Source organism: Pararge aegeria, chromosome 16 (genome assembly GCF_905163445.1).
Source record: "Pararge aegeria chromosome 16, ilParAegt1.1, whole genome shotgun sequence".
Lineage (NCBI taxonomy): Eukaryota > Metazoa > Arthropoda > Insecta > Lepidoptera > Nymphalidae > Pararge > Pararge aegeria.
Genome location: NC_053195.1, coordinates 7380942 through 7669299, shown reverse-complemented (window position 1 = coordinate 7669299; position 288358 = coordinate 7380942). Strand labels below are relative to the sequence as shown.

At 35.4% G+C, this 288358-nt stretch overlaps 1 protein-coding gene across 1 annotated transcript; it reads left to right on the top strand.

Moving 5' to 3' along the window:
• Nucleotides 1–94119: 94119 nt before the first annotated feature.
• Nucleotides 94120–283617, top strand: LOC120630333 (zinc finger homeobox protein 3). The gene is made up of 5 exons (XM_039899531.1): nt 94120–94161; nt 121244–121246; nt 267039–269805; nt 274143–276865; nt 278623–283617. The coding sequence occupies exons 3-5, from the start codon at nt 267075–267077 to the stop codon at nt 281479–281481; spliced, it is 8313 nt and encodes a 2770-aa protein (XP_039755465.1). The 5' UTR covers nt 94120–94161; nt 121244–121246; nt 267039–267074; the 3' UTR covers nt 281482–283617.
• The last annotated feature ends 4741 nt before the right edge of the window (nt 283618–288358 follow it).

The following is a 288358-nucleotide window of genomic DNA, read 5'->3' as shown; positions in this document are numbered from 1 at the left end:
GCTTGACTATGTGCTTCAATAAACAATGCCTCAATTACACAAAAAGTATTTATTTTTTGAACATACCCGGGGAGAGATAACAGATGGTAATATGAGTAAAAAAAAAGTTACAAAATAAAAAAAATCACGGTAGGTCTATAACGAATATTGTACCTTTAATTAATTATGTGTTATCTTTACACATACGTACCTTTACACGGGAGTCCTTACAATAGCATATTACGAACTGTTCAATAAAATTCAGATTTTATCGCTTATTTAGGAACCTTGATCTGAGTCCTATTCCATGGACATTTGATACAAGCTTAGGTTTACCGTCGTACATGTCACGTTGATGGTAAAGATTTCTATTTCGATCACGATACTAGCCCGGATTAGGTTAATTTACGAGGTGTTTGATTTTAGTTCGATAAAGTTGTTGAACTACAAGCTTTACTAGCTTTATATTCGTATGCATGTCAAATGGCCAGCTACTACTTATGCGATTTAGCCTGATGACGTAAACGTAAAAAATACTAGTCGTAAATGGCAGAAACTTACAGTAATTTAACAATATTTTTTGGCATAAAATAACCACACACTCTTTAAGTGATATGACACAAAACAAGACAAAAGAATAGAGCTTGTTCGGACCATGTAGGTGTAACGCTAAAATTTAATAATATTTACTATAATTTTTAAGAAAACAAACCAGTAAAATGCACTATTCAACCCAAAAAAACAATAATAAACTCCGAACTAGTTACTAATCAATAATAATGAATCTGTCAAAAGTCAACTAGTTGCAACGCAAATAATAACACGCGTGAAGTTGTTTCAATTCGCTCGCTGGTCATCTTCACTAACTTCAACTCGCAAACTGGCATTTGATCTCCATACTAAATTATTAAATAATCTTGATTGTCTCTGCTTAATACATTGAAATTTCTATGAGAGAGAGCAGTAAAATAAAAGCCCCATATAAGCAAATAAGTGTGAGCGAGACAAAGGGGACCTCCGATCGCGTACGAAGACACGCGAAGAGCGTGCTAAAAAAAATTAATAATGGAAGGCCAAGGTATTCACTTATTCACTATAATACCCACAATGTTCAGGATGGCACTTAGATCTTTCATTAATTAACAGTATTATTGAAGCTAAATACCTAGTTTCTTAGCAGTACTATTTTTTCTCATGACTATTATTCTTCCTTCCTATTAAAGTATTAATTTTATAAAAGACATCATTAAATCCCACCAACCTGCTTTAGAGCAGTGTTGTGGGTCTGTACTCTATAAACCTGACTTCCCAAGGAGTGAAATAAAACAACTGGACTGACTCTAATACTGTATATTAGGCTTCTCTATAATTCATATTACTTGTTACCTTCAAATGACTCTACTACCAGTTCGGAATGCTGTCTTCGGCAGAGAAGACCACTGGCAAGAAACTCTACCGTTGCTCTTTTATTCAATCAATTAAAACAACTTATTAACACAATTACAACATTGTCATATATAATAACGCTAGGCCCTTGGATACAAGACATATTTTAAGACAGTTAAAACATAACTACTATTATCACTTATAACATCAGGACTTTTGGAACAAGTTGTTTGTATAGAGCAACCTCTGCTACATAAACTATCTGTATAAAATAATGCTAGGGCTCCAAATATGATGCCTGAATAACCCAAAGGATATAAGAGATATACTTATCTGATGCAAGATCAGGTACAACCATAGTACCAACAACTTTTAACAACTTATCTCAACTCCATCACCAGTATATACGACTCTTGTTCCGCCACAACAATATTTCGTTAAGTATGTCGTTTCCATTATAAATCATCTATTCCCAATTTGTAACGTTTACTTAATCTTCTATTCTCAATTCATTAATTTTAATCCGTGCTAACTTTTCTTTCCCGCCAATCTAACTTGTCAAACTCGCGTCTCCCGCCATCGATCCTATATTTTTCTTTGAAAGTCTACTAAAGGCCATTATTCTATTTTCAATACACTATCAATGAGTATACAAATTATGATTTGTTGATATATTTAATATAATCATCGGGTTTATCATAGATAAAGTGCTATAATTCCCTATTTCCTAACAAGCGCGATAGTGATATTTCGGCGCGGCGCCGCGCCGTTAGGCTGGTTGCTACCACAGAGTCTACCTGCCAGAGTAACGTAGTGCTTGCAGTAAAATAGACAAAGACATACATTATTGAGAAAAGTTAAAACATTGTATTTATATCCTCATTGCTATCAAGTTTTAATTATTTTGTTAATTTCATTTCGGAATAGTCGAGAAAAAGAGATATTTATTGTAACGCAAGCCCGGCTTTTCGGTTTGTATGGTAGTACCGTACTGCTAGGTATTATCCCCACATAGTGAATAACGTGGTCATTTACTATGGGCCTAATATAGGGGTTAGAATTATTTAGCGGAGAGACATATGCTGGGAGTATCTCTACGTGATCAAATTAGATAAGAGGAAATCCGTAGAAGAACTAGAGTTAGCGCTAAAGAGGCATGGGCAGGGTACATAGTTCAGAGAACCAATGGACGTTGGGGTACACAGGCGCTGGAATGGCGACCTCGCACCGGAAAACGCAGCGTTGTCGACCAATGAGGTGGTCAGACGGCATCGAGCGATTCGCTGAAAGCCGCTGGACAAGCAGTCCAGGACCGTGGAATTTGGATGGACTTCCAGCAGTGGACTTCCACTGACAATCATGATAATGATGATGGTGATAAAAAAAAATCTTTCAGCCTCCCTTAATCCGCTATCGCCTCCTAAGCCACTCAATCGATTTTGGTGCAGTTTTATCTATTGTGTAGATAATTTTTCCTGTCTAATAATTAAGATTTTTGTAAGTACAAAAAAATCGACACAAACTAACATTTTTTTTATTCTACTACAGGTTAGCCCATGACTTTAATCTCACCTGGTGGTAAGTGATGATGCAGTCTAAGATGGTAGCGGGCTAACCTTTTAGGAAGTATGTCAGTTATAGCTCTTAATCGTTTTCTACACGACATCGCATCGGAACACTAAATCGCTTCGCGGTACGTCTTTGACGGTAGGGTGGTAACTAGCAACGATCAAAGTCTCCCACCAGACCAGAGAAAATTCAGGAATATAATAAATTCCCCAATTACCTGCCGGGAATCAAATCGCGCTTACCGTTGCGCTAGGCAGGTCTTCAACCAGTGGCAACATGGCTCAAAAACTCCAATCTATTTTTCTAATTTATACCCGTGTCGTGCCGGGTTGTGTATCGTTGTATAATAAAATAATACGGATGTATACATTTACCAAATTAGGTTTTGCTTAAATTATTTGGGTGTCTTTATAAAAGTCTGCATAGTCCTTATACGGAACGTAAATTATGTCTTCATTATATTTTTTTTATTACATATATCTCAAAAACTGGAGGACATAAATCAAGTATTAATATTATTAGAAACTGCTATTATTTTAAATAGCTTTAAGTTAATTTGCATAATGCCTTTTCTATTTTACTTTGTATGGAAATGACCGGATTAAGAACAAGTAATAAAATTTTTATTGTTATATTGTGAACTATATCAAGTAAATGGAAAATAAAATTAGATATAACTGGATCAGTTGATTGGTCTACTAAATAATACTCTAACAACGACAATAGAAAGCAAGTAGATTGCAATTTTGTGGTTCTAACAAAGCATTTGCATTAAAGTTCTATGTTTATTATCAGCACTAAATAGGCCATAAGGAATTCTTGAAAAGCTTTCCCCTAATGTTAAGACTCCTTAAGAAAATTAATGATTGTAAAAATATGCTCAATTATGCATAAAACACAAAGTTTTTATGTATATACATATATTTTTAAATAAAATATGTAATCAAGTAATTACTTAGTGAGAGAAAACATCGAGAGAGAACCTGGATGGCCGAGAGGTCTCCATAATTTTCTCAAGAACTCGTGGGATCTACTAATCCACATTTAGGACTAGGGCCTAAAACCCTTGTCAATTTATGTATGGGGTTTATATGATGATGATGATGATAAAAATGTTGTGACATTTTTCTTGACGGCTGCGTTCTATTGCGTCTGTCAAGAATACGATGCTTAATTATAGCTTAACATCTTTGCAACTGACGAATAGAGAATAGTTTCAGACTTATTTTCCATCGTCAAATATGTTAGGGTAAATAACTCAGCGCTACCAAGCTCACAAAACCCGACTGTGGCATAATATTCTATTGGTGGTACGGCTGAGAGTATTGATAAATACTGTTAAAGCATCATTGGATAAAGATGTCATGAACAAAATAAAATTGCTTTAAGAATGTAGAACGATGAAGTTCCTGTTGAGATACTAATTTTAATTGTTATGGTTGTCATGTTGTGCTCGAATTCCAAGTGATAATGGATTTGAGTAGCAAAAGTTAAATAAATATAATTAAAATACATTTATGAGCCCTGATATTGGCAGATCTTGATAAAATATACTCATACAGTAATGAATACTTAAATACATACAACAGCCTTAGAACATATCATAATACTACGTTACATTACTAATTCCAGCATAACATGACACAATAAAATTAACATCGTGAAGCATTAGCGGTCACGATGTTAATTTTATTGTGTCATGTTATGCTGGAATTAGTAATGTAACGCAGTATTATACATAAAATTCCAGCAATCAGTATTATTAATTGGGGGTCCTAAAATCTGGATGACCTTCTTGGCGCAGCGGTGCGCCCTGTTCTTTTTTAAGCAGTTCAATTTATAACATTTGCATTTTCTCAGGTATGGTCTGGTGGGCTTAACCTACGGTGGGCAGTTATATTCCCCTGACTAGTTAGCACGTTACAATCTTATACTGCCATCACTGCCATCAGGTTATTTTGCAGTCAAGGTCTAACTTGAAGCAGAATAAGAAAAAATATAGCTATATATTACTATCTTTACTTAGCTAGTACTTTAACATCTTCTTCGAACTTCGAACTTCTTCGGACGATGCTCGGAGTATCTACGTGAGTAAAGGAAAAGGAAAATCTGTAGAGGAACCAGAGTTACCGACATAGCTGAACGAGTCGCGAAGCTGAACAGGCAATGGGCGGGGCACATAGCTAGGAGAACTGATGGACGTTGAGGCCCCAACGTGATGCAATGGCGACCTTGCACCAATAAACGCAGCGTTGCTTGACTCCTGACGAGTTGGATAGATGACAGCAAACGAGTCCCAGGGAGACGCTGGATCCAGGCGGACCGTGGTATTTGGAACTCCCTAAAAAAGTCCTATGTCCAGCAGTGGACATCCATTAGTAGACATTATGATGATGATGATGACTTTAATATAATTGTCATTTTATATAAAAATGCCACAACTATGTTAAGTAAGTAAAATATTAGGCATAATCTGAACTAAACAACAGTTAAGAAAACAAAATAGCTTTCAGAATGTAGAGCGATACATTAGCTGTTCGGATGCTAATGTTATTGAGTCATGTTTTGCTGGAATTCCATATGTAACGGGGTCCGAGGTGCGACATCAATATGAATATAATTAAACGCGATTAATTCTGGTCAGTTCTTAGTGCGGTACTCGCTGTACATTGACTTCGATACCGAATTAGACGTGAATACTAATGAAACATAAGTGCGATGAAATGTACAATTAGGGTCGGCGCAGACGAAGGTGGGAAAACGGTGGCAAGTCCGCGAAGATAGGACAATTTTTTGTTTAAGTTATTAATCGCCGTCTAATAGGTATCGTCGGTGTAAGACCAACTTGATTAAAAATATTCATACTACCAGACCAATCATAATTATTATATAAATAATAAATAAATAAATATACTACGACAATACACACATCGCCACCTAGCCCCAAAGTAAGCGTAGCTTGTGTTATGGGTACTAAGATGACTGATGAATATTTTTATGAATTATATATACATAAATACTTAGAAAATACATATAAACACCCAGACACTGAAAAACATTTAATGCTCATCACACAAACATTTTCCAGTTGTGGGAATGGAACCCACGGCCTTGGACTCAGAAAGCAGGGTCGCTGCCCACTGCGCCAGTCGGCCGTCTATATAAACACATACAAACAGGCATCCTAACTGTATGTGATGATGATGATAACATGTAGTCGTGAGAGAGCCGAGAGCCTAATCACAAGGCGGTCACCGCTTTCGTTTGTTTACTTAAATCGCCGAAACCAAGTCACTGGGTGGGACCGTAAGGCTTTATTGTGTACTCCTTAACACAAGCTTAATTTTAGGTACAAAATAAGACTTGAATATTATTATATAAAAACTTGGACTGTAATCTAATGTAATTTTTTAAATAGCCAACTATATACAGCAAGACCGGCAGAGATCTGTTTATGTTACCATACTTATTTTTTTTCCTTTCAGGACGTAATTCTACAGTCTGTGCCGGGCTTTAATGATGCTGGCAGAATGCGTGGCCGATGCAATGATGACAGACTGTTTAATCAAACCGTGAACTTTCATTATTTATCATTGATTTCTTTTTCTTTTCACTGTCTGTGCACTGATTTGTATCGTATTAAGAAACAGGGTAGATCATTGGGCACCACAATTACAATCGACAGTGTATATAAAAGACGATTGTGACTGTCCACTTTATTAAGTTTGATTACCATAATCATCATAACATATAACAATCGACCTCCACACCTACTAACTTGGGCGAGACACCAACGTTGCGTTTTCTAGTTGCAGGGCGCCATTGTTTTCACAGCTTTCTTCAGCTTAAAATTGAAACTTGCACTTTTGAAACGTCAATTCTGAGTACTCTAGCACATGTTTAGAATGCAGATTCTAACGCGAAAAAGTCTTCAAGAACCTCTGTCTCAATTGTTAATGTTTTCCAACACAAACAATCTTTACTCACCACTCTATAAGCTATATCGGTATCTCTGGTTATTCTACGGATCTAATAATTCCTTGATCGCATAGAGAGACTTCATTTCAAGATTGTCTCTTAGCTGTCTATCGAAATTGAATAGATGGGTAGATATCCTAATCGAATTCTCTTTTTCTTGATCCTTATCTACTTGGTTTATTCTACTTGACAAAATTCTTAATCAATCTGGAATGCATTCAAAAATCGAATTCCACAGAAGCGTCACGTCGCACTAAGCCGTTTGAATCAAAACAATCATATAAATACCGAACGTTAATTATTCGGTTGCGTTCAGAAACAGTCGTTGTGCGTAAATCAGCCGCTGTTGATTCTATTTCTGGCCACGACTCAATCTTGGACGGGAGTTAATTAGAAAGAATTGCTTTTATTTCGCGTTTTCACACTTCACCCGCTTTAAGACGTGACGCAGGCGCAATCTGAAACGCCGCGTTGATATATGGCCATTGAGAAATTTTATAGAGACATTTGAATAAATGTAGAATTTTTATACACTGTGATTATGGTTATTTGAATAGTTTTACATTACTTTTGTGGCTGTATATCATGAAATTGTTAAAATAAATTGCAAATCGTGTTAGAAGAATACTTAAAATGATACTTGCGTCATTTTAGGACGATGAAATTGCAAGGAGTAATAACATGCGTTTTATATCAAAAGTGTCATGTGGAAAGACATCTTTGATATAAAAATTAATAAAAAACGCTCCTCCGTTATTTGAGAACTATCCGAGACCGTCGTTAACGTTAAAAATGATATATTACGCTTTTGAAAAATGTAACGATTGCTAAATGCGACTCGAAATGAGGACGTACGATCTCACTAATCTTGTTTACGAGATCTGCACCTTAATACACGTTAATAGTCGAAGAAGAAGCTTCTACTTGTTCTTTTGACGTTGATTACGTACGTTTATTTGTATTCACTATTTTTGAAATAGAATAATGCTTAAATATTCAGTTGTTTTAATCAGGTGTCGGGCAATGACGTGAAACATTTTGCTTGAGCTGGATTGATGATCTGTAGTGTAGATTCGCTGTCTTGTTAATATATGATAGCTAAGTGGCAGTTGTGCATAAAAGACTCCGTAAAGTATTTAAGTAGTTAAATACTTGACATCGTCATTTTACGTTATCGGATTATACTTCTTCATCAAAACTCATACAATAAGTAGATAAAAGCTTAATATAATGTTAACGTAATTTTGCTGCTAAACTTATGGTTGTTGTTTTTATCGTTACTGCTTTCGGAAAATCAGGTGGAGTTAATATGTCTTCTTTATTCCTGCTAAACCTCAAAGGTCCAAATAAAACTTAAGGGAATTATAAACAGTAAATTATGAGGATTTTGTATGGTGGGAGTCTTTGGCCTTAGTGGGTTTACAGCCAATTGAGATAACGGGTTTAGTAACTGCCATTCATTTAGGTTGGTCTAAAATATTTCTAAATATTTTTGGACTTTCAATATTTATTGTTTTTTTGCGACCTTAAAGAATATTTTATTAAATAGAGTGTTTAGTTAAATGAATACTAGGTAGCAAAAGTGTTAATCAAAAAAAATTCAATTAGGTACCTAATATATTTGCATTTTCACCGCAGCGAGGCTTTCTTACACAAGATGCTTGCAACATTGCCATTTTTTAATGACCAAACTAAAACGATAAACTTAAAGATGATAAAATTGTTTTTGACCTAACGTTTCAATGAAAAAACGAAGCCCATATAAGCCTCTGGCCAATTAAGGGCATTTTTTGTTCAATAAGAGAAATTACAGCTCCAATCAGTACGTCGCAGGCGACAATTGTCCGACACAATGGTGCGCTCGTGGTTTTTAAATGGATGTAACAATTAATTCACAACAATTAGATCGACGCCCGCATTTCGAAAGCACTGTAGAACTAAGGGGGTTTTGATTTATCATGCTTTTATAATATTTTTGTTAATAAAGTTGACTCCTCCGATTTATTGGTATATATGGTAGAATACCTATCATTAATGGTATGTATATTGTACACGGCTTCAGAAATTATTTCTATACTGTCTAAGTGACACTTTTTTGAATGGCTGAATATGCCGACTCTACGTGAACAAATCAGAAATGAGGACCGTAGAAGAAATAACAGGGTAACCGACTTAGCTCTAGGAAGCGCTAAGCTAAAGTTACAATAGGAGATCCGATGGACGATAAGATCCCAAGGTGCAGGAATGGCGATCCCGCACGGGTGCAGCTTTGGTTGACAGTGAGGTAAGAAAAAAAGATTTTTTTTAAACCCCATCGGTATATTTGCTAGTAAGTACATAAGTAAGTATAATTGCTAGTATGTACGCTTTCCCAGAATTTATATGTTAAGCATGCCCACCACGAGAAAATTATAACATCGTCTATCTCTATAACAAAACTACGAGTACATAACGGGTAGTTAATTGTCTCGTTGAACGTATGCTAGGGCTTAAGTGACAGATACACTTTTTTATTCATAATAATAAATAAAATAATATAAATAAATAAATATACTACGACAATACACACATCGCCATCTAGCCCCAAAGTAAGCTTAGCTTGAGTTATGGGTACTGAGATAGCTGATGAATATAATACACATAAATACTTATAACATACAGATAAACACCCAGACACTGAAACTCATTCATGTTATCACACAAACATTTTCAGTTGTGGGAATCGAACCCACGACCTTAGACTCAGAAAGCAGGGTAGCTGCCCACTGCGCCACTCGGCCGTCCAATAATAATATTAATATGTATTTCGCACCTAAATATAGTAAGCGGTGATAGCCCAGTGGGTAGAACTTCGACTTTCCTTTTGTAGGGCCGGGTTCAGCAAGTAACTCTAACTTTTCAAAGTTATGTGTGTCTTAGTCAATTATAATAAGAGAAATTATAATAAAAGAACTTGCTTTAACTGTGAAGGAAAACATCGTGAGGAAACCTTGCATGCCTGAGAATTCTACATAATGATCTCAAAGGTGTGGAATCACCAATGCGCACTGGGCCAGTGTGGTGGACGGCCTAAACCCATCTCATTGTGAGAGGAGACCCGTGTCCGTGCGCAGGTAATGGGTTGACATGATGAAAGATGTTCAAATATATTTTTTCAGATGAACAATCCATAGAAATGTAAAGCAAATTTTTTTTTCTACAACATTTTAAAGTACCAAGTTGATTTTTATTTCTTTGTATTGACTACTTACCTATCCAATACATTCCAAGCTCTATGGGATATCGGGACGAGTGGCAATATTTAACACATTATGCCGCACTATTGCCGCGATTAAAAGTCTAATTGACCCCATCTAAATCACAATATACGGTCCCGAGTCGTTAATTCGTTTTTATAACGGAAGTCCCATAAAATGTTCGCTTCTCTTATTTTTAAACGTACTTTCATCATCATCCTCATCATCCGCGGCCTATCCCGCTGCTAGGCTAGAGGATTCAGAGCTTAGGCCCACCACGCTGGTCCAATGTGGATTGGTGGGCAATATTTAAGTACCTACTCTGACAAATTTTTAACCCTATGAAAAAAGTGGAGTAAAAAGTTGGACCGCTTTGTACATCTGTCTGTTTGTTTGCGTATCTGTAAGCCTGAATCTTCAAAACGCTCAAAACAACGCCGAAACTCTAATAAATCCATTATCTCTGTATTGTGCAAAATACATAATATGAAGGATCGCTGGTTTTGTTTATTTTAATTATTTGTGATGTTCCCAACATAGTCTATAGTGTTTGTTTTCCTAAAAAGTACCGCCATGCGTGTTCGTATACCAAATATCAATCTTAAAAGTAAAAAAACTGATTTTCCAAGACAGATAACAAATAAAATAGTACCAAGACTACAGCAAGACATAGCCCTTGTCTATGACTCAATAATATTTAGGCGGATACAAATTAATGTCAGTCAGATTTGGCGATGCAATTGGCGTTATTAATGGCTGCGACCCGGTGTCGCGTGGCCTAATTAACCTAATTAGTGTCGGGCAATTATTAGAATGCTCTAATTAACTCTACCAATTACAGTGGAAGGTAACGACGTCTAATAAACTCTAATAAGCATCATCGGCATTCATCGATTTCTTTGTTTTTGGTTATTATCATTTTCTATCTACGTACGTATCTATGAATATAAATTTTATAGTAATTGTAAGAGTCTATGTTTGAAACTGGATCGTTGAAGGAGGTAGATTGTTTTTCTTTTATTATCCAAAATTAAAAATATGTCCCGCAGATTCATCAATAAGTTTAAAATCTGCATGAAAATGGTAGTAGTAGAGTTTTTTGTGACAAAGCTCGTCTTGGGTAGTATCGCGATGCGTATTTCTGCCGCTAAGCAGCATTTTTGCAATGGTGTTTTCCGGTCTGAAGGGTGTGAGAGTGTTGCCAGTGTAATAGGCACATAAGGCCTAACACCTACGCCTCAAATTAATGGACACAGTACTGTGCATGCCCTGTGAAGTGTTGCTTGCTCTGTTTACAGGTGATGTTTTTCCACTTAGCAGCACGTGTGCCATCTGCTTCACCCGTCAATTATTACTATTATATATTATTTTTATAGTAGGTATAACTTCACGCTTCATGCGATCGTAACCTTATGCTGTGATGCCACAGAAATCATTAAAAGATGCGCTTCTTTAAAGTGGCGCGCGAAGAAAGCGTTGTACGCGTTGTACAGACCTCGTCAGTCGTCTGCCTGTACCGCTCTTACAGTTTAATGGTAGTAATGAATGCTAGCTGACTTAGTGTATGTTTAGTTACAGTCAAAACTAAGGTGTTCTAAAGCCCTTATTCGTGGATATCATACACAGCCTTAGCTACATAGCTCAGAACATATTTGACGGAAAATTAATCTTACAAGAATAATTCTAAATTTTCTTCTGTATTTGTTGTGCCAGCCACATGTTTAAAGTTACTATAATTAAACTTTAACAATCAAAGCTATCACACGTTGAATTCAATAAACACAATAATTATATACTTATGCCTATACCTATTATACATTGGCAAAATGAGTGAGTTCACTCAGTTGACGTTATTGGTCATCTATATGGACTAATATATTAAGACACGCGCGTTTGTTAACAACGCGATTTACAAGTGATCTTCTATCTATGGATAGAAACATTAGTGCATATTTTTTAGGTGTACCACTATCTAACTATAATTAATACTACTTCAGTTTTGAGTATCGGCAGTATTCGTTAGATATTGTCTTGCAGATTTTTGGGTTTTTTCCATTATTTTTGTTATTTTATTGTATTTACCTGTTTGGGAATATCATTTTAATGTCGACATAGATATATTATTTTGACTCCTACGTCTGACACTTTCCAGGATACGCAATATCAACACTTAACAAATTCATAATTCGATTCAATAAATTTATTGACGTCAAATCAAAGTAACGTGATGAAAACACATTGTTTAGAGAAGTCGGTATAGCTGATTTATGGCGTCATAAAACACCACTCCAGATCCATCATGTAAGTACATAGCATAATATATGAAATGCTAATAAATCAGCAATCTATGTCAACACCTTCAATTAAAGACCAAGGTCGTACTGGAATAAAACTGCCGATATCCCGTATTCTTATACTAAGTGAAATCAAAAATAGTATTATCACATCATAAGTGTAAGTTCGGATGGGCGACTTTTTGCTTTAAAACATTTTGCCCTGACGCTTTTCTGTTAATACTTACGTGCTGGCCACAGCACAGTAGCTACCGGCGCGGCGACCAACCTTACATTGACGCTATTTGCCACTAGACCAGCAAAGAATATTTCAAACGAGTAAGAAAATAAGTAAAAGGAATAGAAAAGAACTGAAATCCTTTAATTCTTTTGTTGAAGTCCCATCCAATGCACTAGGAGTAGCTCAACGTTTATTTTGGAATAAAAAGGTAAAAAATTGTAAAAGTAGAACCGGAGTCTTCGTATTCCGTAGCCAAGCATGCTAACCACTACCCCTATGTCTAATATTCCTTAAAAAAATGCTCCTAAGTGTTATCGTCTACCACTTACGTATCAATATTGTGAAACAATACACACAAAATAACGTAAAATGTTTAAAAACAACTTTAAAATACGGTTATAATTATTATACGCGAACGTTTTTGTGAATTTTTTGCAAGGCTACTTATCATATTATTATATGAACCAATTGCTTTCATTGGATAAAGGCATACCGATAATTATTTGGCGTACAATATAGCACATACTTTAAAAAAAGTTACAGCAACATTTTGTGGCAAAACAGGACGTGTGATCCGTGATAGTGTGATCTTTGAATACAAGAAATCTAAAATAGCATTTCTCATTATAACTTTCCACTCTTAATAAAAAATGAGAATGTAGTCATCTGTTTCGATTGCGTGGACGATTTTTAATCTGCGATATTAGAGGAAATGTTGGTAACATTAATTTCACTGTTTTATTTCACAGATTTGAATATTTTCAAAGGCTGGAATGTAGAAGTGCTATAAATATAATGTCAGGTATATACGACTTCGTTAAGAAATTAAGAAAAATTATCGTGATTTTTTTTCTGTTACACGTATGCTGCTACGTAACATACACTTTTTTTTTGCTGAATTGACTCACCTTGATTTAATTTTTTATAGAATAGCAACATTCTCTCTGTTTAATTTTCTTAATCCTAAGGAAATAAGATGAGAAAAAGATAATAAGAAGAAAATGTTTTATTGTCCTTCATATTAATGTAAGAAGAATATAACAAACTACATAAATAAATAATAAAAAATTAATATACTACCACAATAAACACATCGCCATATAGTCCCCAAAGTAAGCGTAGCTTGAGTTATGGGTACTAAGATAACTGATGAATAATTATAATATGATATATGTAGATAAATACTTATAATATACATATAAACACACAGACACTGAAAAACATTCAGGGTCATCACAAAAACATTTTCCAGTTGTGGGAATCGAACCCACGGCCTTGGACTCAGAAAGCAGGGTCACTGCCCACTGCGCCAATCGGCCGTCAAATGTCTATTACGTGGTTCAGCACAATCGAAATAATATGAATCCTTTTATTGCTCCTATAATAAATATTGAATTCTTACGAAATTAATAAACAGAAATAAAAAGTTTACATATTTTTATTAACCGTTTTATGGAAGTATACAGTAATGGTTTTTTACAGTGTGGCAAAAACATTGCAATTTACTATAAAACAAAAAGAAAAACGAAACTTTACCAAAATAATTTAAAAAAATCTTTTTTTGTACCCAGAAAAGAAAACCAAGGATACCAAGGATAGAAATACAAAACTTAGTGCATTTTAACAAAGTGACTTCTGCTCATTCACATGCAGTGCTTATATCAGAAACACAAACTTTGTGTGTATCGGTGTGAGAAGCCAATACACTCGTAGTTTGGAAGCCGGCGGCGACCGCGCACGTTTTCACGCCGCCCGCCCAAAACACGAACGAAAATCGATATACGTAACTAATCGATAAACGTCGTCCCTTATCGAAGTGTCATTTTAGTGCTATCATGTCGCTGTTAGTGCTATCAATGTCAATGTCAGAACGAGGATTGTTCTGTGCAGTGTAAATACGTGTCGAGTGACGAGTAAACTGGCTGGTCGCTCGGGAGCAAATGTTTGGGCTGTCAATAAGTGAGCGACGTTTTTTTTTTCACTAGGTACCCATATCCGATAGCGGAGTGTTTTTGAGATTCAGGTATGTTTGATTGCGTGTGTGAATTATCAAAGATTTAAAAAGTAAGGCTTACATACGCTCATATTTTGTTTGTTTGGGACTAGTATATTCAGACACAGGTCTGTACTTAGAACAGAGTCCAGTAGGGATCGTTAATATTTGACCTTTAATAGGAAAAACAAGGAAAGTTTTACGGTGTCAAAGTAACTTATATTTTTGGATGTAGAGTCTATGATTTCCAGGTAGAGTTTATAATAATATACTCGTAAGTGTAACTTATTTATTGAAGCATAAAGTCTTATAACTTTATCTATTAAATTGAAAATAAAAATATTAGTTTTAAAATGTTATGTCTATTATAACATACAATGTTCTTGTAGTTCACAAAAAGGTGAGTTGATTGTGGAATGGCTTAAAAAAGTTGACTGATGCGAACCATCAGGTTATTCCAGTATTCATTTATTTATTCATTTATAAGACACACCAGCAATTAATTGTAACAACATTCATAAAAAAATAAACAGTGTTAGAATTACAAATTGTATGTAGTGCTTTTCATCAATCAATCATAGTGTATACGGCATTATCATTATTATCTTCGCTAGAAATAAAAACTAAAATTAGTATTAGACTAAAAACTATTGAAATATATATAGTATAGTAGATATGTAGTAGAGTACTAATATGATAGAGTCATAAATAATATAAAATTAAAATAAAGATATTCATAATAATAAAATCTCTCGTGCCACAATAGTTTTCATCAAATGTACGCAGTGACAACCAACAAAGTAACATCAGCTAGGTTTTCATTAATGTCAAATTGTCTTGAGGATTAGTTTGGCAACAGCAACAAGGCTATTGTCAAAGATTAGTATCAAAGTAAAAATTTACGCACATCTTACTACGCACATACATACACGTGTGGTTAAGGTTCTCAGTTTCGAGTCTTAGGTGACTTTAATATGAAAAGTGATATATACCTTATTTGAAAATATTAGTAGTAGTAATACCTACTCCTTTTTCAACTATTATTACTAACTATCTAATTTATTTGATGCTCTGAGATTCTACATTGTTAAACTATCGTACTTAGAAAACCATAGAGCCCATTGTCACGGTAAGGAAAGAGGTTTGGGCTGTGCGACATTAATAAGGTAACAGTTATATTTGAAATGCACATAAATTTTTCGTGTTATGTTTTATTTTATTTCTCCACAAGTTAGCCCTTGACTCCAATCTCCACTGTTGGTAAATGATGATGCAGTCTAAGATGGCACTCATCATCATCATCATAACAACTCATTACCGGCCTACTACACCTGTAGTCTCACGGGTCTCCTCCCTCAATGAAAAGCGGTTAAGGCCGTAGTCCACCACGCTGGCCCAGTGCGGGTTGGTGGACTCCACACTGACAACACTATGGAGAACTCTCAGACATTCAGGTATCCTCACGATGTTTTTCTTCACCGTTGAAACAAGTGATATTTTAATTACTTAAAACGCACATAACTTAGAAAAGTTAGAGGTGCGCGCTGGGATTCGAACTCGGCCCTCCGAAAGTGAAGTCAAGCAGGAGCTTGACTTCACTTTCGTAGCCCAGTGGGTAGGAACCCACTGGGCTACCACCGCTAACCTCAGCAATACTTTATGTAATCATAAGCACCACTCAGTAACTCACTAAAGCAGTTGCCGTATTGACCTATAGGTTAACAAAGCGTAACCAGGGCTGTAACTTTGTCATACACTTTAATTCGGACTACAATCACGACGAAAGTGAATATATATATGAAAATATTCTACTTTCTACCTGAACGATCTCTGTCATTACTCCTACTCGTACACAGCAGCGTACTACAGCTTACTACAGCTTTAGTATATAAAAAGTTAAGCTGATAAAAATACGATCATATTGATATGAGTGAATTAAATTTAACACAACTTGCAGGAATAAAGAGATTATATATTGCATTAAATTGCGTCGTAGACCATTTAAAAATTGGAGTACTTAAAATCACTGCATAGTCCGTTGTTTGCCCTAAAAATTTCCGTCTACAGAAAAAGTCAAAGGCAATCCTTCCAAGAACATCTAACACAGCGTCTGACGAGTGATAACAAGGGAACAAAAACGGCAACATCGACATACTAGCATTATCTTTTTAAGTCCATTTCTCACTTCCAATATTCCCAGAATCACGGTAATGAGATTCTACACGCCGCGGCGCGGCCGCTCGGGTCTCGTTGGGCAAATAAGTTTGTGTACCAAGCGCAGCCCGGTAGCCGCTCTCTGTTTGCTGTCGACCTGTTAATTAATAACTCGCCGAGCAATGTATACACAGCCTTATTACCGGTAAAATCTCACAAGTCACGAGTCTAAACTGACCTAAACCAGTTCTCAGTTTTGGCTTTTGATTTCTAATCACACGGTAATGGATTTCTATAGATGCTGCTAATGAGCTCAGCTATGCAGTGAAAAGTTTGTTCCGAGCACACTGTAGGTAATGAAGGAAATTATTACTTAGTCATTAATATAAGCGCAATGCGCCACAAAATCCACACTTAAAACCTATTAGTCGCATTAATTTGAATACAAAATTCATGGCTGCCTTCGATACAATGTTATTTGTCACTACCCTGCCCATTTAGCCTCGCGCCCGCACTCTATAATTACAGGGAAAAAATGAAACTTGAAGAAACGCGATGGTAAACTAATGGTCTGAAACTAAATTTTAATTAATGTCGCGTTATACGGAATAGGAGTGATTACTGATATAACACGACAGGTCGGTGTGACGCTGGCTTAACACGGGTCTTTTATGGCGGTCAATTTGTGACATGGTAATTATATTTACGCGTTCAGCGCCTCCGACCGAGTTCACCGGTGTAATTTCGGGAATTAAAAACAGTAAGCCTCAATCGTTGTAATATCTAAATGATGGATTAAGCTCGCGTTTTGATGTGGATCGATTCATTTGGCCGGCAGCCAGTAATTATTCTTTATCGTTTGTACGTGTGGGGAGCACAATTAGTTATTGATCAGACTGCAATTAAGCCCAATCGATTTTGTTTGTTGAAGTTGAAGAAAATTGTTTTAGTTCAACGTTTAATCGCCGCAGTTTTTTTATTATCTTTTATCCTACTAATGGATTTTCGATTGAACCATGTAAATTATGTGGGTAACTGTTTTATTGTTTGTTGGGACATCGTAATTATTGTTTTTTTTATGTCCAAGACCGAACAGACGCTGTATTCGTTTGATGTAAAAGTTTATCTGTGTGATTTTGTGTTTATATCTGGTAACATATCCCAGAAACACTTTCAGATCTTTCGGTCTTTTTTTAATACATAGGGCTTTCTAAGCCCATCCGTAGGCCTATAAAGAAACGAGATACATAATAACAATAAAAACACTTATTTAGGGTTACAAAAAAATGCAACCTCACTCTGTTGTCTATCTGTTTTCTGTCCGTCCGTTCGTGCGTGTTGCGAAGTTCTATTTCTCAATAGCTTAATACATAGCGTTAAAAATAATAGTGCCGGTTAATTGATGATGGCTTTTCCGCTTCGGCCTATTTGATGTCCCAGTGTTGGGAATATGGCTCCTTTCTCATAGGTGAGAAGGTTTTAAACCCACCATACTGTTCCAATGCAGGTTAGCGGGATTTTAATACACGCAATTAAATTATCCAATGTTTCAAAGCGTGATTTCATCATCATCGTAATCATATAAACCCACTACCATAATAATCGGTCCACTACAGAGAACGGGTCTCCTTCCACTTTGGTTAAGGCCGTAGTCCACCACGCTGGTCCAGTGCGGATTGGTGGACTCCACACACCTTTGAGAACATTATGGATAAGTAATAATGATAATAATAAATAGGTGACAAAGTTGTAGACCCACCACACTATTTCAGTGCAGGTTAGCGGGCTTTTAATACATATTTGATTTTATACTAAAAGTGAAATAACAATAGGGAAAAAGTTATAAACACAGTCGATTTTTTTTTATTTCGTTGAAGATAAGTGTTTTAGCCTGCAGTAAAAAGAAAATCCAATCAATTGATTGCAATTGCCAAGCTCAATGCCTTAGATTATTTTAAAACACGTATTGTAAAATAAGGGCACTAGGTCAAGTGGAGTTTTACAAATTAAAGGTTTACGTTTCCTTCTAAAATAAGTTTTTATTTCTTTACAATCAATTTTCTATTTAAATGCTATTAAATTCGCAGTTTTTTTTATTGTATTTGAATGTATATTATTGTTAGGCAAAGACCAGAATGAGCGGTCAAGTCAGGTAAAACCGTCAAGGGTCGCAGGATCAATTTCCGCTCTTGACAAATATTTGATGGACAAATATCTGTATGATGTTTGTCATGGTCGTAGAATCGTGGTGCTTGTACCTATCTACTTATTATGTCTTAAAAATACTAAAAAAATATTTTGGAAAATGTACAATCTAATCTCTACGAGTTATGAGTTAAAGAAGAATGCTCACGGACCATAGAAATAGGAGCCAGACCCGACAGTAAAGTATTTAGAGACAGATTTAGTGTGGTAAAAATATGTATTTTTATGCATTGAGTTTTTCTTCTGACTCAGTAATAAAATGCTGTTTTCATCCATTAGTAGGTGTTCCATGGCTGGGTTTAGACTTATTGGAATCGTCCTGATAAATAATCCTGAACTCCTAAATCCATACTTGTGAGTCGAGTTTTAGCTCGTTTCAATCAATAGGAGTACACAAATTCGTCGTAAAACAGTACTCTCCTTTGTTGATTACACTTTTTTGATTTATATGTCTTGTGATTTTTCCAGAGTTAGCAGCACTGACGTTTTGATAAATGTGCCAGATGTTGTTATTCAAGATGTAGCTCTGTTTTGGAAATGGCACGACGAGATATGGTGTCACATCTTTAACAACTAAAGTGTTATTACCATTACAGGATAAAATTTCCTTGCCAAGTTGTATCTAGGTGTATGTGTTTAGAAAGTTAGACCCACCCTAATTTTCAAATGAGTTACACTTTTTCTGTTTACTTATTATTACATTCGATTGTGTAAGTTTGAGTGATTTCTGGGCATTATGAGTTTTCTGGCCTCTTAAGGTGCCCTTAAAGTATAAGTAGACGTAGACGCAGTCATAGCTAATGATGATTTTTACGGATGAACTTTTAAACCAACTGCACCTAAAAAAACTTCACGACTACAACAGGTAACTTTTGAATAACAAACAAAAAGGGTACCAGGAAATCAGATTCGAATAGGAGGTAGGCACTAAAAGTCTAGTACAGCGTTGTTACAAACAACTATGAGATCACGAAGTAATTGGCGCAGGGCCCGGGGCACCAACACCTCTACGTATCAAACCGTTTTAATAATGAGTCCGCTTGTGATCGTGAAACAATAAATTGCGAGGCTCGCAGGCTTCGTGCCCGAGACAGCTATCTGAGGCGAGCATTATGCATCTTGGCGATTGTAGCCGGCTATCATCTCCGAGATTGATAGGAGAATCGCCCCTCGGCTACGCAGGATTCGGATAGCATTGTGAAAGCGGACCGGGTTGTATAAGAGGCTTAAAATGCGCAATCAGTACTTAAACTACAAAATGACTAAGTAACTATGGTTACCTAGGTGGTAAATTCACGTTTATTATAAAGACAAAATGTTGGTTTTTTTAACTGCATACGAAAAAAATGACGAACTGCCTGATAATCTATTAACTCACACATAAATAATTATGGCTGCATAAATAAATAATACTTTCATAGCGGATGTCTAATCCGCTATGAAAGTATTATTGAAAATATTTATTTTGTTTATTTATTTATTCAATAACAATTCCATTACAATGCTATTTAGATGTCATCTTTATATTATTTTCAAAAGAGAATGTCAATCTAATGTACACATTTGAAATGGAACCATGTGAGGGCGCTGTAACCAGATTAAGTACATCCCGCCGTGAGAAAATCCGGCATGCTAAACACATACTACTTAGTTGGTCTAGGTTAAGATATTTGACTGCGGGTTAAGAAGCTTTAGGCTCGACCGCCGAGTAGGGCTAAAAATATATAACGACCGAAAGCCAGCCAGCCCAAAGTAACGACCGAAAAGGTCGATAGCGCAGTGGGCAGAGACCCTGCTTTCTGAGTCCAAGGCTGTGGGTTCGATTCCCACAACTGAAAACAAAATGTTTGTGTGGTGTGTTATGAATGTTTTTTAGTGCCTGGGTGTTTATCTGCATATTAAAAGTATTTATGCATATTTTTTTATAAAAATTGATAATTACTCCAACTGTAGGTAAAAACACAAATAAAAGTTATAAAAAATTATGTATATTATTCTTAAAAATATTCATCAGTTATCTTAATACGCATATTTTGGGTCTAATGAGTAATGTGTGTATTCTTGTAGTATTTTTATTTATTAATTTTCAGTAATGTAATTCGCGTCGTCCACCTCGTACTTTGGAGTAAACTAAAACTCGCATTAAAATAATAGATATCGTTTAAGCCAGCCAGCAGACATTGTAGCAGCTTAGATGTTATAAGCTTTTTATTTCGCCCTCTATAGGCCTGTGCCTAATACATCAATCAGATGATAACGAGAGGTTCGGATCCCGGGTCAGGCAAAAAATTGTTAGGTTTTTCAGGAAACTGGCAAACCCCATACCACGGAGAGCACGTATAGCGTTTGTGAGAAAAGTCGATAGAGCAGTAGGGCGTTCATAGGTTGCAGATGATGATAGAAAATATTAGCTGATTTGCGCAAACTCTTTTGCACCAAATCGATAATAATGATTACTTTAAACATGTAGTGCAATATTTTTATGTACCCTCAATCATTTTCGAGCGTTCGCCAGGATAGCTCACAATCGGTATGACATCTTAAAAAATCATCATTTTATTTCAGCTATTTGTAAAGCCATATAAAAATATACACTAAAACCTTCCGCATAAGTAACTCTGTTCATTAGCGGAAACTGTATGAAATCCGTTCGGTTGTTTTTCATTTTTTCGCGCCCAGACAGACAGACACGGTGGAGGACTTTGTTTTTCATTCAAAGATTTAATTTCAGAACCGCTTATCTACATTTCCATAGAATAACAAACACAATATCCGTTTAATAACACACCGACAGCATGTAAAGTTACACTTCTGAACTCATTAACTGCTAAGCAAACTATGTAACCTTATCGGGTGATCGTCGCAAATTAACTCCGAAACTCCGAACTCCCTTAATTAGGAAAGTATGATTAACAAAGAGCAATCGCGAAAACAAAACTTATCATTTGGGGGAAGTGTACATTGATCATTGGGGAGCAAACAAAAGGAGAGGCAAAATTAATAAATTATCATAGCTCATATAATATATTATGAGGTCGTATCAAAGAAATATAAATAGGTTTTGTCAGACGGAAGGTCCTAGTAAAATATGTACGCATCAAAAGTGCTACCTATGGGCCTACTTGAATAAAGATATTTTGACTTTGACTTTGACTTTATCCGAGGCAAAGTCAAAGTCAAAAATAGGCTCACTTTCCACGGGAACCGATTCCGTTCCCCACCTCAAATTTTTTTTGCTTTTAAATTTCACATGCTTTGACGCCTGAAGGAAACCTTCAAGAAACCTGCATCCCTGAAAGTTCTCAATAACGTTCTCAAAAGCCACCAATTTTGCCAGCGTGGTAGACTTCGGCCTAAACCCTACGCGACATCGTACCGGAACGCTAAATCGCTTAGCGGCACGCCCTTATCGGCAGGTTGGTGACAAGCCACGACCAAAGTCCAAACCAGACCAGAGTGAGTTGAGAAAGCATAAATTACCAATTAAGCCCCGCCGGAATTGAAAACGGGACCTCCTTTATAATAACACCCGTTGTTTGTCTGGGTCAACGATGTCACTGTATCAGTCCATCGAGTAGGTGACCGCAATCTTGTTTCTTTTCCTTTAACCTATATTCTTGCACCAAAAATCGCTAAACCGACCCTCATTCCTTGAGGCAAACAGCTATTAGGCTTTAGTCATTCTATCATTATGATAACATCAAGGAGTAATGACAAAGACATTCAAGAGAACTGCAACTCGAACCAGGTTGCACGACACGTCCTTATTAATCCTTATTCTCAAGGCAAAATTATACAAAACTTTTAGGTAAGTAGATAAAAGATGTAATGGGTAGATAAAACCCACCAAAGTTCTATTATTACGAAACTTTGCATTATATTTGCTTTACCGCAGCTTAGTACGCGGTTTTTTGGTTTTTCCTGTGGGAACCGTTCGTTTTTCCGGGATAAAGGCAGCGTATGTGTTAATCCAGGGTATTCATATCTCCGTCCCAAAACTCAGTAAATAGTTATTTTTTCCATTCTTTAGGAATATTACTTTTTTCTTGAAAAATTTATTTATTTTAATTTAATCAGTTATCAGTTAGTACCAATTGCACTAATCAATCACATGAAAAGAAAGTACATCATACAAAGGGAACAAAAAAAATACAAAGAAAAGATTTGTAGTTATATCCTTCGCTGTATGTGACAAGTTTGAAATCTTTTTTATAATCATTAATTTTGAAAGCGTTGTTGTTAAACTAGTAAAAATTGTTGTTAAACTAACTCTCACTACAGTCATAATTCTTATTGATCATCGTGTTATGTGATTTTAAAATAATTATCTTTCCTTGATAGTCCCACCAGCCTTCCTGGCTTGTTCTGAGAATTTCCTTACAGAAAAACCCAGCAACCCTACCAAATCTAAACCAGGATCTCCCAACTATTTCACCAAGGATTTTTACCAACCTCTGCCAGTAAAATAAAAATTAAATATCACAGAACTAGCGACTAGTATAATAAAGAATGACATTTACATGGCATGTTATCAGATAAGCCACCGATATCAACATCGGATCGGACAGTGTGAACACGATTTAAGAATCCAGCTCCTTGTATAGTCCACAAGAATGAATGGGCTACCGTCCGTCATACATATTTCCGACAAGACAGACGCACTCTGCCATTCGTTACAAATGTGAGACAAGAACTTAGCATGATCGGATGCTAGCTTGATTTTGCTTGTTTATAATTAGTGCCGACGGTGTAGTCTGCGTGTCGATAGTTAGTTACAATTTTAGTTATAGTTAAGATCGTAATTTGACCAGATTCCGTTCGCAATAAAAATGTATCGAACTATGCGGAATCAAATCTCATATTCCTTTCTTTTAGCCTAGAAATGTTTTTCCGGGTTGTTACATCGATCGAAGTAAAAGTATAAAAGTACGGAAAAGGCGAATTATATTTCAGTATACAATGTTGCAAATTGCAATTTTTTTACACCACTGCCATGGTTTTTACTAAAAGATATCAGGTACATCACATGCTTTGTAATTTTTTAGGTACGCGTCGCGTAGCGTAGGTACTATGAGCGTATCGGTCTTTTATCAATAGGGTTGTCATAAATAAACACTTGGAATGTTTTGAATTAGTTTGTATGGAAAAATAAATATGCTTTTTGTAATTTAATATTTTTACACGGTGATTGATTCCTTATGAAATTACTAATGCATCCTTAAATATTATTCGTAATTCTGTTACACGTTGTATCTAGTAGTAGTAGTATTTATAATTTATATATATAAATTATAAATAATACTATTATTATATTACAGTATTTTTTTAAACTTACTTCAAATTTTCTTTGTCAAAAGTCCTTTTTGTAAATAGAAAATTTGGTAAGGCGGAAGTTTGGTCAAGAACGACGTATATTTTATATTAATTTTGAGCAGCAGAGTTATCCATTTTTCCAATAAAACAAAATCTTATTAAAACTAAAAGATAAATCTGAAATAATAAAATAATTAGAGTTTGAGAGGTCTCAAGTAGGTTTCATATACAAATACCTAACCCTATTGACGTCCGATTGGCGCAGTGGGTAGCGAATCTGCTTTCTGAGTTCAAGGCCTTGGGTTCGATTCCCACAACTGGAAAATGTTTGTGTGAAGAAAATCAATGCTTTTCAGTGTCTTGGTGTCTCTCTGTTTATTATATGTATTTATGTATATTATTCATAAAAATATTTATCTGTCATCTTGGTACCCATAGCGCACTTACTTTGGGGCTAAATAGCGAAGTTTGTATTGTCGTAGGAGGTACCAGTATATAAAATATATATATTATATATTTATTCACTAAAAAAAATCTACTTGGTATAGCTCAGTGGCGTGCATAGAGGGTATGCACAGGGTATGCAGATGATATAAAGTGCAGAAAATCTCCAGTACGAGTTATAAATATTTAAGGGTACGCTTTTTATAACTCTTACAATGCCTATCCTTTAGTTTTTTATAACCCGCTTAGGGCATACCATGTGCATACCCTGTATGCACGCCACTGGACTATAGCTAATACCATTAAATACTTACCGTACTAATACAAAATCATAGTTCGTGTCATTAGCCACGCTTTAATACGTCCGAGTCAGAAAATTATCAGATTTCGTCACACTTCGGGCAATTTCGGAGACTCCCTAATGAGTCCCAGTAACGCAATGAAGGCACTTACCGTTATGAGTACACGGGTCATTATGGCTTATGAAAATAATTATGATAGAGTTCACTCGTGATACCGATCTAAGATTGTATTCGTGTAAAGTCTTAAATCTAACTACAATGGGTGACTGTGTACCTCTTAAAATCAAAAACTACCTAAAAGTTTTTTGAAACTCGTGTGATAGCACATTATCATCCCTATCATCTGTTTATTTAATACATTTTTTGTGGGCTTAGACTACCTCCTACACTCACCTCTACATTATTAGTTGTCCCTATGCAATTGCCAGCTTCAATTTTGTGTTTTAAAGTGCCAATTTTGTGTTTTAAAGTGCCAGACATAAGAGTGCCTTTGGAACTTTTTTTTTCATTTCAAGTTAGCTCTTGACTTCAAGTTTACCGGCTGGTAAGTGCAGTCTAAGATGGTAACGGGCTAACCAACAGGTTAACCAACAGGTAACAATGCAGTATGGCAGTTATATTAAACCCTTACACCTAATCGGTTTGTACGCCATATCATACCGGAACGCTAATTCGCTTTGCGGTACGTCTTTGTCGGTATGGTGGTAGCTAGCTTCCCACCAGACTGTCTTTACCACTTGTCTCTGTCATAGTTTACTTACTAGGTTGTTTTAGTTCTAATTTTAGTGCCTTGGACACCCGTATTACAATGCCACAGGTACAGCGCCAAAATAACGTTAATCAATCAGAGGCAAAAACAAATTTATAAAAGGCTATCTAATGTGGTCTCTAATGTAGTATCGCCTCTTTACCTTTGAGATTCCGAGGCTCTCCGCTGCTCGTATTCTGATTGGAGAGCTATACCTACTCAATGCTCATATTTTGTTAGTGATTCCGGGCCACGTAGTTGCATTGCTCTACGGGGCAGGTACGGGGCTGGCCGACATACGTTTCCTAAATCAATAAACATGCATTTCTAGGCAGAAAAAACCAAATAACCAAAAGACCTGGTAATACATTACAAGGTCTTTTGGATCGACAATGCCTACCAATAAACCAAAGAGAAAAGTATAGAAGCATAAAAATAATATCAGCTTTATTTCCATAGCACCAAAAGCTATTAAATCTATTACATTAAGTCAAGCTGTTACTATATCCTCGTTAATATATTCCAATGTACACTGTCTTCACATACTTGTTCATAATTCATGACACGTCTTCGCTTCCGATTTTATCATTTTGTGACTTGGAACGATGCAATTACAATAATCGCTCCCTTATTCAATAGTGTTAACATATTTATACATACTTAAATATTGAATACTAGCCCGCAACTTCGTTTAGATTTTTTTAATCAACTACATGTTTGCCCTTAACTGCGGTGATAAGTGATAATTCAGTTTAAGATGATAGCGGGCTAACCTGTACGGCGTACGGCAGTAACGAAAAAAACATTCAGTTTTTCAGTTAGTTTCAGTTTTAGCAGTTAGCAGCGGGCGGCGAAAACTGTAAAACATGGCAAGTGATTTCAGAGTCACAAAAGTTTCAGGACCTTTGCCCTTAAGATCACCTTGCTAAAATGCAGCCATAGTTTTGAGCATCATTCCAGGTCAACAAACCTTATATATTGATTTATAAAGTATCTGAAATTTTCAGCAAAAAAAGGGCCCTATTTTTAAAATAGGAAATAAGTAATTCTATTCGACTTGAATACACGCACGCTTAGTGAACATGTTTATGTGTGAGTAGAAATGTGATTACGTCCACAGAACCGCGAGATATTTAATCTAATAATGGACGGCCTGATTGCTTTTCTTGTGCTTACTTTTACATTTATAATTTATATTTAATGATCGACATTAATGGCGTCGGATTATTTTCTGCCACCCATTTTATCAAGGCCCCCGAAAATTTCTGTTAATTGAAGAAAGTTTTTGAGGTGTTGTACGGTTAAGGGATCTTTGTAAATTGGGTGTCTGCACACGTTAATTTCAGATTTAAGCATTTTCGTGTTGGCGTTGTGTAAGCGAAGTAATTTGTAGAGAATTGTTAAGGGGCGGACAAACATTATATGAAGTTGACCAGCGTGGTTGGAGAATGCTCCATTTCTCCACCCAATATTCACTTAACATTATTAATTTATTAAATACTTATTTTTTAGTTTAATTAGAAATTGTATTGTATAGCATATTCACGTTATACAATCGAAATTATACATTATACATTCGAGTCAAAAAAGTTCTAGTAAGCGGCGCCCTTATAGTGCCTAAACGTAACACGTCTGGCTTCCCGGAATATTAGCGCTGGAAAGATACAGATAGCAACATGCTGAGTGAAGACCATTTAGGGATCACATTTTGTGCAAATTTTTTTTTGTGTATTCCTTAATATAAGTTTTCTTTCATTAAGTTTGAGAATTGCCTGTATAGGATATAAATAGTATGGGGCGCTCTGCAAAACCACACACAAAATGACGCTATTATTTGCTACTTAAAAAGTCGTAATGACCATCAAAGAGAGAGATGTAGGACGTATGTAACGACATTATCATTATTATCAACCACCACCCGTGCCACTACAGATCATGGGTCTACTCTCAGAAAGGGGGGGGGGGGGTTAGTCCACCACACGTAGACCTAACATAAGTTTGGTTTAACAAAAAGGAAGCTGAAGTTCTAACCGATGCTATTACTGTTTCTATTGAGAGTCAATAGTTACAATCCAAATTCAACTTAAATCAAGCTGAATGGGAAGATCATCCGATGACGAGTTTAACAACGTCCAAATGCTATGTTAACGATAGACGTTTCGACTTAACTTGTACAGCTATGCATGCTTCTGAAAGACAAACAACAGATCGCAAAACACGCGACACGAATATTTAATATACAAGTGTAATAATATTAGTATTAAAACTGTAATCAAAATTTATCGGCACTATTCAACAGAATATATTTCATAAACAATATTAATTCTGTCATCGGAAAGGTGGTCGTTATAAAACAGCTGTAAAAATCTTAGATCGCAGTGGAAAAATAATCCGCGGACCGCAATTAAAAACATAAAACACTCTTAAAATAAACCTGGAACGAAATATCATACGGGAGAAGAGTAATAACATTAAAACTTATACAGTGGGGCAGATGTGCCAATATTCTATTATTACTGGCTTTTCAACACGAACCGGCGCAAGCATTCCTGACTATTTCTACATCCCTAAGATGAATCATTAAATAATAAAATCTAAAGCATACTTAATGCGCAACTACACACATACGTTTCATCCGTAACACCGCACTCACACTTTGGCACATGCTAATCAGTACCAGATCCCTCGCGTTACTTCTCAATCGGACGCATTGCACACCGAGATACTAAAGCAACACAAATACATCAATGGATGATCTAATTGCGAACACGTAAACACACGTCAATGTGTTTGTTACGACTGCAACAATGTGCGTGATTCCAGCCAGCTTATTAGAAGCACTTTAAACAAAAATACAATCCAATTAGAAACACAGTTTGAATTTGAGTTTGGAACGGCTTCGATCTGACATATGGCACACTATAAATAAGGGGGCTTCCTCACTTTACTTTAGTGGAAGCGTAGCCAGTTCAGATATGGACGCGATATTTTAATGCCTAGAACTTATTAAACATGAATGTCATACCGTTTGATGCATAAAGTTCTACTTTGTTAATGTTGGCTGCGTCAAGAAGATTATTTACAGGCGTAAATTAGGTTCACGTGCGTCTTAATGCATCCCGCAAGTGTTAGTGTTCTAGTTCGATAATCTTTGGTGCATGGATCAGTCGGAGATGATTCATGTCTAATGTTCCATTCTATTGTTAGATGGAATATGGTACGCTGAAGTTATGCAATGTCCAGTGCTTTGTTACCAATAATGTTGGTAATTAGATTTTCGGTTTAAATTTTTGCCATTTCTTATTACACTACTGGTATTTTCAAATTATAGTTAGTATTTTTTTTGTATCTCTAAAATTTAGCCCTTGACTGCAATCTCACCTGGTGGTGAGTGATGATGCAGTCTAAGATGGTAGCGGGCTAACCTGTTAGGGAGTATAGTAGTCATACCCCTAATCGGTTTCTACGGGACATCGCACCGGAACACTAAATCGCTTAGCGGCACGTCTTTGTAGGTAGGGTGGTACCGTGGTATGTAGCCACGGCTAAAGCCTCCGACCAGCCTAGACAAGATAAAACTCAGAAATTATAAATTCCCAAATTGCCTCTACTGGGAATCGAGTCCGGGACCGCCTAATTAAATTCACCAGGGAGGTCGTCAAATACTAAGTACTAAAGTGTTTTCTTTTCTTTTCATATATAAAACTAGCCAACCTAATCTCACCTAATCGTAACATCTCACTGTGGTTTTATGTAGAAGTTTCGGGCGTTCATTTGCGGTCCTTTACGTTTAAGTTTTTTGGTACTGGCTTATGGCTGGTGCGGTAGCAAGGTCCAGTCGTTCTCGTTACTCCGAAGCTGTGATGATGCCGCGGAGGATTCGGTTAGGGTTATTGGTTTAATGCCCCTTCTGGGTTACCGATCTTAGTGAGCATTGTAAATTACCAGCCAAATGCAAGGTGACGCTCATGAAATTCCTAGGAAAATCCTGCCACATAATTCGTAGAATGAAGGCATACAAAATCATCGAAGACTATAATATTTTGACGCCCATCTTCTTGTTATGAAATACCAAGGCACTAAAAATCGGCAGTAATATAATGCCGTGATCCACTTATAGATGCTATTTCAACGCAACACATTAAATTTGATCGATCAGAGCTATATTTTTCCTGTTTACCAAATATTTAAGTAACGGCCATAAGTCAGACAGTAAAATAATTCAAATGTGAAAATTCATGAACGCTTATAATGAACTTGGCAGACGACCAAAAAACGTCTTATTTTCGATGTGGAATCTGGACCAATTTTTATTGCAATGCTTTGAAAGAGAGTGATATGACCCTTTCGATGTCTTAGGTGATTTAAAGTCGTAGTCTTTAACAATCACAGTATTCTAGAGAAAAGTACCATTTTTCTTTAAATTGTTCTTAAAAAATACAGTAAATTTTGGTTGACAAAATATTTTCTAAAATCCTTTAATATCGTCCAATATGTTCGTAACTTATATTACTGGGTGTTCTAAACATGAATTCAGTTTTTTTTCGCCATTTTATTATTTGGTAGGTATATCTTTCAATTATCTGATTGAAGGAATTATTATGGTGTCACTTTTTAAGCATTTTATGCAATGTTCATCTGGTTTTAAAACTGTCAAAACGCTTTTTTAATTCAGTCGTCAATACTCCATTCGTAGAAGTGAGGAATTTAGAACTGAGACCAGTATTGCAAATCTTAGTTAACAGTTAGTTTCAGGTGCTAATGACAGAAATTGACGAATCAACTTCAATCGATTCATTTGTCCTGCCGTAACCAAGTCTTTTTACCCTATGTTTACATAATACCGATAAATTTATTATTTCGGGTCTTAATTATTTTCTTATTTCTGTAAGTAGCTACACAAGACTCAAACAGTAAGCTTTATTTTTTGTGGAGAGTAATCTAAGGCAATATTCTACGGAAATTTATTTGCCACTAAATCTTCTTAGTTATCTTCCGCGCACCCTATTAAATACACAATGTTTATTTCTTCATCGGTCAGTAGTTTATTTATTGCAAATACCACAAGTTTTATTACATCTATTCCTATCAATTGTACGGTCCTCAATAGTTTTATATCGCATGGCCAAATTTTAAGTTTAATGGCATTCCTGAGATGGCGTCATGGTACTACTATAAAAACATTTCAAACTCACCTATGCTTCCAAATACTCATAAGACTTATTTCTGTGACTTGAATCAGTTTTATTGCGTTCATCTGTACTCATTTATAGACGACTTAGATATTCTTTTTTACGATTGGAAGCGCTCTGTTTATTTTCGTTTTTAATTACTTCTTGCGTAGGCAGTTGGAAATGACAAAAAAACGTTTGACCTGGAATAATTTTTAAAATGCTATAATGAAATCTATTTTAATTTTTCTTCGCAATGGCGCCAGTTGGTATGATAAATTGAGCAGTTGAAATCACTACTAAAACGTTCATCATCGCATAATGTTTTTAATAACGGATGAAATATGCGTGCTTACTGCTAAAATGACTCTTTATTACAAACTATTTTTACGTATGTAATACTACTAATAATTTTGTCTTGGATACTTAAATAGTGGCTTGAATTCCGTCATAAAAAACCCCAGAGGTCTAGGATCATAATAATTATGCAGTGTTTGTCACAATAATTCAACTGATAGTAAGTTCAAATGATATCAGCGTGTAATACTACTGCATAACCTAGTATGAAAATTAAGCCGTATTTGTTATACGCCGTGTAAAGCCGAAGGAACTGTATGGTGTAATTTATAATTTCTTCAATCTGCAAACTTTATTCAGACTCGAACAGATCTTCGGCAATGCACTCTCTACGCACATTTCGCTCCAAAACCGGAGCATCCCCAAGAGATGTTAACTGTACAATGAATAATACAACACACGTTTTTCCATTATAAGTATATCATGGAGGTCCGCCAAAAAAAAAAGGTCCGTAAAGCCTGATTATATCTAATACTATATAACCATTCCGACGTTACGCATCGTGTAATAAGAACGCCAAAAGCGTAAAATATAACAACCTGATAAATATGATGAAATCGCATTTGCAAGTCATTGATGCGCGAATGCAAGCCACCATCGACATTAATGAATGCATCTTCATCCCAAAGATCCAATCAAATCTGCCTGACTCACGAATCGATGCGTTCGCGCGTAACGACCGTCGGATGCGCCGAAGTGTTCCAGAGAGATTGTAAATATTTCTCTGTTTCAGAACACGACTAAAATAGAATAGAACGCGTGTTTCTAAATCCCCTTTGAAGATTACACACGCCGGCATTAGCTCTGGCAAATTACCCTCTAACAAAGATTGTATTAATTACGCGCTCTCGATAGCCCAATGTAAATACTATTTAATTTTAGATTTCAGCGAGTGGCCGAAGCGTGCGCACAACATTTCGACGCCTTATATCTGTCATTTTTATTTGGAATCTATCAGATTTTTGTTTTCTTAATTCTGTACTAATCGTTACTGACATCTCGCGAACGCCTCTGGACGTAGATAAGCTATAAATTATTACTACACTGTGAAGATTAAGGAAACGTAGCGATGTTACACAATGTTTTTGTAACAATAGTTACAAATGATAAACATTAATTTTATTGACCCAAAAAGTGACTTACGGATTATATTTAATACACGGAATAAAATTTATGAGCGTAAAAATATAACCCTAAAATAGGTTACGAGAAATAATATTTCGGAAATTATGGAACGAAAATGACATGTTATTAAGAAACATCAACACTCGACGGTAACAAAAGATAAAGAGGCCGAATTAAGGCGTCGTTCATTATAATACATTTTGCTTAATAGTTGCATTATTTGGGCTTAGGGTGAGTTATCAGAGTCCGAGATCTGACGATCGCCAGCCTTGATTGTTTCGTTCTGGTACCTGCAGGATGTTATATAACAAATATAAGATCCGCCCCCAGCATTGTCTGTTTAGTGTCCTTACACTACAACAGCTACTTACGTACAAGTAGTACTAAATATCACGCAACTAACCATCTTTAAAAAGAAGAAAAAAATAAATTTTATTCGAAAAACTAGGCTACATACATTATAATATTATTTATAGAAATATATAATATTTGCATTGTATTGCACAACAGGCTCTGGAATCTCACCTAGAAAACGTCTCTGAATAAATTCAGACTGCATAAATTGACATAAAACTGATCTTTGTATAAGTCAGCAAGCGTTATCGCATTTTAAATGAATTTAGTCACAGCTAGTGAACCTCTTCAGATGGCCACAAAATAAAACTCATATCGGTATGAATACATCCACGGAAATACATTGGTAAAAACGCAGCTTACTTTTCCATAGGTATGAACGATATACTGGCTTTTATATTTCATATATCACTTGCTTTGACGATAAAGAAACCATCGTGAGGAAACCGGCATGTTCTCAAAAGCTAGTAAAGTGTACCTTAATTCTTAATCGCTACGTATCAACTCATCGTAGCCAAAACTGCGTTGCGACAACGCAACGATAATGTGGTATGTAATTTGAAATATAAGGAAAATGACGCAACGAAACGCACCAGTGAGGCAAAGCACTTGCAAGTTTGCATGCCACCATGTACGTGGGCTGAATGCGTTGCAGAAATTCACTTCCACGTAAACACAACAATTGCCTCAAAACAAAAAATCGAGATCACTTCGTTGCACTGATAACCCGAAATTACGATACGAAACCCCGTATTAACCTCACAAAAAGCAATAAACCGGCGTGAAATGGTACGAGAGCATTAATTCGATTATCAGATCGAGGTGTGAAGCGAGTTTTGATGTTTATCTAGGTATAAAGAGGTTATAAGAAATTATTTTAGTGTAAAATAATAAAAGGCCTCATTAGCGGTCATTAAGGCCCCGCCTCCGCGATAGGGGGTTAGATACGGCCATGTGGGTGATGTTTATTTAGTTTAATGATGGGGTTCTATTTATCACCTGACAGTCGAACGTTATACATTTTGAGTGCAATAAACAGAGGCTCACAGAATTTGAAAAGCGCGCTTGTTTTTTTGTCGCGACTTGCTGCGATGAATTTATCATTCTTTTCACCTTAACGGTTAGCTAGTTTTTATATTTGGTACCACCAAGGATACAGAAAGATATAATGAACATTCTCTTTATAGATTTGAAAGATATTATCAAAATTAAGCTTAATTTGCTATACTCCGCGAATAGCAGGAGAATCTGTGTGGTGTAATTTATAATTTGTTCAATCCTCATACTTCACACCAAACAGACCCTCAAGAGGGTATATTGCCGAAGATCTGTTTGGTGTGGAGTATAAGGATTGAAGATATTATAAATTTCACCACACAGGTTCTCCTGCTTTTCGGGGATTATAGCAAATTAAGCTTAATTTTGATAATATGTCATGGATTTCCGCAAAGTAACGCCTGCTTCTATCCAGGATTTCAAAGAAATTAGGTGGCAACTAAGATATCGTAGGTATAGAAATAATAGTACTCGGTAAAATTTTATCCATTATTAGATATAAATTTGGCTTGTTATTTTTGTGTAAGCAATGGATTTATAACAGTAACAATCAGGAATACGTTACACGTAAATAAAGCCGCGGTCAGCGCGTATGCGAATGCGCGGCAGAACTCGTATAAATGAAATGGACTCATTTTGACACGGTTCTTTGTATAGAAATGGTTTTGTTTATCATAGTAGGTTTTACGGTTACCAGCCGTTTATATTTTTAACATTGTATCTGTTAAGAATTAGTTTTATTTTTAACCGAAAAAAAAATCAATATATTTGTAACCCAACTTAAGAGTTTCTTGTTGCCAAATGTTATTAAGTCAAGTTATTATCCCTAACAAAGAGATAGTCGCAGCTTTTAAAACCACAAATAATATCTCTAATTAATATTACAATATAATTATTTTTAACCGCAACAAAGTAGGTATGTATTTTCTTTTGTGTATATTCCACACAATACAAGGTAACCATAATTGGAGATTAATTCGATGCTTGTTATAGAGGCATTGGTTTATATATTTCGATTTTGTAAACAGAACTATTGTTTGGAAAAAGCTTTAAAACTTTTCGTACAGTTAGTCATTTACTCATTCGAAGACTTACGTCTTTATCTAATTGCACCAAGGTTGTAAAATGTATAAAATATGCTAAAATGTGTAAGAGAAGCACCCCTTTAATATACTTCTACTAAGTTTGTTGCTGAAACTTACTACAATTGTATGCTAAAATACATTACAAGTCTAATTTTTTAACTTAGAACCATTCTATTTATTTCTTTACTCTTACAAGTAGGTAAAATTAGTATGGTTTGGCGATTTTTGCGTACGCGCTACGCTCAGAGTAGTTCTCTGTTAAATTTTAAATGAGAAGATTGTAGAAGAACCAGAGCTACTAACCAACATAGCTCGAAGAGTCGCGAAGCTATGCTATATTGGCCCTATGGGTCGGAAAACCGATTGGCGTTGGGATCCCAAAGTCCTGGTATGGCGATTTATTCCATCCCAAATAAAATACACAGATTAGCGAGTAATGTGGAACTGCAAAAGTCCTATGTCCAGCAGTGGGCATCCATCACTTAATGGTGATGATAATGAAAAGTATTTAAAATTATCTAGCTTTAATAAAATAAATAAGATAAAGATATATAAGTACTCGTAATTTTAGTAGGTTTCTAAAGTTTTTTAGACTTTCTAACTGAATTTTTTTTTCTCATCTCTACTCATTTTGAGATATAAAAAATTAATATTTTATTCTAATATCCATTTTCCACTCTTTTATCGGCTTCGTACGCTTAGGTTGCCTTTAAAAGATCACTTTTAGTGATAAGGCCGCCTTTGCACCCTAGCACTAAGTACTATTACTGTTTTCCTTGTATTTTCCTTTTTTTGTTGTGTTGCAATAAAGTTTTTCTATTCTATTCTATTCTATTCTATTCTAATTATCTAAGAGAAACATACCTACTTAAAATTATGTCATTATTTTCTAAGAAAATATATTACTAAATCTTTAGCCATTTAATCATAATTATGGTCATGAATAACGTACCTTATTTTCTATGTGAAAAAGTACATAGATTACTTTCGACCTTATTTAGCAGAACTCAGCACCTTAATAAGGGGCAGTGATTTTACAGACACCTCAATTAGTATTCATTTGTATAGGCATACAAATATTATTTTTATTATAATTTTGCGGTTACAGACACAATTTACCGGAGGGCAGAACTTGCAGTATACAAGTGGAACAATAACGTCTTGATACAAATCTACTGGAAGCGCCGTTATCTCCTATGTTTAATGAAGTAATCTATTTTATTAATTAAGTAATATCGAGCTTATAGTTCGACCAACATATGCTTAAGATTAAACTTGTGAACCTATAATAATAGTTTCTGTTGATCATTTATGTGGAGGGCCTTGGATTCTGAGCTTTTAAAAGCCCCTGGAAACTATTATATATCCTTGTGCCAAATATCATCAAGACCAGTTCAGTGGTTGTCATCTGCAACAAATAACAAATAATAAATAATCATCATAAACGAATAAAAATTAAACTTGGAGATTTAGTAATAAGAATTTGATATACCTTTTATTTATTAACAAAGTTTACATTACTTTAATTGTCTCCTTTAGGAATTTTTACTTATCTCTGACATATCACCTGGACGCGTTGTAATGTTTTATCATGACAAACTATGACAACATCAGTAAGCGAAAGGCCCGATATGCTCAACAGCACAGGAATATATATATATATTCCTATCGTATACTTCTTTTAGACCGTTAAATAATGACCGTAAAATAGACATTTTTACCGTAGAGCACATTTTTCATCGCCAAATAATCTCTAAAGAATAAATGTGGAATTCAAAAAAAATTTTTTTTGTTCATCAAGTGAATGGTCTGTTGCTGGTAAAATCGGTCTGTAGTCAGATAAAAAAGTATATCAACTCCAAATCTTTTCATACAATCTCTATCTCTATATCCACGTAAATTTTAACCCTTACAATACACACTTGAAGCTACAATTATCTGTTTGCAGGCAAATAAGGCATCAATTAAGCTTTCCAGGAGTTTGTTGAGCTCTTTGTACGTGTGGCCGGTAATAAGGGTCATTATTCGTACTGTTATATAATAGATTAACTGAATACTGTTATTTGCTGTTAACTAGTAGGTCTAGTGGTTTTCATATTTGACTACGGATCTCGGGATTCTAGGATTAGTTCGAACGAGATTTTGGTTTGGTACTCGGGACGGCCGAAAATTGTAATATATAGGATTTTTCCTCACATTAAGTTTGGTTTGGTCTTGAAAAACATCAAGTACGTATAGAATACTCTTCCACATTTGGCTTTGCGAATAATTGTGTGCATTTTCACGTATATTATTGTTCTAAACAGGTTGCTTCTTTAATAGTTTTTAAATGACAATGTGAGATGGTGATAATAATTTATTGCACGTATAACATACAGGAAAAGAAACAGTAAGGAGTTTACAGTACACAACGTAGACATGCAAAGGCGGCCTTATTGCTGCAAGCAATCTCTTACAGGCAACCTTTGTAGTTAGGACTAACAGCAAGAGAACGGGATAATGCCAAGATATCATGAATGATGATATGATGATAATGAGAGATGAGGTCTGTGCCCAAAAATGCAGTAATAAGCTCAAGATAGAACGTAAATAATGTACGACTAATAGCTGTGTTTCAATTTTGTTTTCTAAGCCTTTCAGAGATTACTTGAAACCTAGTGATAAAACCGTCTTTTGTATACGACTCCTTTAAATTTATGTTTTCCTGTTGTTTTTTTTTGTGGTTTAAAAATAAAGACTATTAATAAACAATCGAAATTCTCTTAAAACGATAGCTTTCTATAAGAGTGTCTTTCCTATGAGATTTATAATATCGCCCAAATGATGTTACTTGTCAGCTAGATAATAAACCAACAGTTTAATGGGTTTATAAAATTAGAAGATTGCACAAATGACGCTTAATTTTATTCGTAAAATACTAAGCTCGATTCCACTTAATATCCCAAAAAACAATCGTAAAACTTTTTACAATCATTTTATCGTTTTTTAAATCTAAAGCCCGGGCAAAAGGCACTCTAGTATGAAAATACTTCTAATTAAATACAATAAAATGCAAAGCAGACAATAAAGCAAACAAATTATAAAAGCATTATCAAATCGTTTAGAACATTAAAATTCTATTGTAATTTATCAAGAAACTCGCCTTCCCCTTTCTCTAGTATTATCTTAACAAACTTATACGTGCCTCTAATTTACGCATTTAAAAAAAAGAACAGCCATTATCCCGTAGCGATACAGAGCATTTTTGTAATCGTATTTATTTAATGAATGGAAGAAGACATTTGGTTTGGTGTAATTGGCGTTAAGTGTCTGTTAAGTTATAATGAAACTTAAGTAGATAGCATCCGTACACGTTGTATTGTACACGCAATTAGCACTTATTGTATGTAACATGGGTGTAATTTCACTGGCAGGGTTCGTTCCGTACAAAAGTATAATTAAAGGTTATTGAGGTGTACAATCATTGTACTCAATCGAAATGTTAATTTATCATTTTTGATATTTTTTGATGTTTTGGGTATTTTGATGTCTTCTCTGTGTGCCAATCGAGTAGAGAATAAAGCCTAACTTTATTCTCGACTCTGCTTTAATAATCATTATCATTATCAGCCCATTATAGCCCAATACAGGCTACGGGTCTACTCTCTGCTTTGGAAGGGTCTGTAGTCCACTACCAAGTGCTGATTGGTAGACTAAATACGGCTTTGAGGTCATTATAAGAGTTTTCTTCATTGTTCTCAAATGTGTGTGAAGTCTGACAATCAACACTGGGTCAGCGTAGACTGCGACGTAAACCCTTTTTATTCTGAGAGAAAACCCGTGCCCTGTAATGTTAGAAATGATAATGATAGGTTTACCAGCAAACTATCACCCAGTTACTTCTAACAAATTGAAAATTACATCAAATCAGCCAAAGTCTTCTACGAGACCCACAAGATCACACCTCAGCTAATTAAGAAATGTCAAAAAGAGTTGAGAACAGAATAAGTATAAATCTAGAACCTTCTGCGACTATGCCACAGCATCATTCTTTATAAAAGAGAAGACATTACTATTCAGTGTTTTCTTCTTTTTGTGTCTCTGCACTACTGGAGGTTGGCCGTCAGCTCAGCGAACTTCTCGCGGTCTTGCGCCAAGCGAAACAACCACGCTGACAATATTTGTCCATTCACGGATGTTGTCAAACCAGGACTTTTTCCTTCTTACAACGCGTCGTTTGCCCTCTACTTTACCCATCATTATGAGCTGAAGCAGTTGGTATCGCTTATGTCTCACACGTGGCCCAGATATTCGACTTTTCTCTTTTTAAAGATTTGCAAGTAACTCACGTTGGAAACTCTCGTAGCACCACATCTCAAAGGCTTCGACACGTTTCTACTTGTCGGCTACTACAAGGTAGACTTACTTATCAGTAAGATGACCTTGTTGATTGATTGGTTCCCTACCTTAGTTCAATTATGAACTAAGGTTTTTTACCAGCTAGAATAATGAAATTTGGCACTGTCCGATTGACTAGGCGAGCAGGCTAAAATTTGATAACCAGACCACTAACACGCTTTAAAGCACCATGAAAATTGGGAGGCCTCTGCCCAGCATTAAGACATAAACATATGGAGTATGATGACGATGATCGTAAATCAGTAAATAGGTTTTAAAAAAAACTAGCGATGATCGTAAAAAGTCATAAAAGGCGTCTATATACATATTCAAAGGCGATAGTCGTAAAGATCGTGTATATATATAATTCTTTAAAAAAAAATTAAAATAAACAAATTGAATTCTCAAATCTACACGTAATCTCAACAATACAAAATATAAAATTGTATTATCAGCACAAAAGTAATTGAACTACGCAACTCATAAGTTCGTCATTCAAAGCTAAATCAAAAATGTTTCTATTTTCCACAAAAGTATTAAACATCTTTTGAATTTAGAACACGTGCAAATATAGCATAGAGCTAAACAAAGGTAATTAAAAATCTTTTGATTGTAAATGGTCCAAGGTTGGCACACGTGTTTTTAAAAGGGTCTGGATAGAAACGGCGTCTGATCATTGAATCAATTATTTATTTCAATTGTAAGCGACTTAAATTACTTAGGAGATATTAGGGTGCGCACATACTTATCATACTTTAAAAACATTGCACCTTCACTCCGCTGCTCTCAAAAAAAGTGTGCACTTAACCAAAAACGTCTTTTTTTTTGGTATTTGCCAAAAAATACCTGCAGTAGAGCTTTTTTGACTAGGTTTGTCCGGGTAAGTATTATCGCAATGCTTATTTCTGCCGCCAAGCAGCATATTGCAATGCATATGTTCCGTTCGGAAGGAAATGGATGGTTGCTGGTATAATTACAGAAAAATGAGACTTAACGCCTACGCCTAAGGTTGATGGGCACAGGGCGGCACTTTTTGTGTTCCTTAAAGACTATCCAGGTAACATTGGACAGATTGGTCCTTCAATTACTTATAACTATAAAAAAAAAATGTATGCCGTAAAAATTACGCTTAATACCTACTTATAGTATTAAACTCATATATACACATTAACATTTTTCATCTTAAAACAGTGGTATAATTAATCTGTCTCTGTATTGTAATATAAAAAACAAAAAGGACAATGCTAAGCAAATTAAATTTATAGTTTGGTGTATAAAAAGTATTTTATGTGCGCACACATTGGCGGATTTTTTTTCGAATATAGAACTTAATATTAACTGAAATATATAATTTGAGCAGCTGCTTCCAAATTCTAAATGCAAAAAAAAAGGTTTTACCTTCTTATTTTTTTCACTAGTGTAGTAAACTGCAATTATTTTGAATATGGATTAGAGTTGCTGTGGACCGCATCTTGAAATAGATTGAAGAGCTGATCGCCGCCCATAATCGAGAATAAATAAAAAAATTAATTGTATCAGTGGTTTCTCAAATATAAAGCTGTGACAATCTGCCCAAGTTGCACAATAAAACAAAATCAATTTAAAACCATCGAATTGTTCGGAAGTCGATTAAAAAGAAAGTTTTTCGATTAATTAACGCTTATTTACATACTAATTTACAGGAAAAACGTCATTAATACTAAATTTCATTAAAATTGCTAATATTTTATCACAGCAAGACGACAAATCGTGCGACTGTGGATACTTTCACCCAACATCAAACAAGTAGCACTTCCTTTTGTATTTAAAATAATCATAAATAAATTTGCCTGCCAGACGTAATAAACCAAAGAGCGTGTTTACATTATGCGATTCGATATCGGGACATTTGAAATATCTGACATGTGTTTTTAACAGGTATTGAACATTTCCTTATATTCCATACACTGTAAAGCTTCTCGTTTTTGCAAAAAACTTCTTTTTTTTTTAAACTTATTATTTTAAGTTTATATTAATCTTCATCTGGCAATTTTATCATCGTTGATTTTTTACCAGGCATAGCTGCTTTTTAAACAAAACCCCAACTCTTTGCAAAAAAAATCCTTGATCCATTGCTACTTAGCTGCTAAGAAAGTACAACATATTATATTGCTATGATAATGAAGAATTACTCTTAGCTTACATTTTTTAAGTTATTGAATATAATGAGCGAAAACTCACCATGTCAAATTTGTTTTTATGTGCCTTTGCACATTTTTCTGAGCCTATTACCATTCCTGTAGGATAGTGAAAGATATTTACAGTGCACAACGCTTCAGAAAAGGCCGGTGCATTATGAATGTTTTAGCTACTTACTTACTTGTACTAATATCGTGTCGCATTAATTTCAGATCGGATAATATAAAAACGCCATAGCACAATAATCATCGCTCGTTTGACTCCAATATACCATTCACACAAATTCAATGGATTTTTGTGTTAATTCTTGTGTGAACCATTTTGGCACAGTTACCCCAAAAAAGTTAACAGTGAAAGATAACGATCCTAATTTAATAAATATTATAGAGTTCACTAGCATATGCACGCAACGCAACTTTTTACGTTCTTAAAAATATGGCATTTGACAACAATAAAGCATTTTCGGCATATAAAATTTAGATTAAGGTTCTCTAAAAAATGTTTTCTGGAAGTTTTTGAAAAGAAATTTCTAAAATAAAACAAAAGTTATGTTTTATTTATTTATGGTTGAACAGATTAACAATTGCACGAGCTTTATATTAGTAAAAAATGAACACTAAAGTAATCAAAACAATTTTTTTTAAACTTAATTTTTTCCTCCTAAATCAGAGTGAGGTGGAAATCCGACCCACCGACAAATAAATTATACTTTGTGTTTTATTTTCTGTCGGATTTTCCACCTTGAAGAAGTAATCAACATAAAAAAAACAAAGCACATGTATAATTTTATATCTCACGGAATGCCATATTGGTTAACTGGCTTCGTTCGCTTTTTTCACACATAGTCGCGAATATGTGCTAAGAGGTCACAGTTCAATTCATCTTCCATATTAGCCAACATTAAGAAACCACAGAGAATTACGGGGTACCTACGTACAAAAGTCCGTTTGTTATAGTATTGATCATATACGCGCACGTAGAATTTGTTAAATGTTTGAAAGATACATTATTAAATAAATGTGTGCAAATTAATATATTAATTAAAAACATGAACTTATAATGTAGATTCTACGCATTCATAAGCCTTGATGACTGTCGGGGTGCAGAAAATTAGTAATTAATTTTATGAAACACGTTAAAAAACAAATGAAGAGAATCTCTATCTATCAATCTATCATTATAGATGTTCTGCCTAAATAACTACGTGTGTGTTCATAGACACATAATAATTCACTTTTGTATACCTTATGCATCAGTTGGCATCAAACAAAACTTTCTACTTATTTTATAACATCACATAGTTGAAGAGTCAGTCAAGCTACCGGTGCTCATTATTACCGCACGGCTCTTTGTTATTTTGACACAGGAAGTTATTAAAGCAATTAACTGGGGCACGGCGGCCATTATCATCTCCGCGAGTGACGTGTTAATGTCAGCTGTAGTGTTGTGACCGTATTCAAATTGTAGATCATTGTAAAATCGTCCAGTAACTCGGACATTAAGTAAAGCAATTTTTTTATCGCTAGTTTTATAATGTAAAAAATCTTTTTGTTACTTTTTGTGTAAAGTAAATTTTTTAAACATACTTTACACTAAAAAGATTGTTTAAATTATTAGACAAGTTAGAAAAAAGCATGCAGTGAAGTTATTAATCTGAAATTATTTACTTAAAATTAGTTTGAAAATATTATATTTTAATTGTATTTCAAAATAAAAAAATACAAAAAATTACCGTAAAAATGTGTGTAAATAAATTATAGAGTGAGAGTATAAATACGAAAGTCTTCTTATAATCAACATCCTATCATATAACATGCTATAACCGCAATGTCATTAAAAATTCAAAAATTAATAGCGCTTATAAAACTTATTCTTAAAAAATACTAAAAATATTTATATTAATTATGTTGGGAAATAATTATTTATTATTAATAACGAAAAAAAAGAAGCCCCATATAAGGAATGTTTACTTTCACTTTATAAAAGATACCAAAGCTTAAATAATAAAAAATGTCCAATCCAACTTACTTTATGTCATAACACTTGATATTCTTCCATTCACAAATTCGTCGTTGTTAAAAAACCAAAACTATGACATTTCAATGGCAAAACAAGGCGACGCAAAGCGTATTCTAATAACAAGTAAAATAACGAGTTCAGTTTAACAACAATAGACTCGCAGTTCATCTAGAAAAATATCGAATGATATCAACAAAAAAACAACAGCTCCATACAAATATTTAATAGTGCCGATTCACGATCTAGACAATCTATTAGAAAATCAATTACAATTTTGTTTTGACGTTACAATTCACGCTTTCACATCACTACTCGATCTCAAATTATATCAGTTCTTTAATTTTCAATCGGAGTGACCGAACCAAAGCTACTGTTCAATCCCGAACCACTCTCTCATACACTATGGGCATAATTGATAGTCATACAGCCTTAACAATAGTGAAATCATAACGATGTGCTTCTTGAATTCATACTCTATGATGTTAAACATAAAACTCATTTCGTAATAGATGATTGGTGTAAAGGTATTCAAAAAGTAACAACCGAACTTAAGTTGCGTGGCTCCCGTAGTTACACCGGACTAATTTCTGAGACGCTATTATTGTTTCTCATGATTAAATTTCTTTTTTGCTGACAATAGACCTGTACCGTTCTGTGCTTTTTGTTTGTCAATAGTTTTTTGATACGTAGCTGTATTTTTAATAATAATTAGGTGTTAGATAGATATTACAGTTGGTTAACTTTTTACATGACGAAATTTAATGCATTGTTTTGTTTTTTTATGTGAGCAATTTACAGATCGTTTATAATTTTCTGTCGTGCCTACGCATAAAACAAAGTCAAAATCATTTGAATCCAGGCACCGGAAGGGTTTCAGTTTGAAGTATATGTATATCTGTGTGTACCAGTAATACTCTTCCATATTATCCAGTTTTCGCATAATTATTTTGTCTTAATATTTCATACGATTTAAAACTGGAAAAATTCAACATGGCTAACATTGATCCAAAAATACGTTAATCGAGATATTTTTAATTAGGTATCAAAGTATGAAAATACAGGTTTCGTAGATTTAAAACATATTTAGTTTATGCACGAAAAATAAAGTTGAGTTTTCGTGATGGTAGTTTTATGAAGCGTTGCGTGGATAGTCTTTGAATTTGACCTTATGCCTCTACATACTATTATCTATGCCAATTAAAATGTCAATCCTTAATCATATTTAATCTTAAAGGTCTCGGGGGAGTACCGATGGTTTAAGTTTTTTGCTAGTAGATAAATAATTCCAAGACGGTAAACAAATGGTACGGTCCGTGGTAGTTCCTATTTAAAGAATTAATTATCTATTCAAGTAGTTACATATCGATAAAAAATGTTATTAACGTACGTTTATTTTCATAATCATTATGTTTAATTAACATCCTCTTGCTGGGTTCAGGATTCCTTTACCATTGGTCACAGTGATATAAAGCTTAGACAGACAACGCTTCTTCAATGTAGATAACTCAAGTTAGTTTAGAATACTTTCTTATCTTTTCTTATTACACATATCCTTATCTTTTATTTGAGTAAGTACATTAGTGTTACAATAGCTAGCTATTGCCCGCGACTTCATACGTGTTTATTTTTGTTTAATGGAATTTAAGTGTAGTTCTACAGATATTTTTACAGTTTAATATTCTTGTAGTTTCTAAAAATAACTTTTTCGATTAATTGTATCTCTTGAAAGAACTGTTTAGTTTCGGTATAATTTTTAAATTTTTAAACTTCCAATAACTTCTAAATTTAATGGCCGATTTGAATTTAAAAAAAGTATTTTACTTCTATATAAATTCCGTTGGTGATAAAAGTATTTAATTGAATAAGAATTAATACTCCACTACTAATTTAACCCACTTTTGTTTCTACCGGGGCGTCATAAAAATTTTTTTTAACACAAAAGCTGATATTGTGACTTAACTATGATAGTATTCTTTGGCGTCTTTTTTGTTGATAAAAATGAGTACCTACCTACTTTAATCGTGTACATTACCGTGTACTGTATCATCAATAGATTTCTCGGCGAACGCCAAGTAACGAATTTTATCGGCAAAATTTTGCTTCTTTAGGTTACACTATTTCAATTTTCATAAGAAAGGAGGATTTGAAATAAATATGTTATCTACTGCCTATGTTACTTCGAGATAGTAAAGCTTTCTTTTAATAAAGAAATATTTAAAATCAATAAGCTCTTTCGGAGCCCATTCGGTACAAACAAATAAATAGAGCAATATTTCCTCTTTATAATGTTATAAAGATATAGACTATCTGTTGAAAAATATATACAATGCTTCGAAATCTAGGGATATTCGTAAATGCTCAATGAGTTGTGAAGGTCAACTTACGGAATGCTTTCGTGTAAATACTGGTGGTCTGCCAAAACTGTCAAAGAATAATAAGCAGGAATAATAGCGCTCGCCGTTTCACTCGATGTATCGAAAGCTTTTGATCGTGTCTGGCATGAAAGTCTTCTGCACAAGCTTCCAGCCTACGGGTTACCCATTAGTTTTTGCAACTGGATCGCTGATTTCTTGAGTGGACGATTTTTTCGGGTTGTCGTCGATGGGTCCTCGTCTGACCTAATGGCCATCAACGCTGGTGTCCCTCAGGGATCGGTTCTTTCCGCTACGCTCTTCCTGCTGCATATAAATGATCTGTTAAAACCCGGCATCTTTGGGTATGCAGATGACAGCACTGTGACGGCTAGATACATGTCCAGTCCACGAGCTAGTGGAGACGAAACTCTTGTGCTCAGAGAGGCCTTGGTGGAACGCGTTAATCTGGCCTTAAGCGAGGTGTCCGATTGGGGTGACACTAATCTGGTACAGTTTAATGCTTCCAAAACCCAAGCGTGTTTGTTTTCCGCCAAACGGAGTCCGTTCCCCCTAACTCCGACTTTCCGAAATGTATCTGTGCCAATCACGAATAGTATTGAGCTCCTAGGTATCAGCATTTCGTCCAATCTAAGCTTTGGACAATGCATCGAGTCCAAAGCTAAAACTGCTGGCAAAAAACTTGGCATCCTCAACAAAGTTAAGCGCTACTTCACGCCAGAACAGCTTCTAACCCTGTACCAAGCTCAGGTTCGGTCGTGCATGGAGTACTGCAGCCATTTATGGGATGGCTCTGCCAAGTACCAGCTCGATGCTTTGGATTCGGTGGATCGTCGTGCTAGGAGACTCATTGGCAACGACCTTGTAGTCAGTAGACTTCAAAGCCTTGAACACCGGCGCAAGGTTGCTTGTCTGGCTGTTTTCTACAAGATACATTTCGGAGAGTGTGCTCAGGAGCTATTCGATTTGGTCAAACCATCTCCTTTCTACCATCGAACTGCGAGGCACCGAAAGAATCTGCACCGTTACGTGGTTGAAATACCATCAACACGTACGAAGCGTTTTGCTTCTTCCTTTCTGATCCGCACCGCAAAGGCCTGGAATGCCCTCCCATCTTCCGTCTTCCCTGATACCTATAATCTGGGTACCTTCAAATCAAGAGTGAATAGGCATCTTCTAGGCAAGCGCGCTTCATCTTAGGCTGCATCATCATTTACCATCAGGTGTGATTGCAGTCAAGCACTTGTCTATATACTTTAAAAAAAAAAAAAAAAAAAGGAACAATTTTAAATTATAGACCGAAGTTAGTCTCGGATCCAAATAAGTGTCGGTCACGCAGGCTTATTTCGGAGCGTGATTTTTTCAACTCACTCCAAGGCCACATTAATTTTCAAAGTCTTTTTACTCGGTTTTTATTCCGACATAATTAAAGGAGCTCGGTTAGGTGTAAAAACTGGTGAGGTAATGACATTTTAATTGTCTGAGTGATTACCGCACGACGGACTTGTATACTGGGCATCATTTCCTCCGATGGATTGGAAGTTCTTATTGTCATATAAACAAAGCTTGGAATATCGGTGGGTTTTACACCATTCGGACGCCTGTACTGTCGCATTCATCCTGTTATTACGAATAATTGCATTACGCTTCGTTACTGAGGGAAAAAAGGCAAGTAGATATAATTGACACGTTACTCTCTTTGTACACGCCTAGCACGTGTTGGTTCACACGGCGTGCAATGGTTTTCTATAAGCACGTATGAGTACTAATATTACAGAGTAAGCAACCTTTGTAATATTGCTTAAAAATGTATTAGTATCGATATAAAATTAAGTGCCTTTTCAACAGTATTTTTTAAACTTTGCTTTTATAAATCAGATGTAGGTACGTAATATTAATAATGTGAGTGTATATTTAGTTCTGTTTGTGACCTGGTAACATACTAACTATAAAACCGATTTGGAAGTTTAGTTGATTGGTTTGTCTGCAGTTTTCTGAAGCTGCGTCCCGGGTTTTTTTTTATTTTTTGGGGAAAATGTAGCATTCATTGCGGACAAAGTCGCGGGCAACAGCTAGTATTATAATGAAATGTATAATTGACATCTACTTATACGTTTCGCTTCGGTAAGTAATGATACAACCTTAAGATTGGGTAGCGTGTTAGATGAAATTTTATACCATCATTATGGTGCATATTGGAAACCAAAAACCTAGGCTTTTCATAAATTTAGGTGAGATATTAACAACAAAGCAGTGCAGACCCTTTAGTTTCTCTATCACAAAAGGTTAGACTAGAACTCTCCATGTGTACTGTCTCCAAAATTGCCATGTGGCAGGCTACCGTCAGACAGGCGACCTTGCGATGCTCCACACTTCGATGTTTAACCTTTTTTTTACGTAACTAATAATATGATAGCATATATTGATCATAAATATCTATTCTATATACGTTTATATGTGAATTTTTGTAGTTAGTACGTAAATATAGTATAGTATGCTCTTATGTCTTTATATCGGCTTCGCAAGCTCGGGTTGCCTTTATTTATGATATGCCTTTGCAGCATAGCACTAAATATTATTACTGTTTTCTTTCTGTTTTTTCTTTTTGCGTTTTTTTTTTCTATTCTATTCTACGGAGCGGTGATGTCCTGGTGGTTGGAACATCGGCTTCTGAATCGTTTAAAGCGATTAAAATATCACTTGCTTCAACGGTGAAGGGAAACATCGTGAGGACACCTGCATGAGACGACCTTTGAGAACATTATAATGTTCTCAAAGGTTTGTGGCGCCCACCAATCCACACTGGTCTAGGGTGGTGGACTGCGGCTTTAACCCCTTCTCATTGTGGGAGGAGATCCGTGCCCTGTAGTGGGCCGGTAATGGGTTAATATGATGATCAATGTATTTCATCGATCTAGAACTCGAAAAGGAACACTTTTAACAGATGAATTAAATTTATTTATTTTTTAATACAACGAAAGCTGTCTTTAGGAACAGTCACGAGTAATTTTTAAATAATTAGGCTCTTGAAATGATGTTCTTTGTCACATAATAGTGTTAAAATGATAGGGTTTCGTGTAATTCTCGTGTCACCCTTTAACATCTGGCTCGGGGCTTAACGACCTGCGCTGCGGTGGGAAACGAAGGCACTTTCCACAACACTTGCGAATAATGACCTAATCATGTTTTTTTTATAACCTTCTTCGTAAATTAGTTCCACAACTCGTACTTGTTGATTTTTGGACCTATTTTTTGTTTATATATATGGCTCTGGCTGGCTGGCTCTGTGGTTAGCTACCACTCCAACGACAAAGACGTGTCGACAAGCAGTTTAATATTTCATTACGATACCGGTTAGAGATATGCATCGGTAGCGGTTAATATAACTGGTATAGGTTAATACAACTGCCAAGTGCCATCCCCCTAACAATTAAGCACGCTACCATCTAAAACTGAATCTTACCGTACTATCAAATCAGATGCAATCGAGGGCTATTTTTTATAGGAATAAAAAAAACATAATAATATAAAAAATGCGAAAGTGTGTATTGATGAATGAAGCAGTATGTAGTATATCATGTATGTATATCCAAATACACGATGCAAGCGAATGGATATTTTTTTTTACCAGAAAAGCTGCTGGTTTTCGCGCAATAAAAAAATAGCATTTATTAACTATAGTTGGTTTGACCGCTTTACATACGAGTATCTTGGTGCAAATTTGCATCCTAAGACGGCAATATGAACCATTTTACACCGGAAAAATAAGAGGTTCTAGTGGGATTTTGTAAACAAAGTCACGGGCGATGGTATAAGATAAAGAGCGTGCTAATCTCTGGAACTATAAGACAGTTTTGAAAATCGTATTGAGCAAATCTAGTAAAATAAAAAACCGAAAACTAAACTACAAGTAGGAGGGCGTAATTGGTAAAAGCGCTCAGGCCGCGATTGCCCGAGAGTCGCAGGTTCAAATCCTGTCGGTTCCGAAAATTTTTATATGCATTTTAAATTTATAAAACTAAACTACAAGGTTTCTAATAATTATGGTTTTGATCTAAATGATTTGTGCTGTAAAGAAAATTCCAGTGCATTCATTCGCTTGTTGTTTTGGAAACATTTTAAAACATTTACAAGAATTGCGAGCACAACACAGGCTTAACACCTTTGCCTCATTTTGATGGACACAGGGCAGCATTTTGTAGGACAAGTAGTTATATTTGTAATTGACAGACCAAAGGTACACCCAGAGGCGTTCCTAGGGTCTTGAAGTAGAGCAAGCGCAGCTACATATGGGACTAATTTGACTCATCGTATGGCCTATATTCGTTTCCCTGTTCTCTGACGGTACCTCACGTCGTAGAAATAAATTCCACCCTCATCATCTGGATGCCTGGTATTCTTCTACTGTTCGAAATACCAGATCATTTCTACCGCGCACTTGCAAACCGTGGAACAATCCCCCATCTGATGTGTTTCCTCAAAAATTCAATCTAGGGTTATTCAAGGGGCGGATAAACAAATTCCTTAAGAGCCGGCAACGCATCGGTGGCTCTTCTGGTGCTGCAGATGTTTATGGGCGGCGATGATCACTTACCATCAGGTGACTCACTTGCTCGTTTGACCGCTATTAATATTATAAAAAAAAGGTATACGGTTGTTGTTGTGCCATATGACAAAAATAAACTCATCTTTGAAAACCCTACGATTATGATCCACACGCGAATTGTGATTAGAAATTTCGATTGATAATTAAAGCTTTTCAGCTTCTATGGTAGTACCGCCACTGGGTACACCTTCTGGTGAGTGGCAAACAATCGCCTATAAACAGAGCAACGCTTCGCAGAGCATGCAAGAAGATGCATGCAGAGTTTGCAACGTGCCACTATGTGTCCATCAACCTCAGGCAAAGGTGTTAAGCCTCATGCCCCCATATAATATATGGATATGTCAGACAAAGTTTGATATAAAGCTCACAGGAAACCAACAATATTAATTACTCAATATCCTGATTGAACGGTGTGTAACTTACACTAATATAGCCACAAACATCTCATGAATGTTTGTTGCCAAATAACTTAGTGTCCACAGACGGCAAGGGCGGGCGGTTTACATAAGTAATTAACCGATAGGGCGGCAGATTGTACGGATTACCTCATTGAATGTTTATCTACGTGCTACGAGCTACGGCGTAGCTTACGTTGACTGTTTGTTAACCGACTTAAAAAAGGAAGGTGCTTTGTTTCTCCTGTACGTTTGTATTTTAGTTTAAATGCAATATTTCTTAGGAACTTGTCGACATATTTTGTACCAGGCTAAGAAAATGAATTTTGGGCGACAGGGGCGGAGGTAAGTGAGTTAAACAGACTTTCGGCGCAAATTCAAGCAGGATGCCGGTGAGATCATAATGCGTATCTTTGCAAAATATGCAGAGAAATCGATACTCATGCAAACCGACATGAGTCTAGAGATCTCTACCATAAAATTCGGTCCATTACAAAAACACTCTCCTCCAGAACCTGGGCTGTTGAAGACAGTAATGGTAGAGTAGTTACTGAACTAGACCTTGTAAGTAAGGTTTGGAAAAGTTACTGCCAGTCTTTGTTCCAAGACATTCAGTCAGACAAGTTTCCTGATACTGAACCTGGATCTGAGAACCAAGAACCAGAAATTCTTAAATCAGAAGTCAAGGCCGCCATTATGCACCTCAAGAATGGAAAAGCCACAGGGAGAGATTCAATACGAATAGAAACAATACGAGCTTTAGGTGATATAGGTGTCAATATTTTCCATACTATATGCAATAGGATATGGCATACGGGAATATGGCCGGCAGAATGGGGACATACCGTTTTTATTCCATTGCATAAGAAAGGTTCAACAAAAAAGTGTAGCAACTACCGCCTCATAGCACTTATATCTCATGCTAGCAAAGTCTTTTTACACATTCTCAATGAACGACTGAAGACTTTTTTGTCCAAAGAGATTGCACCTGAACAAGCTGGTTTTGTAAAAGGTAGGGGTACTCGTGAGCAGATCCTGATCGTACGCCAGGTTATAGAAAAAGCCCGAGAGTTTAACAAGCCAACTTATATTTGCTTTGTGGACTTTTCAAAGGCATTTGACTCGGTAAAATGGTCCAAGCTGTGGAATGTTTTGCTAAGCATGGGTACGCCGAAACATTTGGTTCATCTTCTCAGACGTCTATACGACAACGGAACTGCATCTGTTCGCACGGATGGCGTTTTATCAGAAACTTTCCATCTCAGCGCGGGAGTACGCCAAGGATGCATAGTTTCACCGCTCTTGTTTAATACTTACACTGAACTTATCATGCGAATCACACTTGAAGATTGGACGGACGGCGTTACTTTTGGCGGGTACAAGATTTCCAATTTACGCTATGCAGACGACACCACATTGTTCGCAACCACTGCCTGTCATATGGAGCAGTTACTTCGCAAAATTTTGGATTAATGATTAACCGCAGTAAGACCAAAATGATGGTTATAGACAGAGCCAAAAATAATTCGCCGGAAATTATTCAAATCGCGAACTGCGAGGTTGTCCAATCCTACGTATACCTTGGCGCTTTAATAACTAACAATGGTGGTTGCGTAGGAGAGGTAAAGCGACGTATGGCAATAACGAGAACTACTATGGAAAAGCTGAAAAAAATATGGAGGAACCGTAACATTACTAAGGCCACTAAGATCCGGCTTGTACAAACACTTGTTTTCCCCATATTTTTATACGCCGCGGAGACGTGGACTTTGCGAGAGGTCGAGAAGAGGAAAATTGATGCTTTAGAGATGTGGTGTTGGAGACGTATGCTTGGAGTGTCATGGAATGAATTTCGCACCAATATTTCCATTATCCGAGAACTGGACATCAAGCAACGTCTCTCAACATTAGTGCATAGCCGCATATTAAAATTCTTCGGTCACGTCTCTCGGAAAGACAGCAACTCCATAGAACGCCTTATTGTGCAGGGCAAGGTAGAAGGCACTAGAGCACGCGGTAGGTCACCCATGCGATGGACCGATCAAATCAAATCTTCAGTGGGAGGTCCCTTGCATGAGTGTACCAGACTATCTGCAAACAGGGAGAAGTGGCGAATGATCGTGAGGCGAGTAACAACTGCCACAAACAATGTCCCACCGTGATGACCACGACCACTCTGGCATGAGTGTTACGACAAAGAAGAAGAAGAAGAAAATGAAGGACAACAGGATAAAATCGAATGTTTGCGAAAAACCTTTGCAGATTGAAAAAAAAGGCAGTTTTTTGAAATGTGTAATTATCTTAGGTGAATATAAATATTAAAAAGGTATTAATAACCTAGTAAAACCTCAGTGGCTGGCCTTTTTTAGACTGCTATAAGATTGTTTGTTACAGTTAATGTCTTCCTCAACTCAAACTCTCAACTTTCTGTCTTTATCAACCCAATCGATTAATTCGCATTGTTGATCAAGGCCAAAATGAATGTTCTATTACTGGACATAGGTCGAATCTCTCTAAAGAAAAAGTATTTCTGCGTAAACCCACCATGCCACTCCAATGTGGGTTGGCGAGACATAACCATAATTATGAATAGTGATAAGAACCAAAATCGAAAATTTATCCTGCTCTGAAAGACACGGCGAAAACTGTGGCATTTTTCTGAATATGATGTAGTACTGAAATTTTTTAACATGATAAACTAATATCTTACCATTCTCACTACCCGGATATTGAACCTACAACATGGTAAACACTATAACAACGAGGCACCACACTCATTAATACGATATTTACAATCTGAGGAGTAGACATATAGAACTATTGAATGCTCACCGAAATTACCACAAACTTCTGCTATAAAGTATTAAAATAAATTGATGCCAACATAAACCACAGGCGATTTCCCCCGTTTATAGATCTGTTACACACAAACAACTTGAATAAGACACATTAACCAAGAAAAACAAATTACGGCGCTCCGGACTAATCTACCAACTTTTTTATATATTTTCCTCCGCTCGCGCCCATTAATACGAAGCAGTGTTTAATATCTGACATCTGTTACAAAAACTTTTATTATAAGACTAATCCATTGCACACATACACACACACACGGGAAAGTTATTTTTCCCGTGTACAACGTTCACACACACAAAAGTTGTAGCACTTAGTTTGGGAGTCCTTGTGGAGCATGAGGGTAAGTTACACTCAGACTGCATTTTATGCATCTTTATTATTTTTATTTATTTTTTCAAAAATAAACAAAAAGTTTAACATTCTCAATTAAAAACCTTTTTAATTGAGAAACCTTTTTAATTGAGAATGTTAAACTTTTTGTTTATTTTTGAAAAAATAAATAAAAATAATAAAGATGCATAAAATGCAGTCTGAGTGTAACTTACCCTCATGCTCCACAAGGACATAACTTATAAATTTTACCGTTACACACTGCGCCGTCGACAATCGGTCGGTCGGGTATAACTACATTCTAAATCCTAAAATTCTTAATCTTAAACGATTGCTAGATCATCATCAAAAGCCCATAAAAATCCACTGCTGGACTAAAGGCCTCTCGCAACGGAAGTGTGTGAACAAAACCTCCACGCTGGGCAGACTGATTTGTTGATCACAGTAGATGGTAGAAGTGGCACAGAGCACGTTACTAGTTCTCTGTCATATTCTCCTAGTACGTCACCACACAATAACGTCATTACCAACACATTACTGGCCAACTACAGGTTACGGGTATCCTCTCAGAATAAAAAGGGCTTTCGACAAAGCTAAGTCAACTTTAGCCAGCGGCTAAATGCAGATTGGTAGAATTCAAATACCTTGGATTATGGAGAACTCTCACAGGCATGCAGGTTTCATGACGACGTTTTTCTCCGACTTTGCAGTGCGTGATATTTTATTTCTTCCATTAAAAATGCACATTCCAAGTTAGAGGTTTTGAACTCGGTCCCCCTGAAATGGAGGCTGTATTTTTGGCCGCCGGCTATCAAACAGCTTGGCTATCAACTATAGATAGTGATAGATTTCCTTTTAACTTCGATACAGTATATCCAAATACAAACAATCCGGTCAAAGTAACAGATAACCTTACAAAAATAAATAAACCATACGTGACGATTGTGAAACTCGTTCTAAGAAATTAATACTAAAAGTATCTCTTTGTTATCGTGAGTATAAATTAAAAAAACTTGGTGTATATATAACAAAATTTAAATTGAAAAGTTATTTCAAGTTAAAATCCATTCATACCACACAGCATCGCTCGCCGCCCGTCGGCGCCCATTCTCATCTGCGAGTTCTTAATTAAGTTAGCTTATGTAACGAAAGATGCTCTCATTTAGATAACTTCAAGTTAGTCTACTTAGCGCGATCTCTTAGACCCTTTGCACATTAACCTGCGATTAAAATAAAATCCTTTTCCTAACCCACTTTCCCTTTTTTGGGAGGTGACCCGTGCCCTTTAGTGGGCATCATCCTCATCATATCAACCCATTACCGGATGGGTTGATACGATGATGATAATGAATACAAAATCGATGTTAGATAAATTTTGTCCAAACAAAACACATCATGTACCGAAACACTTTTTTTTATAAATCGGTTTATCGTGACACTGCACTTAAATGATCTTTAAAATGCTATAATATTCACACTTTTTTATGTATTTTTTAATGTTTTATGCGCAGAAGTTTATTGTTTTGAAGTTTAATGACACTAATCAAACTTTATACGTAGCACATAATTGACTGAAATATGGCAATTAAATTATGGTATTGTGTAGATTCTGTTAATATACAATTATGATGAAAACCATTTTTCGGTTAAAGCAATTATATAGGTTTTATTTTATACAAATAAACTTATAAATCAAAAATTAAATAGAACTCAATGATTCGCAGGCTTTTAAATACGTGAACATTAGGCCAGTTCCCGTATAACATGCCAGTGCCAAGTCTCAAACATTTGAAAACCCCTCTACTAGTTACAAACAACAGTTTTTCTAGGAATAATGGGGCCATAGTTAGAACTTAGTTTCACTGCTTTTGAGGTTAACAATAAAGGTGATATGACAGGCATTGAAACTAAGTACAATCAATTTTAGAAACATAAAGTTAGAAGAAATTAAGAAAAATATTGACTTTGAGCTTAAGGCAATGAAACTTAAAACTCTCTTGTTTAAGGTTCGGTGGGTTATTAAACTAAGTAACAGTGTGATGTGCTAAGAACCTTAATGCCTGCAAAGTTGGTATCCGAACCTAATTAGCGAAGTTGCCTCGCTTTATGAGGCGTTGTTGGGACCAGGTGCTTACCATTGCGACAGTAAAGTTTTAATCGAGTTTTGACTGTGCACATAAAGTGACCGTCTTGAGGACTTTCTTTTGTAATTATATCTAACAATATATTATGTTGCTAGCGGTCCTCTGCGACTTCATCCTCATAATATAAGTCTATCTTAAAATATATATAAATATAATATGTTTTCCCGGACTTTTCTTCCGGGCATTTAAAGGGAACAATGTCATTTTAGAGTAACTTTCACCGTTTACGCAAGTAGCCTATCACACATATAGATATCATCCAAAAAATATCTACGGTAGTTGTGTAATAGATCTAAAGAACAAATCTGTTATAACCTCTTCATGCTAAAATAACTGAACGGATATTTTGTTCTTGGGTCTTGTGCCAGGTATCTTGAGAAACGAATCACCAGATCTTAGGACTTGAAATAAAATACAAGACTGACTGAGACTGAATATTCTGAATTGCTAATCTGCAAAAAAGTGAAATTGAGTTTGTTGTGAAACAAATTACGCGAGCAGGGCTTGTTATACGATAAATAATAATACAAGTGACGTCAAGCGATGGCGCCATACGAGATCCTAAGACTGGGTAATCAACTTTTCATCAATTACAAGATACCAATTCTAATCGAGTTTTCTCATTAAGCACTAACCGAGCCCTCTTTATTATTGGAATAATACGGGGTAATATCGTGGCATAGTTACTTAATCAATTCCTTTGTTGGTGGATCGACCCCCTTGGGTGGGGCTGATTAAGAAGAATATTGCTTGATTACGCCCTTGAAGTATGACGTACAAGATGAGGTTAAGACGCTTTTCACTGGAAACGCCAAGGTAATTAATTACCATTCGTTTTCTATATTCAATCTATCTGGAATCTGTTTATAGGTGGCTTAGCTAAGTTGTTATTTTTTTATTGTAGGTATGCATATGGTTGACTTTAACAACGTTGCTAAGTAATAAATTTATAGATTGCTGATATACGAAAACAATTATCCATAGTAGTATATACTAAATTTATGAAATTGTAAGTGTGTTTGTTACCTATGTTCACAAAAGCTGTCCCGATCGTAATGAAATTTGACATAATGGTAGCTAAGATTCCAGAGACGGAAATACTTTTCATCCCGGGATATAAAAGAGTTCCTAAGGGATTATATCATTTGCTTTGTTGTATATGTAACCTATGTTTGGCTTAACTGCTGAATCAATCTAACGTATATAGGCAAAAGATCGATTGATTCAAGTAAACGGACAAAGAATACCTACTTTATTTAAAAAAAATACTACTAACGGCACGGCTACGATATACGCGGTCGCAGCCGCAGGTAGTACTGTAAATTTTAACGTATGAATGTTTGGTTTTTACACATTATCGGCTTAATCACTGAACCGCACCTATTGTTATGACATTCGGCAAATATTATTAAGTTTGCATCCCGTGGATGGATAGAAAATATTTATTTTATCACTCTAAAGCACTTCAGAACCGTCCTAACAGCATGGATTAAATAAAACTGATCCAAGACGAAGATCCAGATTGCATCCTACAGATTGATTTGATAATTTTAGTCTGGGAAAATAAACTATTCCAGCCAGATTTAAAAGAATCTAAATGAAGGCGAATGTATTTACTAACTAACCTTATGTATTTTTTAACATTTGAATTATGGCAATATATTATTTTCGTCGTCTAACATTATTATAAAAATGATTATCATTACATACTTTCTATGAATCCCCACTTATATTCTGTGTGTTTACTAAAAATATTTACTTACTAAAACGTGTGGTAAATAGATTTTATAATTCGAATTGACAATGTACAATACATACGTCTTGCATTACACTTGAAAGTCAATAATTCACCAAAATTTACGTAACTACCCTTGAGTACGAGATACTGATAGCTGAAAGGAAAAATATTGCAGCACTATATTTGGCAGTAGACTGGGGCGGTAATATTTCTATTCCAATATCTACTGTAGTCGCCTCATAGTGACAGAAGTAACTTTACGAGCAGGTTAACATATTTTTACTTTTTATATTTTCTAAACATATTTTAACCCAAAACTGTGTTTTACTCATCCTATCATCACGCATCACGTTCGTCACGCTGCTCTAATGGGTGGACTTTGAAGATTATTTACTAACACGAGTTAGTGATTGTAGCCGGAACCGACGGCTTAACTTGCTCTCCGAGACATGGGGGTGGACAACATTATATTTTACTATAGATAAATAAATAATAAATAAATATACTACGACAATACACACATCGCCATCAAACCCCAAAGTAAGCGTAGCTTGTGTTATGGGTACTAAGATGACTGATGAATATTTTGATAAATAATATACGTACATATATACATATAAACACCCAAACACTGAAAAACATTTTGACATCTATTTTGACATCTAGTCTATTAAAGGCTATACTTAACCTCAGAAAATTCTTCGTGATAAATATTTGCCGAAAATAGTTATCATGTTATCAAAAAACGAACGATGAAGTGTCAGGCGATTTGGCGTTCTTGTACGATAGAATCAGATTATCAGTATGGGTTTAATATAACCGCCACTAACAGGTTAGCCCGCTGCCATCTCAAACTGCATCATCACTTACCACCAGTTTAAATTGCAGTTAAGGGATAACTTGTACAAGAATTTCTACAGCCACAGATGTCACTTCCATTGAGTTATATTAAAGTGTGGGTACATTGTCTCAGTCGTTGGCAATATTTATCATAGTGCGGTGACGCTAGTGTGCGTCGGTGCCTAATGAATATCTCCGGCATCGATGAATGTCTCGATGGAACTTATCCGAGAACCAATATTGTCATTTAGACACAATTACAGAATGTATCTTATTATGTTGGGCTTTTATAAGTGCTTGTTATATCGTTCTTAAGGAATGCAAGCAAACCTATCAAATGAGGGGTATTGTCACCATCGTTATCCTATACAGGGATAAGGGTCTACGGTCCACACAAGGCCTAATTGAATTATAGAATATAGAGCTTAGACCCACCACTCTACTACCATGCGGATTGGCGGGCTAGATGGTTATTATTTCTGAACAATACTAACAATAAACCTGTATTTTTAGCATCAGAATTAAATATTCAGTTAACAAGTAGCATGTTTTACGACGGAATTTGACATCCTGGCATATATTTCCGAGTCAGCCTAAATGTTAGGTACCTAGTGCGTTCCTCTATCCGGACACCAGGACTCGGAAAAAAAATTCGATCATTTACCTTTAAGTACATAGTACAGATCCCTTAAATAAAACATTATATTTAGTCCATATAAAAAAATACCTACTGTGTTTGTAAAAAAAAAATCACAGAACCTGAACTAATGGACGCCCAATGCTGGATACAGCTCTTTTTTAGGGAGTTCCAAATACCAAGGTCTTGTGACGATTGGGTTGATCGACTTCCTGCGGCTCGCTTGATGTCATTAGTACACCTCGTCGTTTGTGTTTACCGGTGCGAGGTCGCAGTTCCAACACCTTATGACCGCAACATCCATCGGTTTCCCAAGCTATGTGCACCGCCCATTGCCACTTCATCTTCGCATCTCGATTACCTCTGTTGTTAACTCTGCTTCTTCTACGTATCTCCTTATTCCTGATTCGATCACGTATAGCTCTCTCCATCGCCAGCTGGGTGACCCTACAGATTATTTTAACCTTCGTCCACGAAAAAAAAAATGTTCGTGTTTCGTCCTTGTAACAATGCTGCACGAAGGATTGCAACTTCCGCGTTCAATGTCATCATTTAACAGAGGACAGTATTAATCTGAGTATTGCTGAGGTACTCAGAGAACATTGAAAATGACCTTTAGTTCAATATTTTATAAAAATTAAGCTTAATTTGCTATACTCCGCGAAAAGCAGAAGAATCTGTATGGTGTAATTTATAATTTCATCAATCCTTGTACTCCACATGAAACAGATCTTCGGCAATATACAAATAAAAAACACAAATTAACAAACAGTCTTAACAATTATTCATTTTAAAGTCAACATCTCCTGAGGATGCTCCGGTTTCGGAGCGAAACGTGCGTAGAGGGTACATTGCCGAAGATCTGTTTGGTGTGCATTTACAGTTTTATTATAAGTATAAATATCATGCATTTGTGTTATAGTTATCCATAAAGTATTAAATTCCCTCTAGTTAGCGTAAGTGGCCCTCCCGTACTAACAAGATGTAAAAAAAAACTTAATTTCTCATTCCTACATACGACCTTAATGTGCCAGTCTGCTGGTTATAAAATAACACAAAATTCAAAAATTTAAATTTCTTTTATTTCACGTAGACCTAATATAAGCACTTTTGAAACGTCAAGTCTGTCTGTGTGTAGTGACTGTACCACCTGTTCGGATGGCAGAGTCTACTAAGAAGAAGCCGGCAAGAAACGCAGCAGTTGCTCTTTTCCAATCTCAACAATTTACATTTTAAAATTCATTTTTCTATCTTGTGAGGAATGAAAGCGCAGCCGGATGCTTCCAAGCAACCTTGTCATTAAGAAATTCATTAACTGTTTAATAACCTCGCTGTACTAAATGTGTTTTAACACATTCTTTAAACGCATTGGTAGGTCCAAAATTACTTTAGGAATCGTGTTATAAAATCATATACTCAATCCCACAAACGCATCTTTAATATGTTGCCTATATCAGAAAATCTCAATCCGTTTCGGTACAAATGCTAGTTTCAACTCAACGCTGTCCGATTAGGGCAGATTTACACTCGCCGTTTGACCATCGATTCCCTCCGCCGCCTTTGTCTCTCCAGTTTCAATTCGTCCGGCCATTGTGTCGTTTGGAGATGAGTGGACGTCGTTAGCAAGATTCCCCGCACGTGAGATAAGGCCCTAGTACAAAGGATCGGTGTAATCTCCGTGTGCGTACGTTTAGTGACGTCCTTTGTGAGAATTGCGCTGTCATTTTTAAGGTGCTTGTGATTAGGGAGAGCTCCTTCAGGCTATTTATTGGGTGGATAATGAAGTGGACGGCTTTTGGAGTAAGAAATATTTCAGATAGGAATAGTTAAGCTAATTTTGTCAGGTTTAGATTGTTTTATCATCTTTAATTTTGGTTATTTCTATCAAGAAATTCTTAGTACCGACCCGGAGTTTGGAAATTAGCCGTGATTTACCCCCGTGCCTGGGAGAGCACGTTAAGCTGTCGGTCCTGCAACTGATATCGTTCCACTCGTGTCGTAGTTGCTGTCTTATGGGACTGAGGGAGGGAGAGTGAGCGAGAGTGAGTGAATAGAGAGTGCATCTGTGTTACTGTAATATCTCTTCTAATTTATTTTTATTCCACTAAAGGTTAGCCCTTGACTGAAATCTCCAGTGATGGTTAGTGATACAGTCTCAGGTGGCCAGTTATATTAAAACCATATCCCTAATCGGTTTCTACGCAACATCGTACAAGAACGCTTCGGTTTAGTAATCCAGCAGTAGAGTTAAAATCCTTACCTACTATCCTTACTTATATTGTTAATGCTATGTTTATTTGTTAGTTTGCTTGTTTGTCTTTTCTTTACTCCATAACTAAGCAACCAACCTTGATTTTTGGCATAGAATTAGTTGATAGGACATAACATTCAGTGGCGTGCATAGGGTGTATGCACAGGGTATGCAGATAATATAAAATGAAGAAAATCCCCGGTACGAGTCATAAATACTTAACGGTAGGCTTCTTATAACTCTTACAATGCCTATCCTTAACTTTTTTATAATTCTTAGTTGAGGTTTTCTTCATTTTACATCATCTGCATACCCTGTGCATATCCTCTATGCACGCCACTGGTGCCATTGGCTACTTTTTATCTTTTATGAAAACAAATGCTTTTCCGCTTTTCTTTTTAATAAACACGGAAGAACGCGGGCAACAGCTAGTAAATATTTGTAATCCAAAACAACAAAACTAACTTATATTAAAAATCAACCTTCACAATGAACAGTTTAATATTTTCGGCGGTTAATTATACTTGTAATCGTTGTTCACTTAAGTGTGAGTCTACACTAACGATTATGCTTTAAGGCACTCGCAGATTAATATATGACTGTCGTAAATTGTACTCGAATGCATCGAGTACAAATTATTTTTATTTAAAATTTAAAATGCCTATAAAAATTTTTGGAAACGACAGGATTTGAAAATGCACTGAGTGTACATTCTGAAGTCCTCCAAGTGTAGGAAAAAACACTAATAAAAAATATGAAAATGACAGGGCATAAAGTTTTTAACGTTGAGTTAGCTTTGTTCAGTATATTTTAAGCATTTATACCGATAGTGTAGTATAGTGTTAAGTTTTAAAGCATTTTTTTACTAAAATATATTCTTAAAACTTCTTTGAACGTTTTTGGGAAAAATTTACGGTAAATTATCAGCTATTTCATCCATACTAATATCATGTCTGTTTGTTTATTTGTTTGTTCCCTATGTTTAATTAAACCACTGATCAAAATGAAATTTGGCACAGAGATAGCTGGTAACCTAGAACCTTAAGTAATACTTTTTATTCCTGAAAATGTATCGGTTTCTGTGGAATTAAAAAAAAAAAACAAAACAAACGCTCGCAAAGCTCCCGTAGCTTTGCGAGCGTTTGTTTTGTTTTTTTTTTCACTTCTTGTTAAAATATTAGTTTAATCGGATAGTTAATTTTTACTGTTATTCTGAGTTTCTGTGATTGTCTTGTATGCAGATCTGCAGTAAAATTATTATTTTATTTTATTTATTAATTTATAAGCAACTAAAGCAATTAGCCTTACAATAAAATTTAAAGAAACGGTGATAGCCCAGTGGTCAGGACTTCGACTTCACTTTCGGGAAGACGAGTTCGAATCCCACGCACCTCACCTCAAACTTTTTTAATTTATATGCGTTTTTTAATTAAACTATCACTTGCTTCAACGGTGAAGGAAAACATGTGAGGAAAACCTACATCCCTGAAAGCTCTACATAATGTTCTCAAAGGTGTGTGGAGTCCACCAATCCGCACTGGGCCAGCTTGTTGGACTACGGCCTTAACCCCTTTTCATTGTGGGAGGAGACCCGTGCCCTGTAGTGAGCCAGTAATGGGTTGATATGATGATGATGATGTGCACGTGGCTTTACGTGTAATTTTATTGTAATGACTATGTTTTAGATAAAACTGTAGCGCACACAACGATTACGTCCGCACCGTTCCTGTAATTAAACATTTTAATAACTGTGGTGTTTAAGCTTTGTTTCCAACTGTTATTAACGTGCATAAAACCTGCATAAATTTGTTCGTACGCATGCGATATTAAAAGGTCGAAAACAAAGGTTTTGTGAATGATAGCACTAAAGAGTCTTTTCGCGGAGTATAGCAAAATAATCTTAATTTTCATAATATTTCATGAAATTCCACAAAGTAACGCCTGCTTCTATCCAATGCTAGCACTATTTTAAGCCTATTCTGTATGGTTTATTTAGAAGATGTGGGTACATCAGAATTGGCACCTTCGATGATGTTCCTTTTGTACACAAGCTGTTTACTAAACAAAATTAGAAGGTTTAACAATAGTATTATCAAAGGGTAAATATATCAAATCAAAAGATAAGGATAAGTATAGACCACAAAGAATATAGTTAAAAGATTTTTGTACAACTGAATTGGCACCAATGAATTTTTGAGTCACATCAATTGACGTATAGTTGTAGAGATGACAAAAATAGAGATTAAAAGCGTATACCTCAGTACGTAAACACAATAGTTAGTAAGTGTTAGGTACTAAATAGTTTATAGTTTACCAAATATTTAGGACAGTCGTCTCTCGTTATAGTAAAATGGGTAAAAAATTTGTAAGTTGTGGTTGAACCTTCAGGATTCTAACGTTCTCTTACTACGTTTCTGGGTCTCGCAGCTTCAATTTCTTGTCTTATATCCTTCTTACCGACCCTTTTTTTTACATAAAAATTTATTTTAATTTTTTATTTTAAAATGATTACCCAAACAGTAACATAATATGTAAATGTAGTGGATAGAATAAGCCATATTGTCCGAGAGTGGATATTTAAGTTTTTGATGAACTGAGTTAATTGAAAGAGTACACTGCTTCACACTTGGATTTTTACGTACTTGCATGTTTATATATTTAGTTTTAAAATAATGGTGATGTTTTCTAATTTATACTGACGGCCGAGTGGCGCAGTGGGCAGCGACCCTGCTTTCTGAGTCCAAGGCCGTGGGTTCGATTCCCACAACTGGAGAGTGTTTGTGTGATGAACATGAATGTTTTTCAGTGTCTGGGTGTTTATCTGTATATTATAAGTATTTATGTGTATTATATTCATAAAAAAATATTCATCAGCTATCTCAGTACCCATAACACAAGCTACGCTTACTTTGGGGCTAGTTGGCGATGTGCGTATTGTCGTAGTATATATTTAGTATATAATTTATACTGATATTTGTATACCAGTATAAATAAGAAACTATAAAGTTAGGAAAAGAGGAAGAACAGAAACACAAAGATTGGAGTAAAATAAAAAAGGTAGCCTTATCGCTTAGCAATAGTTGTTAGTAAGATTTTATTAGATCAGTATTTTCAAGCCAATTCTATGGCTTGAAAATTATTTTCAAAATACGATTACCTACATGCACATTGTAACACGAAACACAAACTTTGGGCGAAAGAAATAAAAAAGTTATTGAAATCAATTTTATATATATATTATTAAACCCTAAAAATAATTTTCAACAAAAAAATAAAACTAAGTAAAATTTAAAACATCTTCGAAACTACCAGAGCGAGTAATAGTGCCTAAGATGCTGGCAGCAATGCCCCTTCGAATGGCCAAATTCTCTTTATATTAAATGTATTATGTTACAAATCTTGAGTTAATATTATTGTAAATGTACAAACGAATTGCACCTTAAAAATTTAAATAAACCACAGCCAGTGTCACGCTCGCTTCAAATGAGTGAACTGCACTAATTACTGTAGATTGCCGACGACAATTTATTTCTCATTAGTGCGGCCTTCCACGGATTTCGGTCGCCCACCTCGTGTATTATAATGACGATTATTTTAATTTCGCTAATAACACTTTAATTATAAACCGCGCCAAGGCCACTCGTGTTGTGCAGGTTATAATGTGCATTATAACTAGTGGATTACCCAGAACTTAGGCCTAGCACTGTAAGGAAATATTTTTTAGGATCTTGGCTTAATTGGTTATTGATCACCATCCTACCGTTATCATTAACAAGTTATTACTGGCACAGGGTACGATAACTCATGCAAGAGAGAATTTAGACAATAGACCCACCGCGTTACTCCGATACGCGTTTACGGTGGTCTTTAATTTCCTAACTCCAGGCTGGTGTTGAGAATTTTCCTTAAAAAACAATTCCTAACAATTAATTCGCGGGAATCGAAACCAAGACCTAGCAATCCTTAGTTGAAAACACTTCCTACCACTAACTAGTCTATAGCGAGCGAGAAAGTGTGTTAGGATGAGCAAAACTGGAGAAGTTTTGCTTTTAACTCTTTATTTTAAATAGAAAAAAATAAGTTTATACGGAAGTTAAATTTCAAGAAAAATATTCCTCCAGTCTTAGCTTTTGTAAAGCTATGGTAATAATATTATTGAGTGAATAAAAATACTAAAGAAAGTATCAAAATAATTTATTAAATTTAAGACAAAATATTGAATGAACATCGAGCTTCATGTTCGTTACTCCGCACGATTCACACCGAAACCGGAGTCCGGAGCATCCTCATGAGATGTTAACTTCACAATACATATTTGTCACTTCTTCAGCTTGTGTCTTCACCAAATAGTGAAGGTTGGCCTTCAGTTTTATTTTTTCGACTTGTCCCTCGCAAGGCTAAACAGTTGGTTGGCACTCGAGATCCCAGTCCACTCTCGGATGATACGGAACCAAGACTTCCTCTTCCAGTGACCAATGCGGCTCTTCGCAGCAACGTTGCTAATCATTATCAACTGCAAGAGCCCGAATCTGTCATGCCGAATCACATGCCCCATAAGCAACTGTTTTCATCACCGTCACAAATAAATAACTCGTTGCAAAACTTCCTCATTGGTAACCTTTTGAATCTAGCTGATTTTAAGCATGCGTCAATAGATCCAACGTCACTTTACATATTGTTTTTATATATTGTGGATAGTAAAGTAACCGCTTCTATCCAATAGGTCAAAAGCTATTAAAACTATGCATTATGGACGTACAATCGCAATCAAACGATCGGTAATTTAGCAAAGATACAATAGCTCTTGATAAAATTAATTGCCGGCAGTTCATAATACATATTTTGTTGCGAATATGATACATTTCCTCATTCAAACTTCACGTGGCGACATTTGAACAATACACTGAATCAGAGCGACGTAATTACAGTGCAACTGTTTGTACAATGCGAATAATTATAGCAGTTGTCCCCGTGACTGAAATCGTTCATGAGTTAATCGCCGTTCAAAATGGAGCGGATGAACGAAAAATTGTTAGAGCAAATAGTTTTGATTGAGTCGCTAGTGTATTATCAAATTTTGTATTGAAAATAGGAAAGGTAGTTACGTGAGTGTGCGGATTTAATAACCTACCGTTGGAAAGATCGTCATGTATCTATCTTGCTATCTATCTATTTATCTATCTATCTGCTTATTTATCTATCTACCTATCTATCTATCTATAAATCATATTCTGTGTTGAAGAGGTGATAGTGGGTAAGACTTTGGCATCGCTTTCTGGAAGACCAGGTTAGATCCTCACCGCAAACGTCTTACTTTTCGGATTTCGTGTGTTTTAAGCAATTATAAATATACTACAAAAATACACTAATCGCCATCTAGCCCTGTGCGAGGTACTAAGATAACTGATGAATAATTATTTGAATAATATACGTAAATACTTATAATATATAGATAAACACCCAGGCACTGAAAAAATTCATGTTCATCATACAGACATTGTGCAGTTGTGGGAATCGAACCCCAAGCCTTGGCTCAGAAAGCAAGGCCGCTGCCCACTGCGCCAATAGGCCGTCTAAAATTAAATATCGCTACCCACGATGCTTCCTTTACTAGCGGTTACTAAAAATATCGTAAAGCTTACCTGATTACTCCATAATATTCTTGAATACGTGTGAAGTCGACTTAATTGCATTGTTCCAGCGATGTGGACTACTGCCTAAAGCTTCATTCTGAGAGGCGACCGTGGTATATGATAACGAATAATTTGGAATATATATTACAAATGTTAAGAGGTAGTTACGTCAGAGGTTCATTATACCGATGTAAAGATCATTGTGAATATAATCTATTGACTGTCGAAAACTGTCATGTAACTTAAGTACAGGCAATTTTAAATCATCGTTTCGTCTTCTCAACCGATAGACAACCACTTCTGGGTATAGGTCTTCTGCGCCCATTTTAACAAACCTCGGTATTCCCGATCTGCTACCGTCTTAATGTCTGTTCGTCTAGTTGCCTAAGGATCTGATAAAGATCTTTGGTGATAAAGGAATCTCATCGAATTATAGCATACAACTCGCAATCAATACAAAGTTATACTTTGAACCTATTGGTTTCTAGTACATAATAAGCCGGATATTTTTTTTAGGGAGATAAAGATCACAATACTTAAACAAGCAATGAAATGTTTTATGTTAATTGATAATAATTTGGCCGGCCGTTTGGCGCAGTGGGCAGCGACCCTGCTTTCTGAGTCCCAGGCTATAGGTTCGATTCCCACTACTGGTAAATGTAATGTAATGAATATGAACATTTTTCAGTGTCTGGGTGTTAATCTGTATATTAAATACTTAATTTATGTATATTATTCAAAAAAAAAATCAGCAGTCATCTAGTACCCATAACACAAGCTATGCTTACTTTGGGGTTGGATGGCGACGTCTGTAGTGACGTAGTATATTTATTTATTTTTATTTAATGATAATGAATATGATTTTACTACTGCTTCATATAAACACCCTTCATCATTCATTAATGCAAAACGTAAGGAAGGCAATACAAACAAACTCTTATCTCTTATCTTTTATGCATCTTATTTTAAAATTAAAATCAAAGCCCAGAAACAAACATATTTATCGCATAATCCGATAAAGATAGAACAGAAAAGTGAGCATTCCTCGGAGATAAACCCTACGTATATTTTAGTGGCGACGTCCGTGTCGATGACACCGCATTGTGAAATATCGACCACTGTGCGAGGTGCAAACAACTCACTAGGCACGCCTACAGGCTACTATCTCGACAAAAAAAGAGAACCACGGCGTCGAACACACTGCAAAGCAATATAGCACAATTTTTATCTTGCAGATTTATACCAACCTGGGCACACATCCCCGCGATGCAACTTGCAGGAACCTCCTCGGTGTGTGTGGAGGCTGCATGTGTGCCGGGAGATGCGAGCGCGAAAGTTTTGCATATGTGTAATGTTTCGAGATATACAGGTGACAGAGGCGATACGCGGTAGGCGGGGCTAAGGGAGGGGTGAGACCTATCGGAAAGAGATGGCGGACTTGCTATGATAATGATGTTATAGCTTTCTTGATGTACCTTCGCTTTAGTTTTATTATATCCCGATCTACTTATAAGGAGATATAAATGTTAAGTGTGAGCGCTTATAAAATACGTTTATTGTGTCGTTATGGCCTCGGGGTGCAAAAACTGGAGTTATAGTTTCGAGATTTATAATAGATCTATCCTTGCTCATCAGGGAGGTTGATAAGATATATGACAATTGACACCTGTGATACATGGACGCAAATGAAATTGTTGGGTGAATAGGGCTGTGACTTTAATAAAACATCGATATTATTTTCTTTATCTCACATGGTTAGGGCCAACGCACAGAGGTGGATGACATGTAAGTGTATCTAATAGGATTCTCTGCACACCCTAGCAAACTGAGGAGAAAAATTGCTTTCGATGCCGCAAGCACTGTTATGCCATTCCAAAATTTAAAAGCAAAATTTACTAAATATTCACCAATATACGTTAACTATTAGGTAGGTACATCCAATAAATAGAATAAAAAAACAAAAAAATATAGTTAATTAAAATAAAAACGGTGTATTATGCCAAAACTTAAAATTTCGGTCTTCAGTGGTACTACTGGATGTAATCAGATTCAAGTCTAGTCGTGATCTTCAGAGTTCGTAATTTAAAGAACGCTGTTGGAACGGTCCCTCGCTCTTCGCGGTACTCTCCAGCTTCAATACCTCTAGGGAATCTGTAGTATATAACTTGAAGTAATTTCATAGTAATAAAAGAAGGACCAAGCAGATGCCCCATTTAATGATTAGTGAAAAATCATCACCTATAAACAGTACTATACTTCGCAGGGCATGCAAAGAAAACGTCCCAAAGTGCCACACTGTGTCCATAAACCTGAGGCGTAGGTACAAAGCCTCATGTTCCTGTTATTACGCCAGCAACCACGTTTTTCAGTCCGAAACACAGCAATGCCGCTTGGCTGTGGAAATAAGTATAGCCCCGGACGAACTCTGACACAAAGAGCTCTTCTCTCACAGACACAAAGCGAACATTTTATTTCTCTCTATGCCACACCGTCCGTTGGTCGGCGCTGGCCCTTAGCAGATGAGATATTAGGTAAACAATTTAGAAAAAAAATCTTGGGCTTAAAACGAGTGTTAAGTTTTAATAGAAACCGAGCAATGGAAATGGAGATATGGAACACGCAATGCATTGAAAATTTACTTACTCTAAAGCTGTCAAGTATTTTACACTTCTAAGAAAAGCTTTTGCTTGTAAAACCCCAAGTGCTCAAGATTAACTGAGGCCAAACACAAAACAAATGAGGCCAAACTTAACTGTAAGAAGTTATGGTAGTGCCAGAGGCAAGGGTCTCCTATAGCAAGATCCGATCCCGCCTACATCGTCATGCATCAGTGTCTTGTGATTGAGTGTAAAGAAAAGCTATTATGAAAAGCTGTTATGAAAATTGTCTCCTCAAAACAAAAAAGGATTTAGGCCGTAATCCACTACGCTGGCCAAGTTCGCATTACGGCCTCACTTGGCCAACTAAACTTCACACGCCTTTAAAAACATTATGGAGATCTATAAAAAATCCAGCATGGTAAAGAGTTGTCAAGAATTCCGCAAGATATTCTCTTCTCCGTTAAAGCGTGCAATATATTCAATAAAATTATTTATCTGTTTAAATTAAAAACGCACATAGCTCCGAAGAGTTAGATGTGCGTGCAATAGAACTCGGTCCCAGCGATAGGGAGGCAGATATGTTAACCACTAAACATCAATAGGCCCCTGTAAAGATAAATACATATAAATAAATAAATACATATACTGCAAAACACACTTCGCCATCTAGGCCAAAAGTAAAGGTGGCTTGTGTTATGGGTACTAAGATAGCTGATGAATATTTTTATGAATGAATATACTATATTTATAATATACAGATAAACACCCGGACACTTAAAAACATTCATGTTCATCAGACAAATATTTAACAGTTGTGGGAATCGAACTCACGGCCTTGGACTCAGAAAGCAGGGTACTGCTCACTGCGCCAACCGGCTGTCAAACCAAATATTAAGCCATAGTTAATTAGAAAGTCGAAAAATTCACGACCAACTTAAAATTAAAGTTTTTAAATAAATCTCTAACTATCTCTTATGAATAAAAGTATAACACAACCGTCTTAAATTTGTTGTTCGTTTGTTTAAAAATAAACAACCCAAAGTACGAGCGGAGTTTAATTAAACCAACCACCTCATCACCTCAAGCTATCACCCAGTGAGATGTAAAGCCAATTTTAATTATGAAAAGCCAACGGGCTTCGTACACAGCCGAGTACCACCGCAAGTGAACCAAAGCGTTAAGTAACCGCAGGCTAAATGAATCGCGATACGGCGTCATAAGTGTACAGTTGGACGGGAAAATCAGTACACGGTTCAAGAGAGGTCACAAAATCGTGACATATTATCATGGTGTTTAAGAATAGGCATATTTTTTTTTTCTACAGACTGTTTTATTTTATAATAGTTTTATAAATACCTATTTGCTGGTTGCGCCGTAATGTTATTTTTTTGTATTTTACTACTGTTTGCTTAAATTTTATTCGAGTAAAACATTTGTGTCGTGTTTCCTACTACAGCACTAAGTATAAGTTTTTCTTACCTACTTTATTACTATCCACGAAAATAATAATGTTTGGATCAGAAAAATATAAATTCGTGAAATAAAAAAAATGATGCACAAACAACTGCTACGAAAAATATAATAACGAGCATAGTACAATGTAACACCATTTAACTGTTATTTTTTTTTACCCTTTGTTGATTCTTTTTTTATTCAATCGGGAAAAAATTGAAATTTCGTTAATTTATGTGTAGTCAATAGTACTTAAGACTTACGATAAGATGCCCTTGTAAGTTCACGTTTTTTTTAACAATTTTATTTTAATTTCCTTGTTTTATCTATATCTGACTGTACCTATATTATAATATTACTCTTTGTGTTGCGAACTCATTAACGAGCGTGTCCGTGTTGACGCGATGCATTTTATTTATTTTATTGTATTTCGAGAGTGCTGGTAGATTGAGAGGAATAATACGAAATTTCGACTCGTAAAGGTTCTTATACCTTTTAGGTAAATGACCTTAGATGTCAAAAAATTAAATAAGAATAAAAGTTACCTTAATAAAATATTAATGGAAATGTAAATATGCAAGATTGCTGCAAACTTTGTATGCCTTGTTTAATTTCTAAAAACTTATGACCTTTTTAGATTCAATTCATATATATATTTAAATTAATTTTTCGTTTTTTTACAAATTCTGTACATTAAAATTTGTAAAAAAACGAAAAATTCAATACCCTACCCTATAATTCAACTTTTAACTTGACCATTGCTAGGTTAGATCCTAGCAGAGATCGCTTTATAGCGATAAGGCCTCAAGGATCAGGAAGGTATTTGTTGATACTACTTCATGTTATCTATTCTGTTATGTTTTCTTGTACAATTCAATTCAAAACTCAAAATTAATTTATTTCAAGTAGGCCTAATACTAGCACTTTTGAAACGAAAAGTATATCTGTTTGTAGTGAATCTTCCACCGGCTCGGAAGGCATATTCTTCCGAGAAGAAGCCGGCAAGAAACGCAGCAGTTGGTCTTTTCCAACATCGTTTTACAATTTAAGAATCGTTGTTCTATCTTGTGTGAGATGAAAGCGGAGCAGCTTAAATCAAGTATTTTTCATTCATTCATTCAAATGAACGTACTCACGACTTAAATAATAACGACTCACTCACGAAAAAAATAAAAACGAGACACTCTAGATATAATATCTTTCAAGGCTTAACTATGCTTCTGTTACAATACTCCACTGAGTATAATGAATGCACTCTTAGCAAACACTACTGCTACATGCGTTCAGTCGTCGGTTTATTGTAATCAAACACGTGAACTGATGTTGTGTTATAATTTTGTAGAGAAAGCTAGGAAACTGCTTCCTTCCTTCTTCTTTAAACAATTAGTCAAACCACTGAACCAATTTTTTTTAATAAATAATTATATCGAAATCTTGGTTTTTTTTAACTGCCCTCATCACTATAAATAAATAACAGTTCTTTGTTATTTTATTATGCCTTCGTAATTGATACATTCCTTATAAAGCGAAAGATTCTACGAGTAGGCCACCTTGGATAGCCATCAATTTTCCAGTTTTACAGTCACCCTTAAAACAAGCTTAAAACTTACTTTGTATTACCGCATATGTACAAAACGATGGAAGCAGCATTTTAAAGTAAATTATTATACGTTATTTTCGTTGTTTTATAATAGTTTAGGCAATAAATTACTACGGAATATTAATAAGAACATATTGACTATAACATAAATTTTTATAGAAATAATTAAAAAAAAAAAACATAACTGCAACTATTAAACTATGCAACGTTTGACATTGGGTGGTTCAAACACTTGGGCTATAAATTTGAAAACTAGGTAAAACGTTAAATTTAATAACGCATCCTCAAACGAACATTCGGGATACGCACTGCTAGGGTATTTCCTGACGCGAAAATATCCTTACAGCCATAATATTACAGAGTCTATAGCAGTTGTCGGACATAAATTTAATGAGTGACGATAAGACCACGTTATTAATGCAAGGCTGACATAAATGACCGAGTTAATTTGGAGATACTTAAATGGCCTCTTACTTTCTGTTATGCTGTCCTACACATTATCACTAGTTCAGCACAACCCACATTGGAACAGGATGGTGTCCGCGTCTCTTGTGAGCTAATAATAAGGAAAGTAATAAATTTAGTACCACCAGGATACTTTCCCAATAATGAAAAATCATATCAACCCATTACCGGTCAACTACAGCGAAAGGAGCTTCTCCCACAGTGAGAAGGGGTTAAGGCAGTATTTCACCACGCTGGCCCAGTGCATATTGGTGGGTTTCAAACCTCTGTGAACCTTATAGAGTATGCTCAGGCATGCAAGTTTCCTCACTATGTTTTCCTTCACCGTTGAGGCCAGTAATGTTTTAATTCGCGTCAACCAACGACACGAACTTTTGCACACAATCAAGATCACAAAAGTTGCATATCTGGGGCACGTGCTAAGGAACGAGAAATGAGAGCTCCTTCAACTTATTATGATGGGAAAAGTTGTAGGAAGAAGAGGCGTTGGTCGCAGAAAAAGGTCCTGGATTCGTAATATCAGAAAGTGGACTGAAATCGTGAGTGCAGCAGAATTATTTCGCCACTCGAATATAAGACGAGAATTTACGAAGCTGACTGCCAACCTTTGCTAGTCGGAGAAGCACCTCAAGAAGAAGATATTTTAATTGCTCAAAATGCACATAAAAAAGTTATAGGTGCGTGATAGGATATGAACTCGGCCCCCCAAAAGTGAAGTCAAAGTCCTACTGGCTATCTCTGGCTATCACTGGGCTATCACCCCACAGAAAATCATAAAGTCCTGAAATTGTTGTACAAAGTGCTTACTAAGTTACACTTTTCATAAAGAGTTCTCAGTAAAGTTTCGTTCTCAGAACCGACGCTGATTTGACTGGTATTGTTTTACAGCTAATTTAGTTTAATCACTTCTGTGCAATGCTGTTACTCCCCCATGATAGCCATCTGTATGCCTGCAATAGTGTAAGTTCTTAGAATTTACTTTATTAGTCTATTGCGTATTTCTATAATAGCTAAATGAATATAGATTATTAATTTTTACCAGTGGCTACGCTTGTTTTAATGTAGATTTTGTCAATCAATTCTATCTATCGAGACCAGTACCATTTTTTTGGATAAAAGTCACCCTATGTTCTTTTGTCTGTCCTGACAACTTAAATGCATAGTTTCATGACATTCAGTTAAGTAATTAAGCACAGAAGCTCAACAAACAAACTTATTTTAAATTCATAATATTAATTAAGGGTTTAATACATGAAATCTTCTGAGTCTTGTGGTTTATGTTAAACCAAGGAGCAAATCTATTCTAAATTCGAATTTCAAATCGGGACAAATGTTCTTATTGGGATTTCCTTTCAAGAAACTGTCAGTACTGACCCAAAATTGGGAAATTTGGTCCTCGCAGAGCACGCACTAACACCATATATCGACAGGAAACTAACTCCTCTCAATGACAAAAATGCTCTAAGTGCTCTCAATATCAAAAAAAAAAAAAGAGAATGAAGGACTATAAATAGGTAATTAATTAAAAACTACTGCTACCAACAATACTTGTTTTTCATAATATACAAATTGTACATCTATTTCTGGAATCTAGTAAAGAGAAAAAAAATAACGATCTGTGAAAACATGGCGTCCGAAACGGCCTGCATATTCACAGAGCAAACTCAAAACACCCGTATTTATCCCATCACAAGACAATGTCAACGAGAAAATATTTTTACCGAGCAGTCATCGTGAGTTCTGAACAATACGTGAATGTTTCCAACAACTGAACATTGTTATATTGTTTCTTTAACTTATTTTTTTAAGGGAAAAAATGTTTAAGAGCGGCCACCCCAGTGGCCCGCGCATCCCAACATTTCGACACTAAAATTTTGATTTACGGCTTTCGCCCGCCGATTGGGTACTAAAATGGCACTTACGTCACTTTCAATTTTAAAGGTGAGACGCTTCAGACCCACGCGTAATAAAAACGTATTTACGTTGACGAATAAAATTAAATGGTTAGTAAATTTCGCAGATGTCTAAATATTATTTTAATTTCTGCAACCGTATTATTATTTATCTACGTTGATTTATTTTTATTTTGGCATATCTTAATAAAATTATGAGAAAAGTTTTACAAACAAAACTCATTCAAAGGCAAAATGGAAATAATACGATTATTTAAAAAAAAAATGTATTAGAGCGACGGATCTCTTAAATATTAAGACAGATGCTTCCATTTGGTGTTTTTTTCATGACACGAGTAATATAAAAATATTTAATAATTATTTTAATACCTTTGAAATAAAAACTGCTGAATATCTTGCTAATTTATAACAGAAGATTTTGGTACTTAACCCATCAAATTGCGTTATATGGGGTAGTGCGTTTACCCTCGATTAAAAGCTAGAGTACGGTCTTATGATAAGTAGGTTTAACCTGCTAATCCTTTTCCTTTTGCTGAAGTGATCCTATGGATATGTAACGTGTGACTTCGATTGCAAATGTTGCCATTTACAATGTTCCTCGTGTCTATGTGAAATAAAGAATTATTATTATTCTAAAGTTTACAAGACACCGTACGGGTAGCCAATTAAACCTCATTAACAACACAACCGTTTGTGACCTAAGCTTAGTTAAAATAATAAATACATAATCATATTCGTATTACTGGAAATACCGCGAAATGAACGAACGAACTGGTTGGTCTACGAACAGTCACCCTAGAATTACGCCACGGTGTGAGAGGCAGCCAACTTATGTGGACCTTCTTAACTCCCGTAATAAAACTCGCGTTGCAATTGTCCGTGTGTCCGTGTTACACGTAAAACGTAGCATTCTTACTCCTTCACTAATATATTATTCATAACCTAATATGACTTTTAGTTCAGTTTAGCAAGAAGCCAATAATATTGTCGATGGTGGAGTAATAAACAAAAATAGTCGATCAAAATACGCCAATAAATTGAGATAGTTAAGTAGAAGCAATAAATTAGTTATGCCTTTAATCTGTTTTTCTTTCTTCTTCTGGTAACTCGTTTGTAAAATTCACGGTTGTGGACAAATATAAACTTGATATTTTTTTTTTTTTTAATTTTTTGATAAAAGAAATAATTACAGTCGTTTTATGTGATAATACTTTTCATCATAGAAAAATAAAGGCAGCTGTACGTAGGTACGGAATTGACAAGAATATTAATTGTTTCCTATTCGTGATTTTATAAACTCAAAGCAAACGTGGGCAAATTCGCGGGCAACAAATAGTAGTTTTGACGACCTGTGAGTGTTGATGTTTTAAATTGGAGGGCCGGGGTTCGTATCCCGGAAAGGAGAGTTTTGCAGTTAATAATTTCTGAATTTTCTTTAGTCTGGTCTGTTGGCTTCGGCCGTGGCTAGTTACCACTCTACCGATAAAGTCGTGCCACTAAGCGATTTAGCTTTCCGGTACGATGTCGCGTAGTCACCGATTAGGGTTTAATATACCATACTCCCATCTGGTTAGCCCGCTATCATCTTTGACTGCATCATCGCTTACCACAAGGTTTAGGAGATTGCAGACAAGGGCTAACAGGTAGTGGTATAAAAAATTAGAGTAAGAAACGTAAATTCAAAAAGTGTGTTTTAAAACTACGTACTTATAAAATATAACAGTAATATGTTTAAATTAACCAGTTTCTTTAAAAAAAAACAAGATAAGCTTCATCCGAAACAAAGCCTCCAGAGGAACCCTCCGGATGAATCCACGTCAGACTCGATGCTTGTATCTCATTGTCTCCTTTGAGTGGTCAGTAAAGAAATGCCCGTTTCATTATAATATTAAAGGGCTGACAGACGATACGCACTTCCGTCGAACGCCATATGGGCAGTCTATTTAATTTTTGTACAGTCATTGTCAATTTATAATTAAAATTATAATTGCGAACTGGCTACAAAAATATAATAGGTACTTGACACGAAGAGTTAAGACAGCTGTATAATAGCGTTTTAAGTGCCCGACTGCTGGGCATAGATCTTTTTGTCACTGGTGAAAGGGATTTAGAGCTAAATCCTTCATACTGCTCTAATTTGAGTAGAGAATTTTAATCTTCGGCCAAGTTGTGTTAGTGATATGATTTTATAAAATTGCATTCTATTACATCATTGCTATCATCACACATCAACCTAGAAAATGTTTCACTGCTGGATACATTACATAATCGAGAGGGTCATTTGTGTAATCATATACGTATTCTAATTAATATGAGACAGATTAAAGATTTTAAACTAAGATTTTCGTGGTTAATCAACATTTCTTAAATATAGCTCAACGGGTCTATACTACGATAATATTTTTGGATTTGTGGATATTTCGACCCTGTTGCATGGATCGTGGGCACGAGGGGTGGTATGTACCCGTTGAACTATATTTAAGAAATGAGACAGATTTCTAATTGATAGTTTAACCAACCTATCTTTATCAATTTATTATTATATATCGGTACCCAATTTATGATTTTATAGTGATTTTATTGACTCTGAACAATTTACTAAGGTAAAATTATCATCCCCCGTTAAAAAAATCGAATACTTTTTTGAGTCTTCGAAATCATGCAGAATGCATTTTTGAAGACTCTTTTGACAATTCTTTATACAAGAAAAATTTGTCTTATATAATAAGTCGTTCTGAAGCATGTACTCTTTCTGTCTTTTAATATATTATGTTCAGTACTCAAACCAACCATATGTAAACCAATTATCCTATAGTGGTGTGTACTAAAGTGTGCACATTTTATTGATTCCCAGTGTACTTACGTAACGTGTGGACGGTCATTATCGCGTAAGTATAGGGTGCATTGTTAGGTGAATTCTTGTTTCGTTGGCCTTCGTATAATGTTAATAGAAATAATGTATGAATGCGCAATATTATAAGTGTCAAATTAATACAATTTATACGGGCTAAGCATTATGTGTCTAGTTGAACACAAAATAAATAAATGTATACCCTCGTATAGATACTGCAAAATATAGTCATTACCAAATTTGTGCTTTAATTGTTATTTGTTTTTCACGATTCAATAAAGGTTTCTCCATAGAAAAAAATTACAAAGTTAACTTTTACTTACAAATGTGTACACCTCTTTCTTAGTTTTATTTAGTTCGACGGCCGATTAGCGCAGTGAGTAGTAACCCTCCTTGAGTCCAAGGCTGTGGGTTTGATTCCCACAACTGTCTGAACATGAAAGTTTGGTCGTGGTCTGGGTTGTTATCTGTATCTCTTAAATATTATATGCAATATTCATAAAATATTCACCATTTTTTTTAGTACCCATAATACAAGCCAACCTAATTTGGAATTAGATAGCGATGTGTGTATTGTCGTAGTAATTTTTTTTTACATATATATACTACGACAACACATACATCGCCATCTAACCCCAAAGAAAGCGTAGTTTGTGATTATTTTTATGAATAAAATAAATACACAAATACTTATAATATACAAATAAACATTCAAACACTGAAAAACATTCATGTTCATTACACAAATATTTTATAGTTGTGGGAATCGAACCCACAGCCTTGACTCGAAAAACAGGGTTACTGCCCTCTATGCACCGCCAACTGCTGGACTAAAGGCCTCTTCTTCCAAATGGAAGGGTTTGCCCATTATCACCACTCCGGGGTTGATGATCGCATGGCGAAGCTGCTGCCCATAATATTCCCTAAGTCGCCTCGTACTACACCCATGGACAGAAGAGGAGTGGTGAAAACTGTATTCTGATCGACCGTCACCACAAGTCAACACACCAACTCTTCGTTAATGATTCATAAGGGTCCAGGTTGCTTAATTAGTTCAATCGTTTAATATGCCATGTCGTGTTTTCATTCGAGTTCTATGAATTTTTAGACAAACAGAAATTAAAGTTTGGACTTTTTTTCAAGTCTCAAATCAGAGGTCGTCAAAACGGAGCGTCAAACATTTTTTACCCCGTTCGATAAATAAGACCTTTAAATCTTTAAAATAAACCAAAGCCAAAAACGAAGCCTCTCGATAAATGTCAAGAAATTCTCTTTAGTTCGGTTTTTAATATTATTTAATTACGTTCCATTCGTCGAATACACATTCACTTATTCATTAGTTCGTTCACATGAGCTCTTAAACAAAAGCTCCTTTGTACGGTCAAGTTTTGAAGACAGGTTAAATGGTTGGTAGTACTTAAAACTGAATGTAGGGCGGGGATCGGTGTTTAATACAGAAAATGAACGAATAATTAAATGAGCTAACTTATAATTATCAAGTATAATGCTTCGTACAACTAAGAAGATTTTTTCCTGTTTGAACTTGAACGCTAATTATACAGGATATACTTCGGTGTTTAATATCTTTATGTGATCGTGGATTACGTCATATAAATTTAGTACCTACAAACTTATATATTAATCACGCAGCGAAAGATATGCAGTGCATAGGTACCAAGATTATCCAATTAGGGTTGACGGACTTTAGGGCTTATAACCACATCTTAGTCCTATGAACCGAGGCACACAGCTTAACGTGCTTTCCGAGGCAAAGGGATCGTTAACGCCAATGTATACTACAACATTACTATGCCAAGCATGTTATGACTTACCTGTCGCAGAGAGACAGTAATTATAGCTTTTTTTGAACACAAACGAAAATCGGGCTTGTTGGCTTGCCTCGGAATGAGGCTCTGCCAAGAAGAGTTTGAAGAGTTCGAAGGTATCATCGGCCTGAGGGCGTCTTATGTGAAGCCGAATCTCTGCTCAAGTGACGATTGGAGTTAAGGGGTTTCTGACTGTGATTACTCCACACGCCTGCGAGGCCGCAGTTTTAGCTTACGTCCGGATAAAATCAGAATTCAGGGACCTCGTCTTTGCGAGCGCAGACGCTGTGAACGCTTGTGTGCCCTGATATGAAACATTGTCAATATAAATCTGATCGTCAGGGTCGTGAAGGATATGATAAGGCCTCCTCTTGTTGAGAGTGGCGCTAAGGTTGGGTGAGTTAAAAGAAGCCGCAACTATGTTGGGATATCGGATAAAAGGAGTAATGGCAGCAACATCACTAGTTCACAGGTACATCTCTTATTACAAGCAATTTGGCCTATAACTGACAGCGGATGTCAATGTACTCTCTAAGACTTAGCTCTAAGATCTAACCGAAGCCTTAGTAGCGAATAGAACGTTGCGCGACACACTTAATTATTAATAAATCAAATATGGAAAAGAAGAATAAAATAAACCCACCGACGACAATAACAATATTTTATTCCAGCATACATTACATTAATAGGCAGAGTCTACGTCATCATGTTGATAAAAAAGTGGCTAGCAAAAGCCAATACACCTTCCATCGAGTAACGAAGTTAACAAAACAATCGACCAGCATAAATACATACATCATGCGAAGTCAAAACTCGGGTTGCATTCTCAAAGTTGAAATTGCACATTTATCTTGGACGAGCATGCGCGGGTCCATTAAGAGATTTTTCTGAATCATAAATCTCACTTCGCCTCATCTCCCGATAGTCCCGATACAGATATGAGTAAACACTCGCCGGTCGCGCTGATAAATGTCGCTGCTAGAGAATGGAATTGTTACTTTACTTTACTTATGCCTGATTGGTCCAGCGGTGAGAATGTTCGACGCAGATCACGAGGTTACGAGTCGGAACGGTGTAGTATTGGGTTTTTTATCAAGAAGTTATTAGTGCCAGCCCGGAGTTTAAAAAATTGGCGGTAATTCATACCCGTGGCACGGAGAGCATTTTAAGCTGTCCGTCCTGCTAATCTTTTTCCGGTCATGTCCAACCTGCCGTCCAATCGTACTAAGAGAGTGAGACAATCGAGAGTGCAACTGTGGTTGCGTAGGTGTTCACTACAATACCTCCCGCGCAGTTAAATGAAATTAAAAAATAAATATACTACCTATCAATACACGCATCGACTATAAGCCCCAAAGCATTAGCTTCTGAAATGGGTACTTAGATAGCTGGTGAATATTTTTATGAATACATTGAAAAACATTCATGATTATCACAGAAACATTTTCCAGTTGTGGGAATCGAACCTACGGCCTAGGACTCAGCAAGCCGTAGCGCTGTGGAATGCGCTCCCAATCGACATAAGGCAGTCTAATTCACTTTGTATTTTTAAGAAAGCTGTCAAAAACCACTATAGTTTACATTGAAGACGACTTGTAATAGTATTTACTGTTGTTAATGTATTTATGATATGATATAGTATATATTAGTTAATATTTTGTATTATGTATTATTTTATTTGTGTAATCTAGTTTAAGTATTAGTATGTATTTTTTTTTAATATGCACAACCTGCAGTATGTTATCCTTTTGTTTTCCTTATCCTAAGGTTGCCTGGAAGAGATCGCTCCACAGCGATAAGGCCGCCTTTTGTATACTTCTTCTGTCTGTGTTTTCTTTTATTCTTCTTCTGTATTTTTATGTGTGTGCAAATAAAGAGTATAAATAAAAATAAAATAAATAAGCAGGGTCGCTGCCCACTGCGCCAATCGGTCGGAAAAAAGGAAATTATGTAGGTCGCACGAACTCTGATTCAAAAAGAAGCTCTCAATATATTTAGCAGTATTATTCTGACATCACTATCTCACTTTGAAAACAAGTTAGCACATTCTAGATTAGTACAATAATTCATAGCAAAGCTTTTTTGAGACATGATAATAATATCTGTTATAATTATCAAGCTACGAGTATTACCGGTCCACTACAATATAGGTAGGTATATGTTTCAAAATAAGAAGGAATTAAGCCGAAGTTCACCATGCTGGGATCTCTCAAGAATTTCCTCAGGATGTCTTCCTTACCCTTTTAAACAAGTTTAAACAAGTTTAATTAAATAGCGCCCATTAGCGAAGGATTGAACTCAATCCCACCGAGAGTGAGGCCGAAGTCCTAACCACTAGGCTATTACCGCTTGTAAAATATAATATCAAAGAAACATTTCTGGCTAATAAACTTGGTTTTTAATTACTGTACTTCGTAAGAAATAATGTCCGCGAGACAATGCGAGTGGACATTAACGTCGTGAGCAAATTGGGAGTCTTAAGTGCCCCACTACACTGGGCCCATAAACAATGCGCATCGCTGTTTCAGGCAAAACATTGCTCGACTATAATTTTTCCACATTCATACAATAAGGGCCGCAGTCAATGAGTCTAGCCTCCTACTTCTACAAGTAAAACTTTTTACGCACACGGACGCACTCCCCACTCGTTTGAGCCTGAAGAGATCGCGTGCAGAAAGCTCACACACGCACACATAGCCGCGTGGACGGCGCCCTAAGCTGTGGTCAGTACTAACGCAAACTGTGTGACGGACACACGAAAACCGAGCTGAAAACGGGACGAAAACCAAAAAAAAGGGAATTATTTCCGAACGTGTCATAACACCCGCGTGAGCCCTGACAATCGCTGTCGCCAGCGCGTATGTAAATGTGACTGCGCCTGTGTGTCGTTCTTTATGAGCATCTGTCAAAACTCGCGTACATGTGACGTTTCGGCACTGAAATGTAAACAAAAGTTCAGAGTTACGAATCGGTATTTATTTGGACATTATTTACGGCGCACAATGCGTGAGTTACGTGAGTTATGAACTTGAATATGTAAAATTAATTGCACTGCAAAGTGTCGCAAAGGAGGCCCTGTTTGTTTGGATTATTTTCGAATGAGTAAGTAATGTGTTGTTGCTTTGTATAGCGGATTAAGTTATGAGATGAATTCCTCATAAACAGTGTTATAAATGCCATATTATATTGCTTGAAACGTAAGCGGCAATGGTGCCAGCTTTTCAAACAGATTTGCATAGTTACAATAAAATGATGAGTCATAGGGATTAATTCATGTCATTAATTATAACGAGATAAAGAAGAATATCTTACATCTTGAATGAAAGCTTATACTTGAATTAGTTTCAAAATTATACACATTGGCGTTTCTTATTGATAACAGAATAATAATGATAAGGAAGCTATGGTTACTTAATATCTACACTGAGGCGGAAGGGAACTTACTTAACTAGTATGTGTGTGTATGCATGTGTGTGTGTTTATGTTTGTATAAGTTCAACAACAATAAGTATTTATGAAACTTTATACTGAGGATACGTATTTACTAATTCTACATACTTTATGATCTATAATTTATGATTAAGTCAAAGTCAAAGTCAAAGTCAAATATTTCTTTATTCAAATAGGCACATAGATGGCACTTTTGATGCGTTATTATATACAAAATGTGTACATAGCAGTGAGTAGTGATGGCGATAACTACAATCGTAAACTTAAAACTAAAGCTACGAGGGTTCCAATCGCGCCCTGGTCTAAGAAGAAGCCCACAACAAACTTAGCCGGGTGTTCTTTTTGTTATCACCATCTCACATTGTCATTAGAAAATATTTAAGAAGCAACCTGGTTAGAGCAATTGTTTACACCCAAGCTTTTTTATCGTTTACGTAATCCTTTATACTATAATAGGACTTTCCTTTATACTATTATTTGGTGTGATCTTTCGGTCCCAGCTTGCTACATTCCACCTACATAAATGTAGGTAGCATCAAGCTTTTTAACACTCCAGCATGATGATGCATAGAAACCGATTAAGGATTACGTTATAAAAACTTTACAGGGTGTGTATTATTACGGAAATCCACCCCTGGGTAGAAAGTGGTGAAATGGAAATGGGAATTATTAAGTTCAGTTTTCATAATTAAAAGATTTTTTTGAAGTTAAATAATTACTTATGTAAGCATTTCATTTAACACAACTTTTAGAGATGTAAAAGTTTAAAAGATGATTTTCGAGTATTATAATCAAAGTTTGTTAATGTGTTTTTTGACTTCAAACTAATGGTATGCGGATGGCCTGGGCCACTGCTATTCATAAAATTAAATAAAAACTCTTATTTAGGTATAAACAAAGATCTCTTTCATAAAAGTAGAAGTAAATGAATGTAATCAGTAATTCTTCATTTGCGGCCAATGTGGTAATCCTATAGTCACGCCGCTAATCCTTAGGGGTGACGTCCGGTTACCACCGAGATAGGGTTGGCACCCTTTACTTACTCCTATCTCTTACAGTAAAACTATACCTATATTGTGATGACCTCATTTATTTATTTTATACGTATAAAACAGCAAAATATTACTGATATGCAACGCATAGCCTTAATCGCTGAAAAGAGAAACATGCAATACTGATAACGTATTCCTTTTGAAAACCCTTCAACAAGAATGGATTTCAGCAAAACTCATCTCTTAGTAGGTGGAATGGGGGTTGTTTTGTTCGGAAGTCCCATATTTTTGTCACAAACTTACGAATACAGGTAACTTAATCTCACCTTTTTTAAAGTTACTCAAGGGCGAAGCAGTTTAGTCATCGGTAGTAGTTATAGATATGCTGTAAGTAGTGGCGATTACATAGGAAATGCTTATACACTATGCCTTAAAGATATTTGAGTTATAGACAGAAAACACATACTAAACCTCTTTTCAAAACAACAATTCGAATTTTGAAAAAAACGATTCAGATGAGCTGACTGGATTTCAACAAAAGGCATCCCACTGTTTTGTAGTAGAATGGTCAAAGGGAAACGAGACTGTAAAATTTCTGAACGGACTTCCTATAATAGATCCTTTAAACCGCAGTAAGGAACCACTTCTCCGCTGCTACCTGTGTTAAGCAGATTCGCCTGTGTTAGCAATTCGACGCAAACGATTCTTGTGTATTTACCAAGTTTGATGAATTAAAAGTTGTAGTACTTCAAACAGGTATATCAAAGGAGTACTCAAGCGAGATTGAGACAGTGTGTTGAGCTTTTCTGAGCGTAAACTACACCGATTATTGTCGTTGAGGATATCAAGCTTTCTGAAACTGCAGGTTATTTTTTCGTAATTCAATCGTATCGCTTCAGTATTATAAAGGTACTTCTCGCAGAATGTCTGTTTTGACTCACAATAAAAGACTGCCGTTCAACCCTACCAAGTGTGAAGTTGTATACGTACAAACATTTGAATGTATGTATGGACAATGTTTTCTCCCCTATAGCCTTGTCTTGACGCCGTCGGGTTATAATTGCATTCCGCTAAAATATCACAAACTGCGTTGTATATTGTTATTAGAGAAACTCATACAATGATATGATAATCATTCAGTAATATAAAGTTAAAAATACTTTAGAATAATATGTTATACATTTAGTGAACAATTTTAATGTCTCTTTTTAGTTTATAGTGTTTCTGTTATCGTGTATCAATCCCATGGTTTACAAACGTTAATTAATGCGAAGATATATTAGATAACGTAAAACAAGCAAAAATACATAAAAAGTTCTGAAATTAGTGTATTTTATAATATATAAACATATTATACGGCCCATATATAGTACCCACTTAATCGTTGTTTTCAAAAAAATTAAGCACTAAATTATTGGTGTCCCAAGGTGCTGGAATGGTGACCTCGCACCGGTAAACGCATTCCTGACTAGGTAAACAGACGACATAGAGCGAATTCTAGGAAGCCGCTGGATCTAAAAGGCACAAAACCGTAGTGGCGGAGAACTCCATTAAAAAGATCTCGTCTCCAGTGGTGGTAATCCATTTCTAAACATGACGATGATGGTGTTGAAAGTGTATAGGCACTTGCCACTTACCATACTAGCACTTATAGTTGCTCTGGTGTCCCTTAGATAAATATCAAATTAATGTTGTATATATAACTATTTTGATTGTTTTGTATCTCTTTTTGGAGCACAAAAGATCCTGGAGGGTCGAAGTGCATCCGCTGAAGCGGGCCTCATTACAAGATAGATAGATCACTCTTTTTAGAGAAAATTAAACGACCATAAATAAATTTAGACGGCCGATTTTCGCAGTGGGCAGCGACCCTGCTTTCTGAGTCCAAAACCGTGGTTTCGATTCCCACAGCTGGATAATGATTTTATAATTTTTTATTAGTGTTTTTACTTAGACTTGGAGGAATTATTAATTTTATAAATTTAATATGCATATAAAAATATTCGAAATGGACAGGATTTGAACCTGCGACTCTCTGGCAATCGCGGCCTGAGCGCTTTTTCCAATTAAGCTACGGCTCTCCTACCATCAATGACAATTAGAATATGCCTTTTGACATCAGTCTTATAGCGAAGGTAGCGTCATTTAGAAGGAATTGCAGTTTACGTTGCAGTTTCTATCTACTTTTCAAAGGTCTTTAAAAGCGCTCAGGCCGCAATTGCCAGAAAATTGCAGGTTCAAAACCTGTCGGTTCCGAAAATTTTTATATTCATAGTAAATTTATACAATTGGAAAATGATTGTCTGATGGACATTAATGATTTTCAATGTCTGGGTTTTTATCTGTATTTTATAAGTTTCTATGTATTTTATTCATAGAAAAAAAAATCCTCAGTCATCTAAGTAGGTACCCGTAACACAAGCTTCGCTTAATTTGGGATTATATGGCGATTTGTGTATTGTTGTAGTACATTTATTTACTTTTTTTTCTTCTATATAAGTTCTGTACTGGTTAAAAAAATATCCCTAGAATTTCCAACATCAAACATTCGTAGGTATTACTACGCCAGATAAAGTGCAGATGTTATTACACTCATTAACAAACGTTAAGGGTTTCATTAGAACAAAAACTATCCACGAAGACAATACAGCCGCCTTAAGTGGTTTGCAGACGCCGGCATTTTCTTAATTTCTTAACCGCTCCGCACGCAGCGGGAAATTAAGAAAACATTCTCCATATTACCCGCTATATTAAAGTACCTACCTACTAATGTGTGAAGGACATATAAGAAAGGCGTAGAGCGTTTATAAGATAGGTAAGCCTTTAAAAAAATATTTAATAAATGGTTGCTTAGGTTATCGATCATATCTATATCACATTTTAAGGAATATATGCAAATATATATATATGTTTATTGATATGCACCACCTACCTCTCTTCTTGAGCTGTGTTTTACGCCTTTGGTTGTATACTTTTCGTTAATTTTGTATTAACAATTTTTGTATTTGTTTTTGATCTGAACAATAAAAGTGTATTCATTCATTCATTCATAGACGTGTGTGTAAAAATATGATTCTTGATGCCTTAAATAAAGATATTATTATTTTTATATATTATTTATCATAACGAACTCTAGATACAATACTGTTTTCCAGTATTGTGGTGGCGTTGTTTTGATTCTGTGGAGATGTCTCTTAAAAAGTTCAAAGTTTGTATTAAACGTAAGCTTATAGAAAAGTCCTATTATAGTATAAAGGACTACGTAATCGATAAAAAAGCTTGGGTGTAAATTATTGCTCTAACCAGGTTGCTCTTCTAATAATTTAAACATTGTGAAATGGTGATAACAAAAAAAAAAAACACCCGGCAAGTTTGTTGTGGGCTTCTTCTTAGACCAGGACGCGTTTGGAACCCTCGTAGCTTTAGTTTTAAGTTTACGAATGTGGTTATTGCCATCATCTCACTACCGTGTAATTCTTATGTACGCATCAAAAGTGACACCTATGGGCCCTACTTGAATAAAGATATTTTTGACTTTGATTTTGACATTCCATACAAATTGTAGTTAAATTTTCCGTGTTCGAATAGGCAAACTAGTATATGTAAATAGTATATGTAATAATAGCAAAGGCATCTATAGAGTTAACTAAAGTCTTTATCTATAGTTTTATTTAAAGAAACAAAAAAATACTACAATATGGAAAACAACCTCATTCTACGCTATCATTAACAACTGTTGTTATAACATTCATTAAGAAACCTTAAGGGTTTCATAAGTACAAAAACCATTCACGAAGACAATACAGTTGCCTTAAGTAGCTCTCAGATGCCGTCATTTTCTTAATTTCTTAACCGCTCCGCACGCAGTGGGAAATTAGGAAGACGTTTGTTGTTTTATCCGCGCTTAATATTAGATCCTTACATATGAAATTGTCGTTTTGTAAGGAGGGAACATAAAGTAGTTATGTTATATAACATATATATTTGTATTGCTATCTATGCACTTTTGCGATCTCATTGATCCGCTTACTAAAAAAAACCATTCGGACGGGAATCAATAAAATCTTTGAAGGAGCATTGTACTACCCATGACTTTTTTACCTTGCAAGAAGTTATCCATAATCTCTAGGAGCAAGGTCCAAAAGTAAAACGCCAATTTCATAAGTAAGGACCTAAAATTATAGTAATTTTTTTACAAGGCGGCCGGTTACATTAGTGGGTACATACAATAAATACTCCTAGAATACACTACTGCCGCCTTAAGTGGATCTCAGTTGGCGGTATTTGCTTAATTTCTTAAGGATCTAAGATGTATCTTTCGTAGGAAACAGTTATTTCCTGATACTAAACTGTATGATTTCCTAAGTTAACCTAAGTTATGGCTGGCTACCAATCCGCACTGGGACAGCGTAGTGGACTACAGCCTTCTCTCATTGTATGAGGAGACCCATGCCCTGTAGTGGGCCGGTAATGGGTTGGCATGATGACGATGAAGGCTTGCTACAAGTTGATGCAACTAACCAACATACACTGGATTTCTGTCACAGAGATAGGTGTCTCTGCTAATAATAAAAAAATCTGTAGCTAGTTTCACTTTAGACCGACTGTTTGCATAAGCCTTGTGCAAACAACGTAGTACATCAATCAAAACTTTACTATATGTATAGGTACAAAAGTATATTTTTTTCTGAACATAAATGAGGCAACGAAGTATGGAAGATTGAAAGAAATTAAAGGTTTCATTAGAACAAAGAGTCCACGAATACAATACAATACAATCAAATGGCTCTCCATTGCTGCTTTTTTTTTAATTTCTCACCCGCTCCGCACTCTGCGGGAAAAACATAGAACACAACTAGAATGGACCAGGAATAGGCAAATGGTGTGTGTGAGAGTGGGTGGATGAGGAAGGCTGAGGACCGGGTGTGGTGGAGTTTTTTGGGATAGCTATGTTCAGCAGTTAACGTCCGCAGGCTAAAATGACATCATCAAGATGTAGAAAAAAAATGTTTCGTGCTATTGACTGAGTTGTTTAATAAGTTAATATTAGTTGAAAACTATTTAGCTTGGAAGGCTGGCTTTATTTGTAGCTGTTGCTAAGTGACGCACAAGTGCTACAATAGGTCAATGCGTTAAGTTCCCATTCTTGATGTCGTGCATCAAAGACCAATCACAGATCATGCCGGTTTGATCATCAGTATTTTGATTGGCCACAAGTACGAAGTAAATCTGCAAGCCAGGGATGCTTTATTACGGCCTTATTGTCAACTAAATGCTACTAAGTGCAAGTTCCAAAAGTATATTAAATACTTTGTATAAAACTTAGTGTTATTTAATATAACTTTCGTAGTTAAACACCCAGCAAGCGACTAAGTATCTCTTGATTGCGACTATGGAAAAACACATAATATATGCCACAGCGCTATTTTCTCGTCGGAAAACTCCTTAAGCGTAGACGTCTTAGCGTCCAGCCACGAAAGCAATAAAGAGCACAAGCTTCCACGTTCATTAATTAACCCCCAGCACGTCCATCCCTCTCGCACTTAGGGAAACTATTTGTAAATGAGCACACCTCTCGCTTACGCCAGCTTTGCGCAAAAATTAACTACTACATGTTCCGCTTTGGTGCTCACACACATCGTGAATGCATATGCACATCTCACACTTACAAGGGCACTAACTTATTAAACTTGTTTTAGGGAAATTGTGGTTAATTGCGATAATAATAAGAATCATTGTCCACTGTTATATTCTGTTTTCTGGTTACGTCGTAAGCGTTCGTAGGTCACGTGTGGTTTGCTATACTCTAGCAATAAATCTTCTGGACCTCGTAATTACAATGTCCTTGTCTGTTGTGTGTTTTCATTAGATTGAGACACTTTCCTATTCAAAATATTTTTCTGATGTAAAACATCAGGCGCTCAGAAGTAAAAGTAACTTATATGTCGCCCTTCAAGCGGCATGACGCACTCTTATGCCGCCATGCCACCTTTGCAGAATATACTTTTTTCTGTTTATCTTTTGTCATTATTCTAATAATAATTTAATTAAAATAATAGGCAGTAGATTGAGATTAAATTCAATTATTCATTAAATTAAATGTAAGTTGGTATGCCACGTAAAAATATTTCAATTTACTTACTAGTGAGTAATGGGAGGTTTTAGTTACAGTTTATTTTTCTCATAATCATCATCATCATCAACAGTCTATAACAGTCCACTGCTACTACGGGACTAGATGCCTCTTCCAACGACAGGGTTTGCACATAACCCCCCCTCCTCCCCCTTTGGGTAAGTAGCTTAATGATATGCAGTATAAAGTAGCAGTAGCCAAGAGGATGCTGCTACCCGTTTTCCAGTATGCCGCCGTGCCTGGTACGACACCCGTGGGAAGCGTACGTTAGATGACAACTGAATAATTTCGATCTGCCGGCTTTAATTAAACGCACTCTTTTCTATCTTAGATTGCATCTTCACAGGTCGCAGAGTAGGTGAAATAAACGTTTCATATACCTAATAAATATAAAAAAACTAATAACTAAAAATATAAATGTTGAAGATGCTGAAAGTTTGAAACCATAACTTTAATGACTTTAGTATAATTTTGATAGATTACAATGAAGTATCAGAGTTTATCAAAAATTCCGAAAGCGAAACCCAAATCTTATTCTTACTGTGATATGGTATCTAAAATAAAGGAAAAGTACAGATGTATAAAACAATAAAAATGTTTGGCAACCTTTGTACAAAGCTTTATCACATGAATATTTTTTGTGATAAAGCTTTGTACAGCAATTTTGTGATGCAGTCGCACAATAGTAGCACTATTCAACTCGTGCTAGAACTCAGGGCGTCTCAGGCCAAAGACGAATATCGAAAACGTGAGAGAGTATGGTGTCATTCCTCAAACCAAAATAAGATCGGAACAGCACTCTACATGGATAACATACTTACGTCACAATCAATCACGCGAGCATCGTCATTACGGTCACATCTAAGCTCATTCATGCCTCCACGCGAATTGTCTCCCGAACTTATCACACAGTGCCGCTTCCGCGACGACGGCGATAAATTTACTTTCATCCTTTTCCATGCGCCGCGCAATCTAATTTGCTTACGTCTGTGTTTTAAAAAAATAAATTTATTCATGATCTGTGTCATCTGTTTGATTTCCGAACGCCTTTGTAGGGTTATGAACACCCTAGTTGGGAATGCGTTTAAAAAATAAGCAGATTTGAATTTGGAATTCAATGTCAAAGCCGTCTGTTCGGTATGCCGTCCCTGTCGCTCAGGCTGGGCGTCGGCGCGCGCCTGGGCGGGCGGTATGCAAATCTGCCCGCGGTGGTGAGGGCTGAGTGTGTGTGGGTGCCTTGTACCATTGGCCGCACTAGAACGGCCAACTTCGCCACCAGTTACGGTTGTTTTTCGTTCCACTTCTAATTAACTTCCGTATATTCTTGAAGTAACTTTTCTCATCTCGCTCCCCTACTTTTTGTTCTAGTCGTTATCATTATAATGTGAAATACTTTCGCGTGTGATGCAAAAATGCGCTCTAGAAATTCGCGTGCGCGAAGTGTTTATTTTGGAACGCAAGCGTGACGGGTTTCGTTTTAATATATGTAAATAAGCCTATTTCAGCGCTATCAACGTATTAAGCGCAGCTGACGTCAGTTCTTAGTGTCACAATGTTTACAAGTGATTTCTGAATGCGAAAGCCTCAAGTTAACGAACGCCATAATCGTGGCTCGTGTTGCTAACTTTGCTAAAATGTTACTTTTATTGCTTAAAGAGTGAGATTTTACGAGCTTTAAAAATAAATTACTCGCCTCGGACGGGTTCAATCGCAATTTCCAAGACTTCGCGGGTGAATATTTTATTTCCGATTAGTGAGCAAAGGTAAATAAATCGCTTAAATTGCCTTATTGTGTAATCCCATCGAAAATATTACCATCATTAGCCTTAGTAATATTCGCATTGACATTACTCGTTTTGATTACAATAAAATTTCAACTATATTTTAAATAATAAAAAAATAAAACATAAAAAATCGAAAATTAAATATTCCTGATTCGTCGTAAAAATATTCACCACGTATTTTATTGCAGCCGTTCTAATTTGACGGGTAAAAAACTCAGTCGGGACGCACGCGACGTGCGAAAATGCAAATCATATTCCAAGGGAATTAATCGCTTTTTTTATGGCAACATCAAACACCTTTAATTGCTGCTTTGACAGACGTCGAGGGCCGGTATGGACTGCACCGGAGATGCTCCAAATTTCGGGGGTGGTCAAAACAAAATTGAACATTGACAGCAATATATTGTTATAGTTTTCACGAGGTGTTGTTTTTATTGTTGGCCCATTTTGGTCCAATTTATATTTGGCTGCAAATTAGAAAGTTTATGCGATGACCGGCGAGATATCGTAAATTTACTTCGCGGGTTCCGAGATGCAATTTCGAAGGGTTTTAATTAGTCCTCAGGTGATTTATAAGTCATCAAAGACGATCGTAAATCTTGATGTCGTGAATTGTAATATTCAGTGGTCGGGCGACTATTCAAACTTACTGTATAGAGTTTTCTTTTAAAATTGGCAGTGAATTAGGAAGCAAACGGAAATTATCCAGAATTTGTAGCGCACGCAGATATATATAGATATACATCAAGTAATTATATATATATATAGATATATATAATTTTAAACATCAGCATTAATTTATTAAATATAAAACTCAAATAGCAAGTAAATAAAAATATTTAAACATCAAATAGGTACGTATTTCGGCTATTCAATAATTAAAATTAAATTGTATCATCATAAAATACTCGGTGCCCCAGCTAAATTTTAATTCGGTTATTTAAAAATACAATCGTGATCAGCCACCACGACAGTTCATATTCGAAAACCGATAAATCGAACACACGGACAACATTCCGACAAATAAAATAATATAAAACGCTCAGGGCAGCAGGCGACGAAAAATCTTCGACGCGGAATGCATTTTTGCATACACAATGCCCTTTTGTTTAGTGAAAGTATTTCACATTTAGCTGATTTATTTTTATATGATTTATTGTCTATAACGATGTCGTGCCTTCATTTGAAATGAAACTCGTTTATTAAAATGTTTTGCGGTTCTACTCAATGCTTTATGTTTTATTAAGTACATGCTACTTTAACCAAGATTAAATTTATGTTAAAGATACAAATTACATTATGAAATTAATTTTATTCATTTTGATAAGAGTTAGAAATACTTTTTCTTCAGTGTCATGTTTTGGTTTTAATTGCCAGGAATAACTATCCAAACAAATAAATTCAACAGTAAGAATAAGGTATATATTTTCTTCATTTGAGAAGTAAATATAATACAGTAATAATAATAAATGATATAAATTACAATGAATGATTTATTATTGATTTAAACAGATTTCTCCGACGCTAACGTTAAATTACAGAGTATTCTAACTATCCGTTTCGATCGCATTGTAATAATACAATAGAAGGCACGACATTACCCCTCACTTCTGATTCATCATCAGTTGTTCACTGCTCATGTTAATCTACCAAAGACTGTAAAAGTGTTATGAACATACAAGTGTATGACTGATAAAGTGAAATCGAACGCATGGCTCACTCAGGATGTGCAACCGCTGTTTTTTATCAGGTAAGTGTAGTTAAAACCTCAAGTTCAAGTTTCCAGTTTCAAGAGTCTTCTTGATGTTTAGTTAATAATATTCTTTAAGTAGTACAAAAAAACTCGCTGCCGCTGTAAAAATTTAAAAATTCGAAAAAATTCAAAATTTATTTATTCATGTAGGCCTATCACAGGCACTTATGAAGCGTTCATACATATTTGTTTACATAATTGAACGGGATGGTGATAACTTCGTTCGCCAACTTAAATCTAAAGCTACGAGGGTTCCAAACGCGCCCTGGTCTAAGAAGAGCCCACAACAAACTTAGCCGGGTAAATTTATTTTTTTGTTATCACCATCTTCCAGTTAATTTAAATTAAGCTATGAAGCTAGAGCAATTCACACCCAAGCTTTTTTATCGTTTAAATCTGTTTTTACACTAAGGTATTTTAAACTACAGAACGGATTTTAACACAGTTTTCAGTAATAGAGTGATTCCAGAGGATGGTTTATGTGTAGTAAACATTAATATTATAGGAGTACAAAAAAATCATGTATAAAATATAAACTAATATGAGATAAGAGTTCTGTTCTGTTTAAATACAGGTACCAAATTTTAAGTAAATAATTAATCAACATCGTATTATAAGATTTTTAATTATTTAGTTACAAATTAGGTGCGTTAACTATTAAACTCCTAACATGTTAGCCGGCTACCATCACAGTCTGTATCAGCATTTACTAAAATGGCCTTACATAGAGAGCAAAAAAAATGTATCTGCGTTGTTTCACTTACCGGGATTTGATAGTTTTCATATCGTATGTATTACACAATTCCATTTTTAAAACGAATAAGAAAAAAAATAAGTATGCCGCATATGGAACCTTTGCACCTTGTATTAATAAAAAATGTTGCAATGGGAATGCAATCGCCAGTTAGCAAAAAAATTAAAAAGTTACTTAGATTCACTTAGACTATTGGATTAGAAGCACGCGATGTCTAATGTCTTATTAGACGATAGAGTTACACCGAATTGTAGCTTACATGTTTTAACTGATCTCCGATTAGATTTTATGGGTTTTTAGTAACAGAACATCGTATGAGTATAGTAATACACATTACGTATTGATTCTATTATTCGTCGCAGGATGAGTACATACTTCATAATGCATTAAGTTGCCAATATACTTACTCTATCTTGGGATATAAGAATACAATATCACTTGCTTTATCGGTGAAAGAATACATCTTCTTCGCCTTCCCCCTCTTATTCTAAGAGGTGACCCGTGCCCTGTAGTGGACGGATAATGTAATGATAATGATCATGATGATAGTACCTATTTTAATTTATCAATTCGTTATTATTTCCATTGTTTAAATAAAAAAAAACCTCGTTTAAATTACACATAGGTCTAATAATATTGTAGAGTAAAATCGACGAATTAGCCGCTGATAGCGTTCTTGCTGGGTCGCTATTAAAATAAAACCTTTTACCGGGTCTATTTTCTATGGAAATAATAATAAACTAAAATCATTTTATTTCAGGTCGGGGACCCATTTACAAAATTGAGAGCTTAAATAAATAAAAATATAAATAGTGCCATTTATAAATTGCCAGATTTAATATAATTGCCAGATTTAATAATAAATAAATAGATAAACAAAAATTAATTAAAATCAAAAATTAAAATTAGAATAAATTTAATTACAATTTAAAGTCAACTATTTTATATCATTTCTTATCTTCTTCTTCTTAGGGTGCCGTCTCCTTACGAAAGTTGGCAATCATTATCTCTACTTTGGACACCGGTGCTCTAAACAATGATTTGGTGCTCTTTCCAAACCATTGTCGTAGGTTTTTGAGCCATGATATTCTTCTCCGGCCAGGCCTTATTTTCTTATATAAAAAATGTACTTAAAATACTGTTGGCAGTAATGCAGTTATACTCTTATCCCGAATCGAATTCAACGCGGCATCGTACCAGAACGCTTAATCCCTAGTAGTAGTCGTTTTAACTACTATAAAATAGGCTGATTATGATTAGTGGAATTATACGTAGAGTCCTCATCATCATAATCCACCCAGTACCAGTCCACTATAGGGACGAGTCTTCTCCTAGAATGTGTAATGTTTAGTGCAACACGCTGGCCAAGTGCGGTTTTATTTTATTTTTGTTACTTTGTGATAGTTTAGCTTTCTTTTGATGAAGAATTGGTTAATATTTATCCAGTACTTTAAAAATCAATTGGGTACAACAACGAAACAAACAAAAAACTTTCCTCCTTATAATATCTATAAAACAATCGATAAAACAATTTTTCTAAAATAAACGTAGCGTAAGTTACTCCTTATTACATCAGCTACCTGCCAATAAAAGTCCCATCAAAATCGGTCCAGCCATTTCAGAGATTAGCCGGAAGACAGACAAAAATTAAAAAAAAAAATGTTTTGGTGGATGTACCGTATATATTTGCATATACGTGTAGTAAAAAACGCTTATTTCAATATTACAAACAGACACTCCATATTTATTATATGTATAGATTATAAGCATGCTGGTTTCCTCACGATGTTTTTCACAACGCTATAAACTTAGAAAAGTTAGAGTTGTGTACCGGGGTTCGAGTAACGTAGCCACTAGGCTATCACAGCTTTCGTAGAGTACCTAAGCAAAATTATTAAATGCGACATTCATAATCCGAACAGTCGATAATAAGTGGTCGCGCCATCTTGCTAGCGGCGATGGCCAAATGTTTCCGCTTTAATTTCTCAGTAATTTGGAGTTTCCGGTCTCAGCCAATCGGTCCCGTCAGCCGACCGTAATTATATTATTTCGGCAATAAATTATCGAACTTTGAATACGTTCAAAGATGATGATTTCGGTTACACACAATAGTGCCGCGTTCGACGGTATTAAAGGTAAATAATAATTACAATGGTCATTAAGTTAATAAGACACTGAAAGCTTCTATACTCCATGAGAAAAAAACAATGAATGTCCCTTTTTTGACTGATCCTAATGCCATCTTTTTGGTGTACTTATTTATTTAAAACCTTTTTATTCGCCTTATCATTTACCTGTTACCTTTTATATTATTTAAGTAATTATAAAGACAAGTATTTGGTAATTTAAAAAAAGAAGTAAAAACTATTATACTACATAATATACTAGTTTCTTTTTTACACTACAAGTTTTTGTTAGGGGAATGGTAGTTATATTAAACCAACGCCCCTAATTGGTTTATATGTGACTTTGTACCGAAACGCTGAGTCGCTTTGCAGTACGTCTTTGTCGGAAGGGAACTAGGCATAGCTAGGTTATATGATACATAGATAAAAATTTACCTCGTTTGTTTAGTGGTTAGCAAATTTGACTATTAATCAGGAGGGCTAGGGGTTTGATTTTTGGTTTGAGACAAAATTGCTAGGTACTTAGGTTTTACAGCACGTTAAGACTATCAGTTAGCTTGACTTGAATTCGATGTCCCGGTAGTCCGAAAAAACATTTTAATCCACACACAGGGAAAAAAAGTATTAAATTTTAATTAAAATTTTTCTTTTATTTAATAATTATCATTATTCATTGTAACTTTTTATTTTATATTTATGACATGCCATTTTAATCAATTTATACTCTAATTTTAATTTTTAATTCTATATTGTATATTGATATTTATTTATTTATCTTTTCTCTAATATTGTTATTTTAAATGTATTAATATGGGCTTTGCCTGAAATAAAGAGATTATTATTATTATATTATTAATAAAATAAAGAGCTCAATACGGAAATTTAAAACACGGAATAATTTAAAAATGGCATGTTTTAAATTCTACTTAGTAGAGAATTTGATATTGACTAGTAGCCCCTCTTCGAAATATTATAACCTGACGAATAAATTTGAATGATTTCAGATGCATAAACTGTCGAAACGTCAAATTATTTATTCCTCAAATAAAGATTATTTGGCAATTGAAAATCGAACAAATTTTATCGTGTTTTCACATTTGATAAACCGTCGGAAATATCGTATACAATTGTTGATAAAGTTACTATAATTGAAAAGACAAAAACAAGTTATGAAAATAATAAGCACCATAGTGGCTCGACACATTAAAATATTTTTAAGAACCTGATTTAAGTAAATTGCCTAAAAATCGTCAGAATGTTTTACCAAGTTTTGTTTGTTTTCACTACAAGTTAGCCCTTCACGGCAGTCTCATCTGTAGCCTTAGTACTTCAACTAGCTCGCTCGCAATCAAAGAGTCGTTTTCGCATATCAAACTCTGTATCGTCACAGTAAAATGAACCTAATGAGCCTCGTTTTAGAGTAGCAAATCATTCAATTCAGATTTTGTCTTACAAACGTTCTGTCAAAAGTCCTCGCTAAAGAATTGTAGGCAAATTTGAGTTTTGTGCCCTACTGCTTCTTAATTTCACTAAACATATTCAAGAAACCTAGAAATAATACATTGCAAAATGTACAAGATCGCAAATCTAAATTCGAGCAGTATGATATTACAGACACACAAACGAACCAATCAACATTACAACAACCCTCTTTAGCTTCGGGGGTCAAAATAAAAAAAACAAAAGCATTCTTGTCGCAAAAATATTTTATGAACCAACCAACCTTTCTCCGTTACATTCCACCCTTCAAAAACAAAAGTGAATAGGCTTGGGCCGTCAACGAAAAATCGATAAACAGCGATAGTTTGATTCGATTAATTCCGTTCGAAATTAACGCGACGGGTAAGCAACGGGTATCGACACGGACGCGGTTGCCATGGTAACGCGCCCCATACTTACAACTCACTAATTACGCCGCACTGATTGCTTTTCACTTTTTTTCTGCCCCACGAGAATCTGACGCCACCCCCGTAGTGTTTGGCATTATCGATTAAAAATTATGTCGGCTGTTTTGTTGCAACCGTTGTCAGGTTCGAAATTTGAAGACTTAGGATTAGTTACTTACTTATAGAATCTGCAGTTTGAGATTGCTCAAACAGTTTATTTTGTAAAAACACCTTCATCAACTTTTACTATAACGCTAATGTACAAAAAAGGTATAGTTTTGCGATGTAACAGGAATCGCATTTAATCATACTTTAGGTAAACTTACCTAACAGTACTACTAAAGTATGCATGGTTTCCTTATTTCATGCAGCAAAGCGATTTCCATAGAGATGCGAAGTGACTAAAAATACTTTTTATATTTTCTTCTTATTAATTTTATTTATAAATAGAAGAGAACTATACAGCTATGGAAAAAGATTTTCTTATTGCAGAAGCATCTTTCACCTTTTTAAACTCCCATTCAATACAATCGTATAAAAATCTAATGATATTCTATGCAATCAAGTCAATTTAATTGTATTATAATTAAATATCATAATCATAATTTCAATTGTAATAGGAAAGGGTACAAATTATTTAATTACAAAAAATATCGATGAAATTCTTACAACCCAATGACGTTGCACTCCATAATTGATGACGTCACGGCGATCGATGGAAGGAAACGAGTCATTACACTGTTTTTATTCGTCACACTGATTAATCAAGTGATTAATTATACAGTTTATATTGGATCACTTTTTTGCTAACCGCCCGTTGCTATTGTAAACAATGCTAAAGAACAATATCTATGAAAAGGTTTTTTTAAGCAAAAAAGTGCTAATCATGTAAGAGACCCGTCGGATAACTGGAACCGCACGAATGTATCTATACTAATATAACAAAGGCGCAAGTATATCTGTTTATTTGTTACCTTTGTTTGGCTTAACCACTGCAAGGATCTTGTCAAAGTTTTTCCACAGAGGTAACCTGAAACTTGGACATGATTGTATCTCGAAAAGCAACCGGCGTACCAGTCCAGCGAGATAAGCTATATTCTCGTAACATTAATAATAAGATAATGATAACGTTACGATATTATTGTTACTGAATCACGTTTAAAAAATTTAACGGATCTAAATACAATTTTGCCCACAACAGCGCATTATTTGACATTAATAGAGTTCCGGAGGAAAACAGAAGTGAAGACACGGCAAAAACCATACTCACAAATAATTTGCCGTTTGTAAAATGCAAAATAAAAATCTACAGATTTAATAATGTCATAATAATTATTTTATGATGCAAAATAAGACTATTAATAGCGCTAGTATTAATATGCTAATTTAGTTAATTTCATTCGATATTAGGACTACTTTGCTATTAGAAATATTAGCAACTTTATTATTTTAAAAAGATAAATCAAATTTATAATTCCATTAAATAAATCATAATAAAATCATTATATGTTTTATGCATAGCGTATGTGTTTTGCATTATACAATTCTATATTGACCACACTACAGTCAACGGTTTCGATTATTTTTAAATATAGAACGACTAGAATCGATTTGCGGCAGGCCGATTTGCGAATGAGGTTGACCATTGATCAGATAGCAACCCTGACCTTGCCCAAGCACTCACACACGCGCCCTACGCACGCGATGCACACTATGCGAAAACATCATGACGTTGCGGTTGAACATTCGAATAAAATTATTGGCGTAGGAATATTTTTCAAACAAAACGAGTTCTTTTTTTGAATAGTCAGGGGTTTGTAACCTAAAAATGAGTTTCTTATTAGGTAATACACTCTTTCTTATTTAAAATATTGAATTTTAATAAATATTCAAATGCACAAGTAGGTATCCATAATACAATGAAATACTGATATTCCTGTTCATAATTTAATATCGTTCCTTTTATTAATAATAATCTGCTTAATGAATGCCACATATTTCAATGTTTTTTCATTATTAACAACAAAATATAATACCAAAATTTATGCAATTGACATTTAAAAATGCATAAATTAACAATGTTAATCGATATAATATAATTTTCTCACAATTATTGCAATAAATTAATAAACTCCACTTCGAGGTAGATTAGGAGTAATAAAAATAACAATTTATAGATATAAAAATTAACATATTTTTCGTGTGACAATGATCTTATAAGAACTGCATACAAAATTATTATAATTACCGTATAAATTAGTTTGTTGACACGAAAGCCAAATTTAAATCTTGAACATTAAAATTAGTCGTGAGATAATCATGCAAACTTCTCAAGTAACAACTAAGATCGTGATATTTTAATACTGCTAGAAAAAGGGTACACCCAAAATTAGTCGGCAAGAAACGCATAACAGCAGCGCAGCCAAAATACGTCCTTAGCGTAATAAAGTTTGAATTCGAGCCGAAGTCTTGAAAGCTCGAACGCATATGACGGCTGATTGGCGTAGTGGGCAGCGACACTGCTTTCTGAGTCCAAAACCGTGGGTTCGATTCCCACAACTGGAAAATGTTTGTGTGATGAACATGAATGGTTTTCTGTGTCTAGGTGTCTATATGTACCTATATCATAAGTATTTATGTATTCATAAAAATATTCATCAGTTTTCCAGTACCAATAACACAAGCTACGCTTACTTTGTGGCTAGATAGCGATGTGTGTAATTTCGTAGCTAGACATGTTTTAATTCGAAAAATGTTTTTTTCTTGTCTACTTAAACATAATGCACAATGTATAAGTTTACCAGAATTTGCCTTATGAGGTTCAAATTAAAACAAAGATTAGACTAAAACAGATGCAAATATTCGTGATATTAAAACCAGGCTTAGTCGAGGTTTTGTACTGATCACATAAATTAAAGGCTCTGATTAGATTAGTTTATAGAAAAGCCAACGCGTAATAGTAATATTGTTGTTTTTTTTTATAAACCAATAAGTTGACAGACCAAAAAATTTACCACCATGCTAAGTGTAAAGCCACCGCCTATAAACACTAAGCAGGGCATGCAAGGATTTCGTCCTGCAACATGCCACTCTGTGCCCATAAACCTGAGGTGTAGGTGTTAAGACTCATGTGCCTGTAATTACACCAGCAATCACGCCCTTTAGATCGGAACAAAGCATTGCCACAACGCTGCTTTGCTGCTTTGCTGCAGAATTAGCATGGCGGTACTACTTCTTCGGACGAGCTTTGCCGCAGAACGCTCTACGACCATTAACGATTGCAGGTTAAACTCAAAATAAACTTCAGATAAGAACGTAACGTAATTGCTATAAGAATGATAAAATGTCGTATAGTGTGACCCAACTCGTTGACAGCGCGAAGACACCCTTGCAGAACTTTCCTCACTAACCCACTAAATAAACACAGTACAATGAGGCACTAACGATCCGACGTTTGATACAAAAACCACTCGTCACGACCGAGTTTCGCGCTAATCTACCATTTCACCAACATTCCGGTTAACTTCGAAGAAGTTAAGTCACCCTTAATAAAAATCTCCCAGACCGATTAACATTTCAGAAATCAAAACAGCCGAAAGGCACGCGATCGGTTCACGAAACAAAGAATATACTCGTAAATCCCTTTAACGTCCATTACCTACCATCTATTATTGATTTAATTTTTTCCCACTTTTCATGCGGGCTGCCTCTCTGTATCTATGTGTGTACTGCGTTGTATAATAATTAATGTGAGCGGCTTTGTAAGTGTGGGTGTATGCATTCGCAACACACATAATTAGTGAAATAGGGGGTCGATATTATTAATGAGAGGGGGGAAGAGGGGTGTGGATTGTTATCTAGTCGAGCTTTTGTGTTCTTTTCTATAGATCGGCCGTCTATTGATTGTTTAGTCGATACTTTGGTCGGTCTTTAATTATAGGGGCTAACTGGCTAACTGAACGAACACCTCGCTTGACACATTAATAGCGTCTATGGGGACGGTTATAATTTTCCATAATTATTCATTTGAACGCGAAGTTTCGACAGTTATGAGTTGTATTTAGTTTTAATTTACCACCGTGTTTGTTATTATAAACGACCTGTTTTTGAACTATTAAAAAAAGTTTATTGAACTGACAGTTTATTTTGATTTTATATCTGGTTAAAATGATATATTCTATTTGTAAAACTTTATTGCACACATATTCATTAATACAGACAAAAAAACAAAATAACAGTAAAAAAGAATAATATAAACATTTGGCGTGTAAAGGTGGTCTCAAGCATACGTTCTTCTTTAATTAAAATTTAAGAAATAAAACATTTATTTCAAGAAGGCCTTCAGGAGGTACTTCATAAACTCTTTTGAAACGTCTTATATGTTTTTTTTTGTTATAAATAGTTATAACCGTAATTTGGTCACGTAAATGTAACGTCTGTGATTTACCTCTTTGGATATATTGACCTTAAAAAATTTGCATAAACCAAAATATTTACGTTCTATGCTTTAAGTTTAAAATAGTAGTAGGTACTTGACATGACGTTTTTAACGTTCCTGGACGTTCCTCGTTCTTCAGGAAAAAATGTTTGTGTAATGAACATGCACGTTTTTCAATGTCTGGGTGTTTGTATATACATTATAAGTATTTATGTATATTATTAATTACAATATTCATCCGTCATATTAGTCCCCATAACACCAGCTACGCTTACTTTGGGGCTAGATGGCGTAGAATATTTATAATTTATTAGTATTTATGTTTTATCATTTTTGTACATTTCTGTTTGTGTGTTTTATACCAACAAAAACATATGAGACATCATGTTGAAAATATTTTTTGATGATGAATTCAAATGATTTCTACAATTTTTTAAGTTTGCATTAATGATTTGTTGATTTATATTTGGTCCATGTTGGTTGAGACACACTTTAGTCAGAGTTTTTTGGGAGTGCAACCTTAAGAATTACGTCCACCGTAACTTAGAGTATTGCACGGAAGTTTCTGCAACTTGCCATTTTCTTTTTATTGCCTTATACTTATCATCTATTGAATCAAATGCACAATGATAATTGAGTAAATGTGTTGCAGAATTTTATAAAATTAGAATTCTGGAATGGGTACATTGATAGAGAAATCATAAAACGTAATCCAATGATCGAGAGTATCAAAGTGAACAACCATTAAACGCCTCGCACTGTGTTATTAACGTCATGTCCTTTACTTCAACTGCATCATTAATAAGCCATTTAAACAGCCTGTATCATTGACACCTTGTAATTATTGATATAATGAACGGTTTGACATGTCCAACACGTCTGATTTCAAACAAGACGCAACGATACTGACATGTGAAGAGACCGCTGGTACTTCACTGATTAATAAGATGGGGTTGCGACTTGCGAGCAAGGGGTACCAAGCCACCCCACGCCGACTCCCTCGCGCCTTACCCACAAAACAAAAAAAAATGTGACTCATCAACCCACACTAACAAACAAAACAACTCACACTATCACCTAACGCATAATAACCACGCATTCAAATTATCAACCTTAACATACAGGGTAAAAGGTTCCAATTAGAATAGAAGCGTTCGCACTTAAGCAAAGTTAGGTCTCCTATAATCGTTCATTATCGCACACATACAAAGATCATTCACGTATTGTCCACGCATACATGTATGTGTTAATTATATCGGAAAGTAGTGGGTAGGGGTTAGTTGATTTGATTAATTCCAGCTAGAAGAAACGGCCTTACTAGATATATTCTATAAAAATTGGTATACCAACCCGAATCAAATTATCAGCGAACTCTTGCTATCAGTCATTAGACCAATTTGAATTAATAAAATGCCAATTGGAGAGTTCATAAACATAAAACAATCCTTAATTTTTATTTCAGAATAAGAAAAATCTATATTCAAGTAGGCCAATTTTTGCATTATTTTTGCAATTCTCCATAAAATTGCATTCGTGTAAACTTGTATTAAGGTAAGGTAACTACGATGATCAAGTTTGTCATTAGTTGATAGTTTTACTTTTACCTTATAATTAGAATCAATATCGTCGGTCTTATTACTCACAGGCCTCTTTTTTCGTAGAAGAAAATAATTTCGAGTCTTTACCTTTGAAGATATGACTAATAACCGGGTAAATGTTTTGAATCACGGTTGTGGATATTTCTTTGGTTTACGTCTGATATGGTGGTAGGAAAAAGCCAATACCTAGCTTTGCTCGGCTCGATCAGGGAATCGAAACCAGAACGACGTAATACTTTGTTGAACATGGTAACTAAAAGACCTACGAGCTAGATATACAAAAAATATCAAAAAAAATCCCAAAATTGTCGTCATTAAAAAAAAAGATTGCAACACTAATAGGAAATTAAGTGAGTAATCAAAAGATCAATTTCCCGAAATAAGGAAAGTATTCTTTGGTCGCCCATCGGAAGTTGTTGGGAAGCTCTTGGCAAATCGCTCCGACTGTTCACAGCCAATCCTGTTCTAAAAGATGTATCGTTGTATTTAAATATATTGTAAGATACTCCTGATCCTTTCCTTTTCAATTTTTTGTATGGGACTTTATATTTTTCATTACAATTATAATAGTATTTTTTAATTACTACTATAGTAATATAATATATATATATATATAAATATAAATAGAATATAATTTTTATTAATACATAACTATAACCTAAAATAAACTATTTAAAAACTAAATAAAATCTAAAACGTCCTCGAAACGACCGCAGCGAGGCACAGTTCCTAAGATGCTGGCAGCATTGCCCCTTTGGATGGCCAAACTAATTCGTTGGCTGGTAATGGGTTGATATGATGATGATGATGAAACATGTGCCAATTGTAATGTTCCTAATAATTTAACGAGCGCTCATTCTATACACATAAGAATAGATCTTACATTTACTTATCTTTAATCTTAGGTATATAAATTAATCAGAAGCCTAATAATAAATTATATATAATACTAATAACTTCAGCGGCGATAACCCAGTGGGAAGGACTTCGACTTCACTTTCGGGGAGGCGAGATCGAATCCAAGCACGCACCTCTAATTTTTCTAAGTATTGTGCGTTTTTTTAAGCAATTAAAATATCACTTGCTTCAACGGTGAAACCTGCATGCCTGAGAGTTCTCAAAGGCGTGTGGAGTGTACCAAATCGCTGTGGTGGGCTACGGGCTTAACCCCAACTCAACTAGTTATTATGTCAACATTTCTTGTGTCGGAATAGGGAAATTCGCGTTGCCTTACCCCGTGTACCGAGAAGGATAATAAGGGTGTAAATAACTGGCGTGTGATGATCATTAAAACTCGCCAAAACGAACTGGAGCAGGGTGGAGGGTCAAAGTTCTAATTTCTTCTTGGTGCATAAAAGCTAAGCTAAGCAAATAATGATATTGATATTAGCCTTTTCTCCCTCGCATCACTGTTATCAAATGTATGCTCTGTCTTGGAAGTAAAGCGCTTAGAAAAATTAGTTCATTCTTATGTTATTTAACTTCAACTCAACTACGGATATTAAGAAAATTATGAAGCTTTACGACTCAAATTCAAATTCAAATTCAAATTCAAAATTCAATTCAAATTCAAAATTCATTTATTTCAAGTAGGCCTAATATAAGCACTTTTGAAACGTCAAGTCTGTCTGTTTGTAGTGATTCTACCACCGGTTCGGAAGGCAGATTCTACCGAGAAGAAGCCGGCAAGAAACTCAGCAGTTGCTCTTTTCCAACATCAACAATTTACATTTTGTATTTTAACATTCATTTTTCTATCTTGTGAGAGCTGAAAGTGGAGCCGGATGCTTCCAAGCAACCTTATCATTAAAAAATTCATCAATTGTATAGTAACCTCGCTCTAATAAATCAATAAATAACATACCCCAGATATTTTATAGTTTCACTATGTCGTAACTTCGTATTGAAGAGTGTACTGTTTTCGGGACTCCAAACTATGTCCACGAAGCCTCGCGTGCTTAATATTGCCAGAAACGAGAAAAAAGGCGCTCGAAATTTTTATTATCGACCGAGCCCGACCCGATATGAAGCACTGACAAATTGCTACAGTTTATAAACAAATTTTACATTTTTTCACCGAGCGACTCGCTGCACCTGCGATAAATACGTTTTTTTAATTGCATGCTCGCAATATTTGCTTTAAATAGTGTCGACGTGTCAGGCGATTTGCAAAAGTTTGTTCTCAGTTTTGCCGAAATTTTCGATAATAAATTCTTGAATTGCCAAAATAGTACCGTAAATTGTTTTCACCGTTTTGAATTGTAATTTCATATAAAGTTTTTTCCTGTAACCAAACGGTGTAAGGCTACAAATATCACTAGATACCCTATATTTATTGTAAGCAGTTGTTTGCTATGTTACCAGTGACAATGCAAAACTTTATCGTTGTCATAATTGATGTACAAGACGTAGAAGTATGTCACTAATTTAATTACCAAAGACATATACTTAGCAGCATTGTAATTATCAATTATGTTTTACTTAAATCTGTACTATTTTCAGTTTTATATTAATATATAATAAGTAATATTATCTTTAGATAAAAATATTCCGTACCGTAATTTAGTAGACATGTTATAAGTTTCACCCCAATAATGTAAATCACTTTCTGAGAAGTGTTATCTGCATATGCAAAAATGGCCTCGTGCCGGACTTATGCAAATGACGGGCGATGCATGACACGTACTTCGTTTAAATAAAGTATGAAATTGTGGCTCGTGCTATTATAACGCGACTAATGTATGCTAATGTCGAATCTTATTCTTAGATGATAGTCAAATTTATAAAGAGGGTACTACGCTAGCCCGCGCGTGGACTCTTCTTATGCAAAGTAAGATAGTTTGTACCCCAGTATTTTATAGTATTGGGGTAGGTTTGGAAAAAAATTGCAATACTACTTATCATCTTTACTGTAAAGCAATTCTAATTTCATACTCTAGCAGCACAGTGCCATGGTTTTCTATTTTAATCTTAATTGGGCACGAAATGCTTATATTGACTTACTTTTTAAAACCTCTGTCTTGTCTCACCTTTTTATACATATATGACGTAAAATTTAAAAGCATTAAGGGCTGTAGGGGTATTCATTTTAGAGTCACTAATTCTTGGTAAAGAGTGTATTACCTTAGATTGTCAGAGATACTGAAAAAAAAAATCCTCCGAAACCTGTAATTAACCCTGAATTTTAATTAATATTATTAAGTAATTGGAATAAAAATTATTTTTAATCATCCCAATTATATCGTCATTTAATAATAGTGAAGCTTTTCACTCCCATTAAGTAGACCACATTCTAAGAAGTTTTATCAGCCTATGCAAAAATGGCCTCGTGCCTGACCTATGCAAATGAAGAGCGATGCATAACACTTACTTCGTATAAATAGAGTATGAAATTGTGGCTCGTGCTATTATAACGCATCTAATATATGGTAATGTACTCGTAGAATCTTATTCATAGATGATAGTCAAATTTATAAAGAGGGCTATGCTAGCCCACACATGGACTCTTCTTATGCAAAGTGAAACGGGTAAGTGTAACTACCCCTATATTTGACAAAATAAATTTATCGAAACGTGTGCGTTAAATTCAATGTGATTATCATCTTCATCGTTGAAAATATACTGAGTGAGGAGATATTGATGCAATAAGCTTTATTTTGCCTACATTTCAGTAATATTCCATCACCCATGAAAATTTATTAAGATTTTTGTTGAAGTTGAATACTAAACTTAGAACAGAGTAACTACAAAGTTAACTCAGAAAGTAACTCGCATAATTAATTATTTCAAAAACCTCGACTATTGTCACTTTAGTTTTTAACTAGTTGTGCTAACTCGGTTTCTGCTACCCATCTCAACCTAAATTTGATTGCACAGAGACAGTCTGAGCAAAAATGAGTATAATCTCCAATGCTTCTTTACAAATTTAATGAATAAACGCTGCAGTTTAACATGGCTAAAGAAAATGAAATTGGAATTTCTATAACTAAAATATTAAATATTACAATAACTAACGACGACGAATAATATACGACTACTAACACAACCCACATTCGAAGAAGTGCTACTATCTGTATATGCAAAAATATTAGCCTCGTGCCGGATCTATGCAAATGGCATGCCATGCATGACACGTACTTCGTTTAAATTAGCTATGAATGTGTCTCGTGCCGTTATGGAACGTCTAATGTATGGTAATGTATAAAAGAAGATAGTCAATTTTGATGCTCACCTACGAACGTATGCTAATTCGCACGTGGACATTTCTTATGCAAAGTACTTACAGCTTCCGTCGCCGAATGTGATAGAAAATCAAAATTACTTTGACAAGAATGATGCAGTTTAGTCAAATATTTAGATGATTTGCATATACATAAATCACAAATGATAAAAATTTATCTTACTTTTAACTCTTTCCTTCAAAGAACAAGAAATAATATGAAATTAACTAGAGTCTGAGGGGTAGTGTTAAGATTAAATCACCATTCCGAATTAGAGCAGTCCTCCAAAAGGCTTTAAATTTCTCTCTCCTGTGCCAGCTGTGGGACAGATATAGTTTTGAAGGCTGCATCCAAACACATTAAATCTATTTAGTTTGATTTAAGAGATTAATGAACTATTAAAAATCCTATTCAAACACAAAACCGTGTCGTAGTTAAGGATCAAACTTATGGATTGATTAAAAAAATATGTTTTGCAAATCATAATTTCGTCTTAATTAAATTACTTCACAATAAGCCTAAGCTCATCATAACTCAAATACTCGAAACCGTTAATAAGAAAACGTGGTTTAATGGATTGGGTTTATGTAATTTACCTACCTAAGATATCTAATCTGTAACATAAACGGTATAGTTTGATATAGAACGTCCCACCTGTCCCCACGATTGTCACACCCCATACCTACACGGCAACGGCAGTCGATATTCTCGAATTTCATATGTATCTCTAATTTCAATAACACCCTTCGCTACCTGTGCCATCTCATCTACATATCAATGTTCGTATCGTCTCGGAAATTTCTTTTCTTTCACTAAAACCCCATCCACACGATCGGAACGTTCGTCCGACTAACTGGCATTGTCGTTTATAGTCGGCACCAGTTTTACCTAAAGGAACGTCCCTAAACATATATTAGTAATTAATGTAGTTCGATCTCAGTATAGAAGATCGCATGTGATATTAACGATTCTTTGACGATTAGTAGGTACAGGTAAATATAAGATTAAAATTGTCGATGTATATATATATTGTAAGTTTAATTATGCAGCGCTAGATCATTTATTGATGAAAGTTATAGGCTGTATCATGACGCGACCACGAGCTACCGCGGGATGAATTTCGTGAAACACATAACATTCTGACGCGATATACGCTAGTTAGCGTATATCGCGTCAGAATGTTATCATGAACTGAGCTATTTAATTATGACACTTTAGTATACTCAGTAAAAATAACCTTCAGAGTCAGACCGTGTGGAAGGTGCATAAAATATGCAAAGCCCGTGCTCCATATCATTACAATGAATTTCACTAAAATTGGATCACCCTACATTGTCATACCCTTTCGTAATGGTTTCGGTTCGTAACGAACTATTTGAAATAGGATATACGTGCTGTTTTCACTAAGGGCCAAAAACTAAGTTTCTTGACTAATCAATGTTATGCTTTTTAGATTTAGTTTCTTATGTGGATATTTATTATTATTATTATTTTTGTATAATTTACTCGGTAATTTTAATAATTATAAACTTTGGTCATGTATTATTTTTGTAACATCGTAAAATTGTTTTTTAAACTTAATTTACAGATGGTTGAATCAATTGATTATTACAATCAAAATTATTATTGAAATAACGACAGATTTGTATGACATTCAGAAAGTGTACAGTTAGGTAACTACTTTGAAATAAAATATTTGATTTGATTTGATTTGATAATACTAAAGATAGTCGCTACTCATAAAATACAGAGAATCCGTGTTTTCACTGAGCAAGTATCAGAAGATTAATATTACATGACATTTAGATCCAGTAAACACAAACCCGTTCATTTAGTCGAGTTAAAATAAAATATGTAACGAAGTGCAGTTAACTCAAATTTCAATCTATATTGAAAAAACGATATTGAAAGAAGTCGGTTTAAACTGTAACAAGCTTCATAGATACAAAATTTTAATTCATAACCCATTGAATAAACTTAAGAATTAGTGTTTACGTTATATGGAGCATGAGTTAAGATCGCGGCAAACACAAAGTAATCCCGCAGATGCAATAATTCGTAACAATTATCTGATAAGGATCATCACGTTTACCCTCCTTCCCACACTGCTACTCGTACTAACTCGACATTCAATAGTCATCTCGATACATCCCATCCATTATCTAGCTTCCTCTTAACCCTTCCGACTGTCTACAAAGCAATGCCTTGAATTTATGCATGCACCTAACAATGGCCGCATCGGTTGCATAATTTGATTAGAGAACTTTTGTCGGCTAAGGGCAGGTATCGGATCGTAAAATTAAATTTAGACCTACAGTTGGTTAATTTTCGGATTCTCCCGACCCAACCTCTCCACCGTGAAGGGGTCCGACCGTGTATCATTTGCAACAATGAAGCTCGATCAATTATTATTTTCGCGCACCTTTAGTGAAATTTCTAGTTGTTAGAATAACGGTCGATGTATTGTCGCACGGGGCACGCACTCTTTATAGGTATTTGGATATATTTGCATATATCAGTTATTGATTGAAAAAATATTCAAATATCAGCCGTTGATCGCAGTCGTTACGGTTCTCGCAACTTGAGTATGACAATAGAGATCCCGATTATAATTAATAGTTCTATTGATGCATTTACTTAATATACACACTTGCGCCTTCGTTACCTACACAAACTTGATCACCCACACATACAAACTCATATACACAATGTTTATACCGATTCCGGACCGTGAGACTACTATGAGACACGCCTGAAAATCAGCGCTGCAGTTGACTTTGACTGCAACACCAAGCTTAAGTAGACATGTGTGCCTGGTAGTTTAAAAATCTGCATGGTACCTACCTACCAATCTGTCAGTTTTTATAGTGCTTTGGTTTGAGTAAACTATATATTTTTTATATTTAGTTCATTGATTAGTGAGGATCAATGAAATAATAGCAGACTTCCATTGGCGTGCACAGGGTTTTTGGCCAGGCAAGCCATTAAACAAGCATCAATACAAAACGGACAACACTTCTCCAATACAGTTTTACTAAATTGTTGCGATAAACAATGCATTTATGAAGTACACGCGACTGCAGATCTCTATCACTACAACTGGTGTAAAGAGTAAGTAAGCGTGATTTAACGATCTAAAATTCGTACAACTGTGAATCATTTTGAGTCTAGTTGAAGACATGGTTTTCACGTCGGTCAGGTTACATTTTAGGACTCATACGACATAATATGCGTCTCAGCTTCTGTAAGTATGTACTTATTTCAGATTTATTCTATTTAAAAGCTTTTTAATTATTTTCCTAAGGATGCTCGGTTTTCTGAAACGAGCCTTAAGAGCGAATTGTGAAGGATCGGTGTGGTATTGCATAAAATGCCACTCTACAAATTCGTCTGGCTATCAGATATTAGTCTTGGTGTTCATTGCATATCATGACTTCCGAATAAAAGATATAATAGGTGTGAAACCTCTATATCATTATCTGTTCTATGCTAAAGGACTGAACGTTAGTACTAAAGTGTATTCTCTAGAAAATAAATATTACAATGTGAATTGTATAAACTATGAAAATATTTATGGTTAGTACTCGTAACTTCAGGGAAAAACTAAACACTATGGTAAATTTATAAGACGTGACGACAGCCGATTAGCGCAGTGAGCACAGACCCTACTTTCTGAGTCCGAGGCTACGGTTTCGATTCCCAGAACTGGAAAATATGTTTATGTTTGTAATATGTTTATCGTTGTCTGGGTGTTATCTGTACATTATAAGTATTTATGAATATAATTAAAAAAATATTTATGAGACATCTTAGTAGCTTGTCTAAATGGCGATGTTTGTACTTGTACTATTTATATATTTATTTATTCATTTATTTAATATGCCCATCGCTCTAGATGAACACCATAAGCAAAGTTTGTTGCAGTTGCATTGTAGACAAAGCCAGTCATTGTCATACGTGGTACAGTCGGCACAAAACTATACCCACATCATTGTGAGGGAGCGAAACCTAATTGTGACGCCATGTACGCTGGAAACATTGCATGGAACCACGTCAGTTCCCGACAGCGCCCGCGATCTCCGTGAATAGCTTTTGTTCTTGCCTGTACAATAATGTCACAATATGAAACACTAGGAGTTGATAGCTAACATTCTGTATAACCTTTCTGGCGCAAAAGACCAAAGATTCTTTTGACGTACGATTGGCGCATTGGGCAGCGACCCTGCTTTCTGAGTCCAAGGTCGTGGGTTCATTTTTCACAACTGGACAGTTTGTGTGAATGAAAAGAAGTATGATTGTTTTTCAGTGTCTGTAAATTATTCATAAAATTATTCATCAGTTATCTTAGTACCCATAACACAAGCTACGCTTACTTCGGGGCTAGATGGCGATGTGTGTATTGTCGTAGTATATTTATTTATTATTGTTAATTCTAAGAAATCTTCTAGTTTAACCTTTGATACCCATTTTGAAGAAGTTATGAAAAAATATGCTTTCCGCCATTTTTTAGCGTTGATTATCTTTAATTTTTATCAAAAGCTAACAACACTCCCGCGTTATTCACTTCTCAAACAAAAAAAAACAAAATCAAAATTGATTCATCCGTTCGGAAGCTACGATAAACAGCCATACTACCAGTTGATAGTCATTATTTGAAACCAGATATAATTTTCCAAGGTAAAATATAAACAAACAACATTACAAATACCAAAATATATATAGGCTCATATCCCGAGGCTAATAAAAAAATGGATCAACTTAAGCACGCGTGGTAATGCAGTAGGTATAGACGCTCGTGCTATAACTTACCTAATGTGATTCACACATAAATTTCCATACGAATAAGAATTTATATCAGTAAGTCATCTTAAGGTACTAAGTACTTTGCATGTATTAGAGGCGCGTGCGGTATAAACTATCACATTTGCATAGTGACATCTTATATAGGGTCGATATCAGTACGAATTGATATGGTAAATAATTTATCTATACGAAGTACTTCTTATAAATGTAACCCTCTGTACGTTTGATAAAATTTAATACAGAAAAGAAAACATTAAGGTACTTTAAAAGGATATCTCTGCCTCATATCATTATTGTTCATGTACAACTATTTATACCATATTTTTATATATATACTATTTATTTTTATATTCATATCATTATAACGAAGTCCTAACAGTTGAACAGTTGTTAGGACTTCGGTCTCCCACTCGGAAGAACCGAGTCTTATCACCTCTGTCTTTTCAAAGTTATATGCTTTAGAGCAAATAGTTTAGAGCTTTCAATTAGTTTAGGAAAATATCGTGAGGAAAACTGCAAGCCTGAGAGTTCTTCATGGTGTATTAAAATGCGTATCAATCCGCACTTTGCGAGTATTGTGGACTATTGTGTGTAACAGAGAGGAGAAAGTCAAAAAGTCGATAATTATTTGGAGTCATCATCAAGATTGGTTTTATCAGTTTAATAATTGACCCAATGGGTACAGGCTGATTTCTAGTAAGGGAAGCGAATAGAGCCTAGCCACCGTGGTATGAACTGGAACTCAAATAAGTCACTCAAATACCTAGTTATCGTTTTAAGTCGTTATTGGCTAAACGTACGGGGCACGGAGTTACGTCGAACCTCCAGTTACCGTCCTTTTTTTTTTTGTCTCGTGGGGAAATCCTCATGGATACCACTACACCACGGGGAGGTGCAGTGGTTATGCCGGACTCTTACTGACTAAAACCCCACGGTGTTCCGGAACGCTTTCGCACACAACCGCAACCCAGTCAGCGGTGCCTACTGAGGCACTAAGCAGGCACTTCTCTGTAACAACTTCGGTTCAGGAACACAGGGTATGCCTTTCAACTCGAGGACCAAACTCCGACAAGCGACAGAATCCCCGTATCTATCACCCGGCCAGTTACCGTCCTGGATCAACTTGGCTTAATCTTCATCATCATCATCATATCAACCCTTTACCGGCCCACTACAGGGCACGGGTTTCCTCCAACAGTAAGACCATAGTCCAGCGCTGGCCCAGTGCTGATTGGTCGACTCAACACACCTTTGAGATCATTATGAACAGCTCTCAGGCATGCAGGTTTCCTCACGATGTTTTCCTTCACCGTTGGAGCAAGTGTTATTTAACCGAGAGCTCAACCTTACTAATGATAAATATGTAACTTTTTTAAATAATATATAAGATAATAAAAGATAAAGAACTAACATATTACATAGGCAAGTACTAGGTAGTTAAAATATAAAAATACAAACACCTATATTACTGTGACAACTTGCTATCAAATTAAATAATTTATGATCTTTAGATATGAACTTATTACGTCCTCCACATAATATATAACACTTAATATAATGTACCTATTTTCGTATAGAGGTATTAAGACAACTTTATTAAGTAAGTCACATTTACTAAACAATCATAAAATTCTACAGAATAGAAAAAATGCTTTGAAAATACAACTACATTTTAATAGGTATAAAATATGCTAATTCAATTGCAATTATAAAATGTTTGCTGCAGATATACGGAGTCATAATAGTAAAAGAGCTAGTGAACGTTACATTCAAAATATATTGTTGGTAAGTACATTGGGGAAAGTAACTTTTGTTATAACTTAGCAGACTATAAATGTATGATTACTTGAATTGATATTATTACAATCCCAGATAAGTCCATTAATATAAAAAAAATATATATATAAATTTTAATAATAAAGGCCGTTAGTCTGCCAAATCTACTTATAATACACTGTTTTATGTCTCCAATGTTACAAAGTGAAACGCAGAGATTGCCTAGTTACGAACTCGTTCATAAAGTGGATTGTTTTATGCACGTGTGAACCTCTCTGCTAATACTCATATATCTAAATAAATAGTGGGTGTTATACTGAAAAAGGCTTAACCTCTATGCTATGTTTAGAACGCCTCATAGTTACACGAGTGTGTAGGTATTACTAACACCGAGCCCACGTCATGGACGCTTAATTCTCATTACCTCTTCACATCGGCTTTCAACACGCGATTTACTAAAGATTTCTTTGTATTTTGTAAAAGGAATTAATCTTTTTCTCTAAGCCTAAAGTGATAAATTTATGACAGTCTTAGTCTTGTCTGTCTAGTCTCTCTGTAATAATAAATAGGCTACAATATAACAATGATTGTTTTGAATAAAGAAGTGGACTACATTTATTACAATATTGTGTAATTAGTTAAAAAAGAAAACTAACTAACTACCTAACTGTGCACTCGTTCAGGCATGCATGTTTCCTCACAATGTTTTCCTTCATAGGTATGGAAAAGTGATATTTTACGCTTTAATTAGAATCGCACATAGCTCCGAAGAGTTAAAGGTGCGTGAAAAAAATTCCGGGATCGAAGTCGGTCTGTCCGATGCTCTTACCACTAGGCTATCACCGCTTCGCGGGATTATACACGGTATCAATGAAGCAAATAGGATACACGCCAACTCCTTGTCTATGGGGTTCATAACCAAATAACAGTTTTTATTACAATGTAGAAAATTTTCCTAGAGGCAAATTAAATACCGCTACAGATATTCGTGCAATATTCAAGCAACGAATTACTGAATCCTAAACTGAAATTTTTACTTTAATTTATGGTACCGAATTTATATTTTTAACGCATGGGGTCTGGCAAATTATATTAATTCCATACCGATTTCACATATCGATTTCTTTGCGAAATCGTACCTGAACGCTAAATCGCTTAGCGGCACGTAAAGCTATCGGTAGGACTATAAGTAGCCAAGGCGAAATCGTACAGGAACGCGATATTGCTTAGCGGCATATCTGTATCGGTGATAACTACCCACGGCCGAAGCCAGAGAAAATTCAAAAATTATAAATGACCAAATTGCCTTTGCCGGGAATCGAACCGGAGATCTTCAACTTAAAACACCAGCGGTCACCACTGCACCAGAAAGGTCGTCAAAAAAACCTACTTATGAAGAAATTTTGTGAATACAGGTATAAATCACGGTATGGCTTTACGGTAGGGTGTTTTATTTAAACCGATATCCTTGCAAAGTGTACAGTTTCTAACCTCGACAACACCTCACATAATTATAAATACAAGTAGGTGCATGTACACATTGCAAGTGTAAATGAGTGAGGCCTAGAAACCCTACCGCTGTTGCACTGGCCTGAAGGGCTTCGCAAATTAGCCAGCGCAGTAATTAAATACAGTATAATTACTTAATGCAATCAACCTTTAGATCAGCTTAACTATATCCGCGATGCAAACTTTCATTCTTATATATATATTCAATGAGACAAGGTTGCTTGGAAGCATTCGGCTCCGCTTTCATCTCTCACAAGATAGAAAAATGAATGTTAAAATGTAAAATGTAATTTTTTTATGTTGGAAAAGAGCAACTGCTGAGTTTCTTGCCGGCTTCTTTTCGTTAGAATCTGCCTTCCGAACCGGTGGTAGAGTCACTACAAAAAGACAGACTTGACGTTTCAAAAGTGCTTATATTAGGCCTACTTAAAATAAATGAATTTTGAATTTTGAATTTTGAATTTTGAATGAACATTAAACCTTAATGTGCTGAGTACTCCAAAATGAGGTGGAAAGAACTTTGACTATTAATTATCTATGTAGTACAGCGAAACAAATATATTTTACAGCGTTCTTCGTCCGGGTTTTTTACGATTTTTACTGAAACCGCTCGTTTTTCTGTAATAAAAAGTAGCCTGTGCTACTCTCCGACCATTCATCTAACTCTGTACCAAAATTAAAGTCGTTCGGTTGCTTAGTTAGAGCGTAATGTAAGGACTGACAAACAAACTTTCCTCATCAAGAGCCTATTACAGTCCACTGCTGGACTAAGGCCTCTCCCAACTGAAGGACTTGCCCATAATCACAAAGCTGGGCAGCGGTGCAACGGTGATCGCAGTAGTTGGCAGAAGTAGAACAGAGGACGCTGCTGTCCCCTCTCCGTTATAGTCGCTTAGTCGCCTCGTACGAGAAACTCACTTCATATTTATTTTATTAATTTATTTATTTGGTACCTATGACCCATCACTACACACTACAGTATAACATAAATAGAATAATTAAAAACTAAACTAAATAAAAAAAAATATATCTATTTAATATAAAAAAAAGTTACAAATTAAAATTTCTGCGTCCAGGCAGCCCTACGTGGAGTTTAATTTACAACTTGTAAATTGGAGAGTATTATTTATTTACTTATAATATTAGGAAGGATTCTTAACTATATTATATCTGATTTAATGGATATTCAGTTACACAATTCCATAAAATTTTCTCAATAGAAAAAATAGTCGTGAGTTCCCTAAAACGATTTGAAGCACGGCTTTCCATATCTAGATATGAATTAAATATTTTGGATACAATAAAAGACGTGTTATTTTGGCTATGTGAAATTTTAATAAAACTCAAAATTCAAAATTCATTTATTTCAAGTAGGCCTACTTTATAAGCACTTTTTAAACTTCGAGTATATAGTTTTCGTCGAGTGTAGTTTTTAGTGACTCTACCACCGGTTCGGAAAGCAGATTCTACCGAGAAGAGCCGGCACGAAAATCAGTAGTTGTTCTTTTCCAACATCAAGATTTACAATCATTTTTCTATCTTACGAATCTGGAGATGTGAGCGAAGCTGGCTGCTTCCAATCTACCTTGTCATTTCTACTTTATACTACTACTTTTAATAGATATTTCCTCCAGGAAGGTAAGAACAGTTTAATATTCACTGAAGAAATTTGAATCTCTAATATTGACACACGTTATGATTTAGTTGTAGATGGTTTGTGCTTTTATAAATTACCAATTATGGATTTGCGTTATAGATTCCTGCACTTTTTCTTGTTTTAATCTAATATTGACTTTCGCTTGAACACTTACAAACAACTTTTCTGTAGTTTTTATTGACGTCATCATTATGATCCTAAGCCAGTGGCGTGCACTCCATACATGCACAAAAGCACTGCATACCCAAATTATCTTGTATAACTCGTATTGGAGGGAAATGTTTCCATTTTATGCTATGTACTTGCTTTATGCATACCCTGGCCACAAACCCTGTGCACGCCACTGTCCTCAGCCGATTAACTTCTCATTGCAGTCCTTCTCTCTCAAAGGTGAAAGGGTTTTACCGCACTGCATATATTAAACCGGAGCATCCTCAGGATATGTTGACCTTAGAATGAATAATTGTTAAGTACGCGTACGTTATGTAACGCGTGTAGATGGTACATTGCCGTACATCTATTAGGTGTGGAGTATAAGGATTGAAGAAATTTTAATTACCACCATGCAGATTCTCCTGCTTTTCGCGGAGTATAGCAAATTAAGCTTAATTTTCATAATATATCATGGATTTCCACAAAGTAACGCCTACTTCTATCCAATATCCACGGCACTGCTCCAATAAGAGTCGATTATCATGAAATAGTAAAAAATAACTTGAATCGAAGACTTAAAGCTCTCTCCAAAAAACGGAAAAAAACATTGGATGGACAGGTGTTACTTTCCAAAATTCTATGATAAACAATAAAGCTTAATTTGGTATTCCAGCGAAAAGTGTTCTTTTTGCGGAGTATAGCATTCATTGTATATATGAAAAACACCCCAAAACTTAACTAATTTTCTTGGAAATCGAACCTAGAACTTCGCGACCATTAGTTGAAGATAACGGAGTAGTTAAAAATAAAATAAAAAAAAATCTTCTTTAATTATTAATTTGTGCCATTAAATTTAACATAAATTGCCCAATTCACTTGATAATCACGGCAATTCATTACCATAATTTCGTTATTAAAGTCATTTCACGGCGGTTTTACGACAGTTTCATTAATAAATAACCATATCCGGTCTTAACTGTCCGATGATGTTCGATTCTGTAATGTATTATGCGTTTTATATTCTGTTAACTGGTACCCACTGTGCGGCTCGGAACCGGTGAATGAGTCGCGTATTAACCTAATTCAAAGGTAAAGTTACCTATGTTACATACCTTTCTAGTCATAGTAAGGTATCCTGCAATCTGACAACCTCTCTAGCGCAGTGGTTTCATAGCGGTCTTATAAGTTGGAGGATTCTAGTTCGGTTATTAAGGAAATTTTAATTTCAGACTTCAGTCGCAATTAGCACCCGACGATAGCTTCTATTCGGATAAAAGCCGATTAGTGTATAGTATTTTTATGTCTGCCATCAGGTTAGCCCGCTATCATTTAAGACTTTATCATCATTACAGCCAAGGGCTAACTTGTAGTGTAATAAAAAAAATCACACACACACGCGCACACACACACACATACACACACACACACGCACATCTTTTTTTTTTTATTTATTTTGGTAGCAAACTCCAAAATGTTTACCTATGTAGGTATTATTTCTTCCATGGAAATCCGCAGTAGCACGCAGCAACGTTAAAAACTGATAAACATTAATTATTTTACTAGAAAACATACCCAATGTATCTGAATAAAGAAAAATATAAATGTGGGCATATTTATATAATTAGGTTTAGAAGATACTCGTAATTAAGATTTGGAGACACCTAATATCGATCTTTGTAATGAATAGTTCGGGTCCGGCGACGGTGGACCCACACACGTCCGGACGTGTCCGGTTGTCCGACCCATGTCCGTCATCGCTTTCATTCTAATATAAATCGCTGTCAGTGCATTGAATTATTGGATCATAGGATTCATGAGAGACTGGTGTATGGATGCAAGTATTTTTAAGGATGTTAAAGTGTAACTGTTGTGTTTGGTCTGCCTGTGTTTCTCATCGTAGTGCTCGTGCATCGTAGTGTTATATGCTTACATTATCATGTATTTCTCAGCTAATTTCTTTTTTTTACTAAAATTTATATCTTTCACTGGTCTGATCAGCTACTCAAAATATCACTGTGAAATCAATTCAGAAAACCAAAAACACTGAGTAGCTCAGCAATTCGATAAGTAAAAATGAACATAGAACCAAGCAACATGTTACGTGTCCCCATCTGCTTTACAGACGTCCCGTTTGGTGAATATCATCAAGCGAGTCAAAGAAGGTCTTATCACTTATGCTCCTTACAATGTATGTAGCAACTTACTGCAAATTAAACACAGCGTAAACGTATAGCTAAAGAGCTCGAACTCTCTTTATGTTTAACTCTCCGCTTGCATTGAATTAAAATATTCAATGTTGAATAAATACACTGTGTAGGTATTAAAATAATGATTGTATATTGTATGAAATCGACACTCGAACACGATAGGAAACACTGAACTTGAAACCATGCTAAAGTTTAATTTATTATAAATCGTAACAACTCGACACTGCCGTTTAAATTGTAAGACTTTAAAATAATGCCTACGTAAATCTTTGCGTAGGAGTGTGTACACGTTCCTTTATAGAGCGCGAGATATCAGATTTGTCAGATAAAAAGAGCGCTGAGGGTATTGCTGCGCAGTAGGTGATTTTAAGAATAATGTACGATTAAGGTGCTGAGTGCTGCATAATTAAGTTCAAAACACTAAAACTATTATTATATAACTTATTCTTAACTATAAGTCTTTCTAACTAAAAGTTTTTCAACTGACAATTCAGTTAAATTTTCTCGATAGAAAAAAAAAAGACAAAGTAAGTTAGCTTATCGAAGTGACTTCATATTATAATTTATCATACTTCATATAATTGATCTTCATATTATTTTATTTAATTATTTATGTATATTATATTTATATTTTTTTATATATAGAATTGCTATTTCCAGTCTCTCATTGCCTTAGTCCAATAGTTAAGGTAGCCTAGAAGAGATCGCGTTTAGTGATAAAGCCGCCTTTTGCATATAATTTATGTTAATGTAAGTGTTCCTGTGTGTGTTTCCTTTATTATGCAACAAAGTTGTTTAAATAAATAAATAAAATAATTTTGGGATAAATTAATGTTGTAATAACGGACCAATGTTGGGTTAACGCCCCCTTTCTCATGGTAGTAAGGGGTATAGAGGTTAGATCCACCATTCTTCGCCAGGCTGTAATTATAAAATGAGAGGCTAAGGGTTGGTACTGTAATGTATAAAATCCGATTCTTAGGTATTTTACGAATGATTACTGGTATCAGTTATTATAAACGATAATAATGTATGTATATAAGTATGTAAATCCTTTATTGTACACCACAGAAACTTATAATTATGACATAAAAATATTTATTCAACTTGATAAATTATCAGTATTTCAAGAAGTGACTATGCTATGAAGTATTGGACAGCCAGCAAATGAAACTATTATGGAATCCAATTGCATCCATCCAATCATACATTCATTAAGACACTCAACCAAAGTTAACGAAAATTTACTGGAAGCTGTTTGAGACTCATCCGAAAAAAAAATATATATTGTTGTGCATCTTACTCAGCTAATCCGCTAACTTCTTGTGTGTAAAAAAAATCGTTAAAAATATGCGTTTTGTTTGCTAGTTGTTTGATAAAATAATTGCACTTATATTGTGTGAAATCTCTCCTGCGCAGGGCAAATCGCAATACTCTTTTTTCGTGACATCACCAATAACGATTATGTTCTTGTAACGATCGACCAATTCTTTCTTGATATTCCTAATTGCTACGATTTAACTTTATGGAAATATTAAATGTCCTGATGCCAATAAATCAATTTTAATTTCGACAAATTCTTCCATATCGGATTTATGTATAACAATGTCTAAGAATTAAAAATATATTGACATTTAGAATTATATATTTTTATTGGTCCCAATCTATTGTTATGATATACAAATATTATTCAATATGACGATATTCCATCGTATAAAAATATCTATGATCATAGTTACAAAATTTATCGAGAAATAACGCTCATTAAGTGTTTTATAGATCAACTATTTCTAACAACTTTTTGAACGCCAGTCAGCTACTTACTTATGTTAAGATATATATTTTTTTATTACTAGGATAATAATATTTTTTATGGATATAGCAGAAATCTTTTGATCATAATTAAGACCCCGCAAGCCTAATTATAGCATCGAATGAATTTGTTTTCTTAGTAAATTTTACACTAATCATTACTTCCAAACTCGAGCTAAACATACTTAGAAGTATATTTTATAAGATCAAATCTTGCTTAACTACATATAATTCGAAATTCGAGGGCAGAAAATCAAAAATGCTAGAGCGTCGAATCAAATCTTGATAACGTTATAAAGATTTAGTCTAATCCGGGTCTCGGAAGCCCTAACCTAGTGCTGCGCGCTCGATATATCGATGACATAAAACGTGCGAGGAGACCTATGCCCTACACCGTACGTGCTAACTGTTAAGCCTTTATCACTCGCGCAAAATGCATTTCTATTCACTGCACTTTATAACTGAGGAATCATGAAATGTAAAAATTTAAGATAGATTTTTAGTAAGTAAATAGTTTGTTATAGTAACAACTTTTAAAATGGAAACTTCGCTTATAAATTATCAATTCTAAATAACTGTCACAAATAACCGTTGCCTACGAAAGATGTTTAAGTTATCTTTAAGAACCGATTCTGCATTCTAATATGTGAAAATGTGTCTGTTTGTTTGTTTGTTACTTATGTTTTGCGCAACTGCTGAACCGATATTGATTAAATTTCCTGTATATGATAAGAGATATACCTAGTTACTATACATGACCGCTTAACTTAACTTGGTGAAAAATAAACGCGCATGAAGTTGCGTCTAAAAGCTTGTTTTATTTGTTACATAAATAGTTGTTATTTATACATATTGTATCGCAGCAATAAATGTATTTTTGCTAGAGTATAATATGCAGAATTTGAAATGTAGGTAGGTATGTGTACATGAAAGTAAAATTTTTGGTACTTAACAAAGCTCCCAGATCTGTGAAGGTGCCCCCATTTTATGCCTCAACTAATGGCATAACTGCTTCATTTATTTTTGTTTCCTAAAGAGTTATGAATCCATTGCTATATAACTGAGCGTTATTTTTTAAAACGTCATTTTTATCGACTTGCTTAATAGTGAGCAGGTTACTAATATTTATTCTACCTAGGTATTATATTTTACCAGCCGAAATTAATAAAACTTTTTGCTTAAAATGCTATATTATATAAATAAGATCCTAGATAAGATAAGAACGAAGTAGTCATCGCATAAACTGGTAAAATAAGTAGCATTATGGTCGAAATGTACCTTTTAATTGCATTGCTTCATCGATTCATGGATTCGGAAGCCCCAGCCTAGAATCGCTTGCGTGAAACATGTGCCTCGTGTGACTTGCATCTTACTGGCTAAGCCTTCACACCTTCGGACTATGTAAGCCATGCATTCTCTACACGTAAGTGTACTTGACATTAATCTTATAAATTCATTTGAAATTTCCTTTTATTTAGCTGCGAAATATTATATTGAAATGAAATTGCAATTAAATTAAGTTGAATGAAATGTATTTTTTTGCTCGAATATCGTTACTGAATATTAAATAATATTTTGACAAGTGTAAATCCAATACATACTTTGTCGGCCTGTAAGGAAATATTAAAATAACTAAGAATTAACTGTCAATATTTTTTATTAGAAAATTTACCCGCGATATTTTTTACTAATTGATATTTTTGTATATCTATGAAAACTCTTGGCACTATCCCGTTTACTTGCTGTAATTCCTATCTACCAAGGTTGCCTGTAAGAGATTGCTTGCAGCAATAAGGCCGCCTTTGCATGTCTACATTGTGTACTGTATACTCCTTACTGTTTCTTTTCCTATATGTTATACGTGCAATAAAGTGTTTCTTCTTCTTCTAATGTCAATAAGGCTTGAAGTGAAACGAACTGAAGTTAAATTATTATTTTGTAACGTTTATTTATTTCTTCAGCCCATTTAATGGATTGATATGATGATGATAATCTTATGATTCATGATAATAACCGGGAACGAAGGCTCAACGTGATTTCAGAGGCAGGATACCGCCAATTTTCTTTAAACTTGCCATATTCGTGGCCCAGTCCAGGAATGAAACCTCGTGATTTGTAGAACGTACGAACCGCGAAGCAGTCAGTCTAATAAAAAAGTATATAAATTTAAAGTAAAAATGCTTATGCATAACAAGCCTATTAAATTCATCGTTATTCATTCTTATACCGAGAACTATTCATATTTTTATTTGTAATATCACTCTATGAATGTAAAAGGTGGGGTGCCGTATCTTACCATCTTGACCACTTCACGCGCTTGACACTTGACCGTCGATATAACCACAGATAAAGGCGAACACATGTTTTTTCACTATAATGAACGCTTTATCTATGTAATTTTGTATTGTTTCTGTAATTATGATAGATCACTCGGAAAATTGATGGTTTAACAAATTTTTATGGTGGCCCCTTGTTAATAGTAGTTTTAGAATAAAATTTTTATTTCTTTCTTTTACTTTTATTTTTAATTTTCGTAGTTTCATCATCATTATCATTATATACAAGGGTCTCCTCCCATAATAAGAACGGGTCAAGGCCGTAGTCCATCACGCTGGCCCAGTGCGGACTAGTGGACTTTGAGAATATTATGGAAAACTCTCAGGTATGCAGGTTTCCTCACGATGTTTTCCTTCACCGTTGAAGCAAGTGATATTTTAATTGCTTAAACGCACATAACTTGAAAAAGTCTTGAAGAAAGACCCCCCGAAAGTCGATGTCCTACCCACTAGGCTAGTACGTACCGCTTCCGTAGTTTAACTATATATATTAACTAATAGGTTTAGCTGGGTACCCGTATCAGCAAAACATTTGACATTTGACAAATTTTTGCTTAGATATTTATACTGGAGAAGGCATTTAATACTTAGTAGTTCGAAATCAGAGATTGTTTAAAAGTCTCCGGCACCAGCTAGTCTATGTTAATATTATAAAGAGGATAGATTTTTTTGTTTGTTTTTTTTTACCAATAGGCTCCGACTGGTAACAATAGTATATTATCGTATTATTAATTATTTTTGAAATAAATAGTTTTATCGTGCCTTCACGAAGTACATATGGGTGTTCACATAGCAGTATTTAAGTATTTTCTTTTAAATTTAATCCAATCGGACATTTAGTTTAAAAATTTAACTACTACACTTAAACAAAAAAGTTATTTTTAGAGATGAATTTAATTAAAAAGTTCTTTTTAAAAACTACACCCGATTATTTTTACAAGAATACACATCTTAAGATATGCTTTAAAAATAAAAACAAACTCGGACAAAGTTGCGGGCAACAGTCAGTCAAATATAAAGTCATATTATATTAGATTACGTGTGACAGAACATAGAGCAATGTTTATTATTCCGTTTCGTTTGATACGGAATCCATGCAAAGATCTTATATCATTGTGTATCAAATCCACAACCCTCACACTCTCAACCAATGCCCTGCGAAGTGTTGCTATTGTTTAAGGCGATGGTTCTGGACATCAGGTTAGCCATCTGCAGGGTCCCTCGATTATCATTAAAAAAACCAGCATTACATGTGAAGTCGGGGGTCGCATTTTGTATGTAAACAAGTAATGCAGTTAAATATAATGTCGGGTCTAGTTCCCCAGGAAAACGGTAGGACAAAGGTATTTCTTTCTGTATTTTATGAAATCAAACACGAGTATAAAGTCATAAATTCGGTGTTGTCTCATAAAACAAACTATATACGACAATGATGCTCAAGCAACGGGATAAAGTATCGAAAACGAGCTGCTAATGTCTTATTTATGGGTTTTTGTGTGTCGAACACACAATTTTCACATGCTCAACCAGCTACCTGGGTTGCAACTTGCAACCGATTTGCGGTACTTATAGATCCGGTAGAGTTTGCAAGCTAATAGACATACCTTGACAAAATCAAACTAAACCTAGAGTTGTAAACAGAAGTTTATTTAAATAATGAGTGTATGAGAGTGTAATGAATAAAATATTATTGTAAATTAACAATGAATATTCATAGCACTTAATGTAAAAAACTGTGATAGCCTAGTGGCTATGACTTCGGCTTCACCTTTGAAGGGCCGAGTTCGAATCCCAACGTGCACCACTAACATGCTTAGTTATGTGCGTTTTGACAAAATTAAATATCGTTAGGAAACCCGTATGCCTGAGAGTTCTCTATAATGTTCTCAAAGACGTGAGAAGTCCACCAATCCGCACTGGGTCAGCATGGTGGAATACGGTCTAAATCCTTCAGATTGTGGGAGATCCGTGCCGTGTAATGGGTAGATATGAAAATAATGATTATGAATGGTTAAAGTATTTATATAATTTTCAGATTACAAATAATTATGTAGGTATAATTTAAATATTGTTTAAGTATAGGAAGGCATTTTTCAGTTGAAGACACTGATGATTTATGAGAAACATTATGCTTAATCTGTAACAGACAAATCTGTCGGAAGATATTTATAATTGCTTAGTTTTTATCAGTTACACCAAATAGATATTTCAGAGTAGATGCACTCTGTACGCACATTTCGTTCCGATAGCGTAACACCCTTTAAGATATTAACTTTATTTACCATCAACGTTCGCATGGTCCTGCCAAGTCGCAATTATACATAACTCTATAGCAGCCGTGTGATTTTTTACGGTTTCCAACCGAGTAGCGTGTATCGGTGTGATTTTAATACACGTTTAGATACCCATTTAACCCGCACTATCGGATATGCCTTTACGGGGCCATATAACATGTCAGGAATGGTTATTTTATGATTCGCCTCAATAAGGGTGCGAGGTGCGCTCAGATTCCTCTGTCATAACATTTTGAGCACTCGTCTGAAATGCGTGTAAAATGATAAGAATGAATGACTTATCACAACTAACTTAGATGTGAATTTTTATGAGCCCACGTAATTTTATCTGTATTACATACATATTATCTTATCGAGCCTTCATTTCAGTAACTAAATGTTGAATTAAAAGAAACTATAATTGAAGTCTTAAAAATCTAAAAAGATATTTATTTATTTGTATTTTTGTGAAATGAAATCCGTCATGCCAGGGCTATAAAATATTGCGGACTTACAAATAATTGTATAAATTATATCAATTTAAAGGATTCATGGGTTTATATTTAATAACCTGAGTTAACGCTGAGTTTAATGTAGCCTTCTTCTCGACCAAAACGCGCATGGGACTGTCATTCATAGTTGAATTTTTCTTTCTTATATGTTAAAAAATAATTCGCCCAATGATATATTGGAAAATATTTTTTTTTTCGATAAGTGTGTTATTTTTTTTTATTCTCTAGATACATTTAAAAGAAAACATAGATCTTTTGTAGGGAGTTTTGTAATCCATGGTCCTGGGTCGCTTGTTTCCAGCGGCTACCAGTTTTTCTTTAACTCCATTATTTAATCCTTCGCAATAAATGAAATATTTATTCTTCAAATTGATTTACACAACTAATGCGATAATAATTTATTCTGTAATTTTTCAAATCTCGACAACAAAACCAACATCATTAATAATCATTAAAATAGAAATAAGAAATTATGTAGACGGAGTTAGTCAAAGTGTAATTTTTCAATAACGGCATATTTACCTTTGGTTTTCTATGTAATTTAAAGGTGTATGCAATAGAATGTGAAGGTATCGTTGTATAGGGATTAGTGCCCCGTTCCGGTAGGGGACTAGAAAAATAATATAAATATATCACTTTACAATACGAGCTCGAAGTTTTGGGCTCTTTGTGGTACCAATCAATGGCGAGCTCGGTTGATTTCTCTCAGTGGTCCCTAAACTTTGTGCTATTTAAATATTAGTCGAGTATTACAATACCAAAGTATAAATAGCTGATAACTGTGATGCAAATTTTTAGATTAGAAAATTGTTATTGTGTTACCCGGGCCTTGGAGAGCAGGTTAAACAGTTGGCCCTCGGTAATTATTATCACCAACATATTTTAATAGTAATCAGATAGCGGTGCTAGTTATGTTGTACACAAAGGCCTGTAATCCACCAATATCGTCCGAGCAGGTGTTAGAGTGATTTAAAATAGATTGACTCAGCGTCTCAAAAGTATTTATTTCAAGCTTATCTACTAAATAACTAAATTTAGGTTTTGCTAAGGATACCATTGACACTTTAAGATGCTAAACTACTTACCCATTTTTCCTAACCAAGAGTTATTTTGGGCCTAGCAGTCACTATAGGATGCTACAGTTGTAAACTCATAGAAACATTTGAGATGAGGTCATGCAGACGCATGTTGGCCATTAGTTGGACTCTCAAAGTATCCAATGAGAGAGTTCTGCGACGCTTTAAACAACGACGCGAATTTTAACACACCTTCAAAATCAAGAAATTTGCATATCTGGGGCACGTGCTAAGGCACGAAAGATATGATGAGCTCCTTAAACTTATTATGATGGGAAAAGTTGCAGGAAGAAGAGGCGTTGTTCGCTGAACAATGTCGTGGTTTTGACACATCAGAGATTTGACTGGAAGCTGACTGCCAACCTTCACTAGTGGGAGAGGCACCGCAAGAATAAGAAGACAGTTTTTATAAAGATCAAAGCGAAATTCTTGCTTATTTAAACTGTAGCAATAACGAGATTGGGCCCATCGGCCCTGTGCCCAATGATCGATAGCATTTAAAAACAAATAAAAATTGTACGTAAATTGGTCAAAACATGGAGTGGGAAAAACGAAAAAATGCACAAAAAACAAAACAAAGTACAAAATATTCTGTGTTTAGTCAGGTTAGTTAAAAATAAACATCTCAAAACTTTGGGAATCACAGCACAAGCATGTATTGACGATCGACATAATCCTCGAGAAATCTTTACGCTTTGCGAAGCACCGTTCAAAACACTTTCAGTTTATTAAAAGTGTCTTATATCCGCTCAAAAATTACTTCACAACATTTTTACGTACAAACGAAAATCAACCTTTCCTGCTGCAAATAAAAACGAGTGTCCCATGTTTTATTTTATAATTTAAATTCGTACCAATATCTACCAGTATATTATTATTTTAATCCCATTATTTACGAACTGTAACGGTATTCCTCAGTCAATATTTGTACATTTGTTTTTGGGATTAAAAGTATGAACTCACAACTCTTTTTTTTATAAGCGATGGCAGGTTTGTGCTTCACTTCATATTCTCTTTTCAAATCGACTTCAAAAAATAGCTTCTTTTTTTGAATCTGTATATTCGAATGTATTTGAAACTAGGCCGTACTGTTTGAACGATTTTATTCTTGTGCTGATGGAGTATGGTACACCTCAACTATTATTAGGTAAATAAGAACGCTACATGCTGTTATATATGTATATTATAGTAGATAGGCTCGGTTCCGGTAATCAGAAATTACCTGTACTATGAAATTCGTTTGTAAAAAGACGTAGCTACCTATATTGTTCCTAGGTTCAAAGCCGAACATTTTGTACTATTGTTTTTTTTTATTTTACAAACATTCTCAGTAACACTCTCTATAGCAGGCTGAATTATTTTAAGCTTTAAATCTAAGACATTAAGAATCACTGACCTATATTTTAATTGAGTGAAAACAACATTTTTGGAAGGGTTAACGCGATAAACGTTTATTTTTGACAGAGTTTGGCCTACTGCTTTCTATGACCGGCATCCTAATTCATAAGGTCTAACCTAGCATTGATGATCTTGTATTGAAATGTTATATTACTAACCACTAAAACCGATTTGGTTGAGCTCTTATAATATTTTATAATTACCACAACCCCTTTATAAAAAAGTTTCGGTTAAAATTACACCGCGAGAAAGTTCTTATAACAACCGTGAAAGTTCCGAAAGAAAACATTTAAGGGTGCGACACATTGCAGCCGATAATTAAGGCGTATTCAAACTTCGATCGGAAACTATAAATAATAGAAATCCGGATCGGACCGGATCTCCTTTGAGCGCAATTATTATAAGTTCCTTGAATAGCACCCTTTCCAATCGATCAGATTGGTTTAATAACATGGTACGCATTTTTCACCTCCTGTCTCGTCACAGGTGTAGAATGGAGTCGTTAGACAATTTAGTATACAATATCGAAATTTAAATCAAAATATTTAATCGTAGTGCTCCGACCACTGCGCCCATCCATGTACAATCGTTAACTTCTGGTTTGGTCAGCGTTGATGCAAAAGGCTAGACCCCAACTATGAAGCGTAGTCAATGGGGCTTGCCGTGGTCTAGGTTGTCTAATTTACCAGATACGTCCCGAAAAGCGAGTACAGCTGCAAAATCTACTCAAACGCTTAAGATCCACGAGTCCTCAGTTTGCAAAGACTAATAAAAGTTCATGACCTAACATCTAGTGCTTATATTATGGGCTAGGGTCTAGGATCTACCCTACAAAGAGGCAATCACAAGCGTTTAGGGGGCAATAAGTTAAACTTAGATATTTTCTGTAAAAATTGGCCCAGCATCCACATTATTATTATAAAGATCTATTAATATAGAGAAACAATACATGTTTCTCTATAATAATAGATCTTTTTGTGACAGAGTTCGTCTGTTGAAATACTAACGCGATCCAAATTTCTTCCTCAAGCAGCATTTTTGTAATTACTACTATAAAAAAAATTACAAAATCAAACATTAATAAAATAGTTGTAAAATATATTATTAAAAATTAACTCTTAATATATAATAAGCTTTTTATTTGCAAATTATATATAATAATAATTCTGTCATTATTTTTATACTATAAAAAATATATTTATCAAATCAAACATTAATAAAATAGTAGTAAAATATATGATAAAAAATAGCTCTTAATAATCTTAATATTTATAAATCTCCTGTCACGATGTTTGTCCGCGATGGACTCCTAAACTACTTAACCGATTTTAAATTAAATTTGCACACCGTGAGCAGTCTGGTCCAACTTAAGAGATAGGATAGCTTAGGTCTTTAATTATAGTCGCAATTTTATTTTATTGCAAATTATTTGTCTATAATAAATTGACAGTCACATGTTATATATATACTACTATACTCATTTAAGGCTTAGCGATACTGAATACTTTAAAAACAATATCAAACGCAGACGAAGTCGCGGGCAACAGCTAGTATTATATATATTTTTACATGTTTCAAAAAAAGGTAGCCTCGGTAGGTAAAGTATTCAGCAGTTATTATTTTAAGGCTAATTATATTTATTTTTAACTTATTTCAGCGTGTTTCTTTACCTATTATTGTGTATAGTCTCCAATGTCAATCAACCTAACGGTTCATATTGAACGCAGCTTTATAGCGTTTTATTTTTTGAAAAGCACAAAGGAAAAAATAATCGAGCTTAAAATTTCACAGCAAAAAAACTGTTACAATTAGACAGTTTTTGTTCCTTTCTTTTGAATCGAAGAAAAAAATCTTTTAGTGACAAAAATATGGAGTACAAAAGTGACATGTCAGGTTAGGGTTGATTTTTTTCGCCACCCTTCGAAAGTGTTGGATGTCAGTCGTGATTGCGATTCTTGATGGAGGCCATTGTGATTTCTTTGAAGATCCAAAGCCGTATCGTCTTGCATAAATTAACGGATGCGTATTAGAGCACGACATGAATATTCCCATGTATATTATTACACTTTTTTTGATCGTAGCTATATCAAGATGACATCCTATTGACAAAAAAAAAATTCATTGTGGCCCGCAATTTATTTTTAATACTGTGTTTTTTTAATAACCTTGGCTTTATGTTGTTTTAACTTGATTATTTTTAAAATTAGACGCGAAATTAATCCTCACTTATTATTTTAAATGCGAAAGTGTTTGTATGTTTGTTTGTCCTTTCTTTACGTCCAAACAAACAACCAATTAACTTGATTTTTTCATGGAGTTAGTTGAAAAGACAGAGAAACAGGCTATTTTTTATCCCAGGCAAAATTTTTTTTTGCTTGCGATGAATTATTTGGATTAGTAGTTTTCTACGAGTAAATTTCCAAGCTCAACTAAAATCGGCAGGTCCATAATACTTATTAGTACAAAATAATTATTAGTACAAAAGTTTTAAAATATTTCCTTCGGGATAGTACCACCTGCAGCCATTCAAGATTTGGGTTTAATAAAAAAATAAGTATATATGAGTTTCATGACAATATTGATCTCATCAAAAATTTCAAGTGTTAACCTCTTATTTCATAATGCATTGATTGATACATTTTGAGTTTAGAACGTCAAATACACGGTCTTTGGAAAGCTGGCATCAATTTTTTTATTTCGGTTCTAGCTCCACATACTTGCATGTAGTTTTAAACTTCATATGCATCCTATAAACTACTTTGTGCACGATTCAAAAATTAAGGCAAGCACAGACCGAAAATAAAACCAATAATATACGGAACGGAACAGGGACAATGTTGCCAATATTTATTGCCCCCCATAGTCTAAGTGGACAAATTTATGACGGCGCGTACATAATAAATCATTTTCCACGGCGACGTTTTAAATACATTTTTATAAGCGAGCCCAATGTACAGTCGATCACACAAATGTATCCATCTTGGACTCTTATTCTCGTGAAGTTAAAGGTTATATTTCGAATGATATCGTAAACTTTACCTCTCGGTGTAAGCGAAGTTCGAAATTTATAAGTAATTTGCGAATAAATCTTCCTAAGTAAGGGGGACTTTTTCTATCTCTATTCTACAATGTAAGACGCTATTAACGTCGTGTTCTGATAATTGTCACACATATTTTAAAAATCCTCCCCTTACCTAACCTTCATTGTATCTTGTTTCTGTGTGAAAGAGGAAATCCATTATTTGCGGAAAAAAAACTTTTTGGTACTTTTTTTTTTAATACGGAATTCTTTTTGTTACAGAAGGTGAGTGAATACAATGCTTCTTATTAACCTAAATGTGGAATACCGTGAGCCCGAAACGTAAGTTAAAAATTATATTTTAATTTTAAAATAGCAGATGTTCGTAAAATTCACTAGCGTACAATAGTAATTGAAGAGGCCCCTTGAATATTAGATAAATAAATTTAAATTCAAAATTAATTAGTATATTTAATATTCATTCGTAGGCTTAAAGGTACTACTGAAAAAGTACTATTCCCTCAATTGCAAAATGTTTGTATGATGAACATGAAGGTGTTTCAGTATGTGTGTTTATCTATATATTATAAATATTTATGTTTATTATTCAGTAAAATAATAATCAGCCATCTTAGTACCCATAACAAAAGCTACGCTTACTTTGAGGCTAGACGGCGATGAGTGTATTGTCATAGTATATTTATTTATTATTTATTTTAGTATAGCAATCCACACAAATACATGATATAGCTTCTACTGGCTCTAACTTTTAAACACAATTAGATTCTTCAAGTCGAATCTCGAATAATGATAAGGAAATTTTTAAATGCCGACCAAATCCCCAACCGTCTCAATTTTTTAATAGAGCGAGCAACTAAAATTAGAACCTGCAATACCTACTATGAATTCTCGATATTTTTCTCAATGTGTTAGTAGGTACTGTTTGTTATCAGTGGAAAAAATTATAAGACATACATTGTTTTACTCCAGTACAAGTAGCCCTTGAATACAGTCTGACGGATGGCAAGTGACAATGCAATCTATGATTTACGATGGTAGCCAGCTAAATGCTGATGGTAAGATGGTGACAGGTTTAGCTTGTTGTATGGGTATGGTTTTTATACTATTGAGCACATTCCTATTCTTAATAGGAAAGGTTTGTAGGGTGCTAACTAACCAAAACTAAGTCCTCCCACAAGAACAGAAGTATTTCACATTAACCAATTACCGGCCTACAACAGAGTACGGGTGTCCTCCCACAATGAGAAGGGGTTAAGGCCAAAGTCCACCACGCTGGCCCAGTGCGGATTGGTGGACTCCACCTTTCAGAATATTATGTAGAACTCTCAGGCATGCAGGTTTCCTCACAATGTTTTACTTCACCTTTCCGGTGCGATGTCGCGTAGAAACTGATTACTACCATACGTCCTAACAGGTCAGCCCGCTACCATCTTCAACTGCACCATCACTTACCACCAGGTGAGATTGCAGTCTATGGCTAACTTGTCGAGGTATAAAATAAAAAAAGCAAGTGATATTTAAACTAATAACATAACTTAGAAAAGTCAGAGGTGCGTGCTAGGATTCGAACTCGGCCCCCCGAAAGTGAAGTCGAGCTTTTACCCAATGCGCTATCACCGCTAGAAGTATTTATAGATATATAATTATAGTGATGAGCTAGATATACAATGTAACGCGCAGGAAGCATCATTGTTTTACACCATCGGCCCCAGTGACACACAAACACACACTGTCCAATCGAGCGTGCACGACACATCCGCGCTATTGTCCCTTTAAAACAATCGGACCTGTATGGTAATTGTATGAAAGTTTGAATGGAATTGATTCTCATACTCGTCACAGTTGCTCCATTTTGTTTATTGATCGCTATCTCACATATTTGTGTTACATATTGTTAGAAATAGTTATTATGTGGACTGAGAACACTGGCTCTGTGGTGTATGCTTTGAATGGGCAGGTCACGGATTTGAATCCCAGCTGGAGCAATTTCATCATCATCATAACGACATTACCGAGCCACTACAGGGTCTTTGTCACCCACAATGACAAGGGTTTTGGTCGTAGTCCACCACGCTAGCTCAGTGCGGATTGGTGGAGCAATTTATTTCTTCTGAATTGGCTCTGGTATAATTGTAATATAAGCTGGACGGTAGTTACCGACATAACTCAGCGAGTCGCGAAGCTGAAGTGGCAATGGTCGGGGCACATAGCTCGGGGAACCGATGGACGTTGGGGTCTTAAGGTGCTGGAATGGCGACCCCGCACCGGTAAACGCAGCGTAGGTCGGCCCCCAACGAGGTGGACAGATGACATCAGGCGAGAAGCTGGGAGCCGCTGGAGGAAAGAGGACCGTGTATTGTGGAACTCCCTACAAAAGACCTATGTCCAGCACTGGACGTCAATTGGTTGAGGAGATAATAATGATGATTCCTAAGGTAATTTTGGACCAACCAATGCAAGTTTAAAGAATGTGTTAAAACACATTTATTACAGCGAGGTTATAATACAATTCATGAATTTCTTAGTGACAAGGTTGCTTGGAAGCATCCGGCTCCGCTTTCATCTCTCACAAGATAGATAAATGAATTTTAAAATGTAAAATGTAAATTGTTGATTAGAAAAGAGCAACTGCTGAGTTTCTTGCCGGCTTCTTCTCGGTAGAATCTGCCTTCCGAACCGGTGGTAGAGTCACTACACACAGACAGACTTGACGTTTCAAAAGTGCTTATATTAGGTCTACTTGAAATAAATGAAATTTGAATTTAGAATTTTTTGATTTTTGAAATACGGTAGTCACCTACAACATTCATCGATAGCCTATAACAGTCCAATGACCTCTACCAACGCGAGGGTGTGCCAATAATCACCACGTTGGGCAGGCAAGTTAGTAATCGCAGTAGATGGTCGCAGTAGTACAGAGAATGCTACTGCCCGTGCTCCGTTATCTTCCCTTAGTTGCCTCGTAAGAGACCCGGTGAACTTTGTACCAACTAAAATACGCCATCTATTGAAAGTAAACTGAAGTGGCTATTCCTATGCAAATGAACAATTTCAATAGGAAAAAATATATAATATATATCGCATCGTGACACGTTGCCGTATCTTGATAGGTTTCCGTTTTGATTGTCATTTATTTTTTGTCAAAAGATGGCGTTATTTAAATTACAACAAGTAAACAGGTCACCTGGTAATTTAAAGATTTAAGTATTCTGCCTGCCTGACACAAAATCTTGACAGCAGCGGTTTTTGGTCAAACTCGATAATCAAAAAAAAGGACGCAACCTATTTAAGTATGGTGGAAGGCCTCAGTCGTGGCTAGTTACCACTACATTTAGCGTTCCGGTACGATGTCTCGTAGAAACTAATTAGGTGTAGGGTTTAATATAACTACCATATTCCTAACAGGTTAGCCCGTTACCATCTAAGACTAGAAATAAAATTAAGATAGTTTTTTTAAGGGCTCGTTCACTGACTGACACTTTCTAAATAGTAATTTATTTTTTTGCGTATATACATTTTTCTCCGCTTGTCTTGTCTAATATTGTTTAAATAATTATAATGTATAAGATTTAATTTCTAAGATAAGTGCCTCAACTCGCCATCGAATTGGCTTTCCAGTTTGGCTAGAAATAAGGACACTCGTGCATCTAAATGTATCAATAAATATAAAATAAAAAAAGACTGCTTCATGACTCACCAGCAGGTGAGATTACAGTCTTGCACACTTCTAGTGGAATAAAAAAAACTAAAAAAATCTAATCCAAGACTTCTTGATCCGATATCGAACACTTATGTTTACTATACCAATGAGACAGTTATTAAATTATACACAAAAAATCTCTTTCACTCACTTAATTATACCTCATGGTAGTTGGGCGTTATAGTTAGTATTTTTATGGGTTATAATACCTAGATTCTCTGACCCTCTCCCTCCTAGAAACATAGGTTAGAATAATAAGTACACCGTGGTTAAATACCGGGAACTTGCGTACCATCAAATTAGTGCCTATACCTGAGTACCTACTTAATACAATACAAAGACACGGCCACATTAACAAGTGCAAACGCCGAGACGACCGAAGCGGAAAACTGAAGAACCGCCCCGCCTCACTTCCCCGCCAAATAGATCCTATTTACGCAACCACGACAATGTAATGACGATCGTTAGTTACTACTAGTACTTGCACGGTAATTGACATTATTTTACAATTCCGCAAGTATTTTTTTTCTTCTTTTCCTGCATAATGAAATCGCGCGAAATCGTGCCCAGCCACCTGTGTACCGATTGCCTACGTAAATTTAACGCAATTCGCTACTGTTAGTTCTGATTGCCCCTTTAATTTCCTTCCTCGTGGAGAGAGCTCAGCTTTGCAGGCCACTTTCACGCAAGAGAATCACGAAAAAAGTATATTTGTTTGTATAGAAAAAATATAATATTTATTTGCTGGAATGTGTTTTTTTTTGGCTCTTAAAATTATGTTGTGTCCCTTTCAACTATCTGCCGTGCAATTTATAATTACTTTTGAAACGTCAATCATTTCTGATTCTAAGGCTATTCAGACTCTACTAAGAAGTAGTCGGCAAGAAACTCAGCAGTTTTTAATTTCAAAAATCAACATTTTGCAACATTGCTTTGAAGCAACTTTTATATTTACGTTATAGTGACGAATATATCTAATGTTCTAAACCATTATTCTGTAATTACATCTACAGAACTGTTGAGCGGATAATAAACAAATATGTTATTAAAGTATCCAAACTAGAAAAACTTACTAATATCACAAATGCAAAAGTATACGTAAGAAATAGATAAATATTTAAAGTAAAACTACTTAATCTGTTGTAGGAAATAGTTAATGAAAAGGAAATTGTTTGAGCGTGGTGTGGAAAAATAATAGGAAAGATGAAACGGAAAACTGAAACTTGATAGTATGAAAGGTGAAACCCGTGACTAGTTTCGGCATTTGAAGTTTCGATTTCTCATAATAATGAGCCATACAAAATCAGGAACGTATATTATTTGTTGGTATATAAATAAAAATTTGTTTTTTTTAGTCAGTATTTAGCTACTTTTTTACGAGTTTTAGACAAAATAACGTCGCAACGTGCCATTTCCAATGGGATACTACGCAGGTCACTATGCAATGTCATGCCTTGGAAATCTACACTAATCTACTTACGATAAACGACACGACGTCGTGTCGTAAAAACTGATAATAAAATCCTTAGCCAATGCCTCATGAAGATCAGATAATGTCACAAATTAAAGAACATCTACTATGGATGTATTAAACTGAAAAAGTCTTTTGGGATAGATATATTAATGCAATCAACGACATCAAATAGTTAGAGTTGTGACAAGAATTTTACCTACGCAACGTGGTGTAGTAATTTTTTACGTTGTCTCGATACGATGTCGCGACATGCCACGACGTTATATCGTATCGTTCTGATGTGTTTTAGCCCTTGGTTTTATTTATAAAAATTTGAAAACAGTTACTTAGTATTTTCTTCCAAACTTACTAAAAATTCGACCACTAGGCGATCACTTGTGAGTACAGGGAATTTCAGAAATCCCAATAACAGTCCCAGCGAATACAGACAAAAGGCAGTAATATCCACTACAATCTATCACCTCGGAGAAGCAGTTAGCTCTCTCTACATATAATTTAAAGCCATTAAAGACATCTGCAGACCCCAATGAGCTGGCGTACTTGGGATGCGTAACGTCCCTTTGGTGCCCTTTTTTCTGTTACGTGCGGGGGTGACTTTTTCGAGCAAGGGGTGAACGTGTGGGGTGGTATGTTTATGATGCCCAATGTTCTTGACTCATATACCTCGTTTTATGAAAAACTCTGTGTTGGATTGCCTTTTTTTGAGTCGTTATACGGTTGGTACGAATAGATAGCGTGCTGAAGTAAATGTGGAAGTTATTGGATATGAGTAACATATTAAAATTGTAACCGTAGTTATTATTATCTTTTTAAATTGAACAACGTTTTATTGGGAATTTGCGGTAAGAAGGGCTTAAGGGCTAACGCGTCGTTTTATAAATTATACAATAAGACGTTAATCGGCGTTTATTTTCTATTCCTCATAGATGCCGCTTCATCCGAGAATCTACTTGAGTTGAAAGTGAGAACTATGTATACCTCTTTATTCAATGTTTACATATAATAATATAACACTACCTACCACCTTTACTTAATAATTTTATCATATAACGTTTGGTTTAGAAGGTACTAGTGTTCCTCGCAATTTATAAAGCCAGGTAGGTACAGTGTATTATTTGTCCGATCCGATTGCCGTATACGTATTTCCAACGCGTATCATGATCGCATATGTTGTAGGGTAATGATACGCAGTTATGATTTAACCGCACTCTGGAATCAAGATATCTGGCGATTTGATTTTTTCCGATCATCAAAGAAGAGCTGACACAGAACTGGACCATTTGATGATACAGAGAAATCGGTACGAGAAATGATACGGTGATCGTATCTAGCAAAAAATATATACTGAAATGATACAGATATATCTAGGTAATTGGTAGAAAAATAAAATGTGTAACAACACTCTGTAGTAAAACTTTTTACTCGTTGTCATCCTTACTTATGAAAATTATAATCAATAATTCAATTCCATACAATTTTGTACTTTTGTCTTCATCCCGACTTTATTTACCCACTATCGTATTTCTTTCTATTAGTTATCGGATTTAATTATGTATGAATTTAAGAGATTGGCGAACTATTTAGGAAAGCTACTAAATATGCGGCAAACAGCTAAAATATTGCCTCCTTTTTAATAATGTAGGTTAAACACGAGCTAAGAAGCGTGTATAAGTATAAAAAAAACGCGGAGGACAGTGTTTAATCACACTGAACCCTGATTAAAGCGACCCCCGGCCATAAAAACATTATCGTTGGATCCCTCCCGTAAAAAACATAAAGAACAAATACAATGGCCGTTCTGATGCATCAGATATTGGCAGTTAGTAGCATCCATGCGTCTTTGCCGATTAGATCTGATGGTGCCAATATCTTCTACATAATATAATATCGGATACTCGGTTTTATCGCGATTATAATTTGTCAGAACCAAAACCTACAGAGATTATGCCATATAAGCTATGTATAATGACATTTGCATATCATTTGTGTAGTTGAGTAGGATATGCTTTTATAACACCATTCCCAATAAAATTTCGGATACCAATGCATTTCCAGGTTTCATGGAAATAAGATACTACAACGATTGTTAAATTGTAAAATGATGAAGTTAGAAAAGAGAGACTGCTTAGCTTTTCCCACATCCACGGCAGAATTTGCACCGTTCGAAAAGGCACGGTGATATAGTCAATATGTTTCAAAAGTTTCTATATTTAACCAGGGTCTTGTTTTTGATGGCATTGAAATCTGACCTATAAGCCCCTTGTCAACATAGCAGTCTTTTACAGTCTTCGACAGAAATTATCTCGCGGGTAAGAAGCCTCATTCCAAAGCTATCTCTGCCAAAGCTATTCGGTGAACTCCAGACTGGGTGAAGCCAGATTTGAATGAAATAGACATTGTGGCCCATGGTTGAATACTTGTCAAAAGTCACAGTCAAAACTATCTTTATTCAACTAGGCCTATAGATGGTACTTTTGATTACATTATGAAAAATGTGTACATGGTAGTGAGATGATGGCGATAACAGTAGTCGTAAACTTAAAACTAAAGCTACGAGGGTATCGAACGCGGCCTGGTCTAAGAAGAAGCCCACAACACACTAAGCCAGGTGTTTCTTTTTAGTTTTTTCGTTCTTGGTCGTTCTGTGAGTGCTAAGTCAAAAGTAAACAAAACATGAATGATTGATCAAAACATAATTCTTCTTTATGAACTTTCTCATCATCGAGCATAACTATAATGGGTATTTTCAATTGCTAAGTCGTTAGCCTATTCAATATATGACTTAGAGGTTACGCATCGTCTGGAACCTAATTGGTCTCGTGTTGCGAAAATGTCAATTAAAGTTATTTCGAATTATACGTTACTAGCTGTTGCCCGCGACTTCGTCTGCGTTTGATTTTGTCTTTTTGATTTGGCATTTAATTTAGTTGTAGATCTAAAAAAAATAAAGTATTCAGTATTACGAAGCCTGCTGCTGCAGGGTTTGCTGCTCTCCGCTGAGGAGTTCTGTACTCTACCTCCAACCACAGTTTGGGCAAAATTAAACACATATTATAATAACCTCTATAGTACAAATATAATTATTTAAATCGGTTATAATTTGTCGGAGTAATGTTGTAAAATCGCCAAACACTAATCCCCTCTCCCAAAGGAACCGAGCTTAATGTCGGGATTAAAAGTATCCTATATTACTTCTAACACTTCCAAAAATATGTGTACAAAGTTTCATGAGGATCGGTTAAGTTGTTTTTGCGTGAAAGCGTAACAAATACATTTATAATATTAAGTAGGGATTATAATATTGTGGAAATAAAAAATATATAAATCATAGCAGTTGGTAAGAAAAGTATGGTGTTATAGTTAATGTATATTTTTATAACATTTTTTGGATCGAACTTCCTTTATTGGAGTAATAACACTATATCAAAAATATACCTACTAATATTATTAATACGAAAGTATGTGCGTTTATTTGTCCTTTTGTTTGATACATAATTTTCGCCTCAACTAGTGAACTGATCTGACTGATGAATTTTGGCACATAAAATAGGTACAGTAGTATTAATAGCACACACACATACAAACTAACAAGGTCTACGGTTAAAAGCTATTTTATTATAGAGGATAATATTATACTTAATAGTCTTATTTCAACAATTATTTTTAATAATAACCAATCCACATTGGTACCTGTGCTAATTTCCTATCCAGATAATAAGTCATCCTTAGAACTAGCTTAAAACCACATTTTTGAAATAAAAATGGAACGAAAGAGAAATTAAACATTCGGATCTAATTTCAACAGTTATTGGATCAGCATGGATAACTTATGCTTATTTTCAATCAATCGGATTTTATGTTCGCCATTAAACGCAATAGAATCGTGCTTTAAACAAATGGGAAATGTTATTCATTTTCTCACAACGGAATTATGATTATTAGTATGTCTGTTGGTAATATACAACACTTATTTGAATAATGTTTATCCAGTAAGCACCTACTAGGTTTCGTACTTAAAGAAATATATCATCTAAACGTATAATAAGTATACTATAATAAGTTTAAACACCAGAATCAACATCATAAATAACAATACAAAAATATTAAAACTATTTAAATAAAATTGTGTTTTAGATTTTATTATTATTATTATTATTAAATTCTTTATTGCAAACACAAAAACAAAATACAAAGAAACACATTTACAAAAATAATTAAAAAAAAACTAGTTTCGGTGTGCAAAGGCGGTCTTATCGCTAAAACGATCTCTCCCAGACAACCTTTATTTTATTTAATTATTCATAGTTTATTTTAGGTTATGTTTATAAAAGAAATATTTAAATCAAGAAATCATTCTATGTAGGTATAAACTTAGAATATACAGTTAAAATAAAATAACTTAAAATTCAAAATTCATTTATTTCAAGTAGGCCTAATATAAGCACTTTTGAAACGTCAAGTCTGTCTGTGTGTAGTAACTCTACACTTATATTAACTAGACTAAATAAAAGTAGGTGCGTATTATAAATTAAATAAAAACACACCTTATAGACATACTCGTATCACTTTATTAAACCTTCAAAAGCAATACTCTATGCCTGAATTCTTATCATAAACAATCCAGTTTTTATTAAGTTAACCAAAGTAGAAAATTCGAGTGTAAGTATTGTAAGTACCTACACACACATCTTAAAAAGTATTTTTTCCAATTACAAAGATGGCCAGCAAACATGAATGGCCTCGGGGGTGAAATCTCTAAGCACTGAGAAAAACAGTCGGGCACATTTCTGCCGATATGCTTAATGCACCCCCACACAAATTATCGATTAGACGCGTTTTTTATGCAAGGGGGATTGCTTCGGGAGACTTAGGGGCGAGTGGTTGAAACAAAAAACGTGAAGAGTGAAATAAAAAGTTTAAACAAGGTATTGCAATAGGGCTCAAGACGTAGGAAAAATCAATAGCCTATGCCGCTGATGCAAATCTCGTGCATCTGCAGAGAGATTTGAATTTCAATTCGGTTGATTTGAGACGATGTATTGTTCGTCGCTGTTTATTTAGCATTTACATTCCGATATCTATTCAAATTTCGTTATTATATAGGCACCGTATTACAATATTATTCTACCTTTTATTTATAGGCCTCATATTTAATGATAAAATAATCAATATGTAATGAGGATCACATTCAGATAGGACGTCGGTCATTCTAAGAACCGGTGCAGTGGCTCTACGCGGCAACTTTTTAAATAATCATATTTATTATTAATATCTCGTATTTAACTCCGGGCAATGTACGAGCACTTGGATGTCGCCTTCTTCCGGCATTGGTTGAAACAACATCGCAGTGCGAATCGGAAATAAAGTTTTCTTTTTTATAGTTTTCATTATTTTATTGTTTAGTGTTGGAAATTTGTAATTGTAGTTGGATGTTTAATTTAATTTGAAATTTTACTATAGTTTTTAATTTTTAGTATTATTTTCACAGTATTTTTTGTATTTTTGTTTTAATTTTTGTCATTTTTGTCATATGGGTAATTGGCCGGAATTAAAAGCATTTATTTATTTATTTTATTATATATCTGTGGAGCTTTTAGGGTTGTTGTTGTCTATTTCATTCACAGTGCTCCTCTGAGTACGCAATTATGTTATTGCATAGATGGATCCTGCTTAACACTAAGGTCACTGAGATAGCTTTCTTTGATCACTTGAATAGCACCTTGGAGGAAATAGCTCGACACTAAAAACGAATTTATACGAAAATATAAACACAAAGAAGACAGAAGTTAACTGTTCTCTAAGAGGCAGACACTCTTGCTGCTCATTCGTTATTTGGTGGTTTATTTTTTTTAATTTTAAATGTTACGAATGCATTTTGACATCAAAATACGTTGAATTTGACGTGAAATGGATGCTTTTGACTTCAATGGCGCAATGGTAAACTGATCTTATAAGTGGAAGGTGATCATAATTTACCGAACAATTTGTGAAATTAATCTTAAGTAGCCTACGACAGTTCTCTGCTGGAATAAAGGGCTCTCCCAGCGGGAAGGTGGATGGTGGATGGTAGTGTAATAGGACACAGGACGCTGCTGTCTGATCTCTGTTATATTCCCCGAGTCGCCTCGTACAACACCCAGTGGTCCGGCAATTATTACTATAAAAAAAAGGTTTAATATGTTGCTTGCTTGTGTTATGGGTACTAAGGTAGCTGTTGAGTAATTTTTTTAATACAATACACATAAACCCTTATAATATACAGATAACCACCCAGACACTGAAAAACTATCATGTTCATCACACAAACATTTTCAGTTGTGGGAATCGAACCCACGGCCTAGGACTCATAGAGCAGGGTCGCTGGCAGGGTCAGTCGGCCGTCAATGCATTAATGTTTTAAAAACACGATTAAGATACCTACATTCTATAGTAAAGTCGCTTCTGTCTTCAGCAGCGCCGTTTCCGGTCGAGTGTCCCCGTTTTTAGCGGTCTCCAAAGGTTATTTCTATGTAGGAGAACCTCGAGGTACTAATGCTTGCTACCCAAACCCGCATATCCCGTCTCCATGAGCACTGTTCCGGGTCACACCGGAGTTCTTACTTTACTTCACCCCAGTTTCCAATTTCTTCAAGCCCTAAGTTAAAAAACTCGAATAGAATTTCTGCGCTCGCTTCGCCTCCGGAAAAGCTGCAACAAACATATAAAATACATATATAAGCGATAAGTAACTATCAACCATCAGAAAAAAAACAGTCAACAAAATAAATAAAAATTCGTAAAACCGTCGCGTAGATATCATCGATCAGAAGAAAAAATTGTAATAAATGAGTACTCAACTCACATCGTCAGTACACTCGGCCCAATTAAAGCGCCCCCGGTCTCAGATGCGCACTCTTCTTGATCGCCCGAGCGTCATCTTTAAATTTCCGTCGTTAAGATTTAATTTTTATCAAGGGCCCAAGAAGACGAGGCGAGGGGGGCAACCTGTCGCGCCAAATATTTTCCTCCGTAGTTTTTTCCCTTCGATGGCACTTACTCGCCTCCCCTCGTACGCATTTTTTTATCATTAAAACCGGGTGGGGTCGCCGAACCCGCGTTGCCAACTCGCGCTGTCATAACAAAACACAATCGTGCTGAACCGCGTCCCAAATGTTTGGGATATTTCGTTAATTTCTCTCACTCTCCGGTCACACTAGATTATTTTATTAAACGAGCGGTTACACGCGACTTTTTCCGCGTTTAATTTGTTTTTTTTAATCCCGTGGGGTATATATCCAAGACATAGCTATCCTTGTGCAAAATGTTGCCTACATCGGTTAGGCTGTAAAACTGTAAATAGGTGATAGCTTAGTGGGTAGGGACTTCACTATCGGGGGGCTGAGTTCGAATCCCAGCACGCACCTTTTCTAAGTTATGTATTGTATAAGGAATTAAAATATCAGTTGCTTTATCGGTGAAGAAAAACATCGTGAGACAACCGGCATGCCTGAGAGTTCTCGATAACGTTTTCATAGGCGTGTGGAGTATACCAATCCGTACTGGGCCAGCAGTGGACTACGGCCTTAACCCCTTCTCATTGTGGGAGGAGAACCGTGCCCTGTTACGGGCCGGTAATGGGTTGATATGATGATTAAAGCTCTAGACCAACAACTCCTTTAAGTACTAAGGATTAAGATTTGAATTATTTTTCTTTCTTTATATTCACCGAAACAAACGCCAAGTTGGAAATAACGCCACTGCTAAAAAACCTAAGTAATTAATAAAGGAAAGGGGGAACTAAACACGTAAAAACAAACAAACATAGACTGCCCGAGACCATATGCAACCAAGACGCACTACGAAATAATGGACTACGAAGAAAATAACAAAAGTCATTTTAGTGTGTGTTAGAGAGCACTCTGAATTTGCGCACTTCCGAACAACTACTCATTCTCCTCCAGCACATGGCTCGACCACTAATTGAGTACGACAATTAGGACACGTCAAGAGTATTTACCGAAAGGACTAAGCACTAGTAAAACTTTAGCAAACTAACGTGAATCGGGGTCGAGCATAAGATAAGGCAGGAGTAAATAAGCGAACTTTATGTTATTAGGCAATGCCTAAGTGCTCGGTAATTGAACTAAGTTACGAGTAATATCTTTGAAAACACCGGTACAATAAATGATGCTGATGGGGAACCTTAACTCTCATAAAAAATATCTGTAAAAATATATCAAGTTAGCATAGATATAGGTTAACACTTTTGCTAACTTATATATATGCTAACTTGAATCGAATTTTAGTTTATGGTCCTTTGGCTATAGTAAAATTAGCAAACCACTGAGGCGGAAGAAGCTGGATGTATGTGGTTCAAATACCACTAGTTCTGCAATCTTGAAAACCAATGTATGTTTGTAAAATTATGATAATATGCAATTCGATTCAAGTTAACATAGCAACAAAGCTACAATAAAGCAAGGAAAACACTGCGGTGGCTTTCGCTGGATGCACGTGGTTCAAATACTACGGGTTCTGCAATTTTGATAATCAAGTTTTTATGTAAAAATAAAATATGCGACTCGATTCAAGTTAGCATGGACATAGGTAAGCAAAAGAGCTATATTAAATTAGCAAAACCCTACGGCGGCATTCGCTGGATGCATGTGGTTTAAATACCACTGGCTCTGGAACTTTAATATCAGGGTTCATTTTAAAATATTATGTACCTTCGATTCGGTTGGTGAGGTTATTTTATCTTCAAAATATCAAGAGAATGTTTTACATGGATAAACGTAAGGTGCATCCATCAAGACCATAAACAGAGAGACAAGAAAAGAAATATCACACCGCGCGTTTCTTTCGTGAGCACTCGAATTTGCTCAACTCCGGGTCACTTATCACTCCCCTTCTCTCCCCCGGTCCATCGACCGACCACTAATTGCGTCCGTTAATTAGGAAACGTCATGAGTGTTTACCGAGAGAGCTAAGTGTGAAGTTCGGGCCCCGCTAATGCTGGCGTGAAATTACTTCCGACCAAGTTGAAACTTTTTGAGAAAATCAACTTGGCTTAATTAGCTGATGGGTTGGATTAGACGCTGCGTCTGCGGTCTAATAAGATTATGGGAGTTTTGTTTCTTCTAAGTTTTCCAACTTTACTTACCTTAATTTGGCTGGCGCCTGTTTAATCTTCGGTAGGAACAAACAAATGGTGATCTTCATCTTGAAACGTTAGGAATTTATTTGTTGTGACGCAAAACATTTCGTTTACTAATTCAATAGGAATAACTATCACGAGTATGGGACTAACTCAGGAGATTTGTTTTTTTTATTCCAACTTGACTGTAATCTCCCTTGATGGTAAGTGATGATGCAGTCTATGATGGTAGCGGGCTAGCCTGTTAGGGGTATGGCAGTCATAAGCCATATCCTTAATCGGTCACAAAACGACTTTCTAGGTTTGTAACTAGTGATGGCCTAAGAGCTTCCCAGCCTAGAAAAATCAGACCGGGGAACTCATATTTGTTAACCCGCTCAACACTGCGCCAGGAATGTCAGGAATATAGGTATTAAATTTACCAACAATAACACTAGCAAAACTATGCCAACCATTAAAAAAATTCAGCTTTAGTTATGGGGTTATTTAAGTCTATTATTTTGAAAGAATTATCCTTACAAGACCCGTAAATATGCACTGAAATACGACTATCTCCCTACGGATATACACAGAGGGAAACGAAAGCTATATAGGTGAGTCGTGACAATTAACACGTATCGGTTTAATTACGGCCCGTATCGGGGCCGAGTGAGATGTGCCTTTAAGAATCGCTTTATTGACTTGTGCTCTTAGATTAAAGTTCCATAAAGATAGTGGATATAAGAATAAATTTCTTTCACCATCTAAACTAAGTGTGTCGTGTGGTGACGGCAGACGGCGTCCAAAATTACCTTCGCAATCATATTAAAAAAGCGTACCTATATCGAATCCCACAAATGACTTCTGTACCTTTCACAGACGTCTTTTCTTACCGCTGGTGTCTTACGAGGCGACTACTACTATTAGGTACTACTACCTAAAATGCTATCACTAACTCGTCTACTCAGCTTGGTTATTCCCGTTCGGAGTCACCTTCAGTGCATTAGTGGACTGTTACAAGCTATATATATATATATTCCTCAATGTACCCTCTACACACGTTTCGCTCCGATTATGGAGTATAAGGATTAAATAAATTATAAATAACACCATACAGATTCTCCTGCTTTTCGCGGAATTTTCATAATATATCATTGATTTCCGCAAAGTTCTTCCATCCAATACTTCCTTTATCATATATCATATATCATAAGATTAAGCAGTACCAAAAAATGGGCATAACCAAAACAACCCTGTATAATATGAAAATTTCCATCTTAATTACGCATTCATGGGCATCCATTGAGAGCTGACGGGAAAACAGCTCTCATACACTGTCTTATTAACATTCCTCCCCCGTGCGTCTCGATGAGTAATTGCTTTCTTAATTCGCGTCATCCATCCTCAAAATAGGGCAATTTTTCATTCGGCTTCACAAGACTTATATAAATGTAATAGCGGGAAAAATAGATACTTGTAGATCCCCATACTCCACTCGCATATTTTGCTAACTTACGTTGGGTCCCAATTTTAAGGGAACTTAGTTAGAGGTCTGATGCCCTGCGATAGAGAATGTTACTGCAAACGAAGATGTCAAAGTGACAAAATTTGATGCTAGTGTAACAACACAATTTGGGAAAGGTGTCAAGTTACACCACCTTTATGAAGTATCAGATTTAGAGAAATTAATACAATTTGGAAAAACATACGCCTAATTCAGTTTTAATATATATGTACCTATCCTTACAAAAAAATCCGATCGTCAATTCTAAAAGTAAGACCAAACTGCTGCGTTCAAGTTGCGTCCTAAGCGGCGATCAAGATTTCGACAAACGTGCGACAAATCACAAGAAGCGTGCGTCTCAACAACAGGCCGGTGATTAGTAGTTCGCACGCAGGACGCAATTTTTTTTAGAAGAAATTTTCGGTCCAAATCTTCACAGTCCTACACCGGAAACCACGCTCTTCAGAACGGAACACAGCATTGCAATAATGCTGCTTAGCGGCAGTCATAAGCTTGGCGATCAGTGACTAGTACTTCCCCAGACTAGCTGTCACAAAAATCTTTGCTACTGTTTATATTGCCCAATAATATTAAAAATAAATGTACATTTGCTTGTATATTTATCTATGTCCCGCAATAATTACGTAACATAGATATCAAATTCTGTGACGTGACATCAAATTCTGTGTGCTTGGAAAACGTGTGTGTAAGTTATTTTTTTAGTATTATTTAAGACCTTACTTTTTTTTCTAGTTATACGCTGTTTTAGCTGTTGCCGCGTATTTTTTTTATGAAAACTATGAGCTATTTCTCTAAAAGCATTGATCGCAGGAAAAACGAATGTTTTTCATCATAGTGAAAACCGTACTGGTGGCACTGTCATAGTATACCTTTCCTAGTTTCAAAGCCAAATACTAGTGTAAAATAGTTATCAACAAGTATGTGTAAAATAATATAGTATACTTTACTACTAGTCTTCTACAAAGACGCAAATATTTCCTACTAAAAAAAATCCTACTTAAAATATTCGCATACGTTGACCGCCCAAAAATAGGATGCAATGTAAGAATAACCTGCCCGCATCCACACCCCAGTGTTTTGCACGGGTGTGTGTTGCAGTCGATTTAATTGTTTTAAGGCCGTATTGCGATTTAACAGCAGTTTTGGTGACGTATAAATTTTAAGGAAATCTTTACAACTCATAATAATGGTCGTAAGACTCGGTAATTTTGTGAATCATCGCAATAGCGACTTTTTGTTTCAAAATATTATGTCGCCTTACTTCGCCGAACTACACTATCTTAAAAATCAATATATTATCAAAACACTGTGTGCAGAAGCTTTACCACACAGGTGTATCTCTACAGTTTATTTATATCTCTATTTATTGCAAACACAAATAATTACATTCATTCAGGCATTTATGGCGTACAACATTTAAATACAAAACAGTCAACAGCTGAGTTTAATTTTATATAGAAGTTATTTAGAATTACATAATTAATTAGTCACTACTAAAATCTAATATTAATGCCAGATTATAATTACTTTATATTAAGTATAAAATTAAATCAAATCAAATCATCTTTATAAATAAACTAAAAACTCATTATGTCTATCTCTTTGCCGCAAACGGCGCCCAATCTCTCGGATGAAACTATTAGTTCCAAGTATATTAAATTGTTTAACAGTAGCTAAATTTACTTAATCATTCTGAAATCCTGCAGTTTCATGTAATATACTCGCCCATTTTAACTGCACGGTAACCGACCGTAGAACTTTTCTTGTGAGATTTATTGTCGGGCGACAAGTCGTTGGTGTGCTTAGGCTAAGTAGAGCGTCGGGGTTGAACAACGTGAAATCGTTAGTCCCTGTTTGCGGGCCGGTGGCTTTCTTTCCCTTCCTAGGGCTTAATTTATTCCTCGAAAAATACAAAAGGATTCTGGGGAGACGGCGAGCGTCGTTAGCGATATTGTAATTTTATTATTTGTATTTTTTTTTGTATACTTTTAATCACTAGGGCTCAATTCAATGGGCGGGGGAGAAAATCAGATTTCAATTTCAATTAGCAAATATCCGATGAATGACTCTTGTTTGAAAGATTTAGTGTTAATGAGAGCCATCGTTAGTGCAAACTAGCTTTAAGTCGGTGTTTTTCACGTAGAGTTTGTCTTCAACATCCCCTGTTTTGATTGAAATATCATCAGAGAGCATTTCACCGCAGGAGATAAGAAATCCTTGAAAACAATTTGTTTGACTACGTTAATCAGATCTTCAGTATCGATGCATGCATTGGCCACACATTCGGTCATTTTTATACGATTTTTTACCCCACCAAGATGGCGCGATAATACTAATTTGGAGAACTAGGAAATATAATTTGAATTGAACACACAGATGAAATAACTTCTTCTCCTCTTCTTTTGTTTCCTTCACAGGACCTCGTAAAAACCTGACCCTGATAACCCTGATTTGAGTAGAACATTATTTAGGTCACAAGAAAAAAATTAAGTCATACCATTTTTATGAATTAATTCCCTTATCACCCGGAACATAAGTTTATCAACGTTAAGCTAGAAAGAAAAACAACCTTTCAGGGTCATCGGATTTTTGACGCACTTTCATCTTTACTCGAAATTGACATAAGTTAATGACATCTCTATGCAGATGTCTCTAGTTTGCGAAAGGTGCCGAAGTCATTTGTGGGTTTTTATAATATGATTAACAATGTGTTAAAACACATTTAATAAATCGTGGTTACTATACGATTGATGAATTTCTTAACGACAAGATGAGATCGGAGCCTCGTTCCAAGCAGCAGGCTCTGCTCTACTAGTAAACTGTAAAATGATGATGAAAAAGAGCAATCTGCAGACTTTCTTGCAGGCTGTTCTCGGTGGAATCTGCCTTCCGAACCCGTGGTAGAGTCACTACAAAACTGAATTGACTTTTCAAAAGTGCTTATATTAGGCCTACTTGATATTAGTGTTGCCCAAATTCAGTCTTGGTCTTGCAGTCTTGGTCTTGTTCTTGCGTTTTTGCAAGACCAAGACCAAGAACAAGACCGCGTATTTTTAGCAAGACCAAGACCAAGACTGACCGTGCAAGACTTGAGCAAGAACAAGACATAGCCTGCAAGACTCTTGCGTCTTGCAGCTAGGACTTAGCGCTATTTCACGGAGTAGTTAGGTGTAACAGTTCGGTGTATAGGTAGGTAGGTACGCTTAGGAATTCTATGAGACGCAAAAAACTATATCAAAGAATATGAAAAACTGGACCTATGCGCATTACGACTAATACCATAAACATAGCGAATAAAAAAATATCTATTAAAATCAAACTGAGTGCATGCATAGTTATGTTTTAACCATCGGCACTTTGATAATGCGGCATCAAAGGTTTTGTACTTACTTCTCAAAGAAATTTGCCGCTTTTCGGAAGTACATGGTTATGATACACGCGCCGGCGGCTTCTTTTGAAATCTAAAACAATCGTTGCCGCCGCGCCGAAATCATAACATTTGACACTATTCATGCAAAATAATTTCGAATTTTAAGAGTACCTACAGGTGTTCCAAAGAATAAATAAGTTTCAGAGTGCTTAGAATGAAAATGAATACATTATACTGATCACGCAAGTAGTATTATGATTAGGATAAAATGGTGAGGATAGGTAGTAGATGTCATAATAATTCATTCTAGTAAGTAATTATAATATTGATTACTTATATGGTTTTAAACTAATTACTTAGGTACTATTATTGTACATTTAGTCATTATATTTCTTAAGTTTTTACAAGAAAAAATAGCAAAAAAGTGTTCGAATATCTCTGAGAGAGATGATGAGAGTAAGTATTTACTAGCTGTGCCCGCGACTTCGTCCACGAGGAATAGTAACTTTGGAGGTATAGTGACGTTCAGGATTTATTTATTTATTTTAAAACTTCTGTCATCAAACATACAAACGAACTCTTCAGCTTTATTCAAATAAATGATAAATCGTAAAACTCTTTTATTAAATTTCTTATAAGTTGAGGGTTCAATCTCTTTCTAGACAGATAAGTATTGTTCTTTAAAATACAGTCAAGTTATTGTAATTAATTTGTTTTTTTACATGTTTTAGCAAATGTAAGCTTATAAATCATAAATGTTTATTAAGAAACAGTTACTTCCATGGAAAACGACATATAGGTCAGTTGATTTTTCGAATTTCTTATCAAATCTTCAGTTATTTATTAATCTGCTTGATCTTTACTATGGCTATGTTAATTCAAGCTCACAATGTTCCAATTCTAATACGTTTTTCTAAGATTTAAAATAAACTTTAATAAATAGTAATAGACTAATAGGTAATTGCAAGACTTGCAAGACTCTTGCTGCAAGACCAAGACCAAGACCAAGACTGGGAGCGCAAGACCAAGACCAAGACCAAGACCAGGTGTATTGGCGCAAGACCAAGACCAAGACTGGCTAAGTCTCGTCTTGTTCTTGCATTTGGGCAACACTACTTGATATAAAAGAATTTTGAATTTGAATTCTTGATGAACCTTTGTATAAATATCAAAACTCCGCACAAAAATGAAAACACCGAAAATCTTGCTATGAGAAAAAAGTGAAGGGATCCCTTTTTTCACATATCGAATGCCAAAAACATCAGCTATAAATTTGAAGGTACAAACTTACACTTGATACAAAACACATCATAACAAACGGACAATTAAAGATTGCCTATTGCACGCAAAGCACAAATAATTAATTAGTGCATCCATTGTACAATCACTTACTGTCATGTGGACGTTTAAACTTGATGTAATTACTGCAGTGAAACAACTGAAAGGTTAGAAATAATTGGATAATAGGGGGAGCTTATGCGCTTAAATGACGTAAATGCTTTAGTTATATGCTGTAAGTGATAAAAAATGAAAATTGTCCGTGTCGTATGAGGTTGTAAGAGCTATTTAAAAAGTTGCCAGTAATCATATTTGATTACCCCCTGGCGCCAATACTCAATTTGCAAGCTAGAGGTACAGTTTATTTAAACACTCTTTTACTATTTTTATTTCTTTAATTCCAGAACAAGTTCTCACATGGTGGTAGTCACAGTATATATATATAAGCTAATTTACTGTGATGCAGTCTAAGATGAAAACAGCCTAACCTGTAAGAGGGTATAGCAGTTATAAAAAACCCATACTTCCAATCGGTGATTATCGTACCAGAACGCTTCGTCACTTAGTGGCACGTCTTTGTAACCGCCCGATTAGTCTACTCAACTCCTTAGCAAAGGTTTATGAGAGAATTATACTGGCCCGACTCAAAGCCATCGTAGAAGCAAAAAAGCTTCTCAACGACGAGCAATTCGGCTTTCGAGCCAAACACTCTAGCATCCACCAAGTGCACCGCCTGACGGAGCACATATCCAGAGGTCTCTTTGAAAAAAGATACCCGCTGCTCACAGGAGCAGTATTCTTCGACGTAGCCAAAGCTTTCGACAAGGTTTGGCATGCGGGCTTAATATATAAGCTTCACGACCAGGGCATCCCAGATAGAATCTTGCAACTGCTAAGAGACTACCTGAGCGATCGCACCTTCCGTTACCGGATAGATGGCACTCTGTCATCTACCAGACCCATACCAGCCGGAGTCCCTCAGGGCTCTGTTCTATCACCCCTCCTATACGCGCTTTACACTAGCGACATACCAAAGAGCCCCTACGTAGAGCTAGCCCAATTTGCGGATGACACCGCCCTCTATACAACATACCGAACCATACCTCGCATCATATCCCGCCTCCAAAAGGCCATCGAGCGCTTAGGCGCTTGGTTTCGCCAATGGAGGATAGAGGTGAATCCGGATAAAAGCACAGCAGTGCTTTTCACTGGACGAGCCCGCCCTGACCTCAGGGACAAAAGGGACCTTAACTTATTCAACCGTCCTATACCGTGGCAAAAGACAGCCAAGTACTTGGGTGTAACTTTTGACAGTCGCTTTAACTTCGCAGATCACATTAGCGCAGCCCGTAACAAAGCTGCCTTCGTTCTCGGTAGACTCTACCCCATGTTAAACAGACGTAGCAAATTGTCACTTCGTCATAAAGTGACACTCTATAAAACCTGTGTCCGCCCCATCATGTCATATGCGAGCGTCGCCTTCGCGTTTCGCCCTCCCTCCGCATATAAGAGATTCCAGACTCTCCAAAACCGCTTCATGCGCAACGCTACTGGGTGCCCCTGGTTCGTACGCAACGTCGATCTCCATAGAGATCTCAAACTCCCCACTATTGCTCAATACTTTAAAAAACTCTCGAAAATCTACTTTGAGAAGTCTATCCAACATCCCAACCCTCTCATAGTTGCGGCTTCTTTTTACTCACCCAACCTTAGCGCCACTCTCAACAAGAGGAGGCCTAAACATATCCTTCACGACCCTGACGATCAGATTACTACTGACAATGCTCCCTATCAGAACACACAATCAACCTATGCACAGCGTCTTCGCCGGCGAAGACGAGGTCCCCGACTTCTAACGTCAACCGGACGTGGGCTCGCACCACGTTCTCGGAAGCGTGCGGATTAATCACCGTCCGTAACCCTTTCACTCCAATCGTCGCCTGAGCCGAGGTTCGGCCTCACATGAGGCGCCCTCAGGCCGACGATCCCTTCGCTTCTTCGAGCCCTAGGGTTCAAACTCTTCCTGGCAGAGCCCCATTCCGAGGCTCGCCAACAAGCCCGCGTTACGCTGTTAAAATCATTAGGGTTAATCAGCTACACACAATCCGAAAAAAAAAAAAATAAAAAATTAACGTCTTTGTAGGTAGAGTGGTAAGTAGTTATGGAGAAAATTTTGAAATTAGATATCCCAAATTGCTCCTGCCGAAGATAATACATTATTATTGCATTTTACATCTAATATAAAAATTGGGATCAGAATTGTTCTGAATGCAGAGTGAAAATGAATTTAAAAAACGTATAATTTTAAATTATACAATTTTATCAAAATAAAACATAAATTCACTTTTTTTTGTATGTATTAATGTAAATTTTAATTATATTTCAGACGTCCAAATAAATAATTTGTAATTTTGTACATAAGAATACATAGATAGCCTTGCCTAAGAGAATCAAGTAAAAAGTTGGTAGATATGTTTTATTTTAAAATTCAAATTAAAAAAAAATATTCTTTGTAACCGGTAACTTTTTTGCGTCAACAAATATGAATCTTTTAAACGAATCAGAACGAGAGAATTCGTTTAAAAACTCATTTAATAAAATATAGCTTGATCGAAAATTCTTATCGCATTTAGCGTTCGAGTTTAAATGCTCGATTTAAAAAAAAATAATTATCACAAAACAAGCTGTGCCCGTAACTGCCGTAAACAAATTGCAAATCGTCTTAAAAAATGTTTTACGAAATTCAATTTGTCCAATCCGTCGACACGAACCAATTAGACCGTCGGACGTTGAAGAAGCCGCAATTAAAAGGAAACTCTCAAATATCTTCCAACTTAATGACTTCTTTGCTTGTTAATTCCTTGTCGCGAAGGAAAAAACCGGAGTCGGATTAATTCCAAGTGCGAGTCGATTGTTTGCATAAGCCCGCGCGGGGAAACATCACCTCTTCGCCACCGGCTTAAAAAAATAATTAAAATTCGTAATCACTCTTGACTCGCCCCACTGGGGGACCGTCTTTCCGAGGCTTTGTGGAATCGTGATTTAAGAAACTCCAACCGCTTTTACACGAATGACTTTATTACGAGCCACGAGTCACTTCGCGACAGACGTTGGAATGTTTATAGACGCCTCAAAAATTTCTACATGCACGCTACTTCGGAAGTTAGGCTTCGTTACGGGTAGCCCGCAAAATATGGAAGCTCATCCTTGCATGTTAGCTGGTAGTTTTCTGCCCTCTTAACAACATATTTGGGCATATTTCGATTACCATAAAGCGCTCGATGTGATGTATAGTACGTGCATTTATTGTTTCAGCATGGAATAGGCATGAAGCTCATACGTGTACTGTTATTATAATACATCTTTCATAGGCCAGACTTTAAGTTAACCGTAGGTAGGTTCGTTCTGCAGTCACGACAACCGCAAGGCATTTTAGATGATTGCGATATATTTATGTAGAACATAATATTTTAACTACGTATCCGGTACGAGTAGACCGTGAGCACTGTATTAAGAGAGTACGGTACCTGGTACGTACTTTTAACTTCATATTTTTTATTAAAGTATTTTTAGAATTTTCTTATATATTCGCGATAAAGCCGTCGCGACTATTCTGTATAAAACAATTGACAATTGTTATTTTTTGTAAAAGCGCGAAACAACGAACACTTTCGAATATCATCCTTTATATTATGAAATAAACATTTTTTTTTCTACAATACACACTTCGCCATCTAGTCCCAAAGTAAGTGTAGCTTGTGTTATGGGTACTAAGGTGACTGGTGAATATTTTATAAATAATATACATATATATTTATAATATACAAATATACACCCAGCATGAAAAGTCATCCATGTTCATCACACAAACTTTTTCCAGTTGTGGAAATCGGATAGACAACAACATTTATTTTTTATTTACAAGCTTTTACCCCGTTTTCATGGATGGATTTTTGAATTTTTTATAACTAGTTAGGCTACTTCTGTGCTTAAAAATATAAGTTTATTTTTTACGTAGTTATATTCATTGTATTTTTTTAAATCGCTCAAAATCTGTTATTTGTTAATTATTAGTTAGTTTATTAATAAAATGCTTTAATATTTTGGTTTTTTAACATGTTCGACTTCATACATATGTATTTTGCATCTTTGCAAAAGCTTTATCGTTGTAATATGGCATCGTTGTAATATGGCAAACTTTAGTAGTTAATGATGGAAAATTCTAAAAAATAAGCTTCAATGGTGTTTTATTTTAATGAAAGTAGTCGATGAAATCAGTCTTAATCGCCATTTAACATGGATGACCTAACGCCATAGTTTAAAAACTCCACGCTAACAAGGCAGATTAACGTAACTCCGACGTGTTTTTAAACTTAAAAACTGATACTAGGAGCTCATAAAACTTAAATGTGTACGTGTAAATTTGTAAAGTGCCAACATTGTTAGAACGATATCGCGGGCGTCTGTTAGTAGCTTATAAAGAGGCCCATTTCGTAGGTTACTTTAAAATTCCGCCTAAACTCTGCATATAGAGCGACTCAATAGAATGTAAAATAGCCAACAATGGGCAGACAATTCCTTGCCTCATTCAAAAGAATTCGGGCTTATCACGGTCTTAAATTAATAAGCATTCAAGTTGAGCCAAGTAAAAATGAATAAAGCTCGTAACACCGAACAATGCCTTAACAAGGATGGTGCATTTTGTCCCTGAGAGCGCTTGCAAAACAACAATAATTCTTCTCCCCGTGAAAAGATTTTCAGCGTTATTCCACTTGAAATTATTATATTTTTTCTTGTCGTCGTCTTGCCATTGTCTCGGGATGTAAGTACGGAGGTAAGTAATGAAAGAAATTGGGGGTTCTTAGCTCGGACGAAGGGACGCCAAGATTTGCGTGGCCGCGCGCCGTCTAATGCCAAGTAATGAGACAGCCTTAAGATATTCCGCTCAGCGGTTGGATTTATTAGATTCAGCCGAATGGAATTAGCCGTCTCGGAGATATGAATATTTTATATCATAAAATTTATATTATTAATAACTTTGTTTTTTTTTTACGGTAAAGTGAAAAGCTTAACGTTCAGCAAACATTCTTTTAAGGGTGGCTCTCTAGCGCAGTGATTTGTAGATCCCTGGTACAGATCTATCCCCGGGGCAATTTGGGAATTTTCAATTTCTAAATATACTCTGGTCTGGTCGGATGGAAGATTTTCGCTGTGACTAGTTACAGCCCTACCCAAAAAGACATTGAGCTAAGCGATAAGGTGATTGCGGTATGCGGTAGGTATAATATAAGTGCCATACCCAGCCAGCTACCATCTAAGACAGCAACATAATTTACAGTAGTGCAGTAGTATGTGAAGTTGCAATCGAGGATGCAGAATAATAAGTAATAAAATCTTAGTGGACATTTAATAGTTTATAATAACACGTAGCTGTTAACGTTTCACTGGCCTCAAAAGTATTAGACGTCTATCCTCTTCACAATGCAAGGTGTCAATGTTGCTATGGTAGCAAATAATCGGGCATAGGGTTTCATTTATATAATAAACTAGCTGTTGCCCGCGACTTCGTCTGCGTTTGATTTAGTTTTTAAAGTATTCAGTATCGCTAAGCCTTAAATGATTATAGTAGTATGTATATATATATAACATGTGACTGACAATTAATTATAGACAAATAATTTGCAATAAAATAAAATTGCAACTATAATTAAAGATCTAAGCTGTCCTATCTCTTAAGTTGGACCAGACTGCTCACGGTGTGCCATTTTAATTTAAAATCGGTTAAGTAGCTTAGGAGTCCATCGCGGACAAACATCGTGACTGGAGATTTATATATATTAAGATAGGTATAGAAGCATTTTTCAGTATGGTTACTATACTTAGGGCAATCATGCTTATTTTGAATCTATACGAATAGGTTTAATAAATAATAAAATGCCGTGTTGTGACGGCAGATTAGAATACAGTTGTCAACCCCCTTCTCTCCCCACGAGTGTCGTACGAGGCGACTAAGAGGCTATAACTGAGAACGTACAGCAGCGTACTCTGTGAATCTACTACCATCTTCTGCGATCACCAATCCGTCTGCTTTGCGTGGTGATTATGGGCAAACCCTCCCGTTGGAAGACGCCATTAAGTCTTCGATGATGAGTACAAAATGATTGAGGCAACAAAAAGCAAAGTACGTAACGAGTAAAGTTTTCGTCAGTAATCAACACTTGCCATTATGAAGTTAAAACCCTTCAGGCTGACCAGAAATAGGGATATCTTCTTTATTTTCATTCATTCAGTTCACCATAATCCTGCAACATATCCCGATTCAAACATTACCATTCCATTTACATAGGCAAGCGGTTTCCCTAAAACTCCGTCTTGACCCGGCATGCAGCATTTTTAATCTCGTTGCCAGAACACGTGGGCCCCTAACCCCTCTACTGTGTTTACCTTCCGAAATAGTTTAACTGGAGCGATTTGCATATACTTATGCGTCGTCCGTCCTCGCTTGTTGACTTTGCCCTTTTTTTCGTTTTACAAAGGCAATTTTGCAAAGCAATATCATTATCTTCGTCATGTCCCGCTAAGTGCATACTTATTTATGCACACTCTTTCACTTCAACGTATAGATGAATAGTAACATAAATGAAGAAGTAGATTGGCCTTTCAGACAACCGCATGATAATGAGAACATTGGCGAGATCAAACAAGCTGCGTTTAATTGTTATGAACCAAAATTCGAATAACTAACTTCTAATTCGAATACATAAAAATTATAAATCTAGTGAGAAAAAACTTTTAGTAAACATTAAAAGTAAACTATAATATTATAGATTATTTTACATTTAATTACAATAATTAATCTAATTTTATATATATAATTGGAAAAATATTTTGATATGTACAACACATTATTATTTGAAAAGATAATATACCTATCAGAGCCTTGTGCTTCAAGTCGTATTCAAACTGTGCTAGGACACTGGCGTATTACCATCCTTGTAAAATAATTCGTTTATATAAGTAGTTACTATCAGGTCGTATCGAATGTTCAGAAAATGAGAATGAGAAAAAGTTGTTTCTCTTCCACATCTCCATCTCCATCTGTTTTTCTCCTATTCTCTATCTATTCCCTATTATTATAAATTCGAGATTGACTCTGTGAGTCTTTTTTTCCTTTTCACGCCTATACAACTGACCAGTTAACAAAATAATTGTTCAAGAACACATTCTGCATTCCACACTTTAAAAAAACAATTACATACCTACTATAAAACACTTAAAAATATTGGTTGAACCTTGTTGTTGATCGGAGGGATATACTTTTATAATCTTGAAATTGTACAATCTAATTAGCCACATTTTATGAATTTAGAATCTAAAAAAATAAATGTAAATATCTCTCTTAACATTTTTTCTATAGCAAAATAACTTAACAGGGTGTATTCCACAGGTTTGCTATCTCTGTCGTCGAGAATCATTGCCAAGATGAAGCAGAAATACGTTTTTTACCAATTAAATCTCGTTTCGTTTCAAGTGACTCTTGTACTTTTTCGCGGTAAAATTCTTGTAGTTTTTCTGTGGTATTAGTGTGATGGTGTTGGACGTTTGATAAAAGCAATATAATATGTTTGAATAATTTAAGAAGTTTCAAATAATGTTTCAAAAACTTCAAATGTCAACATTTTTTAACTCAGAAACAAAGCTGGTAGGAACCTACTTTTTATAGCTAAGAGGTCAATTTTAATTGAAACATATTCACTCCTAGCAGAAACTAGATGTAGCTAAAATAAATACAATATATTTTGCTAAGTTCTATTTAACCTGTTCATGTTCGTTTTGTATAAAAAAAATAAATTATTGATTTTCCGTTAGCGTTTGAAATTTAAAATAGCTGTCGGGGAAGATCCATTTAATTTCATATACCTATGAATGTCCTAGGATTTAAATAATATGGCATTACTGTCACGTATAATTTACATTACAATATCATATGAGGCGAACGATGTTCCATTAACGGAATAATATTCGTGTTTATCTTTTTCCGTAATAATCTACTTATAACCCTACTCAATAAGCAAGTACTACAATACCATACGTATAATAAATAAAAAAATGGCCTTAATATTCCCTGGTAACCAGTAACTAAAACATCAAGAATTTTCTGATAAGTGTTTCAGAAAAGAAAACAAATTGTATAAATTACACCACCATTTTATTGCCATAAGGATTATAGCTGTAGGAAATATTATAAGAAACGTCCCAGTAGTCTCTCGCAATCATTGTAAGTACGCAGTGCTAGAAATCGCACTAATATCGGTCCATCGGATATAACACACCAAGAACAATAACTTTTTTTTTTGAGTAAAGAGTATAGAAACAGAGCCATAATTTTGAGCAAAGCAATAATATTTTCTAGTTTATAAATTTTAATACGCTGTTTAGTACATTGATATAAAACATTAAAAAAACATCTATGTTGTCTATGCTGTATGAAAGGACGACTTGATCCGGCCCTTGGTAAGTAATCCTATATTATCATCACCACATCACCTTCCTTGCTCTTTTTGGTTGAATCGTAGTATTACGTACCAACCCGGTGCCTCGGAGGATCGTTGGTTCTGGATATTATCACTAACATATCGTCATTGATTTGTAGAAAAGCCGAACTCGCCGAGGCAAAACTTTTCAAGACAGCTGTTTATTCGTTTTGATTATTTTATATTACTCTAAAAGTACCTAAAGTAGTACCAAGTACCTAATACGCTTCTACCCCACGCTTCAGTATAGGATACTATACTAAGATAAGCGGTGACAGCCCTTTGTTATGACCTCGCCTACACTTTCGGGGACCCGAGCTCGAATCCCAGCACGCACCTCTGACACCTCTGAAATTTCCAAGTTTTTTTTTTCTATGTGCCTTATAATGTAATTAAAATATCACTAGCTTCAACGGAGGAGGGAAACATCGTGAGGAAACCGGCATTCCTCAGAGTTCTCCATAATATTCTCAAAGGCGTGTAAAGTCACCAATCTGCACAGTGTACTTGTCGTGGACTACAGCGTAAACCCTTCTCACTGTGGAAGGAGACCCGTGTCCTATAAAAGGGCCGGTAATGAGTTCATATGATGATTGTATACTAATTTATGATTGTATCTATTTGTCTAGACACAAATCTAAATAATTAACTATTCTAAACAGTCTTGAACAGTTTTGTGCTCTTCTACAATTCACCGACGATATATATGACAAAAGTCGTTATGCCAGTTGATGTAATAACAGCGTGGAGACCTTAGCCCTACATCCCTCATTCCTAAATGCAGTGGGACAAATACAGGACAGGATGTGGATGTAAATATAACCTGAGCGACGACTGGGACACCTATCTCATCTTATAGATGCATATCTTTGCCCGCACAGTTTGGACCCTGCGGGCAAAGATAGATATCTACAAGAAATTTGGCGTGACCTATAGCAGCAATCCTGCGTAAACACAACTGTTTCACAAAGATATGGGCAGGTTAGAGACGTGGGTCTAATCGATATCCTTATAATGATTGCCGGAGGAACTCGCATACGAAATAAGGAGGGCGCTTGACGTCGGAGGTGTCCGGGGGGCGGAGGGGGAGATATGAGACGATTTAGATTTTTTTCCCTCTTTTATTCTTTCGTTTTTTTGGGGGAGCCCCCTCGAAAAGGGTGAGGAATTTAAGACGGTGCGATCGATTTTTCGCGTATGCATTGGTATTCTCGTAATGTCTTACTCGAGATTAGAGTTATGCTTTTTATGTTCAACGGCGGTCGGTCAGCTAAATTTTGCGTAAGCAAATGATTTAAGTATCTATTTAGAAAACGTTAAGGTTTATTTTTGAACAGAAACACAATTGCTTTGATTCTTGTATGCTTCTTACTGTATTTTGTTAGTGGAATACCGGCGTGCCTAAACTACACGCATCGGTATGATAATATATCTCCGCCAAAATATACTGACGGATTTCTCTCTAAAAGCTTGGCATGGTTTCATTATGAATAGTATATAACATTCACAAGTTTCGCAGTTCATAATTGGTACTTTCTTATTCCTGTGGTAAATTTATTTGCATCGCAGACAGTAATTATTATAATCTAGAATTTGCACTGGACATAATTTTTAGTACCTATTAATATGAACAACGATATCGGATAATTCAAATAAAACTTGCATTCGGTCCGGTATCGGAGCAAATCCTTCATAGAGACCGTAGTTTGGAAGATATGTGTGTTAAAGGAACCAAGAAAATTTGTGTAATTGTTTTTAATAAAATTAAGCTTAACTTCATTCCATTCACATTTAGCCAGATGTAAGTCTTCTGTCATTTTTGTTTACTTTAGCTAAGCGGAACTAAAACGTTACCTACATAGGTATGCCGTTCGTCGTCGTTCGCGATGATTGTTACTACCTGGTTTAGTCCTGGATTCGATTTCCGCGTGAAGTAAAGAAATGTTAGTAAGTTTTTTTAAAGTGATTGGCTGCTTCTGCCTTGGAGAGCACGCTCATTCGCCAGTTCGTTGGTGGCACTGCCGTGTAATAATAATCCTTAAAACCCACCAACCCCCACTGGAGTATCCCGGTGTGTCTATGCTTTTAAACCCTTTTTCCTATGTAAGAAGAAGGATGTGGCAAGCAAAGCAGACTTATAACCCACCAACCCCCACTGGAGTATCCCGGTGTGTCTATGCTTTTAAACCCTTTTTCCTATGTAAGAAGAAGGATGTGGCAAGCAAAGCAGACTTATAACCCACCAACCCCCACTGGAGTATCCCGGTGTGTCTATGCTTTTAAACCCTTTTTCCTATGTAAGAAGAAGGATGTAGCAAGCAAAGCAGACTTATTTTAGGTGATGCCGTATGGACCTTAACAAATACGAACCTACCTGAGTAAATATTGTATCGATGGTCAATACTAGACCAATATAAACATTTGGCATCCCTTGATGTAAAAAACGGAAATACTGATAACTATGTATCAGGCGGTCATCTTGATAACAAAATAAATATTACATATATAAATGTGTAGATAATACAAAAGGTTAGGTTATCGCACATTTCGCTTTCAGATAAATTGTCTCCATGTTGTTTTTAATATATATGTCTGTTTTATACGACCCAATTGGTAGGTTATGCTGTAACCCATAATCTGCCTTTCCTGCCTCAAGAATATTATTTTTGCTATCATATTGGAAACGCGGAAGCCAGAAGGGGATTCCACTTACTAGAAGCCAGGAAGTAAAGTACACACAATATTTTCATCATATAGATTTATCTGTAATCATCGTGCCAACCAATGGACGACCACTGCTATACATAGGTTTGTTACAAGTTCCAAATACTCAAAGTTATTTAAATAGGCACATAGATGGCACTTTTGATGCGTACATTACAAGTAAAATATGACATAGAACTGAGTTGATGGCGATAACTAAATTCGTCAACTTAAAACTAAAGCAACGAGGGTTCCAAATGCGCCGTGGTCTAAGAAGAAGCCCACAACAAACTTAGCCGGTTGTATTTTTTTGTTATCACCATCTCACGTTGTCATTTGAAATTATTATTACATAAAATGTATCCTAAATAATAGTTCTTGTGCTATTTGGATCGCGCATGCATTTCTAACAATATACTATACAGGTACTCTATTGAGTATATTTTCTTACTCTTTCTAACTTTAGTGTGAAGTATGTTTTAAAAATATATGAAAACATGTGTGTGATATAACTAGAAACAAATAAAAAGACATTGTCTTTGAATAAAATAATAAACCTAACGTAAAAACGTCTAGCTTGAAGCATCCATCGGAAACTTTCCCAAATCACCTACGAAATAATCTAATCACACTTATTTTATATCAATTCAGTTTAAAACAACCTAACATATATACGTAGAAATTCTTTATAGAGTTTAATCTAGAATAGATTAACACATTCCCTTTGCTAATACCAGTTGCTTGTCCAAAAAAATCAAAGTATATTCGTTCATTAATAGATTACCGGTGAACACAAAAGGCAAGGCGCGAGCCGCAAAGGGGCTAAAAGCATTTCTGCCCACAAAAAAGTCTCAATTAAAAACCTGACGGAAGCTTTTAGAAGGTAATCCTTCAAATTGTTTCCAACGCCCCCTCATTAGCACCGAAAGTGTTAAAAAATAAACTTTTTAATCTTTATTACTTGGACTGCGCTAAACGAGTTAAATTATTATAGGACAAGCGGTATCTCATTTTTTATTCTTTAACCCTTTGCTTGATATAATTTATCGGTGTCTGGGGTATTTTTCTTTGAATTTTTAAAGTCTGTTTAATTTTGGGCGATGTAATTGAGGGTGGTTTTTGACGGGATTTATCATTAATATTCTTTTGCCACGCCTTTGATAAAAACGTCTTCATTACGAAGGAAGTAAATGAGCGGATATGAATGGATTAAGAAGACAGCAGATTACAGTAATAAGATTTAGTGTAAAGTAAAATTCGTTAATATTCAGTCTCATCTGCATTTTTATTTAATATAGTATAAAATGTATGAAGGACCTCTTTCCTTCATACATTGTATACTATTATATATGCAGTGTACACAAGTCATTAAACCCTTAACTATTTATTCAATGCAGTATGCCAGCCAATGCGGCTTTTCAAATTTCACTTATATTAGATTTAGGTTATTAAGTCATCTTAGTATAAAATTCACTGAATTGTGAAAGAATGGAAAATAAAAAGAAAACAACACTGCCCTGGATTCGTATCAAAAAATAGAATTGAGAAACTAATCCGAGCCACACAAACTTCGTTAATTACGCGAATAAATCCAAACAATTCGCGAACCAACTCCGTCGCAAACAAAAGCGGGACGAATTAAAAAGAAAAGCAAAAAAAGCGGCAGATGGAGAAAAAGCATTTCCTTGACAAGTTTTACCAACAATGTTACAAAACGACCGGACGGGGCGATGAAAAAGTTTTACGTCATTAAACTCGTTAATTAATTCAAATTAAACCGCGAGAAAACATTTGCATTCCCTGCTTCCCTTTTGTCTCGAAATAAAAGAAAGCTTAGGGCGAGCACGAACATTAGACACACAGTGGAAGATTGACGCTTACGCCGATACGACAATGTTTCGCTTTATTTGTCAATTCACTTTGAGGTTGAGTTTATAGAACAACGATGCCGAAGTTAGTGCTGAGCTTAGCTGCTTTTTTTTTAGTTAAAAATTAGGCTATGACTCCTATTCTATTTATATATATATTTATTATTAATAAGTATATTTTTCTAATCGCAGTCTTTTTTCTAATGACAATTATAAAAACTAGATGCAATAGCACTAAGAAAGATATTTTATTTAGTCGATATTCTTGAATTTAACAAGATACCATTGTAAAGAGAGCGAGGCCTTCAGATATAGGTACATTTAAATGAGGTCTCCTCAATTAAGCTTCGTGAGTTATAATGATAGAAACATATTTTTTTTTACAATACTTTTAGTCTACCTCTTGTTGTTGCCCTAAGACGTGCAAAAAATCTGCGAAATGGAAATGAACCGTTTAATAAACTCGATGTCGACTAGAATTAATTAATACTTCGCCTTGTCTTGCAAGTTTTTTGCCCCTCATATTAGTCGGTATCATTGCTCAAGGGTCGGCGAGGGGAGGGCCCGTGCTTTATAATGGTGTAATAATTAAGACAAAGGCCCTTGATAACTCGGCTAATTATTCATTTCTGTTTAACATTGGCTTTTAAGGACCGCAATTTGTAATTCTGCTGCTAAGATATTTCTTTAAACGAATTGATACAACAAATACGTATTTCTTTTGTTTTTTGTGATAAAAAGGAACGTAAAACTCTGATATTCCATTATTTTATTTTTGTTTGTTTTGATTAAGATACTTCAAATTTAAAAGGAGTTATTTAACAATTGATTTGAAATATTATATCACCTATTACATACCGCAAATCCATTGGTATAACAAAAAAGGTTTAAATATATATTTTGTGACTAAAAGTTAGGTTTTCTTAATCGCTGCTATCTTACGCTTTACAACGCTTATTTAACTTGGCTGCCAGTTTTTTACAAAAATAAAAGAGCAAGTTCAGTTTTTATGAGCTGTAATACAGCGCTACACAAGCATTGATATAAAAAAACCAAAGATAAGTACCTACATAGTTTGAAAGACTTTTTTTCTGTATTTAATAGTGTCTCAATTTTAGCTATGAAATATATGGATATATTTAAAATTTTACTGGAACCATTTTCTTAGTTGCTTGCTAGTTATAGGTACAATGTGTTTTTTTCTCTAAACTTGAATACTATGTTTTTGTGATACAAATAGATTTTTTTTAAGAAAACTATTTTGCAAACGAGGGTTCTAGTCTTGCAGGTACTAATGGTATTCATTAATTTTACTTTTAACACGAAACACATCAGGTTTTTCAATGCAAAGTTGTACTAAGAATACGACTTTGTATATCTAGCTACATTTCTTTAGTTTTAGATATCAACATACAGAAAGTAAATAATACCTCGTAAGTTAACATGTAACAGTTTTATTTGTCGATAAAATTACTAAGCCAACTGCGTGCACGCCTCAGTTTTAGAGTGTCTTAAATTGGTTTATCCACCGCTCGTATAAGGAATTTCATGAAGGTTGTTTAGTTTCTTAATTAGTGCCCTGCTGGTTTTAAAACATACTAGCTATATTGTACCTAGAAAACTTGTACTGGGGATATTGCTGATTAGAGAGATTATATATCAATAAGAGTTAACAGTAAAGTTTAAATATTGGATAGAAGCAGGCGTTACTTTGTAAAATTCCATGATATATTATGAATAATCAATAATTGTTAAGTGAAATACTTAACAATTATTTACTGTAAAGTCAACATCTCCTCAGGATGCTCCGGTTTCAGAGTGAAACGTGCGTGGAGTATAAAGATTGGAGAAATTATAAGATTCTCCTACTTTTCGAGCACATATATGAGCAATATTATGGTGACGGCGGATCAGATAAAGTTGTAACCACCCGTCTACTTCCCGCGTGTATCGTACGAGGTGCCTCAGCGAATATAAATATAAATAAATATATAAATATACGACGACAATACACACATCGCTATCTAGCCCCACAGTAAGCGTAGCTTGTGTTATGGGTACTGTGATAGCTGATGATTTTTTTTTTTTTTATGAATATACTACACATAAATACTTATAATATACAGATAAACACCCAGACACTGAATAACACTCATGTTCATCACACAAACACTCTCCAGTTGTGGGAATCGAACCCACGGCCTTGGACTCAGAAAGCAGGGTCGCTGCCCACTGCGCCACTCGGCCGAATACAACAGAGGACGGGCAGTTAACCGTCCGCTCAAAGTAGTGATTATAAACCCTTTAGTCCTTTAGTTAGTAGACTGTCATAGGTTATTAATGATTTACTCATTTACTTTTACATTTTAACACTACGTTAAAACTGTTTAAGTATAGCCATAACATAAACTATTTTAACATCGTGTTAAAATGTTTCTAAGTAAATGATTAATAGCCAATAACAGTGACTATCGGGCTGAGTTAAATGGATATTCATACTACTGGAGACTTTCATTATTCATTATATGACTACTATATTGGATAGAAGCAGACGTTACTTTCCGGAAATCCACGATATATTATCAAAATTAAGCTTAATTTGCTATACTCCGCGAAAAGCAGGAGAATCTGTGTGGTGTAATTTATAATTTCTTCAATCCTTATACTCCACACCAAACAGATCTTCGGCAATATATGAGATGTTGACTTTACAGTGAAAGTAATGCAGTTATATATAAAATGTAATTAATTTTGAAATTATTTGTAAACGTTGTGAAAACCTGTAATAAGCTGAACATTCACTTAGCTCGCAACGTAAAAACTTGGACAAGAAAAAATGTATTAGCGGTTGGTTTTCCTAAATATATAAATAAATAATTGTTAAGTATAGCAAATTAAGCTTAATTTTGATAATACTACTATGACTGCAATTCTCTTTGGGTCAATGTGACCGCATACTACATAAAACTTGTTAAAACCTTTTAGAGTTTCTAAAATAGTATAGCGGATTTTTTCTAGACACTATGCTGAGAGTTAAAATCCTCAATGTTTAAGTATTTTTCGAGCTTTTAAGTGTGATAAGGTGGATCAGTCAGGTTTGATTACTGTTGTAATTCAACACAATAGTAGAATAATCATGAATATATATATATATATATTTAATTCCAAGGATATCCTACCTCTTCAAAGGCTAGTAGACATTTGTGGATGCACGTTATCTGTTCTTAACTTGTTCTAAGTCATTTTAACGGCTCACAAACGCCCGTATAAAAAGGTAAGATATAACACAGCATTATCTGCGCCGGAGAACATGATCTTAGCGCCTACGCTATAGCGCGCGAGCTTGCATCACGGAGCGTGAAAGAATTAAAAAATTCCGCGCACAAAATTATCTTCGCATAAACGCCATGTACGAGGCCCGATCTGATAATGTGCACCATTAATTTGAACAAAGTTCGCGTCGACACCGCATTCGCCTTATAAAGGTGAGACGACAAAATTTATAAGTTCGATTACTTTAATCTCGGTTAACTTATGCGAGTACAATTTCAAAGCTGACAAAAGAAATGCACGCAATAAATCGTGGGCCGCTTATCTTTTAAATATGCCTGTATTGTTTGTAAGGGGGTGTTGTGTAGAACTAGCTAGGGGGTAATTAATTTAATGAGCCGTGTGGGCCAGCACGCGAAGTTTTTCAATCGTGTTTGTTCCGGGTGTCTTCCTGTATTTTGGACATATAAATTGTACAGACAACACTTTATTTAGTAGGTTTTTTAAGTCGTAATAAGAGAACTTTTATGTTAAGACATATTAAACACCCAAGTCACTAAGAGGTTTCAGCTTAAACATTCTGCTGCCTCTATTACGTCCCTAGCTTTAAAAAAAGAACACCCATCAATATCATATTCAACAAACATCTTGCTAAGCAGTAATGAGGTTTGATCTCGTAATAAAAATATTTATTTTCAAAGTCAAAGTCAAATAATTCTTTATTGAAATAGGCACATAAATGGCACTTTTAATGCGTGCCCACACACATCGCCATCTAGCCCCAAAGTAAACGTAGCTTGTGTTATGGGTAGAAAGAAGAAAGCTGATGAATATTTTTTATGAATAATATACATAAATACTTATAATATATAGATAAACACCCAGTCACTGAAAAACATTCATGTTCATCACAAAAATATTGTCCAGTTGTGGGAATCAAACCCACGGCCTTAGACTCAGAAAGCAGGGTCGCTGCCCACTGCGCCAATCGGCCGTCAATCAATTATGAATTACTATTAGAGACTGCAATTTTTTTTTTTCAAGCCAGTAATTATAAAACCTTTAAGATTGTATTTCGAAATTGCCCGGGGTAGGATAGGAAAGGTTGTATTCTGGTTGTATAATGTCACTTGAGAAAGTAACAACCTGTGCGGCGTTTAATATATTATCCCCTGAAGAAAGTTTCATAATCATCATTATCATCCCACTACTGGTCTCCTCTCAGAATGGAAAGGATGCAGCCGTAGTCCACAACCATACATCTTTGAGAACATTATTAAGAAATATCAGGCAGTGGCGTACACAGCGTTTTTGTCCACTGTAAGCATAAGCAGGAAGATAGTGTTAAATAGAAAAATCGTCCTTCAATACGAGTAATATGAAAAAAATTGGGTAGGCAGTGCTTTTGTGCATGTGTGAAATGCACGCTACTGCTATCAGGTTCCTCCCGATGTTATCCGTCGCGGTTAAAGAAAGTGACATTTTAATTGCCTAAATTAAAAACGCACTTAACTTGCAAAGTTACAGATGCGTGCTGGAGATCGTATTCAGTCTCCGCGAAAGGAAAACCGAAGTACCCACTAAGCTATCACCGCTTTTAAAAGTAGGTTAGTTAAGTAAAATTGCAATACCAATGCCGCTTAGACAGTATTGAGGGATTATTCTTATTTTTTATTTTTTGTGCTGCTATTTAATTTTGATTTGTTTGATTTGATTTAATTTAATTTTTTTATTTATTTATTTTTGACATATAAGTTTATTTATTAATTATTAAGTTAAATATTAATTTATTTATTTATTTAGTGTTTCATTTAATTTGTAAATTATTTTATTGATATACAATGTAAAGCTTATTATTATTAAAAAAAAAAAAAGAAATGATTATTATTATTAAAAAGATTACTAGGTAGGTACAACTAAAGCGCCTTTCGTGGAAAGCTCATACTTAATCAATACTTACTAATGAGGGCAATATGAATCGCGCTTCTTAATCCCTTGCTCGAAGGCCAGCCGTAATAAATAATGGCATAAGAGCGCGGGCCATATTTCTCGATTAAGTGCGAAAGTGCACATTCGATCGAGGCACCGCAAAAAGAAACTACTTAAAAGGGGTTGTTAACATTTCATTGCGCGTCAATATTTATTGTGACTTATGCGAGGGTTTATAAAACGAGCAGTGTATCAACCGGTTTATGTATTGTACTTGTGTTTTGATACATTCGTTAGGCTTCATTTTGCAGTGCGTGGTAACTGGTAGGCGCGTCATTACCAGTACGGATTGGTCACGCAAATCAGATGTTCCTGTCCGCGCAATTATAATCAGTAACCCTAGTGCGAGTTCGCATATCTCGAAAACTCTAATCGTTTTCGTAAGTCTCGATACTATAACCTCAGTGTATGATACATCAGTGCCTTGACAGAAAGTTTAAAGAACCCAACGTCACTACAAATCTACGCTTACGTTAATATACCAAATGCAGATGTTAAATCAACCACGTTTACAACTTTATTTACTTCAATTATAATACTAAGACGAACAATAACAGAGTCGCTTTGGTATGAACTGTACGTTAAATATTTACGTTATATTAACGTCAAATCAAATTTTAAAGACCTCCCTGGCGTCTGAGGTTCCTAGTTCGATCAAGCACTTCAATTTGGGAACTTATAATTTGTGAATTTCATCATGTCTCCTCTTGTTTCGCTTTGGTCGTGTCTAGTTTTCAGCCTACTGACAAAGTCGTGCCACTAAGCGATTTAGCGTTTCGGTACGATGTCGTGTACAAACCGACTATGAGTAATTCCGCCATGCTTATTTCTGCCGCCAATTCTGGTTTAAAGGGCGTGGTCGCTGGTGTAATTATATGTACATGAGGCTTAACATCTATGCCTCAAGTTTATGGACACAGGGTGGCACGTTGCAGGCCGTATTCCTAGCAAGTCCTGCGGAGTGATGCTCTGTTTATAGACGATGGTTTATAGACGTTGGATGAAGGGTACTTGATCTATCAACTAATACTATCAAATAAGTAGTTTTTTAAGTTGATTAGTAAAACGAGAGACTGCATTACTATAACGTTATCAGTGGCGTGCACTTCATACATGCACAAAAGCTCTACCTGCCCTATAATGTATAACTCATAAATGCGAAGGATTGTTCCATTTTATAGTTTCTTCCTTCTTTATGCATATGGTCAAAAACCTCTGGACGTTACGGAAAAATAAATCACGAATACCATTAAAGTGTTCGAGTTGAGAACTCGCTCTAAGGGCACTGTACGTTACGGAACTCGTAATTCTAAAGCAATCAAAGGTGGAGCCATCTGTTTGCAAATGTGATAGAGATGAGCCAGTGAAATTGCAAGACTGTCAGTCTGTTATTATATCTATGTGAAAGTTAGTTTTGTAATTAGAGATTTGTTGTCATTACATGCAATATTCAAATGTCATATTATTATCTTTATATCTAACCAGGATATATTATGAAAATTAAGCTCAATTTGCTATACTCCGCAAAAAGCAGGAGAATCTGTGTGGTGTAATTTATAATTTCTTCCACTATACAGATTCTTCTGTTTTTCGCGGAGTATAGCAAAATAAGCTTAATTTAAAGAATATATCATGGATTTCTGCAAAGTAACGCCTGCTTCTATCCAATAGCTAACCACGATATATAATACGTTTGTGTAGGTTTGCTCGAATGTTTGTTTTATACCATTTTTCTGATAAACTGGGCCGACCCTCATGTGGTTTTTTTTATTAATCTATCATTTCGAAACGGGCCAATCGCAAGGGTGCGTTTCAAACTTTTTTTTAAATTTATTCCTGACCATTAATTACCGAGTCAAATAATTGCGGTTTTGTGCGATAATAAAGTGAGTACAATAATCAAAAGGCGATTTTTTTATCATTTCTACGTTTATTAGGATTTTTACAAATCCCTTGGGAATCGTTTGTTTTCCTCAACTAACTCTAGGTATAGGTACGAAAAATCAAGTTGATCGATTGGGGCGTTAGGGTGGCGTAAAGGTGGACAAACAAACAAACCAACCAATAAAAAACACACTTACACTTTTATAATATAAAGTAAGAATATCTAGGTATCACTGATAGTTTTCACTTAATTAAAATATAAATAACAATACTACGATAGTTAACACATCGCCATCTAGCCCCAAAGTAAGCGTACCTTGTGTTACGAGTACTAAAATGATTGATGAATATTTTTATGAATAATATACATAAATACTTATAATACATATAAACACCCAGACACTGAAAAATATTCATGTTAATCACACAATAATTTTCCAGTCGTGGGAATCGAACCCACGGCCTTGGGCTCAGATAGCAGGGTCGCTGCCCACTGCACCAATTGGCTGTCAATTACTTATTAACTTGAACATTTACAGGGCATAAGACTGCTGACTATTCTTCCAGGGACAATAACACAGCGAGAGTAGGTATTAAAGCATATGATTGTAATGAAATTTAAAAAAAGGAAGCACACCATTAGGATCGGTGTACACACACTTATTCGTTGAATCACAAAAAGAGATCCAAATCTAAAAAATACGATCATTGTTGACACACGATCTCCATAATCCACATGAAAGCTTCTTACCATAAATAATACATGTAGTGCTAACTATTATAGTGAGGTGCGTAGGCGCTCACGGATCGACAGCGCGAGCCTGATTATAAATCAGTTGATATACCACTAGGGCCGGCGATTTAACGCTTTAGATTCATAAATATCTATTGTTTTGATAACATCGAAATCGAACAAATATCTTGGTTGTTGTTATGAAATGCAATATTCATTTCATTGATCTGTATGCATGATCATTATCGTATCAACCAATGGACGTCCACTGCTGGACATTGGTGTTTTGTAAATTTCACGTTTTTGTGCCGCTTCCATCAAGCGGCTCCCTAGGATGAGCTTGATGCCATCTACCCACCTAGTTTCGGCGCGAAACCGCCATTCCAGCACCTTAAGTCCGTCATCGTCATCAGTTCTCCGATCTATGAGCCGCTTCCATTGCAACTTCAGCTTCGCAACTGATTCAGCTACGTGAGAATTTAATAACTCTAGCTCTTTATGGCTCTCCTCATTTCTGATGGCGAGATCACGTAGAAATACTCAAAGCATAGCTCTCGCTCTATCGCCCGCTGAGTTACTCTAACCCTTCTTATGAGGCCTATAGTTAGCGACCACGTTTCAGAGCATATTGGTGTTGCTTTATACAACTTGTTGCTGAATGTTTTCTTTTATCAAATGAAAATGATATGAGATCTATATAACCAATAAGTAATCATAACATTTATTCATTGTAAAGTCATCATCTCCTGAGGATGCTCCGGTTTCGGAGCAAAGCGTGCGTAGAGGGTACATTGCCGAGGATCTGTTTGGTGTGGAGTATACGGATTGAAGAAATTATAAATTACGCCATACATATTCTCCTGCTGTTCGCGGAGTATAGCAAATTAAGTTTAATTTTCATTATGAAACAAGTAATAAACATCAACTCAAAGAAAGCAAGGCGACCTTTTCACTAAAAATTGATTCGCACCAGGAAACTTGAGGACAAGATATTAAGAATTAGGATAAATACAAAACAAATGACTATTCAGCGTTGTCAATGGTCAAAAGGTCTATAAATAAATGAATAAAACCATTATTCAGACGAAACAAATAGTTGAGTCTATATTTTTCGTCTGAATAATGGTTTATAAATCTTTTGACCATTGCCACAGCCTTAGTGACAGAAGGTGTCATCATTGCCAACCCATTACCCGTCCACTGCAGGGCACGGGTCTCCTTCCAGAATGAGAAGGGATAATCCACCACGATGACCAATTGTAGTTCGCTGGACTTTACACGCCTTTGAGAACATTATAGAAAGCAGGCGTGCAGGTTTCTTCCCGATGTGTTCCTTCACCGCGAAAGCAAGTTATTTTTAATTGCATAGTATGATAATATATATAGATGATATAATCCAATATACGCATGTATAAATATAAGGCACCAGACCTTGAAAAGTTAGAGGTGTTCGAGGGTTCGAACCACTATCACCGCTATCGACAGTAGGTGTTGCTAAACATAATCCATTAGCGAAACTTAATCCTTATGAGATGTCGTTGAAGCTACTAATATTAGATCATTGACCGAAGCGATTTAAATTCACATAACTTATTACATAAGTAATATTGCATATACTAGTGCTGTTTATATATTGCTTAGGTATGTATAGGTACAGCTCCTTATCAGTGGCGTGCATAGAGGGTATGCAAAGGGTATGGACAGGGTATGCAGGTGATGTAAAATGAAGAAAGAAAGATCTCCAGTACGAGTCATAAATACTTAAGAGTAGGCTTTTATTAACTCCTACAATGCCTATCCTTAAGTTTTTTATAACTCGGAGTAGAGATTTTAATGATTTTATATCATCTACATACCCTGTGCATACCCTCTATACACGCCACTGATCCTTATGATACGTAATACCTATCATTCCTCGCCATAAGTCGAGAGATGATATCATCCAATAAATACCTATAGGTGATAAGAAACATCTGAATTGAGCTGCAAAAAGTTTCTCGCATTTTAGAAGTCCAGCACAAACTATTTTAGTTTCTTTATGCTTTAATTTCCAGCCCACTGCAAGGGAGTGTTCCTTGGTTCCAACTTATGGCCTAAGGGCTTAGTCTTACATCGCTATAGGGAAGCGAGACCAAATATTTATTTATAAGTGTAGGACCGTTCTTTAATAACCTATGGTATTTTTATTGTTATATAGCATTTAATGCGTTTCTATAGGCACCTAGTAGCTGGCAATAGATCGATCTATTTACTCTTCTTATAGAACTGTAACGAATCGAATTCTGTACATTAAAGATTTTTATCAATTTTTTTTGCAGAGCACTCTAAAGTAATATAAGGATATAATATTCTGATGATATAATTTTACAATTGAACCATTATGTTGTACGAAATGATATCCCTACAACGATTTGCTTAGAAATTCCATTAAAATAGTTTGAATACCAGATAGTGCCGGCTGATGCTCGGACACGAATAGCAGTCTGCGCGAACACTGATTCATGCATTGTGTACCAGCCTTATAGTTCAACGTAATGTCTTACGAGGTGAACAAATGAATATGTACCGATCTGAAGTCTATATTTTCTTACATGTCTTATAACGTAAGTAATCTTCGTTTATTTTTAGTTTAAGTTTTATTTTGATTATTAAGATAATAATAAAAGCACACATACCAAAGAAAATAGATTTCCTTTTATTTTGTTTATTTTTATTTATTTTGATATTTCAAAAAAATCTAAATTCAAAAATACCTTCCATGTAGGCCTGTCACAGGCAGTTACGAAGCGTTCATACATTCATTTTTATATAATTATGAGGTGATGGTGATAACTACGTTCACCAACTTAAACTTAAAGCTACGAGGGTTTCAAACGGGTCTAAGAAAAGCCGACAAGTATTTTTTTTTGTTATCGCCATCTCGCAGTCAATTTATATTTTGCTATGAAGTAACAGCAATTAACACTGAAGTTATTTTACCATTTAAGCTTACTTTGAACTTACTGGGAGACATCACAAAGATTTCATTCGGAAATTTGTTTTAAAATAATATGCGATTTTCCTCGAATGAATTACAAATTTTTTGTAGCCTAGTAAATTACACAATAAGTTTATTTTTGCTTCTAATATTCATATTGTTACAACGCCGTTTATTTTTTAAATTTCGTTATATTATTATGGTGACTATTAACCTTAGACCTTAAATTTTTTTTAAATACTACTCTAAAAAAAATTAAAAAATTTGATTACGTGATAAGACAAGAGATAAGATACAAATTGCATTGTATCTTTTTCTTGGTGTCTATGTGCTGTTATGAGTACAATAATAAAGTTACACAGTACTATTTAGGATTGGGTCGGTATTTCCAAAGTCTAAAAATTAATAAACTCACGAATTTCTTAACATAACAATTTGCTTGAACTACTTGGAACGAATGATTACGTTGTTTTTTTATTAAAGTAGCTTAACTCGAGTATGATTGCCGGTTTAATTGAGTTCGCAAGTCGCTTGCTCTAACCCCATTTAGACCCCTTGATATATTCAATTACAATTTGCTTAGGAATTCCATTCAAATAGTTTGAATACCAGATAGTGTTGGCTGATGTTCGGACACGAATAGCTATGTCTCCTAATTCATTCATTATAAACCAGTTTAATAGTACAACGCAATGTCTTACGAGGTGAACTAAGGAGAGAAAGAGTCTCAAGTAGTCTAAGCATACGACCTCCAACCGGCGGCGCAGATGTCTTTGAGCCTATTTCTAGAAGTGGATGCTTGTAGGCTGCAGTGGCGTGCACTTGGTTTCTTACCAGGATGCAAACAGCAAGAAAATTGCATAAAACGACAAAAATCCTCCTCTTTTACTAGTTACATATAAATTTGAGGGTAGGCAGTGCTTTGGTGCATTTATGAAGTGCACGCCACTGGTAGGCTGTTAATGATGATGATAACGAGCGTAAATTCTTTTTTGAATGGATTGCATTACTCACATGTTATGTTTTTCAAAATCCCATTCATAAAATTCAAAATTCATTTATTTCAAGCAGGCCTAATAAAAAACTCAGCAGTTGCTCTTTTTATATTAAGTAGGTATACCCAAGTATGATGATTTAGATACCTGTGTAGGAATATCGGTATTAAAGAATTAAAAAAATAACATATTCTAAAATCTCTCGTCTCTCTCTCTCTGCTATTCTAAAATAATTATTCTTATTCTAAATATTAACAAACATATAATGTGTATATCATTCGCATCAAGCTGTTTTCAGGGACCGCTAAAAATTGTCGCAGACCCGATCGAACCTTAACGTCTCAAGTGTCACAGACTATTAACTTACTTGACAGATAAGTGGTTTTATTAATACATAAACATTTTAAAATCCTTTAAAATTTATTAATACTGGTCCTTATACAAATATTAAACAAACGAAAATTTTAAAGGTGTCAAATATTAGTCCTGCTATTGTGCATACAAATGATGTCAGCCCATAACCGTAATTCGTTATAACCATCTTTATTTTGACTCATATAATCGGGGGCGTTGAACTCGCCTACTTGTTTCCATAAGGAACAACATATTTCTTATTTAACAATAAACCCAATTTCAAAAAGACTGAATGAATTTTGAACGAGCCTTATATAAAAATTTAAATACCTACTAACATAAAAAAATTTGTCAGGTCAGTAAAGTGGTTTTATTGGTCTGATCTGCTCGATGGGCAAATATTTTACATAATGTTTTAAAAAAAAAATATTTTAAGAAGATATGCAATATAAATAAACAAGTAAGTACATATCGCAGCAAGAAGTTTTAATAATAATTTTGAAGACTACGTTTTTAGTATGTTTTATATAATATATATGTATGTATATGTATAAACTTAATTCCACAAATTAAACTAAATTACCACGTTGTCTAGAAGCTAAAAATTTACATGCGGAGTGAGATTTGTTTCTTGATTCAGTTATTTTTTTCGCTTTAAAAATTGTGCGAAAACGATTTTTTTCTCAAACTTTTTTAGTTTGAGAAAAGTATTCTATGTCAATAAGTAAGGAAGGCAATTAACAGGTATACTACATTTCTTCAATTTCGATTCAACTTTCGTGACGTACTGAAATAGCAAAGGTCAGTTTTTTATACTGGGAAAAACACCTGGGAACGTTTCCAGGTGTTTTTTTCCGATGAAAATCCATCTCCGGGATGCAAAAATGTCTGTACAAAATTGTATCAAAATCAGTGTAGCGTTATAGCCGAACACAGGTAACAAACAAATAGGCACACGATAACGACCAATGAGGGCAAGAGACACAAAAATAATAACTAAAACAAACATAACTAAAAAAACCATATCTAGTACTCACAATACGCTATGAGGCGTGGGAGGTTAATAGAGAAATTACCCGAGTATAAAATAAACATTTAGCTCTATATCCTTGAATTGATAGCGCGCTCCACGTGCGGACATGTCCGCCGTGTTGATTGTAATTTGTAGTGCGCGCGCGCATGTCCGCGGTCCGACTCCGGGATAGATATATTTCACTTTGCAAGTTTAATAGATTCGTTGCATTGCGTTCATTGTTCTACTCAATGTTTTGCAGCACTAGTGCTGTTTATATATTTTTTTTCTTTCATACTTCTTGCACTGTAATAAAGTATGTAGATAAACTGGTGAAAGTAGATGTACATCATTTATTCATATATTTCAAAAAATGGGACTTTGAATGAACGAATGATTGATTTATTTCTCCAAATCAATAACTCATACGAGAGTATGTATGTTTCTCTATTACCTACGTTCGGCTCATTCACTGCATTGATTAAGACGAAATTTGGCACAGAGAAACCCTCCTTTCCTGGGCACGGACATTAGATACTTTTTAGTGCGGAAAAACACCGGGCAACTCTTGCGGAAATTAAAATAGAAATAATAATTATTTATTTTATAATGCAGGTTTAGGTAAACCAAACTTGATATCATTTTAATTAGTGATAGCTTGCATCGTAGTAACAGACATAGCATATTTTTTATTCCGGAAAAATAAATAGATCTCACGGGTTTTCTTTGGTAATATACCTACTAACCTTGATAAATAGTGCCAGTTTTTAGCATAATGCCTACAGTCAACCATCAAAACCTTGTCTAACAAATGTAAGAAAAATTGTACATGTTAGAAATTGAAATAGGATTGCATAGAAGCATGTGTTGCTTTGTAGAGTTCTATGATGTACACGGACAATAAACATTAAGCTTAGTTTGCTATGATCCGCGAAAATTAAGAAAATATGCATAGTGCTATTAACAATTTCTTCAACAAGACTTTGAAATACACAATTACTAATTCTTAGCAATTGTGTATTTTAAAGTCAACTTCTGCTAAGTGACAAAGTGTTCGTTCAAAAACACTGTCTATTTTTAAAGACTCGAATACCTACCGACTTTGGTTTTATAAACCCTATAAATCTTATAATTGGCTTCATTGATGTCCGGACATACAATATCCGGTGAACGATTCTATTCGTTTAAACAATGTAACTAGCTTGGCTAGTAGTTATTCGACGGTGAACAAGTTTATATTGACACTTTAATCTTTTAGAGCTTCAGTAAAAGAATTTATTGATACAACTATTTTAACGTTACATACAGTTTATAAATGCTCAGTTGCCAAAGCATAATATAAAACGAAAAAAAATGATGTAAAGTTTTTAGAACATTTATTTATATCAGCTGATAGATAATCTACTAGAGGAAGCTGCTGATAATATTGAGTCAAATTGTAATTTCAATTCACAAATTCATTATTAAAATAGGTACCAGACTTAACACAGGCACATTTAGATGACTTTTCCATAAGGTGATGGTGATAACTTGGTGATGGTGGAATGGTGATAACATTTGTTAAATAAAAACTAAAGCTACAAGATTTCCAAACGCCCCTGCAACAAACTTAGCCAGTTATTTTTTTTGTCGTAGTCGAAATCTCACAGAGTAAATAACTAATTAGGTGTCGTTTACATTTTACGTTTAAAAAATTATTTATAAAAAGGCCAGATGCCAAGATTTTATTCGGTAATTTGTCATTAATTTTATTAAAAACAATTTCCCAATAAAATACTACTATTGTATAGTATTTCCTATTTGCTTAGTAAACTGCAAGTAACATTTTCATAAGTTTTAGGTACCTACCTACTTCAAATATTCCAACATTACATTAAATAATTATGTTGGATGATAATATGATGATTAAATTTTATAATATTCTTATGGACTCGACGATAAAGTGCAAGTGATAATGTGATTGCATTAAATAAATATTCCAAATTGCTAATAATGTATACAACATTTCAATAAAACTTTATGCAACATAAATTGATTTCAAAACAATACTTTTAGTGCAATGTAATGGCAAAATGTATTTCAATAATAATATAATGTATACTGGATCTGAAGCATAGATTAAAAGCTGTCTTCCGACGAAGCAAGGTCGTGTAATTTATAAGCTCAACGCTGTTCTCGGGATTAGTTCATCAGTGTACGAGTTTGTCCGTACACAAATAATATAACGAAGCTAATATAAATTTTGCCATATTAAACAATGAACCAATAAAGCCATCAGTCTCGGTTATTATAACTAAAATTTATATATAGAAACTATATACTACGACACGCACACATCGCCATCTAGGCCCAAAGTAAGCGTAGTTTGTGTTATGGGTACTGAGATGACTGATGAATATTTTTATAAATAATATACATAAATACTTATAATATACATATAAACACCCAGACACTGAAAAACATTCATGCTCACCACACAAACATTTTACAGTTGTTGGAATCGAACCCTCGGCCTTGGACTCAGAAAGCAGGGTCGCTGCAAAGTGCGCCAATCGGCCGTCAAACTAAAATGTAATGGTAAATACTATACAATAATATAAGAGCAGCGTGGTAGGTATATTAACTATAAAACCCTCACGCCTTGTTCTTGGAGAGTCCTGTACCCAGTGAGATATTGAAAGGCTGAAGAATATGATGATAGTGATAAACATCTAAATCTATATTCACACGCAAACATTCACCCATTTTTTTACGTATATTTACTTTCATAGAAATTTAAATATACATGTAAAATCGTAGTCACGTACATACAAATTGTGTTTTGTCGATAAAAGCAGGAATAGTTGCGGACGTAACAACAATCGCTGACGACAAAATTTGCACAATATTTATTTTGTTTTTATATAGTGGCAAGCAAGATATTTGAAATTTTAATTGAAAAATTTTAGCAGATGCCAAGTTTTTAAAAATATCCGGAACAGTACCTATACGAAGTAGGGGATCAGGTTCCATTTTCAATCGCGATAATCTCGTTTTCGCTTTATGATGTACACATTTCAAAAGGTAGCCAACAATCGAATCCAATACGCCTCACGGAAATTTGACCCTTAACTTTTCTTATCAAGGCTAAGAACGGCGTATGATATTCTTGGATTTCCAATCAACATTTTCGATGCTTGTACAAAATTATTTGATGTCAAATGATGTCATTTTAAGCTGGTCGTAAAATTTTTGCTGTAAAACGTTATGTCCCTCGATTTCTTTTACTCATATTATCTTTGTAACTGTATACTGGTTTCATTCATCTTTGAACTTAGCCCAAATATGAGCAAAGTGGAAATAACATTTTGGCTAAACCTGATCTGGTAATTTTGAAGGAGCGCTTCTTATAACCCTATCTACAATTCCAATCCCAAAGCGGTATCAAAGTCGTAGCCAAACAAAAAATAACTACTTTGTCCATCAGTCTACGATCCAACCTACTCATTACGCCTCTACACCGTCAAATAGACTATAGAGTGACTCAATGAAGATTAAGCCTGTGTCTAAAAAAATGTCGACTGTTGTCTTTATTGTTCCGTTCCATTTCACCGGACCATTGGCATCGATATCGAGAACTCGTTCTATGAAAACGTCACGCACGTGTTAATTAATTCGTATGTAGGCGTGATCCGCTATTATCGATAAAATGATGTGGTAGCCCAGCACTTTATTACCTCTATTCGTCTTGTCACAAATATGATGGAGATGGGTTTTTTGAGAGTTTATACATCCTTTAGTTTTTACACTGTGTATAAATTCAAGAATTTATGGTCTTCTAACGATTGTCTATAGCTTGGTAGGTAGGTGCTTGAGTATTATCAATTTATTTTTAAGATTTGATATAATATGACTCAAACTATAATAATTACTATTTGTTCCCCTCGTAATTTTGGAAATTACCTTTAGTGTTTCTATTATAGTAGCGCAATATATTTTCGAACAAGTCACATCACCTAAATATAAATGTAAACGCATGCTTTGTAACTGAAGTTATACGATATAGCTCAATAAGATATTTATTGACAGTGTATTATAAGGAACTGGATATAACGAAATTTGGAAACACGTGGTTACAATAATGAAGAGATTTGGCATTGACAATCTTAGATGTCAAATGAAACTCTTATAGGACCATAACAGCCTATTGCTTAGGATCGGCTTGAGGTACAAAGTTAATATTGCTGAATATAAGTAGAAAAAGAAAATAAAGCAGTGTAGTTACGCAACTACATTTCATCATATAACTAAGATATCTTATCTTAGTCATAGAATGTAAATATAAAATGTATCAAAACCGAAAATGCCATGTATAATATTTTGTTTGTAAAAGCTTAACTTTATGAATGAACCGAAGTGACCGCCGTCGGCGTCAACTCACACACGAACAAATAAAGCTGAACGTGTGTGCGTGTGGATTTTTTGTGAATGGTCTCCGATATCCGGTCCTCCAGTATTGAGTACAGGTTTTCTTATCACCTCTCGGGCAGCGTCTAAACACGAGATATAAAAATGGTGTTTTATTACTTTTTACAACTCTCACGAACCATGAATATCGATGAGACGAGAATAATAGGCCTTTTGGTGGACCAAATATGAGCGTAGGTGTCAATGAGCGTACCCTGTACGTTTACTGAGCACACAATTTAAGGGACGAATTTTATATTTTTACATAACAAAAAAAAACCGTCCAGTTTGTTATTTTGGATGTATGTTAATTCCGCTTTTATTCGGGCATGCTATAATGTATTCGGGCGGCGTGGCCCGTCCCCGGCGAAAACGGAATTACCGAATATTTGGAATTGTGTTGAGGCAGTTTTACTGATGTAAAGTGAATTGAAATGAGACAATAACGGCGCATATAGCTATCACTGCATTCCTTCTATCTAACTAAATTTGCCTAGATAATTCATACCCACTCATTGAAAAAAAAAGTTGTATGGCCTACAACCAGTTGCGTTAAAAAAGATGAGGGGTTTGCAGAAAGTTCACGCCACTGCCTTAATTTTGTACTTAAAGATAATTCTTGATAAAAATAAAAAGAGCGATTAGTCAAAAGACATGAAAGCTACATTAATCAAGCAGATGATATAAATTGGAAAAATCCTTCACCAATACAAGCTATAAACTTTTGGGTAGGCAGTGCTATCATGCTATATGAAGTGACTTTCTGAATAAACGAACTAGCTCACAAAATGTTTATTTCAATATTAACATTTTTATACCAGAAATTAGTGCCTTTAAATTCAAACAAGCCTTTAAAAACAAACAGACACTTCCGTTTTAATGATTTTTATATATCGTTATGACCGAATTAGAACCTTGCCAATTTAGGTCACGAACGCTATTATGATTGAAACTAAGCTAAGCTACATTCATCTGATTGCGTGCAATTTCTATGCTATCGTCACATCTTCATCAAAATCACAACCTATATATATAACAATGCATCTACTTGTTAGTTGTATTGCGTACATTTGCAAAGAAGAATGTTTTCTGTATCACACGGCACCGGTATTCAGTGGCGTGCATAAAGGGTATGCACAGGGTATGCAATCGATATAAAATGAAGAAGATCTCCAGTACGAGTAATAAAAAACTTAAGGATAGGCATTGTTAGAGTTATAAAAAGCCTACCCTCAAGTATTTATAACTCATATTGGAGATTTTCTTCATTTTTTATCATCCGCATACCCTGTGCATACCCTCTATGCATGCAGGAATTTATATATAAATCATCTCCCACAGATATCAGGATATGCCAGATACTGGTAAAACGATTCGTGACATTAAAATCAAAACATCAAATTTAATTTCAAAAGAGCATTACGATTCCATGTAGACCAAATGGAACAGAATCAAATGTTTCATTCTTAAGAATCATTGAACTTAAAGAGAATCTATAAATAAAACTAGCTAAACAAGATCACAAACGAAGTATAACAGTACAACTTTGTCTCGGTCACCATCTAACACAATGTCAAACCTGATATCGCGCATAAAACGTGAGGCGTTAAAAGGAAACAATCGACGATCGCCGGGACGGTCCCAGCAAAATAATAAATTTAACGTTAGCACCACGGACAGACAGCAAATCGAAACAAAAACCCGCCACCCTTGCCAAACGTGGCTCGAACCCGAGTTAGAGCAAAACAGGGACTTGCCTTATCAAAATTTAAATTTGGGAAAAAAGCGGGGGCCGTCTCATTTCAATAACCGTTATTTCGGTCCCCCCGGGCCCCTGTCTCCGAACTATGGCTGATTGATGGCAGCCCAAAAACAATGGCCACTCTCCAGACCTAACCAAAACGCGAATCCTAATAAACGCTTTATTTTATTTGTGGCCGTATAACGAGACGTAAATAAATATCAACATCGCCTTAGACTCGGGATTATCGGCAGCTGCTGGATTTGAAATTGAAATAAACATCCAAACTCAGCGGAGAGAAGTAAACTAAATTGGTATGTAGTTTAACTTTTTTGGCCAATATAATATTTATTGTGTAAATACAGACTGTCTGTAAACTTACCGTCAGTACAGTACTACATATGTTTCCTATTTTTTTCAACTACAAGACGTTAGCCTTTGCCGTTTGCCGATGCCATCTAAGATGGTAGTATACTAAGCCGTTAGGGGTATAGCAGTTACATTACACCCATACCTCTAATCGGTTTTTACGCGGCTTCGTACCGGAACAATAAATCGCTTGGCTGCACGTATTTGTCGGCAACGTGATAACGAGCCACGGCCGAAGCCAGACAAACCATCCGTTAGCTAAGCTAAACTTAACTAACGCTAACGTTAAAACGTGCATAGTTAACAGGGTTTATTTTCGCTTCTCCGTAATGCGTTCTATGTCCGTGCCAAACGGCGTGCTGCTTCTTTAGGATCTATACAGTGATGGACTCTTACGTACATAGTCAATAGCCTATAAAAGTCCACTGCTGGACTAAAGGCCTCTCCGAACAGGAGGGTTTGCCCGCTGGGAAGACTGCTTGGTTGAGAGAACTCTGCTGCCCGTTTTCCGTTGTATTCCCTTAGGCGCCTTGTATGACACCCGCGGCAAGAAGAGTGGTTGGTAAAATAGTATATTGATCTGCTGTAATCACACGGTACATAGCAAACAAACAAACAACAAGACACTTCCATAACTCCGACGGCCGATTGGCGCAGTGGGCAGAGACCCTGCTTTCCGAGTCCAAGCTTGTGGGTTCGATTCTTACAACTGGAAAGTGTTTGTGTGATAAGCATGAATGTTTTTCAGTGTCTATGTATTTATCTGTATATTACGAGTATTTTTGTATCCTATTCATAAAAACATTCATTAGTCATCTTAGTACCCATAACACAAACTATGCTTACTACGCTAGATGGCGATGTGTGTATTGTCGTAGTATATTTATATTTGTTATTTTTTATATTTATAACTTTAGTACTGTTATTCTTATTGATACGGATTGCTTTGGACATGACTGCTCTAGAATATAATTCACTATAACTCAATGAACGAGCGCTACAAACGTTCTATGAATTACAGTTTAGCTACGTATCCAAACAGAACTATTCATTATCAACATTAAAACCCTATCCATTAATGTTGCCATGATGACCGGTTGCGTACACGTTAACCATTCTGTTATTAAATCTCACAACGTTATAATGTCTGCGCAGTGTCATCGGCTTTCAAGAGGTATGTAAACGCATTACTTACTGCAGCGATTACACCCATTTTCCTGTTCAACTACTATTAAGCGGTGTAAAAAAATCCTAGCGTAACACTCCGTGCGTGTAATTTCGCCTCTTGCTGGCATTTATTCGAGCGCATCGATGTAGGTACCCTAGGCACCCCTAAGTATAATACCATATAGTACAAATAAAACGTTTGGTTTTTTTTTTAAGTTACAATTGACAGACTAAGCCCCATCTATTCCATCTGAAAATCATCACCTGTAAACAGAGCTTGCAAGTGACAGGTCCTATAACGTGTCATCCTGTCCATCAACCTGGAGTGTTAAGCCTCATGTGCCTGTAACTGCACATCTTCTTCTTCTCTTGCAATTGACACGTCCTGTAACGTGTCACCCTGTCCATCAACCTGGGGTGTTAAGCCTTATGTGCCTGTAACTGCACATCTTCTTCTTCTCTTGCAATTGACAAGTCCTGTAACGTGTCACCCTGTCCATCAACTTGGAGTGTTAAGCCTTATGTGCCTGCAACTGTACATCTTCTTCTTCTCTTGCAATTGACACGTCCTGTAACGTGTCACCCTGTCCTTCAATCTGGGGGTATTAAGCCTCATGTGCCTGTAACTATACATCTTCTTCTTCTTTTTCACTGGGCCATTTTCCTAATCATACGTCGTACTATAGAATGTACACACGTAGGTATAAACTGTACCTAAATAACTTGGCTTTTTTTTTATAAGACGCACACCACTTCGCCTGTAAAATGAGTGATGTAAATTTAAATGTTAGATGATAATAATTTTGTAATACCAATGAATTATGGTGTGCAAATTTTAAAAGATTTCTAATGGTTGGAAATTTCCGTCTTTGTTATCGTTTTGTTATAAAAACAATTAAGCACCAAAAATCCTAGATTAAATTGCTAATTTAAATACATTAATTAGAATTTGCATGTTTCTTAACAATTCCATCGGTATTTATTACGACAAACGGGCTTAGAATTAATATTTTATTATAATTACTTAGATACTAAATTTCTACTTATATATTTTAGTGATATGAAGTAGGTTGAAGCACCCTTAATGGGTGGCATAGGTCAGACAAAAAGCAATAATATACTTCTATAAAACTGGTCGAAAGCATTTATGATCAAATTATTAGGAAACTAGTCATGCCTGCGACTTAGTCTGCGTTGCTTCGGTTTTATTTTAAATTCCGTGGAAACCGTGTGTTTCCGAGGCATAATGAATATCAAATACACAGCTGTCTCCAGGAGGCCAGCCAGCATCATCATACAGATGTATGAGATAGCTTGCATGATATAATTGCGCCAGGATCAGTTTGCTTTTGTGCTGTGAAGCCCAAAGGGCAGCACTTTGTGGGACACGTTCTATGTGGAACACATTTGCTTGTTAAAGTATAAATAAATATACCTATAGCAATACACACATCGCCATCACGTCCTACAGTAAACTACGAGTAGCTTGTGTTATGTGTACTAAGATGACTGATGCATTATTTTATGAATAATTTACATAATCGCTCTCGCTCGTCTTGTCCTAATCCAAATGTTGCTTGGCAGAGATCTCTTCTAAGCGATAAGGCCGCCTTTTGTATCCTACTTCTGTCTTTGTATTTCTATTGTTTTTTTTATTTTCCTAACTTCATAGTGGTGTACAAATAAAGAGTTAATAAAAAAAAATACTTATAATGCACAGATAAACACCTAGACACTGCAAATCATTCATGTTCATCACACCAATATTTTCTGCCTTTTCAAGCTCTCAGAGAGCAGGGTCGCTGCACACTGCAGCAATCGGCCGTCGAACTAGGTACCTACTATAAATTGAAAAAAAAAAAGACGTACTAATATAAATATAATCTAAAGCCAATTTTGATCATCGTTTTGATTATAACTCTTGACAGGTAACTAAGGAAAGAATTCCTAAAATCAACATATGCATGAATTAACAACCAATAATATTGCCAATGATTATTGGCAATAAAATTTCAGATGGGAAAACAAATAGTCTACGTCTAATTAAAAAAATAATTAGTATGATAATAGTTAGACGATTGTACATATACTCCTAATTCATTGGATACGAATAAATGAAGCTTATTGCCTAAAGAATAAGGATTTGAATCGTTTGTGGTATTAAATTCGAAATGTTGACCACCGTATTAATAACGACCGCAAAGCAATTAAAATTTTTATGTTAATCTCTCAACGATTTTTGTTGTAGACAGTGTGAGACCGGTCAGACATGATTTTTTAATCAATAATTAATTAATCAAGACAATGTATTGATGCCTTCTAACTTTATAGGTCTTCATTAGGAGATAACACATTTATGGGAAATACCGAATTAATATTTTAGGCCAATAAGTTGGGAGACAAGTGATAAACGAGATATTTTTATTCTGAATTAACATAACTTACTTGTCATGCTAATGTCTTTGGTTTTATTGCTTGTAGATTAAATTTTATCTAAGTCCACATTTATCCGAAGCATTTCATTGATTGACTTCTTAGAGAGATAAATAAATAATTATGGCCAGACAAAAATAGCTTTATATATAGCTATTTTAATCATAATATATTATTTTTAATAACAACTGCAATTTATTATGTACATCTTTACTTTCTATATATTTTCCTAGACGTCGACGATATTTTATTCGTATTTTAAGAGCTTTATCTAGAATTTGCAAGTTTTCAAACTTGTTGACTAGCCTATACAGTATAAATAGGAACCAATTTATAATTTGTAATCAATTCCAAAACACTTTTTCGTTAAATCATTGAAAGTTGACAGTTGGCTACTGACTAATAATTGATATGAATTGAACACGTTCGGGAATACGTAATTTAATTACAAGTTGTTACTTATCATATAATAAACGAGTATAGATATTCATTTTGATAGAAACGAAATAAATATAACAATTAAAATAAACACACCATAATAACCCGGAAAAAGATCTAATTATTTGAGCGTACGTTATGATACCAAATTACGACTAATCAACGTTAATCATTGCTAGCTATCTCAAAATTGAGGCTCGCAGTTATTACAGTAATGACTTGGGTGGAAACGTACAAACAAACAAACATTATGTGCAGGTAATTAAAGAAAGGGGTTCCATTTGATAATGGGCCGATAATTTCGTCCGCTTCGCTGAGAGCAATTTTGTACTATTATAAAATATAAGTGGTGTAGTTGATTGCGTTTAGATACAGCGCTCTGTGATAGATTGCCACAATTTTAATACACTTACACGCTAACCTATATAATTAGAAATAAATTATTTTCTGTTTATACCGAATGGCATTTATACGTGTGACCTCTGTGACTTACTGTACAGTTGGATGGTCATGATTTGGAATTACAAGATTCGTGATAACCTAGATTTTTAGTTATTTGCCAGTTGTCTTGGTCTCAACAGCTCGTCATCCCATTGTGGACATGAGCGTTTTGTTGACGTCTTGTGACTCCCAAAAACACTCTTGGGGTCTACCTAGAGTAGGAGTGGTTTAAGCTGTAATTCTTGGATCACCAGCATCACCTTTAGCATCACCTTAGAACTTTTACGAACATCAGTTCTTCGATATGTCCATTGCCACTTTAGCTTCTCTGTTTCGACCCTTAGTTAGCTCCGGTACTTCTTCAGCTTTGCTCATTTCTGGTTTAATAGAGTGATAGAAAACCTTCAGTTGCTATGCAAACTTTCTGCATGATACATGAATGACTTGTTGTTTAATGTTGTCTGTGGCTTCTTATCAGCAAAAACTTCATTCTGAACCGAAGGATGAGAAAAAAACCCTAGGCTCTACAAAACAGTCTATAAGGTAGGCTTACTTAAAAAAAAAAAAAGTATTATATTTGTTAATCCTAAATGTAATTTGGAAATATTTTTCACCAATGGCAAGTTTTATAGTATTGAAACGAAAATAATAATTGACGTTTAATAAATCTCTTATATTACAAACGACATGTATACAATACTACAGATGCAGAAAAATATAAAAGAAGATGAAGAATTTCGTCACAATTTCAATAACTTTTCCGAAAAAAAGCGAGTAAATACAATTAATTTATTATTTCATCAAGCAATTAACTCACGGGCGAAGGCGTTCGAACAAAGGATCGGGGGTTCGTGAAAATTTAATTTGGCCCCAATTAGGTTGTTTCAAAATTGAATTTTCTGACAATTATACCCGGGTGATGGGTAGGGTTGCCGCCTATCCTAGTAGTCGTAGTTTCGGTAGCTAACCTACTGTTTGAGCGTACCTTCCTCCATAGAATCTGATTTTCCCTACCAATCCAAAATAGATTAGGTTACAGGGAGATTCTGTATAGTGAACACAAAATATTTCTTAAAAATTTCAATAATCAAGAAGTTAGGCATTATGTTTTTAACTATGTAGGTAATTTAACTTTATATAAGTGTAATAATAATTTATAATTTTTTCATGATCGATACTCAGAAAACCGACAACAGATCCTAATGCAGAACAAAGCGATTTTATAGGGACCCTTTATTACTAAAGATATATGGACCGGTTTAGATTTTTAATATGTTTCGCCTGTTTGCATTAGAATTTATTATTTATTAGTGGTCTTTGTGTGTTCGGTAGCTGTGGTGACGGCAATACAACGGGTGTCCGGGTGTCGTACGAGGCGATTAAGGGAAAGTAACTGAGCACGAGTAGCAGCGTCTTCACTACTGCTACCATCCTGCGATCATGCAAACATGGTGATTATAGACAATACCAAGGATGTAATTATCAAAATTTCAACGAGGGTATAACAATATAAATCAGTGTTACAGAGTTTTCCTAAAAACCGACCCATTGACAACAATAAGAGCACAAAAAGAGCAATGAATTTGACGACGTCTTCATGGTAGAGTCTGCCTTCTAAACCAGTAAAGTTACTACATACAGGCAGACTTAACATTTTAAAAGTGCTTATAAAGTTGGCCTTATTTATATGAATGATTATTATATATTGTAAATTTTAATTTGAATAACTTAAAATAGTAATTCGTATTTTTCCTGGTTAAGTTTTAGGTTGTTTACATAACTGTGGTTATTACAAGTTTTATTTTACTGTTCTTATTTGCGCAGTCGTGTAAAAATGAAAAGCACATTTATCAACCCTGATATCCGGATACGGGACGGTCCACAGCATCCGAAAGAGAGAGGCAGAGTGCAAGCGAGAGGTGACAGAGCAACAGGTGTCCTTTGCAGCAATTAAAAGCGTTTGTAATTAGTAGGGGAAGTTGATTATTAGCGGGTCTCGCCGAGTTTAGCGCTTTTCAGTGGAATGTAAACCACTTGGTAATCGGGGGAGCGAGTTGCTGTTTGTTCTTTATTCTGGAGCCGGGGTTGGTTTTACGGTACTGTTTTATGGCGGCATAACAATTCCGGAGAATTCAGTGAATTGCAAAATCTTTTTCTACTATCTCTATTAATTCTTATTAAGAACCCAACTAATTATGAATGCAAATGCGAGTAAGCTGGTTTTGTTTCGCTTTCACGGCTTCATTACTGAACCGATTATCATAAAGTTTTGCACACACGTTTTCAAGGGTACTACTAAAGTAGTAAGACACAGTATAACCTTCAATTAGAATATAAATCTGTTTAAAGGAGATAAAACGAGAATTGACTGGCAAAATCAACAGCCGCGCACAAAAGCTAGTGTCTATAAAAATGGTAAATGTATAACACACAGCAACGGACCAATGAATTGACTTTATATTTGCATAACCAGTTCTTGGTTGTGATATTGACATAGGCTTTTTAATTGATAAAAACTACACTAACGTATCAAAATGTTTGCTCCTAAATTTCTTAATTACCAACCCACACAGGAGCAGGGAAGAGGTTCTAAACTCTAATTTCCTTTTTTCTCTAACGGAACGTTAATACGCTGATTATGATAAAAACGACGATTTTCAATACAGAATTTCTCGCGATAAAGCACGACTAAAAGGATCGCATAACATAAAAAGAGATCCCGGAATATAAAACGCGAAACGCCCACGCTTAGATTATGACATCCTTTCCTAAATACCGCCACTCTACGTCTGAATGCTTATTCGATACTTAGCTTTTCTTCAAATGTCTGCATTTCCTTATCAAAAGCCTCTGGGGAGACGCGCCTCAAAGGGTAGGGGGGTGGCTTTAAGAGTGTGTGCGTGCGTGTGACTACTCATCTATATGTGTTAATGCGTTTTCTTTTTACCAATTTTTGCGTTGGCTGTGCTTTTAGGAAATAAAACGGGACAGTGAATTATTACTTTTTTATTTTAAGATTATTGCTTAATTTTATATAAGGAACTAAGTGTAATATCTAACGTAGATATCTTTTGATTATTTCTACTTTTTATGTGCACACCGGGGATATAATTATTTACTCCTGCCTACGCTAGCTGTGCTGGCAACCTTAGAACAAGGAAGACAAAATATAATCATCATCATCGTATCAACCCATTATGGGCCCACTTCAGGGCACAAGTCCCACAATGTGTAGGTTAAGGCCGTAGTCCACCACGCTGGCCTAGTGCGGATTGGTGGGCTCCACACATCTTTGAGAACATTATGGAGAAGTCTTAGACATGCAGGATTCCTCACAACAGCGAACAATAGTAGTACGTAGTAGAAAAGTTGTTGAATTTTAAATATTTCTTTGCGATAATTGGCAACCGCAACTCCTTTACTGTGTAAAAAAGGGACTATTCATCTTCTATAGACGGCCTCATCTATAGTTTAAGTTGAACATGTACAGGGCTATCAGAGATATAACTGTCGATATAAACAATGAACTATTCTGCGTTTTTCTATTTATTTAAGTTATAGGTTCTGTATTAAAAGGTATTATATAGTATTTTGTGGTAGGTATGTAGTTTTATACGGATTCTTTTATTCCATTTCAAAGATATATTTACCGTGAACGAACGCAATACAATAAACTTTGCCGTTCCTTTTATTCAGGACAAGCAATTATCATGGTCACTCTACATAAAGTCTTCGCCTTACACGATCGAAGCTTGCATATTATTTGGACTCACGCACACACACAACCCACACGTGTGTGCGTCAATCGCTATTCACGATTTTCGCATCGATGGTGTTGGTATTGATTTCGTATTGTCGTTAGCTTGCGACATGGAAAAGAAAAGGGGTTTTAGAATGCCTACACTATTTTATAATAAGCTAGCTTTGGATACTTCATACGCACTTGCTGTATAGTATTTGCGAAATAGGTATAGGTAGGCTTCATTTTCGGGGGGCCAAGTTCGAATCCCAGCTAAAATATCACTTGCTTTAACGGTGAAGGAAAACATCCTGAGGAAACCTGCATGCCTTAGACTTCTCCATAATGACTGACTGACTGACTGACTTCTCAAAAGCGTATGAAGCCCGCCAATCCGCAATTGACATAGCGTGGTGGACGGCCTCTCCTTGCGGAGACCCGTGCCCTGGGCCGTTAATGGGTTGAAATTATGATACCATAAATTACTATAAATTGATCAAACCTATGTCCTCGCGATCTTTAGTCGAAAATGCTCACCGCTAGGCCACCGAGGCACTTCTCGGGAACTATCAGTCTGATGTGAAATACACGCTGGCGCAGTGGTGAGCAATTTAGTCTTATGCTCGAGCCCCGGTTAGGGCAATTTCGGATTTTTCTATTTCTGAATTTTCTCTGCAGGAGGCTTCGGCCAAGGCTAGTTACCACTTACCACACATGGGTTTAATGCAACTGCTATACCCCTCAACAGGTTAACCATCGTCATCGTCACTTACCACCAGATGGCTAAGTCGCGGGCTTACTTGTAAAGGATATGAAAATTGCCCTGTTCTTAAAGATAATTGTTTAATATCATAATATTTCAACATGATACGGACACTACTTGGAAAAAGTCGCGAGATACCACTAGTTCTAAATATTTGTGACATTAATAAAATATGTACCTATAAAATAGCTATAATGTACCTACCCAATAACAAGGTTACAAATTATTATAGCTGATATTGTGCCTATATAAGGACGGCCATTAATACAATGAATTCAGAGCTAAAAATGCATGCAAATTCGTATACTTACAAGTAAATATTTTTTACTTGTATCCGAATGATTAAGCGACATTCAAAAATGTACCTCAATAATCAAAAAGTTCAACGTGTTATACTTTTATGAAATAAACATTCTATTTAAATTGAATTATGAAACTACCAAAGAATAAGTGCTGAACTGTAAATAAGTACGAGTTTAACTATTTTAAATTATTCATTTTTAATTATTAAGTATAACAAACGATTGGATGGATCGTCAAGAATAAAAGTCACGTTCGCAGCAGTGGCGTGTCCAGTACACGCCACTGCTGCGAACGTTTCTTACTAGGGTATGTATAAAGCAGGAAAATTGCATAAAATGGCAAAATTCCTCCTCCTATACGAGTTATATATCAATTTTGGGATAAGCAGTGCTTTTAAGCATGTATGAAGTGCACGCCACTGGTTTGCAGTGCTCAATAATTGACTTAACCTAGGAAACGCCTCAATCCGAATCGATATGCCTAAGAATTCCTTTAGATTAAGTTACAAAATTACCGAGGTGGGCTTAACCCCTTCTTAATGAGGGGGGAGACCCGTGCCTTATAGCGGACCGGTAAAGGGTTGGTATGGTGACTATGACTACCTACTTATACTAAGTATGAAAATTATAGATCTTAAATTATAAATCAAATTAATAACCTTTAACGCGAAGAAGTGTCGTATCTGCAGTTCAGTTATTCAGTCTCTCTAGTTAAATTCTTATATTTTCAGTTAAGTTTAAAAACTTTGTATAAGTCGCGAGCGTGTACTATTTTATTTTATTGCAAATCTATATATCTATATCTATATATCTCTAAAAGAAAGTTGTGTTAGTTACACCATTTATAACTCAAGAAGGGCTGGACCAATTTTTATGATATTTGATTTTTTGGATTTCTCTTAGACCGGAATAGGATAATAAGTTTTAAAATATAACTAATTCATAAATGATCCGCGGTACGAAGTTCGCCGGGACAGCTTGTTTATTACAATTTACACCTTTGATGTTTTTTTACAAAATCGCAGTATGAAAAAGAAGAAAGTTAGTTTGAGACCTGCCTGTGTTCACTCTTCATTGTACTACTAGTGATCCCTTGTCTACAATCTAACCTATGGTGATGCTGTCTAAGATGGTAGCGTTCTAACCTGTTAGTGTATGGCAGTTATATTTAACCCGCAAGCTATATATGTAGCGGCAACTTTTTTTTTCCTTATTTACATATGTATGCAACTATGTATTTCAAAGTCGAGTAGACAAAGTTCGATTTCACGAAGAAATTCGTGAACGGGAATATGTGACGCGGTAAAATATGACAAATTGCGTTCGGGTGTGTAATCTCCCTAAAAGAGAAAAAGGGTCTCAAACACGGGCGCCATTAGAAAAATGTCGCGATAAGGATGTTCAATCATTTCGGTACCAATAAGGGGCGCTATCGATTTTGCGAAAATGTCACCCGAACGATATCGAATATCGCAAATGCGGTGTCACTCTTCCCCGACTATTTTTAAATTACATTCGTGCATTATCATATGTTAGAGCTATCAAGTTTACATCTTACTGCCAAACTATATTTGCTATTAATATTATTTACTGTGAAAGAAATTACTAACGTTTCGTTATTTTCATTGATAGAACGGTTCAGCTAATTTTAGTTGAGGTAAGGATTTCGATAGTAAAGTCGACTTTTACTTAACTGTCTTATAATATAAACAATCTTCTCGTTACGTTTTAGTGTACGGTTTATTTAAAATCGTTTTGAAAATTCTAAAAAAATAAATAAAACTCATTTACATAACGGAAATCTATTTTTATTTTGTTTGTTTTCATTTATCTTATAAACATTTTTAACACACTACACTAAAAAGTATTGAAAAGGTTGTTAACATTATAATACCAGTTAGCAAAAATGTAGTGTGGATATACCGCAACATCGAATAACTATGTCAATATTAGAACTGCTTTAAATAATAAACAAAAAATAATAGATGAATACTACGACAATACACACATCGCCATCTAGCCCAAAGTTAGCGTAGCTTGTGTTATGGGCACAAAGATGACTGATGAATATTGAATATTTTTATAAATAATATACATAAATACTTATAATATACAGATAAACACCCAGGTGCTCAAAACGTTCATGTTCATCACACATACTTTATCCAGTTATGGGAATCGAACCCACGGCCTTGGACTCAGAAAGCAGGGCCGCTGCCATCCTTTACCTACATACCAATATCTATAAATTGATAACTGTTAACCACGCGTCTGTATCGGTCGCCTAGAGCATCGTTTGTTTTTTTAAGCGCCAATAGCCCAGTGGGAAGGATTTCGACTTCACTTTGGGGGGGGGCTGTGTTCGAATCCCAGTAAGCATCTCTAACTTTTGTAAGTTATGTGCTTTAAGCAACAAAAATCAAACTTGCTTGAAGCAAGCGGTGAAGGAAAAAAATCGTGAGGAAACCGGCATGCCTAAGAGCCATTTATTTCTGTGCATATATTTTAAATGTATAGATGTGTATAATGTTTTGTGTTATTTATTGTGGCATATAATAATATATATTTAATTGTAATTGTATTATTATTCATACAAGTATTTAATTTAACATCTGTCCGCGTCTCCGTATGGCACCACGGAAGACCAGCTATGTGTAGAAACCAAAGGCATACCTTTGGTATCACCACATGTTTGGTAAATGCTTACTTAGTGTAGGCCATTTTGGAACCACACACTCAATTATTATTCCAAGTTTCCTGTGTTTTTGTTTCTGTACTAAAAATGTGTATGTGGTTTTCAAATAAACACTTTTTCTTTCTTTCTTTTTTTAAAAACTTAATACCAGATCATTTCTGACCCGACCCGGAAATCGAACCCCAGATTTCCTGGTACATGCTTAAATTGTTGCAATTAATCTCAAGTTACTTTTATTCTTGTTCCAGGTAAACCTCCAAAGTACAACACCCAGCTATCACCACAATCGAGATAGTTTGGTAAGAATGCCAGGAAAGCTATCTGGCCATAACAGTAACTGCAATAATGTTACGACACTCTCGTAAAATAACGTATAAAACTAACTCCCCTATCCGCTACAAGATGGCAGCACATATTGAGCGTTTAGAAATGGTTCGCATCTAAAAGCACACGTTCAGTAACACACATGACTGGTGTGGGAGTTTTCCTCATGTTTTCTTTCGCCGAGCGTGGTTCATTACTCGCGGGCTTATAGTTTCGCAATTATCGACTAGGGGGCGTTAGACGTTTTCATTTCAATACTTTTCTTTCTGAGAAAATTATTTTTGTTTATGGAAAATGTTAATAACTGTATCTAGATTCAAATAAATACAATTACTTAAAGTTAAAACAACGTAAAACAAAAACCTTAATGATTTTAATAAACTTTCAAATAACGGGGAGATTTGTCTACGATGCTTCTTACACCTATTTATTCCGAATGTGGGTACGCAAGAAACATTCGTTGCTAGAATTTTATTAGTTAAATTAACAGAAGTAAAAGTGTAATTAATTTTTCATTATGAAAAACCGAAACTCTAATTAAATAAAACTAAAAAAAATACACTATTCTGAAATCGGGGCAGTTCAAAAGGTTCTTTAGTTCAATTAGGATAAGGTATCCTTAATTTCAGCTCACACAAGATAGAAAAATGATTGTTAAATTGTAAAATGATAGGATCAGAGCACTACTGAGTTTATCGCTCGATTCTTCTCGTTAGAATAATCTCGTTAAATACGTATTTTAAGTGGGGGCTTACATTGACATGCCAGTTCCTACGACTATATATTGGTGTTGTATCTCTCAGTTGCTAAATGGTAAGGTATGGTACCTGTCTGCCATTGGTTTAGTGGTTAATATGTTCGACTGCGTTTTCTGAAACGCCCAGTGGTTATGAGGTCGACTTCACTTTCGGGGGCCCGAGTTCGAATCCTACGAACCTAAACCTAACCTAACGTAATTAAAATATCACTTGCTTCGACGGTGAAGGAAAACTGCATGCCAGAGAGTTCTCGATGATTTTCTCAAAGGTGTGTGGAGTCCACCAATCTGCACTGGGCCAGCGTGGTGGAATACGGTCTTAACCCCTTCTCATTGTGGGAGGAGACCCTTGCCCTATAATGAGCCGGTAATGGGTTGATACGATGATGAATTACTTTTTCAGTGATGCTCAGAACCACCCCGTAGTGAGGAAATAGAGAGAGCACGTAAAGCCGTCTGTTGTCGTCCACAGGGATGAATACACAACAATTTTGGGCTCAAACAGGAATCAAACCGAGGACATTGCGATACATAATAATTAAATATTTTGACAGATCTATTTTTTTAAAGAGCTAGGTTGGCTTTTTGAACGTAATCTTGTTATATTTAATCTTTTACTGTATATTGTTATATTAAACCTTTCTTACTTGTCTAATTACGGTAACAATTTTTAAATAACTTTTTAGTGTCAAGCATGTATTGAAAATATGAAAAAAATAATAAAGATATAATATTTCATTTCCGAACAGAATCTCTTTATATTTATTTGGTTTTATTTTATGTTGAAACATTTATTTTTCGTTTACATAATGAGACATGTAAGAAAAACTACGGTATATACAGGGTGTTTACGACACGTAGCGTGGCACCTACGACACGCGGTGTGAGCGTAAAGTCACGGTTACATCACGCGGTACAGTTTACGATACGCCAAGGTCAGGGGTTGGTTGGGTCAACGCCCGCACTGCTTTGTTGAATAGACGGGTCAACACGACGCGCGAATATTTTCCTTATTTTTTTTTCCGTACGATGTGTAGATACTTTTTTATTCGAATTTGGAAAGCTTATTTTTGGAATGTAGGTTACCAACCTACGTATTTTTCAAGTCAAACCATTTAGATAGCGATTCGTTAATAATGATTTTTGACGATAATTGAGAGTGAGGTATCAAGGTTGCGTTTTGGCACATTTTGCTAGAATTCCAATAGAAAAAAAAAGATAAATAAAGCAGAGATAGAGAAAATATGTAGGAGGAAGAGTATATCAGACTCGCATGCGATTCAATATAAATCATACGATATGCAAAGTGTTTAAACAATGCAGTAAGCTCTACATAAACTTTAAACCAAACTATATCGGCTGATTGGCGCAGTGGGCAGAGACCCTGCTTTCTGAGTCCGAGTCTGCTTTATGTTCGAATCCCACAACTGGACAATGTTTGTGTGATGAGCATGGATGTCTTTCAGTGTCTGGGTGTTTTTCTTTATATTGTAAGTACCTATGTATGTATATAATTATTTATAAAAATATTCTTCACTTATCCTAGTAGGTAACTAACACGAGCTTCATTTCTAGATGGCGATGTATGTAATGTCGTACTATATTTACTTATTTATAAACCAGTCTAAAAATAGTGCTGGCCTTTTCGAAAAAGAACATTGTGAAAAGGACAGCTCTACTTTAAGACCTGTTTGTTTAGTTCAGTTAAGAGATTTTGTACAAGTGAATTGACACCATTGTTGCTCTGATCTCGATTTATTTACGTTACTTGAATTTCCGCACTCAGTATTTGTCACTGACACTTCCACTTAAAAAAAATCTATTTAAACCCCACGAAAGTTAGGGATCAAAAAGAAAATGAGTTTTTTTATTACTCTACAAATTAGCCCTTGACTGCAATCTCACCTAGTGGTAAGTGATGATGCAGTCTAAGATGGTAGTGGGCTAACCTGTTAGGGAATATGATAGTCATAGGTACCCCTAATCGGTTTCTACGCGGCATCGCACCGGAACTCTAAATTTCTTAGCGGCACGTCTTTGTCGGTAGCAGTGGCGTGCATTTGGTTTCTTACTAGGGTATGCATACAGCAAGAAAATTGGATAAAGCGACAAAAATCCTCCTCTTATACCAGTTATATATAAAGTTTAGGGTATGCAGTGCTTTTGTGCATGTATGAAGTGCACGTCACTGTGGGTAGAGTGGTAACTAGCCACAGCCTCCCACTAGACCAGACCAGAGAAAATTCAGAAATTATAAATTTTAAAATTGCTCTGCCAGGAATCGAACCCGGAACCTCCTTCTTAATTTCACAGCGCTTACCGTTGCGCCAGGGAGGTCGTCAAAATAGTCTACACTTTGCGCTTACTACACCTGTTGGTCCCCAAAGCCAAAAAGCGTTGGTCTTACGTTGTCATACCGAGATGCGGACGGATGCATTTTCAATAATGATTCGTACAAATTGTGCACTAACCTTTAAGTAGATCTTTCTGTACCTGTTATGTCTGCATAACTTGAAAATGGTGAAACAAAAAAAGTTATAGGAGACTTTTGTTCCACCTGCCTGTCAAAAATTAGTCATTAAGCCGAGTTCAGATATGTATCGTTATTCCGAATCGATCACCGTATCCGTATCGCCGTATCATTCGACGTATCGTATCAAGCTACGTTTCTTATTGAGAACACCTTTCAGTTAAGCAACCAACTATTTACGTACCGTATTATCAAATTATCCAGTTCCGTGTTACCTGTCCTCTGATGATCAAGCTACAACTCGACATGGCACATCACGTTTTATAATGATAATAAAAAAAACTTTTATTCACTGAAAATATTATGTTTGTGAGTCAACCAAGAGATACGTAAACTTAGTAAAGACTAGTATCAAAGGTTGGTATTAGTGCTCTCCACTGCAAATTATCGTTATTTCTAGTGCAGTCTTATAACAAGTATTTTTTATATGATGTATAAAAAAAAAAAAGAATTAAGCTTAACGATACGGAAACTATTGCAGAAAAGCATGTTACTATTTTGAGATCAGGTAAGGCAAATGTTTAATTGTATGTAAAACAGTAACATAACTAGTAACGTACGTAAGTATCTGAACGGTATAATGAAACTACTTATCATAAATGCGTATCATCACCCATTCACACGTGCGATTATGATACGCGTCGGAACTACGGATACCTGATTGAATCGTACAAATGATACATATCTGGACAAGGCTTTAGATATGATGAATTATTTCTGAACATGCGAAAAATGATGCCGAAAAATATGTTAATGTTATTTAAATTGGCATAGAATAGTTATATTTGTTAGGATAATACAGTTATCGAGTGCGCTTGTACAAGTTGTATCGTAGGTATCTGAGGCGCGTATCGAGACTGCGTATCATCATTCGTAGACATATGCTATCATGGTACGCGTCGTAATATCGTAATGAACAAATTATACATATCTGGACAAGCCTTTACTTAGGTATGATGAAGTATTTCTGCTCGACAAAACTTATATATTTAGTATGCTCGAGTAAACTAAGTATGTCAGTGTATAATAAATTAACCGGACTGGTTACTTCATAACTGTCACTTGTGGACGATATAAAATACCTAGTAATTAATAGGCTAGGTTTGCTGATAAATTTTTAATGAAGTGATTATTTATAGCGGGTTTGTAGCTAGGTATATTATGCCGATAATTATTTATTATTAAAGATTAAAAAAAAACGAAACTACTTTAATATGTTAAATACTAAATTGCTGAATAGTATCCAAACCTGTATCTACTGAATACTTAAATAGGTCTATCTATTGCACAGATATGTTTTTTTTTTTATATAAATAAATAAATATACTACGACAATACACACATCGCCATCTCGTCCCAAAGTAAGCGTAGCTTGTGTCATGGGTACTTAGATAACTGATGAATAATTTAATGAATAATATACATAAATACGTATAATATATAGATAAACATACAGACACTGAAAAACATTCATGTTCATCACACAAATATTGCACAGTTGTGGGAGTCGAACCCACGACCTTGGACTCAGAAAGCAGGGTCGCTGCCCACTGCGCCAATAGGCCGTCCTTTATTTCCGAAGATTGACATAAAATCTTTGACCAATAGTTTACTAGACGTGCGTTACTGTACAAAATGTAGCGAAAAAGGTGACTGTTTTTGACTGACGGTCATCTATTCACCGTTTTAAGCTGTTAAATATAGCTACTCCCCGCGGTTTTTCCCACGTTAACTACTTAAAAGGCGTAACCTACCTCTGGCTCAAATAGCTTTTTTGATAGTGAAATAATTATTAAAATAATTAAAATCGGTTATGTATTTTCATTGCTGCAATATCGATTACAAATAAACAAACAATTAATAAATCTTTACTAAGACAACTTTTAATACGTAGGTACTCGTATGTAGGTGGCTTAAGGTATGCCCAAGTTATACCTTTTTAAAATACTTAAACTTAAAGTTAAGCTCAAACCTGCGCATTGTTATTTTCGCTAGGAAACTCACAAAAGTAGAAGAAATCCCCAAGTGAATTTTTTTTTTTTTTTTACTTACACCTTTTCTTTTTTACTACGGGGGTGATCTCCTGAAAGCGAGATCACCAAATTCTTGGGGAGGAAGTCAGGTTATGTGGGATTCCTACACACTAAAACTCCTCGGTGGTCGTCCTCAGCAAATATCTTAGGCCTATCTAGGCTATTTAATTGAAATAATAGAATACAGTAAACAATTTTAAATTCATGGTGGATACCTACCATGAATTTCTATATGAAAAAGTACGCAACTTGAAAATGCATTGGCCCGAGTCCGGGGATATGGGGTAGGTATTTCACAATTTAAGTATTTTGTAAATAGATCGCGTACGATTTTTTTTTTTTCTAGAAATAGTTGAGTTATTACAGATTATACAGAAATGATGAAATGAAATTAAGTAGTAATATAGATAATACAGTGTTCAAAGTTTTTATTGTAGCGGCTATAGTTGAGCCTCTGAACGTTTAACGGTGCCTACTGAAATTAGAATACTAACCAAAAGTCTGCCTACAAAGACTCGTTGATATCTATATGTATTAAAAATAAACATCAACCCGTTAAGGGGCCACTACAGAGCACGGGTCTCCTCCCACAATGAGGAGGGGTTAAGGCCGTAGTCCACCAAGCTGGCCCAGTGCGGATTGGTGGTCTCCACACACCTTTGAGAATATTAAGTAGAATTCTCGGGCATGCAAGTTTCCTCACGATGTTTTCCTTCACCGTCGAAGCAAGTGATTTTAATTACTAGAAATGGACATAAATTAAAAAAATTAGAGGGGCGTGCTGGGATTCGAACTCGGCCCACCGAAAGTGAAGTCGAGCTCCTACCCAATGCGCTATCACCGCTTCTCGATAGAGAGGTTATCGGTACCTTAAAAGGGCTATATCCAAAGCACATATACTATAGGTTTTTACAAGAAAACTTGCAAGTTGTCTATTTATCAAGTAAGAAAAAAATACGAGTAGCACCTAGTAACAGCTTCAACCCTTTTTTTTTATTTGACAAATATAGGAACTTTAGACAATGACATTTGCTAACAGATGGCGCTAGTGGCATATATTTTTTGCGCACGCGTCATGGGTGGGCCCGATCGTACATTTATTTATTTGTTTATTTATTGCTACTGCCGCGATCCGCCTCGCACTTGCTTGATATAGTAGGTATTTTTTTTTTTTTTTTATATAAGATAGGTAGGTATAATTTACTTACATTTACACAATATTTAAACGTTCAGGAATATAAACCGGGGAACTCTAGAAAAACGTGTTGGGTTCCACGTGATTAACATAAATAAATGTACTACGACAATACACACATCGCCATCTTGCCCCAAAGTAACCGTACTTTGAGTTATGAATAAATACTAAGGTGAATGATGCATATTTTTGCGAATAATATAACCGCTTATAAAATACAGTTAAACACCCAGATACTAAAAACATTCATGTTCATCACAAACATTTTTCAGTTCAGGGAATCGAACCCACAGCCTTGGACTCAGTAAGCAGGGTCGCGGCCCATTGCACCAATCAATCGATTAGGTATACAGCAGTGACGTGCACAGGGTTTTCGACCAGGGTATATGCATAAAGCAAGAACATGGCATGAAAGGGAAAAATTCCCCTCCATTACTAGTTGTATAAAATAATTTGGGTATGCAGTGCTTTTGTGCATGTATGAAGTGCACGCCACTGGTACGAAGTCTAGTTTTTTAATTGCTCTACTATACAATTCAAATAAGCTTCATTTGATATAATACGTGATACGCAGGAAAAGTACAGAAGGCAATTCTTCAATCTTTTTCTAATTTCTTTCCAAATCGTAACTTCCTATCTCTATTCTCTACGCACGTTTCGCTTCGACACCGGAGCATCTCAGGAAAAGTGGACTTTACGATGAATACCTAATTGAAAACTACAAAAGGATGTTGTCCTTGACCATAATTACTTCTGTCTGATTGTTTAACCGCTTTGAGATAGTTACCTTTCTAATTTTAATTTAATTTAAATAAAAAAATTTGATGTAATATGCAGGTTTACATAAACACTTTAAATAAAAATATGAAATTTTATTTATACTGAACTCTACAACTCCTAGAAATGATACCTACCTGCTTACTGAGATAGAATCTGGTCGAGACACGCTCTTAAACCCTCGTGACTTCTTGGTTTACATCATTTTATGTGCATATTTAGAGCAAATGCTCTGCACGGCTAGAATGGGCAGGGGACAATTATAGCCCCGGGGAAAGGATAAAAATGTATCTTCTCCCACAGCTTTATCAACTCTCAGAGCTCTTGCGCATAAGTGGGAATAATATCCAAATAATATATGTGTAAGTATTAATAAACGGGGGTAAACTTCTCCTATTCCATGTTTCAGTTATTTAGCAGGTGGACACGTTAATTATATCCCTTGTCAGGGGATATCGGGGGATATAATTTTTATCTCCCGCCCGTGCTAGATGATATGCTTTATATACATTACCTACCAGGGCAGCATAACATTTAAGCAAGTTGCCATATAATAATAATAATTCTTTATTCGGTAACTATGACCCACATATAACAGAATAATTAAAATACAGTAGATAGTAATCAAAAACTAAATAAAAAAAGTACACGAGATATTAATATTAAATAGGTATACAAAATAATTACAGGTAGGTAGGGAGTTTAAAATATAGCTTGTAAATTGGAGAGTCGTATCTATTTAATGCCATCGGAATATTACCGTTGCTGCTTACCCACGTTCTTTTCACCAAGGATTCTTTTTTTTTTCTTCTGATGGCTAGAAAGTCATCAGTATGAGCCCTCGCATACATTTCAAACACAACTTACAACCTTTTTGCTAATCTTCTTTTATAGTATACTGTCCAATGGCGTTCATTGAATTTTGTTAGATACAAACTCTATACACGCGGTAACGCTGCCGAAGACGAGGTCCCCGTTTTCTTAGGCGTACCTACCTACTGACTAATCGAAAAGTCCAACCAGCCCCCAGTCTCTCCAAGTCTTTTCCTAAGCCTAATTTTCACCCTTACATAAGGCCAGTGGCGTTATAAAACGAAGTGGATGATTTAAAGCAAAGGAAATCCCCAGGACGAGTTATAAACACCTTAGAGTAGGCTTTTTATAACTCTTACAATGCCTATCCTTAAGTTTTTTATAACAGGTACTGAAGATTCTCATCATTTTATATCATCTGCATACCCTGTGCATACCCTCTATGCTTGCCAGTGGCTTGCATAGAGGGTATGCACAGGATATGCAGCAACAACGCCTGCTTCTATCCAATTTTGGAGTGTAAGGATTGAACAAATTATAAATTACACCACGCAGACTCTCCTGCTGTTCGCGGAGTATAGCAAATTAAGCTTAATTTTCTTACGATAAGTATTATGGATTTCCGCAAAGTAACCGCGTGCTTCTATCCAATTTAAATCTTTTGTTATTATCAAAGTGAAATTTTTACTATCCAGTTAAAAATATCACTCGCTTTAAATGGTGAAGAAAAACATCGTGAGGAAACCTGCATGTCCTAGAGTTCTCCATAACGTTTATGAAAATTAAGCTTAATTTGCTATAGGTACCTACTCCGCGAACAGCAGCAGAATCTGTATGGTGTAATTTATAATTACTTAAATTCGTATACTCCACACCAAACTGATCCTCGGCAATGTACCCTCTACGCAAGTTTCGCTCCGAAACCGGAGCATCCTCAGGAGATGTTGACTTTACAATCAATAATTGTTAAACAATTATTCATTGTAAAGCCAACACCTCCTGGATTGAAGTAATTATAAATCACACCATACAGATTCTGCTGCTGTTCGCGGAGTATAGCAAATTTCGCCTAATTTTCATAAAATATTATGGATTTCCGCAAAGTAACGCGTGCTTCTATCCAATTTAAATCTTTTGTTATTATCCAAGTGATATTTTCATTATCCAAATAAAAATATCACTCGCTTTAAATGGTGAAGGAAAACATCGTGAGGAAACCTGCATTTCCGAGAGTTCTCCATAACGTTCTCAACGGCGTGTGAGGTCCACCAATCCACACTTAGCCATCGTGCCAGGTTGATGAAGATGATGATATGAAAAGATTATGATGATACAAAAAGTCTTCACGTTGTCATTAATTCGCAGCTGCTTTATTTATCAGCCGGTTGGCGCAGTGGGCAGTGACCCGGCTTTCCTCGTCCAAGGCCGTGGGTTCGATTCCCACAACTGAAAAAATGTTTGTGTGATTAACATGAACGTTTTGTTTATCTGTATATTATAAGTATTTATGTGTATTATATTCACAAAAGTATTCAACCGCTATCTTACTAGGTACCTACCCATAACACACGCTACGCTTACTTTGGGGCTAGAAGGTGATGTGTGTTTTGTTGCAGTATATTTATTTATTTATTTATTTATGTAGGTAAGTATACCTATTGTTCTGTCCCTAAACATTGTCAAGGATTTAACTAGCTTGCTTATGAAAAAGGCGTCTTGATATTTTTTATGCATCAGTAAAAAGGAACTCCAGTTTCGTATCTTACTCGTTTTATTCTATGTCAAACCGTTTCTCGAGATAATTTCAAAAAGACGTTTTTTATTAGCACTCTCTGCCGATGGTAGAGGTAAAAGCTGATTCTCTACCTATTTCATTTAGAATCGTGAATGTATTGTTAAGACGCAGGCCTCAATACGAGGATTGGGGTTATGGGGGATTTTTGATCGAATTGATTACCTAATTCATACGATACAAATAAAACATCATACGTTGGTTAGATAGGTACAGTCGATTACAAAAGTCTTTACCCATAGTTATCAATTTAAGTATAAGTTGGATCGTGCCTACAATAGTAGATAGGAAAATGCGACGGTGATAGGTAAACCAGAGATCGGGTGAATTCGTGGAAGCTGCTGTGGAGTTTATCCCTTTAGAAGTAATAACATCTCACTGCCTTTCTACATAACCTAATGTAGGAGGCTAGAGGTCCTATCTAAGACGCCAGGCAATTCAATAGATACTAAAAACTCAATAGGTAATTTACAACATAATGAACAATTTACTTAGCGATCCTGAAACATGGAAATGAAGTTCAAAAATAATAGGTAGGTGGGTATTATTACAGTTTATCCAATTAAAACCCGCGACCGTCTTCAGAGCAGCGAGCCGAAAAGAAATCTCGAATCGCGGAATCCGCATAAAAAGCAATTGTGTACGGATCCGCAATTACCTCGTGTAATTAACGCCGAGGCGTGGCCGCGTTAATGAGGGACGCTCAGAGGCGGCGGCGGACGTAATCAACATTAAAGATTGGCGGGAGATGCGCCTCTGCCTCCCGCCGCCGTACCCCGCACCCCCGCGCGCCCCTCATTACTTATACAAAATACTTAAGACGAGCGTCGTCCCGCTCTCCGCGCGCTAATAGCTCGCGCCCACTCTATCGCCGTCCCGCTTCGCCCGCTAAGCGTAATTAAGCTCGCCTCGCCTCGCTCGGGCCCCGCCCTCTCAGAGGCGCGGGGGGCGGCGGCGAAGAGCGGGGGGCAGCCGCGACCGGCCGCGCAGTGTGCCGGCGACCGTCGACAGTGTAACGTCGCGCGTGTTCGCCCTACAACCCGAACGATACAAGCTCATCAACACCAGTTCCTCATTAACAGTTCAGTGTTATCGTGCCCGTTTTTGTGTTTTGACTGATCACCCAAGTGTTGTTTGAGTTAAACGAATATTGGACAAGTGCTAGTGGCTAACTGTTATGCCGCAAAGACGTGCTTAGCGGTGTTCCGCGGGCGATGCTCACAGGTTATTATTTACATTTCATTAGTTTTTAGTGAGACCTAAACTTTTTCACGAACATAGAGTAAGAGTTCTAGATTTTAAATTCACATTATACATTTTCATAATGATTTTGATACAAGTGTTTTCGCAGAAAAAGTTAATGCGCGATTTGTTTTGATTGTTACGTATTTAGTTACCTACTAGAATCTGTCCTTTTTTGACAAAAACGTATTTTAAGGACCGGAATCCCAACTTGCAGGACCACGTTGAAGCTAAATATCTAACCTCTATTTAAAGTTTATTTGTTGGTTACAATATTGATAGGAGGTAATAGTAAAAATTACTTTGTACAGAGATAGAAAAAATATTTTCTTTTTTTGTATAAATAGGTTTTTATGAATGAAATGAGAGCAATTCGATTCCTGTATTTACCTAACAAACATAAATCAAATACAAGAGTTTAATTTGAGCAAAATTTCATTGAAAATGATTTATTCATAAATTAAATTAAAACCTATGTTTAAAATATAAACCAACCAGAATTAAAAAAATCAAAGCAGTATATAGGAAGGAAATATTAGATTCCTATTCGAAATAATCTTATAAGATACCTACCTTCTCGTGTAAAATGAAGTCGATTCAACTTGCAATTAAAAGTTAATCATATTAATATGTGAAGCTCTATATAGAGTTTGGATCCTAAAATTTACTAATTTAGTCGATTTAGGCAATGTTTGTGTTGTTTTAGTGCCAATATTAATTACCTTGTTTATTTTTAAAAAAATTGCACATTTTTACGAAGCGATGTTTTATACGACCGTCGCAAACATTAATTGGCATACCTGCACTAATCAGCATAAAGTTTGAAATCAAGTGATTTTAAGCGATCCAAATAATTTTAAGGCCCTCGTGTTGTTAACATTGTAAGTCGATAAAATTTTAATAGAATTTATTTTATAGCTGCTTTACAAATCGTAATAAGATTTCATTTTTAAAATGAAAACGATGTTTTATATTGGAAATTTGTGATCGCTGCCTACCTATAGTTGAGATAAAGTCGGTTTTACGAACCTAAATAAATTCATGTTTGAAGTGGTTTTAGCCTCATACCTACTGTAATTTAATAGGAACTCGTTAGTAATTCTACCTAAATTAAACAAATACAATTAAGGCCTCTAATAGTGCAAATTCTTAGGGATACCTCCTAATTTTAAAGGACTTTTTCAACTTAGCATTAAAGTTTTTTTGACGAATAATTGCTGAAAGCAGTCCAAAAGCTCATAGGTACGATAATCTTGCTATTTTGGCTCCGATAGGTAACCTATCAGAATTTCTCTGTAAAATTCAGTTCATATAAATTAATTTATATAAATCTCTATTAAGTTTTGATTTTACTATTAAGTATTCTTAATCAAAACACATATTTTTTCTAATTCACATTTATTTCTGCTTTATTTATTTACAAGCTTACAGATGTTATAACTTTTCTGTTCTTAATATTAACATGTAACAGATAAGAACTAGCCTCACTTAGAACGTTTACTAAGTATTGATAAGTAGGTGCTTACGTACCTATCTACTTATAAGTTAAACTCCATCTTATGCCACAACTTAAACATAGTAAAAGAAATAATTCATTAACGATTATGAACACTAATATTGTAAGGTTATTTTAGTTAAACTCTGTACAATGTTTTGGTTTACAATAAAGTGTTATAATAATTCAAAAAAAAAACTTACTACCTATATTGTATCTATTATTAATACCTTTGAAATATCTACTTAGGTAGTAAAATTATTGCTTGTAGAAGTGCCGACTTGCCATCTCTTTCTAGATAGACGAAAGTTGATTAAGCTTCTTCGTATATTTAGCATCAAACGTCGGCCCTTATTTACATTATGATCGGTGCTCATGTTTCTATTGTGAGGTACTGACACCTTATTTCGACACTTTAAATTGGGCAATTGAACGTCTTTCTATTTCATACGAAGTGCTTTGCATAAATTACAATATTTGCATTCGTTTTCGGTTCTTATCATAGCAATTATTATACATAGATATTATAGTAAGAGGTATATCTATATTTTATTTAAGATGCTAAAATAATTAATTACCTAAAGTAGGATATAGGTACATTGTGATAGTTTTTATATAAAATTTTAAAAGATCTTCCTTCAAACCTGTTCGTTTTTTATTATCTATTCATTTTTAGGGCCAAGTATTAAAATATATTTACCTCAACATCATCATGTCTTTTGTAGAAAGAAATTTACTTTTTCTAAAATATTTTTACATACTTACCATGTTACCGATATAAGTTTACATGTAGTTGTACACTTTCAAGTAGGTATAATTACCTACTTTATTATGTCGACTATCTTCCTGCATAGGTATTATAACGAATATTGAAGATGACAAAAACATTATCTTAATATATATAAATCTCCTGTCACGATGTTTGTCCGCGATGGACTCCTAAACTACTTAACCGATTTTAAATTAAATTGGCACAACGTGAGCAGTCTGGTCCAACTTAAGAGATAGGATAGCTTAGATATTTCATTATAGTCGCAATTTTATTTTATTGCAAATTATTTGTGAATTGACAGTCACATGTACTCATTTAAGGCTTAGCGATACTGAATACGATAAAAACAAAATCAGACGCAGACGAAGTCGCGGGCAACAGCTCGTAGTTTATATATCTCGAACAGTAAGTGGTCGTTGACCAGTCCACCCTATAATTAAGAGGTGTTTGTCCGCCTTGTTAGTTATAAGGCTCCGGAGCCTCACTACCGTAAATCTGTCATTATATATGGAACACTAAAAAGCAAAGTATGTTAAGTGCATACTAAGACCAATTAAAACGTTAGTCTTAGAGTTAAGTTTGATAGGTTAATCTTGTCAGGTTAACTTCGATGCAGTTGTATCCACACATATAATGCTTTAGTAAGAGCGTCATACAATAATTACCTATCACTAACTCTATTTGAAATAGTCTTAGGGTAGAACTACCTGTGTACGAACCGAAAGTTCCTAGGTCCTATTCGTCAAACTACTTAGTCTGGTTGCAATGGAAACTTAAGCTAGGCAGGAAGAGGTAAAGACCAAAAAATTTATAATATTTTCACAAGTTTAATAAGTAGTAAAAATACAAGAGAGTGAAGTGCATTAAACAAGACATCGTATTCGGGACGTTTGTCCGACTTGTGTTTATGACATACACACACTGTGCTTTTCAATTCCATTGCAAGGAAATAAAACTCTGTATTATGAGAAATGTTATTTTTACATCGTCTCTACATTCAACTAGGTTCAGAATTTAAAATTGCCCCGCGATTAAATTAAAAACGCACATAACTTCGAAATTTAGAGTTGCGTGCTGGGGTTTGAACTCATTCCTCCCGAATGGAAAGCCGAAGCCTTACCCACTAGGCTATCCCAGTTTTCTTCGTTCATAGTTAATTTATGACCAACACTTGTAGAATGACGATTTAACTATCGCACCTACCTAACTTAAGTAGGGACATAACTGGTTTGTAAATTAACATATCATGCAAAGAAAGCTTTAACAATTAATTGATTAAGTTACAAAGGCGTATTTATTTATTGTTTGTTTTTTTTTTTAAGGCTCGTTGCTAAAGTCGTTAGTAAATTCAAAATTTATTTATTACAAGTAAGCATAGTTTATAAGCACTATAACATTATTGTTAAGTATTTAACAATTATTCATTGTAAAGTCAACATCTCCTGAGCATGCTCCGGTTTCGGAGCGAAACGTGCGTAGAGAGTTTATTGCCGAGGATCTGTTTGGTGTGGAGTATACGGATTGAAGAAATTATAAATTACACCATACAGATTCTCCTGCTGTTCGCGGACTTATAACAAATTAAGCTTAATTTTCATAATAATTAACTTCTACTGCACTAAAAGTACCGAAAATATAATTCACATTATACGACAGTTAAGAAGAAATTGTATTAAGATATTGGGTTTATTGGAAATTTTGAGTTAAACTCGTCCCAAAACGCCTTTTTTTATTATTTGCATTAATTAGTAAATGTCTAATAAATATAGTGTTTTTGTATGAGTTAAGATAAGTTTTATAAGTAAGAAATATTAAATCAGTTAATTTCTAAAATATCAGCTTGACTTGGGTATTCCATCCAACAGATAATAGCAGTTTGCTCAGAGGATAAGGGAATATGGAGAGCTTTGACCTGTGCTACTCGGATGAGGATTAGGGTCTATCAACTGAACATCGAATCTTTTAGGATAAAGACCGGTACCGACGGCTTAACTTGCTCTACAACACGCGGAGGAAAAATTCTCTCCAGATTCGGACCACCGAACTCTACCGCCCAGTACCTACATACTTATCTACCGCATTTTTTAATAAATGTGTATAATTTTATCATGTTCTTGTCAGTAGATTAATAACTCAATTATTGACTTAATAGCTAAGTTAGCAAAAATAATCCCACCAAGCTGTGGTAACGTAGTGAGCCACCACGTTGCTCTTATCCGGCATGGCGGACAATTCAACGTAAACATCTATTTATTCGAATATTGAATTATTCTTTTAAAACAAACGAAGAACGCGCGCGCATTCCCCGCGCAACGGGGCGGCCATCTTGCGAGATCACGTCGACCCGTCCCGATATCGCCCAGACGATATTCGGGACAGATATAGTCATTAATCAAAACGACCTTAGATCGGTATCAGTTATCAAACAATATTTAATTTATTACAGCGCGCAGACTATAATTGATAAAGGTGCGTAGGCGCAAGGGGCCGGTGCGAAAACATAACAATAGCGCCACCGACGGTATGGAAATCGATTTACTTTGCATATTGTTTTGTTACGGATAGAGATAATACCTTGAATATAATAAACCAGTCATGCAGATCAAAAGCATAGGTAACTGGAAAGAAATGCGACAAGTGTGAGTCCCATTTGTCCCTAAAAAATACCTTGCTTTTTTGCAGAAAGAGCAAAAGTTTTACCACCCTTTTTATATTTAATCTGTTGAATGGCTAGGTGCGTATTTGGTGTATGTCGTAACTTCGACATCATCTTACATCACAGACTCTCAGATAATGAACTTGTGATAAAACCTAAGAGAGGTATCTGTGGGTCCGGAAACCCTAGTTCTAAAGGAAAAAAATAACTCCACCGCGAAAATATCATGTGTCAATTTTGTTTGTAGCTATCAAAACAATTTCATCGTCTTGGTCCTCAATATAAAATGACCCCACAATTGGCATTGGAAGAACCATTTACGTATTCGGGCTCTCCGAATTTCTCCACCAAATACAACGTGTAACAGAATTACGAAATAATATTTGAAGGATGTATAATTCTTCTATCTTTCTATCTTTCTTCTTTCCTTATGAAATATACCTATATTTCATAAGGAAAGAAGCTATAAAAATATTAAATCAAAAGAAGCATATTTATTTTTCCGTACCAACGAATTCAAAACATTATAATTGTTTTCTTATGGCAACCCATCAAATATAAAAGATCGGTTCGCGCATAGTACCTACGCTAAGCGACGCGTACCTAATGAAGTCACATGAGTCACTGATTTTAATTTTGCATTTATTGTTAGTGCTGTATCTGATTTATTTCAGTAAAAACTATGGCAGTGGTTTACTCAAAAACTATTAGGTTTTCGGTTTCACCGATAAGTCTTAGAGACAGTACATTTCAATACTTTACACTTATTTCAGCTTTCTTTATATTCTGTTCTTTGCTAGGGCTTATAATTTTTCCCCCTTGTCATTTAGTTACTTTAATATTCGAATAATTTTATTCTAAATAACTAACTTGTTACTTATTTATAAAACAATTTATTTAATGTTAACTAGTTAATAAAGTTTAACTAGATGAGGTATGAATAAATAATTGGATATCTTAATAAATTAACAGACGTCCTCTTATTCATGAAATAAAACTGGTTTTGGCACCGCTTAAAATTCGTTCCTAAAAAAGTACCAAAGTACCTATCTGTGTCGTTAAGTAAGAGTAAATTACTAACTTAATAAATTATATTTAGGAAATGTTACCTTTTATTTATCTAATGTTATATTATATAATAAGATATTAGTGTTATATTTAAAAAAAAACACAACAGATCTATTATATCTATCTATTTATATTTCTTTGATAAAAAAGTAACAGTTTGCTGAAAGAAAAACATATTAAACTGTGACACCTAGCGCCATCTATTGAGCGGTAGTGGAACTAAGTTTATCGGCCTGGGAAATGCGCGGCACAGACACTTCACAGATAAGGACCATCGTGACGGCTCGTTGAGATGGTCCAAAGATAGGGAGATAACACATTTTAGTACCTATTTGTCTTCGGGAGTACGTACTCATAGGTAGGTACGTGTAAACTTCAAATAAACTATATATTAGTTGAATTAAAGAGGTTATTCATTCTTATTCAGTATCTCATTAGGTTCTCGGAACGAGACAGGTTTAATTAAATGTTGTTAATCATAATTGGTTGTATATTATTCTTAATTTTTCTTCAATAATTAATGTATTTCAAAATTGCAAGGATCTTTTGAATGAATTACCTACCTAGACAGTTTATTTTTGTATGAGAAAATACCTGACGCATATCATCTTCTTGGGGGAAAACGAGTGGTAATGTAGTGTTCATATACACAATAAAAACTGTGTGTCTCTCGACAACCCTATCTATGAGAGGACAAGATGTAACTACCAGACACTTGCTCCTTAAGATATATAATCCCAAAATCAGCCAGCTTATAAGTAGAACCGTAGGTATAGCATTAATAAACTTACGTGGGTACGTATAGACCTATAATCTATAATGTTTAAAAAATAGACAGACATGAAAAGTGCCGTAAAAATGAAAACTTTACCTACAAGACTATTATTTTATCGGTTAAAGCCTAGGCATATGTACCTACATGTATAGGTAATAGCGGTTGCGCATCTGACGCAAGGAGCTAATGTGACGTGTTACGTCACGCACCTTATTTTTAGACTAAAATAATTCGAAGTAAATATGCATTTCTATGAAGAGGAGACAATAATGCCAGTCTCAAGAAATCTGAAAACTTTGAAGTGTTCTTAAAATTCGTTTTAGTTATCATAAGTTTACCATAAACAGCCTATTTAAAATATCTACTTGATAATGCTTTAAGTCACCGACCTGAGGGCATCGGCATTTCGCCTAGATACATAGCATTATACGCACCCACAATAGCGCACTCAAATCTGACCGATCTCTATAGAAACCTCTGAAACTAGTAAACATGAAGTTTACGTAACAGGATGAGGTCGACTCTGAGGTCGATCATATAATAATACCAAACGAATAAACGGTTCGCATTATTAATTCGTAACCGTTAGATCGCCACGTGTGACCTGCATCGTTTACCTGAAAATGTTCTAAGTTCGTTGCATCTTTTTTTCAAATTCACATGTAAGATCATAAATTTCCGTTCCACAACGGTCGTGCTCTATACGCGAATGTCAACAAACATGGCGCTGCCGAACAAATCGATTACCGAAATTTCAACGCCACAATCTGACGGCGACTGTTACCAAATCCATTGATGTTTGTTTTACGAATTGCCGGTTATTTATAACAAAATACGATTCATTATTTATTAAATTTCAATAGACAACTCTGTTTGAGTAACAAGTAGGCGCTTGGGTTATATTTAGAAATCAACTGTCAAGGATGAGAAAATTTGTAAGGAGATAATAATTCCAACGGTTCATTTGACGAAATATTCGTTATTTATATTGTTGAGACCAACTCGCAACGGTTGTGTATTCAAGTGATTACAGTGCCCACTTTCTGGTTCCATTTTCTCGTTTAGCTCAATTTATCTGTGCCCGGTAACATCAATAAGTTTTTTCGGTTCCGTACGCGCGTATATGGGTATGATAATTTGTTTCCGGTGTATGCGGCGCGTGCGCACGCCACGACAAACTATTACATTCATGGCGTTAGCACGATTTGCATTTGAAATATTTCGTATGGCTCGCGCCTAGGACTTACAATGGCTGGAGAGGCGTCTCGCCAGTTTAATACCCTATGCCATATCAAATTTCGTGGTTTATTTTTCAGACTCGTGCTCGGGTAGAAGGTTTCTTTTGTAGGAACGTTTGATAATGGGACTCATTTCGTGACACACGTGTCTGTAAAAGAGAGCCTTCGATTGTATGCGAGGAACCGTTTGAGTAAGGGTTATTGTAACTGATGGTTATGTGTTCTAGTTAACTGGTTCCTAATAGTACATTTGCAGGGGCAATTGTAAAGTTTCCTTTATATACTTCACTCATTTGAATGACAACGGTTGTTTTGTGTTATCAGCTTCTTATTGATCCATGTCGAAACCCAAACTCATGTGATATTTCGCAGGTAAATGCAAATATAAATTGATTGTACAATCACATGATATGTACATAAACTAACCTTGATACTACTAAACTTAACTCGTTATAGGAATGTTGGTTAATTTTTATGTATTTAAGTTGGTTTACTAACTGACTGACTGGCTCATCAACGTCCAACTTGAAAACGAGGTCTACTTCATAAGAGGTTAAGTTTATAAAGAAGACAAGGAAACCTTTTCTTTCAAATCATCATCACATCAACTTATTACCGGCCCACTACAGAGCGCGAGTCTCCTCCTGCAATGAGAAGGGGTTAAGGCCGTATTCCACCACGCTGGCCCTTTGAGAACATGTAGAACTCTCAGGCATAAATATGCCTGAGAGCCTCACGATATTTTCCTTCACCCTTGAAGCAAGTGATATTTTAATAACTTGAAACGCACATAACTCAGAAAAGTTAGAGGTGCGAGCTGGGATTCGAATTCGGCCACCGAAAGCCACTTGCTCCTACCCAATGTGCTATCACCGCTTCTCAAACATTCTCATTAAAATTCTCATCTTTCCAATATTGTCTTTTAAAGAAGGCTTGCAGCGTTGCTTTCTGGAGACGGACATATGTTAGTTACCACTTGAACAAAATATACCCACATGACAATCAGTACGCAGTCGCAGCAGCGCTACCAAGTTATTAAATATATTTAAAAAAAAAATGTTATAATAAATAGCTATGAAAATATAATAATTATACATAATAAAAAATCGGGGAGGCGATTTCCAAAGTGCACAACATTCTCGTAAAAGATTGCAATGATAATGTTGCGGTACATTATTTCGTAAATAGTAACTGAGGAGTTTCAAAAAAGACGTTCGAAATTTAAAGCCGTAGAATTAAAAAAATCTTTGAACTCAGAATTCGTGGATGCGATCTCCAAAATGCACAATAACGAGCAGGTGAAGTTCGCTAATTAAGCGAAATTAATCTGACAGCGTTTCGCGATGTGACGTAGAGGTGGGGAGATGCTTTTGTTTTATTGAATAATTGCCGCGAGGTGTTTTGGACGAGACGAACTGGTTCCACCAAGGCCAGCCGTCGAACTTGCCTCGAACCGATGCCAGTATTCTGTGAGTCGATCGATTTTAACTCGAACACTTCTATTGACAAAAACATCTATCGTTTACAATTTACTCTTATTGGCTTAAATTTGTATAACAAAATAAATTCAAGCTTAATGTTCATTGCATATATCATGAATTTCCGTAAAGTTAACTCAAAATGTTTTGTTTTTTTTCATCTTATAAGGTAAACAATAACCTTATAAAGTAATTTATAGAAAAAAAAATGATTTAGGTAAGTTCTTAATATAAATAAAGTGAGTTTCTTGCCGGCTCTTCTCGGTCGAATCTGCCTTCCGAACCGGTGGTAGAGTCACTACAAACAGACTTGACTTAACGTTTCAAAAGTGCTTATAAACTGGGCCTACTTGAAATAAATGAATTTTGAATTTTTTGAAAATAAGTATTCCACGTAGTGAAAATTCTGTTGTTTATTGAGTAGGTACAGGTAATAAACCAATTTACTAGGCATACCATTCCAAACTCCCCTGTGATATCATAAACTGATGTTTAATTAATTTCAATGAGATAAATTAATCTTTCTGTACTGTAATAAATCAAAACAACTTGCATGAAAACAACCTAAACTGAAAAGAAAGACTCCAACTCAAGTGGAAAATGGTTTAATCTTTCCGATTATACCAAAAAAGCATGTTTTCCATGTTTCAATTGAAAGAAGTCAATTTATTCTCGAAAATAAATAAATATTTGATTATTACTCTTAAAAAAAAGAATGTAGACGAGATCGTAAATCAAAAATTGAACCGATCTATTAACTATTTATCGCCAAGTTCGCTTAAGTTGGCGTAAAATACTGCACGTTCTTAAATAATAATAACATTTTGGTTATTGAAAAGTGCCCGAGGCTTATGCGAAGCTTCGCGCCATTACGCATTGACATCGCACCGAGATTCGCGCCTCTATGTAATGTAGGTATGTATGTATGAGTGTAATAAGGTACTTTACACTTAATGTTGGTGTATTGAGTTAAATAATACTGTTTTGCGAACATTTGTATTGAAAAAATGAATTTGCCGGTAGTTATATGTAATCTATACATAGGTATATACCTATCACATTTATTTTCTTGTACAGGCTTACTTTATAAGCACTTTCAAAACGTCATGTCTGTCTGTTTGTAGTGACTCTACCACCGGTTCGGAACTCAGACTTTTAGCCGGCTTGAAACTCAGCAGTTGCTCTTTTCCAACATTAACAATTTACAATTTAACATTTATTATCCTATCTTGGGAGAGATGAAAGCGGAACCGGATACTTCCAAGCAACCTTGTTATTAAGAAACTTATTAATTTTATGGTAACCTAATACCTATACAAATAAATAAAGTGTTTGTCTGTGATTTCTTAATATCTCTCTTACTAAGCTTAGCGGAGAACAAAAGCATAACCCAAACTACCATTGTTAAATTACTCTGTCTTTCTCTCCGTCCAAAAACCGATTTTGTAAAGTCTTTGCAGACAAGTAAATGATTATTCAAGAAGTACGAGTAGCATTCTTTTTATTTCAGAAATGTATACTTAAGAGGGGTGAAATAGTAGTTAGAAATTTGTATAAAGAGTACCAAAGTTTCAAAGGTTAGGGACATTAAAATACCTATAGATTATAAGTAACTTTTAGCATATTTACGTATTAAAATTTGTAAGAAAAGTTTATATCTAATCTTCACCTCCTCGTAATCCGTTAATAGTATTAGCTACATGCTGTAGCGTTTTTTAAAACTACCCTTTAGTAATATAGAATAGGTGTTGAATCTTGGTAGGTACATATTTTATAAAAAAAAATGTCTCACTAGAAAATTTGTACGCGGAAGACTGCAATAACCTTTTCGAATCCCGCCATATTAAATTTAAGTAACTTAAAAAAATTATAAGTTCTATTACTTACCTACTTAATTATACCTATCAAGTAAAATTAATTTGCTTAATACAAGAGTCGTACCAGCAAATGTTAAATTCGGCATTAGCTGGAGATTAATTTTAAGATACAAATGCGAAATTCCGATTTCGTCTTTAATTAAGTAGGTACATATGTAATTATTTTAAATTTATGTAAAGTTAATTTTAAATAATAAAGAACCTACTATTAATTTAATAAATAGCCATTCACTATTGTAAGTACTTACAATACACCTGAACATATAAAATTAATACTTCTACAGGTGTGTAATAAATTAGTAGGTAATTATTATTTAGGTAACATGAAACCTTACTTCATTTTATTGTTGTGGTTTTACTGCGTACTATCTTCAGTTATCTAGCCATTATTATTATAAAACAATGCAAAAATGCATATATATATTTACGTCAAGAAATTCAAAACCTGTAGCTATTTAGAATAAAACCTCTATCAGTTATAATTTGTTTAAAAAGTATATTTTTGATTTTTTGCACTTTCATTGTTTTTGTTCCAAATTCGAATTGTAATCTACACTTGACGATGATTAAAGACGGCCGATTGGCGCAGTTTGCAGCGACTCTGCTTTCTGAGCCCAAGGCCGTGGGTTCGATTCCCACTACTGGAAAATGTTTGTGTGATGAGCATGAATGTTTTTCAGTGTCTGGGTGTTAATATGTATTATTCTAAGTATTTATGTATAATTCGTAAAAATATTCATCAGGCATCTTAGTACCCATAACACAAGCTACACTTACTTTGGGGCTAGATGGCGATGTGTGTATTGTCGTAGTATATTTATATTTATTTATTTATATTTAGTAAAGAAAAAAAATTCAATACCTAAATAACTTTTTTGTCTTTGCCAAAAATACCACTAATTACGTAGGTAAGTCGTTACATAGGTATAATATAATTATAAAATCATAAAAAATTTATATAGATAAGATGCCGCGTATAATCCCCCGTAATATTGTTTATATCTCACAGATAAATACCTATCGGCGTTTTTATAATTACATTTAAGGTTAAGTAGATACTAATTGCCTTTAATCCAATTGATTGCTTTCTTTGAAGGCGACTATTGCCGACATAAAGAAGATTCAAGATTTTAGCTAAATTTACGTAAGAACTTCTGTAGATAATTACTCAGTAAGTCAACGGCAAGACTGTGTTTATACAAATAGACCTTTAAAAGACATCTTATAAACAATTTTCCAGCATCAATGATATCTTTTATTACATACTAGCTGTACCCTGTCACGCTTCGCTGTGGCACATCGTGATTGAATGGTTGAGAAAAATAGATAAAAACAATCCTTGATGCGTATTATATATCATGCTAAAATTTCAGCTCGATCGATGCAGAACTTTTTGAGTTTTTGAAGCGTACACAAACCAACATAACATTTTTTCTTTTATTACATATTTGTAGCTCAAAACTAATTAGGTACCTACCTACCTACTAAAACACACCCTGGTCTAAGAAGCCCACACACATATTACCATAGCAGATTTCAGGATTGTAGTTATAGTAGGATAGCGTCTTAGATTGCTCTAAATGTTTAGGAACTGATATAGTTAAATTTCTCTAAGATATGGTCACTTTATTAATCATAAATGGAAATTATGTTATAAATTTATCTCTGATATAAACTAATAAAATCTGCAACGGTAGTCATCATGACTGTTCATCACTCATAAAACAAACACAAATAATTTAAGAACGCCTGTTTAGGTGTCATCTAAGCTTATAATATTATATACTAAGATAAAAGGTTGTTTGGAAATTAAACTTCAATTAAGTATAAAATATATATAATGATAGTATATTGAAGAATTATTGTAGATTGGTTCTTATTAACGTTACTTACAGTTTTCTTTATTTATTACCAGGTCTACAGTGCAATTAAAAGATTTCTGCAATAATCTTATCTACCGTTTTTTTCATAATATTCTCACGTACCTACATATTATACACCAATTAGAAGCTTAAGCCTGAGCCTATAAAATTACACAGATAATATTAAGTAAGCTTACCTACTAACAAAAATATAGATTAGGTATTAAGTACAAGTTCTGTCACAATAGTGGTTAGGGCCGTCTTAAACTCAATACTTTCTGCAATGTCTATAAGATATACATTTCTTAGTAATCTGCAACCAACTTGAGTTGGTTCTTATAGGTTTTTATACAGTTGGCAACACTGACGCATTCAATTATGTGAGTTGGTAGCGTTGGTTGTCAAAATGGCAACATGTCAAATTCTAATTCCCGAACCTTCATTTTGTGTTAAGTTGAAGTTGGTAGGTCGGTTTGGGAATGGAGTGCTAAGAAATGTGGTCGCATCGTCCAGTAGGTTCAATATTCGAAAAATATTACTGAAATTGAAATTTTTATGTACCTATTTGGAAAATAGATTTTTTCTGCAAGTAAGTAACATGTAAGAACCAGTGGTACCTGGTATTATTTCACTTTTCTTACATATTTAATCTAAACAGCTTAATTCTATCTACTTACACTTGATTTTTTTTGGAAAAATGACCCATTTTATAGAGAGATTAGCGAAGTGGGCACATTGTCAAGGCACTTCACTGCTGTAATAGCGGGCTATCTCAGAATAATTAGTGATATAGTCGATAACTCCCAAAACGTTATCAATATTTGCTATTAAATAATCGATACCGCACTATGGTGATAAGCGGTCATTGCTTGACAATTATGGGAATAAAATCAACACGAAAAAATATGGTAACCGTTAAATTTGGTAGGTTACTATCGCTTAAAGCAATGTTGTTTCAATATTGTAAACACTTGTTTCGGAATTATAACTATATTATACAAAACAGTTATTTTAAAACAATACTGCTTTAAGCCATGATAGGTAGCCCGCAAGAATACCAGATATCAGAAGCTAATAAATACCAGTAGTGCCCCGTAACTACGATATATATAGATATACCACTTTGGGAATGACTTGTGACTGTCTGACCTGTGACGGCAATGCAAGTTCTCGAAGGCCGACGTGCCGACTCGTAGTTCAAATAAATGTAATAAAATCCTTATCTTAACAATTGGGTTAATAATTTTATTTTACCGCAATCATATATACCTACTGAACGTCCACAAACGCGGGATTCTATCGCTAAGATCGATAATTATAAAAAAAATTAAAATTAGAATACCCAAAAGGCATATTACATAGAACTTGGTATGTTCCATTCCGTTTTCAAAACGCGAATAATATAATGGTCCAGGCGAAATCGTAGACTATACATAGAATAGAATAGAATAGAACAACTTTATTGCAACACAAGGCAATAGTACAAACACAAGGAAAACAGTAATAGTATTTAGGGCTAGGGTGCAAATGCGGCCTTATCACTAAAAGTGATGTTTTAGAGGAAACCTTAGCGTGCGAAGTTAATACATGTAGGTTTGATAAAAAAAAAGAGAAATGTTGACACTAAATTGCCCCATCGGGTGATAAAAATTCCAATACATCACATTTTAAATTAAATATATCAAATATTCGTGCAAAAATTTACAATAAGTACCTACCTGCCTAACTAAGTAACAGAGAAGAGTTATTTTAGTTGAAACGCGCACCTGTAACAGCTCTATTATATAGGCAGAAAAAGAACAAGAATGTAGAATTAAGCGGCTCGATTTCATTGTTTATGTTAATATTATCCTTATTCGTCTTTAAAACTGGTCTAAAGACAGTACGCTATGAATTTCCCGCAAAGTATTTTATGTAGAATGCGCTAGTGATGTTCCAACTTGCGTAGGAATGCATATTCGTATTTGTATTGAGAACGAATACATTTTTAATGCTACGTATCGTTGTAACCTACCTTCTGGACCATGACTCTTCTACTGGATTATGACATTCAGGGCGCAACTCATTTGTAACCTGTATGAAGAGGTAGTAAGTTTTAGATACGCAACAAAATTTCGCTAATAGATGCGTTATCCATATCAGAGGGATGGTGGGATTGATGAATGAATGAATGAATGAATGAATACACTTTTATTGTACACCACATAAACATAACAAATTAAAAGTAAAAATTTAAAAAAAGGTATACAATTTGGCGGCCTTATCGCTACATAGCGATCTCTTCCAGGCAACCAAAGGCGTTAAAAACAGCTCAAGAGAGGTAGGTGGTGCATTTAACTGCACTGTGTTGCAAATAAACATGCATAAACCTATATATACAAATATAATATGTACATATAACAAACTTACAATAAAATATATAGATAGTGATAATAATTAATATATACCTATATAATTAATATCAATAATAAATAAATATATACAATATTGTCAAACCACAAATAAAACAGAAGGGAATAGGCAAGTTAAAGATCCGCAGATGCAGACAAAAAATGATCTTTGACAAGTTTTTTAAAAATGGTAATAGACAGTTGATGTTATGAATTCGAATGCATTTTAGGAAAATCTCTAACATTATATTAATTTGTCAAGTATAAAAGTGTAGTCAGTTAGTATATAGGTACCTACTCAAACAAACTGTACCTATCTAGCCCGTGATTTGTACCACTTTAACTTTTTTTTTTCAAATATCACTCCTATTTACTAGGATTAGTGCGTTCAATCAAATAATCGAGTTCATAAAACACTTTAGCTATAAAATATTAGTATCTACGAGTTTGAAGGTGTTCGTAGTTAAAGAGCCAACATTCACATTAATTTGGTAGGTACATCACTAGAATGCAGTATGCAACTCGATTGCGCGTGAATAATTTTATTATGAATTCCAAGTGTCACTTTAATTAAGTTTTGTTGCAGATGCGGTTGACTTTTTAAAGGCATCGAGAATAGCTCATTGTCGCCTTGGAAATAACTATGACGTAGCATTGTTTGCTTTGCGTACACCAAGGTGTCGACAACAGCTCTTATATGCTAATTTGATCTCGACAAAAACGGAATATTCATTAATGCTATTTGTTCTGTAATTAATGGACGCTGACGTCACCTTTATTATCCTTAATTGTGTAAGTATAAAACGAAGAAAGTGGTTTGGAAAACTCCACATTTTCTATGTGAAGTACAGATTTTTACTTGAATCATTATAAGACCCCTGCCTGAAGTGGGCCGGTAATGAGTTTATAGTAAAAAAAAAAAATAATTGTCGTGAAGATATACACCTTAAAGCCCTAGCATACAGCATGATATGGAGACGTATAATTATACGTCTCCATATTTTGCTGTATGCTAGGTTGTCTGATAGAGGTTGCACTCCATACATGCACAAAAGCACTGCCTACCCTTAAATTGATATATGGCTCGAGGCAGGAGGATTTTGCCATTTTATGCAATTTTCTTGCTTCATTCATACCCTGGTGGGAAACTCAGTGGACGCCACTGCACCATACCTTAATTTTTTTATTTCTTATGGTGTACAGTAAAATGTGTTTTAATTTTTAATTAAAGTTATAGAGCTATCCAGACAAAGTCAGAGACATCTGCTAGTAAGAGTCATCAATAAAATCAGGCGACGTATTCTGGGTAATAACATTTTACAGCGCAATTTATTTTATGTACAAAATAATCAGTTTAATTTGCGACACATATCTTCGGAGTTTTCGCTTTGTGATAATTAAATATTGCTGGCAATTAATAGTTAAGGCCTATAATTACGACTAATTGTAAATCAGGCTAGATTAGTACGCTTCGGTGTTTTTCAAGTTGTTTATCAGTATCTCACTTTATGATTTAATTATAGCTATATATAGAAGCAGGCGTTACTTTGCGGAAATCCATTATACGTTATGAAAATTAAGCTTAATTTGCTATATTCCGCGAATCTGTATGGTAAATAAGTAAATGAACATCTGAGGATGCTCCGGTTTCGGAGCGAAACGTGCGTAGGGTACATTGCCGAAATCTGTTTTGTGTGGAGTATAAGGATTGAAGTAATTATAAATAATACCATACAGATTCTCCTGCTATTCGCGGAGTATAGCAAATTAAGCTTAATTTTAATAATTTAATTATTGGTTAAATAATATTGACACGTTATATCGGAGTGGTGTAAAATTCTGTATATTTAAAGTGACCCTGCAATCTAGTCTTATAGTGATAGAGCTTTTGCGACAGAGCTCGTCCTTCGAAGTAGGTACTGCTGCCATACTTATTTGTGCCGCCAAGCAGCAAGCAAGCTGTGTGTGCAATTGCAGGCACATGAAACTTAACTGCTACGCTTCCGGTAGATGGAAAAACCTTATCGTGTAACATTGCTCGTTTCGTTTATTGCTGAAGGTTTTTATCAGGTTAAAACCCGACAAACTTCATATTATAGAGTATTATTATTATTATTATATACTTCTTATTAAAATAAAGCTGAATAATGTGAACACGTTGATCATCGGGTAGGTTACCCGTCCAATAAAAAAAATGCTTTAGATAGACCGCTTATTAAGAAAATTTTTAACTGTAATGTTATCGCGGAATAGTGTGAGATATAAATAAACAAATAGGTACGTACCTATAATTTAAAAAAGGGAGAATGCAAAATAAAGTTATCAAAAAAAAAGATTATTTGTATTGCTTTAATGAGTGACTAACCACATTATAGATGCGTAACATTTTCTGATGCATAATCCGATCATCTATAAAGGCGAAAAAGTTTGCATAAATGTCCACAGCGGCGAGCTTAGCCCGCATCCGAGTCGGAATTGACCCTGCGGCCGCCATTGTCCAAGGCTCTGCTGCCCAATAAAAATTACCTTAAAACAATAGCACCCCCGGGCCATGACTGCCGCGAAAATTTTACATAATAATTATTTTCGAAAGTGCACCGCCTCAAACGCTTCTTGCTCCGAACAGGTGTGGTTTTTAATAGCCATTAAAGAGCTCGTATCTTTTTTAATACCAATACTAACGATTTCGGATTTGTACTGATCGGGGGAATGCATTAAAATTTCTCAATGGCCCCCATTCACTTTAATAATATTACGGTCCGAATTTATTTTAGCATGCTTTGGTCGGGTATTGAATGTTTTTTAGGTTTCGTATTTTTTGTTCACGTTGCAATAATGTAGACCTTACAAATTGTTATCTATAAATTTTTATCAAATTTGTTTTTAACACCTTTTTAATTTGCGAGCGAGTTGTTCCCTTTTTAAATTTCAAATTAGTCTCATCTTAATTGCAAATATTTTGTTAATCTTTACAACAATCGGTATGTAGGAAACATACTTAAAAATTATCTACTAAATGATTTGACGTTAAATACAAGGTTGGCTCGGGAATACTATGCCGATGGAATATTACAGTATTCTTCATAAAGAAAAACCTTGGTTCCACAACTTTTTCCGTTGATCAATACTCTTAGAGAAATAAATGAACATAAAATCAACTGTGTTAGGTCAGACATAAGGTCAAATTCATGATCTCTATGCAAGAAATAAGGTTTAGAGCCTAGCTAATATTATAACAATAAATTCATGCGAGTTCACACGTATAAACAGACACGTGTGATAACGTTATTACAATTACTTATGGTTGGCCTTTTTTTCGTTTAAAATTACTTTTGTATGGAAACTAAAATAGCTAAGAAATTTAACTATGGGTAAAGTAAATCTGACAAATTAGTACGGATATGTTCATATAAAATTACTGATTTACGCTAACGTAGATGTGACGTTAGTTAACATGAAAACTCCTACTAAGGCTACCACGCTGTAGGTTGGGTGTTCCCCAGATCCTTGCAGGGTCGTTATGTAAATTTGGGTGTTTATGAGAAATAAGATGACATTACTCAGCGAAAGTTTTGGATTATTCCGACTCAAGAATATGATGCTTAAATTATTTTAAATCTAAGTTACGTCTACAGACCACAACGTCAGCCAAGAAGGCCTTTGCAGGTTTTTTGAATAAGGCAATAAATAGATTGCAGATAAAATAGAAACATAAAAAAAGAATATCATTTTCATAAACGCTTCTAATTTCCATCGTCACCTCGCATTATAACATAAGTGCGGGTTTCTTTTTAAATTCCTACTCGTCCCGCAGCCCGAAGAATACACGAAGCGTGTCGGTTAAGCGTATTTTAATAACATTTTTGGTCGCCGAGGTAATTACTGTTTATATCATCATCGCCCCGACACAATTAAGTAAAGTTTTTTGGGAATGCGCGACAATCACGTTTTGATTACGGTCATAAGAAAAGTGGACTCCGCTACGATTTCTATACGTGTTGCGCCGACATTGTAGTTTGGGATACTTTTTTTTTATAAAGTTAATTACGTATTTTAATCGAGACTGTTAGTTATTTTATACTTGTAAACATTGTCAACTATGAAAGTTGTTTTTTTATGATTATTTCAGCAGTCGCAATATGATGTAGCTTTCCATTTGAGGTATTTTCTTATTTTAGTTATTAGAAATATTTTCTTAAACAGGTATTGGAACTCTTCTGAATCTCTTAAAGATTTATTTATGCTTATAACCAAAAATATGTTGTAGGACTGATTCACAAAAACAATCTATTGACGGATCCAAATTTCAATAACCTTGTTAATATTATGAAGCTGAAGAACTACCCGATTATTTTTGGTGTGGCCCTTTTTCTTGGATGGTAATAAACAAGCTTTGTTATAATCACGGTAAGACACCAATGGTGTACAAATCCTCCTCCTACACGTGTTATATGACCAAAAAAATTAGAACAGGTTAAAAACATTTAATAGCTAGTTACGTAAAATGTTCAAACAAAAGTCTTATCCATATCAAAACAACGTGTAACAATTTGATTCGTATTCACTACTGCTCGTTTGTACAGCGATTTTGTTTTCCATCGCATTTAGTTACGTAATTGGTGTTGAAAAAATACAATTTCGTGTCCCACGAAAGCGTCCGATCGTATCGTGTGAACTGGGCTTTACATCAATAGCACATGATCGCCCTTTGTTACGGAATGACATTTAATTTTCATAAATTTTTCCCACTTTGTTCGTAACGTGATTAGGGTGAGAGCACACTGAACTTGTATGTGTACTGGTAATATCTCAACAAAATGTGGAAGTTCGGCAAGTTCCCAATAATGATGAAGATAGAACTTATCTAGAAGAAGATGAAGATAGAACTTATCTCAAATACCTAATGACGAACCATAAAATTAATTTGTTTAATGTATCCTATTTCTCATAACATTTGTTGGTCGACTTGCATGACTCTTTTTATTGTGTACCTATAGAATAGGATGTATTTCTCAAATTTTTAAATCACATTAAATTTTAATTAGTTTAGATTTTTTTATATCTTCAATAAATAATTATTACAAAGGTTGTTGAAAAATGCAAAAAACTACTTTACGTGTAACTAGATAAGAGCTAAATTAATTAAACAATTAATTTTAAATCCATGTCTTTATGACTTACCAATCAAAAGATTAATTAGAGCTGTCCCTACGACACTTTACCGCTATCGATCTAATAACAAATAACCATCGGCACAAATTGAATTCCTAAACCCGTTTCTGATCTCTGAATAGATAAGAAAAGTAAGTATTAGTTAGATACCTACCTCCAATGTTCATTGAAACTAGAGATTTTTAATTAAATCGCGCTAACGACGTAACGATATTCTGATAAGAGAAACAAATTAGCGTATATTTTTAATTAAGTTACTGAAAACAATTTTCAATAGCTAGCCAAACAAAGAATATCGTTCGACAGAAAATGCTTAAAGAGTGTTACATGTTTATACATGTGGATTTATTTGGGAAGGCTTTGCAGCGACTAGTTATTGACCATTGATACCAGCGTAGGTATATCACAAAGCGAACAGGGTGAAATAACAAATGTCCGAGAGTTAAGTCACATTGTCAGCACCCATTTGCATTGTCTCACTTACCTATACGCATCGAGAGTCGAACTCTCGATGCGTATAGGGTGTCTTAGTTTTTGACTATGACATTATTTCAGCTAGCATTATACAGCTTATGTTATAACTGCACTCATCTCGTACGCTCACGTTTGTAAACATGGTTTAAAAAGACGAATCCGATAAAACACATATAGGCATTTTCAATACCTATCAGCGGACGCTGAATCTATGTGAAAAGACAAATTTATGCTTACTTACATATATTTTATATATACAGCATAATCAATTGCAAATGGCGACGATGTTATTTCACTCTAAGTTATTAATTTGTAATAGTTGAAAGGTATCAAAAAACCTTTAAGATTGCATCATTACTTATTACGTGATATAGTATTCAAGTGTCAAGTAGTCATAGAAAAAAACTGGAATTACAAAGCTTCGAGACCTGCATGTTGATAGAACATCAGTAAGTTTTGTAAATATCATACAAAACATAATAATATATTGGTGGTGCATTCTCGACGTAAGTATCGAAAATATTTATATGTATATTCATATTTTATCGATACTTATTAAAGGCCGGCTACCACTCGCATCGTGAGGTGAGAACGATGGCGCCCCCTGCTGCGATCCGAGCGAGAAGGGAACAAAACTGAATTCAAAATGAAGTTATGGCTTTTTCTCTTTTTTTTTCCTCATTTTATTTTGTTTATACGTGGTCACGTTTATGCGTTTATTATGGCTATTGAAATTTTCAATATACCTAAGTTGAAATAGGGTCTAAAGGACTGTTTTTTTTCATTGAATATGTTGCAGGAAACTTTTAACGAACTTAAAATATAACCTAAACTACTAACTATAAAAGCCATGCCCACGTGGATAGGTGCCAAGAATGCCAGCTGTATGAACATTCTAAATGATTTTTTGCCCAAATAATTAATCAGCCTTGCACCAGATAAAGTAATTACAGAGATGCTCAATACATTTTAATCATTTAACGACTTTCAGAGCGTTATTATTAATTAAACGTGGCATAACGTCAGAATTTTTATGCATTGTATTGTCCCACTTCAACTGAACACCTATCAAAGGTCAGAGCGTCAAAACATTTTATGAATCCCCAAAAGTGTAAAACTTTCATTTGGTCAATATAGGTACATATGTGTTAAAAAAAAGTTAAACGTGCTCTATGATTTAAAGTCGCGTTAATTACAGTAGCGGAGCACTCGTGTGAATCTGTCCACCGCAAACAAGTTGTCCTCAACGCCATTAGCCTGTGTTGTTCAAATATCGAGCGACAGTGTTTGCAGTCGCCGAGCAAATATCGATGTTTGCGTTACGCATCACTAGTGCGTGTTTGTGGAGCCCGCGTGGTACATCGCGGTAAAGGGTTGCCCACTTGAAAACATCGTGACGATAAATATCCCCGTTTACCTTGTTACGTTAACAAATATTGTCGAGTGCGAGTTCATTTGCTCGCATACATTCCCTTTTGCAGTAGCTAAATTGCACTTCATTATGCCGACCCACACTGTCATCTAGGGTTTGCGAGTTCAACCACTCTCTACAAGTGTCGTTCGGATTTGCATTGGAGGTAAGCCTACAGGGACTAATCGAGAATGACTTAAAATGAAAATCAAACACCCTGTGCATTTATTGTTGGTATATACATGCACAGGGTGTTTGGTATTTTATTATAAATTAAAAAAAAAAACAAAACTAGCTTATAAAAACTAGTTTACCAATAAAAACGTTTATTACTACACTAGCTGTTGCCCGCGTCACTACATCCAGAATACGATACTAGTTTGAGAATTGCTTACAAAACTCAGCTAGTTATTTATTTTTGTTACAATCATCTCAAAATAAACCATGTTAATAAAAAAGAAAATTTAACCTTAATAAAAAAATTAGCATAGACAGTGCCTTTTGTATCCATGGAATGCACACTACTTGTAAGTACAGAAAATGTTACTTGTTAATGAACATATTGTGTATTCGAACGAATTTTCTGTTAATTAATTAGTTACCTAGTAACTAGCTTCTTTTTCTATTTTAAACAAGACCGAATAGCTTCTTAGAATGCCCAATTTCAAAACCAGTTATTTTGTCAAATTGAACCCATCGATATATTTGAGTAATTTGCAAATAACTTTATTAGAATTAGAAACGCCATTACAATCAAAGTATATACCATGAAAAATAAAGAATGAAGGGCTTTCGGTCCGCTATTAGGTAGGTCCACAATAGATCCAATATATGATCCATAATAGCATCCAATATTTCAAATTTAGAATAATCGTCCGTTATTGTTTCCCAAAATAAACTCTAATGCAAGAGCATATAGATATAAACTGTATTATGTCACTTGGCTAATAGATTTAATATTTAAATGGGAATCGTGTTTGGCTTTAATGTGTTTAATCAATCATAAGCCACGATTAATTATTGAGATACGTCCGTCTCTTTGATTGTTACTCGCGTATTTGAGCTGTAGATATAAATAACGAGATCTATTGTCCATTTCTGAGTAATCAAAAGTTCAAGGTTTTGTAATAAGATGTTTATTAATTAGTTATGTTGAAATAACCGGCCGCTTTAACTCGGACCAAATTACCATTGTGAAGATAACAAAGAGTTTGACTCGGATTTTTGTGTTACAAAATTTGAATATTGTCACGGATTCTTAATTTATTTTGATTGGGGTATGTTAATGACGGCGATTATATAAATTATCATATTATATTATATAGGTGTGGCCATAATGGCATACAATTATAGAACATAGCCTCGGTATACGACAACGGAAGTTTTAAAGTTAACTTTAATTAATCTAACCTACAAATCTTCAAATAAGAAAATAGAGAATCAAAGGGATTCGGATGGGATGAGCGTTGACATTAAAAACTTAAATATTAGGTACCTCTAGGTGAGATAAACTCACTAATTGTAATCAATGAGAACGAATATTTAAATCTGTTTTCTAATTAAGAATCATCGACCGAAAGATCAAACATTAATAAGTGATATAGCATCTATAATCTAGAAGGAAATTAATTAAAAGCAGTTTCGATTGAAATCAGTAGGAGCATCAGAATGTGCCGTGTAAGGGCGACGTAGAGTTAAGTCAAGACGGTTTCTAAACAACTTTTATTGATAGGATGCTCAGACTTACGTTCAGATCATTTCATTTGTCTTAAAACAGGGATTTTTCTGTTTAAATGTTTATCTTTTTTAATTGCCGCTGCGGATAGACACCACGTGCTAACTCGCGAAGCATTTGCCTCTATATTACTTTGTAAACTTGTTACACTGTAACAGGCTGTAAAATTTACAGCATCTGTTTGAAAATATCTTCTTTGTTAAATTAATGGGCTACATATTTAGTTGAAACATTAATATCGGCTGTCCTTTTGTTTTGATCAACCAAGTCGGTTAAATTTGATCAATTTATAAAACCGAAAGTTCATTTATTTCTGATACGTTACAATTCTTCAAATAATTAATTATAAGTATAAGTATTTTTATCTTAATAACAATCTTATTTATTAAGTTTCATTTTATTTTTTATTATCTATAAGCTGCATAAATAAATAAATAGTGACGTAAAATGCAAACTACGTAGTAGTGTAATTCACTTCTAAAATAATATACCTACCTATTATACGTACTGACAAGTTTTTCTCAGCTTATTAAGTGCTATAATTTGATATAAGACGTAATCATATTAGTATATCATATTAAGTACCTACTACATTTCTAACATTTTTCTAGTGGAAAGTAGGTTATCTTTTTAACTTAATGAAAATGTATTTTATACTTAGAAAAATCTCTTTTTTTTATTTTATTTTTCTATGACAACATATTGTACTAAAGCGAATGAAAATATTGTTGGCATTATTAGAAAGGTTAGAAAAAAATGAGTAGGTATCGTGATTGCATCTTCTTTAGAGCAGAAAACGTCTAGTGAATTTATAGCACGTAACTCTACAACAACCGTTTACATTGTCATAGTTTTAGTCGTTGTTTTTTACTGTCTAATGTTTGCGCCCGTGCTAACGGTGTGATGGACGCCACTACCGGTTTTACACAGCCATGAATTTCTCATTACTGTGTTACCATCTCATTTCATTCCCATACGAACTATTGATTCACCGGCGCGCCTACCTATGCGTGCAACATATGCTATGCTTAAAGGAGGTTTTAATATTTTGCATTAGACTTTCGAGAGTTTATTTCATATGTGTTTTTTATTATGTCCCAGTTAAAATTCATAAGATTTTTTTTTTTACTTTTAATAATAGATAAGAATCAGTATTGTTTTAGAAATTGTATAGGTACATAATTATCTTCAAAATCATAAAAGTATCAGAATAAAAAAGTAGGTATAGTATAAACTAACCAACCAACCAGTTTGTTTAGTAAGTAATCAAAAATTTCACATTTTCCATTTTACTTCAACCTGTTAATATTCATCTGTCATATAGCTAACAGGTAAATTATCTACTGTAAGGAAAATCAGTGTCAAATATTTATAGCCTTGGTGGTCTCATGCTTAGAACTGTACTCATGTGTTTTTGTTGCCGCTGCTGTGAACAGTGGCCATTCATATATTTACTATTTCATTGATAAACCAGAAGTCATTGTTTGTCAAGGTAGGACAGTGTGATGTATTGGTAGCGACAAAGAATATTTGATACTACTCAGAATGCCCTTAAAACCAATTGTAAATAGTTATATATATTAATAGTAGGTTAAGAGCTCGACTTCAGTTCAGGGGAGCCGAGTTCGATTCCCAGTTCGATTACCTCTAACTTTTCTATGTTACGTGCAACATTGTGAGGAAACTTGCATGCCTGAGTGTTATACTTAATGTTCTCAAAGGTATGTGGAGTCCACCAATCCGCACTGGGGCAGCGTGGTGGACTATGGCCTAAACCCCTTCTCATTGTGGAAGTAGACCCGTGCCTTGTAGTGGGCCGGTAATCGGTCGATATGATGAAATGCACTAAACCTAAACCTAATTGCAAAGCACTGTAAGCATCTACACCTTTTTATATTTATATATAAAAAGGTCTAGATCCCTACAATGTATACAATATATATTCGATAGTAAGTACCTTTATTACAAGTACGTAGAGCCACAGTTACTGACATAGCTCAACGTTATTTTTACTCCTAGTAATAAAGAGATAATAAATGATTGAGATATGGATAGCTTTTCTCATATATGTATTTTGTGTAGATAGGTAGGAAAGTATATCTATTGTTTATGATCAATGTACCTAAATCATAAAATTATATCATATAATTTCATATGCCTTATTGCACTTGGAATAAAGTCGATTTTGCAACGAAACTCGCTATATTTTGATCTCCAAAAGACGTGCTGTACGGGTTGTATGAGTCAATGTAGAGCGCTATAGATTATCACCTTCGTTGGTGGCTGCGGCTACCGGTTTTACGCCCAAACCGTCGCTTCATTATCAAACACGAGGCCCTCGCGTCAAAACAGTTTTTGAGATCAAACAAAATAAATGCAAACAAATTAACCTGCGACGATTTCATGGTTCGATATGTGTAGGATCACCAATTCACATGGCTTTCCAAGACTCTTCTTATTTAACCAGATTGTGAAATATTTAAGGTTTTTTTTCGTTCAATTGTTTTTTGTTGAGATTCAGTAGTCTTACTTCTTCCTCTTCTTCTTCAGTTTTTCAATTATTGGCGTAGGCCTCCGTCAACATCTTTCACTTTTTATAGCATTGAGCTGTGTATCTAATTCGAATCGGTTACTTCCGTAATGTCGTCCTTCCAGCGCTATTGTGGCCTTTCTGGGGAGGAGAGTTTTTCCTAATAGTTCGCTAAATCCAGCCCACTTCCGTTTAATATGTGCTACTTGCAGTTACATCTGCAACTTTGCTTTGAACTCTAAGCCCTTGATTTATCTTACGGTCCGTCAGTGACACTTTCAGGTTCTAAAAATCTAACTAAAAACAACACCATGTCCATGATGCATACTTATGTATGTGCCAACATGTCTAGGTAACAGAAGACAAAGTCTCATCATCATCATCACATCAACCGATAGACGTCCACTGCTGGACATAGGTCTTTTGTAGGGAGTTCCAAGTTCCACGATTCTGAGCCGCTTGGATCCAACGGCTACCTGCGACGCGCTTAATGTCGTCTGTCCACCTCGTTGGGGGTCGACCAACGCTGCGCTTACCAGTACGGGGCTGCCATTCCAGCACCTTGGGACCCCAACGTCCATCCTTTCTCCGAACTATGTGCCCGGCCACTTGCCACTTAAGGTAGACAAAGTCTACCGCATTAATAATATTAGTATCAATCAGTGGCGTGCATAGAGGGTATGCAGAGGGATCTCCAGTACTAGTTACACAAAACTTAAGGATTAGTTATACAAAACTTAAGGATTGACAGAGTGGCAGAGATATAAAAAGCGTACCCTTGAGCATTTATAACCCATACTGGGGATTTTCTTCATTTTATATTATCTTCAATCCCTGTGCATACCCTCTATGCACGCCACTGATCGAATCACTGGTATCAATGCAAAGGTGATGTACAATAGTACTAGTTTTGCCTAAAATAATGACTGTCAAGTTCTTACAGAATCGCATAAGGAAAATTCATAGGTGTAACTAATACCTGGCGATCGATCTGCAAAATGGGTCTAAGTCGTTAACCCACAAAGAAGAAGGGTGTGTGTTAACAAGTCAGGTCGTGTGCCGCATAAAGTAAATCCACTTGTGTTCTGAATAATTATATACCTGTACAGTGAATTATCTACTTAACTTGCCTTAAGATGCCTTACATCCATATTAACAAACTACTATAAAGTCTGACAGTGTATTTCTCTACAAATGTTATTGAGCTAAATAGATTGTTTATATCCGTATTTTTAAATGCGCTAAACTCTTGCTTTTTTGCAGATGTGTCTTACACCATATTACTTACTATGATGTCTCACAGAGCATTATATTCGGTTTCTCCATGAAACTTCACAGTGGTATCGTGAAATAACTGAATAAAACTTTTCTGTAGCAATTAAAAAATAAAATTTTGATTTTAATGAGGAGCTCTACTGGAGATTCAAAGAAAGTTAACTTTTGTGTGGTAGTTAGTCGTCATCATCTGTGCGGTAGTTAGCAGGATACATTTCGTCATCATAACGCCTTGACTCTACATAATAAAAACCTAATTTTCAATGGGTATATCTTTTGAGTCAACTTTAGCGAGCAATCAGTACATATATCACGTATGACAATACACAGTGAATTAATATAGTAAGACAATGAAATGGTCTTTTAGGAATGACATAATTGTTTCGTTGATATACAACGTTTGCATTACAATTGAATACACCCAAAAATTATATAACAATGGATGGGAGATGTATTCTGCTGTAAATGAGTTTTTTTTAAGGTATTTGTGATTTTTGTATAGTTCATATTGAATTTCAGACAGCGGGTCCACTATTCTACGAGTACTGATAGGTCCTTATGGTAGCCTTATGATATATATAACATTTCCCAGTTAATATTTGATTCAAATATATTTTTACAAATAAGACTGATACCTATTTCAAATCAAGGCTTTTCGAAGTTTTTAATAAACAATTTTTGAACTTATACAAAACTTAAAATCAATCAGATTGAGCATAAGATTCGTAGAAAACAGTTTTTTGACAACGCATTAGAGCACCTGAAGCATTATACGATGGCGAGGAAACTGAACGACTAGCAAATGACGAAGGAACGATGAATGTCGAGTAACTAAATTTGAACAAAACTAAAAATATTAGCTCAATAGCAAGTCATTTCTAGCCAATACGCATGCTAACCGGTTAGTACGCGTAATATGTGTTCAATCAAAATTACGAAATAAAACGTTATGTTGATGCGGATTTAAAAATCCGGTAGCAATCGAGTCGCGGCGATGATCAATTCAAACATTTAAATTCGACCAACGGAAATATCACGCGGAGATAAATTATTTACGACCTTAAAACACTTAGAAATATCAAAATCCATTTCCATTCATAAGTCCGAGCCGACTACGGACTCTTTATACCTCACGACGTTCATAAAACCTGTTTAGATTTTGATAATTTTATTAACGATCGAATGTATTGCGCGCTGGGTGAGAGGGATCCCTGAAGCCTCATATATTACGGCATTAACACAAATTATACAAGTTTAAAGCCACAACATAGAACGCGTGGGTGTCTTAATGTTAAAATGTGTCGTCCGTAATTATTACGACCCGGAGAACTTTAATGTCTTCGAAATATCGCCTTCTTTATTACAATAGAATCTTCACTAAACTGGATTTATTGGATCTATTATTGTATCACAACACATTTTGTTTAATGTCGATAATATATGGCCTCTTTGGAATGTGATCTAAAGAGTTTATTCATTCCACTTCGAGAAATGTAGCGACGATACGCACTAAGGCTCCACTGCGCGATGTAATTATTGTTGTCCATTCACTTTACATCGTTACTTGGTCATCTACATCTTTTTTATGTGTACCCATATATTTTGTTGCACTGTCGTTAGAATTGTGCGTAGCGTAAATAATTTGTTTGGAACCCCGCCCGCATTGTCTTGGACATATTATTTAAATGGGCTACCTTCAAAATTGTGTAACATGAGGAATTCCTTCAAAGTGATCATATTAAGTAATCTTATTTTAACTGTCACTGTATGTCCAATTAAACGGTTAAATCTGCGGCCTTGCTCACAAAGAAGTGCTAAAACGTGTATCACAATTACCTATGACGCGCACCTAGAACCATTAGTGTCTACTTATGTAACAACAATATCCACAAGCAATCCGCTAATCATCCGTCGCTTTGATCTTTACAAACTCTAACTCTTTAAATTCTTTGTGCAAACACAGAACACAGAGGCTGTTGCTGTTATTGCTACATAGCAAATCAATTGAACAAACTGCTTTCGGCCACTAATAGGAAGAAAACGATCCATTCGTTGCGTCAGAAGGCAGATTAATTAAACTTCTTACGACCAACTATACGTTATTCCATTTAAGTCGCGACAGAGTAAAGTACTTTAATTAGTAGTTTTCCATTTATCGGACACCTGGTAAAAGCTATTTGACTTATTAGCTGACTGACGTCTATCGTAAGTTTTGAGATAACCAAATATAAACCTTAATACTTAAACATAAAGTGTAAATTAGGTAGGACCTGATAATTTGCTTGTACGTTTTTATTATTAAGACAAACAGAGTTTTCAGGACAATCCTATTGGTCGGTGGAATATTAACTCAACAATCACGAGCAATACATTTTGAAATAGTTATAGTCATAATTCGATAGTTTTACATGGCTGCCAATTGGATGTTAAAATAAAATAATTTTATTTGCGTTCATATCAATAGTTACGGTTAGACTTTGTACTGTAATATCTCTTAGGATTTATCTATATGTAAGAAAAAGTTCCTGTTCTTTATTTTTAATTCTATAATAATAATGTAAGACATGACGGAACTCATAAATTACACACACCTTCAAAGATTCCGTTCCATTATAAGAATTAGTTTAAAAATGGAATTGTTCTTGGACAATTGGGATTGATCATCAGTCACTTTTGACGTCGAACGTTAGGGAGTAAAGTCACATATTAATATTAGCTTTGCTTTATGTTTTTACTTTCTTTATGCTATCAAGTCTTATTAAAGGCTGTCTTATTGGCCTTTGCTTATTAACGAAGTATTAAGTCATTCATTATCAGTGATCAAAAATAATAATCGGATAAATGAAATACTTCAACCTTCATAATTTACGAAAATTGGTAAAAATTAATTATCTGCTACTACTTTGCTTATAAACTTCTTCACTTAAATGTGGTGAGGCTCCAGTTACTCCAATTTCTCGGTATCCTGTCGCAAACCTTCATACTCTTTATGTAACCATATCTCATGAAGCCACTTGCTGTCTCCGTAACGTTGATAATTAAATTTGTGAAGAGCCTCGTTTTCTCTTATTACATGTTACACGAAACGATAGCTTTTGCGAGCAACAATTAGCATTAGAATGTGTTAATGTTACCAATTCTAGAAGTATAGTACTAATAGTCACCAGTAAAAAACAACCTGAGATTGTAAAAAAAAAAACAAATATTTTTCTTTTACTACAAGTTGCTTCATTAAATCACTCAAATAATTCGATGCTCATAAAAAATAACGTCGTTTAGATAAATAAACATTAAGTAGAGAAAGTACCTTAAAAATAAACAAGCCCTATTTCACGACACCTAAAGTGGCAATCAATAAGCCCACCCATTCAAAATGTAAAGTACTCCGTAACGGTAAAACTAATTATGAGAATGAAGTCGCTCACGACTTATAAACCGATGATAAAATACGCAAAAAATGGTTCGTGAGCTGGACACATAAGCTAACCTCTATAGGTATAAAATTGAAACAAGGTGCTAAAGTAAACTTAATTGTATCATAGTATATGCTTTCGTGAATCATCATCATCATCGTCCACTGCTGGACATAGGTCTTTTGTAGGGAGTTCCACAATACACGGTCCTGGGCCGCTTGCCTCCAGCAGCTCCCAGCGACTCGCCTGATGTCATCAGTCCACCTCGTAGGGGGCCGACCTACGCTGCGCTTACCGGTGCAAGGTCGCCATTTCAGCACCTTAAGACCCAACGTCCATCGGTTCTCGTAGCTTTCGTGAATAAAAGGCATCAATTAAAATATGACTAATTTGTTAAAACTTTTACAGATCGTAAAAATAGATATGTTTTTCGACTCAACAATAAAAAAGAGTAGGTACAACATACCTTGGTTTTATCGCTGATTTTAAATATAAAATTTATCGATGCCTTTTATCAATTGCAGGATTTTATTTGGTTTGCATAAAAATCATGTAACATTTGAAAATAAATGCCCTTGTAACTTTCCGAACGTTAAACCTTATTTTCTTGCATTGTAAAAAAGATCATAAGGAAACCATAAATATGTCTTTATCTTACGCCCTGCAACACCAAAATTTCATTTGGGCATTACGTGTTGTTATAGGGCCGGCAAACGTGCATAGGTATCGCTGACGACAAAAACTGATCTCATTTGCCTCACTGATAACTACAGAACGTGAAAGGTAATTTCATACTACATTTTCCTTTTGACACGCCTCCACAATTAGTTTGCCTTTCCCAGTTTTGTTATTTTTTCCCTCTAGCATTATTTCATCCTTTTTTTAAACAAAAAATAAATCTTTCTGCCTAACCCGTTCTTTATCATACTTGCGGTGTGTTATTTATGTAAATATCTTCTATTAGGCACGTAAGGTTGCAGTAAATAAGACATTAATTTTATTTTAGTTTACATTTTGAGCTTTTCTATGCTAATTTTCTTCGATAGCGGTAACCGGCTTATTAACGTTGGCTGTTTACATATATCTTCTTTTTTTCTCTCACAGTTTTGTTAAGGCAAATTTAGTAGCAGTTAATACTCTTTCCTACTCGATTATTAGATATAAGTAGGTAAAAGATTTTTATTTTATTAATAATTGAACCTATTTATAGAATCCCTACCGTGACTTATTATTTTTCTCTATAGATATAGAATGAGCAGATGTTCACATTCAATAATCGAAGAATTATGAAATATCCCAATTAGTTCCAAAAGCGGTAAAATGTACACACATGTGACATTATAACTATTTTGTCTTATTGTTACGAAAATATGAACCCACATAATCAGGGGAATTTGTTATAATCCGCACCGATGCTATTGTCATGCATTGTTCATACATAGGAGAGGGAATGATGAAATCGAGGGGAGAATATTCGAATGCGTTATAAAAATCTGTAAGAATATAACCATTTGGAAAATGTCGGGGAAAATAGATATTTAACGTTATTTGCATAATATCGGATCGAACGAAGAATGAACACTGATGCAATGCTCGGGCATCAACTGAATATTTAAAAAGCGTGAATAAATTAAGGCCCGGTCATATAGCACAGGTGGAGTGGATGCTCCGGGCTAAGAGTGGGATGGAAGTCGCTCAGACCGAGTCATCCCGAAGAGCGGGCGAGTTATTAATAATCCGCATTCACGAGCCGCACGAGCGCGGCGAGCGACCGGCTTGCGACGACATTCCATCGCATTGTTCCGGCCCGCTCCGCCCGCGACACTTTTGTCTATTCACACCGATAAATCACGGCCCGACTCAATGTAGGCATTATTTACCTCTAACGACGATCGTGGTGCATCGATTAATTAGTGTAACACTATAGATAAGATAGTGGGGAAAGCGATCGCTTTCAATTTCCTCTCGAGGGGCACTCGGCGTAAAGTGTGCGTTAAGTGAGGACAATCGGAGATAAAACGTGCGAGACGAGACTTACCCTTAATCCGGTGATCGAAGATTGCGAGAAAACGTTTTGTCGTGGGGTGGCACGGTCGAGTCGGCCGCATTGTTTGCTGGCTTCTAATTTGATTGCCACAGACGGACGCGGACTAGCGTGGGCGACCACCCGATACGTGGATGTCTAATTAAGCCTATGAGATGCTAATGGAAGTCTTTTGTGGCAATGTCGTAACGCACCTCAATTTGCCTCATCCTAATGAACGGCAATAGGACATTACGGTTTACACAATAACAATTAATTCTTCCGTTTCCTGCTTGTTCATAGTTTGGAATCCTAATTGGAATTCTTTTATTTTGCCATTCAACTATAGTTTATCCCCAAAATATTTGAACCAAAATCTAAACAAATAATAAACGACAACTTTAATTTGAGTAAATAAGAATTTTGATAACAAACTGCAAAAAATCAAAGTTAAAATAGAAGTGCATTATTATTCATTAAATGTTGACGATAAGTTGGTAGTAAAGTCTTGCATCGTAATAGGATAGCCGATTCATACAAAGTATCCTTATTAAAGAGTCGGATAGGACGCCACACGCAGAGATTGCCCGACCAGACGCAGTGTCGTACCCCGAACGATGTGAGGGCTTAAATTGATTGTAATGTGAATGTGTTTTGAACAACTGTGATTGGAGTCAGAAACATCTTCTCGCTTTCATTAGACGGTTACTTGGTCATTCCTCTTTGACCCGCGCAATAAGTGTGTACAGTCAACTTCTATGCTGCAAATGCAATAACACCCTGAACTTTACAGTTAAAAATTGAATTTGCAACGTTATTTTTGTATTAAGAGGCATGAAGTAGATTTGTATGAGAAAAGAAACAGTTCCTTTATCATAACATCTTGTTGCAAAAAACTGCAGTTTTGTACTTATTATTTTTGAAATGGTGTACCTATGATTTTAAATTTTGAGAAATATCTACTTGAGAAACCATTCACAGCTATTTATTCTCAATTATCGATGAAGAGTGAGTTTTCCATACAAATAATTAAAGGTAGATAAGGTAGGAAGATTACATCATCATCAAAAGGTACATCCTATTCTTAATTCAAGAAACAGTAATTTCTTTACCGTCGATGTATAAACTTACGGTATAGTAGTAAGAATCGCCCGAGGCGAGTTACTTATCTATGGCATCGGCCCGGTTAATATGCTTATTAAATTATGTCGATGGCAAAAACCGAGGCCGGCAAACCTGTAGCTTTAGGGAGTAATTAACGGAATGAGCTTTATCCCGAGATTTAATCACCTTCTTAATTATTGGCTTTAGTACTTGAACGTTGCGAAATTGATGCCCTTCGTGGCTTTATATGACACTAATATGTTCGGAGTCTATACTTGAGGTTTTTTTATTGGACAGTAAATTTTTATGATTGTAAGATTTCCCGCCTGTTTTCTGTAGCATTTGTTCTAACTACAACCTCTCGCCTTATGTTTACGAAAGCAAATATTCTGAAGATGCAATAATTGTTAATTTAATCAAGAATTATTTAATATATTTTTTATAAATATTATAAATATACAAACGAAGGATTTTTCTAAAAAAAAGCCTTAATTTTCAGACATTTTTGTGTTGAAATTAAGAAAAATACAAACAAATTAAACTAAGCCATCGTCGATGAAAAATCTCTAATTTTACTTATATAAATTTAATTTTTCTAAAAAAGTATACAATTATTGGTTAGATACTAAATACCTAAATACCTTGCATAGTCGAAACAAAACGTTCCATTGAAGGCTAATGTCATTGTTGGATCAATGTATGTATCGGTATTAGGGTCAAATCTTATTGATTAGTGAATAAAAATTTGTGAACAACGCATGGGAGAGTCTGGGATCGGCCGTAACTCTATTAACCAGCTTTGCATATCAATACCCATTTTAATATGACATGCATCATTTAATTTAATTACATTTCCTGAGTATAGTGCAACATTTCGCCTTTATTACTTTTGTCTGTGATTTTGCTTTTTTTAATTTGTTTTGCATTATCTTCTGTTTCTATACCTATATTGATTGTTTGTATTTATTTTTCTCAGTTTAAACTATATTACTATAATTAATAGTTTTTTAATTTATAATTTTATATAGCTGTTTTTTTTTAATAATTACACAGCGTATTAATTATTCCACGTTTAACAATTAATAATCACTAGATTGGAAAATGTGACCTAAGTTGAGTATCCACTCAAATGTGGTTTATTTTGAACAGTAAACTTGAGTGATAAGCATCAGTTAAGTTCAAATATGATGTGCGTTTAAATTTAGTCGGCGATTTTACTATGGTGAGATTCGTAATGAGGTACAAGTTAGTAACATGTCAATTAATGTAACATTGGAAAATAATAATTGACGTAAAAAGCGTAATGAAGTAATGGCCGAAGCACTCCATAAACGAGTGGCGAGTTGCTTAGAGACATGAGACCAAAAACAGAAACATTTTTTTGTGCCCGCTGATCTCGAAGAATTTGCGGTTATTTGTAAAGGATTTTGTTGCAATTACATATTGACGCGTTTGAATTATTTTCTTGTATATAAGTTACCAATTGAGTGTAAGATTCATTTTTATATATACATAACTATATATACAGCATTTGGAAAAGTAGCTGTATAATGTCGCTAATAAATATCAGTCAACTTAATCCAAAATCTTCAGATCAAAGATTAATCACATTCCTTATATACTTTTCTTAATGTTCTCTGTTGAAAAGCTGATTTGTACTATTTGATTTAAAGAACTCAAATTAGATTGATGTTATTAATTTCAGGTGTAAGATGCTAACAACTTTTTCAAGGGAATGCGGAAATTCTGCTACAGAATTCCCCTAATATACCTTCATATCTGTAATAACAAACATTACAAATAATTCAAATATTGCAATGCCCAGAATAGTATATATTATGCAGATTATGTAAAGGCTATTTGATGATTCACAAATTAGAACAATCTTCTTAGGGTGCCGTCTCCTTACGAAGATTGGCAATCATTAGGGCCATCTCTACCTTGGACACCGCTGCTCTAAATAATGATTTGGTGCTCTTTCCAAACCATTGTCGTAGATTTTTGAGCCATGATATTCTTCTTCGGCCAGGCCTTCTTCTGCCTGCCACTTTACCTTGTACGATAAGCTGAAGAAGTTCATACTTTTTGGTGTTCCGCATCACATGACCAAAATATTCTAACTTTCTTTTTTTAATTGTTAAGAGTACCTCTGGAACCTTACCCATTCTCTACAATACAGTGCTACGATCTGTCCAAGATATTTTTAACATACGTCTGTACACCCACATCTCGAACGCTTCGAGTTTCCTGGACATGGTCTCTGTTAGAGTCCAAGCTTCTACGCCATATAGGAGTACAGAGAACACATAACACCGCGCTATGCGTGTTCGATGAGCAATGCAATTAGAACAATGCATTAGCATAATAGTTAGATATTAGAGATCAATAGAAAAAGTACCTAAATGAGTTTAAATAATTTAGTAGCAAGGTTTTCCATTCAGAATAATAAATAGGAAGGATAAATAATATCATCGCAGTGATTCAATACTCAAGACAGATTCACGTTGGGACTATGTTGACTGACTAGAAAATTAGTTTGGCCCAGTTTCCTCTCGTGTATTAATCATGCTCCATACAGGGTGTTGTATGGACTGGGTCAGTAATCAGTTTGTGTTGCTTAATACGGCGACCAATATAAAGATTTAATTAAATCAATTACCTAACGAAACACATCACACTCATGTTAGAATCATTAAAATGTTTTTGCAATGTGAAATTAAAAATTGTTGTCGTTCTTAAAGCTAATGATTTTGAGGTATTAAATAAAAAAACTTAGAATTTTAGTCAAGTCAGGCTATCTAAATTAAGGTTTAGGTTAGACGGAGAATTAAAAATTTAAAACTCTAATGCTTTAAATAGTGAAAGGCCTGTAATGCCTTTAAATATTAATTAAAAGTCCGGGGTTCGTTACCTAAGCTAAGTTTTGATTTTAATTGAACTGCTATGATATTTTGATACTGTTTATAAACAAAATAAAAATAAACTAAGCTAATCGCCTCGTACGACGACCGCAGGAGGAGGGGAGTCTGACAACTGTATTTGATCTGAACTCAAAAAATGGTTAAAATAAGAACTTTTATACTGTTTACTGTTTTTACAACTAAATGACAGTTGTTGCATTATTTGCATGATGCTTAAATTTTGCACGCTATAAACTATAACCTAAAACCTTTTGTATTACCTAAATATGTAACAGCTTTTAAACGTGTATTTTGCAAATAAAGATACTTAGATTCTATTTTCCTGAGCGGAATTATGTAACAGATTATCGTTTACTTTAATGTTTCGTTTTTTCAAATGCAAATGAATAAACATAACAAACCATTTAAAAACAGTATCCAAAAAGGAGCCTCTACGTTAATACATATATAAAACAGCCAAGGTGACGTCCTGAAAACCGATCAGGAGCAGACATAAGAAGAAAATAAGCGTTTGCTTCAATGTTTCGTTATTTCAAAAGCTATAGAAATCTTAATGAAAATCATCAGGAATCAACAAGAACTAACAATTTAAAAAGGATAACCCAAACGTTGACTAAGATAAAACCTAGCCAAGTTTGACATTGCTAAAACCAATCAGTAGCAGACAAACGAAGAAAATAGCATAGTAAACATACAAAACGTCGAGTTTTACGTTTGGGGGGGTTAATAAAACGGCTCCCCTTATCGTAAACTAAAACTCGTGTTTCATCTGCACTTTTGTCCCCAATATAAATTTACCACCAACCGACATCGGAATCTGTTCAAAAGTGTTAAATCGGTTAATATAATGATGATGGATGCCGTCCCGACCAAACAGCCCACAGCGGGGGTGTTTTACCCCACTATACAAATAAAATATTTTTATTATTAACTAGCAATCTATCCCTCTCACACACTGCACGAGAGCTAATCATAACCTCTCCGTCGCACAATTTAATCGAAATCATATTTCTGTTTTGTCATTATGGTATCACGTTTAGAGAGTTCCTCTCCTTTGTCCCGAATTTCGAATCGCCGGTTTCTTGTTACCAATGCAGCTTTTTAGGGTTCCGTATTGAAACAAAAGCAATTCGGGTTGTGAATGTTTGTCTATCTGTCCGTGGCCATGCCGTCCATTATTTCTTAATCAGGGAGACAATACAGGTTCAGATAACTTACGATATTTAACCGACCAAGTTGATCTGCTCTGGCATCTTGTAAGAATAAATTCTAAGTGAAAAATTACAAAAGCAAACACTTTTTTTACCAACAAAGCCTATTTAAAGAAACTGTTGCTTACTTTAAATTCTAATTGGTAAATGTATGTTGTATTATAAACTGTAAGATATAAAAGAAAATTAAAACAAACCTTATAGCTTTTCAGATAGAGTACATTTTCGTTAAACCCCGGAAAAAATACTAATAGATTACCTATATATTATGGTAGAATTAGGTATTATGTTCGGTTTTAAATAAAAACGGCGTATATAGTATTGCTGTATAGAAAAAGGCATTTGGCGGTACTTAAGTCATCACTACTACTAATTTTGTAAACAAATATGTATGAACGCTTCATAAGTGCCTGTGATAGGCCTACATGAATAAAGAAATTTTGAATTTGAATTTGAATTTGAATTCACTTATTTTGCGTATTTCAGGGTTACTATGTTAAAAATCGACGCTTTTTTGGTATGTGTTAATTCTTTCAAATTGCACGACTGCATTTTACTTTATCGGAGCGACTACAGAACCCTACCTTACGCGCTTTCTGACACGCACTTGACCGCACAGTTATTTTTTTGTTTTCTTTTCCAACAAGTCACAGTCACACCCGTGAAGAAATATGATGCCCAAGCTTTCGACTTAAAAGTACCTCGGTGTGTTTGATTAATAAAGCCTTCGCAAATAACTGTACGATGACGTCGCCATCTTACGCCAAGTAGTGGCAACGCATATTTTTTTCCTTGTTTACACGTAAAGATGTTTCCTATGAATGGAGCCGATCGGTATAAAAAAAAGGTGCAACCGTATCAAAATCTGGCAATATTGTTTAAAATCTAAGACAGTTGCATATGATTTCCTTTCATCATCACAGCCTTACCTGTGGGGGCTCACAAAAAACACGGCAGGTAGCCCATTTGTTTGTTATTAATTCTCGCGTCGAATCTTATTTTTTTTCCCCCGGTCGACCACTTTAATTCTGTAAGAATATTAATTATAATTATAACCGGGACTCGTCGCGTTCGTTATAAGGTGCTGGAACCTTAACTTTTGGTCCTAAATTTAAATCTGATCATTTATCATGCGACAATGTCGTTTTTATCTCGCTGGACTTTTTTTTGTTGTTTATAATTTTAACCTCAGGAGTGGGTGCCTGATGAATTACAACTGTTGTGTTGTGTTTACAAAGATATTATTTTTTAAATCCCGAGTCAAAAAGAAGAGGTTTATACGTTAGCCCACTTTATCTGTCTGTCGAGCTAGCTAGGGCTCTAATTTGCAGGGTTCACAGACTTATAGAGAGGTTCTTATAATTATTATCATATATTATTATAGATTCGGTGTTTACGGAGTGGGTATAGATTTTTTGTTATTTTAGCTAGTGTTGTGTTTTCAATATTTAATATTATCGCGTCAGCGTTGATTCATAAATATAAGTTACGGTTGAAGACTACCAGAGGATGATGGTGTTTCAGTGGTTTTTTTTAATTAATTTTAGATATAAGCATGGAGTTGCTACTTCCTCGGACGAGCACTATCACAAAAAGTGCTACTACTGCTTGAACTTACTTTCTCTGCGAGCGTGCAAAAAATAAAATATGCTTTTTTTAATCTTTTAGCACCCACAGAGCATTCAGTCCTAGTGTACTTACCTAACATGTTACCTATACTATATAACAGTAGTACACATTTATTCATACCTGTTAACAAATATTCTGTTATGGTAAGTGCACAGGCGTAGTAGAAGACGTCACCAAATAGGTAGGTATTATCGTAAAACGTTCCCGCACGCTTTCTGAACACGGTACACCCATAGTATAAGATTTGCACACTCGCAATAGTTGACTTGTTTCGATTATCGAGACACTACCGCCAAAGTAATATGGACCTTAAATTTCCCACTCTAAAGTTGTGAATTCCATACTTGATTTTTTTTATTACATCGTTTCGCAAAGAGCGATGGCTGTAGAAGTGTAGACGAAGAGATTTTTAACATAAGTATCATAAGTTTCATCTTACTCTAACGGAGTGTTTCGAAACTATAAACTACTATCGCGAGGTAATCTTACTCTTACTAAAGGTAGAATACGGGAATTGAATATTTCTACATGTTCGACTTTGGATAAAGAAGTGATTTCTAATTCTCTTCACCTAATTGGTTTCAATTCGTCATCGTACCGGAACGCTAAATCGCTTGGCGATACTTTTATATCGGTAAAAAATCTGTAATTATAAAATCCTAACTCACAGGACCTCCCACATATACTAAAACCTCAGTGGTAATCAGTGTGGCACACAGGAGATCGACAAATTTATTTACTAACATATAAAGTAAGATCATTCCATCCTCATTTGTTAAGCTTCAAATAGGTAGGAATAACTATTAACTATGCAACCGTCTTGATATCGGACACACATTGCATCCTCAAAACAATAATTATGAGTTACGCACTGCTATGCCAAGTATGGTCGAAGTGTTTTAATAGCCTTTTGTTTCATTCTAATGCATTCATAAAACTGATCTATTAAACACCTAGGTCTCTACCTACAGCACTAACCTTGTTAATTTGTTGTAACTTTAGATTTTTTAGTTACAAATAAAACTAATTGTAACGAAAATATTATTACTAAGGCAACCTTTTTACAAGCAAACGGCGGTACATACGAGTAGGTACATAAGTGTTACTGTGAGTATAACAAGAGTATTTGTAGTAGATATTAAAGCAAAAAAATTAAAAGACCCAAAACATTGATTTTATAGTGTTGAACTTTTTATGTTCACAAATCAAAATACGTATTCATCAATTACATAGTTGCTATTAACGGTAAATATATAGGGTAGTGGTAGGTACTTATTAATGGAATCAATTATTACTTACAATATAAATTACAGTTTATATATGTAGATACCTACAGCACATTATAATATCTTCGTTTAGTTGTCATAAGAAGACGATGTCTATGAGTCATGTCAGTACCTTTTATAGATATTTAAATATGTTTCATACACATTTTGTAAAATATATAGTTATGTATGTATAAAATTGCTGTGTATCGAGGTCAGTTTCACAACACTGCCTATCGATGTAATTCATTCGCCTATTACAAGCTCCTTGCATGGTGGTGCCGCGATAGTACCCTCATGTAGGTAACTTTATATAATTATACTGTTTAACTATTATATGTATCCACCAGGTTAGAGACTATATTACCATGTGGGTAAAAATAGCGTTCATTTTTAAGGCACTGGTCTGCCCTGTAGGTCTTCGTATTGTACTGCCTTACTTGTATATGGAAGATTGGCAAACATTAAGGCTGCAGCTGTACAGAATATCGGTAGGTTTTTATCATTGGTATAAATGTTTTAGCCACACTTGTTGTTCTTCAGATAAATAGTCTTTTCCCTTAATCACGAGCTGAAGCTGAAGGTGGTCATATTTTTATAGTCCCAGAGGGTCTATAAAAATACCAACAGGAACTTTTTTCGTAGCCTTAATAGGGAGAGTCCTAACTTCAAAGTTTATATATGTGACAGTGATTTTTAGGAGAAATAAGGGGTTGACAAATTTGCCTTGAGAGAATTCCTAAAGTATTGAACCATGACCTTACCTTATTTTCCGATCACGAAAATATAAAAAGTCGTGATCGTTATAAATTGAAATTGAAGACCTATCGACATCCTTGACTTTAAAAGTTTTAAAAGTTCGAAACAATAAACTAAATAGTTTTATTTAGTTCGATGCCTATCTCAATGTGTGTATCACGCGACGTAACTGGATTAATTTGAACAGGGTTGACAAAAGTTATTTTTAAACTCCTCTCTTTTTTTTCCTGCTATTAATGCTAACATAGTGGTAAACATCGATTTGGTAATAAAGGTAAAGAAACAATTCTACTGCATTAGATTTTATTAGTTATCATTAAGTATAGTTAATAGTACCTTTAGGATTTCAGGATATTCAAATTAAAAGTGAAGGACAACCAATTTCTGATATTGTTCTTTAAAAAGATGAAATGTAGAAGCTTCATAAAAATCTAATTTTAAAACAAATCCAACTTTAAAATAATATTTAAAACAGCGTATTGAGTCGTCAGGAAGTATCAAGACAAGTTAATTTGTGTGTCACATGATAATTAGTACCTATAACAAATGCGCTATTATTAGGTAATGTATTGGAAACTTACTTAAAATGAAGACTAATATAAGTAATAGAACTTATCTCTTGAACTTGACTGGCCAATCATTACTACGTATAAATAAATAAATTTACCCGGAGTACATGAAATCTGGGTGATTACAGTTTTTTTCTGAAGTGACAACCCTGAATATACACGGAACCGTTATATGCATAGAATTGTCGGTGTAACTAATCATATAACTGGCATAATAAAACTACTTATTGAAGGCGTTATTACAAAGTTAATATCTAAATAAAAGAAGAAGGCGGGCTATATTTCGCGGAATTCCAAGGTATAAGTCAAACTCTTTAATTTATGTTACAAAGCTTTACCAAATAACAAAAAATTAAGGGGTTGAGACAAAATTTACTCTGAATACATTTTCTATATGATTAGGAATGTACAGTATAATGTAATTTCACAGTCTTAATGGTTAAATAAATATAATCTTTATCATCAAAATAACTGATATACGTCCACTGTAAGGCTTAAATGGGGAGTTCCAAATTTCACGGGCTTGCTTGCGTCAAGCGGTTTCCTGCGACTCGGTGCAACTCTCCGAGCTATGTGCCCTACTGATTGTCCTATAAGCTTCGCAACTAGTTGAGCTATGTCGGTATTATTGGTTCTTATTCTAAAGTTCTTCTTAATACTGATACTCCGATCTTATTTCTCTCCATCGCCCGCTGAGTGATTATGAGCTGACTTACATTTTAGTTTATTAAGTTTAAGTTTAATTTTATTTATTACTTTTAATACATCAATATTAATTATTTTAATCCGATTTAATTCATTTTTGTTTTGTTTTGTCTCCTAATAATTGATTAAGTTAATTTTTTTATTGTAATTTAGCTTTAAATATTTATACTTTTAAAGGTTTATATTAACTGACTAATAATTAATTGTAAATAATTTATAAGAATGACTTTTTTTACATTTTAATGCATGCTGTGATAACCTGTAAATAGTTGAACATTTACTATGTGAATCATTCCAAAAAAAAAAAAAGCATGTTTTAATGTATCTACTATTGGTTGTCCTTTATAAATAAATAAATAAATGAGTCTTCCTATTAGAGAAATAGTAAGCGACCATAAACCTCGTCAGTGAAGCGTAGAAAATGTTCTTAATAGTAAAGTAGGTCGGTTGGTATAAGTCGTACCTTCTCAGAAAATCTAAATTTATTTTAAAAATAAATAATTTGACGCATGCTGATGTTGAAACAAGGATTCCCGATTCAACAAATCAAGAAATCTATTTCAGACAATATCCGTAGGTATCATCCGGTATATAAATAAGTTATAAAAATATAAGTAGGTAAGTCAACAATAAAAAGAATCCAAATTTCCATGGTATACGAATAACGCTTAGAATTGAGTAAAAAAAATAAAAGATGGCACAAGAAGCTCCACGTTACTTCTCAAATTGAATATTAGATTGAAATTACGTACTCGGGTGGCATTCTCCTTTGTTACGGGAAAGATAATATATAAAGCGCGCGCGCATACAAACACGGCAATAAGTATTTTAAATTAGCATTCTTTTTGTGCTCCATGCCACCCCAACTTACCCGCACCCCATCGTCTTAATAATATGGAGAAATTGAGTTGTTATACACCCTTTTCGGAGGAGGCGCGGGTGCAGCGGCACACCTCGGAGAGAAGCCTTTTTTGTAATTGAATTTAGATATTCTTCCCCCGTATAGCGACAGGGGGGTGGGACGCTAGTTCCGCGACTGGAGTAGTGGGTACGTGCCTAAACATATGAATATATTGGGACGCCGTGACAATGTCGTGCGTTATTAGATATTTTTACATGTAAATTTAGCATGGCTATACATTGAAATATTCTTAATATACTTACAATACAAGTTTTGCCTTCGGCTTCGTCCACGTTTAGGGACTATTCGCGTGTATGCGTTTGCTACTTAAAAGTAAGGCAAACCAACGAACTCACTTTTAAATGTTTTATACATATCTATGATTTCCTGCGTTATTTCAAGACCATAAGTAACTTATTACTTAATTCCATACTATTTAATTAATCCATTATTGCAAAGAGAGATTATATATAGCAGAGTATTGTCCTAAGATTTATTTATCCCAAATAAAAGGCACTTTCTTCGTGCAAAAACCCACCTATGCTGTTGCTGCGTTAAAGAAGAAGGCACTTACGCTTTTATAATATTAGTAGAGAAAAAGAGATATCAATTGCCAATGGCTTGTGTCCGTCAAACTCGATGAAGAATAATAATTAGTTCTAAATGATTTCATAAAAGGCTAACAGAACCATCATTATCATTAAAATATCACCCAAGAAAATCCATGTTTGGTAACTAGTTTTCATATGCGATCAAAGTATCGGAGACAACGGAAATTTACGCCAAAATTTTCGTCGCAAAGTATGCCAAATTGAATTCAAATCTCTTGTGCTCAGTAGATTTTAGTTCATAGATACAACATTGATTACCTTGACTTTTTTTATATGGGAATAGAGAGGATTTTAACTAGCTACCCTACGTACACAACTGATGCCCTTAACACGTGATATACATATTCAAATAACTTTATCAACATTCAAATTAGACATAAAGGACCTGCAAGATTAGTCTGGGATAGAACATGGTCCTAATAAGATTGATTAAACCCAATGTCCCAATGTTCCTATATATAACAATGCTTCGCCTAAATAGCTTCTATTAATTTGATCAGCCTTCCGAGAAGCAACGATAGCATGATACTGGTATGTAATTACAGAATGCTATTAACATCGTCCGTGTACAAACATGGCCGCTGGGGCTGATTGTAGGTTTCATTTTAATTGCGCACACGCATCCCGATCGCGACTAAGCTCTTATTGATTTGGACCTACAAATTACAATATTGTGGAAATCGTGGGAATTTTAATTGCTATCGGCCCACGAAACTGATGGGCAGATATTGTAAGCGATAACGCAGTTCTCAGCGTAGCTAAGCAAATAGAGGTTATCGTTGATATCATACCTACGTAAGTACTTACTTGCCGAAGTCTTACATTGAGTAAGTATCTAACAATGTGGTACGGAACTCTTTCTAAGGTAACAAAAACACTCAAGAGGTAACAACGAGTAAATGCGTTTTATAGGATATTTTTTACAAAACCACTGGGTAAGTTACAAATTGCAGCAACAAGTATGTATAGAATTGAATGTCATAAAAAGTCATAATCCTGAGCTGCAAACGGCATATGTTTTAGTACAAGAAATTTATCATTTTCCACATTTATGGGCGATAAGTGTTTGTACACATTTCATGCCTCATGTCCTAAAATGCTTAACGAAATCAGCCAATTTGGTAAAAAGATGATTCGTCTCCACAAATCGACATCACGCGCATTTATATCAAAATTGTTTAAGATTAAATTTATAACATTATAGATAAATTATACAAAGAAAAATATAACAATCATTCAAATTATCATTAATGACACATTCTAGTGGGCCAACGTCACGCTCATCGCTGGGAAAGAAGCTTAAAAGTAATTCGTGGCCTTCCAAATTATAGACATACAGAGCGGATGTCGCCGACTTCGGCGGCGCCGGTGCAGCTAAAAACCGCACGTCATTGTTTTTTGTGTTGCAGCCTCGGGCGCCTTAGGATCCAATCGGACCTCGGCCGCTAATTAATTATTTCACATGTATCGATCATTAATTACGTACGGGGCTCCGATACCGTCCACCCGTTATCTTTTAATGACGGCCGGCAATTTGTCGACCGTAATTATCTCACAAATCGGACGCACAAAAACGGAATATAATGATTTAAAATTTTAACACGATCGAGGCATTATCCGGCACAACCATTAATAGCAGAAAGCATCGAGATCGAATCAATCTTAATCTTGTACAGAAACGTAATCCAGATTTATTTATGACGGCGCTGCGCGTGTGCTATTATACTCGTCTGCAGCAATTTGCCTCGGAAATTGTCTTAATCGGCCGCTCAAGGGACTATTTATGTATAATTATTTCCAAATTCGACGCTCCGTTTGATGCCTTTCCGCTCTCTTTGAGGTGGTTGGACAAAAAAGTCATCTGTGGCAACAATTAAGCCTGGAAAAAATAGAAATAAGTATCGAAGGGTCCGCAATAATTACAGACGCAAATTGAAGGTTCCTAAGAGCATATAGGTCGAGTGGCGCCTGCCAGATTACCTGCAGATTTGTGAGACGAGGAGCCATCAAAACAAATCGTCATTGATTCATAAAGCATTATTGTAATATTTGCTACGTACATTAATAATGTCATACAGGTAGGTATTAAAGCCATCATAATAATTATATAACCAAAGAACATGATCGTTTTTTTACTCTTTACCTATTAGATTTACATGTCTATTTATTTCCTTTGATTCCGCATTTCGGTAATAAACTCTACTATCATAGATAATGTAAGGATGTTGCCTTTTTTTAATTTAATAATCTTCAGATTCTAAAACATCATCCGATAAGTTGAGAAGCCTGACTTAATTGATGCCTACCTTCAAGTTGGATAACTTTACTTCAATGTATCTTTGACAGGCAACGAAAACTTAAATACCTTTAAAACCTTTATCTTCCTTGGAACACAGGTCACTTATAAGGTTTTCTTTAAAGCAATTTATAGAAATGACCATTAAATTGTAGTTTTAATACTTATAAATCTATATACCTATTAAAGAGCAATGTTTCGCACCGATTTACCTTATGAGTTACTTAATATCAATTATTATGCAGCTTATTCTCGCAGATCTCTAATCATGGAACGATGAGAGAACGATAAAAGTTAGACGAACTTTGTCTTTAAGATTAGGTAGGTACGTGTTACAAAATTCGATGTTCTGTATGCTTCATATTACGTAGGATAAATCATTTTATCATTTATTACAATACCATGTTTCGTTTGGCATTTTATTTCACCTTTAATTAAGAGCTAAATTAATGGAAAAGTTCAATTAGGCTTCGCTAACACGACATGATTATCGTCATTCCCCTCATGAGCCTTGTAATTACAAGCGAACACATTCGAGAATTCTGCAATGTCACTGTTTTCGTGTTAGTCATTTTAATTACAGCTTTCTCCATACTCTTATTTCTGTTTGAGATCTTGTATGGAAATGGCGGATATTACATCTAATAGACGGTTACTTGCAAAATAAATTACATCCACCTCTTTATTTCTCTATCTGGTCGATTACCATTATATTATGTAGACGGGACGGAACGCTAATTTGTAGACTAATCTGCGATTGCAAAGCTTTACTCTAAGATGAAGTAATTTTGTGTTTGCAGAAGAAACAATTATGCTATTAAAAAATCGTTATTTTTATGTAATCCATCAGGCAAAAATTTAATAAATTTCGACATGGTTCTAACGAAATCTTGAGAGGCTTGAGTACAATTTCGACCAAAGCATGACTTTATTAAAGCAGCTTGTGCAAAAACGTAGATTCCCATAGTCTAAGCGAGATATATTACCATAGTTTAAGGCTTAAGTTAAACTGTAACAGTTGGACAACGCTAACCACGTACTATACCATGTAGTAGCCATACTTTATCTACTTTCCCACGTGTAATCAGACTACCTCTATTACATTCAACATTTTAGTTACCGTTCCCTCCACTTATTAATGTAATAAGTAAATCGTTTGCTCCGTCTTTACTCAATTTTATTCTCCATAATAATCTTTTTCCGATATTTTCATATTAGTGTCCAACAACACAAACTTCACTACTTATTGTAATTCTTGCAAGATTTAGTAGATGTTCTTTAATGCGCTTTTACGATGTTTTCGTGAAGAAATCAGGTTGGGGGTAATTATTTAGCTGTGTTCTGCGGTTTCGTGAGACCGGCGACTTAATGAGGCCCTGCATAATAACCTGCGATTATTAATATGGATGTAGTTTACCGCTTACAGTCTCGTTACTCGTCTTCCTTTTTGTTTTTCTTACCGGATTTAGTATTTAGTTTTATATTAATAATTTCATTGATTGTTGAAGGAGAATCTTACTAGTAACTGAACACAAGGTTCCCTAAAAACTGAGTGATAACAAAATATTCTTATTAGAAACCAGACTTGAGTTTTTTTTTATTATATAATAAGCCATCCTCTTCTAAATATTACTCTCTTAAACTAGTCAAGACTCTCGTCTTTCCATCCAAGTATGTAGCTATCGAGTATCACTTACAATTCTCATTAGTTAAGATTTTGCATTGTATTCACAATGCTTTAAACATAATTTTTTTAATAATGGTCTATAATCTATTGTTTTAAAATACAAGCTGTGTTTTAAATAACGGAAACTTTATTTAAAACACTGCTTGAAACGGAACAGCTTTCTACGAGTCCTTAATACCTTAAAGTTACGGCGTAATGATATTAAAATCTTCAATCCAAATAAAATCTTGAAATTATCACTGGGTCTCTTGAACTTAAACCTATCCCCCTGTTGTTTGTAATATTGTCGTTGCGATTCGCGACTTATTGTCAACAGGCATTTCAAACCGCCTTAGCATTTTTTATTCGCATTGTGGTTGAAAAATTCATAAGTAAACCTACCTACTGGCAATTAACTTATAAGTCGGATTAAACGTATGAAATAAACTATTATTACTAAGTATTATTCGCAATAATTGAACATCGAACGGTCGAATAAACCAGCATACGCTACTTCCTATCAATAACATTGTGCGAGCCTCATTAATAAGATGAAAAGCGCACATCTTCATTACGAGTAGGGTGTCCGTAAATCAAAGAGGACAAAAATTTCTTAAGAGCTTCATAATATTCTTGAAAACTAAACGCGCGTCAATCCAAAAAGCGCATAAAACGTGAAACGGAAATTCTGAAGTGTTAGTTCTTCATTGCACTGTTGGGGTCCTTAGGTGCTGGAATGGCGACCCAGTACCTGTCAACACAGTGTAAGTCGGCCCTCAACGAGCTGGACAGACGGCATCAAGCGAGTCGCTAAGAGCCACTGGAAAGAAGCGGCCCAGGACCGTGAATTTTACAAAAGACCTATGCCCCGCAGTGGATATATCGGTTGAATTGATGACGATGATGATAATGAGTTCTTCTCTGGTCATTTGAGATTGGGTCTGTTTTCTGAATAATCTATCTCGATTTGGAATTGGACCTGATTTCGGTTTAGCGCGCCATCTTTAATTACTCCCATTTCCACCGTTTCCTTTAAGACCTTCGTCATCGATGTGATTTTAGGTCTTCCTCTTTCCCTTCTCTTTGTAGCCATGAATTTTTCACGACATGGTCATCTGTTTGTCAAAGAAGTTGGCCTACGGGTAGGAAACAAAAATTATCGCGTCAAATGGTTGTCAGGAAACTAAACAGATAGATCTTCTAAGTTGTGTACGTATATTGGGTCCCTTTGAGATAGTATTGAAATCTGTTCGTCAAAAAATTTTACCTACGGGTAGAAAGTAAAAATGATAACTGTCCTCGAAAATCCACACGGGTGGCAGCCCTTATTATAAAATATGTATGTAGGATACTTACCAAATGCGGGCTTCTTCTGTGTTTGCGTACGTTCAGTCTTCATGAAATAGTGTAACACTGATTTAAATCGAGTTCAGTTAAATTTAAATTCAATCGATCCAGTGTTCACGTTCAGTCGATCAAGAACGAGTGGTCAACAAGTCGAGTGGGCATCGATCAAACATGCAAAGCCTTGCTTTTGGGCTACGTGACACTTACGAATTGTACGAGTAAACCGCGCACTAAACGCTGACCCGAAATAAAGTAAAGTACCTACATAGAAAAAAAGATTTCGCACAGTTTTTTTTTCGCATTGCAGACTTGCTATACCTATGACTAATCCCGGTCTTATATAGAACTTTCATAACAATTTTAAACAATTTTCTTTATGTCACTCATTTCAATTTATTTTATTCGAGTCGGGTTGTTCAGTCGATATGGCGTCCACCTTACCATGAACAATTTCTCACATTTTAACACACACATAAATGAAATCTTACCTGTTACTTTGCATTAGAAAAAATAGTTGCAACCCTAACAGTAGGTAGATTTCCTTTGTACACTTCATGTATCTTATGTTCACAATCACAATTTATGGTACATAAATAATAAATATATAGATACCTACTTCCGTTGTGCAAATGGACAACGCAATACCTTCTTCGTGGGAATCAAAGCATGTGGTTCATTAAACATTTAGCATAATCGGTGCCAAATGCCAATACCAATATCAACCGTTGCGCACAGAAAATTATACCACTTTTATACTAGGAACCAAAAAAATATCGACTGCATATTCTTACGGAAAACACGATTCCAATATGATCAAAACTAACTCTTATCAGAATGTATTCTATTAAATATTATTTGCTACGTGTCCCGGCTGGGCATTCCTCATAAAATAAGGCTGCAGAGTAACTAAGCGATGCGAGCAAAAAAATCAAGCAATGCGATTATTATGACTAAGTATACTTATTAGCTACCTAACCCTAAGTTTTCCTATTTTTTCATCACAGATTATCGTAAAAGCCGCACGAGCTGAAAAACTCCCAGAAGTCCATAAAAACGTTGATTATTTTCTATGTCTATTCTGTTTTACCTTGTGCATTTCACTGGCTATAGGTAGAGTAGGTAACTTCTTAACTTTACAGATTTGAAGAGTTTAAAAACTACTGAGGTATGATATAATAAAACTTATTCTTTAAGTAGTAATACAACTATTACCTAAATATAGTAAATAGTATCTACCTATTATAACCACTTGAACACAAGGTAGGTATATATATAGCTTTAATTTGCTCAACTAATATAGATTCTCGCGTATAGCGGAATCACCATATTATATTTGACCAATTATAATGCTTGAAAATTATCTATATCTATCTATTGTTGGTATATATAAACTCTAATAATAATAAGGATGTACTTACTTTAAGTATAAACTATGCTAGGTGCCTGAAATCTATCCTCGAAAGATAGTTAAAACAAAACAAAAATATGATAGTCTAAAAAATAGATTTCTCTTAATAGCTTAATATTTATGTTTTTATATTTATAATATACTATATCCTGGAACCAACGTCATAAGATTATGACCATTACAGCGCATTCACCTCAACTCTAATTACTGGCTCTTTCTATAATTTGCACACACATTAGCACCGAGAGTGATCTACAAATAGCTCTTGCGGGGACGAACGTAATAATTACTTGTATAATTAAATCCTTTTTACAATGTCACTTAATGTAACTGCTTCGTGATTTGCTTAAGCGAATGCTTCACCTTCTTTTATTAAACACATCTATAAAGCCCTAATACCTAGCTAAATTCTATGCAAACTTTAATGGACTAGACTATTAAAAACTTATAATATCTTTACCTTAGATTGAGAATTATAATTGAGGATACTGGGGAAATATTGCCATGTCTAAAATGGGAGTGCCCTATAACATGTATAATTAAGTACCTAGATGCTGTTTACAATATGACGTGTGCCTCGGTAATGGTTTTGAAGGATACATAAAGAAAACGGCTCTCCTTTTTAAAAATCTATCTTTAAAGCCTTTATGACTTTCTGAAGTCTATGCAAACTTTAACGAAATACATTATATGGAGTGACTATAAAATCATCATATCTGTGTCTACTTTTATAGTAGACATGTATTTGACTTTTTTTAACTAAAACGTTATTTTTAAAGCGAAATGGTTAATTAAAAACTTTATTTTTATATAGGTATTTATTTATAAAAGGTTATTAAAGACTTACTTAATGTCTTAATGGAACAAACTATGAGCTCTAGGATTATAATAGAGGAGACGGGACCAATTTAGTCATGTCTAAAATAACAGTTTTCTCCGTAGACGAACGAACGAACGAACGTTAAGTAGGTATAGTTAGTTACTTCTATGATTTAAGCCTTTTTACAATGTCACTTAATATAACTAGTTACATAGTCTTTGATGGGCCAGAGTTTCTATACGTGTAGATCCTTAATCTCGCCCCCACGAACTCTTAATCATCGTAAGTGATTTTTTTTCTACAAAATGCTATAATGAACTTATGATTTCTATATATCATTTAGAACCAGGACTCTGTGCTTCGGTCCCTACTGTTTCTTTCATTCAGTATGTAGATATGTATTTTAAGGCGGAAGTACCCGAATACCCAATTACCTACCCACTCACTGTTAAACTACATACTATTTGTTCAAATAATACCTAAGTACCGATGATAATGTGCATATCTCACCAATCCACAACGAATTTCTTTCATACCCATGAAATAACTGTCGTTTGGTCCAATATAAACATTGTTATCAAATTCCCATGTAATATACCTATAATAATTTATCGCTTAATCATTTTGAAGAGGCTATACTTGACCGTTAGGAGTGTAAACAAGTAAATGGGTGCGGTCGCGACCGAGAATTAAAATCTTCCAAGGTCTTCTTCTTTGTACCTAATTGCTAAAAAGATTGATTTATCAAAATTTGCATAGTTTATCTAATATGGACATCTGTTGTTGAGCTAAGCTCCATTCATATGTTGATATACCTACTGGTGTCGAAATTTTAATTCGGTAAGTAATGACCGTGTGATGACCATGAATGTTTTTCAGTGTCTGGGTGTTTATATGTATATTATGTATGTTATTCATCAGTTATCTTAGTACCCATAACACAAGCTACGCTTACTTTGGGGCTAGATGGCCTATATATGGTATATTTATTTATGTCGAATGAAAATCTTTGGATTGCCGCCGCCACAAAATGGCGGATTACATATTATTTCGCAACTACCTAAATAGATTCACTAATATAATAATGTATGTTGAAAATCGGGGGTTCGTTATTTTTTTTTTTTTACTATTACTATACACATTAATAACTAAGTATCAATAGTTTCAAAAACGCTTTTCTATTAAAATTGTATTTAAGTGAGAAAAAATTTACTATGCTTATGCACTGATTATCCTATCGCACTCCGAAGTAGAAAAAAAATTCACTTACCGTCTTATGAGCTATGAACGTTTGCATATTTCGTCTTGTTTCGAATTATTTGATATAATATATGTAGGTATCAACGACACATCCTGCGTTTATTCACTCATTCATTAGTCAGAGTGATTAGTGTATTGTGAAATATGCGAATTACTCATAAATAATAAAACGAGTTAAAAATTCTGCAAATTAACTATCAGTTTATTAATTATTGTATTCATTTTATTATCAATCGAGACGCGTATTTTCCTGTTGCGTTGACGGAAATCATTTTGTTCAATATTATTATATTTTAATTGATAATATTAATTATTTTGCATACCGTCGAAGATAAAAACAACTAAGGCCAGTAGATTTGGTACAAGCGTAACTCGCTCGTAATTGAGGATTTGTTTTCGAGTATTAAACAGTACCTTTCGTCAAAGTAAAATGGGCCTAATCTCACTCGTTTTAGAGTTGCATATCCTTTAGGTACTTCGGATGTCTGTTATGACGTTCTGGCTTAAGTCCTAGCTTAAAGAATTGTAGGCAAATTTAAGCTTTAACATTCATTTTACTCCGATGTTCAAGTAATTTCATACTTGGTATTATAATCATTTCAGGTAACGGCAACCAGCGATATAAATACGTAAGTGTTTATGTTTGTTTGTTTGTTACCTTTCTTTGACTAAACCTCTGCACCGATCTTCTAGGATATTAAGAAACTAGAAAATTTAGGAAAGATAAGCTTGTATTCTGAAAACGGATATAGGATATTTTTTCAGACCGAAAAAATAAACAGTTCCAGCAAGACCTTTCGAAACCGAAACATACCCGGTTTGTTTGACTAAATGGCTTCAGCAGGGATATTCTATATCTCAGTTAACATGCAATTAGGCTAGCCACTGGATGGTTGCCATAAAATAAAGCTCAAACCATTATTAATCATTACGAAATTTTATCTACGAACAGAGTTGAAATGAACTCGGGTAGAAACTTTGGTTTCAGAATACAAAATATGGATTGAACAGATCATTTGATGTCAATTGAGATACAAAAGCAGCCTGTGAACTCTCATATTATGTATATGGTACACGGCTATTATTCTTATAAATTGAACAAAAACTTCTATTTTGGAAGTCAATAGTAAAAATGTTCTAGTTTGGTACTTTTTCACCGGTTTAGTTTCCTAAACCTGGTCAAAAATTCCGGGTGTTCGTACGGGGTCATTATTTGTGAACAAATTGCTAGCGCGATGCAGGATCTTTGTGACGCCATCTAGTTATATAATGTAGAGACCGCCACACCTTAGTTCATAAAAAGCTCTGTCTCCTATCCCCTCTGAGTTGGCTTGTGCCCAGTAATTAGATATCGGAGTAAATATCTCACGGCTGGAGAACTAAACTTCTCTCTGAGTAGATGGGTATAAAGACGATATAGCTATCGTGAGATAATGTCCTACAATGTATTCGTGTTCCCCTAGCTTGTATTCGTTTACCTTTAGTGATATACCTATTACTATCTACACTTTGTCAATTAAATAAACAGTCATGTACCTAATCTGTCAGCTTTGGTTATGTAGGTAAGGTTTCGTCGGACATACTCCTATGTGTTTGTTAGATAACAGCAAGATAACAGAGATGACGGCTTAATCTTGCTTTTTTAACAAATTTTCATTTTAGATTACCTACTTGGAACGCTATCAAATTTCTGTTTATTTTATTTATGTTTCTAATGCTATATGAATTAAGGAAGGTATTCCTACGATACATTTCGCCTTAGGAACGTAAAATGTGTGTATGCCGAGTTCCCTATGATATTGGTTGCTTAATTGTAAAAATGTCGTTTTTGACAGCGATGACAGGCTGTCAGACGGATAAATTGATCACAGTTGTTTGCGCAAATGCCAGTTAGATAAGCGCTTATTATCAAATATTTTAATTTGATCATTCAATAGATTCATTTTATAAGTTTTCATCAGAGGATACGTTCGCCTATGTAATCAGAAGCCGCATAAATCGTTTAACTTTCGGAATATTTACCTGTTAATAAAAGTGAACTATCTAATAGGTAGGTATTAATTTCTTAATACATTTGATTTGAACGTGGAATTATTTTGAAATAAACTTACTAAAAAATAAATAAACACAAAACAATCAGTCGCTATAAATGATCGTCTCCACCTATTTCCGTTTACAATGCCGGCCTATACAAATGTATTGAATTGTCGCATCGCTTATTAAGTTAAACTAGTCCGTGAGAAAAAAATCAACATGGCGTCATACTTCAACACAAAAGTTTGTTACTTGGTCTATAAAACTTCCACAGCTAAAATCAAAGCAGTGCATACCTAAATACGTAGTTTTTTAGATTAACAAATGATTGGGAATCCAGCAAAGTATCTAATTCGAGTTTTTAAATTACAGGAGAGCATGTGATGCCGGCCTTTGACGCCCGGCGCCATGCCCACGCCGCTGCAGCCCGGCGGCCCCGCTAGCGGCCCGCCTCCGGAGCGCAAGCGGCGCCGCAAGCGCGACGATCCCCAAAGTTCAGCCGCGCTCGAGCCGGACGAAGACGACGGCAATATGAGCCCCGAGGAGGAGCCGCGGAACGCTCCTGCGGCCCCAGCGGCACCCACCCCGGCACCATCGTCCGCGCCAGCGCCCACGTCTCCTCCAGCCGCACCGGACGCCGTCGACCTCACCTCGCGCCGAGATTCACCACCCCTCTCCTCCGATGTAGAACATTTTGATGGCAAGATCGTCTACAACCCTGACGGATCTGCGTATATTATCGAAGATCCAGAAATCTCGGAGGGCGAGACGAGCTTGCCTGATCTGCCCAAAATTGAACCTGGGTGCATAGTGGACAGTCGAGACCGAAACGTGGTTGAAAGGCAACTCGAATTCCCTCAAATTGCTAGTGCATTCTACGTATCGAGGAATCCATCACTATATGGAGCTTTATACGGAAGATTGGCTGCTGAGAGAGCACGAGCGAGGCCAGACGCACCAGTGATGCATAGTTATCGAGTGTTTAGTTTTCGTGGTGGAAAAGACGCTCCTAGACCATCGTCTCCAATGCCGGAGTGCCCTATTATCGTACCGGTTAAACCGATACTTATGTGTTTTATTTGTAAATTGAGTTTTGGATACGCCAAATCTTTTGTAGCGCATGCCCAATCCGATCACAGTTTATCATTACTTGATACAGAAAGAGATGCCCTATCAAGAGAAAATGCATCGGCAATCATACAGTGCGTTGGAAAGGATAAAGAACCCCTAGTCTCATTTTTGGAACCCGTTGGGGCTGCTGCACCACCACGTGCTTCAATGTCGGGCAGTCCTGCCAATATATCAGAACTATCCAGTCCTTCCATGGATAAGCGACCGGATGTAATAACGCCAGAGAGAGAAAACGAATCAATGTTGTTACCCAATGGATCCTGTGATGACAGAAGACCTAGTCCGCCATCTTGGAGGCCACCTAGATCGATGACTGAATCATTGATTCCACAACATTCCATGATTTCAGTTGCACATCCGCACACAATAAATGCGTCTGTACAACATCGTAGTAGCCCTAATTCATCCCCACCGTTTCAAACAGCACCTCCAGCTTTTCTTTCTGGTACAACGATAGGAGTATGCCCAGATCATCTCGGAGGTCGACCCTCTGGAGCTGATTGTCCAAAATGCGAGCTTATTTTAAATTCAGGAAGATTAGGTGGCCCATTGGCTGGCATGCATAGTCGAAATTCCTGTAAAACATTAAAATGTCCAAAGTGTAATTGGCATTACAAATATCAAGAAACATTAGAAATACATATGAAAGAGAAACATCCAGAAGCAGAAACAAGTTGTATTTATTGTATTGCTGGTCAACCACATCCACGGTTAGCACGTGGGGAAACTTACACCTGTGGATACAAACCTTACCGATGCGAAGTGTGCAATTACTCGACCACGACAAAAGGAAACCTAAGCATACACATGCAATCTGACAAACATCTGAATAATATGCAGGAGTTGCAGAATGGTGGCAACCCTGCTGAAGGAAACTTACCACCAGCCCAGCATACGCCACCAGGAGTTCATAAACCTCCACTACCCCACCATTCGCCCTTGGGTCAGAAACCAAAGCCAACATTTCGATGTGATGTATGCAATTATGAAACTAATGTTGCACGTAATTTAAGGATACATATGACATCGGAAAAGCATACCCATAATATGCTTGTCCTTCAGCAAAATGTCAAACACATGCAAACATTGTCAGCTCTTCATCACCGACAACAAAGTCACCAGCAGTTAGAAAGTTTGTTACATTTTCACGGTAGCGATGCTCCTCCACCCAACCCAGAGGCCGCTTTAGCTGACATGGCGTACAACCAAGCTCTGATGATTCAGCTTATGACTGGTGGCCCTGGACCCTCTCCCCCAGAATTAGGTGCTCATTTAGATGTTGGTTTAAATCCAGAGGCTATGGAACCACCACCAGAACCAGCGGATCCAGAACCAGAAAGAACGTTTCACTGCTGCATTTGCAACTGCTTTTCAACAGATTCTTTAGAGGCGTTGGGTCATCATCTCGCACAAGATCGCACAAAGATCAGAGAACAAGAAATATTAGCTTTAGTAGCCGGTCACTACGTTTGTAAATTATGCACATACAAAACTAATTTAAAGGCAAATTTTCAATTGCATTGCAAAACGGACAAACATCTACAAAGGCTACAGCATGTTAATCATGTAAAGGAAGGTGGTCCAAGAAATGAATGGAAATTAAAGTTCTGTGGCGGTGTAGGGACTGGTGGTGCAGGGGTCGGTGGGGTGCAAGTCAGATGTTGTGCTTGTGATTATTATACAAATTCAGCACACAAACTGCAACTGCATGCCGCTGGAGCCAGGCACGAAGCTGCTGCCCTACTGCTAAGACATTTACGAGACTGTGCCTCGAGGATACCTCGGGAACGTCCTCGAGTATACCGATGTGCGTTATGTGGCTTCGGTGCACCACATAGACTGTCACTCCTACAACACGTACGCTCGGTCAAACATTTGCAAATGGAACAAATCCATCAACTTCAACGCCGGTCTGAAGGCAAAGACCCGACGCCGGATGTTGCTGAGCTGTTCCAAGTCATCCCTCAACCGCCTGAGCTACCGAGTCCATTTGATCAACAAGACAATGGTAAGCTTAAATTCTTATTCGAAATAAAAAACCGATTAGCTTGAACCGTCAAACCTCTTAGTTTCCAACGGATTAAAAAAACTATTAGGTTCTCAATCGTGGAAGTATACTATTATTACAATTGTTTTGTTAAAGATCAAATGAATCAATTTAAATTATTTTCATAAATTAAGGATGTAATTTCTTCGCGGACAGCAGCAAATGCTTCGAAATTTGTGCAATAATTTGTTGTAAGTACAATTCAAACATTAGTTGCTAGTATATCAAAACCCTGCAATTAGGTATATATAATTAATTTGACACTAATCTGAACTATGGAGCAGGTACGACGTTGTCTCCTTTCATGTTTATCAGAGTGGTAATAAGGAAATTGCTACTCGTGTTTGCCACTAATGCCTTTCCAAGCGTGACTATCCTATTGTTATTATTATTGTGAATTAACTTCCTCGAGTCATTGTCTCTTTAAGTAACAACTTTTAATGATATCTAAGATGGGAACAAAATACTGCCACAAAAAATATGTCAGAACTATAAGCTGTCCATAAAAACACTCGGTACGCTATTAGATGCGCGTGCGCTTCTTATCCAATAATTCTCTTTTTAGTAGCCGCTAGACATTGTTTTTTTAAAACCTTTTCAATTGTGTAGGAAAAACGTTTTATTATTTATTACTTTTGTGATAACACATTTCGCAAGTTTTATTCTATAAGGCGTGAAAATCCCATTAAAATTAATTCAACCAAAACCATTACCAGCGTTCGTATCGATAAAGTAGGTAATACTGAACCAACTTATGAATGTGATTTCGAAACGTCACTATCGGTTTCCAATTTAATCCGATTCGTTCCTTAATCAATTTTGTACTGCATTTTTTTCAAACAAAGCTTCTTTCGTGAACCGCGTGAAAGAACGTAGGATTATTATGTATTAATTGGCGTAAGTGTTTTTTATTATATTTCTGTTTGCGTAATCAAAATTAAGGAGCTCGTTATCATAGTGCTCACGTGACTGTCACATCGTGTCTGATCCAAGAGGCAATCTCCTTTTAAAGCGATGAGCATTTAGCAAGGAATTCGTAATGACAATAATGAGATAATTACACACGGACCAAAATTTAATTTAAAGCGCGCAACATTAGAACAGGTTTCTTTAATAACGAACGCCTTACACGTTGTCGCCACATTCGAACTTCGTCATTGGCCGGAGGCGGCTCCGCCCCGCGAGCGAAGGAGACGGAGAGAAGATTTGAATTGAGAACGCGAATTTTCCATAAGTACCGCACGCGGGACAATGACTCGCATTACGTATGTGGCCGTCGCGCATTAAGGATGATTGCCCCCTTGTGATGAGGCTGCTACATCATCTTACAATGTCGCCGCATCGCCGGCCGCATTGCCCGTCGCATCTTTATGGCTGCGGTGAAATACGATAAACACCGAGTGAAAAGCACAAGCGAAAGAAATCCGCTTTGCACCATTGTGCCCTCATGTTTATGCTTATTACTTATTTTTACCTTATTGAGTAGGTACTCTACCGACCAATGCTTTCACCAATATTTGACCAAGTGACTATTAAATTTTTTTACTACTATTAGCTTAAAATTGTATGAAACTCTGATTTAAAGGACGAAACGAAAATTAAATATACGTTCGAACTTGAGCTGTTGGCCGCAACAACGTCCAAAAACAGTTTCTCCCGAGGCAAAATTTCTTATAAATATTTAAGAAATTTTATAATATGCTGAGTGTCTATGTCTTGAATAAATCTATGGAGAAAAGACTAGATGCCAAGGAGAAAATACCTATAATAGATAAAACATCACAACCATTCATACATAACAAAATTTCACGATATTTAAATATTCACTGTTATTAATAACACACACACACACACACACACACACACACAAACACAACTCATTTCCTATAGGTACAACTTTAAAATATAACAAATAGGTTCCTACTTATTAACATGCATTTGTTTGCTCAGGTGTATACTAATAAACCCTATGTAGTAAGTCTTGCGATAACCAAGCAATAAATCAAATCTTTGAGCGGTGCATTCGAAGAATGAAGATTACATACCTTGAATTATAATCTTTTGGTTGTCCTGTGTTCATAATTCATTTTTATTAAAATATCTATACTTTAGCTATACTGAATTGTCATCTATTACTTACTAAAAATAGGTTGCCTTTCAATCATTGAGGTTTGGTGCAGTGAATATTTCGAATATATATTATCAATGGTTAAATTAACTATTTTGTATTAAGAATATTTGGTTACAGCCTTTACAGCTCAACCGAATGCTCCACCTTAAAACTGCATCATGTGTTTTTTTTAATTTATTTTAATACTCCGAGCATTATAAAGATACGCAACGGAAATCGTTAACGAATCTCTGGGTTACATACAGTAACACCGTAGCCCATAAAATATTCAAAAATTTCATTGTTGTCCCTGACGCCACATTGTAAAAATCCTGACCCAAATCTTGCAAAACAAAACTCATACACAATACTTACTTTACGACGCTATAACGATGTGGTGTTTCCTTAGAAAAGATCCTTTGTCCATTGACAAAAAGCGTTGGAGATGCCATTTTATGCAGACACCGGCCATATTATACCTGGTCATGCTCCTACCAGACTTTAGGTCGGCAATTTTATATTACGTTGTTATAGATAATAATTATGCCCCGATTTTATTTCAAATGTGCACTGCACTGCAAGCGAATATCGACGATTTCAAACATCTCAAAGCTAAATTATTACCTAATGAATGCTAAAACGAAGACGATTCCGGACTATTGGTACTTACACGACGAAATCATTGGTAACCTCGAATAAAAGGGATTTGTCTACATGCTTTTATAATTTCTACAAGAGCAGACTACGTACTGGTCACTACAGTCCAATATTAGGGTCAGTTCTCTTTTGATTATTATTACATTGACTCGTACTTACTTAGCCCTCTCCCCTTCATTAGATGTAACGGTTTTAACTGCTTAAAACTATGAAACAGGTTCCCGAACAGGGGACAGACTGGTTTCAGCTGCGGCCGACTGTGAGATAATTTCAAGTTTTAATTAAGTCAAAAAAATGTGCTCATGCTACTGGTAATTATTGTGTGAAAATCGTACGCCAAAATAATTGAACTTTATTTTCAATTTATTAGTTGGTTACTTTTTAGACGTTAGGTAGATGTAAATACTATTCTATGTAAACTTATGTTTTTTATGAAAATTAATTCCTTATTCAATCTATCCTAAATTGAAGTAGTAGCTATCTCCCGTTGACCCAAACGGTTTTAAACTCTTGTGTTTAGCAATACTATTATCTGGTATTTTCTTCTTGTGAAATCGAGATCAAACTATATAGGCTTTTAATTAATAATTAATTAATTTCAAAGTTTCGGTAGTATATGATCCATATGTTTTTAAACTGCGAAAGTTAAATGTTACTTATTCTAGGTATTACCGCGTAATCCAAGCACATACAAGTAAGAGGAAAACAATTGCATTGCCATACAATGGAGTGCAATTTTATTACTATTAAAAATAAAAATGGCCCTTCAAAAAATGTTACCTTATTATTCCAGGAGGGGCCTTGTCAAAATCAGTTATTTTATTAAAGTTTACCTAATTGTAACGTTTCCTTAACGAACCTCGTGTGCTCCTCGCATCGGTCGTTTCTTTCACCTTCCTTATTTGAGCGTAAACAATGCGGGCCAGCTTCTTTCACACGCTGGCGGACATATCCCTGGTCAAATAATAATTGCACACACACTAACGACGTATCCTCATCTCGCTCACACTCATCGTCACGTATGTCGATCACCCGAATGCATTTGATCCGATGCGAAACGAAATATTCGAAACCTTTTGTAATAATGAACAATGATTGTTTGCCCGTCCTGTATCTCCTTTGTGTGCGAAATTACAATATACTTGTTACGTTAGCATTAATACATCTGTAGGTGTGTGCGTACGGGATGGATAGAGCGATACCTTTGTCTTGCCGGGACGTCGCAAACAAAACGAGTCCTACTAATAATATAAAGGAGAAGAATTTTATTTTAACTTCAATTCAGAAAAGCAACAAACGCTACACCGAACAATAGTCAGCTTCATTTATAGAAAATAATCTTTTTTGCAGATAAATCTCACGTAGATGTAGGTAGACATTGTGTGTAATATATGAACACAGTTTACTGATCACTATTCCATTCTGTTTGTAGATTTTGAAGTGAGAGGTTTGTCGGATTCATATTAAAAAATAATCTGAAATTTTTTAGTAATGACAATTAATCAAATAAAATATTTTATTTTGTTAACAGATAAGGAGCCAATCGATCAAAAACCAGAATTAACGCAAGAGCAAAAGATGATGCGGTTTTTAGAACAACACCAACAACAGGTTGTTCAGCAACAACAACAGCAGCAACTTCAACATCACCAACAGCAAGTTGCCCAACAACAATCTCAACAAAGTAGCAGTGACAAAGATGACGAACAAGAAACACCTGGACCACATGTCTGTCCGTATTGCAACTTTAGCTGTAACGGTGAACACAGATTATCTGCACATGTCAACTCAGTTCACGGCGACAACGTTCGGCACTTCATTTGTCCTCTATGCCAAGATGCGTTCAAAGAGAGACCGGCCTTAGAAAGGCATGTTATGCAGATTCATTCTGTAAACTCAGAAGGATTGCAACGGCTGCTGCTTCTTGTAGATCAAAGCCATTGGCTAAATGGTGCAACCCAATCGCAGAGAGAGGAGTCGAGACAAAATGAAGAGAATGAAAGAGAAATCTCATCGCCTCGTTCTGAAGGCAGCGTTGACGGTGAGATGGAACGATGTTCAACGTGTAATCGCACATTTCGCAATGTTGACGAATTATGCCAACATCAAAATGAATCTGGTCACTTGGAACTAAAGCAAACACCGCAAGGACCAGGCTATGTTTGTTGGAAAAAAGGTTGTAATCGGTATTTTGATTCTGCGCACGCTTTGCAAAATCATTTTAGAGAAGCTCATGCGCGTAATTCTATTGCAAATATGTCGGTCTCGGAGAAACATGTATATAAATACCGATGCAATCAATGCAGCTTGGCATTCAAAACGGTTGAAAAATTGCAATTACACTCTCAATACCATGTCATACGCGATGCTACGAAATGTGTTCTATGTGGACGAAGCTTTAGATCTGTGATGGCTCTTCAGAAACATGTTGAAACATCACATCCTGAACTTTCAGAAGAAGATCTTTCGGCTTTCAAAAGAAGTCTTGCCTCTAATCCTTTACTACAAGCTGGACACGGTGTTGTTTTAGATGCTGCTACTGCAGATTTACTACGCAAAGAAGCGCTACGAACTCCTGAAGATGAACTTGAAATGGAAGACAGAGACTCGAGTGCAACAGCTAATGATGAATCCGGACATAACGATGCCGAAAACTCAGACGATTCAATAATTTACAAAGATCAGCAATTCCTTGAAGACTATTTAAATTCACAGGCAATGGCAGAAGACTCCTACAATGATCCTAACAGAAAATATAAATGCCATCGATGCAAAGTCGCTTTCACACGCCAATCATATTTGACAGCACACAACAAGACTCTTCTACACAGAAAAGGCGAGAAACTAACATACCCCATGGAAAAATATCTCGATCCAAACAGACCATTCAAGTGTGATGTGTGCAAGGAATCTTTCACGCAAAAGAATATCCTACTTGTTCATTACAATAGTGTTAGTCATTTGCACAAATTAAAACGTGCTATGCAAGAACAACAGAATAATAATAATCCACCCGTCTCGCCCGGTGCTGGTACTGCTCCCTCCAATTTAACACTTACACCTAAAAGTACGTCTAGCGAGGAGGATGATCGTAAAAGATACAAGTGTAACATATGCAAAGTTGCGTACACGCAAGGAAGCACACTTGATATTCACATGAGGTCGGTTTTACATCAAACGCGAGCGGGTAAACTGCAGGAGCTCGCCGCCGCAGGCCACGTGGACTTGACACGGCCTTTAGTAGAGCAGCCGGACAGGAACGACCCCGCCAAAATTTTACAAGACGTGTTGTCGCCGAAAAATACATCCCCTTCGTCTACGAGCAGCGGGGGGCCGCGTTCCTCACCCCCCGCTCGCCCAGGTAGTCCGCGATCCCCTCGTGCAGGTAGCGCCTCGTGCGAGCGCTGCCACGCGTCATTCCCAACTGGGGAGCTACTCGACGCACATCGCGCAACTTCATGCCCGTTTGGAGATGCGCGGGCGCATTCGCCGCTCGGTGACGCAGAAGCAGCGGCTATAGACGAGATGGTAGCAAAGGGCAACCCGCCCAAAAGAAACTCACAAATGTATAAACAACTACTTGAGACATTCGGATTTGACCTTGTGATGCAGTACAATGAGAACCAGCGGCGCAAAATGCAAGAGGAGCGCGAAATGGCTCGCGCGCCAAGTCCACCGCCGCCTCCGCCCGAGGAAAAGCCCCCAGACAGTGAGACAAAATCGACGTGTCAACATTGTAACAAGGAGTTTTCTAGTGTTTTTGTTTTAAAGACCCACTGTGAAGAAGTGCATAAAGATAAAGTTCCTCTCGAATTTTTGGAGCAGTTCGCGGAACAGTTTAAATCGGAATATGAGAGGAAGTCCGGTGCTCCTAACTCACCGCGGGCTGCGTCTCCCGCGCCGCAGGGTGACCGTTCACCGTCGCCTCGTGGTGACACCAGTGGGAACTTTAACGAAAATGCAAACGGTCCGGGCGAAGCACAGGCTGGAGCTCTATTGGCTGCACAAGTGCAAGAGATGCAGGCTGCTTTGAATATGCTGCAGTTGCAACAACAGCTCGGACAGTTGCACCCGATGATGGCTCAAATGTTGTCACTAGGACTTCCGTTGGGCTTGAACATGGGTGCCCTGGCGGCCATGAACCTTCAGCCGCCCCTGGTGTCGCTCATGTTGCCACCACCGCCCTTCGACGCCATGCCCTTCGCTCATGACGCTCAGATGAAACAGCAACAGCTGATCCAGCAACAGCAGCAGGTGAGATAAATTGAAATATAACGTATTACCTATAGTCGCATAAAATAAACTACTCGGTTCTTGTTTTGGTACCATCAGTTTGTGCCCAAACACGAATAACTATTTTTTATTAATTATATGAATATTTTTTCTAGTAAAGTCGTTTTCCTTTCACCGTAAATTTCCAGCAGAAAATGTATCATTATTGCACAGTCTGTCTCTGAAGCAATGTTTTTCATTCCGGCTTTAAATGACTGGTTGGAACAGTTTATTCCCAGATAATAAATAATAAATAAATATGTTACTAAACTACACACATCGCCATCTAGCCCTTAAGTAAGCGTAGCATGTGGTATGACTGAAGAATATTTTTTTATGAAAAATATACATAATACTTATAATATATAGATAAACACCCGGACACTGAAAAACTTTCATGTTCATAACACAAACAGTATCCAGTTGTGGGAATCGAACCCACGGCCTTGGACTCAGAAAGCAGGTTCGCTACAAATTACGCCAATCGGCCGTCAAATAGAAAGTTATCTACTACTTACAAACGTATCTTTTAACGTATTCATTCGCGTATGCATTTTATGTACACTTTACTGCTTTAATTAGTAATTTACATCGATTGTAGGTAAAATAAAACAAACAAACTACTATGACACTCATAAGATTTTTATGTTTTCAGTTATTAAACATAAATAATAATCACTATTTTTAATAAAACAAACTTGCTATATTCAAAAACAGTGTTATTTTTTATATACAGAAGCCATAGTACTTATTTTCGTACCTAGATGTTATTTCTACGTGCTCTTGTTTTTAAATTCATAAACAGCCCGAATAATGTCCCACAGTGGGCAAGGGCCTGCTCTATCATAATATAAAATAATACTTAAGAAAATATAAAGCTTAAACCCATGCTGATCCAATGCCAGTCGGCGGGCTTACGCTTTTAGTGTTAAATCTAGGGAATTCACTAACCTGCATGAAAGTAGAGTAGAGTTTAAACTATGTAATCCTATCTCCTTCGAGAGAGGAGACCTGTCTTATTAACTACCTATTTCGACATTTTCTTCAATCTTTTTAGTATATGATTCTAAAACTTATTTTGACCAATTTAATACTTTGTAATAAAAAACCGATATGCTTTTATGTTATCTGTTTCCATATAGTTAGGTATGTGTTTAATACATTATCTCGCATATAATATTAACTCATGCACAAACATGAAACATTCGATTATTTTCAACTGTATAAAGTAAATTCTAACGCAAGGCAATAAGGATATCTACAGGAAGATAAGCCTTACCTATCTGTTTGTACAAGCCAACAGAGGGGCCATTGTTCAGCTTCTTAGGGGCAACTTATTATTACTTTACAAAGAGTGGTTACTATTATACGCAGTTACCTGCGAACATGTTACATTTAGTCGGAATTCAAAAAGGAATAACATTTTATTAATCTTAACTAATAGCTCTTCTCACGTCGCTAAAGTCTAAGTACTGTAGTTTATCCGTTAAAGTACAAACGCATCTTCTAGGCAAGTAAGTCCTAGGTTAGTGTCTGAGGGTAGTAATAATGCCTAGGTAAGGAATCCTAGGGTTAATCTTTCCATTGTCGTCAAGCGTAAGCTCATCGCTCGTAAAAACCTTTACTTATGGTAACTGCGATGGTTTTATTATTATGAACATTTTATGACACATTTATTTAGGGTATTATAAGCAGTTGGTAAATTAACTAATTAACTAACGAGAGCATTTATTTTGCAGGCGAACGCAGCAGCGGGTCAAAAACGAGCTCGCACGCGAATCACTGATGATCAGTTGAAAATATTACGCTCGCACTTTGACATTAATAACTCTCCAAGTGACGAGGCTATTGCAAAAATGGCTAAACAGTCTGGACTCGCGACTAAGGTCATCAAACATTGGTTCCGGAACACGCTCTTTAAAGAGCGCCAACGCAATAAAGATTCGCCTTACAACTTTAATAACCCTCCATCTACTACTTTAAATCTTGAGGAGTATGAGAAGACTGGGGAAGCCAAAGTAACACCTTTAGATTCTTCAGCTAGCTCTGACGAAGGCAAACCACCGCCTGAAAAAAAAGCAAAAACTGAGGACACATTAGCGATAATTAACCAGCAAGAAGTTAAATGTGAGCCAATTGACGAGCCTACCATGGAAGAGAAATACAATTCGTATGACGACCGACATCAAGAAGACAGAAGTTACAGTTTTCCACAAATGCCTCTCCCAAGTCCAGCGTTAATTTCTTCTGAAGTTATACATAATATTTCGAGACCACAAACACCCACCCACGTGTCCCTCAATTCTCTAATACAGTCCCAATTAGATTCGATACCGGCTACGAGTATACCGCAGCCTCCGCATCCTTCGATGCTACCACCAAAACTAAATCCTAATTTCACGTCCCCAAACTCCGCGCCCCCGAACGTCCTACCTTTGACCCCAAATCGCAGCCTCAGTCCTGGCAGAGGACCGGCCGATTTCGGACTTTCCGGGGGCAACTCGAACGGATCCAACAGCTCGGGGTCTTCTGGCAAACGCGCCAACAGAACTAGATTTACTGACTATCAAATCAAGGTTTTGCAAGAATTTTTTGAAAACAATGCATATCCAAAAGATGATGACTTAGAATACCTCTCAAAGTTATTGGGGCTCAGCCCTAGAGTTATCGTTGTGTGGTTTCAAAACGCGCGTCAAAAAGCAAGAAAAGTGTATGAAAATCAGCCGGCAGCAGATCCACCAGCTGGCTCGATGGACGACGCTAATAGATTTCAAAGAACACCTGGCCTCAATTACCAATGTAAAAAGTGCCAACTTGTATTCCAACGATATTACGAATTAATAAGACATCAGAAAACTCATTGTTTTAAGGAAGAGGATGCGAAACGATCGGCGCAGGCGCAGGCGGCTGCCGCTCAAGTAGCTGCTACATTAAGCAGTGAAGATTCAAATTCAAGTACCGTAGAACACCACGTTCCGCATGTGCCAGTATCACCGGCACCACCTCGCACACCCACGCCTGCAGCCCCTAACTATCCGGTATCACCGGCCCCTCCGGCGCCGCATACGCCGCATACACCTGTCACTCCACTTACTCATCAACCCAGAGAGGAAAAAGATGGTAATTTTCAGTGTGATAAATGCAACCTAGTCTTCCCACGATTCGACTTATGGCGAGAACATCAACTAGTTCACATTATGAACCCAAACTTATTCCCCACATATCCACCTGATTCCCCTTTTGGAATCTTACAACAACACGCTCAATTACAACAACTCAACGCATCATTAACAAACGAGGAATCACGCCATCCATTAGTAGCAGCATTAAACCAACAGGTTGCAAAAAGAAAATTTGATGAGTTTGAGGATGCAGACACGGGAGAACAACCAAAAGATAAACGCTTGAGGACCACCATTTTACCCGAACAATTGGACTACCTCTATCAAAAGTACCAAATAGAATCAAATCCCTCACGAAAAATGCTGGAAAATATTGCCCGCGAAGTGGGATTAAAAAAAAGAGTAGTTCAAGTTTGGTTTCAAAATACACGAGCACGGGAGAGAAAAGGTCAATTTCGAGCTCACGCTCAGGTCATTAATAAGCGTTGTCCCTTCTGTCCTGCATTATTCAAAGTAAAAAGTGCACTGGAAAGCCACCTTAGTACAAAACACGCTGACCAGTGTGCACGAGGAGAAATAAATGTTGATGCACTTCCAGATGAAGAACTGAGCACAGAATCCACACCAAGTTTTGGCTCACAGCAAAGTGACAGACAGCAAAATTTTTCCCAAGCGGGGGCTCCCATGTTGCCCCCTATTTTTCCGCCTTTCCACTCAGACATGGAGAAGTTTATCAAGCAGTACAGTGAGGAGTCTATGAAGCGATACGTTAGTGAGCTCCAAGCACATGCTGCTGCACAACAGAATGGTAGTAGTGGAAACGAACCCTCTGAGAGGCGAGCAGAACATGGAAAATCAGAAATACCTTTAGATCTCAGCAAACCTGTTGACCTGTCACGGCCGGGATCAGACGCCGATGAACGCTCAGATACCGCATCTGAGACAATGGAATTTTACGAAGAAGATGAACCGACGTCACCTATACCGGGCCAACAACAAACGCCTAGACCCCTCGGGAAACGCTTTCGAACTCAAATGTCTTCCGTTCAAGTTAAAATCATGAAGTCACTGTTCGGCGACTATAAAACGCCGACAATGGCAGAATGTGAGTCACTCGGAAGAGAGATTGGGTTACCGAAGCGCGTGGTTCAAGTGTGGTTCCAAAACGCAAGGGCTAAAGAAAAGAAAGCGCGTCTCGCAGCTGGTCTCCCAGAGATATCCGACGCGCAACCACCGGAGGAGTGCAGAGTGTGTGATTTTAAGTACAGTCACAAGTATTCAGTGCAGGACCATGTGTTTACGCGCGGTCACATCGCGACTGTGCGTGCGCGGCTGGAAAGCAACGTTGGTGCGGCGGACGACAGCACGCTCGCACTCATGCAGATGGCAGCACGACTGGAGGGCGGGCTTGGAAGCGAGCTTCACAACGCGTTTCTGCGGCCACAACTCGCCGGCAACGGTGAGTGCACTACTTGACAGCGGTCCACGTCGTTTAGTGCTTCCGAGTGCTACGCGACTATGGACTTCCTAACGTAGAACCTCGCAGCGGCGAGCTTCGCTCTCGTGAGTAATGTTTCCGATGAAATTTCACAAAAGCAACCCAGTTGAAGAGCGAAGCTCAGAGTGTGCCGTGACGGTCGTTGGTCTATTTTCCTACTAGTGAGTCCTTTTGTAAATAATTTTAGATGTTACGCGATATTGTTACGCAAAGCCTAAGTGATGTTAATTTTCAATGCCGACAATTATCATAACTTCGAGATTACATTAACATTGTCAAACGTGTGCGTCAGATACGTCGCGCGGACGCAACGCTCGTTGCCCCGTAATAACAACACGTACGCGACCAATTCAATCTCTGAAATTATTTCGTAATTCAAATAATTACAGAGTGCCACTTGAAGCGTGGTGATACCGTGACTAAAATGGGATATAAACATTTCTTGTAAATAAATTTTGTCTCGTCATCGTAGAAGTAGTATTTGAACTTTGTTTTACGGTTTTTGTAGAGAGTGATAGGTTGGTCGTGTCGTGGTGACTGGTGAGGAGTGAGAGGCGTGCCGGGAGTGCCGGCGGGCCGGTGGGCGTCTCTCTCTGAGCCGCCGCTATTTAAATGCAAACGAACACAACAATGGTAGGAGTTAGGACGCGTGAAGGACGTCGTATATCTAATGCGACCGATCTGGTGCACATGCATGTCTCCACATGAATAATCAATTATTCAAATTACGCCAATCAAAAGACTTTCTCGGAAACCCTCCGCAAATGTCAATAGCTCCTTTTTGTTTTATCAACTTTTTATATAAATGTGTAATAATCCGCCGCATTGAAAATCAGCATCCTGAGTTTGCGTAACGTACTAGTAATCTGTTGCATAATATTATTCTTCCTAGTTGTTCTATTTAAAACTCCTATTAGGTATTAGAGACTTGTCGATTGTTGTAGGATTGTAATGAAAACCAAATTATATATTATAGAGAATTTAAAACATTTAGTTATTATGTAAAGTCAAAGCGAAGCCTGAAGTCTTTATAACTATTTAAATAAGGTGCCTTGTAGGATTCAAGTGTTTGTAAATTATTTTCCAGAGCTCCACTGTAAATAATGAATTGATCATGTAAAAGTATACTATTAGAGTTTAATTTAGGTCGCTGTTCAATTTGTCTTGAACCGCTGTTCGTTATATTGTGTAGGTACTGCGTTAAGTGGTATAGATAGATAGATTTAAATAAATATATTGTTCGTTTCATAGAGGCATCTTTAAAACTTGTGATATAACTGTATCTAATTAGTTTACAACGCATATCTTCTCCGAGGGGAACAAAAATAAATACAGACGTAACATAGAAAGTTTGTCGTATTTTACATAATAATGAATACTAAGGTAACTTGTGGGGTCGCCGGCTGCAGTTTTTAATATTCTCCCAAAGCATTTACATAAGAGCGGTTGGGAATTGGGGAGTTGGGCGGTATGCAAATATTTTCTTCAAATTTAAATGCACTACATGGAAAGCCGTGAGCTCGTGCCGCCTTCTAAGCGCCCAAACAAATCGGCGCACGCGCCGCGGGTGTTACCATCGCGTTTCTATTTATTGTGTGAAAACCTACCTCCCGTCTTACGTGCCAAGATACTTTCCTATTATCCTTTCAAATGCAAATATTGCACTTTGGAATTGTCCATGTATTTTAAATATTTGATCCGCAAGCTCTTTACAGGTATTGAATTATTTGCATATCGCTTTTTATGTTATTATTTCTTCTTTGCTTTATGTTGTTATGTTTGTATTTATTTTTGTTCTTAAGTTTTATTATTTTTATTTGTTTCGTTTAGATTATTATGTACCTTGGTGCATCGGCTTACTAGCTGACCGTTGCCTTGATATTGAATTTGCCTCCAATACGACTTCCAATAACTTTATTTTAATTTTGTATTATTTAAGTTTACCTAATTATGTGCGATCTGCATTTACTGTTATTCAGATGATATTTTTCAAAATAGTTTTTAAAATGTGAAGTCAAGTGCCAGCCAGTGAAAAATACTTTTACTTTGGTTTGACGATAATGATCGTCATTAAACTAGAGAAAGATGACAAATCTTGTAAACTGAATAGTATTATTATAATTATTATCTAGTTATTTTATTTGCCGAATTCGTTGAAATAAATGCAATATTTATATTATTGAGTTATGTTTTTTTTTGTTTTGTTTCCTTGGTTCCTTTATCCTTAGTTTGTATTTTTTTTTTATGTTTTTTACTAACACAATGAAAACACTGTACATTGGGTAAAAGCTCTTTGGCTATTTGTATGCGATCTCCAGCTAAGAGTTAGAAAGGCCATCTCAGAAAGGTGAACAAAACTAATGAATTGGAGCTTACCTTCGTAAATTTCCGCTATTTAACATAATTCTTGCCTGAGTAGTTAAAACAAAGGGGCTATTGTGGCCTCTTTTGAAATTGAAGGACTTTACTCAGGCTCAAGACAAAAAGCGATTTAGATTTAATTTTTGTTTTTTGCTCAGTGGGTGGTGCTGTCGTTTGTATGGTTACTTTTGGCTATACTTATTTACCAAGAGAATAGTTGATAACAGATTGCTAGTTTGTTTTTCACAAACCCTATAGTTGCGAAAAGAAAGAAAAACGATCGTGACGGCACTAATAATGTAATTAGTTATAATTAAGAACATCTACTTTATATGCTATAAGTATAACTTTATTTAAAATACGTAGGAAATCTAGATAACTAAGAATGGAATGAAAACAGTGGTCTGCGCAGGGTGTTCGACCAGAGTAGGTAATAAAGAAGCTGGTTGATATAAAATGAAAATATTATTCTTTCATATAAGTCACTAAAGCTTGCCCGGGACATAGTCAACCTTTTTTACCCTTATTACACCCCTTACCCCTTTGGATTTTAAAAGAAACGCATTTATGCGTAATGCACGTACTTCACAAACAGGACTTTCATCGAATCTTGCAACCTCTTTAAAAGAGAAACTCTTTCGTAGCCGATACCGGAACCCTAATAGGAACCTTCAGGAATTCCTTTATTTTACTATTTGTGATTTAAAAAAAAACATGGGTCAATTAAGCAATCTTCCAACCACCATTTCAGTTTTAGAAGTAGGTAAATTGAAATGAAATCTATAATTATTGTTTATCTGCCTGTCAAAATCGGTTCAGCCCTAACAAACACAAACACATAATTTTTTTAGTTTTTTTTTTATTATAAGTATCGTATAACTTAATATGCATTTAGTATATAATTTAACTGTTGTTTTGACATTACAAACAAACATTTTATAATATATGTAAATGGAACTTCAGGGTAGGCAGGGTTTTTATGCATGCAAGTGTCTTGCATGTAGGAAAGTGGAAAGGAGTTAGTAGGAGGAGTGTTATTTGGTAGGTACTTTTTTTTTCAATAGATATGAACGGTTATAAGGTTTAATGGATCGATAAAATAATGATTGAAACCTATCTTCTGGGAGGCCACACATTTTTATATCGACATCAGATCTACGCATAACGAGAAGGTAAGAAGTTATGAGCTACGACTAAAAATGTTAAAGTAGGTACTCGTTCTTGAAAAATTCTTATTCAATAAGTAGGTAGGTAAATTGAATAAATAAATTAAGCGATAGGTTTATACGTCCTAAAGATGCTGAGTAAGTATTCCAAAATAAGATTCTAGCAACATGACATATCCACTTTTATTGAATTTAAATAAAATTTGTCATAGTGAAAAAAAAATAGATAAATTGGTCATACTTCTGTGGTTATCCGCTGTATTTACACGATTAGACAAAATTTTCTCGCCGGAAAACAAGTTCAAAGGTACCTCTAACGCTGCAGCGGAATTTTATTAGGTACCAATTTATTAAAATTAAATGGCCAATAAGAATACATATATCAGGTATTATTACTGATTATTTTGGTTAAGTATGTGTAATTTGAATAGTAGTGTTATAGAATGGTGGATGGAGCGGCCATCGTAACATTTTACTTGTAGTTTGAAACATTCTGAAATCAAATCCTATCATTACACACATAATGAAGTCTACTTAGTGCTTTCTTACCTTGCGCATAAGTTTGACTTGGTTGGTACCTACGTTAAAATACCTTTAAAGCTATTGTAGCTTAGATTTTTTGCAAGTAGTATATAGATATCTTTAACAATGCAGCCTACCTCTTATTAATAAAGAGCCCACTGGGATCGGTCACTCTGTGTCACCGTAGACACATAGGCTATGAAACACTCTATTCCTAAAGATGTAGGTATGGTGTCTCGGTCACAGTAGGGAGACTAAATGTACAAATAATATCCCATAAAGGAAGTGGAAACGGTGCAAAACTATTTGTTTGTATATTTGTTACTAATCTTCGAATTTAATTAAATTTATTGCAGCGATAGCGATGTTTAATTAGTATCCCTAAAATAATATTGTTTCCATGGAAATTTTTAATAAACCAAAAGTCAAATCATTAAATTACAAACAACCAGTGGCGTGCACAGGGTTTTTGACCAGGATATGCATAAAGAAGGAAGGTGCCATAAAATGTAAAAATCCTTCGCGAGTCAAACAAAAATTTTAGGGTATGCAGTGCTTTTGTGCATGTATGAAGTGCACGCCACTACAAACAACCTACATACCTACCAATTCAATCTGAGTTCTGAAGATCCATTCAGTACCTACTTTTGACAGATGCGGGAGACTTCTCCTTAGGTTGTAGCAGATTATATATATGTAGTAGTAATAGATAGGTAAGTAGGGGTATGTTATTGATAGCCCCTTCGACTATTCCCTTGATTTGAACAAAACACATATTTTTTCGCCCACCGTTCAATATTCGAGAGATTACAAAAAATATTAAATTACACAACCAACAAAGAAATAAAGCTAATGCGCCTAAAAAAACTCCCGTTACCGAACCAACTAATTATTTCATTGTAGGACACAATACTAGGTATAAGACGTGCTTTCGAGAAAACAACTCTTTTTGTTGAATGACAAAAGGGTTTTTTTAACGAATTGAACCGATATCATGGCGGTATTAACCATATTGTAGTTACCTACGTAGGTGTATCATTGGTAACTAAACTAGATCAGGGTTGGCAAATATTTCAAATTGGTGCATGATTTTTTTATGTACTTATTTGTATATTTAAAAAAAATCCTTAAGATTATCTATTTTTACCATTCAATAAAATAAGTTCTTTTCGAATATATTGTGTATAATGACTAAAAATTGTGTTAAAAAAATATTACTTTTTTTGCCTTCTAGTGCGCCAGTATTTTTATGTAGTTCAAGTATCAAATATTTTATATTTATCATTCGAATAACTGGATGTATATTTTTTGTTTTACCAAAGTAATAAAGGTAGGTACGAGAAGATTCGTGAAGTATCCTCGTTACAAATGGTAGGATGTCTTCAAATAAAAGAGATATAGGTACCTATTTCAAGATCAAGTAAGTCTGCACGAGATTGATTCAAGATGGTAATTTTTTGACAGTAAAGTACTTAGTTATTGACATTTGATTTTTTGACTCTACTTATAGCTAACCATGACTCGTCTGTGCCTCATCTTTTTTATTCTTCTACAAGTTAGCCCTTGACTGCAATCTCACCTGGTAGTAAGTGGTGATGCAGTGTAAGATGGTAGTAGGTTAACCTGTCATATCTGATTTTTTTTGTAAAGTTCTCTTCCTAGATCGAAAAACTCTGAAAAGTTCCATCAAAATCAGTTCGTCGATTCAATAATAAATTCCTTGCAAAGCTGTGCCTACTTAGATACTTACCTGTGAAAGTTCCGTCAAAAAACAGACAGGCCAATGGACAAAACAATTAAAATCGCTTGTTTAAGTTATATTCTATGGCCTTCCTCAGCATATGAGCTTAATTATTATAAAAGTCATCCATTACAGATATCTACACTTCAACATTATTTATATGTTAATAAGTTATATTCCCTCTAAAAACGTATTTATTTTACCTATAGGTACTATATGTCCCTTCCTAATAGACATGGGTGACTATGTCCACTATTAATCCAGTTTTTTTTTTAATGTTTCTTAGATAAGGGATGTATACCTACTCAATCACAAATGCCTATCAACTCCAAATCTACAGTAAAATAGTAACTGAATGAAAGATAGGCAACTAGTGAATAAACGACATCAACGCGTGCATTTCCCGTTCATTCCTAATATAGCAGTTTTAACTAAATTATAGATATAGGTTAAAATAGAATATATAAACAGGTGCATGTACATCGGCATGCACAAGGTTTTGACAAGAGTAGATATATATAAAGCAGGAAAATAGCATAAAATATAATTTTTTTTGGGTAGGCAGTGTTTGTGTGTATGTATTGTAAGTGAAAACCACTGTACATTGTCCTATAAAAAACTAGTTCGTTTAGCAACCCTAAGTTACGTAGATAAAGCCTTGTATAAAGGAAGATAGTGATTTAAATAAATTTAAGCTTGAATATTTTCCTAAAGAAAGGAAAGCAACTAAAATTAACCGTGAAGAAAATTTCGAAACCGAAACGGTTTTTTAATAGTTTAAGGAATTGAATGAATGAATGAATTGAATTAAACCAAGCTCAGCGTCTCTATTTTATGGAACGCTTGTTTTTAAATTTAGAACATTTTATTGATAATGTTTTCTATTATATTAGCTGTAGGTCTGTAAAGAGTGGCATCTTGTTTCTTGTCAGTGTAAGTCAATGAGTTTACAACTAGTACAGACTTATGTAATAGTAGGTAGTTTTAGAGTAGATCAGAAGTATCCATTGCTTATGTAAGGGTCCAGACTAGCCACTAAATCATCCAGAATTCTCTATATTCAAG

Excerpts from the sequence above, each read along its gene's own strand:
- LOC120630333 (XM_039899531.1), top strand. The coding sequence starts at position 267,075 with ATGCCCACGCCGCTGCAGCCCGGCGGCCCCGCTAGCGGCCCGCCTCCG. Across the intron at positions 269,806-274,142 it reads ATTTGATCAACAAGACAATG|ATAAGGAGCCAATCGATCAA; the intron begins GTAAGCTTAAAT and ends TTTTGTTAACAG. Across the intron at positions 276,866-278,622 it reads TGATCCAGCAACAGCAGCAG|GCGAACGCAGCAGCGGGTCA; the intron begins GTGAGATAAATT and ends TTTATTTTGCAG.